A 246,264-nucleotide genomic window follows, 5' to 3' on the forward strand; every position below is an offset into this window, starting at 1 on the left:
GGAGGCTGAGGCAGGAGAATTGCCTGAACCCAGGAGGCGGAGGTTGCGGTGAGCTGAGATCGTGCCATTGCACTCCAGCCTGGGTAACAAGAGTGAAACTCCGTCTCAAAAAAAAAATATATATATATATACACACACACAAACACACACACACAGTCCGTCAGTCTCTCTCTCTCTCTCTCTCTCTCTCTCTCTCTCTCTCTCTCTCTCTCTCTCTCCCCCCCCTCCCCCTCTCCCTCTCCCTCCCTCCCCCTCTCTCCCTCCCCCCCCACCCCTTTCTCTCTCACAGTCCATTGTCCTGTGTTAGTGTTGCTGTTGTTTGTATATTGGTTTGCACTGTGCTCCATGCAGTAATTCAGGGATCCAGGTTCCATCCCTTTTGTAGCTTCCTTCTTCACTGTACCCTTGGAGCATATGGGGAAGGTCACACCTGTTCACCTGGGAGATGCCACACTACTCATATCCTTGGAGAGAAATGATCCCATGGCCCCAGTCACTTGGGCCTGGGAACTGTCACCTGGAGTGCCTGTCTCTGCAACAGTTACTAAGCTTAGTTTCCCTCTTAGCCTATCCACCCCTAAGCCCCAATCTGAGTGTGGCTCTGGTAAGAAAAAGGCTAAATTCTACCCTCTCAGCTCATCCTCAGCTGAACCTGTGAGCTCACCTTCTTGCACTGCCACAGGGAGCATCCCCTATGATGTGTCGCATTCAGCTGTCAGGTTGTGGGTAATGGTCATTTGTTACTTAGAGCCCTGCCCTCCAGGTTGAGTTTCCCATTTCCTGTCTCATTTAGTGTGCAGCCAGATGTCTGCCTTTTTTTAAAATTTGGAAATAACTTACATATTTTTTTTTTTTTTTTTTTTTTTTTTTTTTTTTTTTTTTTTTTTTTTTTTTTTGAGACAGGGTTTCGCTCTTGTTACCCAGGCTGGAGTGCAATGGCACGATCTCGGCTCACCGCAACCTCCGCCCCCTGGGTTCAAGCAATTCTCCTGCCTCAGCCTCCTGAGTAGCTGGGATTACAGGCACGCGCCACCATGCCCAGCTAATTTTTGTATTTTTAGTAGAGACGGGGTTTCACCATGTTGACCAGGATGGTCTCGATCTCTCGACCTCGTGATCCACCCGCCTCGGCCTCCCAAAGTGCTGGGATTACAGGCTTGAGCCACCGCGCCCGGCGCAACTTACATATTTTTTTAAAAAGCACAAGAATTAAAATAATGTACAGATCATCCACACACCCTCACCCAGACCCACCTATTAACATTCGACCCTGCTTACCCCATAACCTGCATGTGTGCACCTTCCCCACCCCATCCAGGGTGTATGGTGTCCACATTCCTCCTGTCAGTGATGTTCTCTTTGCTAACCTGGTCAGAGTGCAGTTTTTCCACTGTATAGTTAACTGGGCCAGATGCAGAGCCTTATACCTGTAATCTCAGCACTTGGGAGGCTGAGGCTGGGCATGGTGGGGCCCACCTGTAGTCTTAGCCACTTGGGAGACTGAGGTGGGAGAATGGCTTGAGCCTGGGAGGTTGAGGTTGCAGTGAGCTGAGATGAAGCCACTGCACTCCTGCCTGGGAGACAGACCTTGTCTCAAGGTAATATAGTTAACTTTTTCTCTTTTTTTTTTTTTTTTTTTTTTTTTTTTTTGAGACGGAGTTTCGCTCTTGTTACCCAGGCTGGAGTGCAATGGCGCAATCTCGGCTCACCGCAACCTCCGCCTCCTGGGTTCAGGCAATTCTCCTGCCTCAGCCTCCCGAGTAGCTGGGATTACAGGCACCCACCACCATGCACAGCTAATTTTTTGTATTTTTAGTAGAGACGGGGTTTCACCATGTTGACCAGGATGGTCTCGATCTCTTGACCTCGTGATCCACCCACCTCGGCCTCCCAAAGTGCTGGGATTACAGGCGTGAGCCACCATGCCCGGCCCACTTTTTTCCTTTTAACTAATAAGAATTGGTGGGAAGAGCTGGGTGCGGTGGCTTGTGCCTGCAATCTCAGCACTTTGGGAGGCTGAGGTGGGAGGATTACCTAAGGTCAGAAGTTCGAGACCAGCCCCGCCAACATGGTGAAACCCCATCTCTACTAAAAATACAAAAATTAGCTGGTCATGGTGGCTGGTTCCTGTAATCCCAGCTACTCAGGAGGCTGAGGTAGGAAAATCGCTTGAGCCCAGGAGGCGGAGGTTGCAGTGAACCAAGATCGTGCCATTGCACTCCAGCCTGGGTGACAGTGAGAATCTGTCTTAAAAAAAAAAAAAAAAAAAAAAATGGTGGGAAGATACTTTGAGATCATGCAAATATCAATGATCTTTAGTTGCAAAAAGATAAAATATATAATGCAAATATCCTGCTCCTCATCAAATCTTCTCCCTAAAATTTGGTTTATATTTATGATTCTCGCCTGAATCCATTATTCCTAGGGTGGTGATTTTCCAGCACCAGCCCTCCCTCCATGCTGAGCAGCAGGCCCTCAGCATCCTACTGCCAACCAGCACTCTTCCTTCTCCGCAAGAATTTTTTTGTCTTAAGAATTTGACTCAGGGCTTTCTGTTTATTCATTGGTTTATAACTTGCTGCTGATCTTACGTTGGGGCTCAAGTTGTCCTAGATGAGGCCAGTGAGACTCCCTTCAGTTGACTCCTGCATCCTGTGACATGCCTCCATTTTTCTTTAAGTTTTTAAATTTTGGCCGGGCACGGTGGCTCAAGCCTGTAATCCCAGCACTTTGGGAGGCCGAGGCGGGTGGATCACAAGGTCGAGAGATCGAGACCATCCTGGTCAACATGGTGAAACCCCGTCTCTACTAAAAATACAAAAAACTAGCTGGGCATGGTGGCGCGTGCCTGTAATCCCAGCTACTTAGGAAGCTGAGGCAGGAGAATTGCCTGAGCCCAGGAGGCGGAGGTTGCGGTGAGCCGAGATCGCGCCATTGCACTCCAGCCTGGGTAACAAGAGCGAAACTCCGTCTCAAAAAAAAAAAAAAAAAAAAGTTTTTAAATTTTTTTTAATACTTACTTTTTGGTGTAGTTGGATGTTCCTAGCCCATCTTTCTATCCTTCGTCAGCCCTGAAATTGGCCATGTCTTTGAAGAACTAGTTCCTTTTAGTGGGTGATGGCATTAGAGACCAAGATCTAGGTGCCAGGCGAGGTGTCTTCTGCTGAGCTATGAAATACATGTGCATATATGACTGCACATAGGTCACACACAAAGGTGTGTCTGTGCACTCACACACATGCCCAGTAAGACCTCCAATTCAATTGATGAGTTCCTCCAGCCCATATTTGTACATCTTTTCTTTAACACTGAGAACCCTGGGCACCCCAAAATTCAGCATTTTACTAATTTGATGAATATTAAGATAACTCTAATGTAGTTTCAGAATTTCTTTTCCCAAACCACTACCAAAAATGAACCGATTGAGATTTTGGGATTTGTTTGCTGTTTTCCTACCACTACCACCCTGTCCAGGATGTCAGGAGCACAAGTAGATGCTTTATTGTGGATAGAGACAAAAATAACAGCTAGATATTCCCACTTTTTAACCTCAGGGGCAGCAGGGCTGGTTCAGGCATTTGAGGCAATGGGTCTCAGCTCCCATACAAAAGTGCAGCAACATGTACTGGCAAGACAGGTGGGGTGAGGCACGAGAGAGAGGCTCAGGTCTGTCCAGTGGAGTTGGCAGGGATAAGATGTGGACAGAAGGACAGACTCTTGGAGGGCAAGGAAAAGCCCTAGGCAGGATGGCAGTGAAGAGGGGTGGAGTTCAGGGCAGGTTTATACAGGGTGTGGGAAGGTAGCTGTGTGCTAAGTAGACAGGAAAAGCCAATGAGAGATGGAAACCTGGAAAGGTGGGAATACATTTCAATGGGAAAATGCTTAATGACCCTCTGTTATGAGCTGAGTTGTGTCCCGTGCTAAATGTGGTATGTTGAAACCTTAACCCACAATCTGATGACATTTTGAGACAAAGCCTTAGGGAGGTAAATAAGGCTAAATGAGGTCGTTGGAGTGGGACCTTCATCCAATAGGTGTGGTGTCCTTATAAGAAAAGAGGCTGGGCAAGGTGGTCACACCTGTAACCCAGCACATTAGGAGGCTGAGGCAGGAGGATCCCTGGAGCCCAAGAGCTAGCCTGGGAAACAGCTAGACCTCATCTCTACACAAAATTTAAAAATTAGCTAGGTGTGGTGGTGTGTGCCTGTCGTCCCAGCTACGTGGGGGGCTGAGGTGGGAGGATGGCATGAGCCCTGGAGGTCAAAGCTGCAGTGAGCTATGATACACCACGCACTCCAGCCTGGGTGACAGAGCAAGACCCTGTCTTAGAAAAAGAGAGCAAGGATTGGCTGTGGTGGCTCACAACTGTAATCCCAGCACTTTGGGAGGGTGAGGCAGGTGGATCACCTGAGGCCAGGAGTTGGAGACCAGCCTGGCCAGTATGGCAAAACCCTGTCTCTACTAAAAATTACAAAAAAATTTGCAAGGACTGGTTGCAGGCACCTGTAATCGCAGCTGCTCAGGAGGCAGAGGCAAGAGAATAACTAGAACCTGGGAGGTGAAGGTTGTGGTAAGCCGAGATCGCACCACTGCACTCCAGCCTGGGTGACAGAGCAAGACTCCATCTCAAAAAGGAAAAAAAAGAGAAAACTAGGCAACCAGAGATTGCTTCTTCTCTGTGCATACATAGAGAAAAGGCCATGTTCAGGTGCAGATACAGCAGGATGCCAACCATCTACAAGCTTGGAAGAGAGGCTTCACATGGAACCTACTTTGACTTCCAGCCTCCAGAACAGGGAGAAAATATTAATAAATCCCTGTTGATTCAGCCTTCCAGCCTGTGGTGTTTTATGATGACAGCCCAAACAGACAAACACATGTCTGCCTTCACGAGTTGAGGAGAGTTTTATGAATCAGTGTCAACTAGTGCAATCCTTTTGGAAAGCTAACAGTCCCAACTGTATTCAGAAACAATATGGGGCCAGGCACAGTGGTTCACACCTGTAATCCCAATGCTTTGGAAGGCCAAGGTGGGAGGATTGCTTGAGTCCAGGAGTTCAAGACCTGCTTGGGCAACAAAGTGAGACCCCATTCTCCACAAAAAGGAAAAAAAGGACATAATGTATACACAAGGATGCCAGTTTGCATGAAGTTAAATACTATGACTTAAATATGAAAGAGCCATTCAAAGAAATAGTAAAAAGGCACAAATGATAATGAAGACTAGCAAAGTAGAAGAATAATTTCTAAGTGTAGTTCAAGAAGTAGAATGCAACTGTTAATTCTGTTGTAACTTTATAAACAGTGGGCATTCGCTGTCAGATCCTAGCGAGAAAGTACAGAAAGGCAAATAGTAGTTGGGTTAGGGTCATGAAATTATGAGAACATTTATTTCAGTTTTTGGAATTCCTTTGAAAGTTATATTCATCTACAGGGCTTTTTGTTTTTTCTTTTTTTTTCTGATATGGAGTCTTGCTCTGTCCCCTAGGCTATAGTGCAGTGGCACAATCGCAGCTCACTGGAACTTCCGCCTCCCAGATTTAAGCAATTCTCTTGCCTCGGTGGCCTAGCTGGGATTACAGGCGTCTGCCACCAAGCCCAGCTAATTTTTGTATTTTTATTACAGACAGGGTTTCACCATGTTGGCCAGACTGGTCTCAAACCCCTGACCTCAAGTGATTTGCCCGCCTCAGCCTCCCAAAATGCTGGGATTACAGGCGTGAGCCACCACGCCCGGCCATGGGCCTTTATAATAAAGTTCATTTTTTAGCATTTTGAAAAGAATTCTCCTAGTTATGGAAAAGTTAAAAACACAGACACGGCCGGGCGCAGTGGCTCACGCCTGTAATCCCAGCACTTTGGTAGGCCGAAGTAGGAGGATCACCTGAGGTCAGGAGTTCGATACCAGCTTGGCCAACATGGTGAAACCCTGTCCCGACTACAAATACAAAAAATTTAGCTGGGCTTGGTGGTGTCCCAGGTACTCAAGAGGCTGAGGCAGGAGAATCACTTGAACCCAGTAGGCAGAGGTTGCAGTGAGCTGAGATAATGCCACTGCACTCCAGCCTGGGCAGTGTATTTATGTCTCCCAGTCATGCTTTGGAGTATGAGATGTGAGTATAATGTGTCTGGTATATATGTAGTCTGCGCACATTCTCATTATAAGCGCGTCTCTTGGGTATCATGAACAAATGAGGTGTCTGATAGGTCTCAGACCCTGTGGACTTTCTTGAGGCAGACACAGAACAGGATAGGCTGATGTGCTTTTGAAGCAAAGAAAGGCAGATACTTCATTCTGTGTATCCTGAGTCCAGTGAAAAGTCAGTGATTTATTAATAGCTGTTCCTTCAACCTAAGAGGCTCCTGGGATGGGGCCACACTTGGAAACCATGAGCTTCCGCAGAGGCACAATTATCACTTGAGGCTTCCAGGTCTATTTCAAAATCACGCAGTGCCCTGGTGTACAGATTACTAAACCCACTCAGACCAACCAAAGCAAGGTCCCGGGTTTTTTTTTCTTTTTTGAGACAGAGTCTCGCTCTATCGCCAGACTGGAGTGCAGAGGCGCAATCCTGACTCACTGGAACTTCCGTTTTCCGGTTTCAAGCAATTCTCCTGACTCAGCCTCCCAAGTAGCTGGGACTACAGGCACGCACCACCACGCTTGGCTAATTTTTTGTATTTTTAGTAGAGACGGGGTTTCACCATGTTGGCCAGGATGGTCTTGATCTCTTGACCTTGTGATCCACCTAAGTTGACCTCCCAAATTGCTGGGATTATAGGCATGAGCCACCACGTCTGGCCCATCTTAACATGTTTTCTCCACTATGACTCACCTTGCTTTTCTTCTGATGACCTGCTTTGCCTATCTTGCCCACTAGCTTGCAACCCAGATAGGGCCATGGGCATTTTCTGTGTGGTTCACACTCGTTTACTCTGGGTTCAAAAGAATCTAATCAGTTCCTTTGACAGTAAGCACCGAGGCCTTCCCTTAAAGCCGTCACTCTCCTACAGCAAATACGGCTTGGGGTGAGTGTGTGACAGAAATGCATGTAACATGTTGGAATGGTACCTCATGCCCATAGTCCAGGTGCTTTTTGGGAGGCCAAGGTGGGAGGACTGCTTGTGCCTGGGAGTTGAAGACCAGCCTGGGCAACATAGTGGGCCCCTGTCTTTACAAAAAATAAAAAATTAGCTGGGCATGGTGGTGTGTGCCTGTAGTCTCAGCTACTAAAGAAGCTAAGGTAGGATTGCTTAAGCCCAGGAGTTCAAGGCTGCAGTGAACTGTGATCACACCCCTGCACTCCAATGTGGGTAACAGAGTAGGACCCTAAGGATAAAAAGAAAAAAAAGGAAGAAAGAAAGAGAAATGCATGGAGCAGCCTTCAAAGGCAGGAAAGCCTCCCAGCAGAAATCTAGTTCACTGAGTTGAGATGTAGGCTAGAGCCAGTGACAGGTGGTTTCATGTGTCACTCTTGGCTTCTCCTAAAGACAGCTAAAGCTTTAACCTCCTCCTCTCTATATGAACATGTACGGTATCTAAATATATATATCTGTATGATGCTATATAAAGTATGTGTGTGCTGTAACAAAGAGACTGTCTTCTGAAAGTCTCTTCTGTTGGGCATTTAATGGATATGACAGTTTTACAAGTGATGCAAATGAACAGATGTTTTACATTCGCTTTATACTTTGCTACATGCTTTGGGATTCCAAGAGCTCATTCAGTTATCACTGCACATTGAAGGGGAGGTAATTTACCACTTGTGTTTCTCTTTTTTTTTTTTTTTTTTTGAGACAGTCTCACTTTGTTGCCTAGGCTGGAGTACGGTGACCCAGTCCTGCTTCACTGCAAACTCTGCCTCCTGGGTTCAAGCGATTCTCTTGCCTCAGCCTCCCAAGTAGCTGGGATTACAGGTATGCGCTGCCACGCCCAGCTAATTTTGTATTTTTAGTAGAGACAGGGTTTCTCCATGTTGGTCAGGCTGGTCTTGAACTCCCGACCTCAGGAGATCCACCCGCCTTGGCCTCCCAAAGGGTTGAGATTACAGCTGTGAGCCACCACACCTGGCCCAGGGTTTCCCTTCTTTGATCTTTCTGTTTCTACATAACACTTACTGTGTAATGTGCCCATAACATCCTCATTTCTCTTTATTTTCCATTTCCTCATGAAAATATAAGCTCCTGAGGCCAGAAGTTTCATCAGTCTGGTTGTCAGAGTCTAGAATTAGACCTGACCTATATAGTTGGTGCTTGGAAAATACTTGCTGCCTGAATCTCCCTCTCACAAACAGTATAAACAGAAGCTCAGGAGGGACAGTGACCTCCACACGTTGGCCCTACCCAGTGCTTCCACGAAACTTCCAAGGGCCCTGGCTATGTTAGTCTGTTTACAGTGTTAAAAAGGAGTACCTGAGGATGGTTAATTTATAAAGAAAGGTGGTTTATTTGGCTCACAGTTCTGCAGGCTGTATAGGAAGCCTAGTGCTGGCATCTGCACTACAGGGAGGCCTCAGGAAGCTTCCAGTCATGGCAGACAGCAAAGGGGGAGCCGGTATATCACATAGTGAGAGAGAAAACAAGACAGAGAGGAGGAGGTACCAGGCTCCTTTAAATAACCAGCTCTTAGGTGAGCTCATAAAGTGAGAACTCACTCATTATCATGAGGAGAGCACCAAGCCATTCATGTGGGATCCACCCCATAACCCTCATACCTCACACTAGGCCTCACCGCAACCTCTGCCTCCTGGGTTCAGGCAATTCTCCTGCCTCAGCCTCCTGAGTAGCTGGGATTACAGGCACACGCCACCATGCCCAGCTAATTTTTGTATTTTTAGTAGAGACGGGGTTTCATCATGTTGACCAGGATGGTCTTGATCTCTTGACCTCGTGATCCACCCGCCTCGGCCTCCCAAAGTGCTGAGATTATAGGTGTGAGCCACCGCGCCCGGCCTCTTACTTTTTCAATGGGGCTACCAGAATATTAATTTATGTGACATGCATTGTTTCAACGGGACAGTGTTGCTATGTACTGTGTACCCTGGCTTTCTGCAGTGGCTTTTTTTTTAAGAGATGGTGTCTCGCTGTGTTACCCAGGATGGAGCACAGTGGCTACTCACAGGCACAGTCCCACTACTGATCAGCATGGGAGTGTTATGTTTCGTTTTGAGATGGAATTTCACTCTTGTCACCTAGGCTGGAGTACACTGGCACACTCTAGGCTCACTGTTAACTTCTGCCTCTTGGGTTCAAGTGATTCTCCTGCCTCAGCCTCCCAAGTAGCTGAGATTAAAGGCATGCACCACCGTGCCCAGCTAATGTTGTATTTTTAGTAGAGATGGGGTTTCACCATATTGGCCAGGCTGGTCCTGAACTCCTGACCTCAGGTGATCTGCCTGCCTTGACCTCCTAAAGTACTGGGATTACAGGTGTGAGCCCAACCAGCATAGGAGTTTTGACCTGCTCTGGTTCACCCTCCTTAGGCAAGCTGGTGGTCATCTGCTCCAAGGAGGTCATCATATTGATGCCGAACTTAGTGTGGACACCAATCAGCGTAGCACACTGCAGCCCAGAATTCCTAGGTTCAAGTGATCCTCCTACTTCAACCTCCCAAGCAGCTGGGACTAGAGGCAGGTGCAGCCACACCTGACTCTCCAGTGGCTTTTAAATGACAAAGGCATTAACCCAAGAGGTACTCCACAACCATATTGAGAAGCAGTATTGGAAGACTATCTGCAACATGGTTTCCCCAAGAGAGAAATTTTAAGTAACTAGAAATGTATATCCCAGCATTGGGATTAAAAAAATCAAATTGATGGGTGTAACCACAACAGCCAATGCAATCTCTAATGAGGGCAGCAAGTCACCATTTAAAGGTTATAATTGTCAGAAAGACTATTTGTGGACTCAGGGTTCAACAAAATGTTAAATTGTATGAAAACAAAACCTTACTAAACAGCAGGCTGCAGAATCAATGAAAATACAAAAAAAAAAAAAAAAAAAAAAAAAAGAAAATACAGTTCAAAAGGATTAATTTGAACATTTCCCAAAGATGAATCTTACAAAACATGTTTCTAACATGAATTTGCTATTGCTTATAAGCTGATGGTTTAACAAAGGAAAACTCTTCCTTTTTGTAAAAAAACAAGTATCTGTGTTTTTAATGCAAGTTCTGCAGAGAAATGTAGAGGGAGAACAGAGCAGCAAAAGCCATCTCAGAAGTAGTGAGACTCTATGGAAGCAGCTGTACATTTTGAGCCTTCCCATACAAAGCTTTTCAATCTCATTACATATAAAGATTTTTTGGGGGGGTTTTTTTTTTGTTTTTTTGATTTTTTTTTTTTTGAGACGGAGTGTCGCTCTTGTTACCCAGGCTGGAGTGCAATGGCGCGATCTCGGCTCACCACAACCTCCGCCTCCTGGGTTCAGGCAATTCTCCTGCCTCAGCCTCCTAAGTAGCTGGGATTACAGGCACGCGCCACCACGCCCAGCTAGTTTTTGTATTTTTTTTTTTAGTAGAGACGGGGTTTCACCATGTTGACCAGGATGGTCTCTATCTCTCGACCTCGTGATCCACCCGCCTCGGCCTCCCAAAGTGCTGGGATTGCAGGCTTGAGCCACCGCGCCCGGCTTACATATAAAGATTTATTGCAAAAATAATGCAGGGATAACTAAAAACCTGTTTATAGTACACTGATACTTTGTCACATGGAATTCAAATCTGAGACTGGCTTCCACATACCCCGATCAAAAAATACACAATCAGACAGCTTTTTTACTGAGACAGTCAGTATCCATAGTGATTCCATAAAGATGCCACTCTTATTTCTAGAATACTCTGCCATACTATCATTTGGGAATATCAGAGTCAACCTGCACCATTCATAAGCACTTTCCTCTGAACAACGTAATGTGCAATAATGGCAAATTCTGACTTCATTTGCCTCTTGTATATGGAAAGGCATTGGGTTTTTCACCAGTTTGAACATCTCTGGTTTGGAATACGGTGAATCCTTGGACAAAAGCTAACCCTGGATCCACCACATTTGTTCTATTTCTTTTTTTGTACGTTCTATAATGTAGCATTAATGGCTATTCAAGGCTAAAGGTCCTGAGTGTTTCCCTACAGTTTGGATGCAGGGATGGATGACCTACTAGAGCTTTGTGGTCCCAAAGTCATTTTTCATCAGTGTGAACTCTGTGAGAGTGTTTGAGGGGTGTGCTGTGTGAAAAGGCTTGTGTATGGGCCAGGCATGGTGGCTCAAGCCTGTAATCCCAACTCTTTGGGAGGTCAAGGCAGGCGGATCATCTGAGGTCGGGAGTTCGAGACTAGCCTGACCAACAGGGAGAAACACCGTCTCTACTAAGAATACAAAATTAGCTGGGTGTGGTGGTGCATGCCTGTAATCTCAGCTACTTGGGAGGCTGAGGCCGGAGAATTGTTTGAACCCTGGATGCGGAGGTTGTGGTGAGCCAAGGTCACGCCTTTGCACTCCAGCCTGGGCAACAAGACCAAAACTCCATCTCACAACAACAACAAAAAGGCTTGTGTATGAATATACATTTCCCACGTGTATGATTGGGTCATATCTAGAAAGGGATGTGAGCTATGGCTTCAGGTCTTCCTATGTCCCTAGCACATGTGAAGTTGGGTTTACTCAGTGTGAGTTCTCTGGTGCTTGGTAAGGGAGGAGCTGTGTGTAAAGGCCTTTCCACAGTCCCTGCAGGCATACGGCTTCTCTCCTGTGTGGATCCTCCGGTGCTGAGTGAGATGGGTGCTCTGCCTAAAGGACTTCCCACAATCGTGACACTCATAGGGCTTTTCCCCAGTGTGAGTCCTTTCATGCTGGCTGAGTGAGGAGCTGTGGCTGAAGGATTTCCCACACTCATTGCAGCCATAGGGCTTTTCCTTGGTGTGAATCCTCTGGTGTTCGATGAGCAGGGAACTCTGGCTGAAGGCTCTGCCACATTGGTTACATTCATAGGGTTTCTCTCCTGTGTGGATCCTCTGATGCTGAATGAGGGGAGCAAGCTGGCTGAAGGCTTTGCCACACTCATTGCATTTGTAGGGCTTCTCCCCAGTGTGGATTCGCTGATGTTTGGTTAGGGACGAGCTGTGGCTGAATGCCTTGCCACAGTCGTTGCATTCGTAGGGCTTCTCTCCGGTGTGGATTCGCAAGTGTTGAGTGAGGTGCGTGCTCTGCCGGAAGGCCTTCCCACACTGACTGCACTCATAGGGCTTCTCTCCTGTGTGAGTCCGCTCATGCTGGCTGAGGGAGGAGCTGTGGCTGAAAGTTTTCCCACACTCATTGCATCCGTAGGGCTTCTCTCCTGTGTGAATCCTCCGATGCTCGGTCAGGAGTGTGCTCTGGCTGAAGGCTTTCCCACACTCACTGCATTCATAGGGCTTTTCTCCCGTGTGGGTCCTCTGGTGCTGGATCAGTGGTGTGATCTGGGTAAAGGCTTTTCCACACTCATGGCACTCGTAGGGCTTCTCCCCGGTGTGGATTCGCTGGTGTTTTGTCAAGGATGAGCTGTGGCTGAAGGCCTTGCCACACTCACTACACTGATAGGGTTTCTCCCCAGTGTGGATTCGCACATGCTGTGTGAGGTGGATGCTTTGCCGGAAGGCTTTCCCACACTCGCTGCACTCATAGGGCTTCTCTCCTGTGTGAGTTCGCTCATGTTGGCTGAAGGAGGACCTAAAACTGAAGGCTTTCCCACACTCGCTGCACTCATAGGGCTTCTCACCTGTGTGAGTTCTCTGGTGCTGGATGAGTGGGGCAATTTGGTTGAAGGTCCTCCCACACTGAGTGCATTTATAGGGTTTCTCCCCAGTATGGATTCTCTGGTGTTTAGTAAGTGCCGAGCTGTTTCGGAAGCCTTTTCCGCATTCAGGACATTCATAAGGTCTCTCTCCTGTGTGTGTCCGATGGTGTTCAATAAGGGCTGAGCTGTGACTAAAGGCCTTTCCACATTCCTGACATTTATACGGTTTCTCTTTTACATAGGTTTTCTGTAGAACATTTAGGTCTGGCTTCCTTTTTCCACGTGTTCCCCATGTGTGGGGGCCTTGTCTTTCAGGAGTCATTGATTGATGTGGGAGATCACAGTTCAAACTTAAGTTTTCTCCAAACCCATTCCTCTGCCACTGCTCCTGAACAGGAGTCTTCACAGGCGTGAAGGCTGCTGGCACTGCCAGGCTCTCTAGGCTCTCACAACTCCATTCCCAGTGGCCCTCAGTGTTCTCACCCCTGCAGTACCACAGACCAGCCCACAGGAATCTTTCTACCAAGATGACACTGTTGGATATTTCTTCAGAGATGCCTTGCTTTAGAACTGATGGTTTGACTTTGGGTCTAGATTCCAGGTCTGAAAGAAGCAAAAATTGAAAATGTCCCTTACTCTCTGTTCCAGGGCTAAAGAGTTTGTGGTGAGATGGGAAGAGGAAGGATAAAACTAATAATTTTGAAAAGTTAAAGGTACAAGTGGCTTTGACCATTTAAAAATACAGTTTTGCAAACCAGGAAAGGAAGAGAGAGAGGGAAAACAGAATAAGAAAGAGAAAAATAAGAAATAAGGAAAGGAAGAAGAGAGGGAGGAAAAAACCGTTGGGATGAGGAGTATGGATGGAGTCTGTAAGGGAAGCACAGAGGAGGGTCCAGAGGGGATGCCCAGGAGAGAGCACTCAGATGCACTGGACTTGCAAGGAGCAGTGTGGCAGCCAGGCCCCAGTTACAGTGGCCTCCACAATGCCAGGTGGCAACGGAGAAAAAGGTGCTGCATGGGGAAAGTCTGCTGACACCCAGCTTCTTCCTGGCAGCATATGCTGGTTGTGCCACCTCATTCAAGATGTGAAGGAACCTATCTGCTCCCCACAAACACAAATACCTGCAACATGCATCACTAGGAGGATGGAGATAACCCATAGTGTATTTGCATACTCTGATCTGCTTATTTTGTCTGTTTCACTGTGAACCCCCTGAGGATAGGAGTTTCTGTCCACCTTGCTCACCACTGTATCTATAGCCCACAGCAAGAACTCAATAAACATGTTAAATGAGTGAACAAATGCACTCCCTCCTCCTCCTCCTTCCTGGCAGGACTCCCTTTTTGCCCTGGTACCCAGCCCTCTCTGCACAGCGCTGCTGTAGCTACATGCTGCCCCTACCCTGACATCACAGTGGCCTAGATACGATGTGGGCACCTTCCCCATATTGATATGTTTCAGGGAAAAGTTCCATTAAAAAAGAAAAAAAAGTGCCGGGCGCGGTGGCTCAAGCCTGTAATCCCAGTACTTTGGGAGGCCGAGGCGGGTGGATCACGAGGTCGAGAGATCGAGACCATCCTGGTCAACATGGTGAAACCCCGTCTCTACTAAAAGTGCAAAAAATTAGCTGGGCATGGTGGCACGTGCCTGTAATCCCAGCTACTCAGGAGGCTGAGGCAGGAGAATTGCCTGAGCGCAGGAGGCGGAGGTTGCGGTGAGCCGAGATGACGCCATTGCACTCCAGCCTGGGTAACAAGGGCGAAACTCCGTCTCAAAAAAAAAAAAAAAAAAAAAAAAGTTTAGCCAGGAATAAGTGGCAGAATAGTGGCCTCTCCAGATGCCCACATCCTAAGCTTGGAACCTGTATGTTTCCAGTTACATGGGAGGGAGGAATTAAGGTTGCTAATATTAGCTGACATTAAGATAAAGAAATTATACTGGATTATCTGGGTGGGCCTGTGTAACTACAAGGGTCCTTAAATGTGGAAAAGAGGCAGAAGGGTCAGAGTCAGAGTGAATATGATGTGAGACTTGACCAGAGTGAACACGATGAGTGAATATAATGTGAGACTTGCTGACTGGGAAGATGGACAAGGCCAAAGCCAAGGAATGTGGGTGCCTCGAGAAGCTGAAAAATGCAAAGAAATGGATTACTAGCCAGGCACAGGGCCTCATGCCTATAATCACAACACTTTGGGCAGCTGAGGCGGGAGGATTGCTTGAGCCCAGGAGTTTAAGACATGCCTGGGCAAAATGGCAAGACCTTGTTTCTATAAAAAATAAAGAAAAAATTAGCTGGGCATGGTGACACATGCCTGTAGTCTCAGCTACTCAGGAGGCTGAGGCAGGAGGATTACTTGAACCCAGAAGGTCAAGGCTGCTGTAAGCCATAATCATACCACTGCACTCCAACCTGGGCAAGAAAGCAAAAACCTATCTCTAAGAAAACAAAAAAGGAGAGAAAGAAAGAAATGGATTCCTCCCTTCCCCAGAGCCTCCAGAAAGAATAGTGCGCTGCTGACATCTTTATTACATCCCAGCAAGATCTATTTTGGACTTCTGATCTCCAGAACTTTAAGATAATTCACTTTGCTTTATGCTACAAAGTTTGTAGTATTGTTGACCTTGAAAAATGAGGGGGCTAGAGGCACTGACCCCAGTACAGTAGAAAATCTGTGGGCCGGGCATGGTGGCTCACACCTGTAATCCCAGCACTTTGGGAGGCTGAGGTGGGCAGATCACGAGATCAGGAGATCGAGACCATCCTGGCCAACATGGTGAAACCCCGTCTCTACTAAAAATACAAAAATTAGCTGGGTGTGGTGGCATGCACCTGTAGTCCCAGCTACACAGGAGGCTGAGGCAGGAGAATTGCTTGATCCCGGGAGGCGGAGGTTGCAGTGAGCCAAGATCGCACCACTGCACTCCAGCCTGGCACCTGGTGACAGAGTGAGACTCTGTCTCAAAAGAAAAAAAAAAATAAGGAAAAAGAAAATCAGTGTATAACTTTTAATTCCCCAAAAACTGTTGACCATACTGATAAAATAGTTAACACTTTTTATTTTTATTTTTCTGAGATGTGGTCTAGCTCTGTCACCAAGGCTGGAGCACAGTAGCATGATCTTGGCTAATTGCAACCTCTGCCTCCTGAGTTCAAGCAATTCTCCTGCCTCAGCCTCCCAAGTAGTTGGGACTACAGGCGCACGCACCCCCATGCCCAGTTTATTTTCTTTTTTGGTATTTTTTTGTAGAGACAGGATTTCACCATGTTGGCCAGACTGGTCTTGAACTCCCAACCTCAAATGATCTCCCTGAGACAACTCAGGGGCCTTGATCAAATGATACTGGGCTCAAGCAATTCTCCCACCTCAGCCTCCCAAAGTGCTGGGATTACAGGTGTAAGCCACTGCTCCCAGCCCTTAGTTAATACATATTTTATATATGTATTATATAATGTATTCCTAAAGTAAGCTAGAGAAAAGAAAATGCTATTTAAAAAATCATAAGGAAGAGAAAATATATTTACTATGCATTAAATGGAAGTAGATAACCATAAAGATCTTTTTTTTTTTTTGAGATGGAGTTTCACTCTTGTTACCCAGGATGGAGTTCAATGGCACGATCTCGGCTCACCGCAACCTCCGCCTCCTGGGTTCAGGCAATTCTCCTGCCTCAGCCTCCTGAGTAGCTGGGATTACAGGCACACGCCACCATGCCCAGCTAATTTTTTTGTATTTTTAGTAGAGACGGGGTTTCACCTTGTCGACCAGGATGGTCTCGATCTCTTGACCTCGTGATCCACCCGCCTCGGCCTCCCAAAGTGCTGGGATTACAGGCTTGAGCCACCGCGCCCGGCTAACCATAAAGATCTTCATCCTCATTCTCTTCACAGTGAGTAGGCTGAGAAAGAATAGGAGGCGGTGGTCTTGCTGTCTCAGGGGTGGCTGAGGCAGAAGAAAATCCATGTATAAATGGACCCACACAGTTCAAACCCATGTTCAAGGGTCAACTGTAACTTGTTGCAGGAAGAGCAACAGGAAGCTAATATACTGGGTAAAGGCTGCCTGTTACTGATGTGGAGGGACCCTATTGTGACCTTCACCTACACTGGCCATCCCTCCTGGACTCTGGCCACACTTCCCACCTAATGCCAATGGGAAATTTCCTGTCCTTGGGCTAGGCTATCTCTGCTACCTACCAATCACCCTACAGTCGCATGGCAGAACCCAGCCTGGATCCACTGACCCATAGACGCATGAGTTATAAACAATTATTTGATTTAAGCCACTGAGGTCAGAGTGCTTTTTCTATGCAAGAGCTGACTGTTGCATCACTTCAAGCCTTTGCACCTGCTGTTCCCTCTGCCTGAAATGCTACCATTCTCTCAGACTGCTTCAAGTCACATTTCACCTCCTTAGAGAGGCTATCCCTCATCTCTCTGCTAAAGTCTCCTCACCCCCATCCTAGTCTCCACCTCATCGCTGATTTTCATTTTCTCAGCATTCATCACAATCTGTAATCATCCAACTCATTTTATTATTTTACTGATTTATTGCTTGTCTTCCCAACTCCCTCACCAAGAATAAATTCAGTGAAGATGAAGACTTGCTGTCACTCACAGCAAAATGGGTGCTTGATAAATCTTCACTAAGACTGAGCCGTAAATTCGCTGTGAAGAATTAGCAAATGCAGAGAGAGAAACCAGGAAGCAAGCATGGACAGGCTTCTCTCAGCCCTGAAGGGCTCGCATCTCACCTTGGTACACACCTTGGGGAACTCCAGGGTCCACTGCTCACAGCTCTGCCTCTTGCTCCAGCAGGGAGATGATGTTCGGCTTTGGTAACCAATGTCCTGCTCAGGGAGAGACCCTAGAGTGAGCATTTGTATCCCAGGACCCTTTGTGACCCTCAGCCCATTCCAGGTCCCAAATGGCTGGGGGCCCCTGAGTGACTTCAGTTGTCATACCAACAATTGTAGATGTTCCTCAGGGACTCCATTCTCCTACTCTCCGTCCCTGACCCTACCGCTGGTTCTGGGGTGGACATGTGACCCAGGCCTGGCCAATCAGAACTCAGCTTCTTCCTCTGCCCACCAGAAATAATAATCATTGTGAAGACCTGGCAGTCAAACCAAGACAACTCAGGGGACCTGATGATGCCTGGGCCATAGACCCTGTCTTTTCTGCTGGTCTTGGACCCAGGAAAGGCACCCTGGCAGTTGCCCTGTCACCTCCAGAGAAGCCTATCTGGAAATAAAGCCAGAAAGAGATTGCGATGGTCTGAATGTTGGTGTCCCCCTAAAATTCAGGCTATGCATAGTGGCTTATGCTTGTAATCCCAGCACTTTGGGAGGCTGAGGTGGATCACTTTAGAGTTTGAGGGCAGCCTGGGCCACACAGCAAGTCCCCATCTCTACAAAAATTAGCTGGGTGTGGTGGTATGCACCTGTAGCCCCAGCTAGTTGAGAGACTGAAATGGGAGGTTTACTCTGAACCACACTGAACCAGGTTGAGTGTGCAGCAAGCCATGACTGTGCCACAGCACTCTAGCCTGGGCCAGAGAACAAGACCATTTCTTAAAAAAAGTTCCTGGCCAGACGTGGTGGCTCAAGCCTGTAATCCCAGCACTTTGGGAGGCCGAGGTGGGTGGATCACGAGGTCAAGAGATCGAGACCATCCTGGTCAACATGGTGAAACCCCATCTCTACTAAATATACAAAAAATTAGCTGGGCATGGTGGCGTGTGCCTGTAATCCCAGCTATTCAGGAGGCTGAGGCAGGAGAATTGCCTGAACCCAGGAGGCGGAGGTTGCGGTGAGCTGAGATCGCACCATTGCACTCCAGCCTGGGTAACAAGAGCAAAAACTCCATCTCAAAAAAAGAAAAAGAAAAAAGTTCCAGGGCCGGGTGCGGTGGCTCAAGCCTGTAATCCCAGCACTTTGGGAGGCCAAGGCGGTCAGATCACAAGGTCAAGAGATCGAGACCATCTTGGTTAACATGGTGAAACCCCGACTCTACTAAAAATAAAAAAATTAGCTGGGCGTAGTGGCACACGCCTGCAGTCCCAGTTACTTGGGAGGCTGAGGCGGAAGAATTGCTCAAACCCAGGAGGCAGAGGTTGCAGTGAGCTGAGATTGTGCCACTGCACTCCAGCCTGGCGCCTGGCGACAAAGTGAGACTCTGTCTCTCAAAAAAAAAAAAAAAAAAAAAGGTTCCAGTGCTGGAAACTAATACCCAATGTGATAGTGTTGGGATAGGGCCTTGGGGGAAGTGATTAATTCATGAGGGCTCTATTCATGAATGGGATTGGTGCCCTTATAAAAGAAGCTTGAGGGAGCTCCCTTGCCCCTTATGACATGCCAGGACATAGGAAGAAAGTGCCATCAGTGAGGAGCAGGCCCTCACCAAACACTGAATTTGCTGATCTTAGGCTTCCCAGCCTCCAGAACTATGAGCAACAAATATCTATTGTTTATAAATTACCCAGTCTAAGATATTTTAGCAGCCCTAACACACTAAGGCAGAAGTGCAGAGGGAAGTATTGAAGAGGGAGGGGCTCCTGACAGCTCTACAGAGGACCCTGGTCTACCCTGGGATTCTGTGGTCTTGAGACCCAGTATGTTTCCCTCACCTCATGTTTCTCTGCTTCTTGTGATTTCAGTTTGAGTCTGTGACTTGCTAATATTGGTCCTAATTGATATTTCCAACATTAAAACAGTCAGGTTTTTTTTTTGAGACAGTCTCACTCTGTTGCCATGCTGGAGTGTGGTGGCACAATCTCGGCTCACTGCAACCTCTGCCTGCTGGGTTCATATGATTCTCCTGCCTTAGCCTCCCGAGTAGCTGGGACTACAGGTGTGTGCCACCACACCCAGCTAATTTTTATATTTTTATTAGAAAACAATGGATATTTGTTGCTCATAGTTCTGGAGGCTGGGAAGCCTAAGATCAGCAAATTCAGTGTTTGGTGAGGGCCTGCTCCTCACTGATGGCACTTTCTTCCTATGTCCTGGCATGTCATAAAGGGCAAGGGAGCTCCCTCAAGCTTCTTTTATAAGGGCACCAATCCCATTCATGAATAGAGCCCTCATGAATTAATCATTTCCCCCAAGTGATTAATTCATGGTTTCACCATGTTGGCCAGGATGGTCTCAATCTCTTGACCTCATGATCTGCCCGCCTTGGCCTCCCAAAGTGCTGGGATTATAGGCGTCAGGCACTGCACCCAGCGCAACAGTCAGGTTCTTAAAGGTCAAAACACACGCCCAGGCATTTGCTTTTAAAGCACAGTCCTATACCCATATTTAACCTAGTAGAATCAGAATCCAGATCAGGAGCAGACCATCAAGGACACGGGTGTGGCCTTACCCACAGCGACCAGAAGCCTGAAGGTGTCCAGCATTACATCACAATACAAGGTCTTCTGGGCAGGCGCCAGCTGCCCCCACTCTTCCTTGGTGAAGTCCACCACCACGTCCTCAAAGGTCACTTGCTCCTGAAACATCACACGAGTGTCTTCAGCCAAGCCAACCCTAGCAGTGGCTGCTGGTGGGGTACCTGGTGAATGCCAGCCAGGCTGGGCCAAATGGAGTTCTCCTTTGTCTGGGGTTTTGGGTCAGGTTTTTCCAAAGGGCCTCAATGGGTGCCCTGCTGATGGGGGAGAAATCTTAGGATCTAAGGCATCATACCCATTGCCAATAATTTGGCTCTTGAAATAAGAAATGATGCAGAGGAGCCAATAAAGGAGTAGACAAGACCGGCATGGTGTCTCACGACTGTGGTCGCAGCTGCTCAACAGGCTGAGGTGGGAGGATCACTTGAGCCCACGAGTTTGAAGCTACAGTGAGCTGTGATTGCATCACTGCACTTTAGCCTAGGGGATAAAAGTATAAAGCTAGTAGTAGCAAGTCCAAAGACTGAATCTGGGTTTGTTTTTTAATTTTTTAGAAACAAGGTCTTGGCCGGGCACAGTGGCTCACACCTGTAATCCCAGCACTTTGGGAGGCCGAGGCGGGTGGATCATGAGTCAAGAGATCGAGACCATGCTGGTCAACATGGTGAAACCCCGTCTCTATTAAAAATACAAAAATTCGCTGGGCATGGTGGCGCACGCCTGTCGGCGGAGGCTGCAGTGAGCCGAGATCGTGCCTTTGCACTCTAGCCTGGGTAAAGAGAGTGAAACTCCGTCTCAAAAAAAAAAAAAAAAAAAAGAAACGAGGTCTCACTGTCATCCACGCTGGAGTGCCGTGGCGCCATCGGGGCTCACTGCAGCCTCCAACTCCTTCATGGGTTCAAGCAATCCTCTCCAGTAGCTGGGATTACAGCTGCGCGCCACCGTCCGACATCCCTTGGACGGGCTCTCGGACATTCCTCCAGGAGGCTGGCTTCTTCCGGTGAGCTGGGTGGGGTGACGTCATCATAGAACGGCGAGTTCCGCCCCCTTGGCCTCCCGGGGCGCCATCTTGGAGCACAGCGCGTGCTAAGGCCTCACCTTGGACTTCAGACGGCGGAGTCGGGGCACCTACCACTGCCCGACAGCACCCGACCTCAGGTACGCAGTGACGGCCGCGCACACACAAAGCCCGCCGGCCTCCAGCGCAGCGTGGGCAGTCCTCTCAGAGGCAGAGGCTGTGGTCGGGGAGCCTGGCGCAGACTTCAGGAGCCTGGGCGCGCAGGTAGAGGCCGGGCACGAGTAGAGGCCAGATGTGCGAGAAGAGGCCAGGTGCGGGAGTAGAGGCTGGGCCCAACTAGAGGCCAGGTGTGCGAGTAGAGGCCGGGCACGAGTAGAAGCCAGGCACGAGTAGAGGCCGGATGTGCGAGAAGAGGCCAGGTGTGTGAGTAGAGGCCGGGCACGAGTAGAAGCCAGGCACGAGTAGAGGCCAGATGTGCGAGAAGAGGCCAGGTGTGTGAGTAGAGGCCGGGCACGAGTAGAAGCCAGGCACGAGTAGAGGCCAGATGTGCTAGAAGAGGCCAGGTGTGTGAGTACAGGCTGGGCCCAACTAGAGGCTAGGTGTGCGAGTAGAGGCCGGGCACGAGTAGAAGCCAGGCACGAGTAGAGGCCAGATGTGCGAGTAGAGGCCAGGTGTGTGAGTAGAGGCCGGGCACGGGTAGAGGCCAGGTACGGGAGTAGAGGCTGGGCCCAACTAGAGGCCAGGTGTGCGAGTAGAGGCCGGGCACGAGTGGAGGCCAGATGTGCGAGAAGAGGCCAGGTGTGTGAGTAGAGGCCGGGCACGGGTAGAGGCCAGGTACGGGAGTAGAGGCTGGGCCCAACTAGAGGCCAGGTGTGTGAGTAGAGGCCACGCGCGAGTAGAGGCCGGGCGCAAGGAGGGCCTGGTGCGAGGGGGAGGACACGCGCACGGAGGCTCGGAATCCCACCGCGTCTCTGGAGGCGCACAGCCCAGGGTTCGCGCCCCGGCTTGGGGCAGGAACGGCTGCCCCTGCTCCGTGGGAAAGGGGAGGTGAGCAGCTGGGCAGGCCGAGGCGGCGCTCAGGTCCCCAAGCCCGGGGAGCTCCGCGGGGAGCCCTGCCCGAGCCCCGCTGCGGGGTGTGAGCGAGGCCTGGCGTTCTCTCCGCCGGAGGGAAACTGAGGCCCGGCGGGTGCCGACACAAGCCTGCCGCGCAGATGACTCCGCCCCTCAGCGCTGCAGTGACAAGGCCGGGAGGCTGCGGTCCTGGCCGCGTGCCTCAGTTTCCCTCTTCCGTCAGTAAGGACGGCGGCCCGATGCCCGGGGCGGGGCCGCGCTGGGATCCGGGGCGGGGCGCGCGTTCCCTCGGGCGGTCGGAGCGGTTCCAGCCCCGCCCTGCGCCCGGACCGGGGACGTCCCTCCAAGTCGGCCCCGCCCCCCCGGGACGGCGGAACGGACGCCGCGCCCACGCGCGCCGCGGGAACCTCGGCCCCCAGGGCCGCAGAGCCGTAGGAAGAGCCCCGCGCCCCGCGCCCCGCGGCCCGGCCGCCGCCTCCCCCCGCGCCTCGCCCGCCCTGCCGGCCTCGCTCACCCGCCAGACCGCGAGAGGAGGCCGCGGCGCCGGCAGCCGACACTGCGCCTGCGCGCGCCTGACGCCGTTTCCGGCCGCCGCCCACGTCGTGCCTCGCGGACGCTGTTGGCGGCCTCTCGGCCCCAGGGGGGCGGGAGGGGAGCCCGGGCCTCCGCGCGGAGTCGGGTCGCGCCCGGAACGCCGTGAGTTCGCGGCGCCACCGCACTGGCGTTCGTGTTGGAAACGCGACGGTCGGCTTCGTTGCTGCCAAACCAGTGGTTTTTCAAAACACGCTTGGAAACCCCGCCCGAGGTCGCGCACGCAGGAGCCTTTGCCATGGAGAGTTCTCCTGTATTTATTACACGGTTATAAGGAACATCACGCGCAAGACACGATTAACGACGGCCTCAGACATTGTTAGGTAATTGTCCAAGTTGTGCATTTGAACAGCAGCGTCACAGTCAAAGCTGGTGTGCCGCGCTGACACGAAATGAATTGTCGTTTTCTGAACAGTCCCCAAAGCCCGCCAGGCGCCAGGCCCAGGTTCTGCAGCACACGGTAAATGAGGTGGGACACTTCACTGTTCCCTGTTCAAGCGGGCTTCATTTCACCGGCGTCCGTGGAGCAGAGAGGCGAGAAGAGCTAGGAAAGCCAGGGCTGAGCCTTGTGCTTGTGCCCGTTTAAGGGAGGACTGATTAATTCCAATCAGCCTGGCCTTGGGTGCTGTATTTGAAGCCGAGAAAAAGTTGCAAGACAAAGGCATTTTTTTTCTTTGACTGAAACAACTCTGACAACAGCAGAGAACACCATACGAATTACCATACTACACACAGACACTTGAAAAGATTTGGCTAGTTGACACATAAGTCGAGACTTTAAATTTCGTAAGTCCTAAAAGATTGGCAATTATGAAGAGATATAATGGCTCAAAATCATAATGCACGGATGTAAACAAAGCAAAGTCAAGTTTCTTGGCTTTTCTTTAAGGGTGTCCTGTACATTCCAAGAACTGTAAAGCCCCACATTTGCGACTGTCACACTGAAACCAGCCTGCTTTTCACTCTACTGCAGTAAAGAGGCTTCCTATTTATATATAATGCCATTTTTCAGTTATCTTACAAACCCAAATTCACCAAAACATTTTTGTGTGTATTCTTTCACAAAATGTATACTCTTGTTTTCCCCCCTCCCCCATTTCCTTTTACTGGATCAAATGGTGTGAACACACAACTCACGGTGAAGTATTTTTCCCAAGTGGTCTGATAGCCCTGGTGAGAAGCTGTCGGTGGTGCCACACTGAGCCTGGTCAGCCCTGATGGTGGCCAGACAGCCCTGCCAAGCTTCCTCGGATCTTCTGATCCTGGTTTTTCTCAGCCAGGCTTCTAAACCGTACCTGCCTGCAGGGGCGGGCTCTTTCTACAGGGGAAGGTGCTGCTTGGCTCCAGCCAAATGGGATCGTGTGGACTGGTAAGCCCAGCGTCCCAGGTCTGGATTTCACAAAGAACCCAGAGATCGGGATTTCTGTGTGAAATCTCTTGATTTTTAGAAGCTGGTAGGGATTTTGAAGGCTTTAATAATACTCTACCAGTCAAAGATTAGCTGAAGGCTACTCCTGTGCCGTCCTTGCTGTGGTCCGAACTTCCTGCCCTCTCTTGTAACCACTGGCTGGGCCCTTCTCAGCTCCTTCTCTGCTTCCTGTCCGAATCGCTAATCGAAACATTGCTGGTTGCCTGTGTGTGGCCTGGGACAGCACTCCCTTCCCAAACCATGAGCAGGTGGGCTGCACATTAGTGCAGCTTCCAAGCAATCCTGCAATCACAGCATAGATAGCGGAACTGTGTCACGCCTTATGTTAAGATTTAAAAAGTTAATCTGTCCAACATATATACATTTAAAATATACTGTAACACTTACTGCTCTCTGGATGTATTTCTTTCTTTAAAAAAATCATTTTGAGAGCTTCAAAACCTAGCAATGTCCTGCCCTCCTCTGACCCCAGAGGCCCTCGCGGCCAGGGAGAAAGGTGCCCTGTGAGACTCCGGTCTTCCAGAGCATAAGCCATGTCCTTGCTTCTGTCAGCCAAGGTGGTGAGAGTGGCCCTCCAGGGAGGCTTTCCCAGCTGGAAACTGCAGCCCACAAGCTCACTCATTATCTCCCTCATCCCTTCACTACGGAGGGCCTGCTGTATGCTTGGCATGGCCAAGTGTGGCAGTAGAGACTGTCCCAGGCACAGTAGGAGGCCAGGGTGAGAGGCAGTGTGGAGACAGTCAGGGACATAGTGAGTTAAGGAAACCAGCTTCCACCCAAGTGGAGGGAGCTATGGGGGCAGCGGGGCCAGGAAGGACATGCTGGAGCTGCCCTCAGTGTCCACATTTTAGAGGGACCCTATTGGCTGCAGGATGGGAATGGGCAGAGGGAACAGGGGCTGGAGGCAGAGTTTGCGTAGAGGCAACTGCAGGCATTCAAGAAATGGGGACAGAGCCTGGGGCTGATGGTGCAGGGGAGAAAAGAAAACTGAGAGGGGTTGGGAGCGGGGTGCCCAAGGCAATCAAATATCCTTCCTGGATGCCAGCACTTTGGGAGGCCAAGGTGGGCCGATCACCTGAGGTCAGGAGCTCGAGACCAGCTTGACTAACGTGGAGAAACCCTGTTTCTACTAAAAATACAAAAATTAGCCAGGCATGGTGGTGCATGCCTGTAAGGAGAATCGCTTGAACCCGGGAGGCGGAGGTTGCCGTGAGCCAAGATTGCCTGGCAACAAGAGTGAAACTCCATCTCAAAGAAAAAAAAAATTCTTCTGTGGCCTTGGAAGGTGGTGGTCCCTCTAGGGAGAATGGGAACCCCAGAGGGGAGGCAGTTTGCATGTTTTTTGTTTTTGCACAAGGGAAGATGAGTTACTTGGACAAACTCAGTGGAGGACTGAAGGACAGCAGGTGGATGTCTCTGGGGCCAGCCCAGGAAGGCTGGAGCCTGACCGATGCCCTGTGGGCAGTGGCACCCACTTTCTTGTGCAGTTCTGGCACCAACGAACAGAGCCGTGACTGTGCCTGCAGGGGGTGGAGAGTGAGATGGAAACTGCATGGAATGAGCCTCTGGCTCCCAGCAGGTTGGGGCACTCGGGAGAGTTGTCCCTACACATCCCGTCATCCTAGACGATCGATCTGTGCCTGAGGGAAGGCTCAGGGGGCTTCCGAGAGTAATAGGCTGACTGCGGGGGGCCAAGACCCCACCCTTCATCCTGAGCTTGGTGGAAGAAGCTCCTTTGCAGGATGAGAGAAAAGGCGCCAGGAGGGGAGCTGGAGCCCACCAGCAATTAAGGCAAGGGATAGAACCGGGAGCCCCCAGTGGGGACTTCAGGGAAAGGCTGGGGATGCCGGAGGGAGCCGGGAAGCGAGGTCCGGAGGCCCGGCTGGGGGAGCTCCGTGAAGGCAAGCGTGAGAAGGCAAGCGCGGCAGGGAGGATGAAGTGAAGGCAGTGGAGGGTCTGTGGGAGCTGCACAGCCCGTGACGGGCATCAGGGACAGGCCGAAAGTGGGGGCAGCTTGGTTGAGAAGTAGCAGCAGGTGGATGTGACGTGGGTAGGTCCAAAGGCTTTCGAGTTAGAAGGCGACTTGGAAAAAGGTCTCTGCCTGTGTGGATTCACAGTCAGCCCAACGTGGTGTTACCAAATGAAGTTGGAAGAAGAAAAAGAAAAAGAAAAAAACTTAAGGCTTTTGCTTGAAAAGGGACCAGTGTCCGGCAACAATGAATTGGGGACGGATGAGAAGCAGAATCCAAGGCGGGGTCCCCGCTGATGGCAGGTTGTGACGATGCTGCCTGCCCTTGCTCTGCTCCAGGCAAGCAGCATAGACGGCCTCACTCTTTGGAGACCATCTGGTTCTTGCTGGCAGAGTAGAAAGCCAGATTTTTATGGTTTAAACAAGTATTGGCATCTATCTAAAAAAAAATCCTTCTGTAAGTCAAACAAAATATAGGCAGGTCTGCCTAAAGACAACGCCTGAAATCCAGAGACAAAGCAGGTTCTGGTTGTCAGGGCCCGGGAGGGAAAGGGCGAATGAGTGCTGACACCTGTGTGATCTCTTTCTGGGCAAGCGAAAATGTCCTTGGAGATAGTGCTGGTAGTTGCACAATGTTGTGAATGTAGTTAATGCCACTGAGCTGTGCATTTTTAGTGACTGAAATGGTACATTTTATGTATGTACTTTACAAAAAAAAAAAGGAAAAAAACAAAACCCTGTTTATCTGTTAAGTTCCAAGGGGGCTGAGCTGACAGGAGGTCAGCTGGGGTCAGCTGCACCCTTCTCTCGAGTTGGAGCTGCCCAAGCGGGCTCCCGACCTCGTGGTCTCAGGGATATCCACAGTGAAATGAAAACCCAGCGGCAGGTTCAGATACTCACAAGTAGACCCTCACAAGGCTTCTGAAAGATGAGATGCTATTGAAACTCATCTTCAATCCACTTGCAAAACACAGTGTGCAGGATTGACCACGCTGTGCTGTGGAACTGCTGCCTCTCAGCTGAGACCCTAGGATGCCCCCTCCCATGCCGGGTGGAGACCGCAGAGCAGGTGTCCAGGATCTTCTGTGAAACAGCGGTGGCCAGGGATTGGTGGGGCTGGGGGATGACCCCACCTTCTGGGGCCCATCGGCGCCCCCCAGGGATTCAAGGCTGGGTGGCTGAGGCCCGAGGCTGGCCATTCACATGTGGCCATGAACCGTGTGGAGCTTCTGGTGGTCGATGAGGTGGACCATCCAGGGGAAGGACTTCCCGCAGACGCTGCACTGGAAGGGCCTCTTGGGGCTGTGAGGGGCCGCCGGATCCTGGGCCCCATCCCTGGGTGGGGCGGATTCCCGGGGGCCCTTGCTCCGGGGGCCTTTCTTCTTGGGTGGCTCCAGCAGGTGGATCTTGCTGTGCTCAGCGAGGACAGAGCTGTGCAGGAAGACCTTGCCGCACTCAGAGCACGGAAAGGGCCCCTCCTCGCGATGGGTCTTCTGATGCTCGATAAAGTGGGTGACCCAGGTGAAGACCATCCCACAGTCGGCACACTGGAAGGGCCGCCCGCTTCGGGGCCCACGCGGCGCTCCCGAGGCGCCTGTAGCAGCCTCTTGGGTGCCGCCTTTGGTGTGCTTGAGGGATGGCTGCTGGCGGCCGCCCTGGTTGGCGTTCCTGTTTTTCTTTCGGGGACTGATTCTCTGAGCACTCAGACCCTTGGGGCCCGAGGTCACAGCCCCTTCTGCCCGCAGGTCTGAGGAGGGCCCTGGGAGAAGATCCTCAGGCTCGTCCCAGATACTCGGCTTCAGAGGCAGGCGGGCCCGGGACCCTGTGGAGAGTGAGGGAGACCGGTCACCTGTAGTGAGGGGACTGCCTTGGCATCTCCCTTTGTCCCCGGGGGCATGGAGAACCCCAATGACTGAGCCGAGTCTAGGTCCTTCACCTGCTCAATATGGCCCCTCTGCTCTCCGTCCTGTCCTTCGATATAGGAGGGCACGTGTTTTGGGGGCGGATCCCTCAGCACTGGCCCCTTGTTCCACCTGGCTGGCCCTCTGGGTAACCCTCTGCTCCAACACTCTCAGTCTGACTGGCTTGGCTGCCGTTCAGGTGGGGAGGCTGAGGCCCTTCTTGTGGGGTGAACAATGTGCATGGCGGTTCTAGGGGCCCCAGACCTCAGTCCCCACGGGAGGTGTGTGTGGTTTCTGGGGGAAGTGTGGAGTTTACCACTGAAGCCCCTAACTCCACCCGTTAACCAAGTCTGTGGCTTTGGGTTGAGGTCCCAGACTCCATTTCCAAACTTTAATCTGCACAAGAGCCAGACTCACCCATCGAGCCAGGGGCGCGGGGTGGCTCGGCCTCCGCCCTGGTGTGCAGACTCTGCGGGAGCTGGGTGGGCTCCAGCCACTCGCTTTCCTCTGGGGGTGCCGGGGCTGCCACTGCGGCATCCACGATCAGCTCAGACGCCTGGAATGGCAAGCACAGGACTGTGGGCAGCTGCCCGTCAGGTGCCGTCCTCCCCGCATCACCAAACGACAGAGGAACGGGTCACCGCCAAAGGCTCTCCCAGGGCGGTGTGAGGCGTTATGCGCCTGCTCTGCCTGTGCTTTGGGATGCTGATGCCGAGGGTCGCTTGAGGCCAGGATTTTGGGACCAGCCTAGGCAACATAGCAAGATCTCATTTCTACAAAAAATAATCACTCCCAAGGAGCTCTTACCAGGACCTGAGACAGAATTCGAGGGGCTGCTGTACAAAATGGAAACGCAAGTCCCCTTGTTCAGAAATCGTTGACAGTTTCAGGACAGTGACAACAGAGCATTAGATAGAGCCAGGGGACCTGTGCCTTGCAGCTCGGGTCACTGTTACCCGCCAGGGTTCCAAGCTCCTGTCCCCTGAGGCTGCACTGCCCTTCCCCACAGACCCAGAGAAGGTGGGCAACCACACAGGCTTCACATCCCACCTGTGACCTATGACCTCTGCACTCCTAAGCCTGTCCCACCCCAAACCAGGGTCACCACTTTCTGGAAGGAGACGGAGCTGTGGTTGAAGAGCAAGAACTCGAAGCCGCGGCTGGATGCCTTGCCTCACACCTACAATCTCAGCACACTGGGAGGCCTAGGCAGGCGGATCACCTAAGGTCAGGAGTTCAAGACTAGCCTGACCAACATGGAGAAACCCCATCTCTACCAAAACTATGAAAAAATTTAATAATCCCAGCTACTCGGGAGGCTGAAGCAAGAGAATCACTTGAACCCGGCAGGTGGAGGTTGCAGCGAGCAAAGATTGCACTCCAGACTGGGCCACAAGAGCGATACAAGGAGAAAGAGAAGGGAAAGGAGGAAGAAGGAGGAGGAGGAGGAGCAGGAGGAAGAAGAAGGAGAAGAAGAATTTGAAACAGAGGGGTCTGGCTTGGTGTCCAGGCTCAGCCCCACTTGCTGTGTGGCCCTGGCTGAGGTGCTTTAGCTCTCTGGGCCTTAAATGAGGATGTGGGTGCTAAGGGCCCACAGCCTGTTACCATCAAGGGCTCAGCAAACTGCAACGGGGTCATATCAAAGGAAAAACAGTGACGCCTAATCAATGCAAATCAGGTTGTTGGGGAAACTGTGTCGAGTCAAACAAAGCCTGAAAAGAGACCTGGAATCAAGCATGCACTGTCAAGGCCTGTCTTGGGTGGGTCTCCACTTTCTGCTGCCCCAACCCTACCTGGATGCACAGGGGCCTAAGGAAGCTGTCCTAACAGCTGGGTAGGACAGGCATGGAGGGATTGCAGGGCTAGAGGCTGAGGAGGTAGGGATGGAGGGAGCTGGCGGCCCGAAGGGAGTTAAGACACAAGATTTTGCTACTCTCACATTGGGAGTATGTGGATGGCATGTTTGGCTGGGTTATTGATTTTTATTCCTTATCCATTGCTAGTTTTGATTGTAAAACATGTTGAGGCCGGGCGCGGTGGCTCAAGCCTGTAATGCCAGCACTTTGGGAGGCCAAGGCAGGTGGATCACGAGGTCAAGAGATCAAGACCATCCTGGTCAACATGGTGAAACCCCGTCTCTACTAAAAATACAAAAAGTTAGCTGGGCATGGTGGCGCGTGCCTGTAATCCCAGCTACTCAGGAGGCTGAGGCAGGAGAATTGCCTGAACCCAGGAGGCGGAGGTTGCGGTGAGCCGAGATCGCGCCATTGCACTCCAGCCTGGGTAAAAAGAGCGAAACTCCGTCTCAAAAAAAAAAAAAAATGTGGAATTCTGAAATCGTCACCAGAGGAGCCACCATCTGCAGGAGTAAAAGATAGGACTTTAGAAATCGTTTGTGCCTCTTCCCGGTACCTGGCTGCTGGGGGCCACTCTGGACAGTGAGGCTCCTCCCTATGTCACCTGCCTCAGCTTCTGTGACTATTCAGGGCAGCAGAGGGGTTGCGTGGAGGGAAGAGTGAGTGGCCTGTGTGTGCGTGGAGACGGGGCATGCTTAGTTCCTCTCTGAGGAGCTGTCGGTGCACTTGGGTCCGGGCACAGAAACCGAGACATTCCTGGGGCCCTATCTGTACTTTCAAATGCAAACACATCCTGACAGCCCCAGTGAGCCAGCTACCACAGATCTGGGCTCATATCCTTCCGGAGACAGACCCAGGTTTATTGTCTCAGGGAGGACAGGTGGGGAGATTGGAAGGGGGGAGGGAGACACAGGTGAGAGCAGCCACACCCTGGAGAGTGCTGATGCAAACCAACCAAGAAAAGGAAAACCAGAATAAGGGGACAGGTGTGGTAGCTTGTGCCTGTAATCCCAGCACTTCGGGAGGCCTAGGCGGCGGATCATGAGGTAAGGAGATCGAGACTGTCCTGGCCAACATGGTGAAACCCAAAATACAAAAATTAGCTGGGCGTGGTGGCACATGCCTAGTCCCAGCTACTCAAGAGACTGAGGTAGGAGAATCGCATGAACCCAGGAGGTGGAAGTTGCAGTTGAGACAGGATCCTGCCACTGCACTCCAAACTGGTGACAGAGCGAGATTCTTTCTCAAAAAAAAAAAAAAAAAAAAAACCCACAACAATAAAGGACAAATATGAATGCCTGACTACTTACTGGTGTTGAGGAATTATCTTAATGGCTTTATTTAATTCATTTATTTCAGACAGAGTCTCGCTCTGTCTCCCAGGCTGGTGTGTAGTGGCACAATCTCGACTCACTGCAACCTCCACCTCCCGGGTTCAAGCTATTCTTGTGTCTCAGCCTCCCAAGTAGCTGAGACTATGGGCACATGCAACTGTGCCCAGCCAATTTTTTTTTTTTTTTTTTTTTTGTGAGACGGAGTTTCACTCTTGTTACCCAGGCTGGAGTGCAATGGCGCGATCTCGGCTCACCGCAACCTCCGCCTCCTGGGTTCAGGCAATTCTCCTGCCTCAGCCTCCTGAGTAGCTGGGATTACAGGCATGCGCCACCATGCCCAGCTAATTTTTTGTATTTTTAGTAGAAACGGGGTTTCACCATGTTGACCAGGATGGTCTCGATCTCTTGACCTCGTGATCTGCCCGCCTTGGCCTCCCAAAGTGCTGGGATTACAAGCTTGAGCCACCGCGCCCGGCAAAATTTTTAAAATTTTTTGGTAGCGACGGAGCTTCACCCTGTTGGCCAGCCTGGTCTTGAACTCCTGACCTCAAGTGATCCGCCCTCCTTGGCTTCCCAAAGTGCTGGGGTTACAAGTGTGAACCACCACGCCCTGCCAGAAATTATCTTAATGGCTTTAGTTGGGGAAGTGGTGCTGGGTTATTCTGAAAAAACACAGGAGAGTAGAGTGACATCACCAAGATGGTGGAGTAGGAGATACCAGCCTTCATTTCTCCCTCCCCCTAGCCACACCCAAATCAAATACAGACAGATATTCACAAGCCGGAATAGACCAAAATGCTCAGGGACCCATTGAAAATCTGCAGCAATGCAGTGGAGCAAAACGGAAAAAACGCAAGAACATCCATATGGAAAAGCTCACTGGTGAGATAATGCATACCTGAGCTGCCAGGAAACCACTATGAACACAGAAGAAAAGCAGGAGCCGAGTATCAGCTACGCAGTGGGAACCCCCAGGGGCCCCAGCAATCTGCTCTACAGCGGACACTGCATCACTTGTTGCCGAGGTTATAACAGTCAGTCCCGCCAGGGTCTCGGGGAGCTAGGACCTTAGCGTGCTACCCCCAAAGGGCTTCAGAAAGCTACCCGCACGGAGAGTAATAGCATTTCAGTTAACAACGGACCGCACCGAATATACCACAGTGGTGCCGTAAAATTATAACGACTCTCTTCCATCACCATTTGAAATCCAACTCCATAGATACGCTGCTGCCTGGCCTTGAGTATGCACGAGCACCCTCCTGCCCACAGCTCCTCCGCCAGCAAGGACCCGAGTACCGCAAGCAATGCAGAGGAAATCGCACAGGGATCCAAGATCATCTCGAGCAAGAATCTGCAGGACGATGGTACAATGTTGCAAGCAAAAAGATCTGAGTATTTGTCTTGACTTAGGGAAGTTGCAGACTGCACAGTTAAAACGGTGACTGGAAAATCAGGGGGATTTGTATTTGTGCTTTTGGAAAATGCTGCTACTGCTGTTAAGACCTTGGAACTGAAAGAACACAAGTTGTATGGCAAATTAATAGGACCACCTCCCACCCCCGCCGCAAAGAGCCAACGCTTTAAAAGGGAAAGAACCCCCCAAAAGGTTTTCATGGGTGGACTGAGCCCAGATACTTCTGAAGAACTAACGAAAATTTTGGAGGCTTTGGAGAGATCAAATATATTAAAGGCCAAGTGCAGTGGCTTACACCTAGAATCTTACCACTTTGGAAGGCCGAGGCTGGAGAATTGCTTGAGACCAGGAATTCAAGATTTAGGCAACATTGCTAAATGCTGTCTCTACAAAATTAGAAAATTGCCAGGCACTGTGGCTCATGCCTGTAATCCTAGCTGAGATGGGAGGATCGCTTGAGCCTGGGAGGTCAAGGCTGCAGTGAGCTGTAACTGTGCTACTGCATTCCAGTCTGGGTGATGGAGTGACACCTCGTCTCAAAAAAATGAAAAAAGGGCCGACCCTGGTGGCTCATGCCATAATCCCAGCATTTTTCGAGGCAGGTGGATCACTTGAGGTCAGGAGCCTGGCTAACGTAGTGAAATCTCGTGTCTACTAAAAGTACAAAAATTATCCGGGTGTGGTGGCGTTCGTCTGTGGTCCCAGCTACTCAGGAGACTGAGGCACAAGAATAGCTTGAACCTGTGGGGGCAAAGGCTGCAGTGAGCCGAGATGTCGCCACTGTACTCCAGCCTGGGCAACAGAGCGAGACTCCATCTAAAGAAAAAAAGGCGGAGCACGGTGGCTCATGCCTGGAAACCCAGCACTTTGGGAGGCCGAGGTGGGCAGATCACAAGGTCAAAAGATCGAGACCATACTGGGTAACACTCGAAACCCTGTATCTACTAAAAATACAAAATTAGCCAGGAGTTGTGGTGCTTGCCTGTAATCTCAGCTACTGGGAGGCTGAGGCAGGAGAATCGCTTGAACCCTGGAGGCAGAGGTTGCGGTGAGCCAAGATCACATCTGTGCACTCCAGCCTGAGCAACAAGGGTGAAACTCCGTCTCAAAATTTTTTAAAAAATAGAAAAGGAAAAAAACACTATTGAACTTCCAGTGGATACAAAAACAAATGCAAGTGGAGGGTTTTGTTTTATCACACGTGAAAAATTGAAATAGAAATTGTTAGCAGATATCATCAAATTCGTTCTGGGAAGTGTGAAATCAAAGTTGCACAACAGAAAGAGGAAAAGATGCTGCGGCTGGCAGATGAGGTGGACCTAAGGGTCGTGGCCAAGGTCAGGGCCAAAACTGGAGCCAAGGATTTAATAATTACTACGATCAAGGATATGGAAATTACAATAGTGCCTATGGTAGTGATCAAAACCACAGTGGTGATGGTGGATACGGTTATGGTGGCTGTGACTATGGGAACCATGGGTATGAACAGGCTACATTGTCTAACACAGCCCTTACAACAATCAGTGCTTGGAGTGCTTGAGATGCTGGGCAGTGGCAACCACCAAGACAATTAGCACTCATACTGGAGGAAGACACTGAGAAAATGCCACATGCTCCATGCCTGTAATCCCAGCACTTTGGGAGGCCAGCGCAGGTGGATCACGAGGTCAAGAGATCGAGACCATCCTGGCCAACATGATGAAACCCTGTCTCTACTAAAAAAATACAAAAATTAGCCAGGCGTGGTGGTGGGTTCCTGCAGTCCAGGTACTTGGGAGACTGAGGCGAGAGAATCACTTGAACCTGGGAGGCGGAGGTTGCAGTGAGCCAAGATCACACTATTGCACTCCAGCCTGGCAACAGAGCAGGACTCCGTCTAAAAAAAAAAAAAAAAAAAAAAAAAAGCCCAGGCTTCACCATTACACAATTTATCCATGCAATCAAAAATCACCTGTACCTCTAAAACTACTGAAATAAAACTTTAAAAAAGAAATGGCCCAGGCACAGTGGCTTACGCTTGAAATCCCAACTCTTTGGGAGGCTGAGGCAAGTGAATCACAAGGTCAGAACATTGAGACCATAACTAGCTAACACGGCGAAAACCTGTCTCTGCTAAAAAATACAAAAAAATTAGCCGGGTGTGGTGGCATGCACCTCCCAGCTACTTGGGAGGCTGAGGCAGGACAATCGCTTGAACTTGGGTGGCAGAGGTTGCAGTGAGCTGAGATTGTGCCATTGCTCTCCAGTCTGGGCAACAGGAGGAGACTTTGTCTCGGGAAAAAAAAAAAAAAAGATCAATGCACTGTTACACTTGTAAAAAACTGCTTTTTAGAATACCCAAACATTTTAAAAGTAAGAAACAATTTTTTTTTTTTTTTTTTTTTTTTTTTTGAGACAGAGTTTCGCTCTTGTTACTCAGGCTGGAGTGCAAATCACCGCAACCTCCGCCTCTTGGGTTCAGGCAATTCTCCTGCCTCAGCCTCCTGAGTAGCTGGGATTACAGGCACGCGCCACCATGCCCAGCTAATTTTTTGTATTTTTAGTAGAGACGGGGTTTCACCATGTTGACCAGGTTGGTCTCCATCTCTTGACCTCGTGATCCACCCGCCTCGGCCTCCCAAAGTGCTGGGATTACAGGCTTGAGCCACCGCGCCCGGCTTAGAAACAATTTTAAATATAGGAAACACCTAACACGTCTTCAGTGAGCAACGTCCACTTTCACAATTTTTACCGCTCCTACTCCACAATAATCAGTCATAGAATATTCATTTTTCTCTTGTTTAGTGTATCTTTCTCACGGCAATTTGTCAAAGCTTTTGTTGCAAAACACATTTCTTAATTAAATACACAATGAAACGATATGCTTAGACAGTTACGACTTAAAATGTTTAAAAATAATACATAATATTCGGATAACTAAAAGGACTATGGCATCTTTTGATTCATTTTTCCGTTTTGTTTTTTATTATTTTAGAGACAGGAGCTCGCTCCTTGCCCAGGCTGGAGTGCAGTGGCCTGATCACAGCTCACTGCAGCCTCAACTTCCCAGGTTCAAGTGATTCTCTCACCTAAGCCTCATGCGCAGATGGGACCGCAGGCATGCACCACCACACCTAGCTCATTTTTTTGTTTTGTCATACAAACGGGGTTTTGCCATGTTGCCCAGGCTGCTCTTGAATTCCTGATCTCAAGCGATCCTCCTGTATCTGCCTCCCAAAGTGCCGGGATTACAGGCATGAGACGGCACACTTTATTTTGGTGTTTTATTCTTCTGAAAACATTTTCTCCTGATAAGTTTATAATTAAAAATCTTACTTTAAATTCATGATGCTTTCTTTGTGCTCCTCAAATGCCAATGTTTTAACAATTTGAATACTCTCCTGGGAAAAATGTATCAACTTAAAAGGTACATTTGCTGGGCGCGGTGGCTCAAGCCTGTAATCTCAGCACTTTGAGTGGCCGAGGCGGGTGGATCACGAGGTCAAGAGATCGAGACCATCCTGGTCAACATGGTGAAACCTCGTCTCTACTAAAAATACAAAAAATTAGCTGGGCATGGTGGCGCGTGTCTGTAATCCCAGCTACTCAGGAGGCTGAGGCAGGATAATTGCCTGAACCCAGGAGGCGGAGGTTGCGGTGAGCTGAGATCGCATCTGTACACTCCGGCCTGAGCAACAAGGGTGAAACTCCGACTCAAAAAAAAAAAAAAAAAACGGCCGGGCGCGGTGGCTCAAGCCTGTAATCCCAGCAATTTGGGAGGCCGAGGCGGGTGGATCACGAGGTCAAGAGATCGAGACCATCCTGGTCAACATGGTGAAACCCTGTCTCTACTAAAAATACAAAAAAAGTTAGCTGGGCATGGTGGCGCGTGCCTGTAATCCCAGCTACTCAGGAGGCTGAGGCAGGAGAATTGCCTGAACCCAGGAGGCGGAGGTTGCGGTGAGCCGAGATCGCACCATTGCACTCCAGCCTGGGCAACAACAGCGAAACTCCGTCTCAAAAAAAAAAAAAAAAAAAAAAAAAGATACACTTATTGACATCTATTTATTATAGTCCAAACTACAGCCCCAGAAAATCACCCGTATACAGGTGACACATGCAGTGAGATTTAGTTTGTTTTCTGCAAATGACAGGATAGGAAGATCTGGCTCCTAAGGCCCAGGGCTCACGTGATCATTCACATCTGCCTGTGCTGGGGTCTCCGTGAGGGCGCAATTCTGCTGCAGCTCAGAGGTGGCCCCGTCATTCAAGCCGTTCTCATAGCTCTTGTGGCGCACCAGCACGGTGGGAAACTTGTCCAGGTGATTACCTCTGACCTTGTGGATCAATTGATAGAAAATCTTTAGCTTTTCTAGGGTTTCTTCTTGGTTACAGAGTAGACTAGGCAAACACGTGACCTAGCCTTGGCAGAGCACTGTAGACAGTGCAGCAGCAGCCACCAGTGCTGTGGGTGCTGTGCAGGGCAGCTCAGCATCTGGCAGTAAGTAGCTTCCGTGTTTGGCAGGTACGCGTCAGGGGAGGTACCTGCATGCGCTTTGGCACCAGCAGGGCTGGCTATCCGCAGCCTTCTGGGGTCATCCCTGCCTTCTGTGGGCGACGAAGGTGTGGACATTAAGCAGCGCGGGCAGAAGCCGCAGCTGCTGCAACAGGCATTGCCCGCGTCGGGAATCAGAGGGGATGTGCACAAGTCCTCTGCACGTAGCTGGTGGCAGGAGAAGCCAGCCCCCTGCTGACATGCATCCTCTCGCACTTCCTTCCATCAGGGTGAGTCCAACTGTTTTTTTGTTTTGTTTTGTTTTGTTTGTTTTTGAGATGGAGTTTCGCTCTTGTTACCCAGGCTGGAGTGCAATGGCACGATCTCAGCTCACCGCAACCTCCGCCTCCTGGGCTCAGACAATTCTCCTGCCTCAGCCTCCTGAGTAGCCGGGATTACAGGCACGCGCCACCATGCCCAGCTAATTTTTTTGTATTTTTAGTAGAGACAAGGTTTCACCATGTTGACCAGGATGGTCTCGATCTCTTGACCTCGTGATACACCCGCTTCGGCCTCCGAAAGTGCTGAGATTACAGGCTTGAGCCACCGCGCCCGGCCAACTGGTTTTATCTTTCCTTTGTTGTTTGCGATCTGTGTTGTGACTCGATGTAGATTTGTGTTTATACACATTTTATTAGGGGGATTTCATGTGAAACCTCGAATGCTCCTTGTGTGGAAAAAAATGATTATAGTGGAGGTGAAAACTTTTGCCTATTGATGTCCTAACTGTCCTAATGTCACATTTGTGGTGATGTTGGCATCAGTACATCACTGTGCTGACAGTCATATAAAGTACGGCACACACAATTATGTGCTGTATGTAACGAAGAACACCCTCGAATAACATAATTTCGTTCAATGTCATTTTAAGAACGATGAGAGAAAAAAAAAAAGCATAGGCCAGGGCCACAATCTGGGGTCTGCACGTTCTCCCTATGTCTGCGTGGGCTTTCTCCAGATATGCCAGCTCCCTCCCACATCGCAGAGATGTGCCTGTTCGGTGAACTGGCGTGTCCACACGGTCCCCGTGTGAGTGAGTGCTTCCTGCCAGGGTTCCACCCTGAGACGCAGGACACGCTCCAGCCACCTGCTGCCCTGAACTGTAATAAGTGGGTTGGAAAACGAATGAATACAAATTATTGTAAAATAAAATTCGTAAAGTATGCAATAATTATACAAATGCACGGCACTAAATTATACAGTACGAAAACGTTGAGCACCCTGGCCATGTTTTTACACCACCCACCACCATGCTCACCGTCGTCACTCACTGATTTCTTCACTAAAAACTGAAATCATTTCGCTTCAAGTCACAGTTTACAAGAGCCAATTGATAAATGAGAAGCTAGTGTACTACATAATGACAATAAACAAGTATGTTACTGGTTTATGGATTTACTATACTGATTATTTTATTAATAGAGACAGAGTCTCCCTATATTGCCCAAACTGGTTTCCAGCTCCTGGGCTCAAGTGATCCTCCCGCCTCAGCCTTCCAAGTAGCTGGGACTACAGGCACTTGCCACCATACCTGGCTATTGCTAATTATTATTATTATTAATTTGAGACAGAGTCTGTCTCTGTCGCCCAGGCTGGAATGCAGTGGTGCGATCTCCGCTCAGTGCAGCCTCCGCTTTCCAGGTTCAAGAGATTCTCGTGCCCCAGCCACCAGAGTAGCTGGGATTATAGGCATGTGCCACCATGCCCAGCTAATTTTTTATGTTTTTAGTGTTGAAAGGGTTTTGCCATGTTGGCCAGGCTGTTATCAAACTCCTGGCCATAAATGATCTGCCTGCCTCGGCCTCTCAAAGTGCTGGGATTACAGGCCTGATCCTATTTTTATTTTTTTCATTGTGTACAAATTTAGGCCAGGTGCACTGGCTTAAAGCCTGTAATCCCCGAAATTTAGAAGGCCGAGGCTGAAGGCTCACCGGAGCCCAGGAGTTGGAGCAGCCCAGGCAACAAAGCAAGACCCCGTCTCTACATAATAAAAAATTTAGCCAGGCATGGTGGCTCAGGCACAAGAATCTTTTGAACCCGGGAAGCGGAGGCTGCAGTGAGCCGAGATCGCACCACTGCACTCCAGCCTGGGCAACAGAGAGACTGAGAGGCTGAGGCAGGTGGATTGCTTCAGGCTAGAAGCTCGAGGTTGCAGTGAACAATGACTGAGCCCTACAGTGCACCCTGGGTGACCGAGTGAGACCCTGTCTCTAAAAAACAAAAAAGCAAAAATTAAATAAAACATCTAGGCTGGGCCAGGCACGGTGGCTCAAGCCTGTCATCCCAGCACTTTGGGAGGCCGAGGCGGGTGGATCATGAGGTCAAGAGATCGACACCATCCTGGTCAACATGGTGAAACCCCGTCTCTACTAAAAATACAAACAATTAGCTGGGCATAGTGGCGCGTGCCTGTAATCCCAGCTACTCAGGAGGCTGAGGCAGGAGAATTGCCTGAACCCGGGAGGCGGAGGTTGCGGTGAGCCGAGATCGCGCCATTGCACTCCAGCCTGGATAACAAGAGTGAAACTCTGCCTCAAAAAAAAAAAAAAAAAAAAAAAAAAAAAAACCTTCTAGGCTGGGCGTGGTGGCTCACGCCTTTAATCCAAGCACTTTGGAGGCCAAGGCGGGCGGATCACCTGAGGTCGGGAGTTCAAGACCAGCCTGACTAACATGGTGAAACCCCGATGAACAAACAAACAAAACATCTAATTTCTTTCTTTCTTTTTTTTTTTTTTTTGATATTAAGTTTCTCTCTTGTCATCCAGGCTAGAGTGCAATGGCACGATCACTGCAACCTCTGCCTCCCAGCTTCAAGCGATTCTGCTGCCTCAGCCTCCTGAGTAGCTGGGATTACAGGCGCTTGCCACTATGCCGGGGTTTTGCCATGTTGGCCGGGCTGATCACAAACTCCTGAGCTCAGGTGATCTGTTTGCCTCGGCCTCCCAGAGTGCTGGGATTACAGGCGTGAGCCCCTGGCCCTAAATTCCTTTTCTTTTCTAACAAAGTAAGTGCAAATGTAACACAGCAGGAAAACAATATGGAATCAATAAATAAGAATGCCTACATACTCCTTTGTCTTTTGGATTCAAAACTTCACATTTTCTTAAATTAAAAACATCAGCCAAGAGCAAGAGTGGTTTACATTTGTCCTTGAGCAAACCAGTTTAAAAAAAAAAAAAAAAAAAAAAGGCCGGGTGCAGTGGCTCACACCTGTAATCCCGGCAGTTTGGTAGGCTGAGGTGGGTGGATCACCTGAGTCAGGAGTTGAAGACCAGCCTGACCAACATGGTGAAACCCTGACTCTACTAAAAATAAAAAAAAACTCGCTAGGCATGGTGGCATTTGCTCGTAGTCCCAGCTACTCTTGAGGCTGAGGCAGGAGAATCGCTTGAACCCGGGAGGCAGCCTAAATGACAGGGTGAGATTCCGTCTCAAAAATAAAGAAAGAAATAAGTAACATGGTCTCTCTCTGTTGTCCAGGCTGGTCTCCGATTCCTGTGCTTGGGTGATCCTCTTGCGTTGGTCACCCCAAGCACTGGGATTACAGAAGAAAGATCGGCTAAAATCAGGTCTTTTACACTTACCTACATGCCCCGGGGCAGTTAGTATACTCATTAAGTAACGCAGCTTGAAACACTTGCAAGGTTAAAGCTATAAAATACTTATTCATCGATGTTTTTGTTTTTTAAAAAGGTTTAATCCTTCCATTTCTTTCTTTCTTTCTTTCTTTCTTTTTTTTTTTTTTTTTTTTTGATACAGAGGCTCGCTCTGTCACCCAAGTTGGAGTGCGGTGGTGTGATTTCTGCTCACTGCAACGTCCACGTCCCAGGTTCAAGCGATTCTCCTGCCTCAGCCTCCCGAGTAGCTGGGATTACAGGCGCACGCCACCACCCCCAGCTAACTTTTGTATTTTTAGTAGAGACGGGGTTTCACCATGTTGACCAGGATGGTCTCGATGTCATGACCTTGTGAGCCACCCGCCTCGGCCTCCCAAAGTGCTGGGATTACAGGCTTGAGCCACCGCGCCCGGCCTGTTTATTTCCCTTAAAACGACAGTCTTTTTTTTTTTTTTTTTTTTTTTTTTTGAGACAGTTTAACTTTCGTTGCCCAAGCTGGAGTGCAATAGCACGATCTCAGCTCACCGCAACTTCTGCCTCCTGGGTTCAAGCGATTCTACTGCCTCAGCCTTTCAAGTAGCTGGGATTACAGGCGCCTGCCATCACACACGGCTAATTTTTTACATATTTTTAGTACAGACAGGTTTTCACTATGTTGGCCAGGCTGGTCTCAAACTCCGACCTCAGGCGATCCACCCACGTCAGCCTCCCAAAGTGTTGGGGTTACAGGCGTGAGCCACTGCACCTGGCCCAGCTAGTCTTTTTCTCAATTGAGATTGAGAAAATTTCAACACAAAAAATTTCAATTACTTTTGCCAACTTCTTGCTAATTAAACATGATGCGTTCAGGGGTCCTGCCTTGGTACCTGGGCCGTGTGCCTCAGAACACCCCTTTTCATGATGATGCTAAGAGATCTCCTACTCCGTGTGACCAGGCACTACCTGTGCTGTTTCCAGCCACTCACCACATCTTCACGAGCAGTGGTCTGGGATCCTGAAGGGCTGAGATTTAGGAGGCGTGAAGCTTTGTAGGGTGCGGGCTATTGGCAAACAGCCGGGGACTCGTCCAAGAAGTACACGACTGAGTTGCTCACACCTTCTGATGCTCTGGGGAAATCAGATGAGGCGCTCAGGCTCTGGACACCCTGTGAGAGCCACAGTGTCCGTGATGGGCGTCTCCACATCCTGAATGACGGTGCCGTCCTGGGTGCATAGACAGTAGTGGCTCTTCCTGCCTGGCTGCCTGACATCAGTGGCCAGCATGTGGTGGATGAACGTGTCCTCACATTGAGAAACAGGTACCATTTACATGGACGTGGGCCCTACAGATGCTTTCTTTCCTGCAGATATTGGCCACCCTCTTGCAGTCAAAGCACCGTAGACCATCATCCTAGAAACAGCTTGGGCAAACCGTGGCTCGCCCCACTGTGGGGAGTGATTAACAAGCCTGATGAGACAACGCCAAAGTGAATGTGATTCTGAAGATCATTCCCGGGCCAGCTGCCACAGGACACATAAAGCCCGACCTTGGCGGCCCATCTGGAGTGTCATCTGCAGGCCAGGTCATGCTGGGGTTGCTGATGTAGTCACAGACCTGAGAGGACTTGAAGGCCCCGTGGTCACTGAGCAGCTCAGAAATGAGCTCATGCTCTGGCACGAGTGGAATAGGGTAGCTTGTGGTGACGCTCACCACGCTGACCCCACCACTGGGTGATTCCCCGCCCGGTGGTCTTGCAGCTTCTGCTCCAGGTGATGTTGCAGTGGATGAAAAGCGTTCCTCACAAGCCCTCGGAGACTCCAAGCAGGACAAAGGGGATGACTTTGGCCATGTCCTGATGTATTCCATGAAAAGGAGACGGTGGCTGGCTACTCCCAAAGAGATTGGTGGATGGCCCCATGATGGACACCACTAGGGCTGCAAAAAATAACCTCCGCATCTCTCCAAAGTGGGATAGTAACTGACTTCCTCTATTTTTAACTTTGTTTAATAGAGACAGATCTTGCTCTGTGAGCTGCACCGCAACCCAGAACTCCTGGACTCATGGAGTCCTCCTGCCACAGCCTCCCAAGTAGCTGCAGCTACAGGCACGAGCCATGGCTAAGGGCTGAGCACAGTGGCTCACGCCTGTAGTCCCAGCACTTTGAGAGGCTGAGATGGGTAGATTGCTTGCACCCAGGAATTCATCCCACCCTGGACAAAATGGCAAAACCTCATCTTTAGGAAAAATGCAAAATCAGCCAGATGTGGTGGCTCATGCCTGTAGTCCCAGCTACTCGGGAGGCTAAGGTGGGAAGATAGCTTGAGCCCGGGAAGTCGAGGCTGCAGTGAGGCAAGATCACACCAGTGCACTCCAGCCTGGGTGACAGAGAGAGACCCTGTCTCAAAAAAAAAAAAAAAAGATGGGGTCTTGATACATTGTCCAGGTGATGTTGAACCCCTGGACTCAAGCAGTCCTCCTGCCTCAGCCTCAAGTAGCTAGAACAGGCACACATCATCACACACGGTTAATGGTTATTGATTTTTTTAGAGATGAGGTTTGGCTACGTTTTCCAGCTGGTGTTGAACTCCTGGGCTCACATGATCGTCCCATCTTGGCCTCCCAAGTTGCTTGGATGATAAGCAGAAGCCATGCATCCAGCTCATCTGACTTTCTCTAGACTGAAAAGCACATCCCCACCTGGAGCACCAAAGGCAAAAGAGACCCCAGCAGCAGCTGCAGCAGAAAGCACCTTGTGCCTCTTGTCCTCGTTCTTGCTGTACTTGAAGAAGAGGCTGCTGAAGAAGCTGCCACAGCAGCTAGTTGCACACACCAGCAGCTCGTTCTCCAGGCTCCAGTCACAGGATTCTCCCAGTACCAAAGTGGCTGTTGTGAGGAGCAAGTTCCGCTTCCCCAAGAAGCCCCTGATGATAAAGCAGCACAACTTGGTCTTTCTCCCTGGTAACCACAGCCAAGGCGTGTGGCACACGGGACAGACACGGAGTAAATCAGAACGGCAGTACTGACGCACTCCGTTGATTCCATCAGCTTTGGCCATTTCTTCCACCGGGGCCACGGGTCCCTGTCCTCAGAAGTGGTCCCGCTGGATGCAGCACTACTTGTGGCTGGACCGGAAGGCTGACAGGGATCCCTGCCTGGTCCGCCATCCAGTCCCAGTCCTGGTGCCGCCGGCATGCAGATGAGCAGCACCTGCCGGGTCTCCTGGATGGACTTCCTGCTTTCGCTGGGAATCTTCCCTTAGCAGTGGACGGTGTAGACGTCCACACGTCCCCACACATCCCCATGTCGGCAAACGGCTCCTGGATAAATCCATCGGCTGTCCAGGGCTGCTCATTCGTCCTGCACTGATAGTGCTGGTTAGACTGCAGCGTGCAGCGGGCCACCTGCCTAGCAGACCCTTCCATCAGCGTGACTGCTGCGAGAACTGTCTGTTGTTACTTTAGAGCACACTCCTCAGGCCTGCAGGAGGGCTTCCAGAAAGGCACGTCATCGGGAGACGATAGTTCAATGTGTTTCCCCTGAAGACCTTCCAGTGGAAAGTCTTCCATGCTGGCGGGAGACAGCAATATTGATGATCCTGACCCTGTGCAGGCCTAGGCTAATAGGTGTGTTTGTGTCTTAGTTTTTTTTTTTTTTTTTTTTTTTTTTTTTTTTTTTTTTTTTGAGTCGGAGTTTCGCTCTTGTTACCCAGGCTGGAGTGCAATGGTGCGATCTCGGCTCACCGCAACCTCCGCCTCCTGGGTTCAGGCAATTCTCCTGCCTCAGCCTCCTGAGTAGCTGGGATTACAGGCACGCGCCACTATGCCCAGCTAATTTTTTGTATTTTTAGTAGAGATGGGGGATTCACCATGTTGACCAGGATGGTCTCGATCTCTTGACCTCGTGATCCACCCGCCTCGGCCTCCCAAAGTGCTGGGATTACAGGCGTGAGCCACCACGCCCGGCTTGTGTCTTAGTTTTTAACAAAACAAGTTAAAGTAAAAAAAAAAAAATGTTTGTAGAATAAGGATATAAAGAAAGAGATAACATATTTTAGAGACAGGGTCTCACTCAGTCACCCAGGCCGGAGTGCAAGTGTTATGATCGTAGCTCACTGCAGCCTCAAACTCCCAGGCTCCCGCTGTGCTCTCACCTCAGCCTCACAAGTAGCTGGCACCACAGGCACATGCCATGACACCTGGCTAATTGTTTTATTTTTTGTAGAGACAAGGTCTTGCTGCGTTGCCCAATCTGGTCTGGAACGCCTGATCTTAAGCAGTCCTCCGCCTTGGCCTCCGAAAGCTTTGGGATTGCAGGCGTGAGCCGCCGCACTTCAGTTTGGTGTTTTACTCTTCTCAAAACATTTTCTCCTAAAAAGTTTATTGTTAAAGGTCTTAATTTTGAATGCATGATGCTTAGTTTTGTTCTCCTCAAATGCCAATGTTTTTAACAATTTGAATTCTCTTTCTTGGGAAAAATGAAAGTTAGCAACTTACAAGGAACATTTACTGACATCTAATTTGTTATACTCCAAACCACAGCCCAAGAAATTCAACATGGTGACACCCCGTCTCTAAAAAGAATTTTAGATGTGATTGGATTATAAGCGTGAGCTGCCAGGTCTGGCCAGAAATATTTTTTTGTACCGCTCTACAATGTGCTCATGGTTTTTTTTGTTTGTTTGTTTGTTTTGTTTTTGTTTTTGTTTTTTTTTTAACGGAATCTCATTCTGTCACCCAGGCGGGAGTACAATGGCGCGATCTCGGCTCACTGCAACCTCTGCCTCCTGGGTCCAAGTGTTCTCCTGCCTCAGCCTCCCAAGTAGCTGGGATTACAGATGCCTGCCACCAACCACGCCCAGCTAATTATTGTAGTTTTAGTAGAGATGGGGTGGGTGCGGTGGGGGTGTTTCCATGCTCGTCTTGATGCCTGACCTCAAGTGATCCACCCGCCTCAGCCTCCCGAAATACTGGGATTACATCATGAGCCAACCATGCCCAGCTTGTTCATATTTTATACGTTGTTATGAAATAATGAAAACGTTTTTTAGGCCAGGCGCATAGTGGCTTACGCTTGTAATCCCAGCACTTTGAGAGGCTGAGGAGGGAGGATCACTTGAGACCAGGAGTTTGAGACCAGCCTGGGCAACATGGTGAAACCCAATCTACACAAAAACTAAAAAATTTTTTGGCCGGGTGCGGTGGCTCACGCCTGTAATCCCAGCACTTCGGGAGGCCGAGGCGGGTGGATCGCGAGGTCAAGAGATCGAGACCATCCTGGTCAACATGGTGAAACCCCGTCTCTACTAAAAATACAAAAAATTAGCTGGGCATGGTGGTGCGTGCCTGTAATCCCAGCTACTCAGGAGGCTGAGGCAGGAGAATTGCCTGAACCCAGGAGGAGGAGGTTGCGGTGAGCTGAGATCGCGCCATTGCACTCCAGCCTGGGTAACAAGAGCGAAACTCCGTCTCAAAAAAAAGAAAAAAAAAATTTAATATATAAAAATTAGCCAGTGTGGTGATGTGTGCCTATAGTCCCAGCTATTAAGAACACTGAGGTGGCCGGGCGCGGTGGCTCAAGCCTGTAATCCCAGCACTTTGGGAGGCCGAGGTGGGTGGATCACAAGGTCAGGAGATCGAGACCATCCTCGTCAACATGGTGTAACCCCGTCTCTACTAAAAATATAAAAAATCAGCTGGGCATGGTGGCGCGTGCCTGTAATCCCAGGTACTCAGGAGGCTGAGGCAGGAGAATTGCTTGAACCCAGGAGGCGGAGGTTGCGGTGAGCCGAGATGGCGCCATTGCACTCCAGCCCGGGTAACAAGAGCGAAACTCCGTCTCAAAAAAAAAAAAAAAAAGAACACTGAGGTGAGAGGATCGTGCCACTGCACTCCAGACTGGGCAACGGCCAGATTCTGTCTCAGAAAGAAAAAAATAATTGTAATGCAAAAACTTACAGTAAGATAAATTATGTTGAAGAAAGAAATATATTTGCCAATTTAGTGTAGCTTAAGTACGCCATGTTTCTAAAGTCTGCAGCAGGGACAGTACGTCCCAGGCCTTCACATTTACTCACCACTCAGACTCTCCCAGAGCAACTTCCCATCTTGCAAGCTCCCTTCCTGGTAAGTGCATATTTAAATACCCAAATACTTACCATTGTGTGACAGTTGTCTACAGTATTCAGTACAGTCCCAGGCTGTGCAGGTCTGTAGTCTAGGAGCCTTGGGCTGTGCCGTCTAGGTGTGTGAGTGCACTCTGCAATGTATGCACATGACGAAACCGCCTCAGGAAGCATTTCTCAAAAGGTGTCCTGGCGGTTCAGCAGCTGTGCACCACTCAGCAATCGCCAATTGTGCCCACTCCGCCCAGAGTGGCTCCACCTCTCCCTCACCTGTGCTCCTGTTCTCCACTTGCCCCCCACAGGCTTCACAAGCAGTGTTACCCCCCTGGCAACAGGAATGCCTGGGCCAGGGAACCAGCACTATCAGGACCCCGATCCAATCGCAGAGCTGCCATCCCTCCACATGAGCACTGGGCCTTGCCCCTAAGGCCCCTCCACCAGTGCTGCTTGCTTAAGGACGCAGGGGCACCCTGATGTGGCTGAGCCCCACAGCCAAACCGAGCGCCAACAGGGATCCTCTCGGCCACAGCGGACCTGGTGGGAGGGGGGTGGGGGGACCTCAGCAGCCTTCCCCACTTAAGACCCCCCTAAAACCCCCTTTGAGTTGCGATGCGGTGAGGGGGTGGCCTGTGAATGCAGCTGTGGTTTCCAAGGGGAGTCTGGGATGGGAGAGGGAGTCAGATTAGTACACACCCCGCAGAGGCTGAGGAAGCCCGTGGTTGGCGACTGGTCTACCCAGGGTAGATGCCTTCGTTAGATGCAGAAACAGAGTCCACGGCCCACGAAACTTGGTTTTGGTGCCGAAGAGGGGTTCTCATGGTGATTTTAAAATTTATTTTCAAGTTAAATGGAAAAAACGAACATAAAGACTACTCCAGCCTGGAATATATTCACCTTTATACCAGTGTGGTCATAAAATATGTAATTAATTTTTTTTTTTTTTCCTGAGACAGGGTCTCACTTTGTCCCCCAGGCTTGAGTGCTGGAATGCAGAGGTGCGAACTTGCCTCACTGCAGCCTAGAGCTCCCGGGCTCAAGCGATCCTCAAACCTGAGACCCCCAAGTAAGGGGGGTTTGCCAACAGCTGAGATGCAGGAATCTACAGGCCCCAAACAGTTAACGAATCACAAACCTTTGCAGGTTGGCCAGGACACTGGAGAACCTTCACCCCCACTTGGCCACCGCACCATGTGATAAGGAAGGGGGCACACCACGGGCTGGGGCACTAAAGAAGCAGAAGCATTTACTCAGGTAAGGGCCTCCCTGCAGACGGTCGCCTGGGAGACTGCCCGGATTTCTTGCTTTTGGGACTGAGGAAGGAATGGGCTGGGCCCTCTGACAGAGGGGGTGGTCACTAATAAATGTCCACTGGCTTCTGGCCACAACTGCTTGGGGGTCCCTGTTGGAACACAGTTTTTTGTCATCAGGAACCCCTGATTTGCCCTCCCCTGGTTCCGTAAGGCCTGGGCCTCGGCTGGGATCCTGAGAAGGATCTGGGGTGGAAAGTACCGCTGGGCTGGATTGGTGCCATTTTAGCCAGGTGTGGTGGCACATGCCTGTAGTCTCAGCTACTCAGGAGACTGAGGCACAAGAATCGCCCGAGCCCACAAACAGAAGTTGGGGTGAGCTGAGGTCGCACCACTGCACTCTAGCCTGGGTGATGGAGCAAGACTCGTTCTCAAAACAACCACAACAAATCCCTAAACCCATTGTTTGGAGGAGGGTTCCTTGGTTTCAGCTCTGCTTTTTGGGAATCGTGACTCCAGGTCTTGTCGTGTGCACCTGTGTTTACCTCCACTTCCTGGGTTCAAGCCATTCTCCTGCCTCAGCCTCCCGAGTAACTAGGATTACAAGCATGTACAACCACACCCGGCTAATTTTGTATTTTCAGTAGAGACGGGGGTTTCACCATGTTAGTCAGGCGGGTCTCAAACTCCCAACCTCAGGTGATCCGCCCACCTCAGCGTCCCAAAATTCTGGGGTTGCAGGCATGAGCCACCGTGCCCAGCCAATTTTTTTCTATTTTCTAGAGATGAGGTCTCTCTGTGTTGTCCAGACTGGTCTCAAACTCCTGAGGAATGGGCTGGGCAATCTGCCCACCTCAGCTTCCCAAAGTGTTGAGATCACAGGTAATCAACACTGTAATCTCCGACAGGGGTTTTGTCTGCAGTGTTCCCTAAAAGAAGAAAGGACCTTGCAGGTGATCCCACCATTTCCCAGCTCAGTGAACATGCTGGGAGAGGTGGGCCTGTGCGTCCTAAGAGCTAGCTGGGGGCTGGACTGTAGGGGCCCGCAGCTTTCCCAGCTTTCTGCGTCCTGACTGAATATCACAGCGTGTCTTGACCACTCCGTGACCAGCCTACTGCAGGGTTGTCCCAGCAGGCTTGAGCCAAACCTGGGCCTCGAACACTCCCAGGCCTGACAAAGGCACACAGGTTGCTACCCAGACGTTCAAAGAAACTGACCCCGGCTCTCAGCCAAATTCCTTTAATCCTCACCTAACGTTCACACCCTGACCCCCTCGCTGTGGGCATACCTGGGTAGAACACCCCTTTCTCTCGCTGTCCATCCAGAGGATCATGGCAGCCCTCTCTCACTTCCCCTATTGCAGGCTCTGGGCCAGTCACCCTGCTGAGGACTTCCTTCTTTGGAATCCTAATCGGCCCCATCTCCAGAGGGTTCGGGGCACTCGCTGTGGGAACTCTCCTGCGCCACTTTTGGGGTGACTCCAGCCTCAAAAGAGGGTTCGGCCAAACAAAACATCGTTGTTTTTTCTCTTTTTAAGTTTCAAATTAAAACATGGAAACGTCAGCTCCCCTAGGCTCCCAAGACCCCCAGGAGGTTAAACTACTAAAGAAATGCAAAAAACCTCCCACAGCGCAAGCCCTGCCCTTTTCTTCGAGGGCTTGGGGCCTCGCCTGGAATTCTGCTGCCGTCTCTGCGTCAGGAACCAAACCAATCCCAGGGGGGCCAAAGGGGCACCCCAGAGAGGGCTGCAACGTGAAGTGCAGGGCTCCTTGGCTCCCTGGGAGCCTGTCAGGCTTATACTCAGTGAGAAAGAAAACAAAGAAATGTAGCTGCCTAGAAATACAGGGGCCATACTAAAGTTTGTAATTAAGGGGGGAAAGGGGACACGGGAGAAGGGACTGACCATCCCGTAGGTGGGTGCCTGCAGAGAGGCTTCTGCTTGGAGACTCCAGCGCCTTCCCCTAGCCCTTTCCTCTTATCAGCCAGAGAAGGAAAACTTACCAATTGTGGCTTTAGGCAGATAAAAAGCCTAAAAAAGCCCCAAAGATGAGAAAAGGCAAGAGGCGCCTGCATTAGTTGGCAAGAGGCCAAGAAAGAAAAAAATCCATGAAGGCAGATCACCTGAGGTTGGGAGTTTGAGACCAACCTGACCAACGACCAACATGGTGAAACCCCATCTCTACTAAAAATACAAAATTAGCTGGGTGTGGTGGCGTGTGCCTGTAATCCCAACTACTCGGGAGGCTGAGGCAGGAGAATCGCTTGAACCCGGGAGGCAGAGGTTCCAGTGAGCCAAGATCGTGCCATTGCACTCCAGCCTGGCAAGCAAGAGCAAAACTCTGTATAAAAAAAAATAAATAAATAAAAATAATTGAGCCACGGAGCGCATCATGGCAAGTACCTGTAGTCCCAGCTTCTTGGGAGGCTGAGAGTGGGAGGATTCCTTGAGCCTGGGAGGTCAAGGCTGCAGTGAACTATGATCTGGCCGCTGCACTCTAGCCTGGGTGACACAACCAGACCCTTTCTCAAAATAATAATGATAAATAAATAAAAATTAAAGTAACTTTTTGTCACTTAAAAATTGGCCAGATGAGATGGGATCTCATGAACTCCCCAGTAAAGTCGTTCATATGGCCGCATGTAAGTTAAAACAGGGCCTTCGTGGATTAAAACTCATTGTCTATAAAAGCTAATTAAGGTCAGACTCAGTGGCTTGCCCTGTAATCCTAGCACTTTTCGAGGCTGAGCCGGATCAATCACTTGAGGTCAGGAGTTCGAGAACAGCTAGCTAGCCAATGTGGTGAAATCCTGTCTAGTAAAATACAAAAATAATCTGGGCTTGGTGGTGGTGCGCCTGTAGTCCCAGCTACTAGGGAGGCTGAAGCAGGAGAATAGAATCACTCCAGACCGAGAGGCGGAGGTTATGGTGAGCTGAGATCTCATCACTGTACTTCAGCTTGAGTGACAGAGCAAGACTCTGTCTCCAAAAAAAAAAAAAAAAATCGAATTAATAAGCAGGTACAGATCCCCACTGTTTCTCTATTTGATAGCCAAATTTTCCCTGTTCTCAAATCTGGGGAAAACTAAGGGTGGCTTATGACGGATCACTACAACCTTGGCTCTGTACTCCATCCACCAAAGCATTATGTTGAGTCCTGCTTTAGTCTGGATGCCTTTCCCCTCCAAACCTCACACTAAAATGTGGTCCCCAGTGTTGGAGAGGGGCCTGGTGGGAGGTATTTGGGTCAAGGGGTGGATCCCTCAAGAACAGATTAATGCCCTGGGTGACTGAGTTATCACTCTATTAACTTCCCATAATGGTTGTTAAAAGAACCTGGAGCCTCCTCCCTCCCTCTGGCTCCTTCTCTAGCTGGTGCTTGGCACACACTGGGTCTGCACATGCTGGATCTCCCGAGTGGGAGTGACTTGAGGCCTTTTTGTACAGCGTGCAGAACCGTAAGCCAGACAAACCTCTTTTCCATTTTTTTTTTTTTTTTTTTTTTTTTTTTGAGATGGAGTCTCCCTCTGTCGCCAGGCTGGAGTGCAGTGGCATGATCTTGGCTCATTGCAACCTCCACCTCCCAGGTTCAAGCGATTCTCCTGCGTCAGCCTCCCAAGGAGCTTGGAATACAGGCACGTGCCACCACACCCGGGTACGATTTTTTGTATTTTTAGTAGAGATGGGTTTCACCATGTTGGCCAGGATGGTGTTGATCTTCTGACTTTGTGATCTGCCCACCTGGGCCTCCCAAAATGCTGGGATTACAGGGGTGAGCCACGACTTCCAGCCTAAACTTCTTTTCTTTGTTAATGACCCAGCCTCAGGTATTTCCTTAGTATTTGCATTTATAAAAATGCAAAAAGGCTGAGATAAGGCTTAAAATCAATTGCTGCCTCAGCATCTGTTTTGCCTGTGGCCATTTAGCTAAGGGCCAAGTTCCCACCTTGGTCCCCTGGGTGAGCGGATCTCCCACACTCCCTATTAGAAGCCCGTGGGACCCTCTGGAGAACACTTGCCGTGGGTGACAGGCTCCAATTCTCTTGTCCCAGCTTCGTGGCCACTTGGGGTAAACTGCCCAACCGTGTGCGCTCCTCAGACGCTTACACCCCCAACCCTGGGCTCTCTCAGAGCCGGTGCCCACTCTACACCTCCATGACCTCTGTGCGTGTGTGTGTGAGTGATGGGTCTTTGAGGGTGCCATTACCCCCCAGCACCTATAAGTGATAGTCTTTATTTCCATGGTGTGTCTCTTCTAATGATTGAAGAAGTGTTCCACATCTAAAGATCCTAAATTAAAACAGCCCCTAGACCCAATACCCAATATTATTAAAATTACTGATTCCACTCAACAATATTTTGCTGTTATAAATTAGCTAACCTGTTCAATTTGGTGCCTATTTCAACACCCTTTCAATTACAATTTGCCTTCACCTCAGAGGACACAAAAGACCTTTTACAGGCTACCCACCCTCAGCAGCTGTCACCACAGTCTTTGTAGACAAGATCTTGATCTCACCTTCTTCTGGAAACATAGGTATGACATGACATGGATCACATTCTCTTTCAAGAAGACTCATCTGACAACCAAGCAACCCATCTTCCCAATCTCCCTGGTGGAAACCCCTGCCATGGCTCTGGGAGACACCAGCCTCAGATGGGATTGGTGGCATAGAACAGCCATCCTGACAGGTACGGAGTGATATCTCATCCTGTGTTTAATTTACATGTCCCTGGCGGCTAACGGTGTTTAACTTCTCTCATCTGCTCACAAAAACATTTTCATTTTTGAAAGGGAAACATGGCCAGCCAGATGCAGTGACTCACACCTGTAATCCCAGCACTTGGAGACACCAGCATGGGAGGATCACTTGAGCCCAGGACTTTGAGGCTGCAGTGAGCTATGATCATGCCACTGCTCTCCAGCCTGGGTGATAGCAGAACACCCCATCTCCAAAAAACAAACAAACAAAAGAATTAAAGAAAAGATAAACATTACAGCTGGGCGCGACAGCTCACGCCTGTAATCTAGCACTTTGGGAAGCCGAGGCGAGTGGATCATGAGGTCAGGAGTTCAAGACCAGCCTGGTCAAGATAGTGAAATCCTGTCTCTACTAAAATAACACAAAATTTCCCAGCTACTCGAGAGGCTGAGGCAGGAGGTTGCAGTGAGCCGAGATTGCGCCCTTGCACTCTAGCCTAAGCAACAGTGAGAATCCATCTTCAAAAAAAAAAAAAGAAAGAAAAGGGAAACATGAGATTTTTGTCTGCCTTTTAAGTGTTTACACAGAAAACAGGAGAAAACCAGGCTGGGAGCAATGGCTTATGCCTGTAATCCCAGCACTTTGGGAGGCTGAGGCAGGTGGATCACTTGAGTCCAGGAGTTCAAGACCAGCCTGGGAAACATGGTGAAACCCCGTCCCAACTAAAAATACAAAAATTAGTCAAGTGTGGTGGAGCACGCACCTGTAGTCCCAGCTACTCAGGAAAGTGAGGTGAGAGGATCATTTTAGCCTGGGAGTTCGAGGCTGCAGTGAGCTGTGAGCACCACTGCACTCCAGCCTGGGCAACAGTGAGATTCCCCCTCCTCAAAAAACAGAAAACATGGAGGGAACCAAAGATGCTGCAAGGCTGTGAGTGGGTTATGTAGACGGCATGTGGAGGGGAAGCCAACAACCTCAGTCAAGGATGAGGGAGGCTGGGTGGCCCTGAAGAGAGGTGGGGGTGTCCTGGGGCCGCCCAAGCTGTCAACAGTGTGCTGGAGGGATTGAGGTCCAGATAGCCAGGGACTGGAGGTTATTGCTCAAGAAGACCGAGAAGAGAGACAAGGTTATCATTCAGAGGAGAGAGAGGGGCCTGTGGTCTGAGGAAGAATGAGGACATGACCCTGTCTGTTCAGTGCCAGAGGGAAGAGAAAGCGATTCGATCTTGTTGCCGCTCTGGTCTGAATGTTTGTGTCTCTGTAAAGTTTACGTGATGAAGCCTAACCCCCAAGGAGAGGGGATTAGGAGGCACGGCCTTTGAGAGAGGATCAGGTCATGAGGTTAAAGCCCTCATAATTGGGATTAGTGCCCTTTTAACAGAGCCCCAGAGAGTTCCCTTCCCCTTTCCACCCTGTGAGGTTACAGGGAGAAGACACCACCTGTGAATGAGGCAACTGACCCTCACCAGACACTGGATCTGCTGGCACCTTGACCTGGGACTTCCCAGTCTCCAAACTGTGAGAAACAAGTTTCTGTTCCCCCAACCCCCTCAGACAGAGTCGCTCTGCCGCCCAGGCTGGAGTGCAGTGGCATGATCTCTGCTCACTGCAACCTCCGCCTACCAGGTTCAAGCAATTCAATAGGTGGGATTACAGGTGTGTGCCACCACGCCCAGCAAATTTTTGTATTTTTAGTAGAGACGGGGTTTAACTATGTTGGCCAGGCTGGTCTCGAAGTCCTGACCTCATGATCCATCTGCCTCAGCCTCCCACAGTGCTGGGCTTACAGACATGAGCCACCTTGCCCAGAACTTGTGTGGTTTATAAACCATCCAAGCTGTGGCATTTTGTTTTTTGTTTTTGTTTTGAGTTAGGGTCTCACTCTGTTATACAAGCTGGAGGGTAGAGACATGATCATAGCTTATTACAGCCTTGAACTCCTGGATTCAAGTGATCCTCTCACCCCAACCTCCAGAGTTACTAAGACTGCAGGTGCATGCCCATACGGTTGGCTAATTTTTTTTTTTTTTTTAGACATGGGGTCTTGGTATGTTACCCAGGCTGCTCTGGAACTCCTGGGATCAAGTGGTTCTCGCAACTCAGCTTCCAGTGAGGACTCACTCAGAGTGCTGGGATTACAGGGATGAGCCATCACACCCAGTCGTATTTTGTTATAGCACCCAGAATGGACTAAGACCATGGGAGAGACACATGTACCATCTTTCAATCTGTTACTTGGCTGAGATTGGGCCCTGGGCCTAGAACATTTCCTTACCAAGAGATAAGGGGTCCTCACAGTTTGTGCTGGGCATAGTGCCTTGTGTAGGGGTCTCTGTTTCCCAATGCGTGCCCCTTTGTTCTGCTCAGGCGTGTGCTTCACATGGCACCTAGACCGCCCCACTGTTAGGTCAGGCTCCCTCTAGAAGGTACCTGCTGGCCTGGGGCGGACGGCCACATGGACGGATGGTGCTCTGGCTCTGTGAGCAAAACCTTGTTCCATCCATTGCGCAGCTGCCCTGTGTTTCCCTTGAAGACTCCAGTATCAAGATCCAGGGGCAGAAAGTGTTCAGACTCATAGGAGCCCTGATCACACATGCTATTCGCTTGGCGGATCTCACTTTTGTTTTTCTGTGATTTACCCATTACCACTGAATTTCTCTCTTGCGCCTGCGTGGCCCAACCCGATTTTAATCTCTCCAGCCACACCAAGATCCGCTTGGCTCCCAACTGAGCCAGCCCCACCCGTCGCTTTGAGGTCTGCACACGAGCGGGTCTAGTTGCTAGGGAGCCCCCGGCGGCGGCGTTTCCTCCTGGCCCCGCCCAGAATCCTCGGTTAACTGAGAGGAGAGGATCCGGGGCAGCGCCTGGATTTTCTCAACACACCCAGCATCTGATTCAGGTGACACAGGAGGATGGGCCCTAACGGCGCAGCTCAGACAGGACTGGAGGGGCTGGGGTGAGGCCCAGAGGCGCACAGCATACACACCTGCACTCACGGCCCTTGCCCAGAACTGAGCCCAGGAAGTCTGGGGAATCTGTGGGACAGGCGAGGAGTTCAGAGGCTTCCTGGGAGTGTTGGTGACAACCTCACACAGTCCTTGGATGGGGCGTCCTTCAGGCCGTCCCAGGAGCAGCACTCACACCCCGGGGTGCAGGAGCACGGAGCTGGGGGCCCCGGGCTCACCTGGGATGGTTCTCTCTGGGACCTTGGGCTCTTCCCGTCTTCCTCCTCACCGAAACTCCAGTCCTGGTGTTCGACCGAGTCCAGAGATACCAGAACTGTGCGGGAGAAAGGGATCGTGAGAGGGGCCTGTTCTTCCCAGTGCCCCCAATTCTCTAAACCTTCTGGGGAGGGCAGAGTTTCCCCAAACATCCCAGCAGCACCCCTCAGGCTCAGGCAAGGGTGGCAGCAGGGCCATCATTCTGTGCCTCCACGTGGCTCTGGGGCACGAACCTGTGGTGACACCAAGGGCCGCTGAGGACAAGTACCCTCTTTACTCACACTCCACACTACTGCGGGCCTCCAGAAGCCCACGAGGACACTCACTGCAGCACCAACTAACTAGAGACGCCTGGTTACCATGAGCTCTCTGCTTCCCAAGCCCCCCCAGGGTTGCTGTGCACAGAGAGAATGACTGCTGAAGGAGGAAGCCAGTTATAGGACACCATTTACAGAAGGGTCAAGACGTGGGAACCAGGCCGGGTGCAGTGGCTCACATCTGTAATCCCAGCACTTTCTGAGGCCGAGGCAGGTGAACCACGAGGTCAGGAGTTTGAGACCAGCCTGACCAACATGGTGAAACTCCATCTCTACTAAAAATACAAAAATTAGCTGGGCGTGGTGGCAGGCACCTGTCATCCCAAGCTACTCCGGAGGCTGAGGCAGGAGAATCTCTTGAACCTTAGAGGTGGAGGTTGCAGTGAGCCGAGATCACACCACTGCACTCTAGCCTGGGTAACAGAGTAAGACTCCATCACCAAAAAAAAAAAAAAAGAAAAAAAAAATGACGTGGGAACCAGAAGCATGTACTGTTATGGATCCAGTAGGAGGAAACATTCACAGAGATGCAATGAAAAATTAAAGGCCAGCCATCACCGTGGCCCACATCTGCAATCCCAGCACTCTGGGAGTCCGAAGTAGGAGGATTACTTGAGCCCAAGAGTTTGAGAGCAGCCTGGGCAACATGGCGAGACCTTCACCTCTATTTATTTTTTAATTTAAAAAAAGAAAAATTCGGCCGGGCGCCGTGGCTCACGCCTGTAATCCAAGCACTTTGGGAGGCCGAAGTAGGAGGATTACTTGAGCCCAAGAGTTTGAGAGCAGCCTGGGCAACATGGCGAGACCTTCACCTCTATTTATTTTTTAATTTAAAAAAAGAAAAATTCGGCCACTTTGGGAGGCCGAGACGGGCGGATCACGAGGTCAAGAGATCGAGACCATTCTGGCCAACATGGTGAAACCCCGTCTCTACTAAAAATTAAAAAAAAAAATTAGCTGGGCATGGTGGCGCGTGTCTGTAATCCCAGCTGCTCGGGAGGCTAAGGCGGAAGAATTACTTGAACCCAGGAGGCGGAGGTTGCGGTGAGCCGAGATTACGCCATTGCACTCCAGCCTGGCCACAGAACAAGACTCCATCTCAAAGAAAAGAAAAGAAAAATTCGGCCAGGCTCAGTGGCTCACACCTGCAATCCCAGCACTTTGGGAGGCTGAGGCGGGCAGATTACCTGAGGTCAGGAGTTCCAAGACCAGCCTGGCCGATATGGTGAAACCCGGTCTCTACTAAAAATACAAAAAATTAGCTGGGCATGGTGGCAGGCGCCTGTAATCCAGCTACTCTGGAGGCGGAGGCAAGAGAATCACTTGAACCCAGGAGACAGAGGTTGCAATGAGCCAAGATTGTGCCACTGCACTCCAGCCCGGGCAATAAAAACAAAACTCTGTCTTAAAACAAAACAAAGGCCAGGCGCGGTGGCTCAAGCCTGTAATCCCAGCACTTTGGGACGCCGAGGCGGGTGGATCACGAGGTCAAGAAATCAAGACCATCCTGGTCAACATGGTGAAACCCCGTCTCTACTAAAAATACAAAAAATTAGCTGGGCATGGTGGCGCATGCCTGTAATCCCAGCTACTCAGGTGGCTGAGGCAGGAGAATTGCCTGAACCCAGGAGGCAGAGGTTGCGGTGAGCCGAGATCGCGCCATTGCACTCCAGCCTGGGTCACAAGAGCGAAACTCCGTCTCAAACAAACAAACAAAAAACAAAGAAAAATTCAAGACCACAGCCACCTCTGGGGTATCAGGCAGAGCGGGGAAACAACATGACTAGGAGACACGAACTGGGGGTTCAGCCAACTCCACTGGTTGTTCGTTTTTGTGTGTGAGATGGAGTTTTGCTCTGTCTCCCACGCTGCAGTGCAACAGCGTGATCTTGGCTCATTGCAATCTCTGCCTCCCGGCTTCAAGAGATTCTCCTGCCTCAGCTTCCGGAGTAGCTGGGATGTATTGTAGGCACGTACCACCACACCCAGCTATTTTTTTGTATTTTTAGTAGAGACGGAGTTTCACCGTCTTGGCCAGGCTAGTCTTGAACTGGCCTCAAGTAATCCTCCCGCCTCAGCCTGCCAAAGTACTGGGATTACAGGCATGAGCCACCGTGCCTCGCCATGGGTATTTATTTAAAACGACGCCAAGCCAGCCTTTCCAGAGGTTAGGCTTTGATAGGGCAGGGTGTCGGGTGCGGGGCTGTTCATTATACTTGCTTTACTATTTCGTAGGCTCAAAATACTGAATGTAAAAAGCAGACCACCGCTATGGAAGACAAATCTCAGGGCCCTTTACTCAAAAATGATGGAGAATTTGAAAGTGACCATGTAGCATTAAGCCTAGCAAGGGTGCCTCTGGGCTGGGATGGCTGTGAGGTCCAGAAGCCGGTGCTCTTGGGCACTGGGCGGCAGGAGCAGAGAGTTCAAAGGCCAATTCATCTGGCTTCTGCCTTACAGCTTACAGGGCTACCATCGCACCTCTGGAAAGTTCAACTCTCAGAGTTTTCCCAAGCATGGCACTGGCTGCCCTGGGGCAGTATGGAGACCCTGGACTCTGTGTCCTGCGAACTGCTTATTATAGTCTACAGGAAAGCTGTAGTGGGAGCGGACAAGAGAGGCTGGTTCTTCTCCCTTGCTCCAGCCCCCTTTTCTCGGAGCTCTGATCAGGCCCTTCTCACTCCCAGCCTTTGCTCTCGCAGCGGAGCTGCCTGATGCACCCTCCTCACTGAGGACCTGCTGGGGAGGCCCTCCCTCGTCCACAGTGCCACGACCACTCTCACCACCCAAGGCTGCCTCTTGTGGCCCCGCAGTGTCCAATCCCTGTACTTTCATCACTAGGAGAGCCCCACTCATGGAACCGGGCTCTGGGTGGATGGAATCTCGATGTGGGGTCACAGGGGCAAAGGTGCAGGAGGACAAGGCCCTCTTGGAAAGGGGGAGCTGAGAAAGGAGAGAGGGAGGGAGCCCAGTTTCCACCCCAAATTCCCCAGCTCTCAGAGGCGGGGTACAGACCTAAGCCTCTCCCCACCCCTCTCCCCACCATCAGCCAGTGGTGGGGCCTGTGCCCAGTGAAGGGTTAAAGATCTCTAGGATTCTGGAGTGTTGCAGGAGGCGCTGCAGGTGGCTGGGAGGAGGTGGCGGGGTAGCGTCCCTCCCGGAGGGCAGCTGGTGAGGAGCAGCGGACACAAAGCCACAGGACAGATGGACACATGGGAAATGGAGGGATCTTTAATAACCGACTGAGTGAGAAATCTGAGGCAGATGAGGCGTGCAGCACGACATTTATATGTAAAAATAATTAAAAAACACAGGCGCGGGGCAGGAGAGGTTTGCCGGTTGGGAGGGGCCAGGCGGGGGTGGGAGCGATGCGGGCGGGAAGGAGGGCAGTTCGGTCCTCGGAGACGTCAGGCCCCCGCGCCCGTCCCGGGGCACCGAGCCTGCGCCTCTCACCTTCCTGCTGGCACATCTGTGTGAGGTCCTCCACCAGGCTGGCGGCCTCCCTGCAGCTTCGGGGGCCCTGTGACTGCACCCAGGTCCGCATCTTGCTGGGCAGCGCGCCCAGGAACTGCTCCAGCACCAGCAGCTCAAGCATCTGCTCCTTCGAGCGCGCCTCGGGCCTCAGCCACTGGCGGCACAGCGACCAGAGCTGGCCCAGCGCGAGGTGCGGCCCGCCCGCCACATGGTACTGGAACTGTCGGAACCGCAGACGCTGGGCTTCGGTGTCCCTGGGGCTTGCTGGCCCAGGGTCCCCGTCCTGCTCACTCGGGGTTGGGGTCTGGGGACGTCTAGGGGAGGCAGGGGCTTTGGGCCGTGGAAGCATTTCTCTGGCCAGAGTGCCCTCTGAAGGGTGTGTGTGGACTGGATCCCAAGAGTCTCAGTGGCTCCAGACAGAGCCGGTGTGGCAGGCGGGCGGAGTCAGCAATCAGGGGCCTGCAGAGAGGGGCAGGGACAGAGGGGCCACATCAGATGGTGGCCCTCCCTGCTCAGGATGCCCCTCAGCTCACTTCCTAGGCCTGGCCTCCAGCACCCCAAGGAACTAACCTGCCTTTTCCCCACCTCCCAATCTCATCTTCCATATGCCTCTCAAAGGCTACTCTGCGCTGTATTCAAGCCACTGGCTGCCCGAGGACCTTTGCACCTGCCGTCCAGCCCCAGCCCCTCCCCCTCCCAGCTCCTCCCCTCGCAGACGTCCCGGCCATCATCTTCCTGCCGCCGTCTTCGAAACCCCCATGCCTTTCTGAACACATCTTTTTCCCTTAAGAGTCTCTCTCCCACATTTAGTCATTCGACACTCATCGACTGACGAGCTGCGGGAGCAAGAGTGCCTGCCCCCGTGGAGTAGCCAGCGCTGCGCATCAGAAGCTCCAACGGGGATGCAGACATTCTCTACCCGTGCAGCCACCTACATGTGGCTGGGAGCACCTGAAATAAGGAACTGAATTTTAAATTTAAATTCAATTTAAATGGAAGCAGCAGGTGGGCTACGTAAAAATGAACCGTGATGGTGGCAACGGCGGCAGCAGCCTCTGCCCATGGTGTTATCTTTGCTGCCTTCATGCTTTTCCTACCAACTCCAAGCTGGGAGAGGAGGGCAGGAAGAGGGCAACGAAAAAATAACCTTCTGTGGCCGGGTGCAGTGGCTCACACCTATAATCCCAGTACTTTGAAAGGCTAAGTGAGGCAGGTGGATCACCTGAGGTCAGGAGTTCGGGTCCAGCCTGGCTGACATGGTGAAACTGTCTCTACTAAAAATACAAAAATTAGCTGGGCGTGGTGGCATGCACCTGTAATACCAGCTACTGGAGAGGCTGAGACAGAAGAATCGCTTGAACCCTGGAGGCAGAGGTTGCAGCAAGCAGAGATTGTGCCACTGCACGCCACCCTGAGCGACAAAGTGAGTCTCTGTCTCTTAAATAAAACACCTTTTATACATTTCCAAGCCCACTATGAATATGTAACTGAAGAAAAAAGTTATGAAAATAAAAACAGGTTTTGGTTGTCTTTAACAACTGTACTCTGAGCTGATCTGATCTGCTGGTGAGAATATCAATTGGCATGACCTTTCTGGAAAGCACTATGGACACTTATATATGAAGAACACTTGGTAGATTGCATGCAAGATGCAAGATTCCAGCACGAAGATTCACTACAAAAGTGCCCAGCTGCTGAATGTGGTGGGATCAACTACCTCCCCCAGCATGTGATGGGAGTATTCAATGTGCACAATACACAACACCATGACATGACCATGGAGAGTATATACATGATGTACAGATGACATGAGGCACAGAGAACACGGGATGCAGGATGATGCATGAGTGTCACAGAAAAGGAGTGCTGGGCAGAGGCCCACAGCGGGCCAGCGAAGTGCTTTGTGTTCTTCATACTTCTCTGAATCTCCTCCAAATGGTGTCAGGATCCCATGTGACCTTCATCAACATGGAAAAACAAAACAAAACAAGAAATCTTTAGGAAGGATCTTTAGCTATACGAGAAATGCTTATGACAAGTGAAAAGGAGAGATTCCATGGGATTTTCCCTCTTCATCCTCTGCTGCATTCTTCGTACACTCTACAGTTCTTGTGCATGGGGTTTACAATCCAGGAGAAAGGAGAGGTGCAGAGTGGCAGAAAAGGCAACTCACCAGGCCTGTGCCCCACCAGCAATCTTCAAGTCTCGGACCCGGCCACCTGTACCCTGATTGGGAGACATACAGCTTGGTCTCCCCTGCCAAGACCACAGGCAAATAACACTCTCTCACATTGTATTCACGCTTTTATATATGTACTTTTGAATAAGAAAAAGGGGCCTATTTTGAAGCTCCACAGGTCCAAGAAGTCCCTTTGCCCTGGGACTTCAGTCCTTATACTCTCTCAGGTGCTCATGGCAGCTCGCCCTGGAGATCTTCCAGGGTCCTGGGCTGAGGTCTGTGGGGCTGATGTGGAAAACTCGGGCGTGCCTGAGCTGACGAGAGTCCTGGACTGATGGCGGGGGCCGTTTCTGGAAGATGAAGCGGGCCTGGGATGATGTGGAGGGTCCTGAAGTCTACATAGCTGGTAAGAAGGATCTGGACCCTTCCATGGGCAATGCTGTGGAGGCCCTGGGGTCCTAGAGGTCTACTTTGGTAAGGGTCTGGGATTAATGTCGGGGATGTGTGTGAGAGTGTCACTTGGAGGGCTGAGAGCCTGGTGGAAGTGCCGGGTTCACCTGGCATGAGCAGTGAGATCTGCAGCCCAGGCCCCAAATTCTATTGGGGGGATGGGCGGAAGGGCTTTGCCGTTGATGCCGGATGCTTATTGACCTGGTAGACGTGTTCACTGCGCCAGTCAGTGAATGGCTCTAGCTCTGAGAAGGGGGCTTACAACGCCACACAGGGGAGCGCCATAATCAATGGGCTGGGGAAGTATGCAAGGGCAGCGCTCCGGGAATACGCGGGAGGGACAGGGACCGGGGCGCAGGTTGGGGGTCGGGATGCGGGTGATTGGGTGGGGGATGGGTCGGGGGCAATGGGTCCAGGGCGGCTGTTCGGGTAGGAGCTGGGTTCGAAGGGGGCTGGTTGGAGGGGAGATGGGTTCGGGGGCAGCTGGTCAGGAGGGAGACGGGATGGGGGTGGCTGGCGGGGAGAGAGATGCGTCCTGGGATGCCGACCAGGTGGTGAAGGGAGAACGTGAACGCGGCCGAGCGGCGTCTAGGCGGGCAATGGGGGTGCGCAGAGGGGCTTCTGCCTCAAACCGACAGGCGGATGCCAACGGGGGTCGAGGTCCCTGCGGAAGGGGCGGCCCCAGCACCCCGAACCCCCGCCCCGCGTGGGCTCCAGCCTTCCCCTTCCCCTCCCACAGCGACCTCGCGACTCCCGACCCGCCCCCCGCCCGGGCCCGCCTCCCCCGACTCGCGCCCCAGGACCGCGATCTCGGGCCAGGTCCCGCCGACGCGGCGCCGCGCCCCTCCGGGAGATGGGCGCTTCGGCGGGTGGAGGAACGGATGGGCCGCGGCGGACTCACCGCGCGCGGGCTCCGCTCCGGCCTGGGCCGCTCAGTGATGGCGACCCCTGGGCTGGCGAGCGCGCCGAGCACCGCGGGCGGACCCCGTCCCGGCACCCCGCGCGCCGCGGGCGGCCGCCATTGGTCCGCTGGGGCGCGCCGCGCGTCAGCGGCACGTCACGCGTCGCGGGACTCCCGGGCAGGGGCGGGGCTGTGACGCAACCGGCGGCCGCGGCCAATCGGAGGCCGCCTGGGATGAGCGCCCGCGCCTTCGCCGCGCCCTCCGGTCACCTCGGGCTCCGGCTCGGGTCGCCTTGGCAACGGTTCGCGCGGCTTCGAGAGCGCGGCTGAGGGGCGCGGAGAAGGGGCCGGCTGCGGGGGTGCGCGAGGACGACGGGCCGCTGGGCGAAGCGCAGGCGTTCCACGCACGCGATGGCCGTTTCTCCATTAATGACGGAATTTCGCTGTTGTTGCCCAGGCTGGAGGGCAGTGGCGCGATTTCGGCTCACCGCAACCTCCGCCTCCCGGGTTCAAGCGGTGCTCAGCTTCCCGAAGAGCCGGAATGGCAGGCGCCCGCCACCACACCCGGCTAATTTTTGTATTTTTAGTAGAGACGGGGTTACATCATGTTGGCCAGCGTGGTCTCGAACTCCTGACCTCGTCGTGATCCGCCCGCCTCGACGTCCCAGAGTGCCGGGATTACAGTCCTGGGACACTGTGCCCAGCCCACGCAACCGTTTTTTACTGTGTCCAAGAGTGGTATGTCGAAACAGTGTTTTTAATATAAATATGTTTAGTACAAGTATGTCCCAGAATAGAATCGCCAGACTTAGCGAATAAAAATACAGGACGTCCAACTGGCCTTGAATTAAGGATAACTGAATTTATTTTTAGTATTACTGTGTGTGTGTGTGTTTTTTGTTTGTTTGTGTTTTTAAGACGGAGTCTCGCTCTTGTTACCCAGGCTGGAGTGCAATGGCGCGATCTCGGCTCACCGCAACCTCCGCCTCCTGGGTTCAGGCAATTCTCCTGCCTCAGCCTCCTGAGTAGCTGGGATTACAGGCACGCGCCACCATGCCCAGCTAATTTTTTGTATTTTTAGTAGAGACGGGGTTTCACCATGTTGACCAGGATGGTCTTAATCTCTTGACCTCGTGATCCACCCGCCTCGGCCTCCCAAAGTGCTGGGATTACAGGCCTGAGCCACCGCGCCCGGCTGTTTTTTTTTTTTGTTTTTTTTTGTTTGTTTGTTTGTTTGTTTGTTTGTTTTGAGACGGAGTTTCGCTCTTGTTACCCAGGCTGGAGTGCAATGGCGCAATCTCGGCTCACTGCAACCTCCGCCTCCTGGGTTCAGGCAATTCTCCTGCCTCAGCCTCCTGAGTAGCTGGGATTACAGGCACGCGCCACCATGCCCAGCTAATTTTTTGTATTTTTAGTAGAGATGGGGTTTCACCTTGTTGACCAGGATGGTCTTGATCTCTTGACCTCGTGATCCACCCGCCTCGGCCTCCCAAAGTGCTGGGATTACAGGCTTGAGCCACCGCGCCCGGCTACTGTGTTTTATATCTAGGGCATTTTAAAAAACTTCTTGATATAAATACAGGAGTGTAAGTAATTTCCACTGTAATTATGTCCCATAGTATCATAGTAGCATTGCCCGATTTAGTAAGCAAAAAATAAAGCTGAGTTATATGTAAACTCAAGAAAAACAAGGATGCCGGGCGCGGTGGCCCATGCCTGTAATCCCAGCACTTGGGAGGCTGAGGCGGGTGGATCATCTGAGGTTGGGTGTTTGAGACCAGCCTGGCCAACATGGTGAAACCCCGTCTCTACTGAAAACACAAAAAGTAGCCAGGCATGGTGGTGCGCCCCTGTAATCCCAAGGCAGGAGAATTGTTTGAACCTGGGAAGCAAAGGTTGCACTGAGCCGAGATCATACCACTGTCCTCTGGGTGACAAAGTGAGACCCTGTCTGAAAAACAAAACCATGTGCCAGAAAAAGGTTGCTGTATTTGGCAAATAACATAGGATGATATCTAGTTACATTTGAATGTCAGATCAATGATGAATAATGTTTTAGTGTAAACATGTCCCAGGCCTGGTGGTGGCTCATGCCTGTAATCCTAGCACTTTGAGAGGCCGAGGCAGGACCAGAAGATCTCTCGAGCCCAGGAGTTGGAGACAGCCTGGGCAACGTGGCAAGCCTCCATCTCTACAAAAAATACAAAAATGACCCTCAGGTGGTGGTGCACATGTGTGATGCCAGTTAGGAGGCTGAGGTGGGAGGATCACTTGAGACCAAGAAATTGAGGCTGCAGTAAGCCGTGTAACACTACTGCAGCCTGGGTGACAAAGTGAGACCCTGTCTGAAAAACAAAACAAAAATACATTTCAACAGTGTATTTGAGGCACCCTTGTACTAAATATTAAATACTAAAATTATATCTTATGATTATATTGCAATATGTATTTAGAACATACTTATACTGAATTCTTTTTTTTTTTTTTTTTTGAGACAGAGTTTCGCTCTTGTTGCCCAGGCTGGAGTGCAGTGGCACATTCCCGGCTCACCACAACCTCCGCCTCCTGGGTTCAAGCAAGTCTCCTGTCTTAGCCTCCCAAGTAGCTCGGATTACAGGCATGTGCCACCACGTCCGGCTAATTTTTTGCATTTTTAGTAGAGACGGGGTTTCACCATGTTGGCCAAGACGGTCTCGATCTCTTGACCTTGTGATCCACCCTCCTTGGCCTCCCAAAGTGCTGGGATTACAGGCGTGAGCCACTGTGTCCAGCCCACTTACACTGAATTCTGTCCTCATATGCAAAATACATTCAACTTATATTGAATTCTAATGCCAAATTATTTTCTAAATATGAATGGTATATTATAAGTACATTCTAATAGTGTATTTGAGACATAGACTAAAAAAAATTTATTTTGTATTTCAAAATCAGATGGGGTGAGATCATGATGCAAGGAGGGTCCTCAACTCTGGGTCTGAGCTCAGGGTAGCTGAAGCTGCCCATTGCTGAAGAGGAAGCAGGAGTATGTGAGCTAAGGAAGGAGAGAAGGACCCACCTCCAGGGACCCACGCCTGAGCACCATGCATCTGCTGAATAGCTGTTTATTGAGGGTCCATGTGTACCAGGCACTGTTCTGGACAGGGATGGGAGCACATCAGTAGAGGGACTGATATGGTTTTAGCCCCTTTGAAGCCCATGTTCAGGGGGCACTTACCAGTAAACAAAGCAGATGCTTCCTGGAAATATAAATATCTAGAAGAAAATAAAAAGGGACCTGGAGATTAAAAGTCTCAGGAGTGATAGCCAGGTGTGGTGGCTCACACCTATAATTCCAGCACTTTGGGAGGCTGAGGCGGGTGGATCACTTGAGGTCAGGAGTTCAAGACCAGCCTGGCCAACATGGTGAAATCCTGTCTCTATAAAAATAAAAAAATTAGCCAGGTGTGGTGGTGCATGCTTGTGATCCCAGCTACTCTGGAGGTTGAGGTGGGAGAATCACTTGAACCCAGGAGGTGGACGTTGCAGTCAGCCCAGATCGTGCCACTGCATTCCAGCCTGGGCAACAGACCAAGACTCCATCTCAAAAAAAAAAAAAAAAAAAAAAGTCCCAGGAGTGTCAGTGAGGGGCTGCCTCAGCTGGATCATCAGAGCCGTACCTCTGCATCTTCTGCTGTCAGCTGGTCCCTAGATTGTTGTGTGTGAAGGACACTATGGAGAAACCACTATGGGAAAAACAAAATGAGGGTGCTAAGGGCTGTTATTCTCCTTGAAAATTAGGCCCTTGTAATGACATGGTTCATATTCTTGGTAGCAGAAATTGGCCTGGTCCTTTGGGGCAGCAAAGGCTCATATGTGCATTTATAACTGCTACCCAGTTGGAAAATCTCCCTTGAGAGAACACTTAGTCTGTCTGTAGCGTCAGGATCAAAGACACCATCATAGGCCACCTGAACTCTAGATCCATTGGGAGGCAGCCTGGTGTCCAGGGTGTCCAGCAGAGGTTTCAATTTTTTTTTTTTTTTTTTTTTTTTTGAGACACAGTCTTACTTTTGTTACCCAGGCTGGAGTCCAATGGCGCGATTTCGGCTTACTGCAACCTGCGCCTCTTGGGTTCCAGTGATTCTCCTGCCTCGGCCTCCAGTGTAGCTGGGATTATGGGAGCCCACCAGCACGCTCAGCTAATTTTTTGTATTTTTTAGTAAAGACAGGGTTTCACCATGTTGGCCAGGCTGGTCTCAAACTCCTGATGTCAAGTGATCCACCCTCCTCGGCCTCCCAAAGTGCTGGGATTACAGGTGTGAGCCACTGCACCCAGCCTGAAATTTTTTTAAGTAGCAAAAACCTTTGTCCCAAACCTCACTTAAAAAAAAGTTAATCAGGTAAAAGCCGAACTGTTGTGGTTACCAGGGGCTAGAAGAAGGGGGAGGGGGAATTCTTTTGGGGGATGAAAATATTCTGGAATTAGATTCTGGTGATGATTGCATAACCCTGAAAATATACCAAAAACTACTGAACTGTAAAAGGGTAGACTAGGCATAGTGACTCATGCCTATAATCCCAGCACTTTGGGAGGCTGAGGAGGGGAGAATCACTTGAGGTCAGCAGTTCAAGACCAGCCTGGCCAACATGGTGAAACCCAGTCTTTACTAAAAATACAAAAATTAGCCTTGAGTGGTGGTGGGCATCTATTGTCCCACTTAAGAGGCTGAGAAGGGAGAATCGCTTGAACCTGGAGGCGGAATTTGCAGTGAGTGGAGATCATGCCATTGCACTGTAGCCTGGGTAACAGAGTGAGGCTCCATCTTAAAAAAGAAGGGTGAATTTTGTGCTGTGTGAATTATATCTCAATAAAAATGTTTCGGCCAGGTGCAGTGGCTCCTGCCTGTCATTCCAGCACTTTGTGGGTCCAAGGTGGGAAGATGCTTAAGCCCAGGAGTTTGAGACCACCAGCCTGGACAACATGGTGAAACCCTGTCTCTACAAAAAAATAGAAAAATCAGCCAGGCATGGTGGCTGTGCCTATAGTCTCAGCTCCTCAGGATGCTGAGTCAGGAGGATGACCTGAGCCCAGGAGTTCAAGGCTGCAGTGAGCTCTGATGCACCACTGCATTCCAGCCTGAGTGACAGTGTGAGACCTCATGTCTAAAAAAATTAAAATAAAGAAAAATGCAGAACTGTTTAAGTTGATGCTATGGAAGAAGACGTAGAGTCCCAGTTTAAAGCACCCCTCTTTGAATCTTTTTACAGAAGACAGTATGTGGCCCCCTCATACTCAAAAATCAACTCCAGTTGGAACTGGGCCCTATCTCTACAAAAAATTTAAAAATTGGCCGGGCGCGGTGGCTCAAGCCTGTAATCCCAGCACTTTGGGAGGCCGAGGCGGGTGGATCACGAGGTTGAGAGATCGAGACCATCCTGGTCAACATGGTGAAACCTCGTCTCTACTAAAAATACAAAAAATTAGCTGGGCATGGTGGCGCGTGCCTGTAATCCCAGCTACTCAGGAGGCTGAGGCAGGAGAATTGCCTGAGCCCAGGAGGCGGAGGTTGCGGTGAGCCGAGATCGCGCCATTGCACTCCAGGCTGGGTAACAAGAGCGAAACTCCGTCTCAAAAAAAAAAAAAAAAAATTTAAAAATTAGCCCAGCATGGTGGCATATGCCTGTAGTCCCACTTGGGAGGCTGAGGTGGGAGGATTGCTTGAGCCCAGGAGTTTGCCAGTCTAGGTGACAAAGTGAGACCTCATCTCTGAAAAGAAGAAAAAAAAAAAGCTCACCAAACCTACCCCAAGTTTAGAAAGATACTACTCTCCTATATACGTGCGGCTAACGAATGTGACGAAAAATGCCATCTGACTAGTGATCAGGGACAAAAATCAAGAATGTGGTGAGGTTTTTTGTTTTTGTTTTTGTTTTTGTTTTGAGACAGAGTTTTGCTCTTGTTGCCCAGGTTGGAATGCAATGGTGCCATCCCAGCTCACTGCAACCTCTGCTTCCTGGCTTCAAGCGATTCTCCTGCTTCAGACTCCAAAGCAGCTGAAACTAGAGGTGCCTGCCACTATGCCCATCTAATTTTTGGTATTTTAGTAGAGATGGGGTTTTAGCAGGTTGCCCAGGTTGGTCTTAATTCTTGAGCTCAGGCAATCCACCCACCTTGGCCTCCCAAAGTGGTACATTACAGGCATGAGCTACTGTGCCTGGGCTCAGAAAAACATTTCTGCAAAGATTTTCAAAGATTTTTTTTTTTTTTTTTTTTTTTTTTGTGAGACGGAGTTTCGCTCTTGTTACCCAGGCTGGAGTGCAATGGCGCGATCTCGGCTCACCGCAACCTCCGCCTCCTGGGTTCAGGCAATTCTCCTGCCTCAGCCTCCTGAGTAGTTGGGATTACAGGCACACGCCACCATGCCCAGCTAATTTTTTGTATTTTTAGTAGAGATGAGGTTTCACCATGTTGACCAGGATGGTCTTGATCTCTTGACCTGGTGATCCGCCCGCCTCGGCCTCCCAAAGTGCTGGGATTACAGGCTTGAGCCACCGCGCCCGGCGATTTTCAAAGATTTTCATTTCCCGCCCCCCTCACCCCCTTTTTTTGTGTGTGTGATGAGGTCTCTGGTACAATCATGAATCATGACTCACTGCAGCCTCAACCTCCCAGGCTCAAGTGATCCTCCCACCTCAGCATCCCAAGTAGCCTCCAAGTAGGTGGTACATGTAAAACACTGCTGGGTCTGGGTCTGAGGATTGGGAGGTGAAGACGTGCAGTGGGGACTGTGGTGAACCAGATAGGAGAACCCTTGCTAAGGGACAGCTGCAAGAATTAACTTAGTGGTAAGTGAATTATATTTGTCTGGCCTGTTTGTCTGAGTGGGTTCCACCTAGTGGTACAGGGTCTTCCAAACAGGGGGAGAAGCCAGAAATCTGGATTTAATTAAATTAATTTATTTATTTTGAGACAGAGTTTCCCTCTGTCACCCAGGGTGTACTGCAATCTCTACCTTCCAGGTTCAAGTGATTCTCCTGCCTCAGCCTCCTGAGTAGCTGGGACTACAGGTGTGTGCCACCACGGGCCTGGCTAATTTTTCTATTTTTAGTAGAGATGAGGTTTCACCATGTTGGCCAGGCTGGTCTTGATCTCCTGACCTCAGATGATCCGCCTACCTCGGCCTCCCAATGTGCTGGGATTACAGGCATGAGCCACTGCGCCCAGCTGTTTTGCTTTTTGCGTACCCTTTCCTTCACCTTGCTTTTGCTTTTACTCATTTCACCCTTTATTTAACCTCGATTTCCCTGTGCTATTTTCCTGCATGTTAGGGAGTGACTTTGCAGCCCAGCCTTCACCCGCTGCCTGGACCTGGCGTACCTGACCACAGAGACGTACCCGTTCAGCCTGAGCCAGCCCTCTGGGGGCTGAACATGCTTTACCCCTGCCTGGGACCCTCTGGTAGCCCCTGGGCAGGAGGTGTTAACCCGGGGCCACTGAAGCTCTGGGGATGTCCTCATCTCAAAATGCTTCCAGCTGAAGCAGCAGGGCTTAGGAGATTCTTTGCCTCTTGTATGCCCCTGGGGCCTCTCCAAAACCAGTGACCTGGGGACCCTGAGTGCAGCTGCTCCTGGGCTTGCAGGGTCCCTGAGGACCCAGTCAGGACTCATCAACCTCCCACCCCAAAGTCTACAGGTGAGGTCTGGGCGCTGGGCAGAGGCAAGGAAACACAGGAGGGGGAAGTACTTTTAATAGCCCATGACTGAGTGGCCACTGTTCTCCCAGGCCTGGATGCTTCAGGCTCCAGATGTGTCCCCAGGCCCCAGGTCCTGAATTGAGGGATGAGCTCACGGATGAAAGCCCCATCACTGTCTGAAGCAGGCCACACATGGGCTGCTGTTGCTGACTGTCAGTACACCACAGACATGTTGCTGTGCTCTCTGCTTCCCACCCTTGTGGGATCTCTCTCTGGGGCTGCTGTTTCTGGCTGAATAGGCTGGCGGTTGCCAGGGAAGAGCCCCCGCTTTGATCGTCCAGGGGACATGGTGACTGGGGGCAGCTTCTCCATCTTCCACTTGTACAACGTTACCCTGTTTGATTTTACTGCTCTGCCACCTGGCTTGGAGTATTCAAGGTAAGCGGCTGCCAGGGTGTTTAGTAGGGACCACCTTTACAAGTGTTTCTCTAAAGCTTCAGGCAGTGGCTGATTCTCAGAATCCCACCTGGATGGCCAGGATTTATCCTGTCTGTCTGGATCCTGGTCGGCCTGGCTCATCGGCCCCACCTTAGCACCTCGCTCCATTTTTCCTTCTTGTTTGCTGTCTCTGTGTGGAATGTGGGCTGCTTGTCTCCTTGTCTGTGCTGCAGGGACTGCAGAGTGAGACAGGGATTCTCCCCTCTCTTGTCCACTACCAATGCTTTGTGCTTAGAGCAGTGCCAGGGACAAGTAAGTGTGTTTGTTGAATCAACAAGTGTTTGTACAATTAACAACTTTCTTTGTTTCTCTCTTTCTCTCTCTCCCTTTCTCTCCCTCTCTCTTTTTTTCTTTTTCTTTCTCTCTTTCTCTCTCTCTCTCTTTCTCTCTTTCTCCCTTTCTCCCTTTATTCCTTTCTTCCTTTCTTTCGTCTGTCTTGCTCTGTTGCCCAGTCTGGCGTGCAGTGCATTGCAGTAGCACGATCTCGACTCACTGCAACCCCCACTCCTGAGTTCAAGGAATTCTCCTGCCTTGCCCTCCCAAGTGGCTGGGACTGCAGGTACCCGCCATCATGCCCGACTAATTTTTGTGTTTTTATTAGAGACAGGGTTTCACCATATTAGTCAGGCTGGTCTCAAACTCCTGACCTCAGGTGATCTGCCCACATTGGCCTCCCTAAGTGTTGGGATTAAAGGCGTGAGCCACTGTTCCTGGCCCACATTTCTTCATAAGTTGATCAGCCCTGGGAATTTTTCTTTACCTGTGTGTCCCATCACCCATTTCTGTCCTGGGTTCCCAAACTGTCTTTGCAGACAGTTCTTCACATAGTCCTTCTAGTAATTTTTTTAAGTGAATATGTTTACCATTTTATATTATTTTATTTTTAGAGACAGGGTCTGGCTCTATTGCTCAGGTTGGAGTGCAGTGGCACAGTCATAGCTCACAGCAGCCTTGACCTCCTAGCTCCAGTGACCCTCCCATCTCAGCCTCCTGAGTAGTTGGCAGCACAGATGCATGCCACCAGACTCGGCTAATTTTTAAATTTTTAAATTTATGTTTCATTTCTTTGTAGAGATAGAGTCTCACATTATGACCTAGGCTGGTTTCTAACTCCTGGATTCAAACAATCCTCCTGCCTTAGCCTCCCAAAGTGCTGGGACTACAAGCCTGAGCCACCATGGCTGGCCTGTTTACCTTTATTTAAACATTGTGTTTTCCAAAACAAAGTGTTTTCCAAAGCAATCATATCATTTTGCATTCTCTCCAGAAATGCGTAAGTTTCCAGTCACTGCACTTGCCATCACTTGTTATTGTCAGTTTATCTTTTCTAATAGATTAATAATAATTGTACATATTGGGCAGGCATGGTGGCTCATGCCTGTAATCTCAGCACTTTCTGAGGCTGAGGTGGGTGGATCACGAGGTCAGGAGTTCAAGACCATCCTGGCCAAGATGGTGAAACCGCCTCTCTACTAAAAATACAAAAATTAGCTGGGTACCTCCTCTCTACTAAAAATACAAAAATTAGCCGGGCATGGTGGCTGTCGCCAGCTAATTAGGAAGCTAAGGCAGAGAATTGCTTGAACCTGGGAGGCAGAGGTGGCAGTGAGCTGAGATCGCACCACTGCACTCCAGCCTGGGTGACAGAGTGAGACTCTGTCTCAAAACAAAACAAAAAATTCTATATATTTATGGGGCACAATAGGATGTTTCAGTGCATGTATACATTATGGAATGATTAAGTTGGGCTAATCAACATATCCATCTCCTTACATCCTTATCATTTTTTGCAGTGTGAACATTTAAGGTATAATCTTTTTGCAATTTTGAAATATACATTAATTATTAATAACTATAGTCTCCACACTGTGCAATAGATCTGGAAACCTGTGCCTTCCGTCTAACTGAAACTTGGAGCACCTTCTCGCCTCTTTTTGGCTGTTCTGCCATGCTGCTATGCACATGTCATGATCAGTGCAAGGTCAGAGATGACCAGTTCTGCACGTTTGTGTCTTCCCACATGTCAGGTGTTTACTGATGTTATTTCAATCACAAAAGCCTAGAGCTACATGGAGTTCCCAGGGAGGCACTTATACTTTGTGCTTCTCATTCACTTAGTGATCCACCCGCCTCAGCCTCCCAAACAAAGTGTTGGGATTACAGGCGTGAGCCACCGCACCCAGCCTATTTTAATTTTTTTAGAGATGGGGTCTCACTTTGTTGCTCAGGTTAGAGTGCAGTGGCATGATCACAGCTCACTGCAACCTTGACTTCCTGGACTCAAGCAGTCCTCTTGCCTGAAATATAATTCATATGCCACACAACTCACTCATGGCTTTTGGTATGTTGAGAGTTGTCGAGCCATCCTCACAGTCAATTTGAGAACATTTTCATTACTCCGCAAGGAAACCCCAACCCCTTTAGCCAGCAGTTCCCAACAGCCCCACCTGCTGACAACCATTGATCTATGTTCTGTCTGTACAGATTTACTTTTCCTGGGCATTTCCTATAAATGGAGTCATACATTATGTGGTCTTTTGTGACTCACTTCTTCACTAAATATGTTTTCAAGGTTCATCCATGTTGCACCCTGTGTCAAAGCCTCATTCCTTTCTCTTGATTACTTTTCCATCATAGGCTGGGTGTAGTGGCACTGTGGGAAGCCAAGGTGGGAGGATTGCTTGAGGTCAGGAGTTCAAGACCAGCCTGGACAACATAGGGAGACTCCATCACTACAGAAAAAAAAAAAAAAAAAAAAAAAACTAGGTGTAGTGGCATGCACCTGTGGTCCAGCTACTCAGAAGGCTGAGGCAGGATACTCACTTGAGTCTTGGAGGTCCAGGCTGCAGTGAGGTATAATCGCACCATTGTACTTCAGCACTGGGCAACAGTGCAAGTCTCTGTCTCTTAAAAAAAAAAAGGAAGAAAAGCCGGGCGCAGTGGCTCAAGCCTGTAATCCCAGCACTTTGGGAGGCCGAGGCGGGTGGATCACGAGGTCGAGAGATCAAGACCATCCTGGTCAACATGGTGAAACCCCGTCTCTACTAAAAATACAGAAAATTAGCTGGGCATGGTGGCACGTGCCTGTAATCCCAGCTACTCAGGAGGCTGAGGCAGGAGAATTGCCTGAACCCGGGAGGCGGAGGTTGTAGTGAGCCGAGATCGCGCCATTGCACTCCAGCCTGGGTAACAAGAGCGAAACTCCGTCTCAAAAAAAAAAAAAAAAGTAAGAAAAAAGAAAAATTCGATTGTATGAATAGACTGTATTGTGTCTATCCATTTATTAGTTGATGGATATTTGAGCTGTTTCCATTTTGGGGCTATTGTGAATAGGGCTGCTATGAGCATTTATGTATCAATTTTCTTGTGTATGTTCAGTATGTTTTCAATGATCTTGGTTGTATGGGTAGAATTTCTGGGTCAAATGGTCACTCTATGTTTAACTATTTGAGGAGCTGCCAGAGAGTTTCCTGAAGCAGCTGCACCATTTTACATTCCCCTCAGCATTGTATGACGATTCCAGTTTAAATATATTCATCCTGTACTGAGAAACCTGTAAATTTGGGTTTACAGAATTCCTCTATCCTTGAACACCTTAAATTTGCAAAGGTTGTTGGCCTGCTGGGGGAGAGGCCTTCCTTTCTACCTTTCAAGCAGGGGCCCTGTGAATCACAGAACAGATTGGAGGGGCCTTCCTGGGTGGCTTTGTGAATGTAGGGGCCACAGAGAAAGCTCACCCCTTACTCCTTCAGGGTGGGTTGTCATGTAGCAGGGAGTTTATTCTGAAGTGTGACACTACAGGTATGGGCTTGATCGCACAATTAGTCCAGTTCTATCCTGATAAAAAGGAGAGTTGATTCCTATAGAATTTCTGCAAATAACCACATTGCTATTCTAGGTGCTTTTAACCCCAAAGTATCAAGCTAGGCTGATTTTTCCAAGAATTCACTTGGATTACCTCCAACATAAAATGCTTTGAACTGGAAGTTTCTGTATGTAGACTTTCTTTTCTTTCCTTTTAATTAAAGCACATTTAAAGAATTAGAAACTCAATTTTTCTTTTTATTTATTTATTTTTCTATGTTTGAGATGAAGTCTTGCTCTGTTGCCCAGGCTGGAGTGCCGTGGTGTGATCTCGGCTCACTGCAACCTCTGCCTCCTGGGTTCAAGCAGTTCTCCTGCCTCAGCCTCCCGAGTAGCTGGAACCACAGGTGCCCGCTGCCATACCCAGCTAATTTTTATATTTTTAGTAGAGACAGGGTTTCACTGTGTTGCCCAGTCGGGTCTTAAACTCCTGACCTCAGGTGATTCACCCACCTTGGCCTTCCAGAATGCTGGGATTACAGGTGTGAGCCACCGTGCCTGGGTTAACAACAACAACAACAACAAGACTGACAAGCTTTCCCTGTCTTGCCCAGGCTAGCCTGCAACTCCTGGGCTTAAGTGATCCTCCCTACTTGGCCTCCCAGTGTTGGGATTATAGGTGTGAGCCGCTGCACACAGCTGCAACTGCATTTCTTGACTGCAGCTTAAGAAGCTCTTGTTTTCCTGTATCTGTAGGGTTGCCAGATAAAACAGGACCCCTACTTAAATTTGGTTTTCAGATAAACAATGAATAATTTTTTTTTTTTTTGAGATGGAGTTTCACTCTTGTTACCCAGGCTGGAGTGCAGTGGCGCGATCTCAGCTCACCGTAACCTCCACCTCCTGGGTTCAGGCAATTCTCCTGCCTCAGCCTCCTGAGTAGCTGGGATTACAGGCACGCACCAACATGCCCAGCTAATTTTTTGTATTTTTAGTAGAGACGAGGTTTCAGCATGTTGACCAGGATGGTCTCGATCTCTTGACCTCGTGATCCACCTGCCTTGGCCTCCCAAAGTGCTGGGATTACAGGCTTGAGCCACTGCGCCCAGCCCTGAATAATTTTTTAGTAGAATTTTGTCCCAAATATTGCATGGGAAATATTTATGCGAAAATATTATGTGAATTTATCTGAAATTTGAATTTAATTGGGTATCCTGTGTTTTATTTTCAAAATCTGGCAGCTCCACCTGTTGAGTCAGCCTTATCGGTCTGTGTAAACCCATCAGAGCAGAGCATCTTTTCGTTCAGACCCTGTAACCTTTGTATAGCCTGTTTCCTTACTACCCTCTGGTGGTAGGAGAATGTTTTGCACCCATACAAGGAGCCTTAAAGACTGATCCATCAGATCCCAGAGACCAAGCAGTTTCATCCTGTTACCTCAGCCACAGGTCAGAAGCAAACACAGACACAAAACCCCATTGACCCAGATTTCACAGAACTCTCGTATCTTCCGGGGTACAAGAGTTAGTCTCTTCATTGGCAAATTGACAAATAGGAAAAAAGTGACAAAGATCACAGCACGGCCAGACAACACAAGCAGGTTCCGAGTCATTGCCACGGCAGGGAAGAATAATCCATCTGTGCTGTACAAACCATAACTGGAATCAGAACCCCAGGCCTGGCACGGTGGCTCCAGCCTGTAACCCCAGAGTTTTGGGAGGCTGAGGCAGGAGGATCACTGGAGCACAGGAATTCAAGACCAGGCTGGGAAACACAGTGAGATCCCCATCTCTGTAAAATAGTAATAATAATAATATCTTTTAAAACTGGGGGTGAGAAAGAAAAAAAACTGGGGTGGTGGTGAACATCTATAGTCCCAACTACTTGGAAGGCTGAGGCAGGAAGATCTCTGAGCCCAGGAGGTAGATGATGCAGTGAGTCATGATCCCGCCACTGTACTGTAGCCTGGGTGACAGTGAGACCCTGTCTCAAAAAAACAAAAAATAAAAAAACTGGCAAGGAAGGAGAAACGTAAGTTTGAAGTGGGCAAAAACGAGAGGAATGAACATAAAGTGCAGTTGTTCCTTGGGGCCAGGTATGGTGGCTCACAACTGTAATCCCAGCACTTTGGGAGGTAGGCGGATCACCTGAGGTCAGGTGTTCGAAACCAGCCTGTCCAACATAGTGAAACCCTGTCTCTGCTAAAAATACAAAAAATAGCCTGTGGTGGTGTGCACCTGTCCTGGAATCCCAGCTACTCCTGAGGCTGAGGCAGGAGAATCGCTTTAACCCAAGAGGTGGAGGTTGCAGTGAGCCAAGATCATGCCACTGCACTCCAGCCTGGGTGACAGAGACTCCATTTCAAAAAAAAAAAAAAATTTTTTTTTCCTTGGATTTCATTCCAGGAACCAAAAAAGAGGTGTGTCTGGGCTTAAGCAGCCCTTAAGGGGTACAAAAGCAGGTGAGCCCACCAGGGCACTTCGGTGGGCCCTCCATAACCCTCAGGCCATCATTTCCAAATACTCCCATGCCAGGGAACAAAAACATATCCTGTGCTCCAGGCACAGGATGCCAGGAGCGTGGTGAATCTGGCTTGGGCGACTGTGTTTTAGAAATGTTATCTGGATGGTGCCATGGTGGGACTCAGTTGTCGAAAAGGCACACAGAGAATCACCATCACGTGAGAGATTGTTAGAAATGCAAATGCTGGCCGGGTGCGGCGGCTCACACCTGTAATCCCAGCACTTTGGGAGGGTGAGGCGGATGGATCACGAGGTCAAGAGATCGAGGCCATCCTGGTCAACATGGTGAAACCCCGTCTCTACTAAAAATACAAAAAGTAGCTGGGCATGGTGGCGCATGCCTGTAATCCCAGCTACTCAGGAGGCTGAGGCAGGAGAATTGCCTGAACCCAGGAGGTGGAGGTTGTGGTGAGCCGAGGTGGCGCCATTGCACTCCAGCCTGGGTAACAAGACTGAAACTCCGTCTCAAAAAAAAAAAAAAAAAAAAAGAAAGAAAGAAAGAAAGATGATCATGTCCCAGCTCTGACCTAACTAGGATGGCGGGTGGCCGGCTATCACCAGGACTCAAGGTGTTTGTGGGACTCTTCTTTTCTTCTTCTTCTTTTTTTTTTTTTTTTTGAGACAGAGTTTCACTCTGTTGCCCATGATCAAGTACAGTGGCATAATCTGGCAATCTCTGCCTCCCAGGTTCAAGCTATTTTTCTGCCTCAGCCTCTGGAGCAGCTGGGATTACAGGCACGCACTACCACGCCCAGCTACTTTTTGCATTTTTAGTAGAGATGGGGTTTCACCATGTTGGCAAGGCTAGTTTCAAACTCCTGACCTCAAGTGATCCACCTGCCTCGGCCTCTCAAAGTACTGACATTACAGGTGTGAGCTACCATACCCCGCCTCTTTATTTTTCTTTTTTTTCTTCCCCCCCTTTCTTCCCTCCCTCCCTCCTTCCCTTCTTCCCTCCTTCCTTCCTTCCTTCTCTTTCTCTCTTTGGAGATGGAGTCTCACTTTTTTGGCCCAAGATGGAGTGCAGTGGTGGGGTCTCAGCTTACTGCAACTTCCGCCTCCTGGGTTGAAGTTATTCTCCTGCCTGAACCTCCTGAGTAGCTGGGATTAAGGTGTGTGCCACCACACCTAGCTAATTTTGTATTTTTAGTAGAGACAGGGTTTCACCATGTTGGCCAGGCTGATCATGAACCCCTAACCTCAAGTAATCTGCCCACCTCAGTCTTCCAAAGTGGCAGGATTCTATGCATGAGCCACCATGCGTAGCCTCTCTTTTTCTTTCTTCCTTTCCTCCTTTCTTTCTTGCTTCCTTTCTCTGACTGCACATGCTCACCTGTCCTTCCTTCCCTTCCTTCCTTCCCTACCTCCCTCCCTCTGTTCTATTTCTTTCTTTCCCTCCCTCCCACCCTTCCTTCTCTCTTTTCGCTTTCCTTCCTTAATTTCTCTCTCTCTCTCCTTCTTTCTTTTGTCTCTCTTTCTTCTCCCCCTCCCCTCCCTCCCCCCCTCCTCTCCCCCCCCCTCCCCTTTTTCCTTCCTTGCAGGGGTCTTACTCTATTGCCCAGGCTGGTCTCAACCTCCTGGGCTCTAGCAGTCCTCTTGCCTTGGCCTCCCAAAGCACTGAGATTACATGCATGAGCCACCATGTCCAGCCTTGTGTGAAATTATTTATTTACTTATTTGTGAAATGGAGTCCCATCTGTTACCCTCTCTGTTGCCCTGGCCTCTTCCCACTCAGTTCGGTCCCTCCTCCACACTGGTCAGTCTCAGCAACAAGACCCAATTCCCGTCCTTCCTTCGGACCGTGCCCAGCGACCTCACAACTGTCCACACAGTGGCACAGCTGGTGCTTCACTTCCGATGGTCTTGGGTGGGCGTCTTGGCACAGGAGGATGACTTTGGGCTTCAGGTCAGCTCTCTGGTGGTCCAGGAGCTAGGCCAGGCTGGGGTCTGCATGGAGTTCCAGGTCCACATCCCCACCCATGAGTCCCCAAAGATGAAAAACATCATCCACCAGATGGAGAGCTGTACCGTCACCATCATCCTGGTGTTAGTCAACAGCGCACTTCCAACTCATCCTGCAGGGTCTGGCAGGCGGAGACATTCTGAGCCAGGTCTGGGTCAGCCAGGACACTCTGCACATGGCACTAGCCCTGACCACGCTGGGTGCCTCCCAGGTCCTGCAGGGCTCGTTCAGCCTCCTGTTTCACTATAGCCAGCTCTCCGACTTCCCTGAGTTCCTCTCTCACCTGCACCCTGCCAGGACCCCGGAAGCCATGTTCATACAGAGGTTCTGGGACGTCACCTTCAAGTGCACATGGCCCCACGGAAGTTCGGGGCCAACAGGGAACAGCACAACCACCACAGGAGTCCACTTCTGCTCAGGAAATGAGTGTCAGAGGGCTGAGCACTACCCTTTCCAGAAGGAGAGTAAAGTAAACATTGTCTACACAGTGGTCTGCACCCCACCTGAAGGCCCTGGCAGCCTGTGAGCATGGGGATGAGGGGTGTGCAGATCCCCAGGACTTCCAGTCGTGGCAGGTGAGAGGCAAACATTTTGAGTGTGGCTAAACATGGTGGCTCATGCCTATAGTCCCAGTACTTTGGGAGACCAAGGTGGGAGGATCAATTGAGCACAGGAATTCAAGATCAGCCAGGGCAACACAGTAAGACCCCAAATCCACAATTTTTTTTTTTTTTTAAATGGAGTCTTGCTCTGTCACCCAGGCTGGAGTGCAACGGTGCAATCTCAGCTAATTGCAAGATCCACCACCTGGCTTCAAGTGATTCTCCTTCCTCAGCCTCTTGAGTAGCTGGGATTACAGGAATGTGCCACCATGCCTCGTTAATTTTTGTATTTTTAGTAGAGATGTGGTTTCACCATGTTGGCCAGGCTGGTTTTGAACTCCTGACTGAGGTGGTAGCCATGATCCACCCACCTCGGCCTCCCAAAGTGTTGGGATTACAGGTGTGAGCCACTGTACCCCGCCAAGAAAAATTTTTTAAATTAGCCCATCCTGATGGTGCATTCCTGTAGTCTCATCTACTTGGGAGGCTCAGGTGTGAGGATTGCTTGAGTCTAGGAGGTCGAGGCTACAGCAAGCCATGATGGTGCCAATGCACTCCAGCCTGGGCAACAGGGCAAGACCTTGTATCAAAAACAAAAAGTGTGGAGTGGATGATTCAGGGAAGGGCAGACAGCAGGAAACTCACTTGGTCTAAGCTATGGGGGAAGGATAGAAGTAGCACTACTCAGTGAGGATATCTTGTGTTCACAGCCCTGAGACACATCTTAGAGGAATCTCTCTCTCTCTCTCTCTTTTTTTTTTTTTGAGAAGGAGTCCCCCTCTGTCACTCAGCCTCGAGTGCAGTGGTGCAATCTTGGTTCACTGCAACCTCCACCTCCTGGTTCAAGTAATCATCTGCCTCAGCCTCCCGAGTAACTGGGATTACAGCTGCCCACCACCATGCTCGCATAATTTTTGTATTTTTTTTTTTTTTTTTCTGAGACGGAGTTTCGCTCTTGTTACCCAGGCTGGAGTGCAATGGCGCGATCTCTGCTCATCACAACCTCCGCCTCCTGGGTTCAGGCAATTCTTCTGCCTCAGCCTCCTGAGTAGCTCGGATTACAGGCACACGCCACCATGCCCAGCTAATTTTTTGTATTTTTAGTAGAGACGGGGTTTCACCATGTTGACCAGGATGGTCTTGATCTCTTGACCTCGTGATCCACCGGCCTCGGCCTCCCAAAGTGCTGGGATTACAGGCGTGAGCCACCGCGCCCGGCGACAGCAGCCAGTTTCTCACAATCTTGCGAACGCCGAACGAAGGATTCCCCAAGAGCGCTGAGAACTCGCCAAGCTCTTCCCGCGAAACCGGGGACCGCGAGTCAGAGCTGTCCTTTCACCCCGCCCAAGTGGCGCGGGGTGGGGCGGGGCGGGGCGGCCCAGGAGGCTGCCCTGGCGGAGCCGCTCCCTGGTGCCGGAAGTGCCGCCCGGAACTACAGCTCCCAGCAGCCCCCGCGGTGCGCCCCGGTCGACGCCGGGGAAGCCGCCGCCATTGTCCGCGGCTGAGGTGAGGCCTTCGCTCTGGCTGTGGGGCCGCCGTAGCTGCCGGGCTCGGGGGTTGGGAGAGCCGGCGGGGAGAGGCGGCGCCAGGGCGGGTCCCGCGCCTGCACTGTCCGCACCGGCTTTGCGCCCTGGGTGCCCTCGGGCCTCCCACCCGCCTCTGCCTCTGGCCTCCCGCTTCCCGCCTGCGGGCGCGCTTCCTCGTCCGGCCGTACGGGCCTGGGTGAACCCTGCACGTCGGCTCCGCGCGCCTTTGTCCCCGAGGCCGCGCCCGGACCTCCCAGGCGCGCTGCCGGGCCGGACCTCGGCGCGGGACGGAAGCCGAGCGCCCCAGGCGAGGCGACCCCGAGCCTGCTGCGCCGCCGTCACGGGGGAGCCGCGGCTGCGAGTCAGGTGAGGCCGGGACGAGCTTCTGCAGCGTCGCGGCCGCGTCGGTCTCGCGAGGACATTTGGGTCGGGAGCTCTGGAAGCAGGTGGTACGGATGCTTCTGAGGCCGTGGAGGGGACGAATAACCCCGTTCCTTCCCCAGCCCGGCCGCCCCCCGCCGCCGGTTCACACAGAGCACTGCGACGGACGTCAGACCCGGCTTGGAAACGGCTCTGGATTCGCTTCAACGTGCGGTGACGGCGGCGGCCACCGTCGAGTTGCAAATCACCGTGCGAAATGCGGTTTGCATTCTGCGTTTTCGCGCTGATTCCGGTGCTCCTGAGGCTCACTGGGCGTTCTAGTGCTTTATACACGAACCCAGCGATCCACTAAAGAGGTTGCTGACTTGTACAGGGATCGGGAACCTGGGGGTTTAGGGGTCTGGGCGCGAGTCCCATCTCTCAGTCCTCCACACACGCCCTTAGGCTTAGGAAATCTCGGACGTGTATTTTGTTTCGGAAGTGGAATTAAATTGACGTAGAATAATGTTCACCACTTTAACCACTTAAAAGTGTGAAGTTCATTAATGTTCACCACTTTAACCACTTAAAAGTGTGAAATTCATTGCTTTTACTGTGTATTAATAAAGTTGTGCAATCGTCACCACTATCTAATGCTAGAACATTTCATCACCCCTCAAAGAAACTTGTTCCCATTAAGCAGTCACTCCGCATTTTATTTTCCCCCCAGCTCCCGGCAACCACTAATGTATGAGGATTGCAAGTAGATTTTACAATAATTGTTGTCAAATTAACCCGAAAGTTCCATCTGTGTTGTGACTGGCTGTCTCTTGGGAATGGCTAACAAATTTATACCTTCTCATCGCAATCATGCTTTTTTTTTCTAGTTTATGAAAATTACCCTTCATATTTCTCCAGGAATTGTGTGGTTTTTTTTTTGATATGTAAATTTTCTTAAATTCTCCTTGCAAGTTTTTTGTTGCTTCTATGGATCGATTCCCTTCTTTGTTCACACTGGGTCTTCTGTGAGAATGGACCATTTTTGTCTTTTTTTCACTTTTGTCATTAGGTGGGGAATTGCACTGTTCCTGGCAGGTGTCTGGTCAGTCAGTCCTCAGGATGGCAGCCATCAACCCGTGGGCCTCCTGGGGTGAGTCCAAATCATATTACTTCTGGGCGTCCCCTAACATTAGCTACTGCAGTCATGGGTCAGAGCTGGGGAGGGGCTCAGGACTTTTGAGGATGGAAGTGGGGTCTGTCTGTCTTGGTACAAAATTAGAAGTGATTGGTGGTAAAGGAGGAAAATTGTTGCCATAAAAGACAGTAACTTTTATGTGTTTTATAGTCTCTCCTGAGAGTTGTCATTGGTTTTAAGAGATTTTCTGGAGGCCGGGCGCGGTGGCTCAAGCCTGTAATCCCAGCACTTTGGGAGGCCGAGGCTGGTGGATCACGAGGTCAAGAGATCGAGACCATCCTTGTCAACATGGTGAAACCCCGTCTCTACTAAAAATACAAAAAATTAGCTGGGCATGGTGGCGTGTGCCTGTAATCCCAGCTACTCAGGAGGCTGAGGCAGGAGAATTGCCTGAACCCAGGAGGCGAAGGTTGCGGTGAGCCGAGATCACGCCATTGCACTCCAGCCTGGGTAACGAGCGAAACTCCGTCTCAAAAAAAAAAAAAAAAAAAAGCCGGGTGCGGTGGCTCAAGCCTGTAATCCCAGCACTTTGGGAGGCCGAGGCGGGTGGATCACGAGGTTGAGAGATCGAGACCATCCTGGTCAACATGGTGAAACCCCGTCTCTACTAAAAATACAAAAAAAAAAAAAAAAAAATTAGCTGGGCATGGTGGCTCGTGCCTGTAATCCCAGCTACTCAGGAGGCTGAGTCAGGAGAATGGCCTGAACCCAGGAGGCGGAGGTTGCGGTGAGCCGAGATCGCGCCATTGCACTCCAGCCTGGGCAACAAGAGCGAAACTCCGACTCAAAAAAAAAAAAAAAAAGATTTTCTGGTGGTTTGTGGGGTTTTCTAAAAGACAGTGATACATATGATAAAATATTGTCTCTACTGCTCCCCTATATATTTTTACTTTTATTATTTTTTTGCTTATATAGCATTGGTAACTTCAGAACAGTGTTAAGTAATAGTGACTCACATGTGCATTTCCTGTGTGAATCCGGCTTATGTTGGATTTTTTTACGTGCCTTTGGGCTCTGTTTATGGAATTTTATAGTGCCCATTAGCGAATCGGTTTCCTCTTGCATTTTGTTGCCTTTAATCACTGGGTTTGGTGTCACAGACCTAACCTGATTCTTCTGTGCAGGTGCCCTTACGGACCAGTCTTGGGGGATGACAGCTGTTGACCCATGGGCTTCCTGGGGTGAGTCAAGAGCCTGGTCAGCTGTGGACTGCCATGTTGTGGCCTCTCCCTGTAGTGCTCTGCCACAGCTGGGGATTAGAAAGGGGACCAGGTGGGGCTTTAGGGCACATGATCCAGATCTGTCTCTGTGAAGAGTTAGAACAAGGAGGGGTCAGAAACCTCTAGTGAACAATAAGAGGATGGTGACATCTCAAGATGCATGAGAATTCATGTGTTGCCGTTTAGGGTTCAGGCCCAGGAAGACTGGTCACACCAGAGACTGCTTCTCAGAGGTGGTACTTAATAGCACAGGGTGGGCAATGAGAGAGTTATGTGTTCAGGTACTTTCTAACCTTCTCTGAGCCCTAATTCCTTCATCTATAAAACGAGGAAGTGGGCCAGGTGCGGTGGCTCAAGCCTGTAATCCCAGCACTTTGGGAGGCCGAGGCTGGTGGATCACGAGGTCAAGAGATCGAGACCATCCTGGTCAACATGGTGAAACCCCGTCTCTACTAAAAATACAAACAATTAGCTGGGCATGGTGGCGCGTGCCTGTAATCCCAGCTACTCAGGAGGCTGAGGCAGGAGAATTGCCTGAACCCGGGAGGTGGAGGTTGCGGTGAGCCGAGATTGCGCCATTGCACTCCAGCCTGGGTAACGAGTGAAACTCCATCTCAAAAAAAAAAAAAAAAAATCAAAAACGAGGAAGTGGGTTTCTTCCCTCATTCAAGGGGGAGGGGCAGGGGCTGGTCCTTATTCCCTGCTGGGAAGAAAGGGTGAGCTCCTGGCAGCAAGAGCTGCCTCCATGACTTTTTTTTTTCCTTCCCTAGCTCTGTGTCCTCAGGAGCCTGCCTGGCACATGGAGGGGAGCCCCGAGGAGGGGAGGAGGGCCGCTGGGCTCCCAGCAGCCCAGGTTCAGGTGAGATGGGGCCTCCACTTATTCTTGAAGGACTGTCCTTTTCTCAAAGGATGATGTTCATATTATCCCTGGTCATCCCAGTTGTTGCGGCTTGCCAGTTTACAACAGTTAAGAGTTTGGGTAGGGAAGGAAGCAGCTGGAAGTTAATGCTTCCTGAGAGCAGGTAGGGAGAATCAGGCAGTTTTGAGTGACTTAGAGCCTTGCTGTCTACCGGCCTGTTCACAATGCTGAGCCCCGACTGTCCCTGGCTTATTGTGGAGGATGAGGGGCAGTCCTTTTGGCTGGCAGCCCCACTTCTCTTCCCTCTTCCCACCTTTACTCATATCTTTAGCACCTGATTTAGGCTGATGCCATGCAGTGAGCTCCATCCTTGCTGTGAGGGGAACAAGGACAGGTATGAGCCTTCACCCTGAGGAGCTCCCAGACCCTTTTCCAGGGTTATTCACTCAGTTAAGGACATCTCACAGCCTACCTGGGGCCACACATGCAGTGCGGGATGTGAGGAACCTGAGATGGGTAGAGTAGGCCTGGAGAAGCTCAGTTTACCTGATAAGTTGGGAGATGGGACAGAGTCTCTGTGGAGGTCAGCTTTCGCTGTGGAGGGGAAGGCTGCTTGGGAGACCTGGACCAAGAGGTGAATAGAATGCATCAGCCAGTTGGGGACAGCCTGGTGAGGGGGAGTCTGGCCTCCTACAGAACCACAGGGTTGAGGGGTGGCAGACAGCACACTGTGTGACCAGTGTTTGAGTGAGACTGACTTCAGTTAGATTTTAGGCTGGAAAGGCCAGGATGAACCCAGCCAGGCCCTGAATGCCTGCATGCCTGCTGCACAGCTTCAGAAGCCTTGGGATCAGGTGGCACCAGGGTCCCAAATGTGGCTGGCAGGATTCCCCTAATGGGTGTGGAAAGAAGAGGGCTGTGGGAAGCAGGCTTGTGTTTCAGGCTTCAGTCTGACCAGGGCCTGGGAGCTAGGAAGGAGAGGAGGATCAGAGAGATAAAGAAATCAAAGCAGGTGACTTTGTGATTATGGGGATAGGTTGGCTCCTGAGAGAAATAGGACAATGGAGTCAATTTGGAAAGGTGTCATCTTCCTGCATTCCTCCTGCCCAGTCTCCTCACCAGATGGAGCCATTTAAAAAAATATTTATAATAGCTTTATTGAGACAGTATTGGCATACTATAAAGTTTATCCTTTTAAAGTGTATTGTTCAGTGGTTTTTAGATTCACAGAATTGTGCAACAATACCAGTATCTAAATCTAGAACATTTTCATCATCCTAAAAGGAAATCCTATTAGTAGTTACTTTCCGTTCCCCCTGCCAACCACTAATGTACTTTCTGTCTATGGATTTGCCTGGTCTGTACACTTCATATAAATGGAATCTTAATATGGCACACCCTTTGTGTCTGGCTTTTTTCACTTAGCATAATATTTTTGTTTTTAAGAGTTATCCATATTGTAGCATTTCATCAGTATTTCTTTTAATGACTAAGGCAGCCATTTTTAACTTCCTCTTCAGTTTTTTAGAGTTCTGTCTGTATTTCTAAATGGGAGAGTTTTTTAAACTGGTTTTTCCTAGTTCATCAAAGTTACATTTACTCTGTTAGCTCCCTGCTATGAAAGATGAAGAAAAAGTGTTTCATTACCTTTTTTTAGGTCTTTTATTTGTAAATCAAAATAATCAATGCTGGGTGCGGTGGCTCACACCTGTAATCCCAATACTTTGGGAGGCCAAGGCGGGAGGATCACCTGAGGTTGGAAGTTCAAGACCAGCCTGACAAACATCGAGAAACCCTGTCTGTATTAAAAAAAAAAAAAGAAGCAGATACTTGGATATAAAACAAGATTTAAAAATAATGTCTCGACTTTATGCCTCTCCCCCAAATTAAAATATATTAATAAAGCTGCCCACAGTTTCAAATCAGGTGAGTGAAGTGCATCATAAGTATGCTGTCCCCACTTGGCAGCGTTGCTATCCCTGGTCTAGGTGAGTTGGGAAGCAGAAGGGCCTGAATCATATGATATAAGGTGATTGTTGCCTGGCATCACAACTTGGGCAACTATGAGGTTTGGTGCTGTTACAATGTACAGTCATTATTAAATCCTAAAACAGAATCATCAGCAGTGAAGCTAGGCTATCCTGAAAGATGGCCCCTGAATCAGACTCAGGAGTAGAAGTTAGCTTGAATAAAACACTGCGAAAACAAGCCCTGTTAACCACCATGCTACATTCTGCTGTTAATTTATGCTAGGGTTTCTGAGAATTATCAAATTTAATGCGGAGAAAATAAAACAGAATTAAAAATAACACCCTCCAATGTCTGAAGAGTTGTGATTTCTGACAACATGCTCCTGGCTGGCCCTCCACCCCACACTCACTTTGGATTTTTCCCTTTGGGAAAGTTGGACTTGACTGTTGTGTGTTTTTAACTAAATGAGATTAACCCTGTGTCCCTTTATTGTTCCCTCAAAGTTAAATATTTATTGAAATAAAGCATTTATCTGGCGAAAACATCAAATGCTGTCATCCCTCATTATCTGAATAGTCCATTCATGAAAGTATGTTGAATAGTGAGGTTTTAGCTACAGAAGCCCTGATCCCTTTATTTCTAGGAATAGGGGAAAATAATAATTGTAGTGATAATATTCCATTCCATCCTAAAACCCCAACCAGCCTCTCCAAATATGGAAGCATTCAAATCCCTCTGTAACATTCCACCAAGGATATCTGCTTAACAAACATTATGCACATAAAACACCAGTAATAATCCTGCACCCATCTTCGGTCATACTTGAGGATGTGCATAGTCGAGTTATGTTTTCCTTCTCTACCATGAAATTCTGCCATAGAAGCCATCTGAATTGCCCCAGGTTCCTTGAAGGGGGGGCAATTGGGCAAGATCTGTCAGCAAAGATCTGAGACCTAGTAGGCCCCTTGGTCTTCTCTCTTTTAGACACTCACAGGATTTAAGTATGTGGCTGGTTTGTTAGCAGATTCCATAAAGTGCTTTAGAATGCCTAGATAAATGCTTATGCGTGTATGCAAAGTGGTATGTGCAAAAATGTTTATGAGAATTTGGGTGAAACACTTTTGTAAGTCATCCTAGGGTATGATTGGAAAATGCAAATTTAGCTCGTAATGGTGACCTGTGGACCAGAAGGATTTGCTCCTCCCTCTAGCAGGACTCCTCTCTCTAACACCTTTAACCCTCAGCGTCAGGAAACAGTGAAACCTGTATTTCTTCTCCTATCCTTGAAGGGTCCCTCTCATCTCCACAGCTCATGAGACTAGGTGCCTGTCTTCTACAGTCTCTTCCTTACGGCCTTTTGGTTTTGCGTTTTCCTTTGCAATTCTAGGCTGAAGGTGTTTACTGTGTCCCCTTACCATCCATTTATTTAATTATTTTTATTTTTGAGGCAGAGTCTCACTGTGTTGCCCATACTGAAGTGCAGCGGGGCAATCTCAGGTCGATGCAGCGTCCCCATCTTACGTTTAAGGGATTCTCATGCCTCAACCTCCTGAATACATGGGATTACAGGCGTGTGCCACCACACCTGGCTAATTTTTGTATTTTTATTTTTATTTTTATTTTTATTTTTTTAAGATGGGGTTTCACCATGTTGGTTGGTCAGGCTGGTATTGAACTCCCAACCTCAGGTGATCTGCCCTCCTTAGCCTCCAAAGTGCTTGGATTACAGGCGTGAGGCACCACACCCAGCAATTTTTGTGTTTTTAGTAGAGACGGGATTTCACCATGTTGGCCAGGCTGGTCTCAAACTTCTGACCTCAGGTGATTTGCCTGCCTTACCCTCAAAATGCTGGGATTACAGGTGTGAGCCACCACTCCCGACCCACTTACCATCCTTGAGGTGAGGTCTCCATGATTTGTGGGCCCAGACATGGTTACATATTCAGCTGGGGTTAGCTCTTTTCTTATAACTGCTTTTTAGCCCATGGGGCTTTCAGTTTGAAAATGGCCCCTTTTTCAATTCTAAATGTTTTTTAAAATTTACTTTTAATTTTGACAAATTTCATAATTACAGAAAAGTATAAAAAGGAAGCAGATAGCATCCCCATCACTGGACAGTTACTAATGTTCTTCATATTTGTTATCTTTTCTTCTTTAACGTAGTACTCATTCTCTTCCCACCTTTTCTTAGGCAACTATTCATGGATTAAGTTTGTACACAGCTAACATTTTCATATGCATACATAGATGATAAACTATGTAGACATGGACAGTCTTTTTCTTTTTCTTTTTCCTTTTTTTTTTTGAGACACAGTCTCACTGAATTGCCCATACTGGAGTATAGTGGCGTGATCTGTGCCCATGGCAACCTCTGCCTCCCAGGTTCAAAGGATTCTTGTGTTTCAGCCTCCCAAGTAGCTGGGATTGCAGGTGTGTGCCACCACACCTGGCTAATTTTTGTATTTTTAGTAGAAGTGGCATTTTGTCATATTGGCCAGGCTGGTCTCAAACTCCTGGCCTTAGTGATCTACCTGCCTCTGCCTCCCAAAGTGCTGGGATCATAGGTGTGAGCCACTGTACCCCACCCAACAATCTGTTTTTTATTTTTTCAATAATTTTTTCCTATATGTAGTTTTTCTATAGTTTTCATTTTTCAACTTTGAGGTCCATCCATGTGGGTAGATATAGAGAAGTCAGGCTTGTTTCTTTGGCGCTGCCAAGTGTATTTATTAGGGAAATGCATGTCTGCCTTCATCGTTTCTTTTACAGATAAGTTTATAAGTTCCTCATTCCCCCATTGTTTTTGCTGCTCCGGCCAGAGCTGTGTGAACATTCCTGTAGCTTCATTTTGTGTACATGTTTATGTAGTTTTTACCTAGGCATACCCCTAGAAGCAGAGTTTTACTTGGTTTTAGGTATGTACTTTCTTTTTTTTTTTTTTTTTTTTGAGACCATCTCGCTCTGTAGCCAGGCTGGAGTGTAGTGGTGCGATCTCGGCTCACTGCAACCTCTGCCTCCTGGGTTCAAGCGATTCTCTTGCCTCAGCCTCCTGAGTAGCTGGGACTGCAGGTGCACATCACTGTGCCCAGCTAATTTTTGTTGTTTTTCTTTTGTTTTTGTTTTTGTGTTTTTTTTTAGACGGAGTTTCGCTCTTGTTACCCAGGCTGGAGTGCAATGGCGCGATCTCGGCTCACCACAACCTCCGTCTCCTGGGTTCAAGCAATTCTCCTGCCTCAGCCTCCTGAGTAGCTGGGATTACAGGCACACACCACCATCCCCAGCTAATTTTTTGTATTTTTAGTAGAGACGGGGTTTCACCATGTTGACCAGGATGGTCTCGATCTCTCGACCTCGTGATCCACCCGCCTCGGCCTCCCAAAGTGCTGGGATTACAGGCATGAGCCACTCTGGCTAGGTATGTACTTTCAGTGTTACTAGGGCTGTCACATGGCTCTCCAAGGGCGTGAAGCTACTTCTCAGTCTCCCCACTCTCGGAGAAAGTACCCATTTTCCTGCATTTTTGTCAACACTTGACATTATCAGGTCTTTTAAATATTTGCTTACCTCAGGACCAGAAACGTATATTGTATTACTTTAATTTGCATCTTTTTTTTTTGCTAGTGAGCTAACGTACCTTTTGGTATCTCTATTGGCCATCTGTACTTCCTTCTCTCTTTGTCTCTCTTCTCCCATCCCTAGATTTCTAGAGACCAAATTTAATGTAGGGCACATGCATTCTGGATCCTAATTCTTTGCCATATATAATTTATCTCCTCCCAGCCTGTAGCTATCTTAACAGGTGGTGTCTTATCAGTCAGATGTTTGAATGTTGGTATGTTTTTGTCAAATGTGTCTATCTTTGTTTATGGCTAGTGCTTTTTTGTGTGTATCTTATTTTAAGAAGTCTTGTGTTATTTAAAAAGTAATAATTCCCTCTTGTCCTTTTCCTTTATGTTCTCTTTCTGGGGTCTTATGTTCAGGTGGCTCTCCAGAACAAATTGCTATGTCTGATCTCCTTATATTCCATGTCCTTTTCTTGGTGGGGATTGGGGGGCCTGATGATCATAATCTCACCACAACAGAGCTCTTTAGGGCCTCCTGAACTGATTGCTCTGTCTTTGGTCTTTTTTTACTTTGTGAAGGTTTTCCTGTTCTCTCTTGTAGCATCCTGTCCTGTTTTATACTGAAATCACTCTGGTCTGAGAATCTGAGAATAGGAATTACAATTCTTTGAAAGTTGAATGTGGCTGTTGTCTGGATTCTCTGGCTTCTTGGCTACGTAGTTCAGTCTCTATCTGTGCATCAGGTGTTCTTAATGTCCAGTAGTTATCTGGTTTGTGTTTCCCAGGGCAGGGCTGTGAGGCTGGAAGTCCTGCTCTGCTGCAGCTGAGTAGATCTGGTTCCTGATTGGTCCTTCCCCCTCCCTCTGCCCTCCTAGTAAGGCATGCCCTGAGCTTCATGGGCCTGCATGCGTCAGGATCATCAGGTCAGTTCTACTTCCAGTTTCATAGATATGGAGCTGTGAGGCCATAGACTCCCTTCCCTTCCCCTCCTTGTGGGACTGAAGAGGTCTCCACTCACCTGGGCAGCCTGATAACCTAGCCATAGTCTCAAGTCTGAGGCTTCTGGGATTGTTTTTTTCTGCAGGGCTGCTAGCAGTCTTGCCCACAAGGTAGGGCACTTGCAAAGCCGTTCAAGTGTAGGCTTTCACCTGACTCTCCTGCCTCTCCTAGAGTTCTCTTGCAGGAAGCACCTGGTTCTCCATGGTGCCTCCTAGTGTGGGGCTGGAATCGCTTCTACTCTAGTTGGTCAGTCTTGCCTTCATCTTCTCTGCCTCTTGGAGGAATGAGTGGAATTCCACGTGCTGATGCTCCTCCTCCCCCCCCCTTTTTTTTTTAACTGGCTGGTTTTTTAACTTTCTTTAAAAAAAAAAAAGCTTTCTATGTTTTTATTTAAGATGGAGTCTCAGTCTGTCACCCAGGCTGGAGTGCAGTGGTGCAATCTCAGCTCAACACAACCTCCACCTCCCGGGTTCAAGCGATTCTGCTTCCTCAGCCTCCCGAGTAGCTGGGACTACAGGTGCGTGTCACCACGCCCAGCTAATTTTTTGTGTGTTTTTAGTACAGATGGGGTTTCACCGTGTTAGCCAGGTTGGTCTTGATCTCTTGACCTCGTGATTCACCTGCCTCGGCCTCCCAAAGCACTGGGATTACAGGCATGAGCCACCGTACCTGGCCACAAACAACTTTTTATGTAGGAGATTTTTGAACACCATAGTAGAATATGAACCCTGTATTGGTTTAGTTTTATGTATTAGTTTTATGTAGCTATTGCAGTAGATTACCACAGACTTTATCCCTTAGAACAATATGAATTTATTCTATTGTTCTGCAGCTCAGAAGTCTAAAATGGGTCTGTAGGGCTGTGTTCCTTCTGGAGGCTAAAGGGATGCATGCTTTATTGCTTTTTCCAATTTCTAGAAGCTGCCTGCATTTCTTGGCTCATGCCCTGTCCTCTCTCTGCAAAGTACATCACTCCAACCTCTGCTTGCATCATGTCTCCTGTGACTCTGACTCCTGCCTCCCTCTCTCATTGATAAGGACTTTGATGATTACATTGGGCTACCTGGATAATCCAGGATAATCCCTCTAAAAATTCTTAATTATATTTGTAAGGTCTGTTTTATCATTAAGGTAATAGTCACAGGTTCTAGGGATTAGGACTTGGGCATCTTTTGGGGGCTGTTTTACAGTCTACTGCAAGCACTCATGTTGACAAGCTTCAGCAGCTGTCAACATTCTGCTTTCTTTTCATCTATTCCAACACAACATTTTTTAAACTGGAGTATTTGAAAGCAAATGTCAGAATTGTGTCATTTCACCTGTAAGTGTTTCTGTGTATATATATCTCAGATATATACCCTTTAGGAAATAACCATAATACCTTTTTCATACTCAGCAAAATTACCAATAATTCCTCAATATTATCTGATGTCCAGTTCATGTTGTTTTCTCTATGTGTCCCTAAAATGTCTTTTTACAGTTGTTGGTTTGTTCAAATCAGGATTTAAAAACAGACCACACACTGCACGTGCTTCATATGCTAAAGAAACTAGATCACTGGTCTCGTCCGTTTGCCTGATTTTTGCCTTCACGATATCATTGAATAAGTTCCTCCATCCCCTCATTTCCTGTAAACTAGTAGTTGGACTAGAGGCCTGAGTAGATTCGTTTGGTGTTTTTTGGTAAGAATGCTTCATATTGCATTGCATTGGTGGGCACATGGTGTCTGGTTGTCCCATTTTCAGGTATGATGGATTAGTGTGTGCAGTTATTGTCAGCCTGACCCCTCCATTATAAAGCTCCCTGTCTGCCTTTTACCTACAGCTGAGCAGTCATTGATGATGGTCATTGCCACTGTCCACTGTTTTATTAGGGACTGCAGAACTGCTCTAATTATTTCAATCCTTTTGTGATAATTAGATGTAATTCCTCTATTTTTATTTTTTACCTCTTTTAGCGATGGAGTCTTGCTCTGTCACCCAGACTGGAATGCAGTGGTGCAGTCTCGGCTCACCATAACCTCCGCCTCCCGGATTCTAGCAGTTCTCCTGCCTCAGCCTCCCAAGTAGCTGGGACTACAGGCGCACACCGCTACACCTGGCTAATTTTTTTTGTATTTTAGTAGAGATGGGGTTTCACCGAGTGGCCCAGGCTGATCTCGAATTCCTTAGCTCAGTCAGTCCACCTCTCTTGGCCTCCCAAAGTGCTAGGATTACATGTGTGAGCCACCACAACCGGCGGCAATGCCTCTATTTTTAAAGATACAGTGATTCCACTGGGGTCTTGGGAGGGGTGGGAAGTGAATCTATGGCTCATTCCACCAGCTGGACAGCCGTTAGGGTATGGGTTTGCACAGTGTTAAGTGTAGGTGAACACTGAAGCAATCTTAGAAGGCTGGTACCACCCCAGAGAGGTTAGGATATGTGAGATGAGCGCAGAGTCAGAAGCACCCTGGGCCATTAGCACGGCTGCCTAGCTAGTTCCCCAGGCGCTGTTGCTCTGTGAAAGTGTATCAAGCGTAGGTTTTGTGCACTTCTTTGTCCATGTTACATTTATTTTTTGTTTTTTGTTTTTTGTTTTTATTATTTATTTATTTATTTATTTATTGAGACAGAGTTTCGCTCTTGTTACCCAGGCTGGAGTGCAATGGTGCGATCTCGGCTCACCATAACCTCCGCCTCCTGGGTTCAGGCAATTCTCCTGCCTAAGCCTCCTGAGTAGCTTGGATTACAGGCATGTGCCACCATGCCCAGCTAATTTTTTGTATTTTTAGTAGAGATGGGGTTTCACCATATTGACCAGGATGGTCTTGATCTCTTGACCTCATGATCCACCCGCCTCGGCCTCCCAAAGTGCTGGGATTACAGGCTTCAGCCACCGTGCCCGGCCTGGGTTTTTTTTTTTGTTGTTGTTGTTGTTTTTTTTTTTTTTTTTTTTTTTGAGACGGAGTTTCACTCTTGTTACCCAGGCTGGAGTGCAATGGCGCGATCTCGGCTCACCGCAACCTCCTCCTCCTGGGTTCAGGCAATTCTCCTGCCTCAGCCTCCAGAGTGGCTGGGATTACAGGCACGTGCCACCATGCCCAGCTAATTTTTTTTTTTTTTTTTTTTTTTTTTTTTTCCCTGAGACAGAGTTTCGCCCTTGTTACCCAGGCTGGAGTGCAATGGCGCGATCTCGGCTCACCGCAACCTCCGCCTCCTGGGGTCAGGCAATTCTCCTGCCTCAGCCTCCTGAGTAGCTGGGATTACAGGCACGTGCCACCATGCCCAGCTAATTTTTTGCACTTTTAGTAGAGACGGGGTTTCACCATGTTGACCAGGATGGTCTCGATCTCTTGACCTCGTGATCCACCCGCCTCGGCCTCCCAAAGTGCTGGGATTACAGGCTTGAGCCACCGCGCCCGGCGCAATTTTTTGTATTTTTAGTAGAGACGGGGTTTCACCATGTTGACCAGGATGGTCTCGATCTCTCGACCTCGTGATCCACCCGCCTCAGCCTCCCAAAGTGCTGGGATTACAGGCTTGAGCCACCGCGCCCAGCGCATTTTTTTTTTTTTTTTTTTTTTTGAGATGGAGTTTCGCTCTTGTTACCCAGGCTGTAGTGCAATGGCGCGATCTCGGCTCACCGCAACCTCCGCCTCCTGGGTTCAGGCAATTCGCCTGCCTCAGCCTCCTGAGTAGCTGGGATTACAGGCACGTGCCACCATGCCCAGCTAATTTTTGTATTTTTTTTAGTAGAGACGGGGTTTCACTATGTTGACCAGGACGGTCTCGATCTCTTGACCTCGTGATCCACCCGCCTCAGCCTCCCAAAGTGCTGGGATTACAGGCTTGAGCCACCGCGCCCGGCCTTTTTTTTTTTTTTTTTTTTTTTTTTTTTTTTTTTTTTTTTTTTTTTTAACACGGTCTCCCTCTGTTACCCAGGCTGGAGGGCAGTAGTGAGATCTTGGCTCACTGCAGCCTTCACCTCCCAGGTTCAAGAGATTCTTGTGCCTCAGCCACCCGAGTAGCTGTGATTACAGACGTGTGCCACCATGCCCAGCTAATTTTTGTAGAGACAGGGTTTTATCATCTTGGCCAGGTTGGTCTTGTTCTCAAATGATCCACCCACCTTGGCCTCCCAAAGTGTTGGGATTACAGGCATGAGCCACCACTCCTGACTCCATGGAACATTTAAATTAAAAAACCTTACATTACCATAAAATGAAGAAACAGTAGCCTTCAAGCATACTGAGGTCTGGGCAGTTTGTAAGAGGAAAACCAAGAAGTTGTCATTGACCATGGGTGTTGGGGAGGGTTTCATAGAGGGAAGTTGTGGCCAGCACTTCTAAATGCTGCAAAGGCCAAGAAGGTAAAGGCAAAAATCAAACTTTGGGCTTGGCAATCACAAGACATTGGGGATCTTGGTGAGAGCTTGGTAAAAATAAGAATCGTGTAATTACTATATGTTTATTGCTCCAAAATGCTTCAATATACATCAGCAAAAATGATTACTATATAGAAAACATTTCCAATATCAGGGAACAGGAAAACGGATTATAAAGGCAGAGAAGGAACTGTAGTGGGATAAGAGTGGGAGACAAGGAAGGAGAGAAGATGACGGTGTACTGTACTTTGCAGGACGAGGTTGACTGCCAGAAGTGGGACAGGGTCACAAGAGACATCTGTACAGGGGATATCAGGCCGCAGGAGAGAGAATTCTGTGCCTCTGAGGAGGTGGGATACAGAGATGAGGTTCAGCCATGGAAAAGAGGATGGACAGTCTAGCCATAGGCTACAGTATGGCTGAGAATGGGGAGTCGTGAGCTGGAGTTGTCTTTTCAGGATATGGGATTGATTGGAGCAGAATCAGTTCTTCGTTATCAGCCCATCACGTGAAGGTAGAGGGGAAGCAATTGAGACAGAGTAAAAATTTATACACTAAAGATTGAGCAGGGAGGGCTGGCCCAGATCAGAGACAGCAAACTCAGTTCATAAGCTGTGGTTAGGAGGGCTACAGGACACCCTGTATTTCGGTAGAAGTGACATGATGGAGCTCTGAAGAGAAGGAGCAGAGGTCCAGAGGACGCTTGGAGCGGAACAATGCGCACATATCTGTTCAGTGGGTGTCTCGGGTTTTTTTTTAGACTGGGTTTCACTCTATTTCCTAGGCTGGAGTGCAGTGCTATGATCTCGGCTCACTGCAGACTCCGCCTCCTGGGTTCAAGCCCTCCTCCCACTTCACCTTCCAAATAGCTGGGACTACAGGCGCATAACACCACACCTGGCTAATTTTTGTATTTTTGGTAGAGACAAGGTTTCACCATGTTGCCCAGGCTGGTCTTGAACTCCTGAGCTCCAGCAATCTGCCTGCTTTGGCCTCCCAAAGTGCTGGGATTATAGGTGTGAGCCACCATGCCCAGCCTTCAGGGTTGATTCTGCACCTATGTTAAAGGAAGATTAGAAGCCAGTTCAGCATGGGAGAGGACCGTAGTGCATAGATGGGTTGTGGGGTTTGTGGCAGACCTGCCATGTATTCTGTCTCCCACTCTGGGAATGCCCAGATGCCTGAAGCTCAAGTTGATCCCCCAACCCAACTTTTTTTTTTTTTTGAGATGGAGTCTTGCTCTGTTGCCCAGGCTGGAGTGCAATAGTGTGATCTAGGCTCACTGCAACCTCTGCATCCTGGGTTCAAGCGACTTTCCTGCTTCAGCCTCCCAAGTATGTAAGATTACCAGTGCATACCACCACACCTGGCTAATTTTTGTATTTTTAGTAGAAATGGGGTTTCACCATGTTGGCCAGGCTGGATCTCAAACGCCTGACCTCAGGCGATCCGCCTGCCTTGGCCTTCCAAAGTGCTGTGATTACAGGCATGAGCCACTGCACCTGGCCTCTTTATTTGGGGTCTTACTTTGGGAGTCTTTAAGTGGGGTCTTACTCTGCTACCCAGGCTGTAGTGCAGTGACGCAATCTCAGTTGCCTGCAGCCTCCACCTCCTGGGCTCAAGCTATCCTCCCACTTCAGCCTCTCAGGTAGCTGGGACTATAGGTGTGTACGACCACACTTCTTGGCATGAGTTGATTTATTTTCTTTTTTCTTTTTTCTGTTTTTTTTTTTTTTTGAGACGGAATCTAGCTCTGTTACCTAGGCTGGAGTGCGGTGGCATGATCTCAGCTCACTGCAATCTCTGCCTTCAAGGGATTCTCCTGCCTCAGCCTCCCCAGTAGCTGGGATTACAGGCACGTGCCACCATACCCAGCTAATGTTTGTATTTTTAGTAGAGACAGGGCTTCACCATGTTGGCCAGGATGTTTTCAATCTTCTGACCTTGTGATCTGCCCGCCTTGGCCTCCCAGAGTGCTAGGATTACAGGTGTGAGGCACCACGCCTGGCCTGGCAAATTGGTTTCTTAAAAGGACTCGAGGGACATGTATAAAAGAGAAAATAAAAGGACTCGAGGGTGGGTACAATGGCTCATTCCTATAATCCCAGCACTTGGGAGGTCAAGGTAGGCAGATCACTTGAGATCAGGAGTTCAAGACCAGCTTGGCCAACATGACAAAACCCTGTCTCTACTAAAAATACAAAAATTAGCTAGACATGATGGTGTGTGCCTGTAGTCCCAGATACTTGGGAGGCTGAGGCAGGAGAATCACTTGAACCTGAGAGACGGAGGTTGTAGTGAGCTGAAACTGTACCCACTGCACTCCAGCCTGGGTGACATAGTAAAACTCTGTCTGAAAAATAAAAGTTAAAAAAAAATAATAAAAAGACTTCAGGGATGTATTCTTTTGAAAAATCTGATTTAGATTACCTTTCCTTTTCCTTCCTAGTTTTCCAGTGAGTTCTTCCTTTCATTAAAAACAAAAGTTTAGATCGTGTTTAATGCAAGTGCTTTGACGGCAGCTGTAACCTATTTTCCTTGGCATGGACTGCTCTGGGGCATCTTGCTCACCCTTAGCTTCAGTCTTTGGGACAGAGTTGAACTGGGAATGGAAACCTCCTCACCATGGCCAGAAAGACAACCTTTGAATGTACGGATTCTCAATAGGCTATCCCAAATGTGGGGTCTTCAGTCGTTCTCAGTGAGACCTGACTCACGTTAGTCAGACTGTTGAATAACCAGGACAGTTTCTCTGCATCCTATCTTCCCTCCCCAGGGCTGTCAGCCTCACTCCATCCCTAGAAATAGTGGAAGGGGTGGTCACAGGCTGAGAAGGAACATTTGTGTTCTTTTAGGAACCAGTGACCTTCAAGGATGTGGCTGTGGACTTCACCCAAGAAGAGTGGGGGCAGCTGGACCTTGTTCAGAGGACTCTGTACCGTGATGTGATGCTGGAGACCTATGGGCACCTGCTCTCTGTGGGTAAGGCAGATGCTGCCCAAGTAAATGAAGCTGTTCCCATTGTAATGCCTTCAGCGGCTCCATGTTTCAAAGCTCCTTGCAGGGCAAGGGTGATGTCTCAGAAGAGCTGAGATGATATTGGTCCCTGAGGTTTGAGGACAAAACTCCTAATGCTTACAAAACATAGAATGGAAGGACCTTGCATATTCTGCCCAGGTTGAGGAGTCCCGGGGAGGAATAGGCAAGGGAAGCTTTCTTTGGCTGTCCTGAAGCCTTGTGACACAAGTTTCATACTTTTCCTCCATGCGTAGGAAATCAGATTGCCAAGCCTGAGGTCATTTCCCTGTTGGAGCAAGGAGAAGAGCCGTGGTCACTGGAGCAGACATGTCCTCAACGTGCTTGTCCAGGTGAGGGCAGACCCCAGGCTAAGCAAGGAACTTCCTTCCAAGCCTTCTTTGTTGAGAAATGGGATAAGGCCATGAAGAGTTATCTTCCTCAGATACATTTAGAATTCCCTCTAAGGAGCTTTCTTCTCTTACTGCTATTGATTTTGAGCAAAGAAGTATCACCATGCTAATAAGGTAGCCATTTTTGTGTGCTACACTTTCACTCTCTCGCTGCCTGCTCTCTTGATGACTCCTGTTTTCTATAACCTCTAAGGTTACCTCTCATCCAGTTAGGTACTTAAAATGTTTACCTTATTTCTTCTATTGCCAAACTTGTAACCTATAGCTACAGATGCTTCTTTGAAAAAAATAGTTTTTTTGGAGATTTTTGTTTTTTTTGTTTGCTCGTTTTGAGACAGAGTCTTGCTTTGTCACTCAGGCTATAGTGCATTAGTGTGGTATCAGCTCACTGCTACCTCTAGACTTCTTGGATTCAACCGATTCTCCTGCTTCAACCTCCCAAGTGGCTGGGATTACAGGCACCTGCCACCATGCCCAGCTAATTTTTATATTTTTAGTAGAGACAGGGTTTCACCATGTTGGCTGGACTGGTCTCAAACTCCTGACCTCAAGTGATCCACCCACTATGGCCTCCCAAAGTGCTGGGATTACAGGCGGGAGACACCGTGCCCGGCTTGGGCTTTTGTTCTTTCTTACTTACATCGTCTTGGATGGATTTTTTTTTTTTTTTTTTTTTTTTTTTATTTTTTTTTTTTGAGACGGAGTTTTGCTCTTGTTACCCAGGCTGGAGTGCAATGGCGCGATCTCGGCTCACCGCAACCTCCGCCTCCTGGGTTCAGGCAATTCTCCTGCCTCAGCCTCCTGAGTAGCTGGGATTACAGGCACACGCCACCATGCCCAGCTAATTTTTTATATTTTTAGTAGAGACGGGGTTTCACCATGTTGACCAGGATGGTCTCGATCTCTCGACCTCGTGATCCACCCGCCTCGGCCTCCCAAAGTGCTGGGATTACAGGCTTGAGCCACCGCGCCCGGCCTTGGATGGATTTTTAAAATACAGTTAGTGGTCAAATATCTGAAAGCTAAATGTGTAAGCTAAAAAAAAAGAATCTCATTTGTGAAAAAAATTAGCTGGGCTTTATGGTACCTGCCTATGGTCCAGCTACTCAGGAGGCTGAGGTGGGAGGATTGCTTGAGCCTGGGATTTTGAGGCTGTAGTGAGTTATGATCTCACCATTGCACTCCAGCCTGAGTGACAGAGCAAGACCTTGTCTCAGAAAGTAACACCAACAAAAATAACTCATTTATACTCCCTGCTCTTACACTTCTGTTTGTCCCCCAAAACACAGATACAGAGGGGCATACACACAGGTAACCACTTTTCTTTTACTATAAAATTTTGAGTTATTTTCTTGGTAGTTGCCCTGGGGATTACAATTAACTTTTTTTTTTTTTTTTTTGAGTCAAGATCTTGCTCTGTTGCCCAGGCTGGAATGCAGTAGCACGATCTTGACTTACTGCAACTTCTGCCTCGCAATCTTAGGCAATCCTCCCACCTCAGCTCCTGAGTAGCTGGGACTACAGACATGCACCATCATGCTCAGTTAATTAAAAAAAAAATTTTTTTTAGAGATGAGGTCTTATTATATTGCCCAGGCTAGTCTCAAACCCCTGCACACAAGCAGTCCTCCTGCCTCTGCCTCTCAACGTGCTGAGATTATAGGCATGAGCCACCATGCCTGGCCCTACATTTAACATCTTAATTTATGACAATGTAGTTTGGATTAATACTAGTTTAATATTAGTAGGATACCAAACATTTTTATATAGCTCTGTCCTCCTCCTTTTATGCTGTTATTGTCACAAATTACAACTTTATACATTGTATGTTCATGAATATAGATTTATAATTATTGCTTTATGCAGTTGTCTTTTAACAGACTGAAAAGGAGCTAGAAACAAGAATTGCATTTATATTGTCTTTTTATACATACTTAGCTATCTTTATTGGTGTTTTTTACTTTGAGTTACTGTTGAATGTTCTTTCATTTAGGCCTGAGGGACTTTAGCATTTCCATTTTGTTTTCTGAGACCAAAAAGACACTCTGTTGCCCAGGCTGGAGTGCAGTGGCATGATTATGGCTCACTGTAGTCTCAACCTTCTGGATCGAGTGATCCTCCAACCTTAGCCTCCTGAGTAGATGGGACTATACATACATGCCACCATGCCTCACTGTGTTGTCTAGGCTGGTCTTGAACTTCCTTAGCTCAAGTGATGCCCCCGCCTCAGCCTCCCAAAGTGCTGGGATTACAGGCATGAGTCACTATGCCTAGCCAGCATTTCCTATAGGGCAGGTTTGCCAGCAGCAAACTGTTGCGTCTTAGATGGAAAGCTCTTGATTTCTCCTTCATTTTCGAAGGATAATTTTATGGGGTATAAAATTTTTTATTGTCATGTTTTTTGTTTTTGTTTTTTTCCTTTCTCTCTAGCCTGAATAGTTTCTGAGAAACAAGCTGTTAATCTTTTTTTTTTTTTTTTTGAGACGGAGTTTCACTCTTGTTACCCAGGCTGGAGTGCAATGGCGCAATCTCGGCTCACCGCAACCTCCGTCTCCTGGTTTGAGGCAATTCTCCTGCCTCAGCCTCCTGAGTAGCTGGGATTACAGGCACACGCCACCATGCCAAGCTAATTTTTTGTATTTTTAGTAGAGACGGGGTTTCACCATGTTGACCAGGATTGTCTTGATCTCTTGACCTCGTGATCCACCCACTTCGGCCTTCCAAAGTGCTGGGATTATAGGCTTGAGCCACCGTGCCCGGCACAAGCTGTTAATCTTATTGAGGATCCCTTGTATGTGATGAGTTTCTTCTCTCTTTCTGCTTTCAGGATTCTCTCTTTGGCTTTTAGTCTGTGAGTTTAATTATTATGTGTATGCATGTTGCCTTCTAGGTTGGAACTTCTCAAAGTCCCTATAGACATCTCATTCCTCAGCTCTTCCATTTCATCTTTTTGACTATTGTGTTTTGGGCCCTACCTGTTTGCCATATCCTTAGGCATTGGTGATTTTAAAACATTGCCTGTAAATGTTAGAAAAGTACCTTCTCTCTAGAGGCTTTTTTTTTTTTTTTTGGAGACGGAGTTTCGCTCTTGTTACCCAGGCTGGAGTGCAATGGCGCGATCTCGGCTCACCACAACCTCTGTCTCCTGGGTTCAGTTAATTCTCCTGCCTCAGCGTTTCAGCATGTTGACCAGGATGGTCTTGATTTCTTGACCTCGTGATCCACCTGCCTCGGCCTCCCAAAGTGCTGGGATTACAGGCTTGAGCTACCCCACCCAGCCTTCTCTAGAGGCTTTTTGACACAATGAGAATTTTCTACCAGGCAAAACAAAGACCAGCTTTTCCAGTGCAGTTTTCCAGGGAGCCACTAGGCAGTTCTAGTAAGAACTGTTCTTTGGCAATGAGGCTTTAAAAAAGCTCCAGCTTTGTTTTGTTCACTGAAGTATCAGAAGTGGGGGCTGTCATTTTTCAAGGCTATTACTCAGCCAGAGATGGGACCAGGGTAAGTTAAAACACCACATAGCTTACTGTTCTTATTAAAATTCACTTTTCTAGAATAAATGTTTCTTGGTTCCTGCAAGGCTTTGGTTAATTTACAGAATTTTGGAAAAAATCCCTTCTGACAATTATGCCAGGTTTTGTTTTGTTTTGTTTTGAGACAGCATCTCATTTAGTCACACAGGCTGGAGTGCAGTGGTGCAATCTCAGCTCACTGCAACCTCCACCTCCTGGGTTCCAGAGATTCTCCTGCGTCAGCCTTCCAAGTAGCTGGGACTACAGGCATGCACCACCATACCTGGCTAATTTTTTGTATTTTTAGTGGAGACAGGGTTTCACCATGTTGGCCGGACTGGTCTCAAACTCCTGACCTCAGGTGATCTGCCTACCTCGGCCTCCCAAAGTGCTGGGATTACAGGCATGAACCACCACGCCTGGCCAGTTTTGCCAGTTTGTTAGTTGCTTTTACATAGTGGTGAAATCTTAGATGTCTTTACTTTGCCGTTTTCACTGACATTCTGCCCCAGGTAATCACTTTTAGTAACTTCTGTTAGATGCATAACATAGTTTCTTTATGCAACTACAAGCATATAGGAATTTGTAGTTATTTTTCACATTTTCAGCTGTAAGATATACACATTGTCTTTTTCTTGTTCTTTTTAGCAATGTGCTACAGCCTCTTCTTGAGTCCTGAAGTTGGATATCTTCCACCCACTCTAATGGAGTAAAATCTTGCCAACTGTTTTCTATTCAGATTGGAAACTTTCCCCTAAGAGCTGATGAATTCCAGTAGCTTTAATTCTTATACCTGTGGTGCTCCCCATTCTTAGTTACCATTCAGAGCCCTGCAATTCCGGCATCTCTGTCCTTACACTTCTCCCATTTTACAAAGCATCTCGGCTGTCTCTTTGATCTCAGCCGATAGAACCAGTAATCTTGTTTCTTCCTTCTAGTTGTTTTCCCATCTTCCTGAGATGTGTTTCTGCATGTCCCATAAGCTGGAGATTGAGAAGTCATCTTGATTTCCTGTTCTTTCCTCTCCAAGAAGTAATCTCTCTTCTAACTCCCAAGATTTTCTTTCTCTGAAATGTTAGTTATGTCATTCAGCTTCCATCAACACTCTCAGTCAGGGCCCTTTCTCATAAAATTCCAGCCCAAGTTGATGAGGAAATTATCACTTGTTATTAGCCACCTCAGGTATTATTTCTCGATTTATGTCCCTGAAATTTTTCATTATGAGGTCCCTGTCAGTAAACCCACAGTGATTCTAATTGCCTTTTAACAAAACAACTGGATTCCAAGACCTTCTATTTTTTCTATGGTTTTTCTCATTTCCTGAATAGCTCCTAGAGTTTATTCAGCAGGTGTCCTTACTTTCTTCCTTACACATCGGTCATCTTATGCATGCCTCTGCTCATGCTGAGTGACTAGTCTGTACCCAGGGTGTGCTTCAAAGTTGAGCTCATGTTGTTTCTCTTGTGAGAACCATCCTTGAGCATTTCTGTTAGTGCTGATCTCCTCTTTCGATCTCTCGCCCATTTAGCATCTATAACCCCACCATCTCAGAGTAATATTTCATGTATATTCATCACTGTTTGGTATGTCTTCTCATCACATAGATTCTAACTTCCAGAGAGACCATACTTTCTTGCCTTGTGTCTGGTTCTGGAAACTTAGTAGGCTACAAGTAGTGAGTGAGTATAAGGTTGGACAAGAACTGTTCATTTGGTCTTTCATTTGTTCAGGGAATTGGTCAGCTTCCATTTGTAAGAGCTTTCACTGGAAGGATTTGAAATCTATATGAAGATAATTTGGTAACTTTTAAGAGCTGAGCTTGAAATTGATAATAAATGCCAGTTCTGCAGAGTAGGACCTCTGTTATAATGGATGTGGGGGCCAAGCATGGTGGCTCACATTTGTAATCCCGGTGCTTTGGGATGCCAATGTGGGAGGATTATTTGAGCCCAGGAGTTTGAGACCATCCTGGGCAGCATGACAGGACCCTGTCACCACTAAAAATTTTTAAAAATTTTTTTCTTTTTCTTTTTTTTTGAGACGGAGTTTCGCTCTTGTTACCCAGGCTGGAGTGCAATGGCACGATCTCGGCTCACCGCAACCTCCGCCTCCTGGGTTCAGGCAATTCTCCTGCCTCAGCCTCCTGAGTAGCTGGGATTACAGGCACGCACCACCAAGCCCAGCTAATTTTTTGTATTTTTAGTAGAGACGGGGTTTCATCATGTTGACCAGGATGGTCTCGATCTCTTGACCTCGTGATCCACCCACCTCGGCCTCCCAAAGTGCTGGGATTACAGGCTTGAGCCACCGCGCCCGGCCTTCTTTTTCTTTTTCTTTTTTTTTTTTTTGAGACGGAGTTTTTCTCTTGTTACCCAGGCTGGAGTGCAATGGTGGGATCTTGGCTCACCGCAACCTCCACCTCCTGGGTTCAGGCAATTCTCCTGCCTCAGCCTCCTGAGTAGCTGGGGTTACAGGCAGGCACCACCATGCCCAGCTAATTTTTTGTATTTTTAGTAGAGACAGGGTTTCACCATGTTGACCAGGATGGTCTTTTTTTTTTTTTTTTTTTTTTTTTTTAAGACAGAGTTTCGCTCTTGTTACCCAGGCTGGAGTGCAATGGCGTGATCTCGGCTCACCGCAACCTCCGCCTCCTGGGTTCAGGCAATTCTCCTGCCTCAGCCTCCTGAGTAGCTGGGATTACAGGCACGCGCCACCATGTCCAGCTAATTTTTTGTAGTTTTAGTAGAGACGCAGTTTCACCATGTTGACCAGGATGGCCTCGATCTCTTGACCTTGTGATCCACCCGCCTCGGCCTCCTAAAGTGCTGGGATTACAGGCGTGAGCCACCGCACCCAGCCTCCAGGATGGTCTTGATCTCTTGACCTCGTGATCCACCCGCCTCAGCCTCCCAAAGTGCTGGGATTAAAGGCTTAACCCACTGAGCCCAACCTTTTTTTTTTTTTTTTTAAGATGGGGTTTCACCATGATGGCCAGGCTGGTCTTGAAGTCCTGACCTCAGGTGATCCACCCACTTCTGCCTCCCAAAATGCTGGGATTACAGGTGTGAGCCACCGCGCCCGGCCAAAGTTTTTAAAATTTAACCAGGCATGGTGATGCACACCTGTAGTCCCATTACTCGGAATAGTTGGGAGGATTCCAGAGCCCAGTAATTTGAGACTGCTGTGAGCTATGATGGCACTACTGCACCCCTGCCTCAGTGATGCTTTGCCTCAAAAAAATTAAACAAACAAAAAAATGATGGACTTGGGTGGTAAAAAGGGGGAAATTATATACAGTAAAGAGAAAAAAAAGAAATAGAGAGAGAGGACAGGATCTGGTTCTTGTTGGGACCTGCCTGGGGCTTTAGACCCTGTGGCAATCTGGATAATGACGTCCCCACAAAGATGTTTGCATCCTAATCTCTAGAATTTGTGAATAGGGCACCTTGTGTGGCAAAAGAGGCCTTGAGATGTGAATAAATTAAGAATTTTGCTGTGGGGAGATTATCCTGGATTGTCTGAGTGGATTCTAAATGTAATCACAAGGGTCCTTCTATAAAATCATGGTGGGAGGGCCAGAGACACAGGGAGAGGATGTTATGACAGAAGCAAAGGTTGGAGTGATGAGCTTTGCAGATGAAGGAAGGAGCTGGGAGCCAAGGAATTCAGGCAGCTTCTAGAAGATGGAAAGGGTAAGGATATGGTGGATTCCTTAGAGCTTCTGGAGGAAGCACAACCCTGCCAATAACTCAGTTTTAGCCCAGTGAAAGCCGTTTTGGACTTCTGATTTCCAGAACAATAAGATCATAAATTTGTTTTTTTTTTTTTTTTTGAGACGGAGTTTCGCTCTTGTTACCCAGGCTGGAGTGCAATGGCGCGATCTCGGCTCACCGCAACCTCCGCCTCCTGGGTTCAGGCAATTCTCCTGCCTCAGCCTCCTGAGTAGCTGGGATTACAGGCACGCACTACCATGCCCAGCTAATTTTTTGTATTTTTTTTTTTTTTAGTAGAGACGGGGTTTCACCATGTTGACCAGGATGGTCTCGATCTCTTGACCTTGTGATCCACCCGCCTCGGCCTCCCAAAGTGCTGGGATTACAGGCTTGAGCCACCGCGCCCGGCCAAGATCATAAATTTGTATTGTCTTAAGTCACTAAATGTGTGGTAACTTGTTACAGTAGCAGAAAGAAGCTAATATAGACTCCTTTGGTTGGTGGAGTACTGATACTTCAGAAGTGATATTAGGCAGCTTCTGTGTATTAAACTTGTCAGGAGTTTGGCTGGATTCTGAGACTTATTAGTCGTCAAAAAAGTCCTCTAAGAATAGCAGCAGGGCCATTGTTCAAGTATAGATTAGCAGACTGTAACTCCTGTCTCTGTTTTTTCATACTGTGCTGTATTCCTAGTCCATCTCTTATATCATTGCTCTAAAAATGATTCTTTGGTGAATAGAAGTGTAACTTCAGGGATATCTATAAACCCTGATGATGTTTGCCCTTTGGGTTGGTGGATCTTGTGTGATTCACTATATTCTATGATATAGGAAACAATGCAATAGCATTTGGTCATAGATAAAATCTTGGCTTGAAGCCTTGCTAGGTGATAACTCTCTTAACACCCCATCCTCCTTTTTTTTTTAAATTAAAAAAAATTTTTTTTATTTTGCATTTGTCAACGTAGGGAGTAGAAGGACATTATAACACAGAAGTCAATTAGGGCACTCATAATGTACACATTACTTGCTAAAGGCCTTGTGTGCTCATCTGCCTACGTTTTGTTAAGATGAAAGGCTTTATTCTTTTTTTTTTTTTAACCTTAATAACATTCACTATGTCCTTTTGTCAGGGGTCTTCAAGACCACCCCCAGGTTCACTGATTCACTATGAGGACTTAAAGGACTCAAAAGTCATTATACTCAGGATTATGGTTTATTACAGTGAAAGGATACAAAGCAACATCAGCAAAGGAAAAATGCATGGGGTTAGACCAGGTGCAAGCTTCCAGTAGTGCTTTCTCAGTGGAGGTACATGGGATACATTCTTCCAGCAAGGAGTTGTGACAACACATGTGAAATGTCTAGTAGGAAATGTGCCTGAGTCTGGGAGTCCAGTGTGTTTATTGAGAGGTTGCTCATACAGGCATGTAGTGCCTGCTTGACTTACTGCAATTGCTGAAACTCCAGACCACCCAGAAGGAAAGCAGGTGATCACTATGAATGATATTGTTTGCACAGATATCTAACGAAATTGGTACAGTGTGCTTTAATAACTTGAGCATGCAAAACACTCTTACTAGTTAGAACATTCCAAGATCTTAATTCCCAGGAGTTGCCCAAGGGCCAGTCAGGAAACAGGCCACCTTTGCAAAGTTTGAGCACATCAGGCCTGCAGAGTTACTCTTTCTTTCACATTCTTATCCCTGTCTTCCTTTTCATGGAAAGTACTTTCCTCCTCCTCCTCCTCCTCCTCCTCCTCCTTCTTTTTCTTCTGCTTCTGCTTCTGCTTCTGCTTCTGCTTCTGCTTCTGCTTCTGCTTCTTCTGCTTCTGCTTCTTTTGCTTCTGCTTCTTCTGCTTCTGCTGCTTCTGCTGCTTCTTTTGCTGCTGCTCCTTCCGCTACTCCTTCTCCTTCTCCTTCTCATTCTTCTTCTTCTTCTTCTTTTTTTTTTTTTTTTTAGTGCATGCTCCTAATGAGAGGAAAGTACTTTTAAATGGTTTCATTAGTTTTCAATTAGTTTTCAGTACACACTTTGTATTCGGTTAACTGTTGTTCACTTTTCACTATTGTTTTCCCTATTATGATCTTTCTCTAAGTCTGGACTTAAATACAAATTTATACTTGTCTTTTTGATAATACAGACAGTAAATCTCACCATTCCCACTTTATTCTAATGTCTTTCTCTATGCTCTCATAGCTTTTTTTTTTTCCTGCCTATTTCAGAATGGATGAGAAATCTTGAAAGGAAAGCATTGATCCCAGCACAGAGCATTTTTGAGGAAGAACAATCCCATGGCATGAAGTTGGAAAGATACATATGGGATGATCCTTGGTTCTCCAGGTTAGAAGTTTTGGGATGTAAAGACCAATTAGAAATGTATCACATGAACCAGAGTACAGCTATGAGGCAGATGGTTTTCATGCAAAAGCAAGTACTATCCCAGAGAAGCTCTGAATTCTGTGAATTTGGGGCAGAGTATAGCCAGAACTTAAACTTTGTTCCATCGCAGAGGGTTTCTCAGGTAGAACATTTTTATAAGCCTGATACGCATGCTGAAAGTTGGAGATGTAACTCAGCCATAATGTATGCAGATAAGGTTACCTGTGAAAATAATGATTGTGACAAAACTGCTTACCAGTCCATTCAGCCTGTTTACCCTGCAAGAATACAAACTGGAGATAATCTTTTCAAATGTACTGATGCTGTTAAATCTTTCAATCATATAATACATTTTGGTGATCATAAAGGAATTCACACAGGAGGAAAACTCTACGAATATAAGGAATGCCATCAAATCTTTAACCAGAGCCCATCATTTAATGAACACCCAAGGCTTCATGTAGGAGAAAACCAGTATAATTACAAAGAATATGAGAATATATTTTATTTCTCATCCTTTATGGAACATCAAAAAATTGGTACTGTAGAGAAAGCATATAAATACAATGAATGGGAGAAAGTCTTTGGGTATGACTCATTCCTTCAACATACAAGTACTTACACTGCAGAGAAACCCTATGACTACAATGAATGTGGTACATCTTTCATTTGGAGCTCTTACCTTATTCAACATAAGAAATCTCATACTGGAGAAAAACCCTATGAATGTGATAAATGTGGAAAAGTTTTTAGGAATCGCTCAGCCCTTACTAAACATGAACGGACTCACACTGGAATAAAACCCTATGAATGTAATAAATGTGGAAAAGCCTTCAGCTGGAATTCTCATCTTATTGTACATAAGAGAATTCATACAGGAGAAAAACCATTTGTTTGTAATGAGTGTGGGAAATCTTTCAACTGGAACTCTCATCTTATTGGACATCAGAGGACTCATACAGGAGAGAAACCTTTTGAATGTACTGAATGTGGGAAATCATTCAGCTGGAGCTCCCATCTTATCGCCCATATGAGAATGCATACTGGAGAGAAACCCTTTAAATGTGATGAATGTGAAAAAGCTTTTAGAGACTACTCAGCCCTTAGTAAACATGAAAGAACTCATTCCGGAGCAAAACCATATAAATGTACTGAATGTGGAAAATCCTTCAGCTGGAGCTCTCATCTTATTGCCCATCAGAGAACTCACACGGGAGAGAAACCCTATAATTGTCAGGAATGTGGCAAAGCATTCAGAGAACGCTCAGCCCTCACTAAACATGAGATAATTCATTCTGGAATTAAGCCCTATGAATGTAATAAATGTGGAAAATCCTGTAGCCAGATGGCTCACCTTGTTAGACATCAAAGGACTCATACTGGAGAAAAACCCTATGAATGCAATAAATGTGGAAAATCCTTCAGTCAGAGCTGTCACCTTGTTGCTCATCGGAGAATTCACACTGGTGAGAAACCCTATAAATGTAATCAATGTGAAAGATCCTTTAACTGTAGTTCTCACCTCATTGCACACCGAAGAACTCATACTGGAGAGAAACCATACAGGTGTAATGAATGTGGGAAAGCATTTAATGAGAGTTCATCCCTTATTGTACACCTAAGAAACCATACTGGAGAAAAGCCCTACAAATGTAATCATTGTGAGAAAGCATTCTGTAAGAATTCTTCCCTTATTATTCATCAGAGAATGCATAGTGGAGACAAACGCTTTATATGCAGTGAATGTGGAAAAGCCTTTAGTGGTCACTCAGCCCTACTTCAACACCAGAGAAATCACAGTGAAGAGAAACTGAATTGAATTTATGAGAGTTTTTCATTTATTGTACAGTTGACAACACATTGAGGAAAACCCTGTAAGTGTAATCAAGAGGGGACATTTTTCATTAAGAGTTTGGTAAGGCTTCTCCTGCATTATTTACTAGAAAATATCATCTTAGAAGAAACCCCATGAAGGAAAAGAATAGGGAAAAGCTTTCAGCAGTTATATAGCCCTTATTCAAAATCAGATAATTGCAATGGAGAAAACTCTAAACTCCCCTTAGGGTCCACCAGTAATTCACACTTGAGGACCATGACTGTGTGGAATGAGGCATCTTTTAGCAAGAGCTCTCACCTACGTATAGATTGGTGTGAATTGCTAAGGGAACACCTTATGCAGAGAAAAGTTTTTTGACTGGAAATATACTGTTTTGCATCAAGCTGGAGTATCGGATGGAAAACTTTAACATTTTGTGCATAATTGTAGAAATACAGATTTTGTTGTGATAAGGGGAGGGTTTAGGTGCCCTTTAAGGAGTAGAATATGAAATACTAAATCTGAATGTAAGAAAAACAATAGTATTGAATGGGGTATTTACTGTTGATTAAACTCCTTAGAGAAAACTAATGAATGAGATGACTAATGGTAGAAAAGTTATTGCCTAGGAGTGTTAGACTGAGGTTGCTGGACAGAACGTGATCCTTAGCCCAGTGTGTCAGCATCCATTGTTACTCGTCACTGCATTGTTGGGCCATTAGTTTGTAATTTGTTTTAGGCAATCACTATAAATTATAATTATGAACACTACGTCAATATACATAACATGAAGGAATAAAAAGGGTACAGAACTGTGTATACATATTTACTGTAGCAGATCTAAAAAAATCTATATGGACAAGGACCTGAAAGATCCATGGAAAAATTTACCCAGTTAATTTGAGATTTAAAAAAAAGTTTTGCAAATACATGTAGCAGTTTTGTAGCTGGGCTTTGTTTTAAATGCTTTCCAAGTGTTAACTTGTTTAGTCCCCTTAACTCTATGAGATAGGTACTGTTATCCCAGTTTTACAAATGGCTAAACTGAAGCAGAGATGTTGAGGATCCTGCCCAAAGGCCACAACTAGTAAGGGAGCAGAGCTGAGATTGTTTGGCTCCAGAGTTCTTGTTTTCAGCCACCATTTTATGCTGCCTCTCCAGTGATTTTTTTTTTTTTCTAACTAGAATAACCAGCTTATCCAATGATTTTTCCCCCCATTTTCTTCAGTGTTTCTATAGTGAAGATTTGATAATAAAAAGAAAATTATAACAATGAGAAATAAAGTTACCTGGTTCCTCTGTCTTGAAGGATTTCTATTAACCTGAGAGCTAATATCCCTTTGGAATATGAAGTCTATTTGGACATTCAGAATCACTGCATTTTCTGGGACCTGAGTCCCAGAAGCCTAGAACTCTGCTGCCTACAACCCCAAGGATTAGAGGGCAGCAGGTCCTGGAGGACTTGCTGGAGGACTGGGCAGGTCCCTTGGTGGACTTAGAATGCCACTTACGGAGCAGAGGGGGCAGGAGTGTTTGTTCTTTTACATAACTGGATACCACTGCACTTCAGAGCACCATTTCCTAAAGTTTCCCTTGAATTCGGTGTTGTTGTTGTTGTTGTTGTTTTGTAATCTGCAGATAAAAAGCAGAAGGAGCAGGATTCAGAAGGGCGAGGGTGTTTGTTCTTTGACATAACCAGATGCCACTGCACTTGAGAGCACCATTTCCTAAGGTTTACCTTGAATTCAGTGTTGTGTTTTTTTTGTAATCTTCTTCAGATGAAAAGCTTACATGAAGGAGCAGGATTCAGAAGGGAAGAGAGCTAGCCAGTTCACCTGGAGTAAGGAAGTTTCAGTGTTCACAGGGGAAAAAGGGCATGATGGATCAGAAGACTTGAGTGGCTTCTCTCCAGTTCATAAATACTTCTTGAACTTTCACTAAAGCAGGGCTCTAACTGGGGGCCAAGGATCCTTTCTGGATAGGCTTCAAGGGTATCGAGTGGAAATCTGGGATTCATAAGGTTCATCTAATTGTCAAAGGGTCCATGGCTCCCCGGTGCTTGAGAAATGATGGTCTACTGATGTCATGGGGAGGCTGTTTTCACCCTCTGACTCTTCTAGCTTGGGCTCACTTAGGTGTGTAACATTTGATTCAGGGCCTGATCCATTAGTGGTCACCTGGCAAATGTGGCAGGGGCAAATTGGTTATTGATGGATTTGTTTACATGATTTGTGCAAAGGCCCTGTGGCTCAGTCACATCCTGAGTCAAAAGAAAGCCCCTGACTTCTGCTGCTTTCTGGAAGTATTCCCTTCTCCAACCTATCACACACAGCCTTGACACTAAAGTATCAAGATTGATTTCAGTGCTCCCTAATGTCCAGGACTCCCAGGTCCCCTCTGTCACCCTCATACATGACTTAGTTCATTGCCCTTTTTGAATCCATCTTCCATTCCTCCCAACTCAGAAGCCTAGGGGCCACTTTCTTTCAGCCATTAGGAGCCCCCCTTCACCTTCCTGCTGTGGGTCTCCCCTATGCACAGTGCCTCCCTTCTGAGGGTGACTGCCTTTCCTTCCCACTTTTTTTTTTTTTTTTTTTTGAGACAAGAGTCTCACTCTGTTGCCCAGGCTGGAGTACAGTGGCACGATTTTGGCTCATTGCAACCTGTGCCTCATGGGCTCAAGTGATCTTCCCACCACAGCCTCTCGAGTAGCTGGGACTACAGGTACACACCACTATGCCTACCTAGTTTTTTTTGTTTTTGTTTTTGTTTTTGAGACGGAGTCTTGTTCTGTCACCAGGCTGGACTGCAGTGGCGCTATTTTGGCTCACTACAATCTCTGACTCCCTGGTTCAAGTGATTCTCCTGCCTCAGGCTCCCGAGTAGCTGGGACTTCAGGCGTGCGCCACCATGCCCAGCTAATTTTTGTATTTTTAGTAGAGATAAGGTTTCATCATGTTGATCATGATGGTCTCGAACTCCTCACCTTGTGATTTGCCCACCTCAGTCTCCCAAAGTGCTGGGATTACAGGTGTGAACCACCACACCTGGCCTAGTTTTTGTAATTTTTTTTTTTTTTTTTTTTTTTGAGACGGAGTTTCGCTCTTGTTACCCAGGCTGGAGTGCAATGGCGCGATCTCGGCTCATGGCAACCTCCGCCTCCTGGGCTCAGGGAATTCTCCTGCCTCAGCCTCCTGAGTAGCTGGGATTACAGGCACGTGCCACCATGCCCAGTTAATTTTTTTGTATTTTTAGTAGAGGCGGGGTTTCACCATGTTGACCAGGATGGTCTCGATCTCTTGACCTCGTGATCTACCCGCCTCGGCCTCCCAAAGTGCTGGGATTACAGGCTTGAGCCACCGCGCCCGGCCAGTTTTTGTAATTTTTTAGAGGCAGGGTCTCAAACTCTTGTGCTCAAGCCATCTGCCCAACTTGGCCTCCCAATGTGCTAGGATTACAGGTGTGAGCCACCATGGCTGGCCCCACTTTTCTTATTCACTGCTTTCAGACTCTTCTCTGTCTCTTCTCTCAAAGTGAGCACTGACTCAGGTCTCTAGGTGATCACCACTGCTTCTCCTAGCTGCAGCCATCTACCAGCAGGTCACCATTGGTGTATCTCGAAGATTTCAGCTCCTGCCTCACTGCATCTAAAACTATCCCTGTCGTGATACTTCCTGATTCCAATGTCCATGAAGTTGATTTTCTGATGTCCTTACTTCACTGTTAAACTTCAGCCTTTTCTCTGCTGATAGTTTTGCCCTGCACCCTCCCCCAGCCAGTCATTTCCATTGCTATCCCTAAAACCATTCCACCCGTGATAAGCCCCTCCACTAGACTGTTGCAAGCATCCCTTCCTGAGCTAGTTGACTATTTAATACCTAGGTTTCAATAATCTCCTGCCTGAATCTTCCTTCATGCCAAATCTCAGCAGATGATTTTGGTTTCTGTTTCCCTGAGAAAGTAGAAGTAGTCAGTGGAGGCCTTCATAACATCCCTCTGCCTTCCCTATCCCCTACTGCAATTCCATTTTTTTTATATGAGTGGCTGGGCCTATGTACCAAGCCTGTCCCCCTCCAATACTTCAGGGCATTGCCCCAGCAAGTCTCCCTGTTTTGTATATCATCAGTTTTTCTCAATATACTAGATGATTCCTATCAACGTGCAAACATGCTTCCAAAACAAAACTCAATACTACATCTAACTCCTGTATTATTTCTCTGCTTCATGTTAGCAAAATTTCTTGACTTGTCTATTGTTGCTTTCTCTTCTTCCTTTCCATTCTTCCTTGAGCCCACTTCAAACTGACCTTCCTGCCACGTGACCGCACTGCTAGATGCAGAAGTTGAATCTCAGTTTTCTTCTTCCTTGATGTTATCAGCATCATTTTAGCCAGTGGATTACTTCCTCTTAGAAACATGTTCACTGGGCTTTCAGGATGTCTGTGTTTCCTTCTGCCTCTTTGGCCTTCATTTCAGGGCCCCTTTGCTGTTTCCTTCTCCCCTCCCTTGTTCCTTTTTATTTATTTATTTATTTATTTATTTTTAAAAACTATGCCTTGCGGCCGGGCGCTGTGGCTCACGCCTGTAATCCCAGCTCTTAGGGAGGCAGAGGCGGGAGGATAGCTTGAGCCCAGGAGTTTGAGACCTGCCTGGGCAATATAGCGAGACCCCGTTCTCCACAAAAAAGAAAAAAAACAAAACAAAAAAAAAACAAAACTATGCCTTGCTCTGTCACCCAAGCTGAAGTACAGTAGCGCAATCTTGGCTCATGCAACCTCCACCTCCCAGGTTCAAGTGATTCTCCTGCCTCAGCCTCCCAAGTAGCTGGGATTATAGGCAGGCATCACCACACCCAGATAATTTTGTATTATTAGTAGAGACGGGGTTTCTCCATGTTGGTCAGGCTGGTCTTGAACTCCTGAGCTCAGGTGATCCACCCGCCTCAGCCTTCCAAAGTGCTGGGGTTACAAGTGTGAGCCACCACACTTTATTTATTTATTTATTTATTTGAAACGATGCCTTGCTCTGTCATCCAGGCTGGAATGCACTGATGTGATCTTGACACACTCCAATCTCTACCTCCCAGGTTCAAGCGATTCTCCTGTCTCAGCCTCCCAAATTGCTGGGATTAGGCACCCACCACCACGCCCTCCTAATTTTTGTATTTTTAGCAGTAATGGGGTTTCACCATGTTGACTAGGCTGGTCTTGAACTCTTGACCTCAAGTCATCCGCCCACCTCAGCCTCCCAAAGTATTGGGAATCCAGTCATGAGCCACTGTGCCAGGCCCCTCTCTATTTTTTTTTTTTTTTTTTTTTTTGAGACAGAGTCTCAGAGTCTCACTTTATTGCCCAGGCTGGAGTGCAGTGGCGCAATATCGGCTCACTGCAACCTCCACCTCTTGGTTTTAAGTGATTCTCCTGCCTCAGCCTCCCAAGTAGCTGGGATTGCAGGTGTGCAAAAACATACCTGGCTAATTTTTGTATTTTTAGTAGAGCTAGAGTCTCACCATGTTGGCCAGGATGGACTTGAACTTTTGACCTCAAGTAATCTGCCCATCTTGACCTCCCAAAGTGCTGGGATTACAGGCATGAGCCACCGCACCCAGCTTCTTATTTCTTAATGTCAGGATACTCATTTCTTATTTTTTTACACTTTCTTAGTGGTCTCATCCAGGCTTTAAACACCACTAGTATTTAAGGTTATAGTTTTAAGGCTACAGTTTGATGAGTTTTAAAAAACATATATACCCTTGTAATCATCACTGCAGTCAAATAGAACATTTCTTCCTCTTCAGAATATTCCCTCATGTCTCTAGGCAGTTCATCCTCACCCTCCTATAACTGCCCATTAGATTCTTCTTGCCCACTGTGCAAACAAAATCAACTCACCGAGACTGAGGCATTGCAGTAAAGAAAGTTTAATTGACACAAGGCTGGCCACACTATGCAGGAGATGGAGTTATTACTCAATCTCCCTGAAAGCTCAGAACCTAGGGATTTTTCAAAGATAGTTTGAAAGATAGTTTGGTGGGCAGGGAGGCAGAGTAGGGGGCATGTTGGTTGGTTGGGTTGGAGATGAAATTATAGGGAATCAAAGCTGTTTCCTTGTGCTGAGTCAGTTCTTGGATAGGGAGCCACAGGACTAGTTGGCATGTCCAGGTGGGGCCATCCAGTTGTTAGAAATGCAAAAACCTGAAAAGACATCTCAAAAGGCCCATCTTAGGTTCTACACTAGTAAGAGAGGAAGTTGCAAATCTTATGACCTCTGGAATAATGACTGGTAATTAAGTAGAATTCAGGCCCTTATCCTCCTAATTTGATGTCCTTTCATTAGTTTTATAAGAATAGTTTAGTTTTGGGGAAGGACTATTATTTAAACTATAAACTAAAATTCTCCCAAAGTTAGCTTGGTCCATGCCCAGGAATGAGCAAAGACCACCAAGCTGTGAGGCTGGAAAGATGGTAGAGTCATGTCGGATTTCTCTCACTGCCATCCTTTCGTGAAGGCAGTTTCAATCTTAGCTCTGGGAAACCAGCTGTCTGCTGTCTGACACCATGCATTAGAATTGTCTTTTCAAAGAGTTTCATCTACATAGAATCACAGTATTCTATCCATATGCTGCCTTTTGCATGTGGATCCTGGCTTCTTTTGCTCCCAAGTATTTTTTAAGTCTCATCCATGTTGTAGCAAAGTGTAGCATGTATCGGTGCTTTGCTATTCTTCTTTTACTGAGTAGCATTTCATTATGTGAATGAGCCAATTAGTGATTCTGTTCACCTGCTGATTGACATTAGCTTGTTTGCAGTTCTTAGCTATTATGAATATGGCTGCTGTGGCTGTTCTGTTACAAGGCTTTTTGTGTCTGCCAGTTTTCATTGAGGTTGTGAGATGGGCCCCAGGGAGAAGGGGTTTGCCATTGTAGGCAGTCAAATAGGGTAGGGATCAGGTTGTCAGTCAGTTCCGTGAAATAAATCTGAGAAAGTCAAATTCAGAGAATTGAGCTTGTTGGACAGAGGAGGGAGGGAAGGGAATGAGGGTGGGTCTGAGGTCCCCAGCAGCACAGAGCCCATGGGCCATGGAGTTAGGGACATCCTGGCGGACCCTGAAGAAGCTGCTCTGCCTGCCCTGGCACCAACCCTGCAGAGGGACAAGGCTTCTCTGCAGGGGGATAGGACAGCACAAAGTAGGAAGCACCTGCACACACGGCAGGGTCTCTGGGGGTGGGGAGGAGTCTGGAAAGAGATTTGTACCGCAAGAGGGAGGGTCCCTGTGGAGAATTGGAGACTGAATTGCAAGGAACCTGTTCAGGTTTTTTAGCCAGAAGTCAGCAAGCTTGTCCATGCTTCCCAAACTCCTCATCCTAAACATCACCCTGGGGCTTCTTAAAAACACAGATCCCTGGCCCCAACCTAGTTCCACGGAGCCATAAATCTCTATTTTCAGCCAGTGCTTTGGAGACTCTTGTCATCATGGGAGCAGACATCTTGTACAGGCTGTGGTTTGACCATTGGTCCTGACAGAGTTACTCTATACAGGCAAGGAAAGCCAGCTAGGCTTGGAGTTATTTTGGGTCCACCTTGGGCAGGGCCCAGGCAAGGCTGCTGGAGACCCAAACCTGGCCTCAAGCTATGATGACCCCGCAGGAGGAGGACGTGTTAGTTCAAGCTGCATGTGGCTGAGAGGAGTAGCCCCAGGATCCCCTCACAGTGCTTCAGGACTAAAAAGAGATGTGAGAGAGGAGAGTATTGGACATTTCCCCCTGCTACTGGAAAACCAACAATTAGGAAGTAACCCAGACTTTTATGTTGGAGAATATCTTACTGCAAAGTGCCACCTTCCCGATGACAGATAAGACTCACAGGGACCACCCCACCCTTTTTCTTACCTAGAATAAGGCCAGACACAGACTCTCCAAATTTCTGGTTGTTGTTTCATAAATGACAAATTAGCTAGACTGTGTCCATAGCCATCAATCAGGACAAGATGCCTATTGACCTTGACTTGACCAGGCTTCTTACACTTCTCCCCTATCACAGACCTCTGATCTTTGACTCACCACCTAGGTCACCACCTAGGTCAGACTACAGCAGCCCGCTCTAGAGTCACCTGACTCAGGCGCCTTCTGCCCCACAATCCTGCCTTCCTAGTCTTGTTTGCTCCTCGGATACCTTTCTGCCTGACCTTTCAGGCACTTGCAGATCTTACGGTTGGAAAGTTGTTCCTGCTGTCATGTCTTCCTCCCACTGTGCCTTACCTAAGCTCAGTTTTGTTTTCTGTCTGGCAGAGGTTGGCTCAGAACCCTGGTTCTGGGTCTGGCCAGAATCCATTTCAGGAGACTGACCCCTCGCTGGGTCTGTGGAGCTGCCCCAAACAGAGCCTAAGCTGGATCGGGGCATTCCATGGCCCCAGGAGCCACTGAACAGTGTCAACCAGGAGGGATAGAGAATCCTCTGGCTGCTGTGCGGAAAGGCTGGTGGAAGCAACTGTATGGGCAGGAAGACTGTGAGGCTGTTGTAGGTGTCCAGGCACAGGGTTGCATCTAGATGGGGGTGAGGCCCTTGCGGAGGGAAGTGATGAGACACTCCAAACTGCAGATTCAAAAGCTCAGCAGAGGCTGGGCGCAGTGACTTATGCCTATATTCCCAGCACTTTGGGAGGCCGCGGCAGGCAGATCACTTGAACCCAGGAGTTCAAGACCAGCCTGGCCAACATGGTGAAACCTCATCACTACTAAAAATACAAAAATTAGCCGAGTGTGGTGGCACATGCCTGTAATCTCAGCTACTCAGGAGGCTGAAGCATGAGAATCACTTGAACCCAGGAGGCGGAGGTTTCAGTGAGCCAAGATCGCGCCACTGCACCCCAGCCTAGGCAACACAGTGAGACGCTGTCTCAAAAAAAAAAAAAAAAAAAAAAAAGCTCAGCAGAACTCACGTAGGATAAACAAAGAAAACCACACCACAACAAAAGAGAAACATAAGCAGCAAAAGTTGGTGGTCAAGGTGGAGAAGCTTGGATCTCACATATGCTCTTGTCATAAAAATGAAAAACTCTTAACTTTAATGAATTATAAATTCATAATTAATTCCAAGGGACTCCCTGTTTTGCCAGAGGTAGATGCAGTGGAGGCACCATTGCCAAGGTCTCCCAGGCCCTGTGCAAGGTGTTCCCTGAGCTGGGGAAGCCATACCCTCCTGCACCTTGTCAGGATTCACCTGTGCCAGGAGAGGCTGTTTCCATATGAGCAGGGAGGTTCCTTGGCTGAGCTGAGCTGCTACTGGAAGGGATTCTTCACCCAGGAGGGGAATCTGGGTGCTGAGGCAGAGCCTCAGATTCTGTCAAGGACTGGTAGGCAGCTAATATTGACAGCAGCCTCAGGGTCAGAGGCCTTCTGGGTGCCATTCATGGCTGCACTCAGTGCAGAGGGCCTGGGAGGGTATTCAGGGGTGGTCAATGCCTCTGGTCTCAGGTCTGTCCCAAGGGCACCAGAGGCCTGGCTCTGTGTAGCCCGCTAAGCTCATCCCATGCCTGCTGGTGGGGCCCCAGGGAGAGTGGGGGCTCACAAGTGCCTTGGTAGAAGGGCAGCTGGTGGTGCTGCCAGAACATGAAGAGCCTAGCAGGTGTTGAGACCGAGGATGTGTCTGAGGGGGCTGAACTGTGAACGGTGATGTTTACATGTGACAGGGACTTAGTGGCCATAAGAAAACCAGACTAGCCGGGCGCGGTGGCTCAAGCCTGTAATCCCAGCACTTTGGGAGGCCGAGGCGGGTGGATCACGAGGTCGAGAGATCGAGACCATCCTGGTCAACATGGTGAAATCCCGTCTCTACTAAAAGGTGCAAAAAAAAAAAAATTAGCTGGGCATGGTGGCGTGTGCCTATAATCCCAGCTACTTAGGAGGCTGAGGCAGGAGAATTGCCTGAGCCCAGGAGGCGGAGGTTGCGGTGAGCCGAGATCGCGCCATTGCACTCCAGCCTGGGTAACAAGAGCGAAACTCCATCTCAAAAAAAAAAAAAAAGAAAGAAAACCAGACTATAGGCTGGGCACGGTGGCTCATGCCTGTAAGTTCAACATTTTGGGAGGTCAAGGCAGGCAGATCCCTTGAGATCAGGAGTTCACTGCTCAACATGGCAAAACCCCATCTCTACTGAAAATACAAAAATTAGCTGGGTATGGTGACTTGCACCTGTAGTCCCAGTTACTCGGGAGGCTGAGGCAGGAGAAAAGCTTGAACCTGGGAGGCAGAGGTTACAGTGAGCCACCGCACGCCAGCCTGGGCAACAGAGCAAGGCTCTTGTCTCCCAAAAAAAGAAAAACAGGGCGGTGAGGAGGCGGGCCCATGTGCTGATCCCACGTGGGTGACTGTGCCACGCAGCGTGGTGCAGTGCAGGGTTGCCATGGCAGAGCTGCAGTAGCTGCAGGTGCGGTTCACAGTGGACTCCACGGTGAAGAGTAGAGAGAGTGAACATTCAGAAGATGCAGGATCTTACGCTCTGGTGCAGCGCCAGCGGCTGTGAGGACAGCCAGGCCTCCATGTAGCAGGTGCACCAGTGCATTGAGCGCTGCCATGTGCCTCTGGTACAAGCCCAGGCTTTGGTCACCAGTGAATTGGAGAAGTTCCAGGACTGCCTGGCCAGGTGCGCCATGCATTACAACAACAAAGCCAAAGATTCAATAGACGCTGGGAGTAGGGAGCTTCAGGTGAAACAGCGGCTGGACGGTTGTGTGACCAAGTGTGTGGCTGACCATACACCTCACCCCTCATTCCTCTTATCCATTGGGAAATACCAGTCAGTGCCAGTGGCTGAGGGCAAGGATATATTTTTATAAGGAATTGGGAATTTTAGTCTTTAAGCAAAGTTTATGAATGAAGAAATTAAGGATGGCAAAAAAAAAAAAAAAAAGAAACAGATTGTTCCCCAAGAATGCCACCAAGGTTTCTGAGCTGTGGATTCTAGAGGCCCATGACTCAACCCCTGTTCCTGGAGACAGAGTGTACGTATGAGGAAGTCCTCTCTGACTGCCTCCTTGAGGCCCAATATCAGAATACCATATGTGCAAAGCCCACCTCCATAAGCCTTAATGGGAACTGGGCCCAGGTCCTGGTGGCACAAATTATGGGTGAGGACTGGGCCATTTAAATAGCCCATACCAACCAGATAAGTGTACACTGGGTTCCTTCAAAGGTAAAGGCAAACTGAGGCTGTGACTGACTAGCATAGATACTGAATTAAACGTGTTGACCAGAACCATCACAGAGAAATAGCCACTGGGCACCCTTTAGGTATCTATCATTTGGGTATTAGAGCCTCAGTGGGGTAACTTGAGCACTGAGGTTTTTTTTTTTTTTTTAATTAAAAGAAAATTGAGACATAGTCTCACTCTGCGGCTGAGCTGGAGTGCAGTGACATTCACTGCAGCATCAACCTCCTGGGCTCAAGTGATCCTCCCGTCTCAGCCTCCCAAAGTGTAGGGATTACAGGCATGAGCCACTGCACCTGACAAGCGCCAAGGTTTTGATAATAGTCAAGCACCCTTAATGGCTGGGAACCTTTATGACTGGCCATGTAGGACTGCAGAAGGAGCAACAGTGGGAATAATCCCTCTTTGAGTAAATCTTGAGGGTCAGGCTGAGGGCCGCAGTTCCTTGTCCAGGTGACGGTGTGGCAAGTTTGCAGCACAGCTGAGGCAGCTCCTCAGTTACCCACTCTGTGCTCTGGATGGCGGGACCAGGGCTCGACTGGTTCCCATGTTGCACCCTGGTCCAAGGTGAGCTGGTCCAAGATGAGCTGGTCTATGCAAACCTACCCCCAAAGTCTGAGGAAACCTGACAAACCCAGTTTCTCAGAAAGAAACATTTAGCAGGGACTTATGAACAGAAGCTACATCTCAGGTGGAGGCAAGACAAGTTGATGGATCCCAGAACCAGGGCTTCTACACTGTAGGGAGATGTAGGGTCCAGCCCTACAGGGTCCTATGAGCCCCTCTCTGCTGTGTGGAGACCAGAAACTGTAGAAATAAAAGACACAAGACACAGAGATCGAGAAAAGAGAGTTTGGGCCCAGGGGTCCACTGCCGACCAAAGCGCAGAGTCCAGCAGTGGCCCTGAATGCCTGGACACTCTGACTTTTATTGAGCACAAAGCTGGGGGCAGGTTAGGTAGAGCGTGGCATTCGTGGTCGGCGACTGGAGGCAGGGTAGATAGGGTGTGGCAGTGATAGGTTCAAGTACATCACGCGTCATACAGGTAGGGACTTGGGAATTTCTAATAGCCGAGATGAGGGAAGGAGCATAATGCGTCAGCAGTTTTCCATACTTGTTAAGAACAAAGACATTAAGATTTGTATTACTTTTACTGATTGTCTCTTCTAAGAAAAAAGGAACCAGGTGCAGAAGTAGAACATGAGAATGGACACAGAATGTGACAACTGAAGCACAGCATCACATAGAGACATTTAAGCCCCTGGATGTCTGCAGGCCTACCTGACAGCGTCAGGCCTACCTCAAGAGCTTGGAGGAGTAGAGTTTTCTCCTAACTCCCCTGAGGAAGGAGATGTCTCGGCCATTTTGGACGTCTCCTTCCCTAGCTGGCTAAACAGCAGGCACTTTAAAAGCACTCGCGCTGCCGCACAGCCAAGGGACTCTTCAGTAGCCCTTAAGTGGGCGTGTCAGAGGGCTTGCCTGAGGGCCATTTTTTTTTTAAATTTTGTTTAAAGACGGGATTTCACCATGTTGGTCAGGCTGATCTTGAACTCCTGACCTCAGGTGATCTGCCCGCCTTGGCCTCCAAAGTGCTTGGATTACAGGCATGAGCCACCGTGCCCGGCCGAGGGTCATTTCTTTCACAGTGTCACCCCAGGTTCACGCTTCCGACCATAGAGGCATTAGTAAAAGAATTAGGATCACTTATGAATAACTAAGATCACATATGAATAATAACTACTATGGTTATATTTCTAGTTACTTTCTTCTTCATTATTTATATGGAAATAGGCTGAGACTTCTGGCTCCTGCCGCCGCACTTCCGGGATCACCCCCTACAGGAAGAGTGTACACGTGCTTCAGTGGGAGGTGTAGGGCAAGTGCTTAAGGGCAGGATTTGTGGAGAGCACCTACTCACATGCAAGGAACCATAGATAAGATAGAACTCTTAGCAGCATCCGGGAACCGGGTTTAATCAGAAGTAAGCGGCCGGGCGCGGTGGCTCAAGCCTGTAATCCCAGCACTTTGGGAGGCCGAGGCGGGTGGATCACGAGGTCGAGAGATCGAGACCATCCCGGTCAACATGGTGAAACCCCGTCTCTACTAAAAATACAAAAAATTAGCTGGGCATGGTGGCACGTGCCTGTAATCTCAGCTACTCAGGAGGCTGAGGCAGGAGAATTGCCTGAACCCAGGAGGCGGAGGTTGCGGTGAGCCGAGATCGCGCCACTGCACTCCAGCCTGGGTAACAAGAGCGAAACTCCGTCTCAAAAAAAAAAAAAAAAAATCAGAAGTAAGCCTGGTAGGACTAGGCATGATGGCTCACATCTGTAATATCAGCACTCAGGGAGGCCAGACGGGAAGGTCGTTTGAGCCCAGGCATTTGAGACCAGCCTGAGCAACATAATAAGACACTGTCTCTACAAAAAAAAATTTTAGACCAGGTGTGGTGGATGATGCCTGTAATCCCAGCACTTTGGGAGGCTGAGGCGGGCCCCTCACTTGCGGCCAGGAGTTCAAGACTAGCCTGGCCAACATAGAGAAACCCCATCTCTACTAAAAAATAAAAAATTGCAAAAAAACTTAGCTGGGCATGGTGGTACGCACCTGTAATCCCAGCTACTTGGGAGGCTGAGGCAGGAGAACCGCTTGAACCTGGGAGGCGGATGTTGCAGTGAGCCAAGATTGTGCCACTGCACTGCAGCCTGGATGACAGAACAAAACTCTGTCTCAAAAAAAAAAAAATTATTTCTAGATTTTAGAACCCTCTATGTTACATTTTGTGAGATTATTAGTTACCTTTTCAGACATGTTCTAGATATGCACAAACTGACTGGAGGTACAAAAATGTATTTTTGTAGTGTATACTCATGTAAACAACATAGAAACTGAATCTGTTAAGCTACTACAAACAGTTCTGAGATTAACTCCAAGTTCCACACACTTAAGATCTGATGAGGTGTCAAAGAGAAATTGCACCCAGACACTTCTTTGACATGGGAAGGAAGACTTTATTCAAGGCTATAGCAAAAGGGGAGTGGTTGAACTCTGAATGCAGGAGGGATGTTTGGGGGTTTTTGTACACAGGCAGGGTGAGGGAGAGGACAGAAAACTCCAAAAGAAATATGGTTATCTACCAAGGATGGGTGAAAAGGAACTGAACTGGATGTTAAGGGTCGGGGAAGGATTCTGCTAAACTGGCTTTAGCTTGCTTCTTGCTAAAAATGAGCTCAGTAGGCCACGGATAGCAATAAGGCCTAGTCTAGAAGACAAGTGTGACTGAAGTTTGGTCATGGAGTCTTTTTTAGAGGAATGCTCAGGTGAACTTAGAAATGGACTCGATGGACAAGCGCAGTGGCTAACACCTTTGGTCCCAGCGCTTTGGGAGGCTGAGATGAAAGGATCACTTAAGTCCAGGAGTTAGAGGCCATAGTGAGCCATATTTGCACCACCCCAGCCTGGATGACAGAATGAGACCCTCCCTCTACAAGAAAATTAAAAAGAAATGGACACAAATCTGGGAAAACTGGTCATTTTCCATATGGCCAGTTTGTTTCTGTATGTCCACAAGACATTAATGAATGCATTCCACCAGACACAATTTTGATTTATATGGACAGGCATTATCTACATTACTCTCAAATATCTACAATTTAACTTTTATCTCCTAGGAGGTATAAAATTTCTTAGTAAATGACAAATGAAAGCTGAAATGGTCTGGATGGAGGAGCCAGTCAGAGCATCTGCTCAATTCTAAAGACTTTCACTGTCAGGCTTGGTGGCTCCTGCCTATAATCCCAGCACTTTGGGAGACAGAGGCGGGCAGATTGCCTGAGGTCAGGAGTTTGAGATGCCTGGCCAGTGTGGCGAAACCCTGTCTGTACAAAAAATGCAAAAATTGGCTGGGCTGGTGGCAGGCGACTGTAATCACAGCTACTTGGGAGGCTAAGGCAGGAGAATTGCTTGAACCTAGGAGGCGGAGGTTGCAGTGAGCCAAGATTGGGCCGCTGCACTCCAGCCTGGGCGACACTCTATCTCAAAAAAAAAAAAAGACTCGCACAGACTGGGAGTGGGGTTTACACCTCTGTTCTCAGCACTTTGGGAGGCCAAGGTGGCCAGATCACTTGAGGTCGGGATTTCAAGACCAGGCTGGCCAACATGGCGAAACCCCGTCTCTATGAAAAATACAAAAATTAGCCAGATGTGCCTGTAGTCCCAACTGCTTGGGAAGCTGAGGCATAGAGAATGGCTTGAACCGGGAGGCAAAGGTTGCAGTGAGCCAGGATCATGTAGCACTGCACTCCAGCCTGGGCAACTGAGCGAGACTGTCTCATAAATAAATACTTTCACAATTTTATACCTGCTGTGTCTCCAGAATAGACGTAGCTAGAGAAGCCAGTGAACTCATTCCACGTTCAGCCAATTATACCAGCAGCTTAACACAGCTACTCAGGTATTTATACAATCCTATTTGAACAACAAAATACTCTGTGTACATCTCCAGTCAAACAGTAATTGAACGAGGAACAAGCAATAGTTAGTCTCAGCCAATACCTTGATCTTATTATTTATTTATTTTGAGATGGAGTTTTGCTGTTGTTTCCCAGGCTGGAGTGCAATGATGCTATCTCAGCCCACGGCAACCTTTGCCTCTCAAGTTCAAGTGATTCTCCCACCACAGCCTCCTGAGTAGGTGGGATTGGCTAATTTTGTATTTTTAGTAGAGATGAGGTTTCTCCATGTTGGTCAGGCTGGTCTCAGACTCCTGAACTCAGGTGATCGGCCTGCCTCGGCTTCCCAAAGCGTCTGGCAACACCTTGATTTTAGTAGGGAATCAAGGACTTCGGAAAATGTGAACTAATAAATGGGTGTGGCTTAGACTGCTGAGGCTTGTGATAATTTGCTAGGCAGAAATAGAAAACCAACACATAGGTGGGTAGAGAAGCCACTGGACCAGAAGATTCTCAGCATTCTATTTTCTGACATGAGCTGCCTAATATATAAAAAAATTTATATTAATCAATTATGTCAAATTATTTATTTATTTATTTTTTAAGAGACAAGGTCTCACTCTGTCATCCAGGCTGGAGTGCAGTGGTGCAATCACAGCTCACTACAGCCTTGGACTCCTGGTCTCAAGCAATCCTCCCACCTGGATCCCAAGGAGCTGGGACTACAGGTACATGCCACTACATCCAGCTAATTTTTGAAAAAAATATTTTTAGAAGGCCGGGCACAGTGGCTTACGCCTATAATCCTAGCAGGCAGGTGGATCACCTGGTCATGAGATCTTGACCAGCCCTGGCCAACATGGCGAAACCCCATCTCTGCTAAAAAAACAAAAACTAGCCAGGCATCGTGGCATTTGCCTGTAATCCCAGCTACCTGGGAGACCAAGGCAGGAGAATCGCTGGAATTCAGGAGGCAGAGGCTGCAGTGAGCCAAGATCATGCCACTGCACTTTAGCCTGGGCGACAGAGGAAGACTCCATCTCAAAATAAACAAATAAATAATAAAATATTTTTTGTAGAGACAGAGTTTCACCATGTCACTCAGGCTGGTCTCAAACTCCTGGGTTCAAGCCTTCCTCCCATCTCGGCCTCCCAAAGCACTGGAATTACAGGCATGAGCGACCATGCCCAGTCAACATCCTATTTCTTGTTGCCTAGGCTGTAGGGCAGTGGCATGATCATGGGTCACTGCAGCCTCGAATTCCTGAGTTCAAGTTGATCCTCCCGCCTCAGCCTCCCAACGTGCTGAGATAACAGGCACTGCGCCCATCCTGTTGGTGTTTTACAATCATCCCTCGTATCCATGGGGACTGGGTTCCAGGGCCTCCCATGGATACCAGAATCCACAGATGCTCAAGTCCCTGATACATGTTGTATTTGCATATAATTATGTACATCTTCCATCATACTTTAAATATCTCGGGATTACTTATGATGCCTAATAACAAGAAATAATGTACGTTATCACAAATGAATTTTTTTTCTGAACATTTTCTTTTTTCTTTTTTGGAAACAGTGTCTCGGTTTGTCACCCAGGATAGAGTGCAGTGGTGCGATCTCAGTTCACTGCAGTCCCTACTTCCTGGGTTCAAGCAATTCTTCTGCGTCAGCCTTCTGAATAGCTGGGACCACAGGTGCGTGCCACCACACCTGGCTAATTTTTATATTTTTAGTAGAGACAGGGTTTTACCGTGTTGGCCAGGCTAGTCTCAAATTCTTTACCTCAAGTGATTCACCCACTTTGGCCTCCCAAAGTACTGGAACTATAGGCGTGAGCCACTGCACCCGGCCTTTTTTTTTTTTTTTTTTTCAGACAGATTCTCACTGTGTCACCAGGCTGGAGTGCAGGGGTGCGATCTCAGCTCACAGCAACCTCCACCTCTTGGGTTCAAGTGATTCTCATGCCTCAGACTCCCAAGTACGTGGAACTACAGGTATGCACCACCATGCCCAGCTAATTTTTGTATTTTTAGTAGAGATGGACTTTTGCTGTGTTGGCCAGGCTGGTCTTAAACTCCTGGCCTCAAGTAGTCTTCCCACCTTGAACTGCTAAAGTGTTGGGATTACAGGCGTGCACCATCGTTCCTGGCCCCTTTTTCTTGACCATCTTCCAAGTGAAGTTGGTGGAAATCACCGATGGGAAACTATGCATACAGAGGGCTGACTATAATTGAGTTCTTTCTGCCTCCTCACTAATCTGCACACTGCAGGCAGGGACCTGGTCTCATCCATGCCTACATCTGCAAGCACTGCCCACTTACACTGAAGTCTCCCCATTGGTCAGCCTGGTTCCGTGAAGGAACTCCATTTCCACAGCAAGGACTGACCTCACACTGATGGCTCCGGGTCACTGCCCAAACATTCTGAAAGGAGCAGAACTTCCTGGTTCCTCAGATAAATACAGGGCAAATGCTGGACTGTAGCTAAGTATTTCCTTCATCCATAGGATAAAATACGGACAATTTGTGAGTGATGGACAAGGTTCAGAGTGGTTTCCTCTTTTTCTTTTTGTTTTTAATGGAATGCCCACTTCATTTATGCTTGGTGGATGCAGATGGACTCCATCCAGCTGGAAACATAACAGGCTTACCAGGTAGCTTCAACCATTGGTTTTACTTGACTCAGGAGAATTGAAAAGCTGTTTCAGGGGAAATTTAAAAAGAGTAATTACAATTCACCTCAAAAAGTTTTCTTTTCAAGGCAATAAACAGTCACAACCACCCAGAAACATCACCAAAGAACCCAAAGTGTTCTTTCGTAAAACCCAATTATCTGGGATTCAAGGGGCTGCCTCCAGATCGATGGGTGAGTCATTGAATTTCCCATTCAGTGAAGTGAGAATCATAGCCTGGAGTCCTTTTGTCTGCCATATGAATGTGTACTATGTGCGTGCTGGTAGAAAGATCCATAAAATATAGTATAATTGGGCCGGGCGCGGTGGCTCAAGCCTGTAATCCCAGCACTTTGGGAGGCCGAGGCGGGTGGATCACGAGGGCGAGAGATCGAGACCATCCTGGTCAACATAGTGAAACCCCGTCTCTACTAAAAATACAAAAAAAAACTAGCTGGGCGTGGTGGCGCGTGCGTGTAATCCCAGCTACTTAGGAGGCTGAGGCAGGAGAGTTGCCTGAACCCAGGAGGCGGAGGTTGCGGTGAGCTGAGATCGCGCCATTGCACTCCAGCCTGGGTAACAAGAGCGAAACTCTGTCTCAAAAAAAAAAAAAGTGTTTCTGGTTTTGAATTCTATTCCCCTCTGTAAGGACAAATATGTTAACTGAAAGATAGCTAAAATGAAAATTTTTGAGCACTTCTTTTCTTTCCATTTTTAGCAATGATTCAGCATAGACCTGCTCTTGTTAAAGTAATTTTAATTTCGGGCGTAGCCTTCAGCGTTGCCCTGATATGTGGGATGGCAGTATCCGGTATGATATAGTAAGTATCCACTTACTGACATCTACTGTCCTCAAGTAAGACATAACAAGTCAACTGACGATCATGTAGTGTGAAAGGGTGATGATGGTATTTCTTATAATTGCTAAATCATTATAGTGCATACAAATTTCCAGATTAGTGTTTTCAAAATGTGGATTGTACTCACGTTGGGTCATGATACAAAGAAAGAAAGAAATAGAGAGAGAGAGAGAAGAAAGGAAGGAAGGAAGGAAGGAAAAAGAAAACAGGACAGAATACAATTCAGCAGAATAGAAAATATCAGAAAACATAAATTATTAATGTAAAAGGCTGATGTTTAAACTTTTCAAACACACACGTGAGACAGGCACACACACAGAGACACACAGTTGTGAAATATATTTCTTACTGGGAGTCATGTTCAAAAATGTTTGAAAGACACGGTATGAGATGCTGGCATCCTCCCAAAATTCAGTATTTTATTTTATTTTACATTTCGTATTTTACTAGGGACTGGGTTTTGCCATGTTGCCAGGCTGGTCGTGAGCTCCTGGCCTCAAGTCATCCACCCACTTTGGCCTCTCAAAATGCTGTGATTACGGGTGTGAGCCATCATTCCCAGCCCCCCCAAACATGGCCTCCCAAAGTGCTGGGATTATGGGTATAAACCACCATTCCCCCAGAATTCGGTATTTTAAAATGAACTTGAGGCCAGGTGATGTGGCTCACGTCTGTAATGCCAGCACTCTGAGAGACCTGAGGTTAGGAGTTTGAGACCAGCCTGGCCAATATGGTGAAACCCCGTCTCTACTAAAAATACAAAAATTAGCTGGTCGTGGTGGCGGGTGCCTGTAATCTCAGCTACTCAGGAGGCTGAGACAGGAGAATTGCTTGAACCTGGGAGGTGAAGGTTGCAGTGGGCAGAAATCGCACCATTTCACTCCAACCTGGGCGACGAGCAAAAACTCTGTCTCAAATAAATGAAAATAAAATGAACTTGCTACGTTGGAAGGAATCTCAATAGTACATCGCAGAAAAGAGTGATCACACTGTCTTTTGCTAAAATGTGTCAGTGCAGTCTGGGGTAATAGCAGCTTTGGGGGAAGATACCTCACCATCTTCGCAAATAAAGCTTTAGGTCAAGCTCTTTCAAGTGATATAATCGTTTTGAAATTCACAGTAGAAAAGGGTGAGACATACTGTGACCTCATGCTCTTCTGACCAAACCAACAGACTCTGACTCCTACTTTATGATTCCATGCTAGGATTCCATTCTATCCTACCAGAAACAGCTTGAGAAGTACATGATTGCTGGCTTCATTAGAATTAAGTATGGCCGGGCACGGTGGCTCAAGCCTGTAATCCCAGCACTTTGGGAGGCCGAGGCGGGTGGATCACAAGGTCAAGAGATCGAGACCATCCTGGTCAACATGGTGAAACCCCGTCTCTACTAAAAATACAAAAAATTAGCTGGGCATGGTGGCGCATGCCTGTAATCCCAGCTACTCAGGAGGCTGAGGCAGGAGAATTGCCTGAACCCAGGGGGCGGAGGTTGCGGTGAGCCGAGATCGCGCCATTGCACTCCAGCCTGGGTAACAAGAGCGAAACTCCGTCTCACAAAAAAAAAAAAAAAAAAAAAAGAATTAAGTATGAAAACAGGAGCCATATTGCCATGTGTGGGTTATTTTTTGGGATAGCTATGTTAAGACCACCTTAGATAGGTCACAGGAAGGCAAAGTGAGATTAAATGTAACGGGAAAAATTTTGGTAATGAGAGCATAACCTGCGTGCTTGCTTGTGGGTTATGTCCACTACATCAACTTAATTTATGTAACTGTATAGGCCGGAGGCAGTGGCTCACGCCTGTAATCCCAACACTTTGGGAGGCCAAGGCGGGGGTGGATCCCTTAAGCTCAGGTATTTGAGATCAGCATGAGCAGCATGGTGAAACCCTGTCTGATATAAAAATTTGTAAAGATATAAAAATTAGCCAGGTGTGGTGGCATGCACCTGTAGTCCCAGCTACTCAAGAGACTGAGGTGGGAGGATGGCTTGAGCCCAGGAGGTGGTGGTTGCAGTGATCTGAGATCGTGCGACTGCACTCTAGCCTGGGAGACAGAGCAAGACCCTGTCTCAAAAAAAAAAAAAAAATGTTACTGTAGCTTCTGTATAATTTCATTATTGTAGACAAAAATATTAATAAATATAAAGTTTTCTAAGACAACTCAGTAAAACATATCTTCTGGACACTGAGTGTTCAATTGAGTTGTTGAGCTAGTCAGTTCTTACTGTTTTCACATTCGTATTAGCACTAAGCTATAGTAAAGCCTCAGGCCAAAACCAAAAGAAAAAAAAACCAAAAAACCACCTGTTCAGAAGTAAAGTTTTATGTAGTTTTTAGTGGTTCATTTTTTTCAGAAGTAGATTTTGAAAGAAACCCCATCTCTACTAAAAATGCAAAAAATTAGCCAGGCGTGGTGGCGCGCACCTGTAATCCCAGCTACTTGGGAGCCTGAGGCAGGAGAATCGCTTGCACCCAGGAAGCGGAGGTTGCAGTGAGCCAAGATCATGCCACAGCACTCCAGCCTGGACAACAAGAGTGAGACTCCATCTCAAAGAAAGAAAGAGAGAGATGATTTGTCTTGATTACAGATTTTTTGTCAGCATCTTTAGTTTTTTTTTTTTTTTTTTTTTTTTTTTTTGAGACGGAGTTTTGCTCTTGTTACCCAGGCTGGAGTGCAATGGCGCCATCTCGGCTCACCGCAACCTCCGCCTCCTGGGTTCAGGCAATTCTCCTGCCTCAGCCTCCTGAGTAGCTGGGATTACAGGCACGTGCCGCCATGCCCAGCTAATTTTTTGTATCTTTAGTAGAGACGGGGTTTCACCAGGTTGACCAGGATGGTCTCGATCTCTTGACCTCGTGATCCACCCGCCTCGGCCTCCCAAAGTGCTGGGAGCATCTTTAGTTTTGAACCCAACGTGAGTGCCTTGTTCATCTCTAGTCCTGGCTTTGATCCATGCTTTGGGATGATCAGAGTTACACCTTACTATAGGAAAGGCCTGACCATATAGACGTTTGAGATCTAACCAGATTAGTCTGGTTTCAAAGTCTTATTTCTGTACCCACCCCACAAGCAACTCCTTTCCAGTCAAAATGTGGCATGATGAAGAAATGAATTATTCACCATGAAAACTGTGCTTCTAAATTAATTTACCATTCTCCAGTCAGCTGGCACAGGCTGAGGAAAGACAGCGGCTTGAGTCACTTTATAAGAACATCAAGATACCATTATTAGGAGGCAACGAAGAGGGCTCAGAGAATGAGGATGAGTCGAGGCACCTACTTCCAGAGAATGAAAAGGAGCTGGAGAAGTTCATCCACTCAGGTAGAGTGACCTGTCAGAGCCACTCACAGGAAAGCCGGGCTGGCCACAGTGGCTTCGTTTTCAAAGGGAAAGATAAGTGGGAGTTAAGAGAGTTGGAAGTAAAGGAGACAAATATTCACAGCCACACTTCGAGACATGAACTTTTCTCATCAAATCATACAGATGGGTAAACAGCTGTGGGGTTCCTCAGCTCCTTTTGCAGGGCAATTCCATGGATCTAACAGAGTTCAGGAAACAAACTTTTCCCAGCACAAAACATTTCCCTTAAACATACTCATTACCATGATGTTATCCTGCATTCAGAACACAGACAGGCAGATGTTTCACCTGAACCATCTGTCTCCATCTGATGTGAAAATGGGATCCAGACACACAAAATAGAGGCCACTGCCCCAGGGTAAAAGTTCCCAGCATGCCATGCCCACCACAGACATGTTCTGTTGTCCTTGTGAGAAGAGAGTGACATTGCTCATTTAAAACTGATTTTTAGGCCGGGCACGGTGGCTCAAGCCTGTAATCCCAGCACTTTGGGAGGCCGAGGCGGGTGGATCACGAGGTCAAGAGATCGAGACCATCCTGGTCAACATGATGAAACCCCGTCTCTACTAAAAATACAAAAAATTAGCTGGGCATGGTGGCACGTACCTGTAATCCCAGCTACTCAGGAGGCTGAGGCAGGAGAATTGCCTGAACCCAGGAGGCGGAGGTTGCGGTGAGCCGAGATCGCGCCATTGCACTCCAGCCTGGGCAACAAGAGTGAAACTCCGTCTCAAAAAACAAAAACAAAAACAAAAAAAACTGATTTTTTTTTTTAATACAGAGTCTCGCTCTGTCACCCAGGCTGAAGTGCCATGGTGTAATTTTGACTTACCACAACCTCTGCCTCCTGAGTTCAAGCAATTCTCATGCCTCAGCCTCCCTGGTAGCCGGGACTACAGGCATGTGCCACCACACCCAGCTAATTATTTATATTTTTAGTAGAGACAGGTTTTCGCCATGCTGGTCAGGCTGGTCTCAAACTCCTGACCTCAGTTGATCCACCTGCCTCAGCCACCCAAAGTGCTGGGATTACAGGCATGAGCCACCCACCTCACCTGGCCTTAAAATTGATTTTATAGAAGTTCTTGTTTGTTTGTTTATTTTTATTTGTGTGTGTGTGTGTGTGTGTGTGTGTGTGTGTGTGTGTGTGTGTATTTTGAAACAGAGTCTCCCTATGTTGCCCAGGCTAGAGTGCAGTGGCAAAATCTCAGCTCACTGCAACCTCCACCGCCTGGGTTCAGGTGATTCTCCTGCCTCAGACTCTCGAGAAGCTGGGATGACAGGCATGAGCCATGACTCCTGGCTAATTTTTGTATTTGTAGTAGACATGGGGTTTGACCAGTTAGCTAAGCTGGTCTTGAACACCTGACCTCAACTGATTCACCTGCCTCAGCCTCCGAAAGTGTAAGGATTATAGGTGTGAGCCACTGCTCCTAGTCTTTTTTTTTTTTTTTTTTTTTTTTGAGATAGAGTCTTGCTATGTCACCCAGGCTGGAGTGCAGAGGTGTGATCTTGGTTCACTGCAGCCTCAACTTCCTGGGCTCAGTCAATCCTCCCACCTCAACCTCCTCAGTTGCTGGGACTACAGGTGCACATCACTATGCCCGGCTAATTTTTTTTTTTTTTTTTTTTTGAGATGGAGTCTCACTTTGTTGCCCAGGCTGGAGTGCAGTGGCGCCATCTTGGTTCCCTGCAACCTCTGCCTCCTGGGTTCAAGCAATTCTTGTGCCTCAGACCCCCAATAGCTGGGATTACAGGCATGTACCACCACATCTGGCTCAGTTTTGTATTTTTAGTAGAGACAGGGTCTCACCATGTTGGCCAGGCTGGTCTTGAACTCCTGACCTCAAGTGATCCACCTGCCTCAGCCTCCCAAAATGTTGGGATTACAGGTGTGACCCACTGCACCCAGCTAATTTTTGTATTTTTGGTAGAGACGGTTTTCACCATGTTGCCCAGGTTGGTCTTGAACTCCTGACCTCAAGTGATCTGCCTGCCTTGGCCTCCCAAAGTGATAGAATTACAGTTTCCAGCCACTGCGTCCAGCTAATTTTTGTATTTTTAGTAGAGATGGTTTTCGCCATGTTGCCCAGGTTGGTCTCAAAATCCTTGGCTCAAGAGATCTTCCTGTCTTGACCTCCCAAAGTGCTGGGATTACAGTTGTCAACCACTGAGCCCTGCCTAGAAGTTCTGAGATTCTTGGATAACTGTTTTTTTTTTTTTTTTTTTTTTTTTTTTTTTTTGAGGCAGAGTTTCGCTCTTGTTACCCAGGCTGGAGTGCAATGGCGCCATCTTGGCTCACCGCAACCTCCGCCTCCTGGGTTCAGGCAATTCTCCTGCCTCAGCCTCCTGAATAGCTGGGATTACAGGCACGCGCCACCATGCCCAGCTAATTTTTTTGTATTTTTAGTAGAGACGGGGTTTCACCTTGTTGACCAGGATGGTCTCGATCTCTTGACCTCGTGATCCACCCACCTCGGCCTCCCAAAGTGCTGGGATTACAGGCTTGAGCCACCATGGCCGGCCAGATAACTGTTTTTTAAAAATCTAGAGAGAAACCTATGGAGAGTTCAGTATCTGATTGAGTCTTACTAACCATCCCTCACATGGACGTTCTCTCTAAAAACTCCAGACATAACACCTTTGGAGGCTGAGGCAAGCGGATCACGAGGTCAGGAGTTCTAGACCAGCCTGAACAACATAATAAAACCCTATCTCTACTAAAAATACAAAAAAAATTAGCTAGGCATGGTGGCACTTGCCTATAATCCCAGCTACTCAGGAGGCTGAGGCAGGAGAATTACTTGAACCCAGCAGGCAGAGGTTGCAGTCAGCTGAGATTGTACCACTGCACTCCAGCCTGGATGACAGAGTGAGACTCCATCTCAAAAAAAAAAAAAAAAATCCCCAAACTCCAGACATAACCAGAAAGAGAGGCAGAATGTCCAGAGCAGGAGAGATCACTGATGCTCACTGAGGCAGACAGCTTCGTCATAACCTGTAGAAAATGTTTTTCCAGGCCAGGCATGGTGGCTCACTCCTATAATCCCAGTACTTTGAGAGGCCGAGGCAGTTGGATCACTTGAGGTCAGAAGTTCAAGACCAACCTGGGATACATGGAGAAAACCGTCTCTACCCAAAATACAAAAATTAACTGGGCGCACTGGCTTGCACCTGTAATCCCAACACTTTGGGAGGCCAAGGTGGGCGGATCACTTGAGGTCAGGAGTTCAAGACCAGCCTGGCCAACATGGTGAGACTCTGTCTCTACTAAAAATACAAAACTGAGCCAGATGTGGTGGCACGTGCCTGTAATCCCAGCTGCTAGGGTGACTGAGGCACAAGAATTGCTTGAACCCAGGAGGCAGAGGTTGCAGGGAACCAAGATGGTGCCACTGCACTCCAGCCTGGGCAACAAAGTGAGACTCCATCTCAAAAAAAAAAAAAAAAAAAAAAAAGCCGGGCATAGTGATGTGCACCTGTAGTCCCAGCAACTGAGGAGGTTGAGGTGGGAGGATTGACTGAGCCCAGGAAGTTGAGGCTGCAGTGAACCAAGATCACACCTCTGCACTGCAGTGAATCACGAGGTCGAGAGATCGAGACCATCCTGGCCAACATGGTGAAACCTCTACTAAAAATATAAAAATTAGCCAGGTGTGTTGGCAGACACCTGTAGTCCCAGCTACTCAGGAGGTTGAGGCAGGAGAATCACTTGAATCCAGAAGGTGGAGGTTGCAGTGACAGTGAGCTGAGATCGTGCCTCTGAACTCCAGCCTGGCAACAGAGTGAGACTCCATCTCAAAAAAAAAAAAAAAAAAAAAAGGAAAGAAAATATTTTTCCCAATGTCTTTTTCCCTCATTGGATTATAACCTTTCTACATTCTCCTTTTACCAGGCATTTATACAACTTGAATACACAATGTGGAAAAATAATTTTAAAATTTGATTTTCACCATCCTCATCAGACAAATAACAATTATGAACCCCCTGAAAATTCCACCATTGGTACCTCTATTTTTCCAGGCTTTTCTCTTCATCTCTTTTGTCTCCATGTTTATTCCCTACTTATTACTATCTCAGTAACATCATTTCTACATTTTAGTTATTAGATCAAAAAGCAGGAAAAATATTAAGAAGAAACTGAGTGAAGAGCGAAACTGAGAAATAGGAAAAAAAAACAAACAAAAAAACAAAGAATGGGACACATAATGGACAGTAGATGACTTGTGAATGCAGATGCCAGAGGTGCTAGCTGAGGCAGCGGAGGAAGAACTTAGCATAGTGGGAGACTGAGCACGTGGCAGGGCTTGCTCCCAGAGAGTCTTGTAGAAGAGGACATCAATGAAAGAAGCACCAGTTGTGTATCCCAGAAAATAAAGCCAGATGATATAGCAACTCTTGCTTATTGACTCTCATGGTTCATGAATAATTATAACTTAATTGGAAAATAGAAAAAAAATCCAACTTTGTTAAGGGTGAAAGAGTAATTGTCAGGATTTTCTTTTCTTGCTCCTGACCAAAAATAATGCACAAGTAATTTTGGGAGGCTATCTTCTAGACCATGCCAGGGGAAAGCTTTCATGAAGCACAACTTTCCTGGTGAGATTACCTGTGAGTTCCATACCTTGTCTACGTTATACACATTAGGAAACTGAGGATGTGGAAATAAATGTGACTCCGGATTCAAACACACTCATTGTTAGCCAGGTGTGGTGGGCGCCTGTAATCCCAGTTACTCCAGAGGCTGAGGCAGGAGAATTGCTTGAAACCAGGAGTCGGGATTGCAGTGAGCCGAGATCGCGCCACTGCACTCCAGCTTAGTTGACAGAGTGAGACCCTCTCAAAGAAAGAAAGGAAAAGGGGCGGGGGAGGGAAGGAAGAAAGAAAGAGAAGGAGGGAAAAAACACAATCATTCAGGCCAGGCACGATGGCTCATGCCAGTAATCCCAACACTCTGGGAGCATGAGACAGATGGATTGCTTGAATCCAGGAGTTCAAGACCAGCATGAACAACATAGTGAGACCCTATCTCCAGAAAAAAATAAATACACACATTGCTGTCAGCTTCCAGCTCTCTTGAGGGAAACAGGCCTATAGGCAAGGAGCTAACAAACACAGCCAGAAGTAGCAAGGGGACACCAAGGGCTGTGGGAATGCACAGAGGCAAGATTGAGTGAAATGGTGCAGCTGCTTTGGAAAACAATCTGATGGTTCCTCAGAAAGTTAACATAGTGTTACTATATGCCCAGCAATTCCACTCCTAGGTATACATGCAAGAGAAGTGAAAACACATATACACACAAAAACCTGCACACTAATGTTCTCAGCAGCAGCATTTATAAGAGCCAAAAAGTGGAAACAACCCAAATGTCCACCAATAAGTGGATAAACAAAATGTGATCTATCTGTACAGTTAAAATATTTTTCAGCAACAAAAAAGAATGGAGTACTTATGCATGCTACAATATGAACAAACTCGAAAACATTGTGCTAGGAGCAAGAAGCCAGACACATATTGTGTGATTCTGTTTTTACAGAATGCCCAGAATAGGCAACTGCATAGATACAGAAAATAGATTGGTGATTCCAGGAGCTGGGAGAGTTGAGAGGGGGAAGACTGCTTGTGGGTATGAGGTTTCTTTATGGGGAATGAAAATGTTAGAGGCCAGGCACAGTGGCTCATGCCTGTAATCTCAGCACTTTAGGAAGCTGAGGCAGGTGAATTGCTTGAGCTCAGGAGTTTGAAACCGGCCTTGGCAACATAGCAAAACCCTGTCTCACAAAAAATACAAAACTTAGTTGGACATAGAGGCATCCGCCTGTAGTCTCAGCTGCTTGAGAGGCTAAGGTGAGAAAGGATGTCTTGAACCCAGGAAGCAGAGGTTGCAGGGAGCCAAGATTCTGCCACTGCCCTCCAGCCTAGGCAAGAGAGCCAGACTTTATCTCAAAAAGAAAAGAAAAAGGGGGCCGGGCGCGGTGGCTCAAGCCTGTAATCCCAGCACTTTGGGAGGCCGAGATGGGTGGATCACAAGGTCGAGAGATCGAGACCAACCTGGTCAACATGGTGAAACCCCGTCTCTACTAAAAATACAAAAAATTAGCTGGGCATGGTGGCGCGTGCCTATAATCCCAGCTACTCAGGAGGCTGAGGCAGGAGAATTGCCTGAAACCAGGAGGCGGAAGTTGCGGTGAGCCGAGATCGCGCCATTGCACTCCAGCCTGGGTAACAAGAGCGAAACTCCATCTCAGAAAAAAAAAGAAAAGAAAAAGGGCCGGATGCAGAGGCTTACACCTGTAATCCCAGCACTTTGGGAGGCCAAGGCAGGTGGATACCGAGGTCAGTTCAAGATCAGTCTGGCCAAGATGATGAAACCCCATTTCTACTAAAAATACAAAAGTTAGCTGAGCGTGGTAGTGGGCACCTGTAATCCCAGATACTCCAGAAACTGAGACAGAGAATCGCTTGAACCCAAGAGGCAGAGGTTGCAGTGAGCCAAGACGTCGCCATGCAGCCTGGATAACAGAGCAAGACTCTGTCTAAAAAAAAAAAAAAAGCCTAAGAATGGCTATTATTTTTTCCACATTTATTGAGGTGTAATTGACTAATAAAAATTAAATATATTTATGATGTACAATTTGATGTTTTGAAATATGTGTAGACTATGACATGACTACCACAAACCAGCTCATTCATCTATCCATCACCTCACGTAGTTATCTTTTGTGTGTGTGTGTGGTGAGAACATTTAAGATCTACTCTCCTAAGGATATAATAACAATTTTTTTTTTGGAGATAGCGTCTTGTTCTGTTCCCCAGGCTGGAGTGCAGTGGTATAGTCACAGCTCATTGCAGCCTCGAATTTCCAGGTTTGAGCAATATTCCCACCTCAACTTACTGAGTAGCTGGGACTACAGATGCACCTAACCACTTCACCCCACTAATTTTTGGTTTTGTGTGTGTGTGTTTTACTTATTACTATCTTTTTTTTTTTTTTTTTTTTTTTTGAGACGGAGTTTCGCTCTCGTTACCCAGGCTGGAGTGCAATGGCGCGATCTCGGCTCACCGCAACCTCCGCCTCCTGGGTTCAGGCAATTCTCCTGCCTCAGCCTCCTGAGTAGCTGGGATTACAGGCACGCGCCACCACGCCCAGCTAGTTTTTTGTATTTTTAGTAGAGACGGGGTTTCACTATGTTGACCAAGATGGTCTCGATCTCTCGACCTCGTGATCCACCCGCCTCGGCCTCCCAAAGTGCTGGGATTACAGGCTTGAGCCACCGAGCCCGGCCTACTATCAATTTTTTTTTTGAGATGGAGTCTTTTCTGTTGCCCAGGCTGGAGTGCAGTGGTGTGATCTTGGCTCACAACCTCCACCTGCTGGGTTCAAGCTATTTTCCTGTCTCAGCCTCCCAAGTAGTGGGGACTACAGGCACACGCCACCATGCCTGGCTAATTTTTGGGTTTTTAGTAGTGACGGGGTTTCACCGTGTTGGTCAGGCTGGTCTTGAACTCCTGACCTCACATGATCCACCCTCTTGGCCTCCCAAAGTGCTGGAATTACAGGTGTGAGCCACTGCGCCCGGCCGTGTGTGTGTGTTTTTAACTTATTTTTTTGAGACGGAATCTTACTCTGTTTGTCACCCAGGCTGGAGTGCGCTGATGCCATTTCAGTCACTGCAACCTCTGCCTCCCAGGTTCTAGCAATTCTTGTGCTTCAGGCTCTTGAGTAGTTGGGATTACACTTGCCCACCACCACGCCTGGCTAATTTTTATATTTTTAGTAGAGATGGGATTTCACTATGTTGGTCAGGCTGTTGTCGAACTGCTGACCCCAAGTGACCTGCCCACCTCAGCCTCCCAAAGTGCTGGGATTACAGGCGTGATCTACCACACCTTGATTCCTCATAATATTATTTTAAATAGGGAGTGATATGGTTTGGCTGTGTCCCCACCCAAGTCTCATCTTGAACTGTAGTTCCAATAATCCCCATGTGTCATGAGAGGGACCCAGTGGGAGGTCATTGAATCATGGGGGCAGTTAACCCCATGCTGCTCTTCTTTTGAGTGAGTTCTCACAAGATCTGATAGTTTTATAAGGAGCTTTTCCCCCTTTTGCTCAGCACTTCTCCTTCCTGGCATCATGTGAAGGACGTGTTCATTTCCCCTTCCACCACAATTGTAAGTTTCCTGAGGCCTCCTCAGCCATGCTGAACTATGAATCAATTAAACCTCTGTCCTTTATAAGTTACCCCAGTCTTGGGTATGTATTAGCAGAGTGAGAATGGACTAATACAGGGAGTTCTGAAAGGACTCTAGTAAAGTGACCTGAAAGGAGTAGGCAGCAAACATTCTATGCAGCTATTTGAGAACAAAGCAGTTGGAGCAGAGAGATCTGAAGTTGCCACTGGAAAGGGGTCCTGATCCTGGTCTCAAGAGAGGGTTCTTGGATCTCATTCAAGAAAGAATTCAATGGCCGGGCGCGGTGGCTCAAGCCTGTAATCCCAGCACTTTGGGAGGCCGAGGCGGGTGGATCACGAGGTCAAGAGATCGAGACCATCCTGGTCAACATGGTGAAACCCCGTCTCTACTAAAAATACAAAAAATTAGCTGGGCATAGTGGTGCGTGCCTGTAATCCCAGCTACTCAGGAGGCTGAGACAGGAGAATTGCCTGAACCCAGGAGGCGGAGGTTGCGGTGAGCCGAGATCGTGCCATTGCACTCTAGCCTGGGTAACAAGAGTGAAACTCCGTCTCAAAAAAAAAAAAAAAAAAAAAAAAGAAAAAAAGAATTCAGTGGCCAGGCGCGGTGGCTCAAGCCTATAATCCCAGCACTTTGGGAGGCCGAGGCGGGTGGATCATGATGTCAAGAGATCGAGACCATCCTGGTTAACAAGGTGAAACCCTGTCTCTACTAAAAATACAAAAAATTAGCTGGGCATAGTGGCGCACGCCCGTAGTCCCAGCTACTCGGGAGGCTGAGGCAGGAGAATTGCTTGAACCCAGGAGGTGGAGGTTGCGGTGAGCCGAGATCGCGCCATTGCACTCCAGCCTGGGTAACAAGAGTGAAACTCCGTCTGAAAAAAAAAAAAAAGAAAGAAAGAAAGAAAGAATTCAGAGCAAGTCCCCAGTGTAAAGTGAAAGTAAGTTTATTGAGCAAATAAAGGAATAAAAGAATGGTTATTTCATAAACAGAGCAGGGAATTCCCAAAAGAGGAGGAACATGCCCATCTTAGGTGTAGTGCTTGTTTATATATAAGGCAACAAAGCAAAAAATCATAAGGGAGGTGTACTCTACTACAAGGGCTCCTGACTTCCACAACAATCTCTATTATTATGATTAAAGTGAAACTTAAACTGAGAATGCTTTTTTGGTCTTAAGATATTAAGACATCAGGACATCTGGGTCTGTTATATCCTGAGTCTGTTTGAAAAACATTATTAACCTGTTCCCTTAACTGAAAACATCTGGTGACAAGGAATGCCTAACCTGGAAATGCAACCCAGCAGGTCTCAGCCTCGTTTTACCCAGCCCCTATTCAAGATATAATGGAAACATAGTGCCATTGTGGCCAGAGTGTTAAGATGGGTGTAAAGTTCTAGGAGAACAAAAATTGAGTGTTGGGTCAAACAAAGCCATGTAGGATCATGGAAGCCACTGTAAGAGCTAAGGCTTTACTCACGGAGCAGAAAGCACTGGAGAGTTTGGAAAGGGAAGTGACCTGGCTAGACTGGGGATTTAAACACGTCCTTCTGGCTTGTGCTTGGACAATAGACAATCGTGAGTGAGGAATGGAAGAGGAAGACCATTTAGAGAAAATTGTATGGGCCTGGCGTGGTGGCTCACACCTATAATCCAAGCACTTTGGAGGCCAAGGCGGGTCGATCACCTGAGGTCGGGAGTTCAAGACCAGCCTGACCAACATGGTGAAACCCCATCTTTAAAAATAAATAAATAAAAATAAAAATAAAATATAAAAACAGAGAAAATTGTAAGAACTCAGGTGCAAGATGATGGTAGCGTGGCCCGTGGCTGTCACATATGCATTGATGACAACCAATTCCATTCTGGTTGAATTTTGAGTCTAGGACAAGCTTTTTTTTTTTTTTTTTTTTTTTTTTTTTTTTTTTTTTTTTTGAGATGGAGTTTCGCTCTTGTTACCCAGGCTGGAGTGCAATGGCACGATCTCGGCTCACCGCAACCTCCACCTCCTGGGTTAAGGCAATTCTCCTGCCTCAGCCTCCTGAGTAGCTGGGATTATAGGTACGCGCCACCATGCCCAGCTAATTTTTTGTATTTTTAGTAGAGACGGGGTTTCACCATGTTGACCAGGTTGGTCTCGATCTCTCGACCTTGTGATCCACCCGCCTCGGCCTCCCAAAGTTCTGGGATTACAGGCTTGAGCCACTGCGCCCGGCCCTAAGACAAGCTTTGCTCAAAGCTTGCATATGAGGCCTCTGTCAGTCAAAAGACTCTAGCTGGATTAATGTTGTTAACACATGCAGTGAGGAAAAATATTAAATTCCTGTCCCTGGAAAGCAGAACACAGATTGCTCACAGGCTCCACATGGGCATGCAGGGAAGGAGTGAAGCATGACTACTGGGTTGACTACTGAGGAGCTAGAAGGTCTGGGCTGCCACAGCTGAGGGGGTGACTCTTGAACAGCAGATCCTGGAGCAGGGGGTTTGGGATAATGTTCGGACAAGTCTAGTCTGAAAGGCCAATTACACAACCAGCTGGACATGCTGACACAGCTAATGGATACCATCTGGAAAAGTGTGAGCTAGAAATATAAATAAGGGAAATGGCCAGGTGCAGCGGCTTACACGTACCTCATTCCCAGCAGGGAGGCTGAGGTGGACAGATCACTTGAACTCAAGAGTTCAAGACCAGCCTGGACAACATAGTGAGATCCCCATCTCTGTAAAAAATAGAAAAACTAGCCAGGCTTAGTGTACACCTGTAGTCCCAGCTACTCTGGAGGGTGAGATGGAGGATTGCTTGAGCTTAGGTGGTTCAAGCTGTACTGAGCCATGATTGTACCACTGCTGGGGTGAGAGAGTGAGACCTTGTCTCAAAAAAAAAAAAAAAAAAAAAAGAATGAAAAGAAAATCACTGTGCAGCCTTTTCAGAATGGCCTCTTTGCTTATTAGTACACATTGAAATTTCCTCCATGTCTCTGATGAAGATTTCTACTTTTATGATAACACATAAATAATAGAAAACATTTTCTTTTATATTAGGGAAACGAACACATACTGATTTGAGATTTGCTGGGGTTTTTCCTCCAGTCACAACTCAAAAATCCTGCATATTTAGCAGATCTAGACAATCTCTGTTAGGCCGGGCGCGGTGGCTCAAGCCTGTAATCCCAGCACTTTGGGAGGCCGAGGCGGGTGGATCACGAGGTCAAGAGATCGAGACCATCCTGGTCAACATGGTGAAACCCCGTCTCTACTAAAAATACTAAAAATTAGCTGGGCATGGTGGTCCGTGCCTGTAATCCCAGCTACTCAGGAGGCTGAGGCAGGAGAATTGCCTGAACCCAGGAGGCGGAGGTTGCGGTGAGCCGAGATCGCACCATTGCACTCCAGCCTGGGTAACAAGAGCGAAACTCCGACTCAAAAAAAAAGGGTCTCTGTTAATTGTGTGAAAGTTGATCATACAAATTGGGTCCTTCTTATACCCACCTAAAACAGAGTTGAAAGAACTGTGGACACTGGGTGCGGTGGCTCACGCCTGTAATCACAGCACTTTAGGAGCCCAAGGCGGGCGGATCACGAGGTCAGGAGATCGAGACCATCGTGGCCAACATGGAGAAACGCCGTCTCTACTAAAAATACAAAAATTAGCCAGGTGTGGTGACACACGCCTCTAGTCCCAGCCACTCAGGAGGCTGAGGCAGGAAAATCACTTGAACCCGGGAGGTAGAGGTTGTCCATTTGGGATTCAGAGCACCCTTTGTTCCGTGTGTGAATGCTCTAGTATCGTGCCTTTTCAAAATAGCATTCCTTTTGTTGTTCTCTTTCTGAGCTTGATGTCAAATTACTAAAGTGAATATAAAGAAATGGAGGAAGTGAGATTAAATGGATACAAGTGTTGCTTAATAAATTGGACACAATCTTTGACTATACTGGCAGAAGAGTTATTTTCTGTGGGACCCAGAAACGGGGATCTACTTCTGTGCTGCTTCTGAGGGGTGCCTCCGCATCCCACCTTCTTCTTCTTCGTCATGAACCTGTGTGGAGTATTTTTTTTCTTGTTCTTAACCAAATAACAGAGACAGAAAACTCCAGTGCTTGAGTGCATGCGTTTGAACGGCAACATAATCATTTTTATTTGCTTTCTCGACCAGTGGATCTATTTTGTGACTGAATGACCGTAAGGATGTGCATTTGGAGCAACGGCCTCTAGGAACTCGCGAAAACAAGTCAATACTCGCGGACAGCAATCGGAAGAAACCTGGGTACGGCTCCTTTAAGAAAGAGCAAACCCCCGCCTCGGCTCGGAACCGGGAGTCGCAATTTCCCAGAGCCCCCAGCCGCGGTTTGGCCTTTACTTCCGGAAGGAGGTGGCGGCGACCTCACTCTCTCGCCGTGCGCCTGCGGGAACGACAACATTACCCAGAATGACCTGCGTTGGGCGACGGCGACCTCCAGCCAATGAGGCCTCGGAAAGGTGGCGTTTCCGTAAGCGCAGGAGCCGTCCCGTCGGGATTTCCGTCGTCGTCGTGGCGCTTTTGGCGTTTGTCCGGAGCGCTGGGCCAGCCTCGTTGGTGACTGATTGAGAAGGCGCGAGAGGAGCCGTTCCCGCTGCACTGAGGCGAGGCGTCGCTCGGGGTGCCCCGGCCCAGCCCAGAATAGAGAAACGATCTCTGGCCCCGCTCGGCCCTGGTGAAGTCCGATGGCCGTCGCCGCGCTGACGGCCCCGGCCCTGGTGAGTGCCGCGTCCTCCGGGCCTTCCCCGCCCTCCCCGTCCGAGTCCTAACACCCCGAGGACACCTGCTCGCGGCCCTGCAGCCCAGGACAGAGCAGGGGGCCTTGCCGGAGGTGCTCCCGTTTCCAGCACCTGGTGTGCCGTGGAGGGAGGCGCCACCGAGCCCTGGGGCAGAGGTGATGCCGCCAGTACGAAGGCGCTCAGCTCCAAGGCCAGGCATGGGGCTACAGGGTGGCCTGAACCCGTGTAACGCCGCCATAGACGACTTCTCTGAGGCCTGGCTCTTTCCACCGCTCCCTTGGCTGTAGAGGAGCTTATGAAACGTACGCCAAGAAGGGGAGGGTTTCCCGGTCTCTCACTGGCCTTAACTTTCGCCCACAGGTTCCCTGGGTTGTGGTGGTCCGGGACTCTCAAGTGGCATTCTCCCAGCCCTCAGTTCTGAAGACCGTGGGCGAACCCCAAGCCCGGGGTCCTGTGTCCATGTTAGCATATGTGTAGAGTTGTTCCGATTTCTGGCAGCCAGCATGAACAGGTGTGGAAGATTGTTCCAGAAAGGTACAAGATGTGCAAATGCTTAGGTGTAATACGGAGGTGGGAACGATTATGAAGCCGCAAGTCTCCTTGCTTTCTGGTGGGTGCAAAGAACAGGAGGATAGGCGTCATCACTGCAGTGGCTGCTTGAGAAGTTGTGTGTGTTTTCAGGAGGTAATAGCAAGTTCGGATCAGAAAAAATAGATGATTTACCAAGGTCCTCACAGGCTTCATCTGTGTACACAGTGGGGCACGAACTGTGGGATTGACGGCGGAGGAAGGAAAGTCAGGGTGGACTAGTCCAGGTGAGGGTTACTAGCCCAGGATCGTGGTTAAGGAGATGTGGTTAGATTCTGGATGCCTGGTTTCAAAAGGGACAACTAAATTATTTAATGTAGGTGGTGAGGGAGTGAAACAGAGGATTCAGAGAAGACCCCAGGGTTGTTGGTATTAGCAGCTGAAGGGAAAGAAGTTTCATCAACTAAGGTGATGAACACATTGGCAGTAGGAGTAATATTCACTAGGGATATCAGGTTTATTTGGGCCATGCTAAGAGTCAGATCTTTCAGACCCTACTAAATGGAGGTGTTAAGTGGGCAGATGAACACATAGGTCTTGAAATCTAGGGAGTGGTTCAGAACATAGAGGTCTTGAAATCTAGGGAGTGGTTCAAGATGTGGCGGTTGTGTGCCCCAAGTTGAGTGAGTTGTGGGTCACAGTTAGGTTGGGCAAGTCCCAGGTTTTAGTTGTAAAACTGTTAGTGGGCCAAGGCAGGGAAGATGATGATGGAGTAATGGTCATGATGGCAGGGTATGTAAAAGACAGTGTAGTTTGGCAGGGGCCAGGGCTCCCAGGTGAATAATAGATATGAGATGGACGCAAATTCATAGGACACTCAGGCTAGAAATCGTGCTTATTTGCTACTTTGTGGGTATCCAGGATTTTATGATAACTTGATGGGGCCTGGGTGTTTCATTCAGGCTGGAAGATTAAGTTAGTGTCATACGGTCATTTCTGAGAGTCATTGTGTGTGAGATGGGCAACCAGTGAGGCTGGAATTTAAATGAGCTTTACGTGGCCGGGCGCAGTGACTCAAGCCTGTAATCCCAGCACTTTGGGAGGCCGAGGCGGGTGGATCACGAGGTCAAGAGATTGAGACCATCCTGGTCAACATGGTGAAACCCCGTCTCTACTAAAAATACAAAAAATTAGCTGGGCATGGTGGCGCGTGCCTGTAATCCCAGCTACTCAGGAGGCTGAGGCAGGAGAATTGCCTGAACCCAGGAGGTGGAGGTTGCGGTGAGCTGAGATCACGCTATTGCACTCCAGCCTGAGTAAGAAGAGCGAAACTCAGTCTAAAAAAAAAAAAAAAAAAAAAAATGAGCTTTACTTGGCTACATGACTGCCAAGGGGATGGTTAAGTGCAGCACACAAGTGGAATAGGGCCCTGGTTATCTGCGATTCACCTGTGTTTATCTGTGGCTACATCTGAGGCAAGGAACCTGGCAGGGAGGCCTTCAAAGAAAATTTTGAGGCTGTTTCCACTAGTGCAAGCCGTGGGAAGTCTGGGATATTGGATCCTATTTAAATGCACACTCTGGAAGCTGCCTACCAGGTTGTGGTGTAAGGCCAGAAATTAAGGCCCAGTGTGATATGTCACCTTGACATTTGATGAAAACACTACAGCCTCAGATGGCCTGAGAGCAAATTTCCCATCCCACTTTGCTCCCAAGAATATGCTCTCTTAGCCAAATGAACCCTTCTTATTCAGGGAACCAGAATAGTTACTTTGTAGCAGGTTTCAGTACCCTACCGATTTTCTGAGTAATTCAAACAAGCCAGTTCCCTCCTCTGGGGACCAGGGTAGCTTCTCCATCTTGATGCTACAAAGCTTACATTCCACAGCACCTGGTTGTTCACTCTTTTCTGGAGTACTACCTCTATATGGCCCTGTGTGGAGCGTGGTATTCTTTCACAAGCTGTATTTGTCTTTAATTAATAAACTGTTGATCTCATTTGTCTAGTGTCAAGTGTCTTGTGTTTGGCTGTTGGTTATCCACTGTAATCATTAGGTTATCCACTCTTTCACCCAGGTAGCATGTGGGGAGGCCAGGATTTAGCCTGTGGTATGGGACAGTGAGGTAGTGGTGGTTGTGGTAATGTGGCTGTGGGATCTGGAGACATGAGGTATGTGCAGTGTAATGAATGATATGCACTTGGAGAGGGAGTATGCCTGATGGCCCCACTGCCCCGATTGAGATTTAGGTAATCTTGGTGATACCAGAGGAATGCTTGTCAGGGAGGGGTAGTTGCCCTTATGCCATGCCCACAGTTTCGATACATGTATTTTTTTGCCTGCCTCTTGTTACTGGTGGCTGCAACCAGTGACCAAGAGGCCCTTAAGGAGACAACAGCACCAGTGGACTGCCTTCTCCACTGAGTTGGGGAGCTTCAAAAGAAGAAGAGCATTGGGTAAATAAATGTGTGAGGGGATGGATTATGGATCCTGAGAGAAGGAACCATTTGTGGTTTCATCTGTCCCCATCCTGGCAGGGTATTGTGACCTTTGAGGACGTTGCTGTGTACTTCTCCTGGAAGGAATGGAGTCTCCTTGATGAGGCTCAGAAATGCCTGTACCACGATGTGATGCTGGAGAACTTGACACTTACAACCTCCCTGGGTAAGGTCCTCACACCCACCTCTGTACCCAGAGCTAGTCTCTGCTCTTACCCTTTTCTCGGGGACAGATATGTCCTCACAAGAGGACTATGAACACAGCTTTCTGTTCCTGGGTAGGTGCTGCAATTGGTAGGGCTAAGGTTGTATGTTCACCTTTTCTCCTTGAGCAGGCAACACCTGCTTCCCTTTCATGTGGAAGGATTTAGAGTCAGGCTTCTTACAGTCGGCCTTATGGATCTCACCTTGTTTGCCTCTCCCTGGCCAGGTGACTTAGTCCAGATCTTAGGCTCCTGGAGGCCCAGGTTCTACTTCCTTTCTCTAGCTGACACTTCCTCATGCCTGATTCTGTCAGGAATTACTGCATCTGCCAGGAATCACTGACATTGTCACTACTTATATGGACTATGAGTGCCTCTTGCAAAATCCTCCTCTGAATTTCTCTTTGTGTTATTTTTTCCTATGGGCTATCGTGTAGAGGCTTTCTGGGCTGGTCTTGGGTGCTTGCATATTTCAGGTTCCATGTTCTTGATCATAGGGGTCAGGTGGACAGGCCCTGTGGTTCCAAGGATGGCTATGATATCCCCCACAGCAAGATGGACTCAGAGGGAGCCTGGCCCTGAGGACTAACACCTAACAGAGGACATTATATCAGGGTTATGTTCAAATAATACCAGAAACATACTCTGTTTGTCTAATGTTTTGGTGCTAATGACATTAGGGGCCAAACCTCATTACTGCCTTTTCATCCCCTTTCTTGACACTTTGCCTGCTTGTCAGCTCTACACCTTGTTACTACTTCTCTTACTTCCAACCTGGGGTTAATCCCCACATCTCTGGACTCCATGTCTCACCCATTTTTCTCACTGATTATCTGCGGTCGTCTCCAGTGTTGGCCTCTACATACTGTGTTATGAGGTGTCCACGTATGTCAGCTACTATTTTGTTGGCACATTTTCTTGGGCCTGGATACATACTTGTATGCAATGCATGTGTTAGCCGGAGAGCAGATCTCACTGAAAATTGTCCTAGAGGAATGAATTGTACATCCTGCCTCTTCTCCATGTTTCTCATCCCATAGTTGTGTCTTCTAATTCATGAGGCCTCCCCAATTCTGTGATCTTTAGAGGCCCAGTTCTGCTAGGCAGCCCCAACTTCAACTTGAACCCAACACCTTGGTCCTGAAAACAACCCCATGGACTCAGTTTCTGGGTTTGTTGAATACACATTTGTCTATGGGCTACCCCTTCTCCATTAAAGTCAGCATGCTCTTCACCAGCCTTTCCTTTCTTTCAGGTGGTTGTGGAACAGAAGATGAGGAGGCACCTTATCAGCAGAGCACTTCTCTACAGCGGGTGTCACAGGTTAGGATTCCTAAGGCCCTTCCTTCTCCCCAGAAGACCAACTCCTGTGAGATATGTGGCCCAGTCTTGAGAGAGATTTTGCACTTGGTTGAGTACCAGGGAACATACCATGGTCAGAAACTGTACACAGATGGGGTATGCAGGAAACAATTACAATTTACTGCATACCTTCATCAGCACCAGAAGGAGCATGTTGGACAGAAACACTTCAGAAGTAATGTGGGCAGAGACATGTTTTTGAACAGCTGCACATTTCAAGTATCTGGGAAGCCCTTCACTTGCAAGGAAGTTGGGAAGGATTTCCTGGCGAGATTCCAGCAACAGGCGACTCACACCAGAAAGAAGTCAAGCAGAACCAACAGTACAGTGGCCTTTCACAGTGTAAAAAGTTATAACAACTGGGGAGAACGTATGAAAGGTTTCAGCTACAAACACGTACTTATTCAGCACCAGGGAGACCTCAGTAGGGAAAGATGTTACATGTGCAATGAATGTGGGAAGTCTTTTAGCACAAGCTATAGCCTCAGTGATCATTTGAGAGTTCACACAGAAAACCCTTATACATGTGAGGAATGTGGGAAATCCTATAGGCAAAGCTCTAGCCTTATTACACACCGAAGAGTTCACAGTGGAGTAAGACCTCATCAATGTGATGAATGTGGAAAATTATTTAGAAGGAAGTATGATCTTATTATACATCAGAGAGTTCATACTGGAGAAAGGCCTTACAAATGCAGTGAATGTGGGAAATCCTTTAGCCATAGCTCTAGCCTCATTACACACCAGAGAATTCATACTGGCACGAGGCCTTATGAGTGCAGTGAGTGTGGGAAATCCTTTATCCATAGTTCTAGCCTTATTACTCACCAGAGAGTTCACACTGGTACAAGGCCTTATATGTGCAGTGAATGTGGGAAATCCTTTAGCCAAAGCTGTCATCTCATTAAACACCGGAGACTTCACATTGGAGAAGGGCCTTATGAGTGTAGTGAATGTGGGAAATTGTTTACTTACAGATCTCGTTTCTTCCAACACCAGAGAGTCCATACTGGAGTAAGAGCTCATGAATGTCATGAATGTGGAAAATTATTTAGCAGGAAATTTGACCTCATTGTTCATCAGAGAGTTCACACAGGTGAAAGGCCATATAAGTGCAGTGAATGTGGAAAATCCTTTACCTGTAAATCCTATCTCATTGCACATTGGAAAGTTCATACTGGGTCAAGGCCTTATGAATGTGGGGAATGTGGGAAATCATTTACCCATAGTTCTACACTCCTTCAACACCAGAGAGTTCACACTGGAGAAAGGCCTTATGAGTGCAAGGAATGTGGAAAATTTTTTAGCCAGAGCTCCAGCCTCATCAGACATAGGAGAAATCACACCGGAGAAAAGCCTTATGAGTGCAGTGAGTGTCAGAAATCCTTTAGTAACCGCTCTAGCCTTGTTAAACACCAAAGAATTCACACTGGAGAAAGGCCTTATGAATGCAGTGAATGTGGAAAATCCTTTAGCCAGAGTTCTAACCTCAGTAATCACCAGCGAGTTCACAGTGGGGAAAGGCCTTATGAGTGTAGTGACTGTGGAAAATCTTTTACGTTCAACTCCAATCTCCTAAAACACCAGAATGTTCACAAGGGATAAAGGTTAGGTAACATACAGAGGGCTGTTAGGGACAGAGAAGCGTCCCTGCAAAATTCGTAGACAAAGATTAAATAAATAAATGTATGAATTTTCAATAACCATGCTTTATATTTAGTATATGTTTTCTGAATTTTGTTTTATACAAATACATTTATATGTGTACTTTGTCTCTCTTATATGCACACATAAAAATAAACGGTTTCTTTTTAAAACATTTCTTTCTTTCTTTTTTTTTTTTTTTTTAACTTGCTCCCCCTCCTTTATTTTTTTGTTTTAACAAAGTCTCGCTCTGTTGCCAGGCTGGAGTGCAGTGGTGCAATGTTGGCTCACTGCAGCCTCCGCCTCCTGGTGTCAGGTGATTCTCCTGCTTCAGCCTCCCAAGTAGCTGGGATTACAGGTACGCGCTGCCATGCCCGGCCAATTTTTTGTGTTTTTAGTGGAGACAGGGTTTCACTATGTTGGCCAGGCTGGTCTTGAACTACTCAACTCGTGGTCTGCCCGCCTCAGCCTCCCAAAGTGCTGGGATTACAGACGTGAGCCCCCACGCTGGGCCATTTCTTTGTTTTTAAATGGACAGATTGTAATGATACATGTCCATGGAGTAATAGTGACATTTTGATACCTATAATGTAGAGTGATCAGGGTAATTAGTGTATCTATCATCTCAAACATTCGTCATTCCTTTATGTTGGGAACGTTCAGTCTCAATTTCTATGTATTATTAACCTTAGTTCTGTAGTGGTATAGAACACTAGAATTTATTCCTTCTGTCTAGTTGTGATTTTATATCCTTTAACAAATCTTTCTCTATCCCTGCCTACCCACCACCCTTCTCAGCCTCTAGTATCCTCTGTTCTATGTTTCACTTCTAAGAGATAAACTTTTTTTTTTTTTTTTGAGACAGAATCTTGCTCCGTCTCTCAGGTTAACTTTTTTTTTTTTCCAGTGCCTCCACATATGAGTGAGAATGTGCATGTTTATGTTCCTGGCTTATTTCACTTAACTAATGTCCTCCATTTCCATCCATGTTGCCTCAGGTGACAGGATTTGATTCTGTTCTTTGAACAGTATTCCTTTTTTTTTTTTTTTGAGACAGAGTTTTGCTCTTGTTACCCAGGCTGGAGTGCAATGGCACGATCTCGGCTCACCGCAACGTCCACCTCCTGGGTTCAGGCAGTTCTCCTGCCTCAGCCTCCTGAGTAGCTGGGATTACAGGCACGTGCCACCGTGCCCAGCTAATTTTTTTTTTTATTTTGAGTAGAGATGGGGTTTCACCATGTTGACCAGGATGGTCTCGATCTCTTGACCTTGTGATCCACCCGCCTCAGCCTCCCAAAGTGCTGGGATTACAGGCTTGAGCCACTGTGCCCGGCCCTGAACAGTATTCCTTTATGTATATAAATCACATTTTCTTTAACCATTTATCTATTCTTGGACATCTAGGTTGATTCCATGTTTTAGCTGTTGTAAATAGTGAGTAAAGGGTTGTAGATGTCTCTCCAATGTGATGATTTTCTTTCCTTTGGATAAATTCCCGGTAGTGGGATTGCTGGATGATGTGATAGTTCTATTTGTAGCTTTTTGTTTGTTTCATTTTGTTTTTTGAGATGGAGTCTTCCTCTGTCACCCATGCTGGAGTACAGTGGTGTGATCTTGGCTCTCTGCAATCTTCGCCTCCTGGGTTCAAGCGATTCTCCTGCCTCAGCCTCTTGAGTAGCTGGGATTACAGGCGCACACCTGTATTTTTGTAGTTTTTGTATTCTTAGTAGAGACAGCGTTTCACCATGTTGGTCAGGCTGGTCTCGAACTCCTGACCTTGTGGTCCACCCACCACAGCCTCCCAAAGTCCTGGGATTACAGCTGTGAGCCACCGTGTCCAGCTCATACCACAGGACCGCAATACTGTGCTCTATATTAGCTGTATTAGTTTGGATTTGCACCAACAGTGTTTGAGTTCCCTTTTCTCTGCATCCTTGCCAGCATCTGTTTTTGTCTTTTTGATGATATCTATCCTAAACAGGGAGAAGTGATACCTCATTGCAATTTTGATTTGCATTTCCCAGATCATTAGTGATGAGTGTGTTTTATATATTTTTTTATTTTTTTAAATATTTTTTAGAGACTGGATCTTGCCATGTTGCCCAGGCTGGAATGTAGTGATTCTTCACAGGCGCAGTCCCACTGCTGACCAGCATGTGAGTTTTGACCTGCTCCATTTGTGACCTGGGCAGGTTCACCCCTCCTTAGGCAACCTGGTGGTCCCCTGCTCCTGGGAGGTCACCATATTCATGCCGAACTTAGTGCAGACACCTGATCGGCATAGTGCACTACAGCCCAGCACTCCTGGGCTCAAGCAGTCCTCCCACCTTAGCCTCCCAAGTAGCTGGGACTACAGGCACGTGCCAGCACGCCCGGCTTTGGCTATCTTTATGTTGTCTTTTGAAAAACGCCTGTTCAGGTCATTTGATATTTTTAAATTGGATTTTTTTTTTTTTTTTTTTTGAGACAAAGTTTCGCTCTTGTTACCCAGGCTGGAGTGCAATGGCGCGATCTCAGCTCACCGCAACCTCCGCCTCCTGGGTTCAAGCAATTCTCCTGCCTCAGCCTCCTGAGTAGCTGGGATTACAGGCACGTGCCACCATGCCCAGCTAATTTTTTGTATTTTTAGTAGAGACGGGGTTTCACCATGTTGACCAGGATGGTCTCGATCTCTCGACCTCGTGATCCACCCGCCTCGGCCTCCAAAAGTGCTGGGATTACAGGCTTGAGCCACCGCGCCCGGCCTTTAAATTGGATTTTTTGAGGGTTTCTTTGTTGTTGAAATATTTCAGTTGCTTGTGTATTGTATTCTGGTTTGTTTTTTTTTTTGAGACGGAGTTTCGCTCTTGTTACCCAGGCTGGAGTGCAATGGCGCGATCTTGGCTAACCGCAACCTCTGCCTCCTGGGTTCAAGCAATTCTCCTGCCTCAGCCTCCTGAGTAGCTGGGATTACAGGCACGTGCCACCATGCCCAGCTAATTTTTTGTATTTTTAGTAGAGACGGGGTTTCACCATGTTGACCAGGATGGTCTCGATCTCTCGACCTCGTTATCCACCAGCCTCGGCCTCCCAAAATGCTGGGATTAAAGGCTTGAGCCACCACGCCCGGCCTTTTTTTTTTTTTGAGAGGGACTCAGGCTGGAGTGCACTGCATGATCTCAGCTCACTGAAACCTCCGCCTCCCAGGTTCAAGCAGTTCTACTGCTTCAGCCTCCAAAGTAGCTGGGATTATAGGTGTGTGCCACCACACCCAGCTAATTTTTGTATTTTTAGTAGTGACGGGTTTTTGCCATGTTGGCTAGACTGGTCTCAAACTCCCGACCTCAAGTGATCTGCCTACCTTGACCTCCCAAAGTGCTGGAATTACAGGCGTGGCCACTGCATCCAGCCTCTTCCTTGATTCTTTACATTTTCCTTACACTGTCACTGAGTGGGTTCTACATCAGAAAAAGATGAATAAACCAGGTATGGTGGCTCAATCCGATAATGCCAGCACTTTGGGAGGACAAGGCAGGAGGATTGCTTGAGCTCAGGAGTTTGAGAACAGCCTGGGTAACGTGGCAAAACCCCGTCTCTACAAAAATACAAAAATTAGCTGGGTGTGGTACATGCCTGTAGTCCCAACTACTCTTGAAGGCTGAGGTGGGAGGATCACTTGAGCCTTAGAAGTCAAGACTGCAGTGAGCCTTGATGGTGCCACTGCACCTCAGCCTCAGCAACAGTGTGAGACCCTTTCTCAAAAAAAGGAAAAAAAAAAAAATAGAATGTGGCCCTAAGGAGATATCAAACTGATGTGTAAAAGAAGCTTTTCATTGTTCAAACCATATTGCTAAGTGAGAAAAGCGAAGTACAGATTTGTATAGAATCTATGACTTTTTTTTTTCCTGTAAGACGGAAAAACTTATATAGTAATGTAATTGACCACAGGGGACACAGAGTAATGAGCAAAGGGAAGACACAATTCTATGAGGATAATACCATACTGAAAATTTCACCTTCTGTTTTTACTTATACATTAAATTATTTATTTAGAGATAGGGTCTTATTATACTGCCCAGGCTGGCCTCAAACTCCTATGCTGAAATGATTGTCCCTCCAAGCCTGCCAAGTAGGTGGGTGGACACAATTTTTCTCTACCTTGGTATTGTTCAATCTTTTCTTTTTCTTTTTTTTTGAGAAGGAGTTTCACTCTTGTTACCCAGGCTGGAGTGCAATGGTGCGATCTCGGCTCACTGCAACCTCTGTCTCCTGGGTTCAAGCAATTCTCCTGCCTCAGCCTCCTGAGTAGCTGGGACTACAAGCGTGCACCACCATGCCCAGCTAATTTTTGTATTTTTAATAGAGACAGGGTTTCACCATGTTGACCAGGATGGTCTCGATCTCTTGACCTCTTAATCCACCTGTCTCGGCCTCCCAAAGTGCTGTGATTATAGGCGTGAGCCACCGAGCCCGGCCGTTCAATGTTTTCAATAAAGAAAGATAATCTCATTTTAATGACAAAACCAACAAGGGCACCATTTTAATCACATGTTGACCTTAATTCCATCTCTCTTAGACATCACTGTTAAAACTCTGGGCCAGGTGTTGTGGCTCATGCCTGTTATCCTAGCACTTTGGGAGGCTGAGGTGGAGTTCACCTAAGGTCAGCAGTTCGCAACCAGCCTGGCCAAAATGGTGAAACCCTCTTTTTGTTTGTTTGTTTTAAAGATGGGGGTTTCACCATGATGGCTAGGCCGGTCTTGAACTCCTGACCTCAGGTGATCCACCCAGCTCGGCCTCCCAGAGTACTAGGATACAAAAATTAGCTAGGAGTGGTGGCAGGCGCCTGCAATCCCAGTTACTTGGGAGGCTGAGACAGGAGAATGAATTGCTTGAACCTGGGAGGCAAAGATTGCGGTGAGCTGAGACCATGCCATTGTACTCCAGCCTAGGCAACAAGAGCTGCGAAACTCCATCTCAAAAAAAAGAAGAAACTTCTGTTGGCTGGGAGCGATGACTCACCTTTAATCCCAGCACTTTGGGAGGCCAAAGTGGGCAGATCACCTGAGGTCAGTAGTTTGCGACCAGCCTAGCCAACATGGTGAAACCCTGTCTCTGCTAAAAATACAAAAATTAGCTGGGCATGGTGGCGGGCATCTGTAATCCCAGATACTCAGGAGGCTGAGGCTGGAGAATCACTTGAACCCAGGAAGTGGAGGTTGCAGTGAGTAGAGATCGTGCCACTGCATTCCATCCTGGGAAACAAGAGCAAAACTCTTGTCTCAAAAAATAATTAAAATTTAAAAATTACCTGGGCATGGTGGCGTGTGCCTGTAATCCTAGCTACTTTGGGAGGCTGAGGCAGTAGAATTGCTTGACCCCAGAAGGCAGAGGTTGCAGTGAGCATCCAGCATGGATGACAGAGTGACAGAGTGGGACTTACCTCAAAAAAAAAAAAAAAAAACTGTGAAGTTTAAAAACTTTTCATTATCCACTAATGTTTTAATAGAGCAATTTCTGTCATGTATCATTTATTAGTGATTGGTATTAAGTTTCTGTGACTTGCATTTCACCACTTTTTCTGGTGTCATACTAGTTCATGTTGAACACTCCCTGCTGTCAGAAGAGATACAAATGATAAGCACTTCCCAGGAAAGATATGAGCTCAGTAATTTAACATACACCCAATGTCTCCAGGTGAGATCATCACCACCATTACCAATACCAAGCTGGGATTTCTCTCATTGTTCTTTACCTGAGACTGATTCCTGATTTCAGGTTCCTAAAATGGGTTGAAAATATAATAAGTTAGAAAGCCAAGTAAGGGATATTACATGAATAAATGTTTTGCTCAATGAATCAGACACAATTATTGACTTAATAGGCAGGACAGTTGTTTTTCTTTGGGAATGACAGAGATTCACCTTTGTACTCTTGCTTTAGTCAGGCACAGCTCTATCTTCCGTGGCATGGTCCTAGCTGGATTAGTTCTCTTTTGTCCCTTGTAGACTGAGAAACCAACTCTAACGCCTCATAGTGAGGCAGGAAAATAGGGCATTAGAGTAACCAAGGATGAAGGCATGAGCAAAAGAACAGCAGGTGCAGCCAGTTCCAGGCAAGATTAGGCATCACACAGGCCACATCCTCACTCCTGTGATAAGATAGACGTCTCCACTTCAACGTCTGATTGGTCGTGCACCAATTCTTCATAGGAGTGGAGGCCTTTAAAGAACTCTTGGGGTGTTACAAAATTCTAGCTTATTAATGGCAAAAAACGCAATTGCTTTTGCATCAATCTAATAAAACCCTAAAAAAAAAAAAAACACATGTAATCAGGGCTCTGGAGCCACTTGCTTGCGTCCTCCCAGTCCTACATGCCACTTCTGTGGAGGTTGCTTTCACTTCCATAAATTGCTCTTTCATTGGTTCATTATTCTGGGTTTTTTTGTGCTTTTTGTTCACTTATTTGTTCAATGCTATAACCACCTGGAGAACTCAGAGTCAAGACTTTCCATCTGATAACAAGAGTGAATTCATGTGAGTTATAACAGTAATGTTTATCAGCCTCTGCTTCCAGTGCAGGCATTTTGTGTCTAAACGATTGTATAAAGTGATACATGAATTTGGATTTCTAACCTTTGGGGGCATTCATATTTCTAGTGCATGGGAGCTTGAATTTCCAAAAATGTGATTTTTTTTTAACTTTTTTTTTTTTTTTTTTTTTAAATAGAGACGGGGTTTCACCATGTTGGCCACGCTAGTATCAAACTCCTGACCTCAGGTGATCCTCCTGCCTCGGCCTCCCGAAGTGCTGGAATTACAGGCGTGAGCCACCACGCCTGGCCCAAAAATGTGATAAAATATTTTTGCAAACACTTGGGTGGTCAGTTACAAACACAGATTCCCCAGGTATCTCAATATGGCCTCAAAGGAAGGGCGAGACCGGCCTCTGCTCTAGAAGGATGCCCGCTTTAATGAACCCCTGAGGTGGAATTGGGACTCCCCTGCAGAAGCGCCTGTGGGAAGCGGCAGCTTTGCTGCGTTGGAACCCGGGGAACTGCATTACCCAGGAAGCTCTGCATTGAGTGACAGCGCGGCAGAACCAGTGAGGGCTCAGAGTAAAGGTGTTTCTGTGTGCGCACGTAACGTGGGGGCGGGACTTCGGCGGCTTCTGCTAGCGGCCATTTTGGTTAGCGTTGGGTGTCTGTGAGGTTTGCGAGGTGAGAGGTCCTGGAGCCCTGGGTCCGAATCGCGGTGTCTGAACCCAGTAGGGGGAGAGGAGTTCTTTCTCACTGCCCAGAGGCGGATCTTAAGCCCCGTAACGGCGCCCGCCGCTCCCGGCCGTGCTTTCCCCACGTACTCGGATGGCGGCGGCCGCGCTGAAGCTCCCGGCTCAGGTAATTGTGGCATCTTACCTGCCCTAAGGTCACCTCATGCTAACCCGAGTCCTAAAGCAGCGAGGGAGCCGCACCTGCTCTCAGGTGTGCGGCCCGGACCCGGCGTCAGGACACTGAGTCACTCGCGGGAGAGGTCCCCGTTTAGGTCCCCACAGGCGTCTGTGGGGAGCAACATGTGAAACGAAGGTCCTCCGCAAAGAGCAGGTTGGTGGCTTTAGAGTTTCGAAAAAAGGAGGGACATGATCCAAGTTCAGCCTTTTAAGGTTTTCCAAAGGCCAAAAGAAGAACATAGTAGAGAGAGGGGATGAGGATCTTGGGGTTCTGGGAGGTTGAATCCTTGTTAGTAGATCGCATAGGTGGCAGAGATGACATTTTTCACTGAGACACGCAGGTCAGACAGCCAGCACGAGGTCACCTGGCTCCAGGGATAAGAAAAGGTTCACGGAGGCCGGGCGCGATGGCTCACGCCTGTAATCCCAGCACTTTGGGAGGCCGAGGCAGGCGGATCACCAGGTCAAAAGATCGAGACCATCCTGGCCAACATGGTGAAACCCTGTCTCTACTAAAAAAATAAAAAAATTAGCTGGGTGTGGTGGGGCGAGCCTGTAGTCCCAGCTACTCGGGAGGCTGAGGCAGGAGAACTCCTTGAACCCGGGAGGGGTAGGTTGCAGTGAGCTGAGATCAAGCCACTGCACTCCAGCCCGGCACCTGGGGACAGACTCTTAATCTGGGGAGGAGGGTGGGGTGGAAAGAAAAAGAAAAGAAAAGCTTCCTGGAGACAGGAGCTTATCAGATTCTCAAATGTCTGCCTTCCCCTCAGGCACTCCTGGCTGTAGAAGCCCTTAAAGAACCCACCCACAGGCCGGTGCCGTGGCTGCTTGTAATCCCAGCACTTTGGGAGGCGGAGATGGGTGGATCACGAGGTGGAGTTTGAGACCAGCCTGGCCAACGTAGTGAACCCCCGTCTCTACTAAAAATACAAAATAAATAAATAAATAAAGCCAGACCTAATGACAGGCGCCTGTAATCCCACCTACTCGGGAAGCTGAGGCAGGAGAATCTCTGGAACCCAGGAGGCAGAGGTTGCATGAGCCAAGATGGTGCCATTGCACGTTAGCCCAGGTGACAATGCTGGACTCCGTCTCAAAAAAAAAAAAAAAAAAAAAAAAAACCCACAGAGGGAGTTGGAGGGTGTTCCATTTCCTTGCTGGCCTTATCCCCCATTCACATGTTCTCTAGCTTGTGATGTCCTGGGACCCGTTTTTTTTCAGTCCTTTGATCTGAAAACGCTGGAGAAAACCTAAACTCAGAATCCTAAGAACATGACATAGAGTGTATGGAGGAATTTCCATTTCTGTCAACCCATGTAAACATACTCTGAAGGTTAACTACAGAGTTGGTACCAGGTCATGAAATGCTTAGAGGTAAAACTGATCGGTTGAGGGGCGGGGGTGGGGAGGTGATGTTACCAAGTCCCATTTGTTTGCAGGCATCATCTGGCTCCAAAGAAGAGGAGAACACACTGTGTTTGAGAGAGGAGGAAAGAGGATCAGAGTTTAAGCTCTTGCAGCAATGCAGGTGAGAGTTAATGGACCATATTAATGGTTAAGGAGTTGTGGCTGGATTCAACATTGACAGTTTGTAAGTGGCAATTAGATTTTTTAATGGATGGTGAGGGTGTGAAAGGGGAATCAGGTATGAGTACAAGGTTTTTGGTCTTAGCTATAGCGATGGAAGCTGCATCAACTTGAGATGTGGACATAGTTGGTAGGTATAATATTCATTGGGGATATGAAAAGTGTTGTTTTGGCCTGGTTAAGAGTCTGAGGGAGTTTAGCCTCCATTATGACATTGATACACTTCATATTATCGTGGTAACTCTTTTGGGGGGCCAGGAAGGGACTGTTGGAGGCTGAGGGCTGAATTTCTTTCTTAGGTTCCTGGCTGATGTTGCCACAGGAGAAAGAGGTAGGGTCTCATGAAGGTAGGGTATATCAAACACCGTGGTTTGTCAGGGGACGTAAGCTTCCAGGGGTAGAATAGATAAGAGATGAAAGCAGAAGCACAGAAATAATTGAAGGAAGATGACATTTGGGCCAAGGCCGGTACTTACTCATCACTCTGTGGACCCACTAAGATTTCGAGATAACTTTGTTGGTGCTTGGGGGTTTTCATTCAGCCTGGTGGATATGGTCAGGTTAAATTTGGTTATCTGTGACAGACACTAGGCCTGGGATGGATGACTGATGGCCTGGGATTTTATTTTAGTTTTTTTCTTTTTGTTTTCGCTTTTCTTAGACCATTCTCTGTAACAAGAGACTGGGACTTAAATGACTCTAGGTGGACAGAGGAAAGTCATCATTGTAGAGGGGTCAGCAAGTGCATCACAGAAGTGGAATAGGGCTGTGGATATCTAAAGCCACACCTGGTTCTCTGGTGGTGTGGAGCCATGCAAGGAGGCCTTCATAGAATGACTTGGGACTGCGTTGCTATTGGGAACCTTGAGAATTCTGTGGTAATATTGGATCCTTCATGAATTTGCCACGCATACTCTGAATTCTGTCAGCCATGTTGTAAGGCCAAAAACGAAATCACAATGTGATGTGTCACCTTGATGTGTGGTGATACTGTATGACCTCAAATGGTCTGAGTGCAAATCCCCTTCCTACTCTGCTCTGTTGGATGATGTATCCTGGCCTAACAACCCTTTTCATCAAGGGATCAGACACAGTTTCTGGTTATTATACTTTGTGCTGGGTTTCAATTCCATTCCTACTCAGAATTATTAAAACAAGTCAATGGCACCCTCTTGAGAAATCAAGGGCTATCACACTCTCATCGTCTTACAAAATGTGAATAACACGGTCTCTGGTTTCACTTTGTTATCCATAGTGCAACCCCCATGTGGCCTCTTTGCCAGGGTATGAGTTACTTGATTTTGAAATTGCTGTTGATGGCATCTGTACAGTCTCAGATGTCAGTTGTTTCCCCAACACTGTAACCTTAAGGAGAGAATCCCACTCAGAGCAGTAGAAGGGAAAGAATGAGATTAAAACACTTTAAGTTGTTGGCCAGGCTTGAAGGCTCATGCTGTAATCCTAGCACTTTGGGAGGCTGAGGTGGGAGGATTGCTTGAGGCCAGGAGTTTGACATCAGCCCAGGCAACTTAGCAAGACCCCATCTCTTTTTTTTTTTTTTTTTTTTTGAGACAGTGTTTCGCTCTTGTTACCCAGGCTGGAGTGCAATAGCGCGATCTCGGCTCACCACAACCTCCGCCTCCTGGGTTCAGGCAATTCTCCTGCCTTAGCCTCCTGAGTAGCTGGGATTACAGGCACGTGCCACCATGCCCAGCTAGTTTTTTGTATTTTTAGTAGAGACGGGGTTTCACCATGTTGACCAGGATGGTCTCGATCTCTCGACCTCGTGATCCACCCGCCTCAGCCTCCCAAAGTGCTAGGATTACAGGCTTGAGCCACCGCGCCCGGCCTGACCCCATCTCTTAAAAGAAAATGGTTGATGTTGCACATATGTATGATCTTATCTCCTCACAAAGCTGAAGCCTGGGAATCACTCAAATCAAGGGATCTGAAGTTGCTAGAACCTGTCGGGTAACCAAGGGAGAACCTGACTAAAAGAAACCAAAACCAGGCTGAGTACGGTGGCTCATGCCTATAATCCCAGCACTTTGGGAGGCTGAGGTGGGCAGATCCCGAGGTCTAGAAATCGAGCATCTTTGCCAACATGGTGAAACCCTGTCTCTACTAAAAATACAAAAATCAGATGGGTGTGGTGGTGCACGCCTGTAATCCCAGCTACTCGGGAGGCTGAGGCAGGAGAATTGCTTGAACTCAGGAGGCAGAGGTTGTGGTGAGCTGAGATCGCGCCATTGCGCTCTAGCCTGGGCAACAAGAGGGAAACTCCGTCCCAAAAAAAAAAAAAAAACAAACAAAAAACGCTGGGCATGGTGGCTCATGCCTGTAATCGCAGCACGTTGGCAGGCCGAGGCAGGCAGATCATGGAGTCTGGAGATTGAGACCATCCTGGCTAACGTGGTGAAACCCCTTCTCTACTAAAAACACAAAAAATTAGCCAGGTGTGGTGGCACGTGCCTGTAGTCCCAGCTACTCAGGAGGCTGAGGCAGGAGAATCACTTGAACCCAGGAGGCAGAGGTTGCAGTGAGCGGAGGTCGCACCATTGCAATCCAGCCTTGGAGACAGAACGAGACTCTGTCTCAAAAAAAAAAAAAAAGAATAACCAAAACTGATTTGTGTTAATGTTCAAACGAGGCTGATGGTTGGGGGATGTCACCTCGGGGTGGCCGTGGCATGTGCCTGTGTCGTTTAAAGAATGATGTGTAAGGCTGGGCATGGTGGCTCACGCCTGTAATCCCAATACTTTGGGAAGCTGTGGGGGGTGGATCACCTGAGATCAGGAGTTTGAGACCAGCCTAGCCGATGTGGTGAAACCCCATTTCTACTAAAAATACAGAAGTTAGCCAGGGGTGGTGGCAGGGGCTTTAATCCCAGCTACTTGGGAGGCTGAGGCAGGAGGTTGCAGTGAGCCGAGATCACACCACTGCACTGCAGCCTCACTAAAAAAAAAAAAGAATATGTAGCCGGGGTGGTGGCTCAAGCCTGTAATCCCAACACTTTGGGAGGCCGAGGCGGGTGGATCACGAGGTCAAGAGATCGAGACCATCCTGGTCAACATGGTGAAACCCCGTCTCTACTAAAAATACAAAAAAATTATCTGGGCATGGTGGCGCATGCCTGTAATCCCAGCTACTCAGGAGGCTGAGGCAGGAGAATTGCCTGAACCTGGGAGGCAGAGGTTGCGGTGAGCCGAGATTGCGCCATTGCACTCCAGCCTGGGTAACGAGCGAAACTCCGTCTCAAAAAAAAAAAAGAAAAAGAATATGTGTATTTAGAGAGGGAGTATGTCTGATGGACCCAGGCAACTGCACTGGGCTTTATGTGAACTTGGATATACCAGAGGCGTTGGCTTTTATTATAAGAGCACAGCATAGATTCCTATTTTTCCCCTACTTCTTATTTGCTTATGGCTATACTGAGTGACCAGTGGTCCCACAAAGAGACAAAAGCACCAGTGGACCTGTTTTCTCCTCTGTGCTGAGGATCTTGGGAGGAGGATGGGCAAGTCGGGGTAAGTTGGAGAGGTGGATTGTACTATCTCAGCATAGGAACTGTTTGTGGTTTCATCTGTCACCATCACAGCAGGGCACTGTGACATTTGAAGATGTGGCTGTGAACTTTTCCTGGGAGGAATGGAGTCTTCTTAGTGAGGTTCAGAGATGCCTTTACCATGACGTGATGCTGGAGAACTGGGTACTTATATCCTCCCTGGGTAAGTTCTTCACACCCTCCTCTATTTCCTGAATAAGTCTCTGCCCTTCCCCTTTTTACCATTAGCAAGACTGACTGTCTCCTGTCAAGACCATGGGCACAGCTTTCTTCTCCACCTCTCGATAGGTTTTGTGGTTGATAGGTCTGAGGTGTGTGTACTGCCCTCCCTCCTTGAGCAGCTCCAATACCTGCTTTGCTGTAGACTCTCAGGGAAGAAGTCAGAGTCAAGAGTCTTGTAGTCAGTCTAATGCATTTCGCCTTGCTTGTCCCCTCGTTGTTTGACTTCGTCCATATCTAACACTCCTGTGTGTCCAGGTTCTACTTGCTTCCTTCAGCTGACATTACTTTATGCCTGCCTGTAGCAGGAATTGTCATCACTCACATTGTCACTGCTTACATAGACCAAAGGTCAGACCCTCCTTAGAAATTCTGTTTTTAGTAATTAGTTTCCTTTCCTGTGTGTTGTCATGTTTTGAGCCGCTGTTGGCTCAAAAACTATCCAGCACATATTGGCAGGAGGAAGAGGATAGGGAGTCCAGTGATGTGGCCTTTGTGACCAGCCAGCATTTCAATTTAATCAGGTGGAAGTGGCCTTCCTGGCTCATCAATATTTGTTGCCAGAGGCTGGTTGTCCCACTTTTGCCCTATCTTTCCCTGTACTTATGTCATCCAGGTTCCATGTATTTCATCATCTTGGTAGTGGGGTGGAGAGTCCTCAGTGCTACAGAAGATGCAGTTGAATCCAGGCTCAGACTCATGTTCTCAGAGGGAGCTTGTCACTGAGGAGTGGCACCTTGTGGGAGGGCATGAGGTTGGGATTTTATTCAAATCATACCAGAAACCTATTATATTTGATTAGTATTTTTGTGGACAGTAGGCACTCAATATTTCTGTCTTCTCCATTCTCGAGAGCATCAAACTTGTCAGTTGTACACCTTGTCACTTGTACTCTGATATCCATCCCCCAACAAATATTCAAGTCTCTGGACTCCACATTTCACCCATTTATTTTCTCATGTTTTCTTCTGGAGTGTTCTCCAAAAGTGGCATATACATTGTGTATTAATAAGTGTGTACACATTGTTAAACAGTTGTCTTGTAATTATTTTCTTAGGCCTGGATATATCCTTCTATATAGCATTAACATGTCATGAGGTAATTTCCTGCAGAGAAGTGGTTTGCAAAGGAAAGAGCTGTGTACCAGGCACCTTGGCTTACACTTGTAAACCCAGCACTTTGGGAGGCTGCTGTGGGCAGATTTCTACAACCCAGGAGTTCAAGACAAGCCTGGCAACATGGCGAAACCCCATCTCTACAAAAAGCTAAGCATGTTGATGTGCACCTGTGGTCCTAGCTACTGTGGTGGCTGAGGTGGGAGGATCATCTGAGCCCAGGAGGCAGAGATTGTCCCACTGCACTCCATGCTGGGTGACAGAGTGAGACCCTGGCTCGATCCTCTGTGTTGCATGTATGCTTCTGCTCTTCATATTATATAAAGGTCACAGAGGCCTCCTGCATTCTGTGACCTTTATAGCCTGGTAATGACAGCCTCATCTTCCATGTGATGCCAACATTCTGTTCCTGCAAATATTTCCATGGAGTAATTCCTTAGTTTGTCAGGCACACTTGTGGGTGGGCTGTGCCTTCCCACCAGAGTTAACTTGAATTCTTTTCTTGCTTTCAGGTTGTTGGTGTGGATCAGATGAGGAGGCACCTTCTAAGCAGAACATTTCTATACAAAGAGTGTCTCAGGTCAGCACTCCTAGGACAGGTGCGTCTCTCAAGAAGGCTCACCCCTGTGAAATATGTGGCACAATCTTGGGAGACATTTTGCACATGGCAGATCATCAGGGAACACATCACAAGCAGAAACTGCACAGGTGTGAGGCATGGGGGAATAAATTGTGTGATAGTTCAAACCATCAGCACCAGAATGAGTACCTTGGAGAGAAACCCTATAGAAGCAGTGTTGAGGAAGCATTGTTTGTGAGGAGGTGTAAGTTCCATGTGTCAGAGGAATCATCTGTCTTCATTCAGAGTGGAAAGGACTTTTTGCCCAGCTCAGGATTATTTCAGCAGGAGGCCACTCACACTGGGGAGAAGTCAAACAGCAAAACTGAGTGTGTGTCTCCTTTTCAGAGGGGAAAAACTCATTATAGCTGTGGAGAATTCATGAAACATTCTAGCACCAAACACATACTTGTTCAACAGCAGAGACTTCTCCCTAGAGAAGGATGTTACTGCTGTGAATGTGGGAAGTCCTTTAGCAAATATGATAGCTTCAGTAATCATCAGAGAGGTCACACTGGGAATAGACCTTATGAATGTGGAGAATGTGGGAAATCTTTTAGTCATAAGGGCAGCCTTGTTCAGCATCAGCGAGTTCATACTGGAGAAAGACCTTATGAGTGTGGAGAATGTGGGAAATCTTTTAGTCAAAATGGTACCCTCAGTAAACATCAGCGAGTTCACACTGGAGAAAGACCTTATGAGTGTGAAGAATGTGGGAAATGTTTTACTCAAAAGGGCAATCTCATTCAGCATCAGCGAGGTCACACTAGTGAAAGACCTTATGAGTGTGAAGAATGTGGAAAATGTTTTAGTCAAAAGGGCACCCTGACTGAACATCATCGAGTTCACACTAGAGAAAGACCTTATGAGTGTGGAGAATGTGGGAAATCTTTTAGTCGAAAGGGACACCTTAGGAACCATCAACGAGGTCACACTGGAGAAAGACCTTACGAGTGTGGAGAATGTGGAAAATCCTTTAGTCGAAAGGGCAACCTCATTCAGCATCAGCAAAGCCACAGTGGAGAAAGGCCTTACGAGTGTGGGGAGTGCAGGAAATTATTTAGGGGCAAGTCCCACCTCATTGAACACCAGAGAGCTCACACTGGAGAAAGGCCATACCAATGTAATGAATGTGGGAAGTCATTTCAGGACAGCTCTGGGTTTCGTATTCATCAGAGAGTTCACACTGGAGAAAAACCGTTTGAGTGCAGTGAATGTGGGAAGTCATTTCCTCAAAGCTGTTCCCTCCTTCGACATCGGAGAGTTCATACTGGAGAAAGGCCTTATGAGTGTGGAGAATGTGGAAAATCATTTCACCAAAGCTCTTCCCTCCTAAGACATCAGAAAACTCACATTGCAGGAAGACCTTATGAGTGTGGAGAATGTGGGAAATTCTTCTTCAGTCTCCTTGAACACAGGAGAGTTCACACTGGAGAAAGGCCTTATGAATGCAGTGAATGTGGAAAAACATTTACTCGAAGGTCTGCACATTTTAAACATCAGAGACTTCATACTAGAGGAAAGCCTTATGAGTGCAGCGAATGTGGGAAATCCTTTGCCGAAACCTTCAGTCTTAATGAACACAGGAGAGTTCACACTGGAGAAAGGCCTTATGAATGCAGTGAATGTGGAAAATCCTTTCATCGAAGCTCTTCTCTCCTTCGACATCAAAGAGTTCACACTGAAAAAAGTCCTTATAAGTGAAAGAAATTTGGGAAATTCTTTAGCTAAACCTCTGTGTCTCCTTGATCAGTTCTTAGCTGAATCAAGACCCTATGAATGTGATAAATGTGGGATATTATTTATGCAGAAGTCTTGCTTTATTACGTACAGAAGAGCTTCCACTGCGGAAGTGCCTCTTCAGTATGATGAATGTAAGAAAGCCTTCACCCGACTGGGTGCAGTGTCTCACACCTGTAATCCCAGCACTTTGGGAGGCTGAGGCAGGTGAATCACCTGAGGTCAGGAGTTTGAGACCAGCCTGACCAACACTGATAAACCACATCTCTACTAAAAATACAAAATTATCTGGGCGAGGTGATAGATGCCTGCAATCCCAGCTATTGGGAAGCTGAGGCAGGAGAATCACTTGAACCAGAGGTTGCACCGAGCTGAGATTATGCCATTGCACTCCAGCCTCAGCAAAAAGAGCAAAAAATATCTGTCTCCAAAAAAAAAAAAAAAGATTATGTTGGAGCTAGATGGCATTTTTCACCCTGTCCTATTCCCTTGCCAGATTTATGTCACTGCCAGTTACCTGGCAAAAGCCATTTATGTCTGCCACATGGTAGGTTTTCACAGTGCATCATTCACTGATGGTGTTCTGGAAGTAAACCTTGATTGTCCTCCTCTGGCCAGAGGAATTGGTGAGTAGTCTCAGCTGTCATTCCTTTCTCATTTCTGATGAGTGAGACCATGGATCTAAGTACTGGTCCATAGGAGTCGTCTGTTGGCTTGAAAATAAGGACTGCTTTCTTCAGAAATCTTAGAGGTCTTACGTGATTCTTCAGGTAGAATTTTTTTCCGCCCTTAAGTCTCCAACCGGAGAACGTTCTGCCTCCCATTGCTCTGATTTGGGCAGTGACTAAGGCCTTATTGTTTAAGCCTCCTTCAATCTTGAGTGTTGTATTTATTCTCTGGGGTGGTTTGGAAACAGCTGTGTTCTGCCGTCATAAAGGGGCAAACAGCTTTGGTTGGGATCACTAGATTTTGTGTGCCTCGGGACAATATGATGACAGAACATACTGTCTCTTCACTTACGCCATGGTTTTCATGGCTGCCCAAGGCCTCCAAAGACTCCAGAACTTAATTTTTGACTAGATAATTCCAGTAATTTCTGGGTTTATAGGTCAACCCGAGAAGGGAACAGTGTTTGTGACATCATCTGGTGCTTCTAAATTCAACATGAAATCCTTCTCTCCTTTACGCGGGATGTTGCACTCTGCTCGGTACTGCTGAGGGTGATCTGTCCCCTAGGTGCCACAGCCATGCGCCCTGGTACACCAAGTTTCATAGGGTGGTATCCCAGGTTATGAGACTGTAGCAGAAAATCATAATTTATAGAATTACTGCATTTATAGGCAGTGGAGGAGACTGTAAGAGCAGAGTTGGAATACACATCTTTAAAAAGGAGATCCACAGTGATTTCAGTCACTATGTGGACTGTCCACTATGCGGTGGACAGTCAGGCGCAGAACCTCCATAATTATGAATCTTGTGTAGCTGAGACCATTGTCAAAGGAAATAATATTAAAGGTTTTATGGATTCCTGTACCCTTTCTCAGCTGTTCACCTCAAGGTAATTCCTGCATTGGAAGGAGGAAGAGGATAGGGAGAAGGGAGATCTCTTAGTCCAGTGATAACGGTCTTTGTGACCAATCAGTGTTCCAATTTAATTAGATGAAAATTGCCTTCCTGGCTCATCAGTATTTGCTACTGCAGATACTAGGTGCCACACTTAGGGCATGAGGAGATTTTCTATAGTTGCCAAGCGTATTTGGCAAAAATAATGGGAAGTCTATATTTTTCTTTCCTTCTTTCCTTTTTTATTTTTTCCCTTTGAGACAAGCTGTTGCTCTGTGACCTAGGCTGGAGTGCAGTGGTGAGATGAGAGTTTACCGCAGCCTCTAACTCAAGCAGTCCTTTTCCCTCAGCCTCCCAAAGTGCTTGGGTTAAAGGCTTGAGCCATCATGTCCAGCCAGCCCATATTTTTCTTTTTTTTTTCCTTTTTTTTTTTTTAAAGATGGGGTTTCACCATGATGGTCAGGCTGGTCTTGAACTCCTTACCTCAGGTGATCCACCCATCTCCGCCTCCCAAAGTGCTAGGATTACAGGCGTGAGCCACCACGCCCAGCCCAGCCCACATTTTTCTTTTGAACCAATTATTTAAAGCTGTAATAAGGTATAAATGACATTCAGTAAACTGTACATATTTAAACTACCATATGGTAAGTATAGACTTTTTTTTTTTTTTTTTTTTTTTGAGATGGAGTTTCACTTTTGTTACCCAGGCTGGAGTTCAATGGCACGATCTCGGCTCACCGTAACCTCCGCCTCCTGGGTTCAGGCAATTCTCCTGCCTCAGCCTGCTGAGTAGCTCGGATTACAGGCACACACCACCATGCCCAGCTAATGTTTTGTATTTTTAGTAGAGACTGGGTTTCACCATGTTGACCAGGATGGTCTCGATCTCTTGACATTGTGATCCACCAGCCTTGGCCTCCCAAAGTGCTGGGATTACAGGCTTGAGCCACCGCGCCCATCCCTTTTTTTAATTTTAATTTTTTTTTTAGAGAGATGGGGTTTCACCATGTTGATTAGGCAGGCTTGTCTTGATCTCATGACCTCGTGATTCACCTGCCTTGGCCTCCCAAGTTCTGGGATTACAGGCATGAGCCACTGCGTCTGGCCCATTTTTTATTTTTTATTTTTTTTTATTTATTTTTGAGACGGAGTCTCACTCTGTTACCTAGGCTGAGTACAATGGTGTGATCTTGGCTCACTGCAGCCTCTGCCTCCTGGGTTCAAGCAATTCTCCTGCCTCAGACTCCTGAGTAGCCGGGATTACAGGTGCATGCCACCACGCCTGGCTAATTTTTATACTTTTAGTAGAGATGGGGTTTCACTATGTTGGTCAGGCTGGTCTCGAACTCCTGACCTCATTATCCACCTGCCTTGACCTCCCAAAGTGCTGGGATTACAGGTGTGAGCCACTGCACCTAGCCTATTTTTTATTTTTTAAGAGTTGGGGTCAGGGCCGGGCGTGGTGGCTCATGCCTGTAATCCAAGCACTTTGGAGGCCAAGGCGGGTGGATCACCTGAGGTCGGGAGTTCAAGACCAGCCTGACCAACATGGTGAAACCTCGTCTTTAAAAAAAAAAAGAGTTGGGGTCTCACTTTGTCACCTGACTGGAATGCAGCATGATGATAGCTCACTGTAACCTGACATTCCTGAGCTCAAGCAGTCTTCCCACCTCAGTCTCCTGAATAGCTGGAACCATAGGTTTGAGCCACCATGCCTAGCTTTTATTTATTATATTTTGTTTTTTGAGACAGACTCTTACTCTGTCACCCAGGCTGAAGTGTGGTCGCATGATCTCGGCCCACTCCAACCTTTTCTTGGGTTCAAGCGATTCTTCTGCCTCAGTCTCCAGAGTGGCTGGGTCCACAGGCGTGCACCGCCACATGCAGCTAACGTTTGTATTTTTACTAGAGATGGGGTTTCATTATGTTGGCCAGGCTGGTCTCGAAGTCCTGACCTCAAGTGATCTGCCTGTTTTAGCCTCCCAAAGTTCTGGGATTACAGGTGTAAGCCACTGTGCCCAGATGAGCCTTTTAATAGGATGTTTCTCTCTGCTCGCCAGACAACCATTGGTTTAGTGTGCTTTAAAACAGATTAGTTTGTATTTTCTGGAATTTTATAAGATTGATACTATAAAGTATTTCCTCTACGTTTTTGGGTTCCCTATTATATAATTTATTTTGCTATTAGTGATGATATATCATTAGATATTGCTGAGAAGTATGACATGCTGTGAAACATAAGTGTTTGCATAGTAATCCATCCATTTATTTATATTTGAATTGCTTCTAACTTTTGAATATAATTCTTCATATATTTTACTCTTTTTTTTTTTTTTTTTTTGAGACCGAGTTTCGCTCTTATTACCCAGGCTGGAGTGCAATGGCGCGATCTCGGCTCACCGCAACCTCCGCCTCCTGGGTTCACGCAATTCTCCTGCCTCAGCCTCCTGAGTAGCTGGGATTACAGGCACGCGCCACCATGCCCAGCTAATTTTTTGTATTTTTCGTAGAGACGGGGTTTCACCATGTTGACCAGGTTGGTCTCGATCCATCGACCTTGTGATCCACCCGCCTCAGCCTCCCAAAGTGCTGGGATTACAGGCTTGAGCCACCGTGCCCGGCCCCATATATTTTACTCTTTCATTAATATCTCCATGTGTAGTGCTTGAGTCACCTGGTAGGTAAAATTTTTTAAGAAATGCCAAACTGACATAAAATGATTGCTTTCTTTTGCATTCCTACCACCACCAGTGTCTGAGAATTCTTATTGAGAGAGTATGGTTAGACCTTTAAATTTTCAGGCCAGACACGGTGGCTCACTCCTGTAATCCAAGCACTTTGGAGGCCAAGGTGGGTGGATCACCCGAGGTCGGGAGTTCAAGACCAGCCTGACCAACATAGTGAAACTCCGTCTTTAAGAACAAAAAAAAAGACTTAAATTTTTATTTTTTAAATAAACGGGTATTTCTTTTTAGATAAAGTGTCTATTAATGTCTGTTGCTTCACAAAAATGAACTTCTTTGTGAAGAAAAGTTTTCCATTGCCTTAAGGAATAAGAAAATAGGCTGAGCATGGCAGCTCACACCTATGATGGCAGCAGTTTGGGAGGCCGAGGCAGGTGGATCACGTAAGGTTGGGAGTTTGACATCAGCTTGACCAACATGGAGAGATCTCTCTACTAAAAATACAAAATTAGCTGGGCGTGGTAGTGCATGCCTGTAATCCCAACTACTTGGGAGGCTGAGACAGGAGAATCACTTGAACCTAGGAGGCAGCAGTTGCAGGAGCCAAGATCGCGTAATTGCACTCCAGCCTGGGTAACAAGTGCTAAACTCCGTCTCAAAAATAAATAAATAAATAAAAAATCAGCTACACACGGTGGCTTCTGCCTGTAATCCCAGCACTTTGGGAGGCCAAGACGAAGGGCAGATCACCTGAGGTCAGGTGTTTCAGACCAGCCTGGCCAACATGGCAAAACCCCATCTCTACTAAAAATACAAAAATTAACCAGGCATGGTGGTGCATGCCTGTAATCCCACCCGCTTGGGAGGCTGAGGCAGGGAGAACTGCTTGAACCCAGTAGGTAGAGGTTGCAGTGAGCTGAGATCACACCACTACCCTGGCCTGGGCAGCAAAGTGAGATTCCATCTCAAAAATAAAAGAAATAGGAAAGTAGTGAACCAACAAATCTTAATGTTGGCCCTCATTTATTTTATAGTAATGTGACTTTGCTGTAAGGAATACTTGGTTTTTCAATACCACAAGAACTGTGACCTGGTTATTGATTTTGTATAGAAGAAGAAGTGTCCCAGGGTGACAATATTTATAGATTCCAGAGCAGTGAAACAGGATGATATACCATGACTTTTTTTCCATTCTTCAACATCTTCATTTTTTTTTTTTTTCCAGAGTTTCACTCTTGTTGCCCAGGCTGGAGTAGCAATGGCATGATCTTTGCTCACTGCAACCTCTGCCACCCAGGTTCAAGAGATTCTTCTGATTCACTCTTCGAAGTAGCTGGGAATACAGGTGCGCGCCAACTTGTTTGGCTAATTTTTTTTTTTTTTTTTTTTTTGAGATGGAGTTTCGCTCTTGTTGCCCAGGCTGGAGTGCAATGGCGCGATCTCGGCTCACCGCAACCTCCGCCTCCTGGGTTCACGCAATTCTCCTGCCTCAGCCTCCTGAGTAGCTGGGATTACAGGCACACGCCACCATGCCTAGCTAATTTTTGTATTTTTAGTAGAGACGGGGTTTCACCATGTTGACCAGGATGGTCTCGATCTCTCAACCTCGTGATCCACCCGCCTCGGCCTCCCAAAGTGCTGGGATTACAGGCTTGAGCCTCCGCGCCCGGCCCTTGTTTGGCTAATTTTTGTATTTTTAGTAGAGATGGGGTTTCACCACATTGGCCAGGCTGGTCTCAAACTCCTGACCTCAGGTGAGCCACTGCGCCCAGCTCTTTAACGTCTTTGTACTCTTACTTTACCAATTTTTTTGTTCCAAGTTTGTATTTCCTCCGAGTTCTTAAAAATGGAAAGAATGCCCACTTTGTAGAAACCATTTTATATTATCTAAGTTCTAGGATAGCCATGGGCTCCACTTAATTATTGCGGAACTTTGTGCTCAGCGTCCTCTACTCACTACCCATGGAGAGTTACCTATTTACACACTTCACAGATACTCTTCTAGCTTCTTATGTTATTTTCAGTGGGTAACTTTATTCACCCACATTAATAACTAATTTCCTCACTCCAAGCTGTTTTCCAGAGATAACCTTCAGTCCCCTTGCAGATAGTTTGACTGCACTTTTTGCTGAAATGGTAGTTTCTTCCCAACAAGAAGGTGAGGTCATGGAATCCAAAATCTATCCCAGAGCTCAGATGCCCTCTTTTTCCACCTGCAAGAATGTGGTAAGTGCAGCTACCATCCTGGCAACAAATGTGAATTTTGTAGCCACTATTCCCAACTAACTATCACCGTCAGAAAAAAGAATACTGCTCTGGGATGGAAACACAAAAGTTGATTAAAATAAACAGATGGAACAATATTCTGAGGGGCCCAGAAGCAGACTGCTACGTTTCTTTGTTTGTTTGTTTGTTTGTTTTTGAGGCGGAGTTTCACTCTTGTTACCCAGGCTGGAGTGCAATGGCGCGATCTCGGCTCACTGCAACCTCTGCCTCCCGGGTTCAGGCAATTCTCCTGCCTCAGCCTCCTGAGTAGCTGGGATTACAGGCACGTGCCACCATGCCCAGCTAATTTTTTTTGTATTTTTAGTAGAGACGGGGTTTCACCATGTTCACCAGGATGGTCTCGATCTCTGGACCTCGTGATCCACCCGCCTTGGCCTCCCAAAGTGCTGGGATTACAGGCTTGATCCCCCGCGCCCGGCCCTTTGTTTGTTTTTTAACCAGACACGCTCTGTCACACAGGCTGGAGTGCAGTGGTACAATCTTGGCTTACTGCAACCTCCATCTCCTGCGCTCAAGCAGTCTTCCACCTCAGCCTCCCAAGTAGCTAGGACTACAGGCACGTGTTACCACACCAGGCGAATTTTTTGTTTCTGTTTTGTTATTGTTCTTGAGACGGCGTCTCACTCTTTCACTCAAGCTGAAGTTTGTCGCGCCATCTTGGCTTACTTCAACCTCCACCTTCTAGGTTCAAGCGATTCTCCTGCCTCAGCCTCCCAAGTAGCTGGGACTACAGGCACAAACCACCACGCCTGGCTAATTTTTGTATTTTTATAGTACACATGGGGTTTTACCATATTGGCCTGGCTGGTCTCAAACTCCTGACCTTGTTATCTGCCTGCCTCGGCTTCCCAAAGTGCTGGGATTACAGGTGTGAGCCACTGCACTTGGCCAATTTTTTGTATTTTTTGTAGCGATAGGGTTTTACCACGTTGTCCAGGCTAGTCTCAAATTCCTGGGCTCAAGTGATCCGCCCACCTTGGCCCCACAAAGTGCTGGAATTATAGGCATCAGCCACCATGCAGACCCACAAGTAACTTACTTTTACTAATGTCTACTTGTAAGTGAATAATTCTCTTCGGCTTATATTTCTCTTTAGACTGTTAGGTAGACATGATCTATAAAGAAGGAGTTTTTCCCTAATCTACCTGTTTACCCTAAATTACAGATTGTACATTAGTCATTAGTAGGACAAAGTGCTTGATAGCTTCACTCTAACAGTTTTCAAAATAACGAGTTCTATCACTAGTCCTTCAAAAATTGCTTTTTAGGGCCGGGCGCGGTGGCTCAAGCCTGTAATCCTAGCACTTTGGGAGGCCGAGGCGGGTGGATCACGAGGTCGAGAGATGAAGACCATCCTGGTGAACATGGTGAAACCCCGTCTCTACTAAAAATACAAAACATTAGCTGGGCATGGTGGCGCGTGCCTGTAATCCCAGCTACTCAGGAGGCTGAAGCAGGAGAATTGCTTGAACCCAGGAGGCGGAGGTTGCGGTGGGCTGAGATCGTGCCATTGCACTCCAGCTGGGTAACAAGAGTGAAACTCAGTGTCAAAATAAATAAATAAATAAGTAAATAAATAAATAAATTGCTTTTTAGGTCAGGAGCGGTGGCTTAAGCGTGTAATCCTAGCACTTTGGGAGGCCAAGTGGATGGATCACTTGAGGTCAGGAGTTCCAGACCAGCCTGGCCAACATGGTGAAACTCCATCTCTACTAAAAAAACAAAAATTAGGTGGGCATGTGGCACACACCTGTAATCCCAGCCCTTTGGGAGGCTGAGTTGGGTAGATTACAAGGTCAGGAGTTTGAGACCAGCTTGACCAACATGTTGAAACCCCGTATCTACTAAAAATAACAAAAATTAGGTGTGGTGGCATGCACCTGTAATTCAAGCTGCTCAGGAAGCTGAGGCAGAATAATTGTTTGAACCCGGGAGGCAGAGATTGCACCACTGTACTCCAGTCTGGTGACAAAGTGAGACTCCCGTGACAAAAAAAAAAAAAAAAAAAGTCCTGTAAGCCATTTACAGTTTACTCAGTTTCTCACTTAGTAAAAATATATTTCACAGCCATGTTGAAAATTTCCTGCTGAGATATCATATCATCGCCGTTAAAAGAATTGTGGATTTGTTTAATGAGAAATTGCATTTAGAAACCACAGTCTGTACCTAAGGAATGTACATTGCTAATGTGATGATATGGTCTGGACACTTGAGGAAAACAGTGTAGAAATTATGTGAATTCTAAAACAATATATCTTCAGCAAATAGTGATTATAATACATATATTTAGGTTACTGGGCCTTTTTTTTTTTTTTTTTAAGATGGAGACTCACTCTTTGGCCCAGGCTTTAGTGCAGTGGCGTGATTTCCGCTCACTGCAGGTCCACCTCCTGGGTTCACATGATTCTCCTTTCTTGGCTTCCTGAGTAGCTGGGATTACAGGTGCTCACCACCATGCCCAGCTAATTATTTTTAGTAGAGATGGGGTTTCACCATGTTGGTCAGGCTGGTCTTGAACGTCTGACCTCAGGTCATCCACCTCGGGCTCCCAAAGAGCTGGGATTACAAGCATAAGCCACCATGCCCAGCCATTTTTTTTTTTTTTTTTTTTTTTTGAGACAGAGTCTTGCTCTTTGACCAGGCTGGAGTGCAGTGGCACAATCTTGGCTCACTACAACCTCCACCTTCCAGATTCAAGTGATTCCCCTGCCTCAGCCTCCTGAGTAACTGGGACTACAGGCATGCTCCACCACGCCCTGATAATTTTTTGTATTTTAATGGAGATGGGGTTTCACCATGTTGGCCAGGAGGGTCTCCATTTCCTGACCTCATGACCACCTGCCTCAGCCTCCAAAAGTGCTAAGATTTCAGGTGTGAGCCACTGCATCTGGCTGCCTTTTAATTCTTTGACTTTATATATACATTTTTTGTTTTTTTCGAGATGGAATTTCACTCTTACTGCCCAGGCTGGAGTGCAATGGCACAGTGTCAGCTGACTGCAACGTCTGCCTCCTGGGTTCCAGTGATTCTCCTGCCTCAGCCTCCTGAGTAAGTGAAGTAAACATGCCTACCACCACACCTTGCTCATTTTTGTATTTTTAGTAGAAACAGGGTTTCACCATGTTGGCCAGGTTGGTCTCAAACTCTTTACTCATAACTCCTAAGGTGATCCACCTGCCTTGGCCTCCCGAAGTGCTAGGCCCATGCCTCATACAGGCATGAGCCACCGTGCCTACCCTTTCCATTCATTTTTTTTTTTTTTTTGAGACGGAGTTTTGCTCTCGTTACCCAGGCTGGAGTGCAATGGCACGATCTCAGCTCACCGCAACCTCCGCCTCCTGGGTTCAGGCAATTCTCCTGCCTCAGCCTCCTGAGTAGCTGGGATTACAGGCATGCGCCACCACGCCCAGCTAATTTTTTGTATTTTTAGTAGAGACGGGGTTTCACCATGTTGACCAGGATGGTCTCGATCTCTTGACCTCGTGATCCACCCGCCTCGGCCTCCCAAAGTGCTGGGATTACAGGGTTGAGCCACCACACCCGGCCTCCATTCATTTTTTAAAAGTAGAAATGGCGCCAGGCGCAATGGCTCACGCCTGTAATCCCAGCACTTTGGGAGGCCGAGGCGGGTGGATCACGAGGTCAAGAGATTGAGACCATTCTGGTCAACATGATGAAACCCTGTCTCTACTAAAAATACAAAAATTAGCTGGGCATGGTGGCACGTGCCTGTAGTCCCAGCTACTCAGGAGGCTGAGGCAGGAGAATTGCCTGAACCCAGGAGTCGGAGGTTGCGGTGAGCCGAGATCGCCCCATTGCACTCCAGCCTGGGTAACAAGAGCCAAACTCCGTCTCAAAAAAAAAAAAAAAAAAAAAATACAACGTACTCACAATAATGACAGGCCGGGACTTCCGGCGTCCTCTGGTGGCTGCCATGTTCGTTGGTAACTCTGTTACCCCTCAGCGCGGTAGAGCCACTTAGGGATCGGGAGGAAAATGTTTCCGTGTGCGCGCGGAGCGACAGGCCGGGACTTCTGGCGTCCTCTGGGGGCGGCCATGTTGGTTGGTAAGTCCGTTATCCCTGAGCGCGGCAGAGCCATTCAGAGCTCGGGAGGAAGGTGTTTCCGTATGCGCGTGGAGCGATAGGCCGTGACTTGCGGCGTCTCTGGGGGCGGCCATGTTGGTTGGTAAGGCCGTTACCCCTCGGCGCGGCAGAGCCAATTAGGGCTCGGGAGGAAGGTGTTTCCGTGTGCGAGCGGAGGGACAGGCCGGGACTTCCGGCGTCCTCTGGTGGCGGCCATGTTGGCTGGTAACTCCGTTACCCTGCAGCGCAAACAGGCCGGGACTTCCGGCTTCCGCTGGCGACGGCCATGTTCGTTGGTCACTCCGTTACCCCTTGGCGCGGCAGAGCCAATCAGGGCTCGGGAGGAAGGTGTTTCCGTATGCGCGGGGAGCGACAGGCCGGGACTTCCGGCGTCACTGGGGGCGGCCATGTGCGTTGGTAACTCCGTTACCCCTTGGCGCGGCAGAGCCAATCAGGGCTCGGGAGGAAGGTGTTTTCGTGTGCGCGCGCAGCGACAGACCGGGACTTCTGGCGTCTTCTGGGGACGGCCGTGTTGATTGGTGATCAGCGCGCTTCCCAGTGAGGGTTCCCTGAGCGCCGGGCGGGACCGCGGTGTCTGAGCTCAGACGTGGAGCGGAATCGTCCTCGCGGCACGGAGGCGGCTCTGCAGCCCCGCGACGGCGCCCGCTGCCCCCGGGTGTCCGATGGCGGCGGCGGCGCCGAGGCTTCCGGCTCAGGTAATCGTGGCGCCTTCTGTACCTCAGGTCACCTCATCGTCACCGAGGCCCTCACGCAGCGAGGAGCCGCTCCTGCTCATGGTGTGTAGCGGCTCCCGGCGTAGGGATAGCGAGGCGTTCGCGGGGCGGGGGTCCCCGTGGAACGTCCAGTGCGCTCGCCCTGCCGTCTGCGTAGACGGCCGGTTTATGAAGACCGAGTAACCGCGGTGGAGAACGTCATTCCCGCGGAGCCGGCGGTGGGGACACCGGAGCTGTGTTATTCTGTAAATTGGTCTCCCCGAGCATTCCGGGATCTGAGTTTTCAAAATTAATTTTTCGGACAGTGGCTTGCGAAGTGGGGCGTGTTGACTGGTCAGTGGAGGTGGATCCACAGGGGGTCGAAGTGAGTTTTTCTTACTGTTTTCTGTTCTGGGTGGGATGGCAGAACGGATTGACCCAGATTACCGGTCTGGGTGGTGTCTGCTGACCCGCCCCGTGCAAAGTCTGCAAAATACCTCCAGCACTGAGGTTAAGTTTTGCAGTAGCAATATGATCTTCAGGATCAACTTGGGGCAGTTCAGACTGTTGGAGCCAGAGGCCGCATGACCCCTAAACCGTAATTTCTAGTCTTGTAGCTGATTTCTTAGTCCTGCAATAGTAGGCTGGTCCCGAGGCAAGAAGGAGGTCTTTTGAGGAAAAGGCTATTATTATCAATTTTGTTTCAGAGTCAAACTATGAATTGAATTCCTTCCCAAAGTATATTCAGCCTGTGCCCAGGAATGAACAAGGACAGCTTAAATGTTAGAAGCAAGATGGAGTCGGTAAGGTCTGATTTCTTTCACTGTCATCATTTCCTCAGTTATTTGTAGCTTTGCTAAGGCGGTTTCACTTGCATCTGACACCCGTGGGATGCGGTGGGGAGAGAGACAGGCACAGGGAGGGTCGCAGGCAATGGCTAGGAGATGGACAGAACCGGGAGTATGGAACGGGGTCCACAGGTGCCTGTTGAGAACAAAGTGTGAGGCGGAGCTCCTCCTGCAAGAGCAAGCAGGCTGAGGGCTGCGCATTGATTGTGAGGATGCTAGAAGCCATGGAGAGTTTTGAAGAAAGGGGGGACATGATACAAATCCAGGCTTTTAAGGTTTCCCAAAGGGCATGAGAACTTTGGGGTCTTGGGAGATTGAATGCTTTTTCTTTTTTTTTGAGACGGAGTTTCGCTCTTGTTGCCCAGGCTGGAGTGCAATGGCGCGATCTCGGCTCACCGCAACCTCCGCCTCCTGGGTTCAGGCAATTCTCCTTCCTCAGCCTCCTGAGTAGCTGGGATTACAGGCACGCACCACCATGCCCAGCTAATTTTTTGTATTTTTGGTAGAGACTGGGTTTCACCATGTTGACCAGGATGGTCTCGATCTCTTGACCTCGTGATCCACCCGCCTCGGCCTCCCAAAGTGCTGGGATTACAGGCTTGAGCCACCGCGCCCGGCCGGTTGAATGCTTTTTATAGATGACGGACCTGGTAGAGATGACATTTTGCACTGAGACAAGCAGGTCAGACAAGGAGCCTGAGGGTCACCTGGACCCAGGGACAAGAAAGGGTTCCAGGAGGCCTGAGCTTATCAAATCCTGTAATGTTTTTGCAATGTCTGTCCTTCCCCTCAGGCATTCTTGGGTTCAGAAGCACTTAGGGGAACCTACATTGGGAAGTGGAGGGTGTTCCATTCCCTCATTGGTCCTGACCCCCTCCACGGGTTGTCTAGCTTGTGGTATCCTGGGACTCTTAAGTGTCATGTTTTCAGTCCTTTGATATGAGGACCCTGTAGAACTTGTAAACTCACCATACTAAGTCCATGGCAGGTTTTATGGAGATACTCCCATTTCTGTCAACCAATATAGACACACTTGGAAGATTAACTGCAGAGTTGCTACCAGGTTGTGCAATGCTTAGAGATAAAAGTGATCAAAGGTAGGAGTTGATGTTACCACAGTTCTATCTGGCTACAGGCTTCATCTGGTTTGACCTTGCTGCACAGATTGTGGGTTGAGGGAAGAGGAAGAAAGGTCAGAGATAAGGCTCCTGCCATAATCCAGGTGAGGGTCAATGGGTCAAATATGTGGCAAATCACATGGGTCTGGATTCAAGATTCACTTTTTGTAAAGAGACAGCTAGGTTTTCTTTTTTTCTTTTTCTTTTTTTTTTTTTCCCCAATCAACGCATATTTGCCAAATTTTTTTTTTTTTTTTTTTTTTTTTTTGAGACGGAGTTTCGCTCTTGTTACCCAGGCTGGAATGCAATGGTGCAATCTTGGCTCACGGCAACCTCTGCCTCCTGGGTTCAAGCAATTCTCCTGCCTCAGCCTCCCGAGTAGCTGGGACTTCAGGTGCATGCCACCATGCCCAGCTAATTTTTGTATTTTTAGTAGAGACGGGGTTTCACCATGTTGACCAGGATGGTCTTGATCTCTTGATTTTATGATCCACCTGCCTTGACTTCCCAAAGTGCTGGTATTATAGGCATGAGCCACGGCGCCCAGCTGGTGAGTTTCCTTCTTGTCACCCAGGCTGGAGTGCAATGATTTGATCTCGGCTAGCTGCAACCTCTGCCTCCTGGGTTTAAGTGCTTCTCCTGTCTCAGCCTTCCCAGTAGCTGAGATACAGGTTCCACCACACCCAGCTAATTTTTGTATTTTTAGTAGAGATGTGGATTCTCCATGTTGGTTCGGCCGATCTTCAACTCCTGACCCCAGGTGATCCACCCGCCTTGGCCACCCAAAGTGCTGAGATTGCAGGCATGAGCCACTGTGCCCAGCTGACAGTAGGTTTTCTAATTTGTGTAATAAAGGCCTGAAAGAGAAATCGGGCATGAGGCAGGGTTTTTTATCTTAGCAACTGTAGCCATGGATGCTGTGTCAGCTGAGATGAAATCGATATTGACATAATACTGTGGATATCAAGACAGTTGTTTTGGCCATATGAAGAGTCAGAGACCAGTAAGTGACTGCTGCAAATGGATAACTAGACTTACAAGATGGGGTATCTGGGAAGTTATTTCTACTGGAGACATCCAATGTGTGAATGCTAGTGGGTAAATACGGTAAGTTAGCTATGGATCACATTTAGTAGGAGGGCATGCTTCAGATTATGGTGGTAAATCTTTTTTTTTTTTTTTTGAGACAGAGTTTTGCTCTTGTTACTCAGCCTGGGGTGCAGTGGCATGATCTCCACTCATTGCAGCCTTCACCTCTCAGGTTCAAGCGATTCTCCTGCCTCAGCCTCCTGAGTAGCTGGGATTACAGGCATGAGCCGCCACGACCGGCTGCTTTTGTATTTTTAGTAGGGATAGGGTTTCTCTGTGTTGGTCAGACTGGTCTTGAACTCCCGACCTCAGGTGATCCGCTCGCCTAAGCCGCCCAAAGCGCTGGAATTACCGACGTAAGCCATCACGCCCAGCTTATAGTGGTAAATCTTTTCAGGGGCCAGGAAGGTGTGATTACATGCTGAGGAGTGGGTCTCTTACTTACACCCCTGAGTATTGTTACTGGGCTTCCTAAACACCTAAGAGGGTTTAGGAAGAGGTCACCTAAGTGACCATCATCACCGGAGCTGTCAGACACTAGAGGTTGGCAGGGGACATAGACATCCAAGAAGAGGATAGACAAGAGATAGATTCATGCAGAAGCACAGAGTAATTCAGGAAAGATGATACTTAGGCCTGAATTGGTGCCAAAGTTATAAACTTTTTTTTTTTTTAATTAAGATGGGGTTTTCACAGTGTTGGTCAGGCTGGTCTTGAACTCCCAACCTCAGGTGATCCGCCCACCTTGGCCCCCGGAGTGCTTGGATTACAGGCGTGAGCCACTATGCCCAGCCAGTTGTAACTGTTTACCACTGTTTGGACCCACAATCGTTTTGGGAGTGCCTGGAGAGTTTCATTAAGCCTAGTTCGTATGGGCAGGGAAAAATATGCTCCTGTGTGATGGTAGGTTTGGTTTTGTTCACAAATGCAGGGGCTTTGCTTTAAATGGCTTTGGGTGGACAGGGGAGGGCTGCTACAGCTGGGGTGTCAGCTGGTGCAGCACAGAATCGGAACAGGGTCATGGATATCTGAAGCCACTCATGGTTCTATGTGGCTATGGTGTCATTTAGGTAGACGCTTACGGGATGATTTGGGACTACCATGCTATGAAATCCATGGAAATTCTGTATTAATACTGAATTCTATTTGTATTTGTCAAGCATACTCTGGATGCTTTTTTTTTTTTTTGAGACGGAGTTTCGCTCTTGTTACCCAGGCTGGAGTTCAATGGCGCGATCTCGGCTCACCGCAACCTCCGCCTCCTGGGTTCAGGCAATTCTCCTGCCTCAGCCTCCTGAGTAGCTGGGATTACAGGCACGCGCCACCATGCCCAGCTGATTTTTTGTATTTTTAGTAGAGACGGGGTTTCACCATGTCGACCAGGATGGTCTCGAACTCTCGACCTTGTGATCCATCCGCCTCGGCCTCCCAAAGTGCTGGGATTACAGGCTTGAGTCACCGCGCCCGGCAACACTCTGGATGCTTATTCACATTTTGGTGTAAGATCAGAACTGAAGGCCCAATATGATATGTTACTTTGACATCTTTTGATAGTGGGACAACCTTAAAAGGTGTGATTGCAAACCTCATTCCCACTCTTCTCTCTAATTTATCCTAGCCTAGCAAACCTTTTGATCTAGGTGATGAGGCAGGGTTCCATGTTGTTATACGTTGTAGTGGGATTTAATTCCGTCCTTACAACCAGAGTTATGGAAACAAACCATTTGCATACTCCCAAGAGAATCATGGACCATTATACCCTCTTCATCTTACAAAGTAATTTTATTTGTGGGGGCTGGGCATGGTGACCATGCTTATAATCTCAGCATTGTGTGAGGCCAAGGCAGGTGGATCACTTGAAGTGAGGAGTTGAAGAGCAGCCTGGCCAACATGGTGAAACCTCGTCTCTACTAAAAAAAATACAAAAATTAGGACAGCTGTAGTCCTGGCGGCTACTTGAAAGGCTGAGGCACAAGAATCACTTGAAACTGGGAGGCAGAGGCTGCAGTGAGCCAAGGTCATGCCACTGCACTCCAGCCTGGGTGACAGAGCTAAACTATGTTTCATTAAAGAAAACAAAAAACAAACTTTTATTTGTGGGGATTCCAGAGAGTGGCTGATGGTGGAGGAAACTCAGGTGGGGGTGGCCATGGGCATGTGTCTGTGCAGTATAAAGGATGATGTATATTTAGAGAGTGAATTTGTCTGATGGACCCAGGCAGCTGCCCTGGGCTTTACATGAGCTTGGATATTGCTATTCGAAAGGGAGTGGACCTTTTTATGTCAGGACCACAGCCTCGATACCTATTTGTCCACCTAATTCTGTTTTCTTTTTCTTTTTTTTTTTTTTTTTGAGATAGAGTCTCACTCTGTCGCCAGGCTGAAATGCACTGATGTGATATTGGCTCACTGCAACCTCCACCTCCCAGGTTCAAGCGATTCTCCTGCCTCAGCCTCTTGAGTAACTGGGACTGCAGGCATGCACCACCATACCCAGCTAATTTTTAAAGTATTTTTAGTAGAGATGGGATTTCACCAGGTTGGTCAGGATGGTCTGGATCTCTTGACCTTGTGATCAGCCCACCTTGGTCTCCCAAAGTGCTGAATAACAGGCGTGAGCCACTGACCCCAGCCTTGTCTACCTACTTCATATTGCTGGTGGCTATACCAGTTGACCATTGCGCCCATGAACAGAAAAAGGCACCAGTAGACGTGGTTTCAGCATTATGTTGTGGACCCTGGGAGTAAGATGGGCAAGGGTGGATGTGTGGGAGAGGTGGATTGTGGTACCTCAGTATAGGGGTTGTTTGTTGTTTCATTTGTCACTATCATAGCAGGGCACTGTGACCTTTGAAGATGTGGCTGTGAACTTTTCCAAGGAGGAATGGTGTCTCCTTAGTGAGGCTCAGAGATGCTTGTACCGTGATGTGATGCTAGAGAACCTGGCACTTATATCCTCCCTGGGTAAGTTGCTCACACTGACCTTTGTGACCTGAGATAGTGTTTCATTTCGCTGGTTTTCATTGACAAGACTGTGTTTCTCACTTAAGGGGCCTGGGTACGGGTTCCTTTTGTACTTCTCTGTGTAAGTTATGTGGCTGGTAGGACTCAGGTGTGTGCGTATTGCCTTTTCCTTTCCTTAAGCAGCTCCGACACGTGCTTTGCTGTAGGCTCCCAGAGAGAGTCAGAGTCTGGAGTCTTATAGCCACCTTAATGTATCCACTCTGCTTGCTCTCTGGCTTTTAGGTGACTGTCCAAATCTGTGGCTCTTGTGTGCCTAGGTTCTATTAATACTTCCTTCTTGTAGGTGATAATTCTTCATGCTTCCCTGTGCCAACAACTGCCTTCATTGACATTGTCACTACCTACATAGACCATAGACTTGCTTGGGAATTCTCCTGTAATACTTAGTTTTACTGTCCTGTGGGCTGTCAGGTGCTTAGTTGTCCTGAGCTAGTGTTTACTGTTCATCTCTGCTGCCCTTCCCTTTGTACTTACATCATCAGTCAGTCCCATGTATTTGGTCATCTTGGGGATGGGATGGAGAGTCCTCGCTGTTTCACAAGATGTGTTTCAATTCAGGCTGATCATGATAGGCGCAGAGGGAGCCTGTCCCTCAAAAGTGCCATGCCGGGGGAGGGCATGACTTCGGGGGTCTACTGAAATCATACCAGAAACCATTTATATTTGCTGAGTATTTTCATGGCAATATGAGTAGGCACACAGTATCTTTTTGTCTCCTTTGTTGAGAGTTTCACACTTGTCAGTTCTGTACCTTTTTACGTCTACTGTGATAATCACCCGAGGACTAATACTCACATCTCTGGACTCCACCTCACACCCATTGTTCTTGTGCTTTTATCTGCAGTTGTCTCTGATACTGGTGTATCGATTATTATTATTATTTTTTTGAAGTGGGGTCTCGCTCTGTAGCCCGGGCTGGAGTACAGTGGCACAATCTCGGCTTTACTACAGCCTCCGCCTCCTCGGTCTCGGTTCAAGCAATTCTCCTACCCGCCTCCCAAGTAGCTGGGATTACAGGCACGAGCCACCATCCCCAGCTAATTTTTGTATTTTTTTTAAAATAGGGACGGGGTTTCCCCAGGTTGGCCAGTCTGGTCTAGAACTCCTGACCTTGTGATCTGCCTGCCTCGGCCTCCCAGAGTGCTGGGATTACAGGCGTGAGCCACCGTGCCCCGCCTGGTGTATTGATTATTATTAGGAAGTGTATGCTTATTGTTAAGCCATCCATGACCTCCCCCTGCTGTGTGTACTCATGTTTTCTTGGACTTAGACATACACTGCTATATAGCACTCACATGTCATCAGGAGATAAGGTCCTGTACACAACTTCATTTTAGAGGAAAGAGCTCTAGACCCTGCCACTACTCCCTGTGTTGCGTGTATGTTTGTGCTCTTTATCTCATGAGGCCTCCTGCATTCTCTGATCTTTATAGTCCAGTAATGCTAAGCAGCAGACCCATCTTTTTTTTTTTTTTTTTTCTTTTTTTTGAAGTGGAGTCTCGCTCTGTTGCCCAGGCTGGAGTACAGTGTCCTGATCTCCACTCACTGCAAAGTCCTTCTCCTGGCTTCAAGTGATATTCCTGCCTCAGCCTCCCGAATAGCTTTGATTCTTGGCGCCCACCACCACGTCCAGATAATTTTTGTGTTTTTAGTAGAGATGGGGTTTTGCCACGTTGGCCAGGCTGATTTTGAACTCGTGATCTACCCACCTAGGCCTCCCAAAGTGCTAGGATTACAGGCGTGAGCCACTGTGTCCGGCCTTTTTTTTTTCTTTCTTTCTTTTTTTTTTGACAGATTTTGACTCTTGTGTCCAGGCTGGAGTGCAATGGCGTGTTCTTGGCTCACTGCAAACTCCACTTCCTGGCTTCAAGTGATTCTTCTGCCTCAGCCTTCCAGGTAGCTGGGATTACAAGTTCCCGCCACCATGCCCTGCTAATTTTTGTATTTTTAGTAAAGTCGGGAATTTACCATGTTGTTGGTCAGGCTGGTCTCAAACTTCTGACCTCAGGTAATCCACCCGCCTCAGTCTCCCAAAGTGCTGTAATTACACGCATGAGCCACTGTGCCCAACCTGCAGCCTAATCTTTAACCTGAAGCCAGTGTTCTATTTCTGCAAATATTTCTATAGATAATTAATTCCTTAATTTGTGATATATATTTGTGAGTGGGCAGTGCCTTCCCATCAGAGGTACTTTAAACTTGACCAGGATTTCCTTGCTTTCAGGTTGTTGGTGTGGATTAAAAGATGAGGCAGCACTGTCTAAGCAGAGCATTACTGTACAAACAGAGTCTCAGGACAGAACTCCTAGGGCTGTTTCTCCTAAGAAGGCTCACTCCTGTGACATGGGTGGCCTCATCGTGGGGGACGTTTTTCACTGTGCCGACCACCAGGAAACTCATCGCAAGCAGAAACTGAACAGGAGTAGGGCATGTGGGCAAAACTTGGATAACACTGCAAACCTTCATCAGCAGCAGAAGCAGCATATTGGAGAGAAATTCTGTAGGAGGAGTGTCGGAGAAGCATCGTTTGTAAAGAAATCTAAATTCATGGTGTCACAGGAGTCATTTATCTCCTGTTACTTTGGGAAGGACGTTCTCCCCAGTTCAGGATCATGCCAGGAAGAAGCCACTTACCCTGTAAAGAAGACAAACAGTGAAACTAAGCATGGCTCACGCTTTCAGGAGGGAAAAACTAACTACAGGTGTGGAGAACGCACAAAAGTCTTCAGCACCAAACACTCACTTATTCCATACCAGAAACTTTTCACTAGAGACGGATGTTATACGTGCAGTGATTGTGGGAAATCCTTTAGCAAATATGACAGCTTCAGTAATCATCAGCGAGTTCACACAGGAAAAGGACCTTATGAGTGTGGAGAATGTGGGAAATCTTTTAGTCAAAAGGGCCACCTCACCCAACATCAGCGATTTCACACTGGAGACACAACTTATCACTGTGGGGAGTGTGGGAAATCTTTTAGTCGGAAGCGCAACCTTAGGCAACATCAGCGTGTTCACACTGGTAAAAAGCCTTATGAGTGTGAAGAATGTGGGAAATCTTTTGGTCGAAAGGGCAACCTCATTCAACATCAGCGAGGTCACACGGGAGAAAGGCCTTATGGGTGCAGGGAATGTGGGAAATCATTTCGGTACAGATCCCACCTCACTGAACACCAGAGACTTCACACTGGGGAAAGACCTTACAGTTGCAGGGAATGTGGGAAATTATTTAACAGAAAGAGTCATCTTCTTGTTCACGAGAGAGTTCACACAGGAGAAAGGCCATATGAGTGTGACGTATGTGGGAAATTATTTGGCAATAAGAGCTGCATGACTATACATCGGAGAGTTCACACTGGAGAAAGGCCATATGAATGCAGTGAATGTGGGAAATCATTTCCTAACAACTCTGCGCTTCATTGTCATAAAAGAGTTCACACTGGAGAAAAGCCTTATAAGTGCAGTGAATGTGGAAAATCCTTTACTGAAAGTTCCAGTCTCACTAAACACAGGAGAGTTCACACTGGAGAAAGGCCTTATGAATGCACCAAATGTGGAAAGACATTTCATCGAAGCTCTGCCCTTCTTCAACATGAGAGAGTTCACACAGGAGAAACACCTTATGAGTGAGTCAGTGTGGGAAATCCTTTGCTGAAACCTCCGGTCTCATTAAACACAGGAGAGTTCATACTGGACATAGGCCTTAAGAGTGCTGTCAATGTGGAAAACATCAGAATGTCAGCTCTCCTTGGTCTTACGAGACTTCACGTTGAGGCAGTCTTGCTCTGTCACCAAGGCTAGAGTACAGTGGTGTGATCTTGGCTCATTGCAACCTCTGCCTCCTGGGTTCAAGTGATTCTCCTGCACCAGCCTTCTGAGTAGCTGGGATTATGGATACACACCACCATGCCTGGATAATTTTTGTATTTTTCGTGGAGACGGTGTTTTAGCATGTTGGCCAGGCTGATCTCTCTTTTTTTTTTTTTTTTTTTTTTTTGAGACGGAGTTTCGCTGTTGTTAGCCACGCTGGAGTGCAATGGCGCAATCTCGGCTCACCGCAACCTCCACCTCCAGGGTTCAGGCAATTCTCCTGCCTCAGCCTCCTGAGTAGCTGGGATTACAGGCACGCGCCACCATGCCCAGCTAATTTTTTGTATTTTTAGTAGAGACCGGGTTTCACCATGTTGACCGGGATGATCTCGATCTCTTGACCTCGTGATCCACCCGCCTCGGCCTCCCAAAGTGCTGGGATTACAGGCTTGAACCACCGCGCCCGGCGCCAGGCTGATTTCTTAACTCCTGACCTCTAGTGATCTACCTGCCTTGGCCTCCCAAAGTGCTGGGATTATGGGTATGAGCCTGTGCACCCAGCCTTAATTTTTCTTGTATTGCCTAGAATATGACATGCTCAACCAGACATGGCGGCTTTTGCTTGTAATTCCGATGCTTTGGGCGGACAAGGTGGATCACCTTGGAGTTACCGGCCTAGGCAGCATAGCCAGACCTCTTCTCTCCAAAAAAGAAAAAAGGATAACATGCTGTGAAAACGTACCTGTGTATCATTTATCTGTTGCAATGTATTTCAGTTGTTTCTTGTTTTTGTCTGTTGTAAATAAAATTACATTTGAATGTGGTGGTGCGTATAGGTATGTTTCACTATGTTAACATGGTGGTATGCAGTGCCTGAGTCACATGATAGGTCAATGTACAGGTTTTTTATTTGGAGACAGTGTCTCGATCTGTCACTAGGCTGGAGTGCAGTGCACGATCATGGCTCACTGCAACCAACATCAGGTGATCGACTCACCTCGGCCTCCCAAAGTGCGGGGATTACAGGCATGAGCCACTGCGCCTGGCCAGGTTTGTTTTTTAAAATGAATTTTGTCTATTTCTTATTTCATTAAGAAATTTCAAAACAATGAAATAAGAGCCGGGTGTGGTGGCTCACACCTGTAATCCCAGCAATTTCAGAGGCTGAGGCAGGCGGATCACGAGGTCAAGAGATTGAAACCATCCTGGCCAACATAGTGAAACCCCATCTCTACTAAAAAATACAAAAATTAGCTGGGCATGGTGGTACGCACCTGTAGTCCCAGCTACTCGGGAGTCTGAGGCAGGAGAATTGCTTGAACCCTGGAAGCAGAGGTTGCAGTGAGCCGAGATTGCGTCACTGCACTCCAGCCTGACGCCTGGAGGCAGAGCGAGACTCTGCCTCAAAAAAAAGAAGAAGAAGAAGAAGAAGAAAGGCTTAACGTTGGACCTCATTCATTCTTCAGTGACACCAGTTTGCTGTAAGGAATACTTATTTATTTATTTATTTTTTGCGATGGAGTGTTACTCTCTCTCCCATACTACAGTGAAGTTGCATGATCTCAGCTTACTGCAACCTTCACCTCCTGGGTTCAAGCTTTTCTGCCTCAGCCTTTCGAGTAGCTGGGACTACAGGTATGTGCCACTATACCTGGCTAATTTATTTATTTTAGTAGTGATGGTGTTTCACCATGTCGCCCAGACTGGTCTCTAGCTCCTGAGCTCAAGTGATCCACCCGCTTTGGCCTCGCAAAGTGCTGGGATTACAGGTGTGAGCCACTGTGCCTGGCTGAATACTTGTTTTTCAGTACCACAAGTGCTATGAGCTGGTTATCCACTTCATGTGGAATAAATGTCCCAAAGTGACAATATGTATACATTGCCAGGCAATTAAATAATTATTATGCCACCATAGCTTTGTTTCTATTTCATCTTTCTTTTTCTTTTTCTTTTTCTTTTTTTTTTTTTTTGAGATGGAGTTTCACCCTCGTTGCTATTCTGAAGTGCAATGGCATGATTTTGGCTCTCTGCAACCTCTACTTCTTGGGTTCAAGAAGTTCTCCTGCCTCTGCCTCCTGAGTAGCTGGGATTATAGGCATGTGCCACCACGCCTGGCTAATTTTGTATTTTTAGTAGAGATGGGGTTTCTCCATGTTGGTCAGTGTGGCCTTAACCTCCTGACCTCAGGTAATCTGCCCACCTTGGCTTCCCAAAGTGCTGGTATAACAGCATGAGCCACCACGCCTGGCTTCTATTTGACATCTTTCTAAGATTACCTATTTCTTTTCTTCCAAGTTTGTATTTCTCAGAGTTCTCCAGTATGGAAAGGATACACAGTTTGTATAAAGAATTTTATGTTATCCAAGTTCTAGGATAGCCATGGGCTCCAATTAATTATCTCAGAGCTTACCGTTCCTCTACTCACTACCCATTGAGATTTATATATACTGAGGCTTTTGTCTTCTAGCTACTTACGGCATTCTCAGTGGGTAACATCATTCATCCACATTATTAACTAATTTCCTCACTCCAAGATATTTTCCAGTGATAATCTCCAGGCCCTGTGCAGACACTGTCATTGCACTTTCTGCTGAAACAAGTGTTCCTTCCCAGCAAGAAGGTGAGATTGTGGAATCTAGAACGTTTTCTCAGGGTCACATGTCCCTTTCTCCACTTGCAGGGATGCCAACACTGCAGCCATGCTTTTGGCAGTAAATAATATTGTTAAGTAACCACTGTTTCCAGGTGAATGTCCCAATCAGAAGAAAATTATCTGGGACCACTGATACAGGGAGATGGGACATTTTGAGGGAGCTGGAGGCAGGGTGCACCTCAGTTTCCCTGAAGGCTGCCTAGAATCTGTTTCCTTTTATTCTGAATTATTTTTCTTCTCATGGCTGACCAAAAACATGGTGCCTCACAAAGTCCATTGTAAGAGCTTTATCTGGTTTTTTTTTGGTTGTTTTTTTTTTGTTTTTTTTGAGACGGAGTTTCATTCTTTGCCCAGGCTGGAGTACAATGGCAGGATCTTGGCTCACTTCAATCTCTGACTCCTGGGTTCAAGCAATTCTGCCTCAGCCTCCCGAGTAGCTGGGATTACAGATGTCTGCCACCACACCTCAATATATATATTTTTTAATGTTTAGTAGAGATGGCGTTTCACTATGTTGGCCAGGCTGATCGTGCACTCCTGACTTCAGGTGATCAGCTTACCTCAGTTTACCTCAGCTTCCCAAAATGCTGGGATTACAGCCATGAGCCACCATGCTCTGCCTTTTTTTTTTTTTTTTCAGACACAGTTTCACTGTCACCCAGGGCAGAGTGCAGCGGTGTGATCTCGGCTCACTGCACTCCACCTTCCAGGTTCAAGTGTTCTCCTGCGTCAGCCTCCCAAGTAGCTGAGATTACAGGTGGCTGCCATCACGCCCAACTAATTTTTGTTTTTTGAAAAGACATAGTTTCACTATGTTGGCCAGGTTGGTCTTGAACTCCTGACCTCAAGTGATCCACCCCCTCAGCCTCCCAAAGTGATGGAATTACAGACGTGAGCCACCACACCTAGCCTTCTAAAAATTTTTTCATAGAGGTTTTGCCATGTTGCTCAGGCTGGTCTTGAACTCCTGAGCTCAAGTGATCCTCCGGCGTCATCCTCCCAAAGTGCTGAAATTACTGGTAGGGACCACCATGCCTGGCCAGTATTTTCAGGAAATCAAAATCTCAATTTGAGGACAAAACCCAGGGTGATCATTTTAATCATGTTTTGCTCTGAATTCCACTTTTTCTTATATTTCTTTTTTGAGATGGAGTCTCGCTCTGTCTCCAGGCTGGTGTGCAGTGGTGCAATCTGGACTCACTGCAACCTCCACCTCCCGGGTTCTAGTGATTCTCCTGCCTGAGCCTCCTGAGTAGCTGGGATTATAGGCACCTGTCACCACGTCCAGCTAATTTTTATATTTTTAGTAGAGGTGGGATTTCACCATGTTGTCCAGGATCGTCTAAATCTCTTTTTTTTTTTGAGACGGAGTTTCACTCTTGTTACCCAAGCTGGAGTTCAATGGCGCGATCTCGGCTCACTGCAACCTCCGCCTCCTGGGTTCAAGCAATTCTCCTGCCTCAGCCTCCCGAGTAGCTGGGACTACAGGCGTGCGCCACCATGCCCAGCTACTCTTTGTATTTTTAGTAGAGACGGGGTTTCACCATGTTGACCAGAATGGTCTCGATCTCTTGACCTCATGATCCATCTGCTTCGGCCTCCCAAAGTGCTGGGATTACAAGCGTGAGCCACTGCGCCCAGCCTAGGGTCTCAATCTCTTGATCTCCTGATCTGCCCACCTTATATTTCTTTTAACTTATTTTTTCATGGGTCCTTTTCAATGGTCTAATTCCATTTTTATTGTTGGTGGTGTTTAAACGCCACTGCTAAAGCTTCTCTGAGGTATTAAATTTTTTTCACTATCCACTGATATTTCAGCAGAGGTATTTCTGACAGCACCTTTGAACATATATAGAATACATAGGCTTTCTTTTTCTTTCTTTTTTTCTGTTTTGAGAAAAGCTGGCATAAAGCACCTTTATTTATTATTATTATTATTATTTTAAGGCTGGTCAAGTGAACAGTGGAAGTGGAGAATGAACAAAGAAATGTATAACTAGTTGTGATCAGTTAGTTGTAAACACCACTGCACTCGGACCAGCCGACCAGCATCATTTTCTTAAGAGAACATTCAAGGATTTGTCATGATGGGTGGGCTTTCATTGGGTGTTAATTCTAAAAACAGCACCTTCAATTTAAACTGTCAATTGCCGCGCGATGGCTCAAGCCTGTAATCCCAGCACTTTGGGAGGCCGAGGCGGGTGGATCACGAGGTCAAGAGATCGAGACCATCCTGGTCAACATGGTGAAACCCCGTGTCTACAGAAAATACAAAAATTAGCTGGGCATGGTGGCGCGTGGTTGTAATCCCAGCTACTCAGGAGGCTGAGGCAGGAGAATTGCCTGAACCCAGGAGGCGGAGGTTGTGGTGAGCCGAGATCGCGCCATTGCACTCCAGCCTGGGTAACAAGAGCGAAACTCCGTCTCAAAAAAATAAAAAATAAAATTAAATAATAATAATAATAATAATTTAGCCGAGCATAGTGCCTCGCCTGTAATCCCAGAATTTTGGGAAGCTGAGACTGGCAGATCACCTGAGGTCAGGAGTTCCAGAACAGCCTGAGCAACGTGGAGAAACCCCGTCTCTACTAAAAATACAAAATTAGCCCAGCATGGCGAATGCCTGTAATCCCAGCTACTCATGAGGCTGAGGCAAGAGAATTGCTTTAAACCGGTAGGCAGAGGTTGCAGTGAGGCAAGATCGTGCCACTGCACTCCAGCCTGGGCAACAAGAGGAAAAGTCTCAAAATAATAATTCAACATACTCCAGTGTCTTCAGAGGGAGAGCTCTACCTTTGAATACTACCACCACTACTAATAACAAACTATTTAATTGTTCTTTTTTTTTTTTTTGAGACGGAGTTTTGCTGTTGTTACCCAGACTGGAGTGCAATGGCACGATCTTGGCTCACCGCAACCTCCGCCTCCTGGGTTTAAGCAATTCTCCTGCCTCAGCCTCCCAAGTAGCTGGGACTACAGGTGCACGCCACCATGCCCAGCTGATTTTTGTATTTTTAGTTGAGACATGGCTTCGCCTTTTTAAAATTTTTTATTTATTTATTTTTTTTATAAAGATGGGATTTCACCATGATGGCCAGGCTGGTCTTGAACTCCTGACCTCAGGTTTTCCACCCACCTCGGCCTCCCAAAGGGCTAGGATTACAGGCGTGAGCCACCGCGCCTGGCTTAATTGTTCTTTTTGTGAGACTGATGCATAATTCCTAAAAGAGACTATATATAAGTTAGAATATGAAGTGACCAATATCAAGTCGATAAAAGTTTTACTCAAGGAATTGGGCACAAGAATTGATGATACATGCAGGAGAGTTGTTTTCTGTGGGAACCACAGAGATGTAGGGTTTTTTTTTTCTTTTTGTTGTTTTTATTTTTTTTTTGAGACGGAGTTTGGCTCATGTTACCCAGGCTGGAGTGCAATGGCGCCATCTCTGCTTACCGCAACCTCCGCCTCCTGGGTTCAAGCAATTCTCCTGCCTCAGCCTCCTGAGTAGCTGGGATTACAGGCACTCGCCACCATGCCCAGCTAATTTTTGTATTTGTAGTAGAGTTGGGGTTTCACCATGTTGACCAGGATGGTCTCGATCTCTTGACCTTGTGATCCACCCACCTAGGCCTCCCAGAGTGCTGGGATTACAGGCTTGAGCCACCGCGCCGAGCCTGTTGTTTGTTTTTTAGACAGAGTCTCATTCTTGTTGCCCAGGCTGGAGTGCAGTGGCACGATCTTGGCTCACTGCAACCTCTGCCTCCCAGGTTCAAGTCATTCTCCTGCCTCAGCCTCCTGAGCAGCTGGGATTAGAGGCACACATCACCAAGCCCAGCTAATTTTTTGTAATTTTAGTAGAAATGGGTTATTAACGATAACTAATTAATAAAATTTTTAAAAATTAAAAAAGACACCCGTTTCACTATGTTGGCCAGGCTGGTCTCAAACTCCTGACCTCAGGCGATCCACCTGCCTGGGTCTCTCAAATGCTAGGATTACAGTTATGAGTCACCACACCCGGCCAGTGCGATGTAGTTTTCTGATTCTGCTTTATGGGGGCATAACTTTCCTCTATCTTCTGTAAGCTGAAAAGAATCTGAGACAGGTCTCAGTCAGTTTAGAGGTTATTTTGCCAAGGTTGAGGATGTTACAGGGGAAAAAAGAGACACAAGTTACAGTAAGATCTGTGGCCTGTACTTTTTCCAAAGAGAGTTTTGAGGACTTCATTCAAAGAGGAAAGTGAGTAGCAGGGGAAAGGGGAAGAAAAAAAGGAGGGGGAAGGGTAGACAATGAGACGAGTAGTTACATTCTTTTGAGTCTTTGATTATTGCTCACTGAATCTTTGTTTTTTGTTTGTTTATTTGTTTTGTTTTAGAGGCGGAGACTTGCTCTGTTACCAGGCTGGAGTATGGTGGCTCGATTTCGGCTCACTGCAATCTCTGCCTCCCGGGTTCAAGCAGTTCCCCTGCCTCAGCCTCCCAAGTAGCTGGGACTGCAGGCACATCCCAACACGCCTGGCTAATTTTTGTATTTTTTTTTTTTTTTTTTTGCAGATGAGCAATATGTCTATTTCAAACAAACCCAAAGAAATATGTAAAGTTCTTTTCAGAAGGAAACCATTTCCAATTAAACTTAAAATTTCTATTTTTTTTTTTTTTTTTTTTTGAGAGGGAGTTTCGCTCTCGTTACCCCAGGCTGGAGTGCAATGGCGCGATCTCGGCTCACTGCAACCTCCGCCTCCTGGGTTCAGGCAATTCTCCTGCCTCAGCCTCCTGAGTAGCTGGGATTACAGGCACGCGCCACCATGCCCAGCTAATTTTTTGTATTTTTAGTAGAGACGGGGTTTCACCATGTTGACCGGGATGGTCTCGATCTCTTGACCTCGTGATCCACCTGCCTCGGCCTCCCAAAGTGCTGGGATTACAGGCTGAGCCACCGCGCCCGGCCCAAAATTTCTATTAATATTTAAATTATAAACCAAAGTTTGGCAATCCAAGAATAGATATGTTTGCTATGGAGAAACCAAGACTGTGAGGTCATAGGTTCAAATACAACTTCGGAATTAGTCACAAAAAAATCCATATATTTTCTCAGAAACGGTACCATTTCCTTTGGTTTACAATTCGTGCTACGGGAAGTTTAATACAGTATTAAGTAACATATCATTTACCCTAAAAAAGGTTAGAGAAAACTGGATGACTATTACGACTGAATAATAAGGCTTCAGTGGCTTCATTTTCTTATGATTATACAAACATGTAAATTTGAAAAGGTAATGCCGTGTAGTGAAATCCATAAAAATAACAGTTTTGCCGCAGTGCACAGAAAAGTTCACTGATTCCCCCTGCCGTCGCCAAGCAGCTCTGATTCGAGTTGGAAGACCCAGGCCGGGCGCGGTGCTGGCCCTGTGGTTTCAGCTACTGGGGAGGCTAAGGCGGGGTGGGGGAGATCACTTGAGCCCCGGAGTTCCCGGCCAGTTCCTGGGTCACATAGCAAGACCCCCGTCTCTCTCTCCTTTTTTAATTGGAAGACGTAAAACGTCTACACAGTCTACACGGAATCATGAATATACTAAGGAGAGTCTGTGCACGGTAAAATTTAAAACTCCGCACTCCAGCATCACAGACGTCCATGAGCACCACCTGCAGCGCCCTGCACACTGGAGGTGAGCCCCCGGCTGGGGTCCTTTGGCCGCAGCGGTCAGGCGTCCGAGCTGAGGCATCTCACTGCAAGGGAAGTAGTCTTCGGTCCGAAACAGGACGGGGGCTTCGTAGCCGGCTCGCTGCGGCCTCGAGGAAGACGACTTGCTAAAGAGCGAGGACACGCTCATCGTGTGCAGGAGCTTCTTGAACGCCCTGGGGAAGGCGCCCAGCTCGGCCTCGGCCTGGGTGACCTGCTCCTCCATCCTGGCCACGCGGCCGCCCACCATCCTCACGAAGGCCTCCAGCCGGTCGATCCGGCTGTAGATGCGCCGCATCTCGGCGGCCTCGGCGTGGATGCGCGGCACTCCCTCGCGGACGACGTGGGACGAGTCGCCGCGAAGCATGTCCGGCATGCCCACGAACTCGTCCACTCTGGTGAGCAGGTCCTCCAGGCTCGCGTCCAGGGCCTCGACCTCGGGCCGCGCGCCGGCTCCGGGCAGCAGGCAGGCGGCATCCCCCGGCGCGCCGTCCTCCGCCCTCGTCCTCCCACGGCCCGAGGCGCTGCTGTGGCTTTGGGACACGGTGCCGCTGTCCCCGCTCCAGGCGCGCTGCGGCTCGGCCTCTTCCTCTGGTCCCTCGGGCGAGCGACCCTCCGTGGCCCGCGACCGCCCGGCTGCGCAGCGCCGGCCTAATTTTTGTATTTTTAGCAGAGACGGTTTCACCATGTTGCCCAGAAAGGCCAAGCTCTCTTGACCTTGTGATCCACCGGCATAGGCCTCCCAAAGTGCTGGGATTACAGGCATGAGCCACCCCTGCTGCCTGAATCCACCTTTTATAAATTAAAGGAGGAGGTGAAAGAATAATTACGCATTTCCTTTGGCATTAGTAGATCTACGTTTTACATAAGATAAAGTAAAGGTAGCATAGAGTAAGAAGTTAAATATGCCTTTGCTTTGGGGCGGGCCCAGGGATAATTTCTCGTCTTGTCTCTGTCCAATGCAAGTGAAGAAGATAAGCTGTTACATTTACATTGTCAGGGGAGATTCAACAGAAATATTTTACAGTTAGTTTATAGGGGACTACCTATCCTAAGAGTTTGGGACCTCGTGAGCAATTTTTGAGGGAGGGCACCAGGGGCGATATGTGGCCTTCTCTAATTTCAGCCATTTGTGTGGAAAAAGGCAGTTTTTTTTTTTGTTTTGTTTTGTTTTTTTCTGGCTGAGTTCACAAATTTAACTTTTCCTTTGGCCTTGTGAGTTTGGGGGTGCCAAGATTTTATTTCCCTTTCACACTTCTTATTATGACCCTATCTGAGTAGTTCTCCATTGTTCCTGAGAAACAGGGACTGAGAAAACCGACTCTAATCCTTCAGAGTGTGATTGAAACTGTCTATGCGGCCAGGTGTGGTGGCTCATGCCTGTAATCCAAGCACTTTGGAGGCCAAGGCGGGCAGATCACCTGAGGTCGGGAGTTCAAGACCAGCCTGACCAACATGGTGAAACCCTGTCTTAAAAAAAAAAGAAAGAAAGAAATTGTCTTTGCAAATATTCTAACGGTAAGAAAATGGGGCCGGGCGCGTTGGCTCAAGCCTGTAATCCCAGCACTTTGGGAGGCCGAGGCGGGTGGATCACGAGGTGGAGAGATCGAGACCATCCTGGTCAACATGGTGAAACCCCGTCTCTACTAAAAATAGAAAAAATTAGCTGGGCATGGTGGCATGTGCCTGTAATCCCAGCTACTCAGGAGGCTGAGGCAGGAGAATTGCCTGAACCCAGGAGGCGGAGGTTGCGGTGAGCCGAGATCGCGCCATTGCACTCCAGCCTGGGCAACAAGAGTGAAACTCCATCTCAAAAAAAAAAAAAAAAAGAAAGAAAATGATTGTTCATTCCTGGATGTAGGGTGAATTAACTTTGGTAGAAACTTAGTTTTTAGTTTAACTTTGAAACAAAGATGATAATGTCAGGAACGACGTTCGAACCAGAGCAACTCCATCTTGAGTCATGGCTAGGAAAAATGAAGCTGGGATTTCCTGGGCTGCATTCCCAGAAAGTTAGGTATTCCTAGACTCTAGATGTTTCTGGTTAAGGGAACAGACTGAAAACGTTTACTAAATGGGCCCAGACTTGAGTGTCCTGATATTCGGTCATCTTAAGAACAGAAGCATTCCTAATTTTGTTTTAAAGATAATAATAGGCCAGGCCAGGTACAGTGGCTGATGCTTGTAATTCCAGCACTTTGGGAGGCCAGGGCAGGTGAATCACGAGGTTAGGAGTTCAAGACCAGTCTGGCCAAGATGGTGAAACCCTGTCTCTACTAAAAAAATACAAAAATTAACCAGGTGTGGTGGCTGGTGCCTGTAATCCCAGCTACTCAGGAGGCTGAGGCAGAAGAATCGCTTGAATCAGGGAGGTGGGGGTTGCCGTGAGCCGAGATCATGGCACTGTATCCAACCTGGGCTACGGAGCAAGACTCTCTGTTAAAAAAAAAAAAAAAAAAAAAAAAAAAAAAAAAGGGAATAATAGGCCAAGCACAGTGGCTCACATCCACAATCCAAGCACTATGGGAGACCAAGGCAGGGAGACAGATCATGAGTTCAGGAGTTTGAAACTAGCCTGACCAACATGGTGAAATCCCGTCTCTACTAAAAATTTAAAAATGGGCCAGGTGTGGTGGCTCATGCCTGTAATCCAGGCACTTTGGAGGCCAAGGCAGGCTGATCACCTGAGGTCGGGAGTTCAAGACCAGGCTGACCAACATGGTGAAACCTCGTCTTAAAAAATAAATAAATAGAGGCTGGGCGCGGTGGCTCAAGCCTGTAATCCCAGCACTTTGGGAGGCCGAGGCGGGTGGATCACAAGGTCAAGAGATCGAGACCAACCTGGTCAACATGGTGAAACCCCGTCTCTACTAAAAATACAAAGAATTAGCTGGGCATGGTGGCACGTGCCTATAATCCCAGCTACTCAGGAGGCTGAGGCAGGAGAATTGCCTGAACCCAGGAGGCGGAGGTTGCGGTGAGCCGAGATCGCGCCATTGCACTCCAGCCTGGGTAATGAGAGCAAAACTCCGTCTCAAAAAAAAAAAAAAAAAAAAAAAAGTTAAAAAGTTAAAGATGGGGTTTCACCATGATGGCCAGGCTGGCCTTGAATTCTTCCTGATCCTCTCGCCTCGGCCCCCCAAAGTGCTAGGATTACAGGCGTGAGCTGGCCCTTATTTTTGTTTGTTCTTAGAGAACAGGTGTCGCTTTGTTGCCCAGGCTGGAGTGCCGGTGGGACGATCTCGGCTCACCGCAGCTTCAAACTCCTGAGCTCAAGCGATCCTCCCGGCTCAGGCTCCCTAACCACGGCAGCTCTGACCACAGGCCCGGCCAACCACACTGCACTAATATGTTTTATTTTTTGTAGAGACAGAATTTTCCTTTGTTGCTTATGCTCATCTCTAACTCCTGGCCTCAAATGACCCTTCTGATTTGGCCTCCCATACTGCTGGAATTACAGGCGTGAGCCACCACGCCGGTCAGGATGCGCCTCTTTTTTTCTTTTCTTTTTTTTTTTTTTTATTTGAGACGAGTTTCGCTCTTGTTACCCAGGCTGGAGTGCAATGGCGCGATCTCGGCTCACCGCAACCTCCGCCTCCTGGGTTCAGGCAATTCTCCTGCCTCAGCCTCCTGAGTAGCTGGGATTACAGGCACGTGCCACCATGCCCAGCTAATTTTTAGTATTTTTAGTAGAGACGGGGTTTCACCATGTTCACCAGGATGGTCTCGATCTCTTGACCTCGTGATCCACCCGCCTCGGCTTCCCAAAGTGCTGGGATTACAGGCTTGAGCCATCGCGCCCGGCCAGGATGCGCCTGTTACGGACACTCCTGAGGCGGAGCTGTTCCTTGCCCTCCTTGTTACCTAGAGAACTACATTACCCAGCAAACTCCGCGTCGAATGACGGCGTGGAAGCGCCCGGAGAGCGCAGAAGAAAGGCGTTTCCTGTGTGCACCTGACAATCGGTCCGGACTTCCGGCGCCCTCTAGTGGCGGCCATTTTGATTTGTGTCGGTTGTGTTAGTCTGTGAGGGGCTCCTGAGCGCTGGGTCGGGTCTGCGGTGACTGAACTCAGAAGGCGGGGAGCAGTTGTCTTCCGCTGCACAGAGGCAAATCCCCAGCTCTGCGACGGCGCCCAGCGTGACCCACTCCTGGGCCAGGATAGGGACCAACGTGGCCGTGTCTCTCGGCTGGTTGCGGTGTCTTCCCGACCCTACTTAAAACCACGTGGTTCGATGGCGGCGGCCACGCTGAAGCTCTCGGCTCAGGTAATTGTGGCGCCTTCCGTGCCTCAGAACACCTCACCCTCACCCCAAAGCAGCGAGGGAACGGCGCCTGCTCTCGGCTCTGCAGCCGGGTCGCAGGCTTCGGGACACAGGCGCTCGCGGGAGGGGCCCCATTTCTGACACCGCGGGATAAGGTGGGGAGAGCGACAGACACAGGGACCGGCTCGGGCAATGGCCTGGGGGTGGACTGACCTGGAAGCGTGGAATCTGGGGAGCAAATTGTGAGGCAGAGCTCCTCCTGGAAGAGCAAGCAGCCTGGGGACTGTGCACGCATCGTGGGGACGCTAGAAGCCATGGAGAGTTTCAAAGAAAAGGATATTATGAGCATTGCAAGGGTAGAGATAATCAGGTCCACGCATGTTTGTGTCTTTCCGCAGTGTCAAGTGTTTACTGACGTTATGTGAGTCAACAAAAGCCATGAGCTAAATGGAGTTCCAAGGAGGCAGTTCTCTTTAGTGATTCCAGTTCTCTCGGAAGTCAGGGTCATGGGCACAGAGGCTCAAGACCCTCCACAAGTCAGTCATTATAGCAAACCATACACAATAGTATACTTAACATATAAATATTGTAGGTTAAACTTTCCACAACAAATAATATTTAGCATCAAGAGGGAAAAGAGAGGCCGGGCGCGGTGGCTCAAGCCTGTAATCCCAGCACTTTGGGAGGCCGAGGCAGGTGGATCACGAGGTCGAGAGATCGAGACCATCCTGGTCAACACGGTGAAACCCCGTCTCTACTAAAAATACAAAAAAAATTAGCTGGCATGGTGGCGCATGCCTATAATCCCAGCTACTCAGGAGGCTGAGGCAGGAGAATTGCTTGAACCCAGGAGGCGGAGGTTGCGGTGAGCCGAGATCGCACCATTGCACTCCAGCCTGGGTAACAAGAGCGAAACTCCGTCTCCAAAAAAAAAAAAAAGGGAAAAGAGATAGGAACAAAGGTTGAGGAACCAGTTCAGAGGGAGCAAAGAAAGCATTCTGGTCTGGGCCAGCTGGTGGGCGATTGGACTGTAGTCTTGAAAGGAAGAGTCTGAGGTGGCAGAGCCTTAGGCAGCAGATACTGATTTTTTTATCAGTGATTGTCAGGACAGCCCTTTTGAGCTGCTGAAGGCCCAATCTTTTTTTTTTTTTTTTTTTTTTCCAGACATTCTCACTCTGTCACCCAGGCTAGAGTGTAGCGGCATGATCCTTGCTCATTGCAATCTCCGCCTCCCAGGTTTAAGCTATTCTTGTGCCTCAGTCTCCCAAGTAGCTAGGATTACAGGTGCCTCCCACGATGCCCGACTAATTTTCGTATTTTTAATAGAGACGAGGTTTCACTATGTTGATCAGGCTGGTCTCAAACTCCTGACCTCAGGTCATCCACCTGTATCAGTCTCCCAAAGTGCTGGGATTACAGGCCTGAGCCACTGTGCCTGGCCAGCCTAATCTTTTATAGTCACAGAATCCTTTGGTTAGAACTGATAATGGAAGAATGTGCTTGTTTGTGACCTTACCTGGTTAGATCCAGTCTTTATTTATTTATTTATTTTTTGAGACGGGGAGTTTTGCTCTTGTTGCCCAGGCTGGAGCGCAATGGCGATCTCGGCTGACCACAACCTCCACCTCCTGGGCTCAAGCAATTCTCCTGCCTCAGCCTCCTCAGTCTTTTTTTTTATTTTATTTTGTGACAGAGTCTCGCTCTGTTGCCTAGGCTGGAGTGCAGTGACATGATTTCAGCTCACTGCAACCTCTGCCTCCCAGGTTCGAGTGATTCTTCTGCCTCAGCCTCCCGAGTAAGTGGGACTACAAGTGTGTGCCACTACGTTCAGCTAATTTTTTGTATTTTTAGCAGAGACGGCATTTTACCATGTTTCCCAGGCTGGTTTTGAACTCCCAAGATCAGGCAATCCACCTGCCCTGGCCTCCCAAACTGCTGGGATTATATAGGCATGAGCCACTGCACCCAGCTATATTTGTTTTTTTACTTTTTGTTTTGTTTTGTTTTTTGAGACGGGATCTTGTTTTCTTGCCCAGCTGGAGTACAATGGGACGATCTCAGCTCACTGCAACTTCTACCTCCCGGGTTCAAGCGATTCTGCTGCCTCAGCCCTGAGTGGCTGGGATTACAGGCATGTGCCACTGTGCCACCACAGCCAGCTAATTTTTGTCTTTTTAGTAGAGATGGGGTTTTACCATGTTCGCCAGGGTGGTCTCCAACTCCTGACCTCAGGTGATCGTCCACCTAGGCCTCCCAAAGTGCTGGAATTAACAGGCGTGAGCCACCATGCCCTGCATTTTGTTGTTGTTTATTAAACAAAACATCTTACCCTTGATAGCAGAGGGCCCTATGAAATACAAAGAGTCTTTTCTTAAGGTGGACTTAGTTATGTCAGGTGTACTCTATACAAGGGACAGGATCGAAGTCCGGATTTTATTTTATTTTATTTTATTTTTTTTGAGGCGGAGTTTCACTCTTGTTACCCAGGCTGGAGTGCAATGGCGCGATCTCGGCTCACCGCAACCTCCGCCTCCTGGGTTCAGGCAGTTCTCCTGCCTCAGTCTCCCGAGTAGCTGTGATTACAGGCACCCACCACCATGCCCAGCTAATTTTTTGTATTTTTAGTAGAGACGAGGTTTCACCATGTTGACCAGGATGGTCTCCATCTCTTGACCTCCTGATCCACCCGCCTCCACCCGCCTCAGCCTCCCAAAGTGCTGGGATTACAGGCTTGAGCCACCACGCCCGGCCAAAGTCCGGATTTTAAAGGTTTTCCAAAGGTAAATCAAAGGAAGAACAGAGTGGAGAGAGGTGCTGAGCCTTGGGGCCCTTGGAGGTTGAATCTTTGTTGTAGATTGCATAGGTGGTGGAGATGACATTTTACATTGATGCATGCAGGTCAGACAACCAATCGGGTCCCCTGATTCCAGGGCCAAGAAAGGGTACCTGGAGGCCTGAGCTTATCAAATCCCATCAGGGACACATTCCTGTAATGTCTGCCTCTCCTCCAGGCACTTGTGTATAGAAGCATTTAAGGAACCTAGAAAAAGATGTAGAGAGTGTTCCATTCCCTCACTGGTCCTGACCCAGACCCATATGTTCTCTAGCTTGTGGTGTCATGGGACTCTTTTTCAATATTTTCCTTTTTTTTTTTTCTTTTTTTTTTTTGAGACGGAGTTTCGCTCTTGTTACCCAGGCTGGAGTGCAATGGCACGATCTCGGCTCACCGCAACCTCCGCCTCCTGGGCTCAGGCAATTCTCCTGCCTCAGCCTCCTGAGTAGCTGGGATTACAGGCACGTGCCACCATGCCCAGCTAATTTTTTGTATTTTTAGTAGAGACGGGGTTTCACCATGTTGACCAGGATGGTCTCGATCTGTCGACCTCGTGATCCATCCATCTCGGCCTCCCAAAGTGCTGGGATTACAGGCTTGAGCCACCGCGCCCGGACTTTCAGTTTCTTTCTTAATTCTTCACTGAGTCACTGGTCATTCAGGAGCATATCGTTTAATTTCTATGTATTTGTGTAGTTTCCAAAATTCCCCTTGTTACTGATTTCTAGCTTTGTTCCATTGTGGTCAGAGACGATTCTTGGTATTTTATTTTTTTTTAATGTTTTAAGACTTGTTTTGTGACCTAAGATGTGGTCTATCCTTGCAAATCATCATGTGTTGAGGAATAGCATGTGTATGCTGTAGACCTTGGATGAAATGTTCTGTAAATATCTATTAGATCTATTGGTCTATAGTGTAGATTAAGTCTGATGTTTCTTTGTTGATTTTTTTTGTCTGGAAGGTCTGTCCAGTGCTGAACATGGGGCGTTGAATGTCCAGCTATCACTGTATTGGCATCTGTCTCTCTCTTTAGGTCGTATAATATTGCTTTATATGTATGGGTGCTTCATTGTTGGGTGTAGGTATACAATTGTTATATTCTCTTGCTGAATTGACCCCTTTATCATTTTATGGTGACCTTCTTTGTCCCTTTTTATAGTTTTTGTCTTGAAATACGTTTTTTTCTGATAAAAGTATAGCTACTCCTACTGTCTTGGTTTCCATGGGCAAGGTACATTTTTTTCCATTCCTTTATTTTCATTTTTAAAAATTTTGCGACAGAATCTGACTCTGTTGCCCAGGCTGGAGTGCAGTGGCGTGCTCTTGGTTCACTGTAACCTCTGCTTCCCAGGCAAGCCATTCTTCTTTTTTTTTTTTTTTTTTTTTTTTTGGAGATGGAAACTTGGACTGTCACCCAGGCTGGAGTGCAGTGGCATCATCTTGGCTCACTGCAACATCTGCCTCCTAGGTTCAAGCAATTCTCTTGCCTCAGCCTCCCAAGTAGCTGGGATTACAAATGTGTCTCACCACGTCCAGCTAATTTTTATATTTTTAAAAAAGATTAAAAATTTTTTTTACTTTTATTTATTTTTACTTCTGACTATTGTATTAAAAGGATTTTTTAATTGCTTATATTTATTTATTTATTTATTTATTTATTTTTTTTGAGACGGAGTTTCGCTCTTGTTACCCAGGCTGGAGTGCAATGGCGCGATCTCGGCTCACCGCAACCTCCGCCTCCTGGGCTCAGGCAATTCTCCTGCCTCAGCCTCCTGAGTAGCTGGGATTACAGGCACGTGCCACCATGCCCAGCTAATTTTTTGTATCTTTAGTAGAGACGGGGTTTCACCATGTTGACCGGGATGGTCTCGATCTCTCGACCTCGTGATCCACCCGCCTCAGCCTCCCAAAGTGCTGGGATTACAGGCTTGAGCCACCGCGCCCGGCTTATTTATTTTTTAAGATGGTGTTTCACCATGTTGGTCAGGCTGGTCTTGAACTCCCGACCTCAGGTGATCCGCCCAGCTTGGCCTCCAAAGTGTTTGGATTACAGGCGTGAGCCACCGCACCCAGTCTATTTATTTATTTTTATTTTTATTATTTTTAAAAGATGGGGTTTCACCATGTTGGCCAGGCTGGTCTTGAACTCCTGACCTCAGGTGATCCACCCACCTCAGCTTCCCAGAGTGCTAGGATTACAGGCGTGAGCCACCACACCCAGCCTATTTATTTATATTTTTTGAGATGGAGTCTCACTCTTATCACCCAGGCTGGAATGCAATGGTGTGATCTCAGCTCACTGCAACCTCTACCTCTCAGATTCCAGCAACTCTTTTGCCTCAGCCTCCCGAGTAGCTGGGATTACAGGTGCATGCCACGACATCCGGCTAATTTTTGTACTTTTAGTAGAGACAGGGTTTCACCATGTTGGCCAGACTGGTCTTGAACTACTGGCCTCGTGATCTGCCTGCCACGGCCTTCCGAAGTGCTGGAATTATAGGCTTAAGCCACTGTGCCTTGCCAATTCTTATATTTTTAGGAGAGATGGGGTTTAACCATATTGGCCAGGCTTGTCTAGAACTCCTGACATCAAGTGATCCACTGGCCTTGGCCTCCCGAAGTGCTAGGTTTAAAGACGAAAGCCACTGCACCCGGCTGAGCTTGAAAGTTATTTATTTATTTTGTTTTGGCAGTTTTTACAGTTTTATTCAAACACAAACTATGCACATGAACTGTTTACTCATTTTCTTCACTGTGCACCTGGCCCTGGGGTTGGTGACTCTGATGGCCAGCTGAGCAGCTCTTTCCATGATGGCTTTGTGGTTCTTGGAAGAAACATTGTGAGCGATCTCAGCACATTAAGATTTATTGCACATCAGTAGCACTTCCAGCTCCTTCATGTTGTGGACCGGGAACTTCCAGAAGCCACTGGGCAGCATGTGCCTTTTTTTTTTTTTTTTTTTTTTTTAAGAGACGTGGTTTCTCCATGTTGGTCAGGCTGGTCTTAAACTCCTGACCTCAGTTGATCTGCCCACCTTGGCCTCCCAAAGTGCTGGGATTACAGGGGTGAGCCACCATGCCTGGCCTTTGTTTGTTTTGTTTTGTGTTTTTGAGACGGAGTTTCGCTCTTGTTGCCCAGGCTGGAGTGCAGTGGTGCAATCTCAGCTCACTGCAACTTCCGGGTTCAAGCAATTCTCATGCCTCAGTCTCCTGAGTAGCTGAGACTACAGGCGTGAGCCACCACACCCAGTTAATTTTTGTATTTGTAGTAGAGATGGGGTTACACCATGTTGACCAGGATGGTCTCGATCTCTTGACCTCATGATCCGCCTGCCTCAGCCTCCCAAAGTGCTGGGATTACAGGTGTGAGCCACCGTACCAGCTTTTTTTTTTTTGGAGACAGACTTTCACTTTTGTTTTCTAGACTGGAGTCCAATGGTGCCATCTCAGCTTACCCAAGCTCTGCCTCCCTGGTTCAAGAGATTTTCCTGCCTCAGCCTCCCGAGTAGCTGGGATTACAGGTGTGTGCCACCACACCCGGCTAATTTTGTATTTTTAGTAGAGACTGAGTTTCTGCATGTTGGTTAGGCTGGTCTCGAACTCCTCACCTTAGGTGATGTGCTCACCTCGGCCTCCCAAAGTGCTGGGATTACTGGGGTGAGGCCCTGCACCAGGCCAATTCTTTTTTGTTTGTTTGTTTTTGTTTTTGTTTTTTTGAAACGGAGTTTCGTTCTTGTTACCCAGGTTGGAGTGCAATGGCACGATCTCGGCTCACTGTAACCTCCGCCTCCTAGGTTCAGGCAATTCTCCTGCCTCAGCCTCCTGAGTAGCTGGGATTATAGGCACGTGCCACCATGCCCAGCTAATTTTTTGTATTTTTAGTAGAGACGGGGTTTCACCATGTTGACCAGGATGGTCTCGATCTCTTGACCTCGTGATCCACCCGCCTCAGCCTCCCAGAGTGCTGGGATTACAGGCTTGAGCCACTGCGCCCGGCCCAGGCCAATTCTTTTTAATTATTTTAATCTTTTCTAAATTTATCTGATAGAATTCTGAATTATTTCTCCGTGTTAATCTTGAATTTCCTCAAAATAACTATCTTGAATTATCTCTCTGAAAGGTCACATAACTCTCTCTTTCTCCAGGATTGGTACTTGATGCTTTATTTAGTTTGCTTGGTGAGGTCACCTTTTCCTGGATGATGTTGATGCTTGTAGATGTTTGTCAGTGTCTGGGCATTAAAAAGTTGGGTATTTCTTGTAGTCTTCACAGTCTGAGCTCATTTGTACCTGTCCTTTTCAGGAAGGCTTCCCAGGTATTTGAAGGGGCTTGGGTGTTGTGATCTGAGCTTTTTCTACTTTAGGGGGAACCTAAAATAGATAAAGCTGTGGTAATACTGTGGCTCTTGCAGACTCAGAGAGCTATACCACCTTTGTGGTCTTGGATAAGATCTGGAAGAATTCCCTTTATTAACAGGTAGAAACTAGGCTGGGCATGGTGGCTCACACCTGTAATCCCAGCACTTTGGTGGGCTGAGGTGGATGGATCACCTGTTAGGAGCTGGAGGGCAACTTGGCCTGCATGGTGAAACCCTGTCTGTACTTAAAATATACAAGTTAGCTGGGCATGGTGGTGGGTGCCTATAATCCCAGCTACTCCGGAGGCTGAGGCAGGAGAATTGCTTCAACCTGACAGGTGGAGGTTGCAGTGAACCAAGATCGCACCACTCCACCCCAGCTTGGTGACAGAGCAAGACTCCATCTCAAAACAAACAAAAAAAACAGGTAGAAACTCTTGTTGGGTCTTCCCTCACTTTCTCCCAGCCTCTCTGTCGGTGCTCAACTGCCTGTAACTCGGGGTTGAGACAGAAGTACCCCTTCAGCCACTACCACTGGGACTGTGCTGGATCCGAGTTGAAGCCAGCACAGCACTGTCTTTCACCCAGGGCTCTTGTAAGCAGCACATGGCTATTGCCTGAGTTCACTCAAGGCCCTAGCCCTGTACAGTCAGCCAGTGGCAAAGCCAGACAGGCTTATATCCTTCTCCTTAGGACGGTAAGTTCCCACAGACCTCAGGTTGGTATAGAGATGCTATCCGCGAGTCGGAGATTGGAGTAAAAAACCTTAGAAATCTACATCGTGTTCTTTTGCACTGTAGCTGAGCTGGCACTCAAACTACAAGATACAGTCCTTTTCACTCTTCCCTCCCTTCCCATAGGTAGGCAAGCCTCACTTTGGCCCACCACCACCATGGGCCCACAGGGAGTGCTGTCAGACTGCCACTGATGTTCCATTAAGGCCGAAGAGCTCTTTAGTCAGCTTGTGGTGAATGTTGCCTGGTCCGAGGCTCACTCTCCAAGACTCAGGGCAGGTCCAGCAATGTCATCCACTAGCCAAGGCCTGGATTCTGGGACCCCAAGAGCCTTCTTGGTACTCTGACTCTGTGGTTGAGCTGGTACCTAAGGTACAAGACAAAGGCCCCTTTCCTTTTTCCCTCTGTTATTCTCAAGCAGATGGAGTCTCTGACCATAACCACCACAGCTGGCAGTGTGCTGTATTATACCTGAAGCTGGCAGGTCTCAGAATCTCACCCAGTATCTTCGCATACTACCTGGGTACTGCTGGTGTTCAGGGTCCAAGGGTTGTTTAGTCAGAAGGTGATGGGTCCTCCCATGACTGAGTTCTTTCTTTCAAGGCAGTGGGTTTCATTTTGGTCCAGAGTGTATCTAGAAATATTATCTGCGTGGGCTTGGAATGGGGCCTCACAACCCCGTCCAGTGGCCTATCTTGTGTTTGATGTGGTATCCAAAATGCAAGAAAAACTTCTTTTTTTTTTGAGACGGAGTTTCGCTCTTGTTACCCAGGCTGGAGTGCAATGGCGCGATCTCGGCTCACCGCAACCTCCGCCTCCTGGGCTCAGGCAATTCTCCTGCCTCAGCCTCCTGAGTAGCTGGGATTACAGGCACGTGCCACCACGCCCAGCTAGTTTTTTGTATTTTTAGTAGAGACGGGGTTTCACCATGTTGACCAGGATGATCTCGATCTCTCGACCTCGTGATCCACCCGCCTTGGCCTCCCAAAGTGCTGGGATTACAGGCTTGAGCCACTGCGCCCGGCCAAGAAAAACTTCTTTTTGCTCTTCTCTCTCTTCTCTGAAGTGGAAGGAAGGGGCCATGTAGCTTGGGGTTGGGGGGAGGAGTGGCACAAGCACACCCTTAGCTATTCCAGCTGGCATCTCAGTAGGTTGTGCTCCCCCAGCCCAACCAGGTCCACTGGCTCTGAGCACAGCTCAGCACAGCGCATGCCTAGGGGTTGCAGCTGTTGTGGCCTAGACTTCCTTTCAAGTTTATTTAGGGCTTCAGAGCCCTCCAGCCCACAGTGACAAGGCTTGCCAGACCTCAGGTTCTGACCATTGGGGTGGGTGATTCCCTTCTGGCTGGGCTGGTCTATATGCTCGTTCCTTGGGTAGGTGTCAGTTGAGTTCAGCCCAGTTTTGCTTTCCGCTGTGACTGAGAAGCACTGAGTTCTGTGCCAAGTCTGATAATCACTGTGCTTTCCCTTCTCAGGAGCACAGATTCTCCACACCAGGAGGCTGTTGATGGGTTATGGGGACAGGTGGCACTGGCATCTCAGGACTCTCCAGCCTTTTTTAGTGCCATTTCCAGTAACACGAAATTAAGTGAAGGCCCAATGTGACTTGCCACCTGAATGCTTGTCATATTGATAAAATCACAGATGGCCTGAGTGCAAGTTTTTTTCCCATTCTACTCTCTTTTTATATATTCATTTTGTGTGTGTGTGAGTGTGTGTGTGTGTGTGTGTGTGTGTGTGTGTGTGTGTGAAACGGGGTCTTGCCATGTTGTTCAGGCTGGTCTTGACCACCTGGGCTTAAGCAGGCTTTCCATCTCAGCCTCCAAGAGTGCTGGGAATACACGTGTGAGCTTCCATGACTGGCCACTTCGCTCTCTTATGTAAGGTATCCTAGCCTCTGACACCTTTCCCTCAATGGGACCAGGCAGGTTTCTGTTATACTTGGTAGTAAATTTCAATTCCATGTCTACGTCCGGAGTTATTCAAAGAAGTCAGTGGCATCCTCCCGAGGGAATCAAGCCATTATGCCCTCTTCATCTTAAAAAGCTTGCGTGCCATGGCCATGGTTGCTCTCTCTTATTCACGGTGCAACAACAATGTGGCACTTTGTGGTGAGTGGTGTCCCTCTTATCAGGCTATTACTAGATTTTTTTTTTTTTTTTTTTTTTTTTTTTTTGAGACAAAGTTTCACTCTTGTTGCCCATGCTGGAGTGCAGTAGCATGATCTCGGCTCACTGCAACCTCTGCCTCCTGGTTTCAGGCGATTTTCCTGCCTCAGTCTCATGAGTAGCTGGGATTACAGGCGTCCGCCAACCTCACCCCGCTAATCTTTTGTATTTTTAGTAGAGATGGTGTTTCACTGTGTTGGCCAGGCGGGTCTCAAACTCCTGACCTCAGGCAAGTTCACCTGTTTCAGCCTCCCAAAGTACTGGGATTGCAGATGTGAGCCACTGTGCCCAGCTCAGTGTATTTGATTTGTAAATTGCTCTTGATGACGTCTGTAGAGTGTCAGATGTCATTTGTTTTACAAGCATTATAAAACCCTAGGGGAAGATTTCCACCCACACTAGTAGAAGAAAAAGGCGGACATTAAGATACTTTTCAGTTGTTTAAAGGGCAGAGAGAGGCCAGTGGTGTGTGGCAGTCAGCCGGGTATTGACATGGATATGTGCCTGGGAAGTGTAAAGAATGATGTGCATTTAGAGAAAGTGTGTCTGATGTGTCAAAGGTGCTACACTGGGCTTTCCATGACCTCAGCCATACTAGTGGAAGTGCCTGTCAGGAGCGGGTGGACTCTTATGTCACAATCACAGCATAGATACCTATTTGTTCAACTAATTATTGTTGGCGGTACTAGTTTCTCCGATGAGTTGAGGACCTTGAGAGGAGAATGTGCAAGAGTAGATGCGAGAGAGATGGACTGTGATACCTCAGTGTAGGTGCGGTTTGTAGTTTCATCTGTCAACATCGTAACAGGGCACAGTGACTTTTGAAGACGTGGCTGTGAACTTTACCTGGGAGGAATGGAATCTCCTTAGTGAGGCTCAGAGATGTCTGTACCGTGATGTGATGCTGGAGAACCTGGCAACTACATCCTCCCTGGGTAAGTTCCTCACACTCACCCCTGTGACCTGAGCTAGTCTCTGTCCTTCCCCCTTTCCTCATTGGCAAGACTTTCTCATGTCCGGAGCGTGGGCACAGCTTCCTACTTCAGTTCTATGGGTAGGTTCTTGGTTGGTAGGACTGAGGTGTGCATACTGACATGCTCCTTTCTTGGAGCAGCCCCAACACCTGCTTTACTGCAAGCTCTCAGGGAGGGATTCATAGTTAGAAGCCCACCTTGTTAGTCCTGTAGATGTTTGGGTGTCCTTGTCTAGATTTCAGGTTATTGTGTACTCAGAATCTACTTCCTTTCTCTAGCTGCTATTTTATTATGCCTGTCTGTGGCAGGAATTGCCTTCACAGACTACATTACTGCCTACATAGACCAGAGGCTGTTCTTGCAAGACCCTCTTTAGAAATTCTCGTTGAAATACTCAGTTTTTTTCTCCAGTGGGCTTTCATGTGCTGAGTTGTTCTGAGACAATGTTGGCTGTTCCCTTGTTCTGTCTTTCCCTTAGTCTGTACATTATCCATTTCCCATGTATTTGGTCATCTTTGTGGTGGGATGCACAATCCTCTATGCTCTTGAGATGCAACTGAATTCAGCCTCAGCATAATGGGCTCAGAAGGAATGAGTCCCTTACAAGTGGACCCCTAGGCTGGGCGTGGTGGCTCACACCTGTAATCCCAGCACTTTGGGAGGCTGAGGCAGGTGGATCATGAGGTCAGGAGTTCAAGACCAGCCTGGCCAAGATGGTGAAACCCCTGTCTCTACTAAAAATAATAAAAATTAGCCGGCCATGGTGGTGGGCACCTGTGATCCCAACTACTCAGGAGGATGAGGCAGGAGAATCACTTGAACCCAGGAGGCGGAAGTTGCAGTGAGCTGAGATCGCACCACTGCACAGCAGCCTGGATGACAGAGCAAGACTTGGTCACAAAAAACAAACAGCCGGGCGCGGTGGCTCAAGCCTGTAATCCCAGCACTTTGGGAGGCCGAGGCGGGTGGATCACGAGGTCAAGAGATCGAGACCATCCTGGTCAACATGGTGAAACCCCGTCTCTACTAAAAATACAAAAAAAATTAGCTGGGCGTGGTGGTGCACGCCTGTAGTCCCAGCTACTCGGGAGGCTGAGGCAGGAGAATTGCTTGAACCCAGGAGACGGAGGTTGCGGTGAGCCGAGATCGCGCCATTGCACTCCAGCCTGGATAACAAGAGTGAAACTCCGTCTCAAACAAACAAACAAACAAAAAACCAGAGTGGCACTTTGAGGAGGTCAGAGAGTCAGGGCTTTATTGACATCATACCAGAAACCTATTTTAGTAGTATTTTTGTGGCAAGGGAAGTAGGCACACATAAATTCTGTCTTTTCTTCCCCATTCTTGAGAGCATCACTCTTGTCACTTGTATACCTTATCACTTCTACTCTTTCTTTTTTAACCTTTTGACCTATTTGTTTTTTTTTTTTTTTTTTTTTTTTTGAGATGGAGTTTCGCTCTTGTTACCCAGGCTGGAGTGCAATGGCGTGATCCCGGCTCACCGCAAGCTCCGCCTCCTGGGTTCAGGCGATTCTCCTGCCTCAGCCTCCTGAGTAGCTGGGATTACAGGCACGCGCCACCATGCCCAGCTAATTTTTTGTATTTTTAGTAGAGACGGGGTTTCACAATGTTGACGAGGATGGTCTCGATCGCTTGGCCTCATGATCCACCCGTCTCGGCCTCCCAAAGTGCTGGGATTATGGGCGTGAGCCACCGCACCCGGCTCTTTTGACCTATTTGTACATGAACTTGTACTCTAATATCCATTCTCCTATCTAGTCTTCACATCCACTACCCCACGTCCCATTTATTTTACATACGTTTCCATCTGTAGTGGTCTCCAGTATTGGCATGGAGGTTTTGTGTTAGCAAATATATTCAGTTTGTTAAACTGTCCTTGACCAATAGCTGCTATGTTATGCTCGTGTTTTTTTTAGCTTGGACAAATCCCTCTGTATAGTACTCACATGTCATCAGGAGATAAAAGTCCTGTAGATGAGTGGTTTGCAGATGCAGGAATTGTAGACGCTGCCTTTACTTCCTGTGTTACCTATGGTGCCCTTTACATGATGATGCCTCCTACATTCTGTGACCTTTATAGTCCAGTAATAATAAATAGCACCGTCTTTCATCTGAAGCCAACATTCTGTTCCTCCAAATACTTTCTTGGAGTAATTCCTCAGTTCGTCAGATACACTTGTGGGTGGTCTGTGCCTTCCCACTAGAGTTAACATGCACTTCACCAGCATTTTCTTGCTTTCAGGTTGTTGGTGTGGAGTGGAAGATGAGGAGGCACCTTCTAAGCAGAGTATTTATGTGCAGAGAGAGACTCAGGTCAGGACTCCTACAGCAGGTGTGTCCCCCGAGAAGGCTCACCCCTGTGAGATGCATGGTTCGATCTTGGGGGACATTTTGCACGTGGCAGATCATCAGGGAACACATCCCAAGCAGAAAGAGCACAGGTGTGAGGCATGGGGGAGTCAATCGTATGACAGTCCAAACTTTCATCAGCACCAGAATCAGTACATGGGAGAGAAACCCTGTAGAAGCAGTGTTGAGGAAGCGTCGTTTGTGAAGAGGTATAAGTTCCCTGTGTCAGAGGAGTCATCTGTCTTCAGTCAGAGTGGGAAGGACTTTTTGCCCAGGTCAGGATTACTTCAGCAAGAGGTGATTCACACTGGGAAGAAGTCAGACAGTAAAACCGAGTGTGAATCACCCTTTCACGGGGGGAAAGCTCGTTACAGCTGTGCAGGATGCATGAAACATCTTAGCACCAAAAATGTTCTTGGTCAGCATCAGACACGTGCCCCTAGAGAAGAATGTTACGTGTGCTGTGAATGTGGGAAATCCTTTAGCAAACATGATAGCTTTAGTAATCACCAGAGAGTTCACAGTGAAAAAAAACCCCATGAATGTGGAGAATGTGGGAAATCTTTTAGTCAAAAGGGTAGCCTCACTCAACATCAGCGGTTTCACACTGGAGAAATACCTTATGAGTGTGGAGAATGTGGGAAACATTTTAGTTCAGACGGACATCTTAGGAGCCATCAACGAGTTCACGCTGCAGAAAGACCTTATGAATGTGGAGAATGTGGGAAATCTTTCAGTCATAAGCGCAGCCTTGTTCACCATCAGCGAGTTCACAGTGGAGAAAGAACTTATAAGTGTGGAGAATGTGGGAAATCGTTTAGTCAAAAGGGCAACCTTGTTCTACACCAGCGAGTTCACACTGGAGAAAGACCTTTTGAGTGTGGAGAATGTGGGAAATATTTCAGTTCGAAAGGACACCTTACGAACCATCACCGCATTCACACTGGAGAAAGACTTTATGAGTGTGGAGAGTGTGGGAAATCTTTTAGTCATAAGGGCACCTTCATTTTACATCAGCGAGTTCACCCTAGAGAAAGACCTTATGAGTGTGAAGAATGTGGGAAACGTTTTAGTTCAGACGGACATCTTAGGAGCCATCAACAAGTTCATGCTGGAGAAAGACCTTATGAATGTGGAGAATGTGGGAAATCTTTTAGTCATAATCGCAGCCTTATTCTTCATCAGCGCAGTCACACTGGAGAAAGACTTTATGAGTGTGGACAATGTGGGAAGTCTTTTAATGAAAAAGGACACCTTAGGAATCATCAGCGAGTTCACACTACAGAAAGACCTTATAAGTGTGGGGAATGTGGGAAATGTTTTAGTCACAAGGGCAACCTCATTCAACACCAGCATAGTCATACTGGAGAAAGGCCTTATGTGTGTTGGGAATGTGGAAAATTACTTAAGAAGAAGTCTCACCTCCTTGCACACCAGAGAATTCACACTGGAGAAAAGCCATATGAATGTGAGGCCTGTCAGAAATCTTTTAGGCATAATTACCAACTCATTGCACACCAGAGAGTTCACACTGGAGAAAGGCCATATAAATGCAATGAGTGTGGAAAGTCCTTTACCCACAGTTCTACATTCCATGTTCATAAGCGAGTTCACACTGGAGAAAAGCCTTATGAGTGCAGTGAATGTGGGAAATCTTTTGCTGAAAGCTCCAGTCTCACTAAACACAAGAGAGTTCACACTGGAGAAAAGCCTTATAAAAGTGGGAAATTATTTAACAAGAAGTCTCACCTCCTTGTACACCAGAGAGTTCACACTGGAGAAAAGCCATATGAGTGTGAGGATGCTCAGAAGGTTTTTAGCAATAAGGACCACCTCATTGCACACCAAAGACTTCACAGTGCAGAATGGCTATATAAAATTCAATGATTGTGGGAAATCATTTACTCAGAATTCTAAATTCTGCATTCATAAGAGAGTTCACGCTGGTCAGAAGCCTCAGGAGTTCAGTGAATGTGGGAAATCTTTTGCTGAAAGCTCCAGTCTCACCGAACACAGAAGAATTCACACTGGAGAAAAGCCTTATGGGTGCAGTGACTGGGGAAAGAAATTTAGCTGAAGCTTTTCACTTCTTCACCATCAGAGAGTTCACAAGAGAAAAGCCTTAGTGTAGTGAATGTGGGAAAAAATCTTTTGCTGAAACTTTCAGTCTCATTAAACACAGTAAGGTCTTGTGATTGCAGCAAATGTGGAAAAAAAGTTACCTGAAGGAAGGTCTGCTCTCCTTGGACATTAGAGAGTTCACACTAGACAAATGAAATAAATTTGGGCAATTTTGTGGCCACACCTCTCAGCTCCTTCAAGATCAGAGCATTAACATTGGATCAGGGCCTTACTAGTGTGACAAATGTGAGATATTTATGTAGAAATCTAGCTTCATAACACACAGGAGAGTTCCCACTTTAGAAATGCCTTTTGAGTGTAATGAATGCAAGAAAGCCTGCAGCCTTCTAATTGGAACCTTGAACACTGACATGAGAAAAACACCATAGATGTTTACGGAATGTTATTTCTTTTTCTTTTTTTCTGTTTTTTTTTTTTTTGAGATTCATATTTTATTTACAAGTAAATGAAGAATGTCCCTGTAGACTCTGATTCGGGATACAAAGAACAATATAAAGTAGTTGCTGGCGCCACAGTGACATGTGGAGGAGTCTATGGCACTGTTTCTTGAAACAATGATTTTGTTGTTTAAAAAAAAAAAAAAAAACCCACCTACATGATTTCTTCATGTTGCATGTGTAAAAGAATGAAAAATAAGGCCGGGCGCGGTGGCTCAAGCCTGTAATCCCAGCACTTTGGGAGGCCGAGGTGGGTGGATCACAAGGTCAAGAGATCGAGACCATCTTGGTCAACATGGTGAAACCCCATCTCTACTAAAAATACAAAAAGTTAGCTGGGCATGGTGGCACGTGCCCGTAATCCCAGCTACTCAGGAGGCTGAGGCAGGAGAACTGCCTGAACCCAGGAGGTGGAGGTTGCAGTGAGCTTAGATCGCGCCATTGCACTCCAGCCTGGGTAACAAGAGCGAAACTCCATCTCAAAAAAAAAAAAAAAAGAATGAAAAAGAAAAGTGATTTTTCAAAACTCTACAGTCTCTGATCAACTGTGTGAGGTGGCAGGATGTCACTTTCACTCAGTGACAGCCCCTACTCTTCAAGAGCAACAGCCTCTGGGCAAGACTTAGTACTCATCCAGAGTATCTGCTCGAGGAATGGAAAGACCGCGGTCCTTCAGGGCCTGCACTTTCAGCTTCTCTGCCTCCAACTTGGTCTGCTGTTCCACCCTTTGCTCTTCTAGAATTTCTTCGATGGATACTTGCTGGAGGGGTGTGTCACTCTCCTTTTCCAAGTCCAAATTGATCAATGCTTCTTAAAAAGCCTTTAAGTGTCCTTCCATCTCGAAGCAGGACCAAGTGCTTTTTGTCAATGTCCTCGATGAGGCTGGCGGTGCCGGGCATATAGTTCATTTTGAAGAGAAATATCGCTGCACAGCGGTGGGGGCCAGCGCGTCCAAAACCTCCGCCCTCCTACCGAAGTCGCCGCCTCGGCGGGACTGACCCCGGATCCCCGACCCAGACCAGCACTTCTGCCCCAGCTTTCAGCCGCCGGGGCCTGCCGGAAGCTCCTCCATATTATCATTTCTTTTTCATTATAACATTGGGAGAGCTCCTTTGAGGGTGCCACTTGCCTAGATTGAATGCCATTTATTGAACATCTGTAAAAGTTGCAAGCATGTGGCAGTTGCTGCGCAGTTTTCACTCTACCCAGTTACCTTACTAGATTTTTTTAGAGACAGGCTGTCACTCTTGTTCAGGATGGAGTACAGTGGTGCATTCACATTTCACTGTATCCTCGATCTTTTGGGCTTCAGTGACTCTCTTGCTTCAGCCTCCTGAGTAGCTGAAACCACAGGGATGTACCACCATGCTTTGCTAATTTTTTAAGTTTTGGACAGACAGGGTCCTGCCATATTGTCCAGGCTGGTCTTAAACTTCTAGGGTCAAGTGATCCTTCCACTTTGGCCTCCCAAACTGTTGGGATTACAGGTGTGAGTTACTATGCCTGACCTTTTTTTTTAAACATGTAATTCCTGATCTAGTTACAGAAGGATTTTTTGAGTATCTTTGGCACTTTGTCATTTCTTTCTGTCTGGTAAGTTGTGCCATGGACAGTACTCATTTTTATCCCAGAGGACTGTTGATTTGAAAAGATAGATTGTGTCTTTCAGAGATCTTGTGGGTGTCACATCAATGTTGACAGATTTTCTGCCCTCCAAGTCATGATCCTAAAAACAGTCTGCCTCCCATTTATCTGGTTTATGCTATTATGAAGGCCTTATTGTTTAACCCTTAAATAATGGGGGTTGCTATCACTGTATGGGTGGTTCGGAATCAAGTAGGTCCTGTTACCATGAAGGGATCACAGCTTTTGTTGGCATGACTAAACTCTTTGTGGCTCAAAGGACAGTATGAATGCAGAATATAGCTTTCTCCACCTGTGGACTGTTTTACATAGCTGCCAGAGGCCTCCAAAGAAGACCTTCAGGGCTTTGTGGTCTTTATCTTTAGCATGGATACTACAATTAGTGGGTTAATAGGTCAGCTGGGTACAGGGTGCTTTTTATGACAATTTGTGAAGTTTCTTGAACAAGACAAAACTCTCACTTTTATGAGGTATATTGCATTGTACTTGGTACTGCTGGGAGAAATCTGTTCCCCAGCTCTTGCAATGCAGACACATGCCCTGACACCTTGAATTCTGTAGGATAACATCACAGGTTGTAATGCTCTAGGGGGAAATTATAATTTTATAGAATTACTGCATTTATAGGCAATTGAGGAGACAGAATAATGTGGTTGCAACACATTTTTTAAATTTTTTTGAGATAGAGTCTTGCCCTATCGCCCAGGCAGGTGTGCAAGGGCACAATCTCAGCTCACTGCGACCACTGCCTCCCAGATTCAAACAGTTACCCTGCTGAAACCTTCTGAGGAGCTGGGACTACAGGCACCCACCCCCATGCCTGGCTAATTTTTTTTCTATTTTTTTTTTTTTTTTTTTTTTTTTTTGAGACGGAGTTTCGCTCTTGTTACCCAGGCTGGAGTGCAATGGCGCGATCTCGGCTCACCGCAACCTCCGCCTCCTGGGTTCAGGCAATTCTCCTGCCTCAGCCTCCTGAGTAGCTGGGATTACAGGCACGCACCACCATGCCCAGCTATTTTTTTTGTATTTTTAGTAGAGACGGGGTTTCACCATGTTGACCAAGATGGTCTTGATCTCTTGACCTTGTGATCCACCCGCCTCGGCCTCCCAAAGTGCTGGGATTACAAGCTTGAGCCACCGCGCCCGGCCTTTCTATTATTTTTTATTTGGCACTCGTTCCACATAAGTTTATTTAAAAGAGTAAAGCGGCCGGGCGCGGCAGCTCAAGCCTGTAATCCCAGCACTTTGGGAGGCTGAGGTGGGTGAATCACGAGGTCAAGAGATCGAGACCATCCTGGTCAACATGGTGAAACCCCGTCTCAACTAAAAATACAAAAAATTAGCTGGGCGTGGTGGCGCGTGCCTGTAATCCCAGCTACTCAGGAGGCTGAGGCAGGAGAATTGCCTGAACCCAGGAGGCGGAAGTTGCGGTGAGCCAAGATCATGCCATTGCACTGCAGCCTGGGTAACAAGAGCGAAACTCCGTCTCAAAAAATAAAAAAAAGAAAGAAAAAGAGTAAAGTGCAAGGCAGTCTGGATAAGAGAGAATCTGTATTATAAATGCAATCCCCTAAGACTGGACAACATGCACACATTCCAGATAGGAACAGTGAACCAGTATCCCTTGTAAAGTGCAAACACTTACTTCTAGGTTAAGTACACTACAAATAATTGTAAGCAAAATTTCTAAAAGTCAACTACCTTTAGCTTGGGGCTAGAGCAATCACCTAACTCTACCTCCCATACCTAGCATCAACAACTTCCTTAAATCTTAGGCTGAATTCTCCCAACAAAATACTTCTTTTTTTTTTTTTTTTTTTTTTTTGAGATGGAGTTTCGCTCTTGTTAACCCAGGCTGGAGTGCAATGGCGCGATCTCGGCTCACCGCAACCTCCGCCTCCCGGGTTCAGGCAATTCTCCTGCCTCAGCCTCCTGAGTAGCTGGGATTACAGGCACGCGCCACCATGCCCAGCTAATTTTTTGTATTTTTAGTAGAGACGGGGTTTCACCATGTTGACCAGGTTGGTCTTGATCTCTCGACCTCGTGATCCACCCGCCGCGGCCTCCCAAAGTGCTGGGATTACAGGCTTGAGCCACCGCGCCCGGCCGATCCAACAAAATACTTCTAAGCTTTCTTTGCTGAATAAAAATGGCTCTGCTTTTCCCGTCACAATATTGTTGATTTCTCAGTAATCCAGGTCCTTTAACCCCCAAACTCAATTGGCCTCATTTAAATGCCACCCTTCCCTGAACACTGCCAAGTGCTTTTTTGAGGGTTTGGCCAGGAGGTAAGGGTGGCTGCTTCTACCTATATAAGGCTACAACTTTCTCAGCTAGAATCCTGGGGATAACTCCCTCTCACTTTTCTTCATAACCTGTACCTTCCCCGAAACTGTTGCCTCTGTCTCCCTTAAACCACACTCTGATGCAAACTGTCCCCAAAGTGCAGTAGCACTTGAGCTTCTCTGTGCCCCTCGCACCTATCAGCGCCATCTCTAATACACCGTTCACACCTAGACCCGCGCGTCACCCTTTTCCGGGGTCGTTCAGAGCCACCCACCACGCGGCCTCTCCAGAGCACAGCCTTCCTCTCCGTCCACATCCCAGCCTGTGCATCTGAAGGGACCCAGCCCCGCTGCGGGGGAGGGCAGGCACACTCCCCAGGGCTGTCACTGACACTAACACCTGCGCCCTGGGAGGCAGATGGGGGTCAGGGAGGAGGCCGGCGGGAGCGAGAGGTCTCCGGAACAGGCTTGTCTTCCCCTCCTTTCCAGGGGTGGCGGACCCCAGTCCCCATCCCCCTCCCAGGCCCCTGGTCTGGGGTCACCACAGCCGCGTGGTGTGGCGAGGGCGCGTGCCCGACGCCGTGGTGCCTCGCGTTACCCGATGCCTGCTGGTGGCCGAGGGGTCGGGGTAGGGTCGAGTCCCTGGTACTGGGCGGTGCCGAGGGCGACGAAAAGACTCAGACTAGGGGACTGCGCTCAACTTCCCGTCCGGCCGCTTCCTCGCCTCCGGCTTCCAGCACCTCCCAACGCCGGTTCCCCACCCTGCACCACCTGGCTAATTTTTGTATTTTTAGTAGAGGTGGGGTTTCACCATGTTGCCCGGGCTGATCAAGAACTCCTGACTTGGAAGTGATCTGCCCGGCTTGACCTCCCAGAGTGCTAGGATAACAGGCCTAATGTATGTCTTCTTTATTTGGAGATGGACCCTCCCTCTGTCGCCAGGCTGGAGTGTAGTGGCACGATCTTGGCTCACTGCAACCTTCGCCTCCAGGGTTCAAGCGATTCTGCTTCAGCTTCCTGGGTAGCTGGAACTACAGGTGCCTGCCACCACAACTGGCTAATTTTTGTATTTTTTGTAGAGATGCGATTTCACCATGTTGGCCAGGATGGTCTCTATCTCTTGACCTCATGATTCACCCGCCTCGGCCTCCCAAAGTGCTTGCTTTATAGGTATGAGCCACCACACGCCGCCCAATGAATGTCTGTTAAAAGGGCATCCACAATGATCCAGGCACTATGTATGTGATGAATATGTAGATACCGGAATTACCAGGACCTCTGTAATGATGAATGTTGTTTAGTTGAGGCCATTGTCAGAAGGAATAATCTAAATGTTTTGTGAATTCCCGTACCCTTTCTAGGCTGCTCACCTCAAGGTCATTCCTGCATTAGCAGGAGGAAGACACTAGGGTAAGGGGAGCTGAGTTCAGTGATGTGGCCTTTGTGATTAGCCAGCCAGGTTAAGCAGGTAGAAATGGCTTTCCTGCCACATCAATATTTGTTCCCTGGAGGCTAGTTGTCCTACTGAGGGCATGAGAAGAGTTGGTGTAGTCAGTATGGAGTTGCCAAGCCTGTTTGCCCAAAATGATGGTAAATCTATATTTTTCTTTTGAACTGCATTTTATTTTATTTTATTTTATTATTTTTATTTATTTATTTTTGAGACGGAGTTTTGCTCTTGTTACCCAGGCTAGAGTGCAATGGCATGATCTCGGCTCACCGCAGCCTCCGCCTCCTGGGTTCAGGTAATTCTCCTGCCTCAGCCTCCTGAGTAGCTGGGATTACAGGCACGCACCACCGTGCCCAGCTAATTTTTTTGTATTTTTAGTAGAGACGGGGTTTCACCATGTTGACCAGGATAGTCTCGATCTCTTGACCTCGTGATCCACCCACCTCGGCCTCCCAAAGTGCTGGGATTACAGGCTTGAGCCACTGTGCCCGGCCCTATTTTATTTTATTTTTTTTTGAGACAGGGTCACTGTTGACCAGGCTGGAGTGCAGTGGCATGATCTCGACTCACTGCAACCTCTACCTCCCAGATTCAAGTGATTCTCCTGCCTCAGTCCTCCTGTGTAGCTCGAATTATAGGCGTGGCACGATGCCTGGCCAATTTTTGTGTTTTTTTGTAGAGACAGAGTTTTGCCACATTGGCCAGGCTGATCTTGGACTCCTGATAGCAGGTGACTTGCCTAACTCAGCTTCCCAAAGTGGTGGGATTACTGGCGTGAGCCACTGCACCCAGTCTGAAGTATATTTTAAAGCTGTGATAAGTTATAAATGACATTCAATAAGCTATGCATATTTAAGCTATAGTATGTGATAAATCTTGAGTTTCATATAATCCCATGTAACCATTAACATAGTCACAATAGGCCGGGCGCGGTGGCTCAAGCCTGTAATTCCATCACTTTAGGAGGCTGAGGCGGGTGGATCACGAGGTCGAGAGATCGAGACCATCCTGGTCAACATGGTGAAACCCCCGTCTCTACTAAAAATACAAAAAATTAGCTGGGCACAGTGGCACGTGCCTGTAATCCCAGCTACTCAGGAGGCTGAGGCAGGAGAATTGCCTGAACCCAGGAGGCGGAGGTTGTAGTGAGCCGAGATCATGCCATTGCATTCCAGCCTGGGTAACAAGAGCGAAACTCCGTGTCAAAAAAAAAAAAGCCGGGCGCGGTGGCTCAAGCCTGTAATCCCAGCACTTTGGGAGGCCGAGGCGGGTGGATTACGAGGTCGAGAGATCGAGACCATCCTGGTCAACATGGTGAAACCCCGTCTCTACTAAAAATACGAAAAATTAGCCGGGCACAGTGGCTCAAGCCTGTAATCCCAGCACTTTGGGAGGCCGAGGCGGGTGGATCATGAGGTCGAGAGATCGAGACCATCCTGGTCAACATGGTGAAACCCTGTCTCTACTAAAAATACAAAAAATTAGCTGGGCATGGTGGCGTGTGCCTATAGTCCCAGCTACTCAGGAGGCTGAGGCAGGAGAATTGCCTGAATCCAGGCGGAGGTTGCGGTGAGCCGAGATCGCGCCATTGCACTCCAGCTTGGGTAACAAGAGCGAAACTCCGTCTCAAAAAAAAAAAAAAAAAAAAAAAAACGAAAAATTAGCTGGGCATGGTGGCGCGTGCCCGTAATCCCAGCTACTCAGGAGGCTGAGGCAGGAGAATTGCCTGAACCCAGGAGGCGGAGGTTGCGGTGAGCCAAGATCGTGCCATTGCACTCCAGCCTGGGTAACAAGAGTGAAACTCTGTCTCAAAAAATAAATAAATAAATAAATAAATAAATAAAATAAATAAATAAAATAAAAATAAAAACAAACATAGTCACAATAATGAACTAATCACCTTTATATTTACCTGGAACCTTTTTATAAAGTGTGTCTGCCTTCCAGACAACCAGTGATTCACTTTTCTGTACAAAAGAGTACTTTCAATTTTCTGGAATTTTGTATGATTGATGTAATAAACAATTTCCTCTTTACAATTTCTGAGTGCTCTCTTGCATTTGTTTTTGTTTTTGTTTTTTAATGAGCATTGTTTGTGTATCTAATATACATCACAAGGGCTCGACCAAGGCTTAATTTAAAAGGCAAAAACAAAACAAAAATACCACCACAGCTCAAGATACAGAATTCTATACAGAAATCACAGAAAGGACAGATGATCTAAGGAAAAACTAAAAAGACAACACAAGGATAGGACAGGCAGCCTGGGTCATGGCTCCTGGCTGGTGACCTTGCTGTACCTGAGCAAGTTAAGGAATGTGCCGCACTCTGAGATAGAATTATGAGTCCTTTGTTTTAGCCAGGGACCGAGAGGTGGCTAACGCCCAGAGTTCTCTCAGCCCTGAAGAAAGAGTCTGGGGGTTTCTTGTACCCCAGTTTGAAAAGGAAGGGGGGAACCTAGCTGAAAAATGTTTTTCACAGAAGCAGAGTAAGCAAAAAGTTAAAAGATAAACTAGCACATGAGAAATAAAACAGTACAAGGTGCAAGGGCTACAGCTGTCATAAAAGCACATACAACTTATGGGGGCTCTGGGTACTCGTCCACACCTGCATTCCCAGGCTCTGCTGGTGCCACTTGACTCAGCCTCTTATCAGCAAATGCACTCCTGGCTGTGCCTGGTGTCATCCTGCCCCAGCTACATACTGCAGTTACATAATGAGGGGAATAACTAAAATGAAGAAGGTAAGATGGAGTCTGTCCTGCTCAAGAAGCTAACAAGAAGCCTGAACAGCTCTTAGCTAAGAGATTGAGTCGGTTTAAGCTATCAAAAAGCAGGTTATCACAACCTGCTTTGAGTCGGTTTCTGGCTGGTACTTTTTGAAGGCGTAGGGTTTCTCCAGAGCTTGGTAGCATGTGTGTTCAAAGGGCTATCGATGTTCGGTTCTTCTTAGGTACTGGATACAGAGCAGGACGGTTCTGACACACACAGCAGACCACTTGTCCTTCAGGACGTCCAGGTTTATCTTACCCTGGACGTCCATATTAGGATGGTAGCAGGGTGTGAGGAACTTCACCAAGGGTGCATTGTATGGGTGGGTAGCAATTCGGGAATTCCAGCAAGAGCTTATACCTCAGGTCTTCATATACTGTGCCTGCTGCTCCATTGCTGGTCTCTACCCATTTGATAAGGCTTTCAGGGAAGGCAGAAATTATTTTGTCACCAGATATCGTGAGGGTCATCAGCGCCTGCTGTAGCCTTTTGCCTAGAGGGCCCTGGGCAGTGCCCCTGCTGGGCTTAGCTCCTTTATTGGCAGTGGAGACACTGGCAGTGGCTGGGTCACAGTTTTGGGAAACTATCTGGGTGGCCCTGGCAGACAAGAACTAAGAAAATGTGACTGCATCTGCAATCATCATGTATAATTTTTATTATATATATATGTATGTATATATATATATATATAATAATAAATAGAGTGAGAGAGAGAAAGAGATGGAGTCTTGCTGTTTTTGCCCAGGGACTACAGGTGCGCACTACCACACCTAGCTGATTTTTTTGTATTTTTAGTAGAGACAGGGTTTCACAATGTTGGCCAGGATGGTCTCCCTCTCCTGATCTCGTGATCCACCCGCCGTGGGCTCCCGAAATGCTGGGATTACAGGCGTGAGCTACCGTGCCTGGCCAGGTTGTCGCTTTTAATGTGCTTTGCTTTTAATTTTATCTAGAAAAAAAAAATTTTTTTTATGTAGAAAAGTAAAACAAATTTTTTTTTTTTTTTGATTCAGAGTTTCACTCTTGTTACCCAGGCTGGAGTACAATGGCGCGATCTCGGCGCACCACAACCTCCGCCTCCTGGGTTCAGGCAATTCTCCTGCCTCAGCCTCCTCAGTAGCTGGAATTACAGGCACGCGCCACCATGCCCAGCTAATTGTTTTATTTTTTTCTATTTTATTTTAGTTTAGTTTATTTTTTGAGACGGAGTTTCACTCTTGTTACCCAGGCTGGAGTGCAATGGCGTGATCTCCGCTCACCGCAACCTCCGCCTCCTGGGTTCAGGCAATTCTCCTGCCTCAGCCTCCTGAGTAGCCAGGATTACAGGCACGTGTCACCATGCCCAGATAATTTTTTGTATTTTTAGTAGAGACGGGGTTTCACCATGTTGACTGGGTTGGTCTCGATCTCTTGACCTTGTGATCCACCCGCCTCGGCCTCCCAAAGTGCTCGGATTACAGGCTTGAGCCACCGCGCCACGCAATTTTTTTTATTTTTAGTAGAGATGGGGTTTCACCATGTTGACCAAGATGGTCTCGATCTCTTGACCTCGTGATCCACCCGCCTCGGCCTCCTAAGGTGCTGGGATTACAGGCGTGAGCCACCGCGCCCAGCCACACGAATACTTTTATATGGAATATATATAGTAATAACATACATATGTATATGTATGTAAGTTATTCTTAATAAACTCATTTTTGTTATTCCTTTTTTTTTTTTTTTGAGATGGAGTTTTGCTCTTGTTACCCAGGCTGGAGTGCAATGGCGCGATCTCGGCTCACCGCAACCTCCACCTCCTGGGTTCAGGCAATTCTCCTGCCTCAGCCTCCTGAGTATCTGGGACTACAGGCACGCGCCACCACGCCCAGCTAATTTTTTGTATTTTTAGTAGAGACAGGGTTTCACCATGTTGACCAGGATGGTCTCGATCTTTTGACCTTGTGATCCACCCGCCTTGGCCTCCCAAAGTGCTGGGATTACAGGCTTGAGCCACCGCACCCGGCCTTTTTTTTTTTTTTTTTGAGACAGAGTTTCATTCTCATTACCCAGGCTGGAGTACAATGGCGCGATCTTGGCTCACCGCAACCTCCATCTCCTGGGTTCAGGCAATTCTCCTGTCTTAGCCTCCTGAGTAGCTGGGATTACAGGCACGCACTACCATGCCCGGCTATTTTTTTGTATTTTTAGTAGAGACGGGGTTTCACCATGTTGACCAGGATGGTCTCGATCTCTTGACCTTGTGATCCACCCGCCTCAGCCTCCCAAAGTGCTGGGATTACAGGCTTGAGCCACCGCACCCGGCTTGTTATTCTTTAAATATATTTTTTTTTCTTAAATTTTGAGACGAAGTCTCACTCTGTCACCCAGGCTGGGGTGCAGTGGCATGATCTTGGCTTACTGCAACCTCCGCCTCCCAGGTTCAGGCAATTTTCCTGCCTAACCTCCTGAGTAGCTGGGATTACAGGCGTGCACCACCATGCCTAGCTACTTTTGTTTTGTATTTTTAGTAGAGATGGAGTTTCACCATGTTGGTTCGGCTAATCTCAAACTCCTGACCTCGTGATCTGCCTGCCTGGGCCTCCCAAAGTGTTGGGATTACAGGCATGAGCCACTGTGCCTGACCTTTTTTTTTTTTTTTTTTTTTTTTTTTTTTGAGACAGAGTCTAGCCTTGTCACCCAGGCTGGAGTGCAGTGTCCCGATCTCTGCTTACTGCAACCTCTGCCTCCCAGGTTCAAGCAATTCTAATTCTACCTCAGCCTCCAGAATAGCTGGGATTACTTGTGTAAGCCACCACACCTGGCTTGTTTTTTTGTATTTTTAGTAGAGATGTGAAACACTATGTTGGCCAGGCTGGTCTCCAACTCTTGATCTTGTGATCTGCTTGCCTCAGTCTCCCAAAGTGCTGGGATTACAGGCGTGAACCATTGAGCCCTCCCTTAATGAGCCCAGAAACATTAGCTTTTTTAATGATTCCAGAAAGAGTGCCTTCTCATGTTATTTTTATTTAAAATAGTTAATATTTTTCTCTAGAAACATGGTTTATGTGCATTTTAACTTAAACCTGACTTTTATAAGTTTGGCTTTTATATTTATTTTAGTGTTTCTGGCACATTTCTTAGCTTTGTCTTTCAAGATGTTGTTAATGTTCTGGTAAAATGTTTCCTTTAAATTATTTATTTATTTATTTATTTTTAATTTTTATTTTTTTTGAGACGGAGTTTCGCTCTTGTTACCCAGGCTGGAGTGCAATGACGTGATCTCGACCCACCGCAACCTCTGCCTCCTGGGTTCAGGCAATTCTCCCGCCTGAGCCTCCTGACTGAGTAGCTGGGATTACAGCCACCATGCCCAGCTAAATTTTTTGTATTTTTAGTAGAGACGGGGTTTCACCATGTTGACCAGGTTGGTCTCGATCTCTTGACCTCATGATCCACCCTCCTTGGCCTCCAAAAGTGTTGGGATTACAGATGTGTGCTGTAACATGGCTAGCCTAAAAGTTAGAACCTGAGAAATGCCATTTTATAAAAGACAAAGCTGTTCTTAAAATAAGTTGTAACGGCTTCCCCATTCTCTTTGCAATAACTCCTGACCTTGGCTTCTATGAAAAGTGCTTGCTTTTGCTTATCAATAAGTGCTGAAAAGTTGCTTGCCCTGCATCCCCTCACCCTAAAACCAGGATGTGGTTTTTCAGCTTAAAAACCCCGCTCCCCCTGAACTCGGGGCCACGGGTTGGAGAGACGTGAGTCCTCCGTGGTCGCCGGCAATAAATGACCCTGCAATTTGACATAGTTTTGTCTTCGTGTTGACTTTCTATGCTCGGCCCTGTACAACATTTGGAGGTTCCACTGAGACCTTTTATTTTCATCACCAGACAAAAGCCATCTCAGAGTCTCGCCCAGGCGGCAGCTCCCACCTCAGAAGCCTCTAGGGGAGGTGCCCCCTGACTGTCCCAGGGCCCTAGAGTGCCACCACGGAGGATAAGCGACCACCCGGCCGACATTCACCCGAAATTCTTCAGGTTCCTAAAGACCTCCAGAGGTAAGTTTGGTCTGGAAACTGGGAACTAGTTCAAAGGAAAGGGCCTGAGTTGGGGGACTGATGAGTCATTGCACCTCTGACCTGGCAAGCCTCACTGAGACGTTGCTTGAGGCTTCTGGTGGCTGTCATAGTGGGTGGCAGCCTTCTGGTGGCTGTTTACAGTGAGCAACAGCCTCCTGGTGTGGCATAGTGGATGCCAGCCTTCTGGTAGCTGGCATGGGGGTGTCAGCATTTCCAGCCTTCTGGTAGCTGGCATGGGGGTGTCAGCATTCGCAGCCTTCTGGTAGCTGGCATAGGGGGTGTCAGCATTCGATTATTTTCCGTAGCCTCTGTGTGAGTGAGACAGTGAGTGTGTATATATGTAGTCCCACGGCTGAAAGGCTGCGGGGCTTGTGTGGGCCTTCACCCGCGGTTCCACGGGAACGTCATAGGGCATAACTGTGATTCACCGCAGAGCTGTCCTACTTGGACTTCCATCCTGAGGTGACCAGGACCGGGGTTTATACGAGCACACCTTAGCGAAGACGCACCCTGAAATTTCCTTCGGGAGAGTGACCGGAAAGGCACCTGAGTGGTCTCCCATCTGGGGGGCACCCACCGTTTGTCTGTCACTCTTGTATGTGGTCCTGTCTCGTCTGTAGATTTGTCAGTGTTGTTAGGCTCCTGCTAGCAGACATACACTGATTCCGGCCATCCTCCCTCGAGGTAGGGGATATTTTACAGTGGTTGACGAACCACTGGATGCAGGGAACTTTTTTTTTTTTTTTTTTTTTTTTTTTTTTTTGAGACGGAGTTTCGCTCTTGTTACCCAGGCTGGAGTGCAATGGCGCGATCTCGGCTCACCGCAACCTCCGCCTCCTGGGTTCAGGCAATTCTCCTGCCTCAGCCTTCTGAGTAGCTCGGATTACAAGCATGCGCCACCACGCCCAGCTAATTTTTTTTTGTATTTTTAGTAAAGACGGGGTTTCATCATATTTATCAGGATGGTCTCGATCTCTTGACCTCGTGTTCCACCCTCCTTGGTCTCCCAAAGTGCTGGGATTACAGGTGTGAGCCATTGCGCCTGGTCACAGGGAAGTTTTATTGATTACACCTCTGCAGAGATTACTTCTCCTCCTTTCTCATTTTTTCTTCTATCACTGAGGCCTCACTCTTTCTTCCTTCAACATGTGGCAGATAGTCTCAACTTTAGTTGTCTTTATTTTCTTTCTTGTTATGATTATTGTGGCTTGTAAATTCTCCCAGCCACCTCCACCGGGAAAAGAGTACTTTTTGCACGTGCTGGGTCTGATTCCATGTCGGGGAGGCAGTTGTGCCCTTGAAAATAGAAACTTTTAAAGTAGTTTCTTTGGGGTCGTAAGAGATAAAGTCCTAGATCAGGGTCTACGAGTACTGTTTTTCAGGCTCGGATGGAAAGTTAGTAACTGTCTATTCTGCCAGAAAAGTGTCCAGTGTTGTGATGGGTAGTGCCCGGTGGTGCATCACAGAGAGAAAAAAAAAAAAGAGACAGAGAGAAGAGAGGAGAGAGACAGAGAGGAGAGAGGAGAGACAAAGAACAGAGAGCAAGAAAAAAAGTGGACAGAAGGCCGGGCGCGGTGGCTCAAGCCTGTAGTCCCAGCACTTTGGGAGGCCGAGGCGGGTGGATCACGAGGTCAAGAGATCGAGACCATCCTGGTCAACATGGTGAAACCCCGTCTCTACTAAAAATACAAAAAATTAGCTGGGCATGGTGGCGTGTGCCTGTAATCCCAGCTACTCAGGAGGCTGAGACAGGAGAATTGCCTGAACCCAGGAGGCGGAGGTTGCGGTGAGCCGAGATCGCGCCATTGCATTCCAGCCTGGGTGACAAGAGTGAAACTCCGTCTCAAAAAAAAAAAAAAAAAAAGTGGACAGAAGAGAGGAGAGAGGACAAGAAAGTAAAAGAGGAGAGAGAAGACAGAGAGGAGAGAAAGAGAAGAAGTAGACAGAAAAGGAGGAAAAATAAAAAGTAGGAAAAAAGAGGCAAAGAGGAAAACAAAAGAGAAAGAGATACGGAGAGAGGGAGTTAATGCTTTTTTAGGGTCCCTGTGTCAAGGTGACCAAAAGCTGCAGGGGCGGGAAACTCGCAGCCTGCCCAGCAGCTGGGAGCTCAGTTTTTAAACTGACACAAAAAAACGTTTTTTTCCTTCCTTCCTCTCCCAGCCAGGGCCGCCCCTTCTTTGTTCATATCCCCCCCCCCTTTTTTTTTTTCCTCTAGTGATTTGTATAACTGAAAGGTAATAGAAATTAAAGAAAGGGCCAAAACGCCAAGTGCTGGTAAGCGCCTTATTAAGAGCAGGAAAAAAAAAAAGCTGGGCTGAACCCAAAATTGGCAGCACCCGTGGCATGGCAAAGGGGGTTCCTATGGCCTGCAAGCTGGCAGATGCATCCAGTGTGAGCGGCTGTGCAGGAGGGAAGGGGCTGGGGAACTGCTGAGAGTTCCCGGGAGAGGGTTGTACTGAGGAACTGCTGAGATGGCGAGAGGGGCAGGGTTAGAAACCTGCTGAAATGGAAAGTTCCCCGGGAGGGTGTCGTGCTGGGTGGCTGGAGAATTTAAGGTAGTGGCGGTGACGGGGTTTTACAATGGAGCTCAACATCCCCCGCTTTCTGAAAAGCCCCAGGTTTTGACAAGGCTCTTAAAATCCGTAATCCAGAGGCATTGCCCCACTTGAAACGACTGCCTACAATTATTACTAATTCTGTTCACCACAGAGGAAAGAGGAAGAATTAGATAGGAAGCCCTGAAAGCCAACATAAGTCCAGGGAAAGGAACAGTTAAAAAAAAAAAAAAAAAAATAGCCGGGCGCGGTGGCTCAAGCCTGTAATCCCAGCACTTTGGGAGGCCGAGGCGGGTGGATCACGAGGTCGAGAGATCGAGACCATCCTGGTCAACATGGTGAAACCCCGTCTCTACTAAAAATACAAAAAATCAGCTGGGCATGGTGGCACATGCCTGTAATCCCAGCTACTCAGGAGGCTGAGGCAGGAGAATTGCCTGAACCCAGGAGGCGGAGGTTGCGGTGAGCCGAGATCGCGCCATTGCACTCCAGCCTGGGTAACAAGAGCGAAACTCCGTCTCAACAACAACAAAAAAAAATAGGGAAACTAAATTAAAAAGGTTTTTTTTCCCTCTACCCGACCCCATTGGGACCTCAACACCTTAGGGTTACCAGGCCCTGAACACTTTTCACCAGTATCTTTTTTAAAAAAGGGATTAAGAGAGTGGCCCATAAGCCCACTAACCTCCCTGAGGTAGGGACTGTAACTCAGAGTCAACAGGAGTTCCTAACTGCTTTCCTTGAGCACTTACAGGACACGCCTATTGACCCTGAGGCCCCGAAAAATCAGCAGGCCATAAATCTGGCTTTCATTTCCCAGTCTGCCCCAGACATAAAAAAAAAAAAAAATTGCAAAAATTAGAGGAGCTCCAGGAAATAAATTTAACTCAGTGATTAAAGATTACCCAAAAAGTTTTTAACAATAAAGACACCCTAGAGGCGAAGCAAGATAAGAGAGTTACTAAGGCCATGATAACAACATTCCAGGAAACAGGAGTTATCTCACGGGAACCAGGAATCCAGCAGAGGGGCCCAGGGAAACAAAGACCCAACTCTGCCAGCCAAAAGTTACTTACCTGGACTATATTATAGAGAAAGGCAACCGGGCACTGGCAACCCGCTGAGTCCAAGCAGTGCTGCAAATACCCACCCCCACCACGAAACGCCAAGTTCAAGAATTCCTTGGGGCAACAGAGTACTGCAGGCTATGAATTTGGGATTTGCCAAGCCCCTGTATGCCTGCACTGGAGGAAATCAGCCCTTGACATGGACAGAGGTAGAGCAATGGGCTTTTGACAAGCTCAAGACTGCCCTGACTGCAGCTCCATCCTTGGACTTGCCAGATATCTCTAAACCTTTCCAGTTGTTTGTGCATAAAAAACAGAAAGTCACTAAGGGGGTGTTCAGCAAAACTCTGGGACCCTGGTCCCGGCCAGTCGCCTACCTCTCTAAAAGACTTGATCCTCTAGCCTCCGGATGGCCGGCTTGCCTAAAGGCGGTCGCGGCCACAGCCCTGTTGGTCCAGGAGGCAGACAAACTGACTTTGGGACAGGAGGTAAACTTAGTGGCTCCCCACGCGTTGGAGTCACTACCCCATGGAGCTCCGGGAAAATGGATGTCTAATGCCTGCATAGTCCAAAACCAGGCCTTACTTTTGGACGAGCCCTGCATAAAATTTTCAAAAACCACATTTTAAACCCCACCACATTGCTGCCTGACAGAGAGCCGGAAGAGCCCCCAGCATGCTGCTATAAATACCTCCTTGTATTTGTAGACACTTTCTCCGAATGGGTCGAGGCTTTTCCCACTAGGTCAGAAACTGCCCTGGTAGTAACAAAAAGATTGTTACAGGACCTGGTTCCTTGGTTTGGCCTGCCCCTAACTCTGGGATCAGAAAATCGCCCTGCATTTACAGCACAGGTTTCACAGGGCCCGGCCAAGGCCCTGGGCATATCCTGGAAAGTACACTGTGCCTGTCACCCCCAGAGTTCAGGGCAGGTTGAAAGGATAAACCGGACCATGAAGAAAACTTCAACAAAATTCATTCTAAAAACCGGTGAAAATTGGGTCAACCTGCTTCCTTTTGTTCTCCTCCATACCCGACGTACTCCCTATAAAAAAGGCTTTATTCCTTTTAAAATTATCTTTTTTTTTTTTTTTTTTTTTTTTTTTGAGGCAGAGTTTCGCTCTTGTTACCCAGGCTGGAGTTCAATGGCACGATCTCGGCTCACCGCAACCTCCGCCTCCCGGGTTCAGGCAATTCTCCTGCCTCAGCCTCCTGAGTAGCTGGGATTACAGGCACGAGCCACCATGCCCAGCTAATTTTTTGTATTTTTAGTAGAGACGGGGTTTCACCATGTTGACCAGGATGGTCTCGATCTCTCGACCTCGTGATCCACCCGCCTCGGCCTCCCAAAGTGCTGGGATTACAAGCTTGAGCCACCGCGCCCGGCCAACTTTTGCATTCTTTATGGTAACCATCCTAATCCCCCGGCATGTGTTTTTTTTTAAAAAATTACTTTCTAGGTTTGGTTTTTCCAGTAAAACAGAGTGAATGCAAAATCCTAGATTTTTTATTATCCCCACCCCAGTCTTTCACAGTTGTTTCACCCACATCCAATTGGACAGCAATATTTTTAGTGGGTCTCCTTTATTGTCTTGTCTTACCAAGACATTCTTCCTTTTTGTGTTTATATAATATTTGATTAAATTATTTAATTCAAGTGACGAGTACAAGTACAACCAGCATAGACAGGTTTGAAAGAAACCTAGTTAAATCTTTGTAAATTTATATAACTCTACCATGGAGACCAAAATGTATGTTAAACTATAAAAAATAGTCTATTAGCTGTGAGTATTTAATGTGCCCTGGACTTCAGACAGTGTTTCCAAAGAGATAAAAATACTGGTTAATCCATAGAATTGGTTAAAAAAAATTTTTTTGTAAAAACGTCTGTATCTCTATTATACCTAACATTTCAGTAGTCCTCAGCCTCTTTGGCACCAGGCACCGGTTTTATGGAAGACAATTTTCCCCATACCAGTCAGTGGCCCAGGGGTTGAAGACCCCTGTCCTATCTCATACTTGGTATATTTGTTTGTTCAGTAGATTCCGAGTCACTTAAGGGTGTTTTTATTTCTATAAAGTCAGTAAAGTAACTGACACATAGTAACTACTTAATAAGTGGTTCTTAAATAAATAAATCATATATTAGGTTACACTGTTACTCAATATGTATTAACAAATGTCTATATATGTGTATCCTGTCTATCAGCTAAATTGTGCCCTTAAGGGTAGGGCCTGTGTTTCAGACATCTTTAATATTTACCATGTTTGTCAAATTTAGTAAATGTACAAAATATGTTAATTTTAAAAAAACATTGTATCTGTCCCTTTTGCTACTTACTAGTCCTGCCTTATGTCTTCCACTGAAAAGAGCTTTTTTTTTTTTTTTTTTTTTTTTTTTTTTTTTTTTTTTTTTTGAGACGGAGTTTCGCCCTTGTTACCCAGGCTGGAGTGCAATGGCGCGATCTCGGCTCACCGCAACCTCCGCCTCCTGGGCTCAGGCAATTCTCCTGCCTCAGCCTCCTGAGTAGCTGGGATTACAGGCACATGCCACCATGCCCAGCTACTTTTTTGTATTTTTAGTAGAGACGAGGTTTCACCATGTTGACCAGGATGGTCTCGATCTCTTTACCTCGTGATCTACCCGCCTCGGCCTCCCAAAGTGCTGGGATTACAGGCTTGAGCCACCGCCCCCGGCTGAAAAGAGCTTTTTAGTGCAAACAGTGTCTACATTTTATTGTATAAAGTATTGCCTGGGCCATACCAAATCTTTTTTTTTTTTTTTTTTGAGACAGAGTTTTGGTCTTGTTACCCAGGCTGGAGTGCAATGGCGCGATCTCGGCTCACCGCAACCTCCGCCTCCTGGGTTCAGGCAATTCTCCTGCCTCAGCCTCCTGAGTAGCTGGGATTACAGGCACGCGCCACCATGCCCAGCTAATTTTTTGTATTTTTAATAGAGACGGGGTTTCACCATGTTGACCAGGATGGTCTCGATCTCTTGACCTCGTGATCCACCCGTCTCGGCCTCCCAAAGTGCTGGGATTACAGGCTTGAGCCACCATGCCTGGCCACCAAATCATTTTGACTGAGGTCATTCTAGGGCCCACAGGCTTCCTAATTGCTACTTGATGCTAGCTATGGCAAACTGCACTTGGGTGTTGGTAGCTTTCAGCACAGTGTTGTCTCCTTTCATCCCATCTTGTGTGTTCATCACTGACTGCCCGGAAATGTCTTTGGCATAACATCCCTACTTACCAAATTAACAAAACCATTGGCCCTAATGGTCCTAGGGTTAATATTTGGACCGTGCCTTTCAAACATGCTCCTCAGATTTATCCAGGAAAAATAGACTCTGTCAAGTTAATGGTTCTAAGATCCAGCTATGGGCCCTTGAGCCAAAAGGAAAAAACCTATTAAAGATTTAATGTATGTTAGAAGAACAGAGGGGAATGTAACATGGCTAGCCTAAAAGTTAGAGCCTGAGAAATGCCATTTTATAAAAGACAAAGCTGTTCTTAAAATAAGTTGTAGCGGCTTCCCCATTCTCTTTGCAATAACTGCTGACCTTGGCTTCTATGAAAAGTGCTTGCTTTTGCTTATCAATAAGTGCTGAAAAGTTGCTTGCCCTGCATCCCCTCACCCTAAAACCAGGATGTGGTTTTTCAGCTTAAAAACCCCGCTCCCCCTGAACTCGGGGCCACGGGTTGGAGAGACGTGAGTCCTCCGTGGTCGCCGGCAATAAATGACCCTGCAATTTGATATACTTTTGTCTTCGTGTTGACTTTCTATGCTCGGTCCTGTACAACAGTGCTACTGCACTTGGCCCCTTTAAATTTTTATTTTTTTATTATTATTTATTTATTTATTTATTGAGACGGAGTTTCGCTCTTGTTACCCGAGCTGGAGTGCAATGGTGCGACCTCGGCTCACAGCTACCTCCATCTCCTGAGTTCAAGCAATTCTCTTGCCTCAGCCTCCTGAGTAGCTCGGAATACAGGCGTGCGACACCATGCCCAGCTAATTTTTTGTATGTTTAGTAGAGACGGGGTTTCACCATGTTGACCAGGATGGTCTCGATCTCTCGACCTTGTGATCCACCCGTCTCGGCCTCCCAAAGTGCTGGGATTACAGGCTTGAGCCACTGCGCCCGGCCAATCCTAGGTTTTCTAAAAATCTTCCCAGGATTGTTATTGCATGCCAGATGGGGTGGGTAATGGTGGTGTCTCTTGTAAGGTCTCACTGCGCCTTGGATGGCATGGCGACCTCCATGAACTGCACGTTCACCTCTGGAGGGCCTTCTGGAATTAGAAAACCTGAGGTAGCTAGAAGGAAGAACGATCAACCCCTGGGGCGCCTAACTAACCTGAGACCGTCTTCTATTTTTTCTTATTCTGGCCTTAATTGACAAGGCCATTGGACTTTGTAACTGACCTTGGCCCAACCTCCTGACTCCACACGCTATAACCCCATCGCAGCTTGCCAAAAAACGCCATCTGTACCTTCTAACTTTCCATTGTTCATCCCAAACCTATAACACTCAACTCCTATCCCACTCAGCTTCACTGACGCCCTTTTCAGCCTCATCCCGCCTGCACCCAGGTGAGTAATGAGCGGTGTTACTCACACAAAGCCTGGTTGGGGGTGGTCTCTTTATTCAGAGCGTGTTTTAACGTCTGAAATCCCAGTATTTTGGAAGGTTGAGGTAGGAGTAGCTGGGACTACAGGTGTGCGTCACCATAACTGGCTAATTTTTTGTACTTTTAGTAGAGACGTGTGTTGAAACGCGCACTTTGAATCAAGAACTCCCCCCAAACAGGCTTTGTGTGAGCAACATGGCTGTTCATTTACATGGGTGCAGTTGGGCTGAGGCCAAAAAGAGCGTCATCGAAGGACGGTGGGATAGGAGTTGCTTTTATGGTTTGGGGCAAATCTTTTGGGGAGGGGGCAAGGGTGTTACGGGGTAAGTTCAGTTACAGTGGTGGGTGAGGAAAGGCGTAAGAGTAGTTAAGATGATAGGGTAGGTAGAAGGGATATTCACAGAGGAAGAACAGTTAAGATGGCAGGGTGGGGTGTGGAGTATTCGTATGATCATAATATCAGTTAAGATGGCAATGTGGGGTTAGAAGCTTAATGTCTGGGGAAAGCTCTGCTGGGCCATCAGGGATAATGGCGACCGAACACAGGCAGGGGTTGCAGGGGGTGATCAGATGAGGCAGGCAAGACTTCAGACTTCCTGGGTCAAGGTTTGCACATGGAGGCCTGACAATGGGGTTTACCTATGTTGACCAGGGTGGTCTCGAACTCCTGGCCTCTCAGAGTGCTGGGATTACAGGCGTGAGCCACTGCGCCTAGGCCAGAACAGCTTTTTAATGCGTGGAAAAGGGTTTCTAGGAGACACCATTAGCAAATACTGATTTGCTTTTATTATTTTCTTGAATCTTCTTTCACAGCACAAATGCTTAAATTTTTTTTTCTTTTAAGACACAGTCTGTCGCCCAGGCTGGAGTGCAGCGGCGCAATCATAGGTCAGTGCATCCTTGACTTCCTGGGCTCAAGCAGTCCTGCCACCTCAGTCTCCCAAAATTCGGGATTACAGACCGGGGCTCTTGAGAGCCTGGAAGGTGGAGCCGGGCTTTTCCTGCGGAAGCGCCCCTGGAGTGGCTCTCTTTAGCGCCTCGGAACCTCGGAAACTACATTACCCAGAAAGCTCTGCGCCAAATGACAGCGTGGCAAGCCAGTTAGGGCTCAGATTGAAAACGGTTCAGCGCGCGCACGTCATGAAAAGGTGGGACTTCCGGCGCTCTCCAGTAGCGGCCATTTCGATTGGCGTTAGTTTTCTTTGTCCGGTGAGAGGCCTGGAAGGTCGAGAGTCGGTCTTCTCTCCGCACAGACGCAGCTCTGCAGCTCCCGCACGGCGGCCGCCGCTCCCAACCCGGCTTACCCCACGTGGTTCCATGGCGGAGGCTGCGCCGAGGTTCCCGGTTCAGGTAATTGTGGCGCCTTTCGTGGGCTCGGGCACCTGCAGCCAGGGAGCGGCACCTGCTCATGGCGCTGCAACCCCGACCCGCAGTCGGAATATTGAGGCGCTCACAGAAAGGTTCCTGGTTTCAGACGCCCGTGGGATGCAGTGGGGAGAGCGACAGACACAGGGACGGGCGCGGGCAATGCCTGGAGGTGGACGGAGTCGGGAGGTGGACGGAGCCGGGAGGTGGACGGAGCCGGGAGGGTGGAGCCTCGGGTCCACAGGCGCGTGCAGGGAACAGGGTGTGGGGCGGAGCTCCTGGAAAAGCGAGCGGACTGGGGGCTGTCAAGTCATTGTGAGGACACTAGAAATTGGTAGAATTTCGAAGACATTCACTGGATCCAAGTCTAGGCTTTTAAAGTCTCCTAAAGGTCAAAGAAAGAACAGAGTAGAGAGGGGAGGACGTTGGGGCCCTTTGAGATTGAATCCTTGTAGGTCCCCTAGGTGGTAGAGCTGGCGTACTGCGTTGAGACACGCAGGTCAAACTGTAGTTAAGAGAAAGGAGAATAGACCTAAAGTCAGGCAAGCAAGTTTTATTAACCTGCCGGGCTGCCTCGTAACAGTCAGAGGAGGCATCCCCAAGCTTACAAAACGAGGGGTTTAAACGGGGCGAGTGAGGAGGCATGAGGGAGTTTGAGGACTGAGATAGTCTATCAGCTTGTAACAGGCACAGAGATAGCTGTTTAGCTTGTGACAGACTTACAGTACATCATCCTGTGACTTTTGTGGTGGCATTTTTTATAAAACAGGATTTTACAGGTATGTGTCAAACAGGAATTTTTAAGTATGGATAACAAACATTTGTTTTCCCTGTTCTCCCCCACGCTGCCCAGATGGCTGTAATCAGGCTTTGCTTAATTGTAGCACCCAGATAGGAGTTCAGAAATGCAGCTGTAGAGCAGTCAGAGTTGGGGGGCGGTCAGTTTGCGTGAAGGGGTTTTCTGAGGCGCCTTGTCCCTAACACAGACAGCAGTACAAGATCACCTGGCTTCATGGACACAAGCGTTCAGGGAGGCCTGAGCTTATTAGATTGTATCAGGGAACCCAGGCAAGAAAGTGGAGGGTGTTGCTGGGCACGGTGGCACACTCCTGGTAATCCCAGCAGTTTAGGGGGCAGAGGCGGGTGGATCACCTGAGATGAGAAGTTTGAGACCAGCCTGACCAACATGGAGAAACCCTGTCTACTAAAAATACAGAATTAGCTGGACATAGTGCCGCATGCCTGTAATCCCGGTCATGCCCGGTTAAATTTTGTGGTGGTTTTTGTAGAGGCAGTGTTTCATCATGTTTTCCAGGCTGGTCTCAAACTTCTGGGCTCAAGCAGTCTTCCTGCGTTGGCCTCCCAAAGTGCTGGGCTTTTGGTGAGTTTTTTTTTTTTTTTTTTTTTTTTGTCTTTTTGTTTTTTTCCTTTTTGTGGAGAACGGGGTCTCGCTATATTGCCCAGGCAGGTCTCGAACTCCTGGGCTCAAGCTATCCTCCCGCCTCTGCCTCCCTAAGAGCTGGGATTACAGGCGTGAGCCACAGCGCCCGGCCTTTTTTTTTTTTTTTTTTAAGTGTAAACTAAGTCCAGTTTTTTGGTGAGTGGTTTTTTTCTTTTTTTTTTTAAGTGTAAACTAAGTCCAGTTTTTTGGCGAGTGTTTTTTTTTTTTTTTAAAGTGTAAACTAAGTCCAGTTTTTTGGCGAGTTTTTTTTTTTTTAAAGTACACTTAAAAAAAAAAAAAAACTCGCCAAAAAACTGGACTTAGTTTACACTTAAAAAAAAAAAAGAAAAAACTCGCCAAAAAACTGGACTTAGTTTACACTTAAAAAAAAAAAAGAAAAAACTCGCCAAAAAACTGGACTTAGTTTACACTTAAAAAAAAAAAAAAAAAAGCCGGGCACAGTGGCTCAAGCCTGTAATCCCAGCACTTTGAGAGGCTGAGGCGGGTGGATCACGAGGTCAAGAGATCAAGACCATCCTGGTCAACATGGTGAAACCCCGTCTCTACTAAAAATACAAAAAATTAGCTGGGCATGGTGGCTCGTGCCTGTAATCCTAGCTGCTCAGGAGGCTGAGGCAGGAGAATTGCCTGAACCCAGGAGGCGGAGGTTGCGGTGAGCTGAGATCGCACCATTGCACTCCAGCCTGGGTAACAAGAGCGAAACTCTGTCTCAAAAAAAAAAAAAAAAATTAACCAAAAAACTGGACTTCGTTTATACTTTAAAAAAAAAAAAAAAAAAAAAAAAAAACCTCACCAAAGTGCTGAGCTTACCGGTGTGAGCCACCACACCTGGCTCTGGGGCTCTTTAAGTGGTGTTTTTTCAGACATTTGATCTGGGTATCTTGAAAAAACCTTAAAGCCAAAGTCCTAAATCCATGACTCGTTGTATGGAGGTATTCCCATTTCAGTGAACATATGTAAATACACTTGGAAGGTTAACACTGGATTTTGTGCCTGGAGGCAAAATCCTTAGACATAAAGCTGTTCTTGGCCAGGTGGGGTGGCTCACACCTGTAATCCCAGCACTTTGGAAGGCCGAGGCGGGTGGATCACCTGAGGTCAGGAGTTTGAGACCAGCCTGGCCAACATGGGGAAACCTGGTCTCTACCAAAAATACAAAAATTAGCTGGGCACATGGTGGCAGGTGCCTGTAATCTCAGCTACTCAGGAGGCTGAGGCAGGATAATTGCTTGAACCTGGGAGGCGGAGGTTGCAGTGTGCCGAGATCACCCCATTGTACTCCAGCCTGGGAGACAAAAGCCAAACTCCCTCTTTAAAAAAAAGCAAAACAAAAAAAACACACAACTGATCAGAGCAGGGAGTTGATGTTAACTACAGTTCTTTTTGGCTCCACATTGGAGAACAGAATGTGGAGTTGAGGGAGGAAGAAGGAAGATCAAAGTTGAGGCTGGTTCCATAATCCAGGTGAGGGTTAATGGACAATTTATGGCTAAGAAGATGTCGGTGGATTTGCTATTCATTTTGGAAAGGGAAAGCTAGATTTTCTAATATGACGGTAAAGATATGAAAGAGAGGTTTCGGGTATATGACCCCTCAGGTTTTGGTCTTAGAAGCTGTAGTGATAGAAACTGTATCAGCTGAGATGAGCAAGTTGGCGGTAGGCATAATATTCACTGGATTTAGAAGGAGGGTTGTTTTCACTGTATTAAGAATCCGAGGTGAAGGCCGGGCGCGGTGGCTCAAGCCTGTAATCCCAGCACTTTGGGAGGCCGAGGCGGGTGGATCACGAGGTCGAGAGATCGAGACCAACCTGGTCAACATGGTGAAACCCCGTCTCTACTAAAAATACAAAAAATTAGCTGGGCATGGTGGTGCGTGCCTATAATCCCAGCTACTCAGGAGGCTGAGGCAGGAGAATTGCCTGAACCCAGGAGGCGGAGGTTGCGGTGAGCCGAGATCGCGCCATTGCACTCCAGCCTGGGTAACAAGAGCGAAACTCCGTCTCAAAAAAAAAAAAAAAAAAAAAAAAAAAAAAAAAAAGAATCCGAGGTGATTCAGAGACCAGTAGGTAGGGACAACAATTGAGTAATGTCCGCATAGGTTGGAATAATATCTGGAAATGAACTGATATTGGTGGTATCCGGTACATAGAAGTGTATGTGTGGACTAAGGTGAGTTAGCTATGGGTAACGTTTAGGAGGGCACACTTCAGATTAAGGTGGTAAATCTTTTCGTGGGCCAGGAAGCAGTGGTTGTAGACTAAAGACTGTATGGATGTCTTGCTTGGATCCCGAGCTCATATTATTGACATTTATAAACATAGAAGAGGGAGATAAGTGACAAGGTAGGATGCTTCTGACAGCATAGGAACATGGGCTTCCATGGAGACAGTAGACATGAAATGCATGTAGAAGGATAGGAGTAACTGAGGGAAGGTGACCATTAGACTGCAGTTGGTGCGTTTTCCTGGATATATGCAATTGCCAATATTGTGACAACTTTTGTTGGTGCCTGGGGGGTTTCATTCACCATGGAGTATATGGTCAGGAAGAAATATCCAACACTGATCTGTGACCGTCACTAGACCTGGTATGGATGACCAATGGGGCTAGGCTTTAAATCGCATTAGGTGAAAAGAGGAAGGTCATAATTGCTGAGGGGTCAGCAAGGGGACAGAAGTGGAATAGTGCCACTGATACCTGAAATCTAGCATAGTTCTGTGTGGCTATGAAGCCATGCCAGGAGGCCTTTATAGAATTATTTGAGACTATCACTTTTAGGATCCAACAGAATTGGAATTCTGTGGTGATACTGAATGCTGTTTGAGTTGGCAAGGCATAGCCTGAATGGTGTCAGCCACGATGTCATGTAAGCCCAAAAATGAAGGCCCAGTGCGATTTGCCACTTGGATATCTGGTGATATTGGTATGTTCTTCAGTGACCTGAGTGCAAATTTCCTTCCTACTCTACTATCTTTTTTTTTTTTTTTGAGACAGAGTTTCACTCTTGTTACCCAGGCTGGAGTGCAATGGCGCGATCTTGGCTCACCACGGGTTCAGGCAATTCTCCTGCCTCAGCCTCCTGAGTAGCTGGGATTACAGGCGCACGCCACCATGTCCAGCTAATTTTTTTGTATTTTTAGTAGAGATGGGGTTTCACCATGTTGACCAGGATGGTCTCGATCTCTTGACCTCGTGATCCACCCGCCTCGGCCTCCCAAAGTGCTGGGATTACAGGCTTGAGCCACCGCTCCCGGCCTTTTTTTTTTTTTTTGAAGATGTAGTCTTGCTCTATTTCCCCAGCTGGAGTGCAGTGGCACCATCTTGGTTCATTGCAGCCTCCGCCGCCTCGGTTAAAGCAATTCTCTTGCCTCAGCCTCCGGAGTAGCTGGGATTACAGGCACGTGCCACATGCCCAGCTAATTTTTTGTATTTTTAGTAAAGGTGGGGTTTCACCATGTTGGCCAGGCTGGTCTCGATCTCCATACTTCATGATCCGCCGGCCTCAGACTCCCAAAGTGTTGGGATTACAGGCGTGAGCCACTGCACCCAGCTCTCTGCTATCTTAAGTAATATATCATAGCCTAAGAAATCTTTCCATTGGCGGGATGAGCTAGAGTTCCTGACTATTTTTTTTTTTTTTTTTTTTTTGAGACGGAGTTTCGCTCTTGTT

General features: G+C 47.7%; 8 protein-coding genes and 3 pseudogenes across 26 annotated transcripts; 5 read left to right on the top strand and 6 right to left on the bottom strand.

The window, feature by feature from the left end:
• Nucleotides 1–11,494: 11,494 nt before the first annotated feature.
• Nucleotides 11,495–22,822, bottom strand: LOC101053619 (uncharacterized). The gene is given in 5 exon segments (XM_074385791.1): nucleotides 11,495–13,371; nucleotides 17,525–17,620; nucleotides 20,136–20,262; nucleotides 20,993–21,379; nucleotides 22,764–22,822. Coding segments are annotated over 4 exon segments (1,947 nt in total). The 5' UTR covers nucleotides 20,999–21,379; nucleotides 22,764–22,822; the 3' UTR covers nucleotides 11,495–11,653.
• A 255-nt stretch (nucleotides 22,823–23,077) lies between these two features.
• On the bottom strand, nucleotides 23,078–63,632 carry ZSCAN1 (zinc finger and SCAN domain containing 1). 10 transcript variants are annotated; one of them, XM_039467158.2, is made up of 6 exons: nucleotides 63,487–63,632; nucleotides 61,873–61,914; nucleotides 59,936–60,415; nucleotides 56,129–56,223; nucleotides 28,557–28,695; nucleotides 23,078–28,060 (listed from the first exon to the last, which is right to left on the bottom strand). In XM_039467158.2, exons 3-6 carry the CDS (start codon nucleotides 60,303–60,305, stop codon nucleotides 27,438–27,440), a joined length of 1,227 nt encoding a protein of 408 aa, XP_039323092.1. In that variant the 5' UTR covers nucleotides 60,306–60,415; nucleotides 61,873–61,914; nucleotides 63,487–63,632; the 3' UTR covers nucleotides 23,078–27,437. The 10 variants fall into 10 exon arrangements, with proteins under 10 accessions (XP_039323092.1, XP_074241899.1, XP_074241900.1 ...); XM_074385798.1 differs by adding an exon at nucleotides 62,130–62,182 and having other exon boundaries at nucleotides 59,936–61,914; XM_074385799.1 differs by lacking the exon at nucleotides 63,487–63,632 and adding an exon at nucleotides 62,130–63,478.
• Nucleotides 63,633–81,872: 18,240 nt separating this feature from the next.
• On the bottom strand, nucleotides 81,873–82,767 carry LOC120362713 (uncharacterized; annotated as a pseudogene).
• On the top strand, nucleotides 81,986–112,761 carry ZNF606 (zinc finger protein 606). 3 transcript variants are annotated; one of them, XM_039466972.2, is made up of 8 exons: nucleotides 82,378–82,443; nucleotides 82,581–82,814; nucleotides 83,507–83,587; nucleotides 84,757–84,813; nucleotides 85,623–85,711; nucleotides 99,465–99,591; nucleotides 99,882–99,977; nucleotides 109,487–112,761. In XM_039466972.2, exons 3-8 carry the CDS (start codon nucleotides 83,557–83,559, stop codon nucleotides 111,460–111,462), a joined length of 2,376 nt encoding a protein of 791 aa, XP_039322906.2. In that variant the 5' UTR covers nucleotides 82,378–82,443; nucleotides 82,581–82,814; nucleotides 83,507–83,556; the 3' UTR covers nucleotides 111,463–112,761. The 3 variants fall into 3 exon arrangements, with proteins under 3 accessions (XP_039322907.2, XP_039322904.2, XP_039322906.2); XM_039466973.2 differs by lacking the exons at nucleotides 82,378–82,443; nucleotides 82,581–82,814 and adding an exon at nucleotides 81,986–82,057; XM_039466970.2 differs by lacking the exon at nucleotides 82,581–82,814 and having other exon boundaries at nucleotides 82,363–82,443.
• A 1,283-nt stretch (nucleotides 112,762–114,044) lies between these two features.
• Nucleotides 114,045–141,063, top strand: C14H19orf18 (chromosome 14 C19orf18 homolog). Its single transcript, XM_074385817.1, has 5 exons — nucleotides 114,045–129,767; nucleotides 129,875–130,003; nucleotides 130,480–130,606; nucleotides 133,811–133,971; nucleotides 138,113–141,063. The coding sequence occupies exons 1-5, from the start codon at nucleotides 129,647–129,649 to the stop codon at nucleotides 138,169–138,171; spliced, it is 597 nt and encodes a 198-aa protein (XP_074241918.1). The 5' UTR covers nucleotides 114,045–129,646; the 3' UTR covers nucleotides 138,172–141,063.
• A 5,789-nt stretch (nucleotides 141,064–146,852) lies between these two features.
• Nucleotides 146,853–153,255, top strand: LOC101052771 (uncharacterized). Of its 4 annotated transcripts, none has more exons than XM_074385805.1 (4): nucleotides 146,861–146,942; nucleotides 147,324–147,497; nucleotides 150,027–150,153; nucleotides 151,446–153,255. In XM_074385805.1, exons 3-4 carry the CDS (start codon nucleotides 150,120–150,122, stop codon nucleotides 153,155–153,157), a joined length of 1,746 nt encoding a protein of 581 aa, XP_074241906.1. In that variant the 5' UTR covers nucleotides 146,861–146,942; nucleotides 147,324–147,497; nucleotides 150,027–150,119; the 3' UTR covers nucleotides 153,158–153,255. The 4 variants fall into 4 exon arrangements, with proteins under 4 accessions (XP_003944460.2, XP_074241906.1, XP_074241905.1 ...); XM_074385804.1 differs by having other exon boundaries at nucleotides 147,324–147,474; XM_003944411.3 differs by lacking the exon at nucleotides 147,324–147,497 and having other exon boundaries at nucleotides 146,853–146,942.
• Nucleotides 151,445–191,509, top strand: LOC101051922 (uncharacterized). 5 transcript variants are annotated; one of them, XM_074385802.1, is made up of 5 exons: nucleotides 156,168–160,572; nucleotides 162,062–162,150; nucleotides 165,808–165,937; nucleotides 167,621–169,316; nucleotides 189,711–191,509. In XM_074385802.1, exons 2-5 carry the CDS (start codon nucleotides 162,145–162,147, stop codon nucleotides 190,504–190,506), a joined length of 2,628 nt encoding a protein of 875 aa, XP_074241903.1. In that variant the 5' UTR covers nucleotides 156,168–160,572; nucleotides 162,062–162,144; the 3' UTR covers nucleotides 190,507–191,509. The 5 variants fall into 5 exon arrangements, with proteins under 5 accessions (XP_010330634.1, XP_010330636.1, XP_010330635.1 ...); XM_010332332.2 differs by lacking the exons at nucleotides 156,168–160,572; nucleotides 189,711–191,509 and adding an exon at nucleotides 151,445–151,513 and having other exon boundaries at nucleotides 167,621–174,010; XM_010332334.2 differs by lacking the exon at nucleotides 189,711–191,509 and having other exon boundaries at nucleotides 156,165–160,572; nucleotides 165,811–165,937; nucleotides 167,621–174,010.
• Nucleotides 191,510–198,900: 7,391 nt separating this feature from the next.
• LOC101035886 (biogenesis of lysosome-related organelles complex 1 subunit 4) lies at nucleotides 198,901–199,707 on the bottom strand. The gene has a single exon (XM_003944442.3). It carries the CDS (start codon nucleotides 199,705–199,707, stop codon nucleotides 198,901–198,903), a length of 807 nt encoding a protein of 268 aa, XP_003944491.3.
• Nucleotides 199,708–202,707: 3,000 nt separating this feature from the next.
• LOC104650319 (uncharacterized) lies at nucleotides 202,708–218,688 on the top strand. The gene is made up of 3 exons (XM_010332341.3): nucleotides 202,708–203,286; nucleotides 214,183–214,309; nucleotides 216,612–218,688. The coding sequence occupies exons 1-3, from the start codon at nucleotides 203,254–203,256 to the stop codon at nucleotides 218,603–218,605; spliced, it is 2,154 nt and encodes a 717-aa protein (XP_010330643.2). The 5' UTR covers nucleotides 202,708–203,253; the 3' UTR covers nucleotides 218,606–218,688.
• A 920-nt stretch (nucleotides 218,689–219,608) lies between these two features.
• Nucleotides 219,609–220,344, bottom strand: LOC120362727 (U6 snRNA-associated Sm-like protein LSm1 pseudogene; annotated as a pseudogene).
• A 7,149-nt stretch (nucleotides 220,345–227,493) lies between these two features.
• Nucleotides 227,494–231,922, bottom strand: LOC104650327 (ubiquitin-conjugating enzyme E2 C pseudogene; annotated as a pseudogene).
• Between the last annotated feature and the right edge of the window lie 14,342 nt (nucleotides 231,923–246,264).

This window comes from Saimiri boliviensis, chromosome 14 (assembly GCF_048565385.1).
Source record: "Saimiri boliviensis isolate mSaiBol1 chromosome 14, mSaiBol1.pri, whole genome shotgun sequence".
Classification (NCBI taxonomy): domain Eukaryota; kingdom Metazoa; phylum Chordata; class Mammalia; order Primates; family Cebidae; genus Saimiri; species Saimiri boliviensis.

What these genes read in the sequence shown, in the direction of transcription:
- ZSCAN1 (XM_039467158.2), bottom strand. Translation starts at nt 60,305, where the DNA reads ATGCTTCCACGGCCCAAAGCCCCTGCCTCCCCTAGACGTCCCCAGACC. An exon ending in CCCAGAGAGAACCATCCCAG is followed by an intron (nt 28,696 to 56,128) that starts GTGAGCCCGGGG and finishes TTGCCATTCCAG; the next exon opens with GCGTCTGAGCTGATCGTGGA. An exon ending in CCGCGCCCCTGGCTCGATGG is followed by an intron (nt 28,061 to 28,556) that starts GTGAGTCTGGCT and finishes CACTCTCCACAG; the next exon opens with GGTCCCGGGCCCGCCTGCCT.
- ZNF606 (XM_039466973.2), top strand. Translation starts at nt 83,557, where the DNA reads ATGGCAGCCATCAACCCGTGGGCCTCCTGGG. An exon ending in CAACCCGTGGGCCTCCTGGG is followed by an intron (nt 83,588 to 84,756) that starts GTGAGTCCAAAT and finishes TCTTCTGTGCAG; the next exon opens with GTGCCCTTACGGACCAGTCT. An exon ending in TCCCAGCAGCCCAGGTTCAG is followed by an intron (nt 85,712 to 99,464) that starts GTGAGATGGGGC and finishes GTGTTCTTTTAG; the next exon opens with GAACCAGTGACCTTCAAGGA.
- C14H19orf18 (XM_074385817.1), top strand. Translation starts at nt 129,647, where the DNA reads ATGGACAAGGTTCAGAGTGGTTTCCTCTTTTTCTTTTTGTTTTTAATG. An exon ending in GCAGTATCCGGTATGATATA is followed by an intron (nt 130,607 to 133,810) that starts GTAAGTATCCAC and finishes ACCATTCTCCAG; the next exon opens with TCAGCTGGCACAGGCTGAGG. An exon ending in GGAGAAGTTCATCCACTCAG is followed by an intron (nt 133,972 to 138,112) that starts GTAGAGTGACCT and finishes TCTACATTTTAG; the next exon opens with TTATTAGATCAAAAAGCAGG.
- LOC101052771 (XM_074385803.1), top strand. Translation starts at nt 149,973, where the DNA reads ATGGATCCTGAGAGAAGGAACCATTTGTGGTTTCATCTGTCCCCATCC. An exon ending in GACACTTACAACCTCCCTGG is followed by an intron (nt 150,154 to 151,445) that starts GTAAGGTCCTCA and finishes CCTTTCTTTCAG; the next exon opens with GTGGTTGTGGAACAGAAGAT.
- LOC101051922 (XM_074385802.1), top strand. An exon ending in GGTACTTATATCCTCCCTGG is followed by an intron (nt 165,938 to 167,620) that starts GTAAGTTCTTCA and finishes TCTTGCTTTCAG; the next exon opens with GTTGTTGGTGTGGATCAGAT. An exon ending in AGTCTTAATGAACACAGGAG is followed by an intron (nt 169,317 to 189,710) that starts AGTTCACACTGG and finishes CAGCTTCAGTAA; the next exon opens with TCATCAGCGAGTTCACACAG.
- LOC101035886 (XM_003944442.3), bottom strand. Translation starts at nt 199,707, where the DNA reads ATGGTGAAACCGTCTCTGCTAAAAATACAAAAATTAGGCCGGCGCTGC.
- LOC104650319 (XM_010332341.3), top strand. Translation starts at nt 203,254, where the DNA reads ATGGCGGCGGCCACGCTGAAGCTCTCGGCTCAG. An exon ending in CGCTGAAGCTCTCGGCTCAG is followed by an intron (nt 203,287 to 214,182) that starts GTAATTGTGGCG and finishes ACATCGTAACAG; the next exon opens with GGCACAGTGACTTTTGAAGA. An exon ending in GGCAACTACATCCTCCCTGG is followed by an intron (nt 214,310 to 216,611) that starts GTAAGTTCCTCA and finishes TCTTGCTTTCAG; the next exon opens with GTTGTTGGTGTGGAGTGGAA.